The 288,358-nt window shown below is 40.0% G+C and overlaps 1 protein-coding gene, 2 long non-coding RNA genes and 1 other non-coding gene across 12 annotated transcripts; 2 read left to right on the top strand and 2 right to left on the bottom strand.

The window, feature by feature from the left end:
• Positions 1-35,416: 35,416 nt before the first annotated feature.
• Positions 35,417-47,311, bottom strand: LOC137166702 (uncharacterized). 4 transcript variants are annotated; one of them, XR_010923768.1, is made up of 5 exons: positions 47,094-47,311; positions 46,720-46,762; positions 46,567-46,629; positions 37,299-37,445; positions 35,417-36,740 (listed from the first exon to the last, which is right to left on the bottom strand). It is a non-coding gene; the product is annotated as an uncharacterized lncRNA (long non-coding RNA). The 4 variants fall into 4 exon arrangements; XR_010923770.1 differs by lacking the exon at positions 46,567-46,629; XR_010923769.1 differs by lacking the exon at positions 46,720-46,762.
• A 60,611-nt stretch (positions 47,312-107,922) lies between these two features.
• Positions 107,923-225,886, bottom strand: LOC137167056 (transducin-like enhancer protein 4). 6 transcript variants are annotated; one of them, XM_067569015.1, is made up of 20 exons: positions 224,520-225,886; positions 223,524-223,621; positions 222,201-222,264; positions 220,840-220,884; positions 193,034-193,096; positions 174,902-174,976; positions 160,268-160,472; positions 159,893-159,909; positions 121,998-122,117; positions 121,456-121,509; positions 120,682-120,834; positions 119,305-119,437; positions 118,825-119,018; positions 118,544-118,620; positions 114,978-115,227; positions 113,720-113,967; positions 112,567-112,714; positions 111,848-111,998; positions 111,456-111,532; positions 107,923-108,373 (listed from the first exon to the last, which is right to left on the bottom strand). In XM_067569015.1, the coding sequence occupies exons 1-20, from the start codon at positions 224,562-224,564 to the stop codon at positions 108,266-108,268; spliced, it is 2,325 nt and encodes a 774-aa protein (XP_067425116.1). In that variant the 5' UTR covers positions 224,565-225,886; the 3' UTR covers positions 107,923-108,265. The 6 variants fall into 6 exon arrangements, with proteins under 6 accessions (XP_067425116.1, XP_067425117.1, XP_067425118.1 ...); XM_067569016.1 differs by having other exon boundaries at positions 160,268-160,469; XM_067569017.1 differs by lacking the exon at positions 174,902-174,976.
• LOC137167268 (U6 spliceosomal RNA) lies at positions 134,434-134,542 on the top strand. Its single transcript, XR_010924079.1, has one exon. It is a non-coding gene; the product is annotated as a U6 spliceosomal RNA (small nuclear RNA).
• Positions 225,887-241,485: 15,599 nt separating the features above from the next.
• LOC137166899 (uncharacterized) lies at positions 241,486-245,560 on the top strand. Its single transcript, XR_010923864.1, has 2 exons — positions 241,486-241,623; positions 245,501-245,560. It is a non-coding gene; the product is annotated as an uncharacterized lncRNA (long non-coding RNA).
• The last annotated feature ends 42,798 nt before the right edge of the window (positions 245,561-288,358 follow it).

Here is a 288,358-nt window from a genome sequence, read left to right as displayed (position 1 = left end):
TAACAAACAAAAATACAACATTGAGACAGGTGTCAAATGTTAAGCTTTAAACCCAAAGTTTGGAAATAACATCTTTCTGAAATCATAAGTATAGAAATAGCAGGTTAGAAAGGACGGAAAAATAATAGGATTATTTGCAATGTTTTACTGCCAGTGGTATGGCAGAAACAAAATATCTACATTAAAAACATGCTGTTCTTTGCCAGTCATGCATCCAGCCTGTAAGCCCTTTAGGCCCAGCAATTCAGGCAGGCTTGGCAGATTTTCCCACTGGCTCACTGAGCCCAATGCTAACATGAGTATCCTTCAGCTTACATAGTTCTAATTTAAATGCATATCCCATTACAATGGAACAGCAAGTTTCTAGATCTCGACCATGCTGGCATTTGCTCCTAAAACAGACAGAACAAAATGGTCCACAAAGGTCTCATTCATGATAAACTGGTTTCTGCTGAAATCACAAGTGGCTTGTTAGTGACTGAGTTACACAGCAGGGAAGCATACAATTGATCAGCTTGGGTTTCACCAGTACAAGTCAGGATCATACCATAAAGGGCTTCTGCTAGGTGCTGTAGGATTGTTAGATCATCCAGCCAACTTTAAATAAAAAAGAGGTGCAGTAACAAAACAGGTTTGACAACAGTAACAGTCTGAGTACTGTCAAAACATTTCTGCTCATAAGGTGGTCATTTCAGGCTAAATTTTTCTCAAGGAAATATATGGGGAGTTACACATTAACAACCATTCCCTGTTACTGCTAATGGGATTTGTGCACCCTGCTTTGAAAATGTAGCCCTTTAGGCTGCAATACAGTTAGCATACCAAATAGCAGCTTCCCATAGCCAGGAAGAGTGAACATACAATTAAAGCTCCATGTCTTCTGAATCAATAAGAATTGATTGAAAAACAAACACTTGGGTTTAATCTATTAACATCAGGCAAAATTGCCCCCTTGCTAAATAGCGCTGAGAAATTTGGCCTGACCTTTCACTTCTGTGCAGATACCTTTCAAAAGGGACAATCTGGAAACTCACAATCATCCAAAATGCAACTATAGCGCAAAAAGAAAAAAAAAAAAAATAGGGCATCACCTGCTGCAAAGACTTGATTGATGATTTGATTATCTATAGATAAACTGTATTATTTAAGCATAGTGTATTACTTCGTTAATTTCAATCAACACCAAGTTCCTGTAGCATCCTTATCAGGGTACTCTCCAGTTAGAATGACCTGATGTGCTGATTTAAGTGTAATTCATCTTACTGTTTTCTTCTGTTCATGTATTCTCGCCCCTTCTGCTTCACCTGAAACCCGCCTGCTGTCCACTGATACCCTCATCCTCCTTACTGAAGGATTGGGTCTCCATGCTGGGCCCAAAGACACCACCTTCCTATCTGTCAGCCATTCAACTATCACAGGTCATTGCGAGGACACCTTCAGGAAAATAAATCCACTTTTTCCCTAATTTTACTTGCAGCAAAATTAAAATACAGATCGTACAGTGCATGGGGAGATAATGGGCCCAAATAGTTATTTCTGCTGATTAAAAATAAAATCAAGATCACTCATATGATCAAATGCTACACTAGGAGGCTTTGTGAAAGAGGTTGGTACATACTGTAAAGACATCAAATTAAAACACTCTATAACCCACCCAAAATGAACTAAATTGCTTCATTTATTTTCTTTTTTTTTTTTTTTTTAATTCTTTTTCTTTGAATTAATTAAAAATCTTACATTAGAAAGTATGCCCAAAGTGATTTTCATTGAGTTATTTTTATTTGTTTACAATAAATTAAATCAGACGAGGTGATAGACAATGAGACATGTCAGCCCAAGTGGCTTTAATGGAACAGACCAGCATAAGAAAACAGAATAAAAGTGAATGCGAAAAAGGAGACAAAAACCCTACAAAATGAAAGAACATTACATAGAAAAATGGGGAGGAATCTAATTAAAATGCCTTCTTGGATGTAGAGTAAAAGTTTCTTACTTTATTGTTCTCTCTGCTCCACCATATACTGCACCTTTAAGTGGAAAGTCATCTCACTCTGTTTCTCATAAGCAACAGTCATGTGTTGAGATGCAAACTGCTGCAGAAGAAAAAACACCCCTCCCTCCCCTCTCTCTCTCTCTCATGAAGACATTGTTTTGGTTTCCTTGGTGAAATTATCCCCCCTTTCCCTTAAAAAAAATAAATAAAGGTAGTTCTGATTAACGGAAATGTAAAAAAACCCTACATCTTGACAGGACAGTGCGTGCCTGCTCGGCATTTTAGTGCTAACACACTTCAGTCAAGTTATTGTTTCTAACGGACACTCCCACAGGCTGTTCAACTCTTTACATGAAACCACGCACCGCTCAAAAAGATGTGAAATAATTTCCAGTCTTTGAAAACACCAAGGGAGGGGGAGAATAAAAATCAAAGAAACCATTTCCATTCTGAGGTTAGAGTATTTTAACCTGGATGCTGAACCTGTCATCAAAAGTCAGGTGAAAAACCAACACTTAGTGGCAGGATTACATTGCTTGAAGGTAACAGTTTAGTAGCACAGACTTCCAGCCTTACTTAGGCTGTAGGGCCTAAGGAGTTGTTAGTGTAAAAGGGGACCTAATGTAGAGGAATGTTTATACTTTATTTCTTTTTTGGAATGGTTCAGAACGAACACGAACACGAACACGAACACGAACACTTTAAACTTAAAACAAAAGAGTTGTCAGACTGAAGCTGCCATCTGACACCTAATCTCTAATTACATGGACTCTAACTGATAGTGCTTCTGGTGGAAATGGACCAAAGACTCTAAATCCAATAGAAAATCTGTTATTTTATTGTGCTTTAATTTTTCCAGTGTGCATTGTTTAGCTGTTAAGCCATAATGGCGCCTTCAGCTCCCTTATTTCGAAAACTTATATATACAAGGACTTTAAAAACCCCCCACAATAAACGGGTATTAACAAGAATATGGCATTGTATGGCATAGACCTGTAATATTGAATGACAGATTAAAAACACAACATAATAAAAAGTGGTAAGCATGCATGGACAGTAGATGCTTTTCAGACTTGAGTGAGAGAGGCACCTGGATTGCATTATGGCCTAGCAACCCTCAACATTTCCAGTTTAAAGCCAAGCCCTTTAAATATTTTTAAAGCTATCAAGGAGAAAAAAAAAATGCATTTAAAACCTGTAAACTGGAATCAATGAAGCTTCATTTTGATAGCGTCATGCTGGAAAATCCACCGAGTGCTCCAGGTATATAGGTTAAAAATCTGTATTCAAACACATAATAGACAAATTGTTTGAAAACAGTTCTCACTATCACAATTTATAAAACATCAAGTCAAAAAACCCACCTCCCTTTTTGTGTAGTCTTGAATAATTGCAAAGTGACCTCACATCCCATATGGAGATCCAGCCATGGCCATAAACTCCTACCTAAGCATCGGCTTTTTGCAGTAGAATTTCTATTTAACATCCAGAATTGTTGATAGTCTTTCCCTCGTGGATGTCAAAATGTTGAATAGGGATAAGCCAACAAAATACACCAGTTAAACTGCTGGCAAATATTTATACAATTTTAAAGGCAAAATGCCTGTGATCTGTATTTAGGCAAATCTCTCATTTAAGTCAATTTGAGTTTTGTGGGCCAGACTCATCCCTGCACTGATGCAGGTACAGGAAAGAGGCATCCACCTCCCTGATTCAGAGACTACTGGGTGCCATCTTGACCACTGCAGGGATGCAGAGTTCCCAGGGCACAAGTCAGCACCAGCCACAACTTCTTTCCACTCCAAAACACCCCTACTCTGGAATGCCTTTTGTATCAGGAGCCCTTGCACAGGCGGTGTGGAACTGGTGGGGTCTCCTGCTACACTAGGGATATTCCTCAGAGCCTAGCTGGTAAAAAGGAGCAGTCAGTAAATGGTGGGCCCTGTATGAGTGAGAGCACTTACCACATGGAAAAAAGGGAGATGCAGCAAGCAGCAGGTGGTTTCAAAATGGCCACTCAGGTCTGCAGCTCCTTGACTCTACCAAATTAAGAGACAGCAACAGAAAACAGGTTGGTTGCCGGGGAGGAGGAATCCTATAAAAGAGCAATTTTACATTGGGGAACACCCTCTAAGGAAGGGGTGGCTTTGAGAGTTGTGTACCATTCTGGTATTGCATGTGTTCTTGCTCTACCTTTGCCCTACCTATATTTTATTTGCGATACGACAGGACTAAATATAGGGCCCAATCCTATAAACATTAATTACTGTGTGTGAACAGTGGGGATAGAATATGGAGACGTTTGGCACTAAAAAGAGCAGGCCTCTATTACTTGAGCTAAAGGAATAATCCCAGAGGTTACTCACAATATTCTGATCCCTCACAAAAGGCCTGTAATACTGAGATTTTAAACAAGGGATATAAATTTCTTCCATAGCTTTATTCAATAAATAACCAAGTCCAGTTGAAATAAATAGGAATTTTGACCCACTGATCTGAACAGGGCATTGTGGAGTAAAAGTGATACACAATAATGTGGCCTATATCATTTGTTTTAGCAAAGAGACCAACTACTGAATACGATCGCTTTAGGTCAGGCGTGGGGGATATTAGTGTTGTGAAGTGCAAAAAGATAGCTATAATACTATCTAAGTTTTTGTAAATAAAGGACTTGGGTTTTTAGGGATGTCCATCTACTTTCTTCCACAGGATCTAAATTCCAATTAAAAAAAAATAAATGACCAATTCGGTTCCAGTCATGTAATCAAATGGGTGTGGTTCACAATTTTAACAATATACTCTAAAAAGCTTGTCTAAATGAACAATGACTGTGCAGCAAGCCAAGGTGTAAATCTACAGCATGCTAGCGTGCCACATACTAACTATACATATGTATCTTGCTATCACTCACTAAAAGTTCCCTAATATGTTTTGACTTACTCTTCTTTGAAACAGAATTAGATCAAAGCACACTAGAGAACTTTCAGCGTGCGGTGGCAGGGTTCACACTAGTAGATTTACATCCCAGTTTACTGTGCACTAAAGGTTGTCTCAAAAAGCCCTAAGGTGAAGAGCTAGTGAGAGGAATTTTTTTTTTTTTTTAAACTATAACCACATAGTAAAGGAATACTCAGAAATGTAATTTAAACAGCACAGAACTGTGAGCAAATCCCCGCATTGCCACTGATATGTATATGTGGAGAAGAAGATAAAATTGTTGTGATAGGATTGAACGGGCCATGGCCAGATCAGAGGTACTATAGTACAATTCAGTGAATGCAAATGAACTACTCACTCAGTAACCAATAGTAGGGTCTTTTCTACACCTGCCAACCAGGAATAGTTCCTTATTTGAGAGTGCTTAAGAATTGTACTTATAAGTGCATTACAACAAGGGCAACTATAAGAGCCAGCCACTGATAGATGATTGACAATGTCCATGAAATCTCTTCCATAATAAGCTATTCAGACTTGCTATAAGCTATCCTGCCTTATGCTGGTTACAGCTTTCTTGGCAGCTGGCAGCACTCACTCCCCTTTGCTTACTTCACTTTTTGGATTGTTAACAACAAAGCACCAGGCTGAGCAGTCCTACAGGTGATTCTCACAACCCTATTCTACACCTCGTTGAACTAAGCCTGGAATGTTTACAGCTGAGCTACACTTACTTAAAAACGGTTGTTGTAGTTAAATAGAGGGTTTTCTTTTCTTAATACAGAGCCTTAATTCCATAGTGCAACATTGAATGGTGTCACTGTATTTAAGTGACCACGTGCTAAGATTCGTACAGACAGTGGGACATACGCCTGCATTCCTTGAGTGACCAAAACCTCCATTAACATCAAACAGGAGATTTTGGTGCTCAGGAAATGTGGGATTGAGCTCTGGGGAGAGAACTTCAGCCACTGCTTAAAATGTTAAACATATTATGTGCTGCAAAGAGATTCAACTTGGTCTAAATCTTGACTCAGGTTTTTGTGAGAGTGTGGAGGCTCTATCTTTTGGCTGTTATTTTAAGAGCATTTTTCACTGAGGCAGGTACAGAAGGAAAGCAGCACACAAACTGCTAAAATGGTTCACAGGATGGATGTGAATGTCAGCATACAGTTTTGCAATAATCATTATATGTTGAGAGTAAAAAAGTCCAATAAGGAGAAATGCTGATAAACATGATATTTTGAATATCTTCCAGATGTACAATAAAGAATTGCCATGCATTGGCATGGGTATATAAAGCATAAGGCATCCTTTAAGGCTGGTAAATTTTTCTATGCCTGCTAAGTCCCAGAGTTCCACAAACCACTTCTAACTGGATTATTATTAGGTGCTTTCCATTCTGAGTTGACCAGTTCTTTGTAGCTAGAAGTGATGAAGTAAGGGGATAGAAAGGAGCAGAGTTCATTCCCTCATCAGATCCCAACAGAGGAAAGCTGTTTCATGTGAGGAAAATAAACTAAAATTTGAGAGGATGACAGGAGATTAGTTTATTCTCTTCAAACTAAATCTTCCTGGAAAATTATATACAATAATAATAATAAATCATTGATCATTACATAACGCCTTCCATCTGGGTATCTCACAGTTAATGGTGACTCTAGTTTTAGGAGGGATTACTCTTCTTAGTTTATGACAGTCATTAATTAGGGACACTTTTGAAAGCACCCCCGAGTCTTCTGCTCTGGCTGACAGGTTACTAAATGAAGTGCAGGGGCCTTCCCTGAAGTTTTGCTGTTGCTGGAGAGGTCCTGCTGGAACATGCGTTATGGTTTGGGACACTTACCCTACATGGGTCATCCATCTAGAAGATAGAAGTGCTACCTTTATCAGATTAACACCTCTGACTGGTACAGAGAGTTGAGATGAAGGCAAACTGATTTTGCTTTGATTTCATATTTCTAGGCCCGTGCACCAGTTTTCATGAGTAAAGGGACCCTGTCCACTTGAAGTTTAGCCAGTTTAAAAGTAATAGTTAAAGTATCCTGCAGTTTCACAATGGCATTTTTCAGTACCTGCAAGCCCTGTGAGCTGCAGAGCTGTGCTCAAGCAGAGCACCTACAGGCCAGCGCTAACAGTCAGGTATTGCAGATGGGGCAGGAAACTGAGACATGACTCGTGGATCTATGCCTGTGTGGAGAATACAGAAGCAGTAGCCACAAACAGTTTTTCGGGAGGATTCCTTCTAGCAGACAGCCTGTCTTCTTCGTAATGTGTAAAGCAACATGCATGCCTATCGTACTTTATTCAAGTGTTAGACAGGAATAATTCCTAATGATCACCGCACAGTCCCTGAGAGAAGCCATTAGTGCTTGTCATGGGGACCATTGGCCCATGGAGGTTAAAAGCTCTTTGTGCTGCTTATTTTCATAGCTTTTAAAATAATCAGTTTCATTTGGGCTTGTTTATTTCTACAATAAATATCCAGGCATATGTAGTTTAAAATAATGAACATGTGTGTTTATAATTAAATGGGAGGAGAAGAGTAAAAGCAAAAATATATAAAATGGCAGCTATTTTAAGATCTACCTCAATATGTTTGCCAACCTTTAAAGTCTGGGAGAGCTTCCTATTTCTGCACCCCCTGGATGTTCTCCAAGCAGTTGATTTCAAGCACAGTCACTGGAGAATGGCATGTCATCCAAAAACAGGAGGATGGGATTAGATCTTTGTAACACAAATATGACAATTCAATCAAAATGATCTATCTACAGTCTCTTTTTTTGCATGTCTCTTCGCTGATTAAAGTCATTTTTCATGTTCCAAACAGGACGTGAGGATAAGCATTAAGAGTACAAGGGGAAATGCAAGGGAGATGACTGCATGAACCATTTCTATATATCAGACCCTCTTTGCTATTTCGAAGTTAAATTATGGCTTTATACACAGTAACTGAGCTAGGGGGTCGTGACCAGCTATAGCAGCTGAGCAGAAGTGGCTTAAGGCGCTCTGCGTCCATAGTGTAGAATACTTCAGCAGAGTTGCAGGAGAGATGATCACCTCCTTTATTAAGGTGTACTAGCTGATAGATGTTAACAGACATGCAAGAGAGAGCTTGGTTGTGCCCCGATCATTAGGATACACCCGTTTCAGGTTTAGAATACCACTCTCTGAGCCCCTAACCTTTTACAATCAGGAAGAGCTAGCAAAAGCATCCTGCCTGGGCTCTGAATGGATGCACATAAAGGCACGAACAGGATCCCTGCAATCTTGTCCTTCCTCGGATGGGTCCTCATGGAAAGAGCCACAGATGTCCCTTTTTTAGCTTTGTTTTTAAAAAGGTAAAGCATCACCTCTGATTAAGTTACAAAAAGAAACCTGAAGGCCATGATTTTATAGCTGTGGCTTGTATCTGATTGAAATAACAAAAATATAAACATTAATAAAATGTTATTTTTACATAGGGCTACTTCACATGTGTATCTCAAAACATATTTTTACACAAAGCATCATCTCAGCTATTTAGTGTAGAGCTGGGAATAGGACCCAGGCCAATCCATTAGGCCACAGGAAATGTCCAGCTTCTGATACAGGTAAAGTTTGGTGACATTTTAAAGTACAGTAGAACCTCAGAACACCTCGGGAATAGAGGTTGTTCGTAACTCTGAACAAAACATTGTAAGCTTTTGAAAGAACAAATATAACTGAACATTAACTTAATACAGCTTTGAAATACTCCTATGCAGAAGAAAAATGCTTCTTTCCCTTTATTTTTTAGTAGTTTATGTTTAAACACAGTACTGTATTGTATTTGCTTTTTTTCTTCTTCTTCTCCTCCTCCTCAGTGGCTGCCTGATTGTGTACTTCCATTGGTTCCAAATGAGATGTGTGGTTCATAACTCTGAGGTTCTACTGTAGCTGTCTACCTATTGAGACAGCTAAATCCTGATTCTCTGCTTTGACAACAAGTAACACATGGTACAACCCAGACAGGGGAGTTGTTTTTAGGGCACATTTCCATTGCCCCAGCCCTAGGCCATCTTTTGTACAAGGTCAATCCCTCATGCAGAAGATTCCCTTATGCTGGGGTGATCCTTCCCTAGATGACTAGACTGGCTTTAGAGCTGTCACAAAGCTTCTTTAATACATCTGCGTCTCAGGGACATATTGTCACATGTCTAATATTCTATTGTACATTACCTTGGGGACCATGTTTGTAAAGAATTAGGTACCATATGGGGGCTGTATACATAATACTAATATTGTATGTTAGATAGATACCAGTTGATTACTGAAAACACCATTAACTGATGGCTGACAACTACAGTATAAATAACACAATGCTTATAGTTTGGGCTCTACAGATTTTACAGTCATACTTACTATTGGGACAGTGAAACAGGAAGTACTCTGACCCAGTGGATATGCCCATTACAGCCAGGCACAAAATGGTCTTCCCATCCTATGAATATTTTCTCTCTTGCTCGCTTGGGCTTAAAACAGAAATTCCATCTTGGACCCGAGAAAGCTTTCCTCATTACAGTTGTGTCAAAACAGGTCCTGCAAAAAGTTTCAGTTTAAAAAAAAATCAATATTGGGGTACCCTGTTTTTCCATAGGTTGTTTATAGTTCCTTTTATTCTCATTAGAATTTATGTACATCAGTTAGGGCACATGTTAGAAAAACAAAAAACTACCAGGCGTTTTATAATCTAAAATTAAACTTATGGTCAATTTTTCACACCACCACCCATTGATGCATCCTTTCCCAAAATCTTGTGGTATCAGGTCAATCTTTGGTCACTTACTTATGTCAAGCATTTCTTAAGCCTATGGCCCAGTATGGCTAAACTAACATCTTACAGGCCTCAGCCTGTAGGCCTCGCATTTCAGCCCTACTTACTTAGCTCTCTAATACATAATTATCACTTCTAAATACTTACCGATCTTATAGTTCTATAATCTACAACTTAACACACCTCATTGGATGCTGACCAAACATGTTAATCATAACACACACAATAAATGAATGATAAAAATGAACCAATTGGCTACAGCTACTAAACAATTAATGCTTTAGTGTTCATCTATATTTCTCTTGGAATACTCCATCCTGCAGCCCTCCTGTTCTCACTCCCCCCACTTCCCCCCCCCCCACACCCACACCCCGATTCTAACCTCATTTACATGCTTTTAAACCAGTGAAATTGGATGGATTTTGAGAGCTACTCCTGATTTAAACTAAACTAATGTCCGTGATATCAGAATCTGGTCCACTGATTTTAAACACACAAGCCTCATTCTGATCTCATTGATTGAGGTAACTCCACTGAAGCCAGTGGTGTAAATCTAGTTATACCAGGATCAGAATCAGGCCTTCTACTTCCACAGCTGTACAAAGTATGTCTGATTATGCTGAAAAGACTTGTAGCCTAGTAAAGAAATGCTAGGTTGCAAGCAGAATATTATGTCTAAACAGGACATGTAATTCACTGCACTTTCCCATATCTCATCTACATCTATTGTCAGGTTTTTCCTCAATTACAATGAAGAATAAAGATGCGGCAGAAGTCAAAAGGTTGAATTTTAAAGTCAATTCTTATGCAAATGTGCTCATTTGTTAAAGCTTAGCATTTAACCACAGGCCATGACTGGAATTTATTAACTCACTAAAAAATGATACTATTGGGTCCTCAGCCATTGTGTAGTGACTGCTTGCTTAATTACCCATATCTAAAGAGTTAAAATGGTGGCTTTTACTGATTTGATTCTATAAGTTTTCTGCTAGTGTGCAGTGTACTGTATATTAACAAACACAGGCCATTGAGTGCCTACTGAAAGCTCACTCTGGAAATACCTGAAGGACACAATGAGCTCTTCAGAAATCTGTGTCATGATACTTCATGTGTTAACAGAATATGTGGCACAACGATGCATAGCAAAGGATCAGCCTGCGGTGGGCATCTAAAGTGCTCTGCTTCACCGGTGAATGCCAGAGTGAAGCATTGTAATTGTATTCCAATTATACTCTTAGTGCCATGATGTCACAGCATAAATTTGTACTTCTGCATGCAGCTCATGCTGGTGTGATGACAGCTCTTAAAATATTGAGTGATTGTGGGCCCGTCAGCATAAAATTATTCTAACATGGTGCCTTTATTAGTGCTTCAATAAATGCCATTCTTCTTGTGTTCCAAGGTGGCATTTGCAAATGAGCTAATTTCTCGGCAGTAAAATAATTGTGTTGCATTTGTTTTGCAGGCGGATATAGGAGGAGGAGTGGGGGTAGAAAAAATGCTGCTACACAAAAGGGGTTCTTTTGCCATCAAAGCTACATTTGCTGTAGTTAGGCAAGTTTAAAAAAAGAACGCATTAACTAAATGACTGTACAATTATTTAAATGAGCTTGCTGCTTGATAAAGCTGTGGCGGGGGATAAACACTTATTTCCTGAAAGTCAATTGCTAACTGCTTGCTGATTGGTGACATATTTGGGGGTTCACAGTTCATCTCTTTCATCCCACTAAATCCAAACCGGATGCCAGCTAATTTGTTTCACTGGGGCTAATCAGAAAGAGGGGATAGGAAGGAAAGAGGAGACAACCTTAAATCTTGCCTGATGCCTGTCAAGTTTTGGCACTTGCATCATCTAGATAAGCAACAAAATAACGTGAAGCAAAAGCAGCATAAAGGAAACCATGCAACATTAATACAAAATTTAACCAAAAGGCCTACATATGCTATATCAATGGTCAAATGGATGAGTCTGGGGGAACAAACTGACTGACAAAATTAAAATCTTGGGCTAAGGTAAGTGTCTACATATCAACATAGAAGACTAAATGGCCTGGTTTTGGAAAGTGCTGAGCATCCTGCAACTGCCATCAAAGCTGCAGGATGCTCAGACCTTATCAAGAAATGAGGACAGTTGAGGTGCCCAGGTTCATACTTTGGCACCGAACTTTAGACACCATTTTTGTTTCTGAAACATATAATTTCCTATGCTAAAGATGTTAATTATTCAGTGGGCTAAACCACTTTCTTCAGAGCCATAAACCCAAATAAAGGAAAAGATATCAACCGTGTAATTTATTTGTGATGAACCACAAAATATTTGGAATAACATTTTAAAAAAGGGTTTAAGGAAAATACCCCATGGGAAGACAACAAATAGCTGGAGAAAACCAAATACATCTAATGTGAAATTTGTGATAATAACTAGCTTGCTCCATCAACCCATGGGGCTGAATTTGAGAGACTCTCAATGTTCTGTCATGCCACAACTGCCAGCAACACATCTACCACAAACAATGAACAAAGAAGCTTTTGAAAGGTATTATTCTTAATCAGGACACCAGTATAAACTGTTTTAATGAAGGGGAAGTTCAAGGGGAGGGATATGGTAAAACAATTTCTAATGAGGATTCAAATAAGTCTCTGTTTAAAACATCAAAGCATCTGAATGCCATTGGGTAAACCCAAGCTAAAGCATGGCCTCAGACACTTCTCAGTCTGGGGAAGTAAATCTGTATAATTTTTAAAGGCCAAGTTCTAGGTGGCTCTCACCTATGACAAAAATGAGATGGACAGGAGGGGGAATGAAGTAGTACAATTGTTTCACGCTGATCTGGCTCCCAAAAACATCCAGACTGAGACCCCACAGGTCCAAGTAGCAGAATGATATTCTGAGGAGGGACATACAGGTCAAGGAGAATGGTCCAGCTACTGTATTTCAAACACAGATCACCCTAATTCACCTCTGATGCTGTCTGGATTAGGGGGACCTTTTAGAATATGATTTAATATTCATATCGCAAAATTACAATAATTGGTATGGGATAGGGCATGTCAGGTACCACTAAAAAGGTTATAATTTGCCAGGGAAGATGGTATATTGTGTGTGTGTGTGTGTGTGTGTGTGTGTGTGTCACATTTGTATTGTAAGTTATGGATATGTTTAATGTATCTGTATTTCTAGGTGGCACCCTAGACAGGATGGCAACAGCAATAAGCCTGCTTAATGGCCCAGTAAAGGAACACAAAAGGTACAAGTGAACCCAGGGAAAGAACCCAGGGGCTACATCTTATGAGTCACCAGGTGATCCTGGACTCATTTGTGGAAATTCACAGAAATAAAGTCACAGGGCACAAAGGGACATAAAAGGCAGCTGCTCCATCCCATGCTGTCTTCTTTCCTGCTGCCTCTGGACCAACCCATCTGTGAGTGAAGCTGTGAAACAGAGGGACTATGCAAACCTACAAACACCACAATTCTAATGAAAACTTGATTCAAATGATTGGAAAGTTTGTATATATCGGATTGCTTTAATCATATAAACACCTCTCCCTTTGTTTGTTTCTTTCCTTTTATAATAAACCTTTAGTTTTAGTTACTAAAGGATTGGCTGGCAGCATGGTTTTTTGGGTAAGATCTAAAAACTTATATTGATCAGGCAACGTGGCTGGCCCTTTAGGTTCAGGAAAATGTTTTGGTATAGTGGAATAGTGTGTTAATAACTTATCCCTTTACTGGACCTAGTGGCTGATTGGAGGCTTGAGACTGAAATGCAATAAGGGGGGTGTGTAGCGTCTTGTTTTTAGCTTCTTGATAACCAGTGTGAGGGATAAACAGCACTGTTTATGAGTGTTTGGAGAATTTACTGCAGCGTTAGCCACCAGTTTTGTGAGAATCTGCTCTCCTTTTGCAGCCTGCCCTGAACTCGGCATTTTCAGGTGGTCTACCATAGGCACAGATGGTGACACCACCTACCAGCACTACCCATATCTAAGTAGCAGCATGACTGGCTATCCATAACTGTCAGGATATGGATAGATGAGACATGAAAGACACTCCCTTGTATGGATTGTTTAAAGATATGAGGAGGCTTTTGCCTTTGTATAGAAAATATCATGGATACTACAGTAACACTGATAAATTCATATGGCCTTTTTAAAAAATTCCATTGGCTACCAATATTTTTATTTCATTGGTCACTAGAATATTACTTCTCTGGGTAGTAGTAACATGGATAAGAGTGCGGTGTTCCAGGCACACACACCATCTTGATTTGAGCCTGATAGCCAGAATTTGGCTCTCAGTCTTGAAAACCTTTTAAAAAAAATCTCACCATCAGCAGTACACATAGCTATGTGGCAATGGGGAAATGGCCATTTCTAAAAAATTAAGTATATTGGAGCCATTGGAATTTTTTAAACCAAGAAGATAATTTGTCAATGTTACTGTCATATTAATGGTATTCCCTATAAAAGGCAAAAATCCTAAAGATTTAATTTAAGCCACTCTACAATAAGGATATATTTCCACTCAGGAATTCTCTTGACATTATAAACTACTAAAGTAGAGCTGCTGGAGTGGTTTGCCTCTAGAAACTCAAAATCTTTCTGAATTATTTTTGTTTATTCGATATAAATAAATAAATATGATGTTAGAATTCGGCTTGAACAGAAGGTTCAGAATTCACTCTGATGAATTATATGAACAGCTAGTAAATTACCCTTTTATTATCTGTTGAAAAGATCAGAGCAGGTATCCAATCCCTTTACTATCCTACAGAGAAGGGGGAAAAAACATCAAAATGATGGGAAAATAGCACACAGGGGCACTAAAGTTATATTAGAGATGTTTCTGATCTTATTATTCATACTCTCTCCCTGGCAAACTGCTTAAAAACAGACAAGGGAGCATTACGGCCATCACAGACAGTTGGAGAGCGCGTCAGTCAGTGGCTTGTTGCAAATAGGGGACAAGAGACAGGAAGGAAAACTAATGTGTGATGTACATGATTGGCAAGACAGAACTAGCGTGCTCACATGAACCTTAATGGAAAGGCACATCCTGGCAGGGTCATGCTCCAGAACTTAAGCACATTGTGCACTGTTACAGCAATGCACATTTTGGGCAGAGCAAATTCAAGAGGGAAGACCATCTCCAGAATAGTCTCTGATTTTCTTCTCTCACTTGGGACATAGCCATCAGTAATGGCTTCTGTTCCACTGTCCCAACTTACCTCTCCCTAAGGACTAAGAAGTCTAACCTTCAGGATTCTAATACATGATCATCCCTTGATAAGAACACAAGTACATGTGTGCTGCATGTTTCAGGTCCTCCTCAGGAAAAGTCTACAGCCGGTGGCACATGACAGTTTGCTGCAGTTGCTAATAAACAGAATACAAACACTTATCACCACCTAGTCTAAAAAAATACTATAGAAAGGATCATTAAAGATAAGAAACGAAGGGCCTGCTCCAGCCAGAATACTGAAGATAGTCAACTCTCATTGAAGTCAGCAGGAGTTGAAGACCTTGATGACCTCAGAGGGTCAAGCCTCAGCTACGAAAGAAAGAACATCAGAAGTGAAAGAAATAGAATTATCACCAAAAGTCTGATGCAGCTGAATATATGTATATACAAGTCCTGAATTGCAAAAGCTGTGATGAGTCACATATGCTGGCTGTGTGACAGATTGACCACATAAAAGGGACAGAATGACCTGCCACAGAAGCCAAAATGAAATAAAAGACCGCAATATAGCAGCTGCCAGGAAAAAGGAAAGGGGAGTGAAGGTCATGAACTATCTTGTTCTCTGTTAGTCTTGCAGTCTTTGGAGAGTTGGCAACCTCATCTTCAGAGCCTCTGGGCAATCCTCTACAACAGCCACATGCAGACTAACTGTCATCCATAGGTGTGGCCCGGCCTCTTATCAGCAAGGCAAAACATTACAAGTTAAAACAGCTGGGGTATAGTGAATAGACAGATGAACCAGGAAACCATTCCAGAGCCAAGAAGTTCTGCTATCACACTCAGTCATGACTGAGATGTGGGCAGTCAGACAGAGTGGTGAGAACAGGAATCAGACAAAGTCAGGTTACCGGGAGGCCAGACTGAGAATCAGGCAACAGGAGACAGGTAAGATCAGAATCCAAGACAGAGTAGAGGGTGAACCGAGAGTCAGGTGGCGGGCAGGGTCCGGTTACCAGGAGTTTTAGGTAGGGAGCCAGATTACCGACAGCAACTGAATAGCAAAATCAAGGAAAATCCAGGAGTGGAAGGAAGAGACACTATGGTCTATAGCAGAAATGGACAGGCAGTCTGTGTTGTTGCTCAGACAGCTCCCCTTCATGACTTCCTGGTTTATGTACTGGTATTGTCCAATTAGTGGGCTGTGAGGGGCTATCACTCAAGTCCTGCCGGGTGGTACTTTCTGCTGAGCCCAGCCTCATGGGGTCCTCCCATGAGAGTCCAGCCTATGGTGATGTGGAGGTGTCAGTGGCTCAGAACCCTCTGTGGTCTCAGGTTCCAGCTCTGCAGGTTCTAACACTTTCCCTCGGTGAACTTGCTACTGGGAACCGGTCTTCCCTACATCTGAGTCAATGGATTTTGTCCCAGTCCACAGGTTAATTTTCAGTTTTAATGCCCCCCCCCCCCTTTTATTTTTGGCACACATCATCGTAGCAGAGCTCTAAAATACAACAATTGGGCTAGGTCTTCATTGCAGAGTTAACTCAGTCTATTACTTGGGCAATTACAAGACAGGAAGCCTAACTTCAGTACAATACTAAGTTTCAGCCAATTTGTCAAGAACAGAATGATCAGATACACAGTTAAATAAGAGATGTTGGAAAAGACTCAGCATGGCTTTTGTAAAGGGAATCATGCCTCAATCACTCTATTAGAATTCTTTGAGGGCATCAATTATCATGTCACTATGGGGATCTGGTCAACATGGTGTACTTGGATTTTCAGAAAGCCTTTAACAAGGTCGCTCATGAAAAGGTGCTTAAGAAAGTAAGCAGTCATGGGATAAAAGAAAAAAGTCCTCTCCTGGATCAATATCTGGTTAAAAGATTAGGAAAAAGGGGTAGGAATAAATGATCAGTTTTCCCCCATGGATCTGTGCTGTTCAACATATGCATAAATGATCTGGGAAAAGGGATGAATAGTGAAGTGGCCAAGTTCACAGACAATATCTTTTTTGAGTAATTTTGTAAGTACAAAGCTGACTTCCAAGAGTTACAAAGGCAACTCACAAAACTGGTTGACCGGGCATCAAAATGGCAGATGAAATTCAATATTCATAAATCCAAAGTAATGTACATGGGAAATCAATCCCAACTGTGCACACAAAATGATGGGGTCTAAATTAGCTGTTATCACTCAAGGAAGAGATCTTGGAGTCATCATGGAAACTCAGTTCTCTGAAAACATATTTTTGCTGTGTAGCAGCAGTCGAAGAAAGCTAACAAAATGTTAGGAACGATTAGGAAATGATAGAAAAAACAAAACAGAAGATATAATGCCACTACATAAATCCATGGTACACCCATACCTTGAAAACTACATGCAGTGCTAGTCACCCCATCTCAAGAAATATATTAGAATTGGAAAAGGTACACAGGAGGACAACAAACTGTTAGGGGTATGAAACAGCTTCTATAGAAGGAGAGATTAAAAAGACTTGGACTGTTCACTCAGAAAAGAGACAACTAAGGGGCCATATGTCAGAGGTCTATAAAAATCATAAATGGTGTGGAGAAAGTACATAGGGAAATATCATTTACGCCTTCACATAAGAACCAAGGGTCACCCAATGGATATTAATAGACAGCAGGTTTAAAAACAAACATAAGGAAGTACTTCTCAATGCACAGTCAACCTGTGGAACTCATTTTCATGGGATGTTGTGAAGGCCAAAATTGGGTTAAAAAAACAATTAGACAAGTCCATGGAGGATCGGTCCACCAATGGCTCTCAGCCAAGATGGTGAGAGATGCAACCCCTTATTCTGGGTGTCCCTAAACCTCTGTCTGCCAGAAGCTGGGACTGATGACAGGAGATGGATTACTCAATGGTAGCCCTGTTCTACTCATTGCCTCTGAAGCATCTGGCATCGGATACTGTAGGAAGATGGGACACTGGGCTAGATGGACCATTGGTCTGAGCCAGGATGGTCATCCATATGTTCTTACAGACGTTTCACCTAACTCCCCTCCTGCTCACACACAAAACCCTCTCATCTGGGGCTAGTGATGTTTTTAAATCCAGGCCAGCTGGGATACAGGTTAGAGAATGGATACTGCTTTTGACTCAGGCTTGTAACCCACTCAATTTGCAGTGAAGTCTCAGGCTAAGTCATTCCAGTGCTGATATCCCCCCAATGTCCTCTCCACAATTCCCCCGTGTACCTGGAAGAACAGAAAATCACTGGGAAAGAATCAGAGCAGCTCATTTTACTGCAGTACAAAGAACCATGGAATATGACCCCAGAAATCCTAATGGTACACATGGGTCAGTGCAGCACCAGTTAGGAAACAGTCACTCGGATAGGGCTTTGTTGTGTAGCTGCTCACCCCTGCGGTAGGCTAATCCAAGTGCCAATCACCCAAAGGAGCTCTGTAGTGGAGATGTGCTGTCAGGCAGAAACATCAAATTAATTGGAAGTCACAGCCCCTTTCATTTATCATGATTATTTCTTTATTTAGAGTTTGATTTTCAAAATGTTGAACATTCACAAATTCAGCCAAAGCTCATGGGAGCTGCTGGTTCTCAGCACCTTTGACACCCAGGCTTTAGTGCAGAAGCGGGCATCTTACCATCAAGTAAGAAAAGGTCCCTGCCTCATTGATCTTACAGACTGAATTACATTAAACACACACACACACACACACAAACACACACACACACACACACGACAAATGGCAGCAGACAGTGATGTTTGAGAATTGGGGTTGAAGGGAATGTGGGAAAGCCTCAACAGCTGAAGAGGAACCTGCCTGTTAATTCACTGAGGAAATCCCTTGAGGTGGTATCTTGCTACCCTGCGTGCCTGAAGCAATTTTGATCTCTTCATCCAACAAAGTGCCCCCTCTCTCCCTCTTCCAAATCCCTACTTAAACCCAACCCCTCCTCCCTAATTTAAATTAATAATAATCTCTGCTTACACATTCTCTTCTGAACGGCTGTCCTATATTTTGCCTTGTGTTTGTCATGTCTTATTTAGATTTTAAGCTTGCCAGGAAGGGCACGTGTCTTATAAATTTATGGTGCTGGATAAATGTTTGTAGGTGTTGATAGATCAGGGCAGATTCACAGTCAATGTCCCTGGGAAAGAGCAGCTATTGAGCTCTTAATCTGGCACTCTGTGGTCACAAGAGATGGAAAGGACATCCCCTCAGAATAGGGAATTAGCTAAACATGAATATTTTTACACTAATATTATTCAAGGACAGGAATTCATATACTTCACTTCATTATCCCTTTTTACATAGTAGTGACTACTACTTCCCAATATTCCCCTTATGTTTAAACTGTTTAACAAGTCCAACTGGTCCTCACAATTTGTTCAAAAAGGAGGTTTTCCCCAAATACAGCCAAATTAGACCTGAGACACAGGCACAAATGTATGTGCATCACACCCACTCACATGCTTCTGTAACACTTACAACAAAACTGCTGCTTGGTATTTACTCTGAGGCAGATGAGCACCTCCGTGTCACATACAAAAGAACATCTGAATCATACAAAGAGGAAGAAAAAACAAAACAAAAAAAAGGTTGCTCAGTGTGCTAAATAAGTGAAACACCAAATTGGCAGAAAGCAGAGATCACACCAAATATAGGAAGAAACTACCTGCCTCACAGGAAAAAGTATCTACCAAAAAAAAAAAAATGTTGTGGGCATGGAAAAAAATTAGCAGAGTCCCGTGACCCTAGTAGCATTCCACTGCAGAAAGCAAGGGTCTCACTGGTATCTAGTAGTGAATTTCAGCTGGCCTGTTGAGTTCAATTTACCCGAACTCATTTATGTCAAACTGCTTCCAATGTGTCATGTAACGTATCATTGGAAAATTAACACCACATTGATCATTAGTATTCTTCCATGGTATATGCATGGTAAATACACAAGGGACCACACACATATGAAGGAAATGTGGAACTAAAACATGTTTTTCAGGCAAGTCTGGGGAGTGAGTGGCAAGTTTCTCCCAGAAAAAGGACAAGCTGATACCTCCAGCCAGGTATCAAAGTTCATCGCACATCAAGTGGCCATTCATTTACATGGGAGAGGGTAAGAACACATCAATTTGCATTTTAGCAAAGAGCAGGGGAAGAAACCAGCCTGGAACTTCCTTCAGACACCAGACTCCATATGTGCTTCCTCACTGCTTGAATGAACTGTATTGGAGGGGAAGGGGGGGGAAGGAGGTAGCCTTTAGAAGAATCCATTGCAGAAGGTTCACTGGCTATAAGAGAGAGGGGCAAAGAACCCCAAGTTATCTTTCAGCTAGGAAGACAAAGGGAAGCAGCATCTTGTTCTCTTGAAGAAGGTCCTGAGAGATGGGGCTAGCCATGCTAGACAAAATGATTGGTGAGAGAAACCATCTTAAATGCTATACCTTGCTAGATTTTAAAATTTTAGAGAACTGTTTTTCCACTTTTATTTGCTTGAAACCATCTCTAGCCTTTATTTCTTTTACTTGGCATCACTTAGCGTACGTCCTGTTAATAAACTTATTTTAACCAATCAAGTATGGTGTTTGAATTGAAGTATTTGTTAAGTCCAGTTAATGTAGCCAGCTGCTGGTTATTGGCTCTTTAAAGGAGCAAAGGAACCTTGTTCTTCTGACTGGTCCAGAAGAGGGTTTGACACTGCAGAGCACAGAGTTTTGGAAAAATTTGGGAATGGGAGTGTGTTGGAGTCACGTGGCTACTAGTAACCAAGGCTAGGGTGTGAGCCACAGAAGAAGAGTATTTAAGGCACCAGAGTTACAGGGCATGCAATCACACAGCCCCTCGGTCCGGATTGCACCCCAGAACATGATGCCCCCATGGCCCAGTTTTGCAAAATACTGAATGCCACCTGCACAGTGCCAAGGACCCATTGCTTTCTTGGTGCTTAGACCTTAGTAGGTTTTCCAGGGAAAGGATGGAACCAGTTAGGATGGCAAGTGTTTCTGAGAGGCAGCTGCCCACATTCCATGATAATCCACTACAGCTAAATAATTAAAATTAATGTACCAGCACCCATTGTCTGAGGGTAGAGCGATAACCTAACAAAAAAAAAACTAAACTAAAACCACTACTAGATGTTTTACTCAGGTTTTTCTCCTGAAGATGTAACATCACAGGAGTCTTCCATTTATACAAGACAGCATATATGAACTACAGGCAACATTTAAATGGAGACAAAAAAGCAGGGCCGATGAACTTTGGCATGATAGAATCCCAGAATGGTGGGTGCTCCCTGGGATAGGCGCTGTCAAGATCATTGGCATCCTTGCTCATCTCAGCTACTAAGCTAGAAGACTGGGCAAAAACTGTACGTTTTCTGGGGGGGAACCCCTCCCGTGATCTCAAAGGAGAATTCCCTTCTAGATCATCTCCCTTGTATATATATCCAATCCTGCTGCTTGACACCCATGTTCAATGGAGCAGCAGGTGAAAATAGCAGGACTTGGGGGAGGTTGTTCCTGTGCACACTCTCCCTGAGCCAGACTCCAAGAAAGTCAACTTACTGCTTTCTCCCTGCATACCACATCTGTGGTCTTTAGATTAAATTTTTTTATTTTATTTCTTCCCCACTCCGCTAATAGCCCACCCTCTGCAGTAATCAAGTTACAGTCAATTGAAGCTCTTTGTGCTACAGGAAAGTATAAGCTCAGAGAAATGTGGCCTCTGAAATCAAACACTGGCAAAAAGTTAGAGCAGTTCTTGTACTGACTGAGTCCACCACCCCCACACATTCCCTCAAGATCAGCCTAATAATTTGAAGACTAAAATTAAGTCAAGCTAAAGATTGTAATTTCAATGTGCAATCAATTGATTGGCAACACTAACCATTCTACCTCATACTGCACAAAGCAAAAAATGGATAGGTTTATCATTTCTAATGCAGTCTGTAGCATTATAAGCAAAAATCTATATAAGTAACAACAGTGGGAAAAAAAGATAAATATAAGTAAGAGACTATAGTGGGAAAAAAACTTGAGTGCAGAACTTATTTTCACATTTCCTTCACCCACTTCCACATTCCTCAAGAATTTCTTAGATATAGGATAGTCATCAACAACTCATAGATAAGGGCAAGGACCATCCACTACTTCAGGTATGTAAAATGCCTCACACAATGGAGCCTCATTTTTGGTTGGTCCTTAGACACTAATGTAATAAAATAATAAATATAATACTACCACTACCAGTTGGATGCTATTTCAAAATTTCTCTTTGGGGGATGGATTTCTCATGAAACATACACTGGGTCAAACTCCACCCTCACATAACCATCATGCAAATCCACTGACATGTGGTGAGAGCAGAATTTGGTTTTGAAAATCCCTTCCTACACAGAGTACATCCGTTTCCAAGGACAATCACTGCAACTGACTTTCTATGAAAAACAGTTCAACTTTTATGGACCCCAATTGTGTGAGATGCAGAGCGCCTCCAGCAAGCGGTAGGCATCGGGGAGGGGTCCTCAAACCTTATAGGAACAAACCCATAATTAGATGTGGTTGAAAGTGTTCATTTTGTGCAAAATGAAAATATTCGATATTTCTTTTGAAAAATTTCCAATGTTTCAAAAAAAAAAAAAAAAAAAAAAAATTGGCTCTCTGTAAAATTCCAGTTCTTTAAAAAAAAAAAAGGGGGGGGGGAGAGAGGGGTTAAAGTCAGTTTGTGTTTTTCAGAAAAAAAAAAAAAAACTGGAAGATTTCCACAAAAATATTTCAGACAATAAAGCAGCATTTTTAATTTCAGGAAGACCAAAACTTCACTGCATCTCAGATTCACAGCCATTTTTCATTGTTAGCTTTCCCTTTATTTCCCTTATTAGCTCTGCTCTGATTTATAATGATGAAAAGGAGAAATAGCTGAATAGAAGTCAGAGTTATACAAGTGTAAAACCCTCTGACTCCTTTCCCCTTATTTCTTTTCTCTTTCCTCCTGTTGGCAATCAGTTTTATATCGTAACTTAGACCATTAACTCAACAGGGCTGTGGCATATTCCAGGCTGCCATCCAGACCAGTGAGGGGTTCGGTCACCACTTGCCCTGCAACTTTGGGTTACATCACAATGCTTTTGCTGTTATAGCTCCCAACCAGGGCTCCTCACAAACAGCATGCAGGTCAGGCCCTGAGTTTGTGTGTATAGCTGCAGACTGCCAGCAACACTCGAGTCACACTCTGGCATCCACCAGCCTTGATTACTACTTGCAGGGTGACCCCAACACACTTCCACTCCCAAATTTTCCCCCAAATGTGTGTTCTTTACTGTCCAGCCCTCTACTGGGCAGTTCAGATATTAGTGGTCCATTGCCCTGGTAACGGGTCACTATCCAGTTTGGGGAGCTTCAGTTAAAGAGCAAACAAACAATTTGGTTTAAACACACAATACTGGAGTCGTTTTGATTTAAAAAGAATAAAACAAGTTTGTTTAATTACACAGATGGATTTTAAGTGAGTACAGGCATAAGGCATTAAGGTCAGACATGGTTACAAGAGAAAAAGAAAATTCTTTCAGTAACTAAAACAAACTAGACTTGGTTCAAGGTAAAATGCTTACCACGTTCTGAGCAACACTGAGCCAAATTTTCATGTCAGGATACCCCCCTTCCTCAAGTCCAAGACGACAAAGGAACAAGACATTTAAGTGAAAGAGCAAGACAGAGATGAGATAGAAAGAGAACCTGGGATGGTTTTGCTCCTCACTTTTATAATCCAATCACTCCTTGAAATGCATTTTCCCAAGGGTATTCCTAGATAAAGTTCCTTTCTGCTGTGAGGATGTGTCTCAGAATGAAGGAGTTTCCATGTTGCTCTTTGCTAAAATGCAGATCAATCCCACCCCACCCCTCCTTCCTTGCCAAAAGACCACCACTTGACAGGTGAGTACCAGACACCTGACTAGAGGTGCTAGCTTGTCCTTTGTCTTTCAGGAACCACTTTACCCACTTTCCAGACTTGTCTGTCAATACATTTCAGTCATAATTTCAGCTTGTGTTCATAACTTTACATAGAAGGTTGCTACACACATTTCACCATGATATTATTGACCAGCAAGTTGTTCATTTTAAAATATCTCTCACAAGGCATATCTTGTGCAAAGACATTACAAGGTTATTAAGGTTTGAATAAGGTGTGTATTTGGTCACAGGGTGTACAAAGCAATATAATCCCTCTTAATTAGTTGAAAGTTGCTCTAAATTTCTCTCTCCAGGTCTTGCGACATCAAGTAGCATCAGTGAGCATAGTGGTTGCATAACAAGTTTCCTGACTCTCTGGTTCCATGCCCTCAGGGATCTCCAGCCACCAAAAAAATTAGTCTCAACATAGCACCTGATAATGGAGGAGCTAGGATGAACATAGCTGATATACCACTTGTTTCAATCTAAGAGAAATACTTGCTAAATGAAAGAAATGAACTCTTCCCTGAGGACACATTTGTACCTCTGTACATATGGCAAGCTTGCCCCACTGGCTTGGTACCATCATTGTACAACAAATGAGAAGTCTTGGATTCAGGGAGCAGCCTCATATCCCTTGCTCCTCAAAGGTGATACCATTTACTTGGAGTATGGTGCTTGCCATACAATCACCTCCCATTGGGAAATTTATAGAGCTGCAGTGCTGCTGGACTGAGACGAGGCTGTTTGGGGGAGGAAGGCATGTAGGTAAACAGAACACGGACAACCCACTCACAACCATCTAGAAAGCAGGACTATTTTCTGGGAGCAGAAAATGGAACGGAAAGGGGGAGAATCTCTTGGATCATATGTGGAACCATCTTTAGTGGGGGTTAATCATGTGGAACGAAAGGCCAGACTTTGATGCCTCTAGAATACAGGAGCTAGCACAAAAATATATAGTTTCTCCCAGTACTATCAGCTCTCTGCTGGAATACTTCACTAAACCTTCTTAATTGCTAAAAGCATGCATTTTGATCTTTCATAACTACTGCCTAAAGTCAATTCGTTGTCAGGCAACAGCTGCAGCATTCATTGTAGCTGGTTCCCACGAAAATGGCGAATTCTGAAAAATGTTAATAGCTTCAGTCTTCAATGGAAAGATTTAATAATTAAATTTTAATTTCCAAAAAAATTTAAGATAGGTTAACTTGTCTAGAACATCACTTTTGATTCAGCCGAGGCAGACAAGGAGATTATATATCCTCATTAATACCACAAATGGCACCCAGAATCTGTTCTGAAGTAAATCAGAATTTTGAACAGAGGAGGATGATGGATTTTGGAGTTCTTTATGGTCCTCAGAGGCTTGTGAAATTCAAATATAAAAACTGTCAGTTAGGGCTTTTCATGAAAAGCCTACCTTATACTAATTCAAAGAAACACTAACCAGTGCTTGAGGGGATGAAAATCCAGAATGTGTTTTGGTAGCTAACCACTTATGGAAACATTAACATTCTTGGGCAGGGTCGCTCAGTGATCTTCTGAAGTTAGATGTTGCCAGAATTCAGTTCTTAACTGACTTCCAGTGCAGAAATAGTCAGAAGCCTCTAGTATTTATTAATTATTAATGTTGGCTTTCTGTGTGGTGGTGGGGTTTTTGTTTTGTTTTTTTAAGCTTTGCTTTTGTGTGCATGTTCAGATGAGTAATGCAAAAGACTGAAGGAGGCATGAATAGTTATGCTAACCAGCACTGGGGCTAACCTTTAAAGTTTGTTAAAGCTGTCAGCTTTCACTGAAATATTTTATTTTTTCTGAACTGAAAAAACATTATTTGTACACTGAGCGCTTGAGGGGGCACCTTTAGGAACTGGATTTTATGATTAAAAGAACTGCAGAGAACAGGTTCAAGGAGGATGTCAATTTTACAATTCTCATTTACAATTCTTGCCACCAGAACGTATTCATGTCGTGCCAGTTGCTGCTCAATTCTGATCACAAACATTGCCATCCAACCTGTGTAAGAACTGGCATAATTCACACATGTACTCTGCGAAATATAGCAGTATCCAACACGCCCCAAAAAAAATAAACAAACCAAGGGGGGCTGATGGGTGGAAGGAGATGAGATATTACATCATTGTGTGGGTTGGAAGTAGCACAAAAGAGGTGAGCTTGAATTCAAGCACAAAATGGGAAATAAAAGATAGTAAAAAAAAAAAAAAAAAACACACCACATATTTTTGACCAGTTGAGACCTTTTTAAGTAATTATCTGTAAAAGAAAAAATAGAGGCAGTTCACCATATAGTGCTTTCTATACTTTTTTACTTTGATTTTTGTCAAGGAACAAACTTATTACAAAGCATCATGATGTTGTGATGTTCATTTTGCAACATTCCTGTTAAAACTAGAGAAGGCCCTGAGTCACAAATGTTTGGATCTGGAATCAAATAATGTGCTATGATGGGATCAAAAAGCACTCTAAGATCTGCAAAATGGGAATAATAAAACCTTACCCCCATTTGTGAGATCGGGAAATTGAGGCACAGAGAGATGAATTTGCCCAAGTGACCAAGTCAGGACTGGAATCCAGGCATTGTTGCTAGTGCCATGCTAGAACTACTAGACCATTCTACTTCTTGTGAATAAAATCTGACACCAAAGTTCAAGGTTGTGTACTTTCTGTGTTCCAAGTAAATCCATAACAGAAGCAGGTTTAGTTTGATTCAGATGTGAACTTACCCAGGGCTGTGGGGAGTTCAAATCCAGTGGTTGTGGTAGTTCTAGTTTAGGCCCATCCCTAATCCCAGAAGCTTCACTTTTTTGCATTTACTTTTTTTTAAAAACAGAACTGGCTTTTGTTACAAACATGCCACTCAGATAAATTCACTGTCACGGATAGGCTGGCATGAGTCAAGTTGGACTTCTGGGTAGTTTTACATGGTTTTAACCTGAGGACAAAACTTGAGTTTTTTCTGGTAAGGTTTGATTAGAGGGTGAGAGAGAGAGATCCTGAAGAAGGAAGAATCCCATGCACAGCTATAGTCTGGGGACCGACGAGCTGGGCAGCAGCTCTGCAGAAAAGGATCTGGGGGTAACGGTGGATAAAAAGCTGGATATGAGTCAGCAGTGTGCCCTGGTTGCCAAGAAGGCTAATAGCATATTGGGCTGCATTAGGAGGGGCATTGCCAGCAGGTTGCGGGAAGTGATTATTCCCCTCTATTCGGCATTGGTGAGGCCGCATTTAGAATATTGTGTCCAGTTTTGGGCCCCCCACTACAAAAAAGATGTGGACAAGCTGGAGAGAGTGCAGCAAAGGGCAACAAAAATGATTAGGGGGCTGGAGCACAGGACTTATGAGGAGAGGCTGAGGGAACTGGGCTTGTTTAGTCTGCAAAAGAGAAGAGTGAGGGGGGATTTGATAGCGGCCTTTAACTACCTGAAAGGGGCTTCCAGGGAGGATGGGGCTAGGCTGTTCTTGGTGGTGGCAGATGACAGAACAAGGAGCAACGGTCTCAAGTTGCAGGGCGAGAGGTCTAGGTTGGACATTAGGAAAAAGTTTTTTACTAGGAGGGTGGTGAAGCACTGGAATGGGTTACCTAGGGAGGTGGTGGAATCTCCATCCTTAGAGGTTTTTAAGCTGAGGCTTGACAAAGCCCTGGGTGGGATGATATAGCTGAGGTTAGTCCTGCTTTGAGCAGGGGGTTGGACTAGATGACCTCCTGAGGTCCCTTCCAACTCTAATATTCTATGATTCTATGAAACCTTCAAGAGAAGCTCAAGAGCAGGATTTACAGATTGGGTGGTGCATATGGAGGTTGGGAAATAAGACTTAGCTGGGGGATGCACTGATTTCTGAAGAGCTTTGGGTGCAAAATAAAAAGCTTCCTCCCCCGGAAGAAAACTATGAGAAAAAGCTGCAGAAACAGTTCGCCATTCATCAGTGTGAATCCCTCTTCTGAGGTGCCTGAGGGCCAGCCTGGTACAGAGAGCATAATTTCTTACCTTCAAGTATTATGTCTGGTAAACCTAGCTCAAGAGCAGGGAACCTTTTGTCACACAAAATATGAACCAAAACAGTTCAGGGCCTGAGGTAAATTGTTGAGACATAGCCTTTAATCACTGTAAAATTGGGATTTTGTCCTCTCATTGGTATTTGTTGGTTCAAGAAAGATGTCACATGACAATATCCCAGCACTTTTGGGCTTCCAGACAAGACCAACTTACTACCTCAACCTCTATAATCAAATTTTCAATAAGGACTTAATAGTTTTTATTCATATTGTGGCAGGGCTTAAGGACCCCCAATCATAAATGAGGGCACCATTGCACAAGGAGTTGTACATACATATAATAAAGAGGCAGTCCCTGCCCTGAATATATAGTCTAACTACAAGACAAGAGACAACAGGTAGACACAGACAGATGTGAGGAGCATGAGGTAACAGTGAGATGAGTCTGAACCTGGCTTCCAATTTACATTTGCAATTATTTGCATGACTGTTGGTGAAGGCTCAGAATTGCCAGCTACTTTTGGAAATTAGTCTTTTAGATAGTAATTAATAGCCAAGTTACAATAAAGAACTCTAAAGCAACAGTCCCATATAGTGAATAGTGTCTGATTCAGCCCAGATACTTTACTGGCTAAGAAAAAAAAAATGCAAATTGTATATACTGAATTGCATAGAGAATGAAATGTAAAAAATATTACAATTGCAGATATCCTGTTAATCTGGACTCTGGTACAAAAGGGGAAAATGGAATAACTATATTCACTCAGATGGCAGCTCTTAAAAGGAACTTTGACAGAATGAACCCAAAAAGAATAAGACAGCTTCTAAATTTTCAGGCAACAAACTGTTCTGCTCTGTTAATGAGTTAAAGTCCTTGTTACTAATCTGTTACAGATCAGTACACCAAAAGAGGTACCACACTCCACTGGCTGGATTCCCAAAGTTTGTACATGCTATTGAAGCTCTTCCTCATCACTACCGATATTGTATCTATTTGTTACTAAGACCAAATTTTGACGAAGAACTTGTTTGTGCCCTTTTCACCAAAATAATGAATAAATACTCTCCCCTGGTAGAATACCTTTCATTTTGCCAAATACATGACAACTGCTTCCATAGTCTCATTTGTAAGAAAGGGTTCCTTGCCTCCATCACATTCTGATGATGATGATAATCCATGATCATCATCATCATCATCCTGTTTTTCCTGCCTGGTATTTTTCCTACATAGCTGCATTCAGCAAAATGCAGAGCTTTCTCTCCGCATTTATTTATTTTTACATACAAAGCTGATTGAATCCATTTCCTTGGCCTCTGAAGGAAAAACCTAAGAACTTTTGAATTATTGAACCTAATTTAGCACTCAGCTATTCCTAGTCTTCTATATAATTCAAGTTTTTTATTTAATAACTTCTTTGCATTCAAAAGTTCATCTCATATGAAAACCCAATGGATACCACTACCAACAATTTTCTGTGTTTTCCAGTTTAAGGGCTAAATTCAGCTTTTGGTGAGATCAATGATGTTGCTCACTGAGAGCAGAGTTTGGCTCATATGCCCAGTTCTTTTCTCTAAGCCATTTTATTAAGAAAACCTGATATTTCTCTTCAAATCATAAGACTTAGTATAGAGACAATCCAATAAAGGCTTAAGAGCTGCTTCATGCCTATAGTAGGCAAAGGGCTTGGGTAATACAAAAGAGACATTTATCAAAACAGTTTAGATTTCCACACGTGGAATGAAGTTGTGTTAAAACGCTGTTACATTGCACCTTTCATCCATGGATCTCAAAGTACTTTACTAATGTTAAAATGGCCTCAAGACTTCTTTGAGGGAGATAAGTAGTATTATATTCACTTTATATACAGTGGGAAACTTAGTCACATCAAGTAAAAATTACTTGGCCAAAACCACATGGCAAGTCAAAGGCAGAGTCATGAACAAAATCCAGAAACTTGGAATCACTCTTCACTGCCCTAATTACTAATTAGATAATATTGCCCCACTCATGCTAATGGTCAGAGAATAAAACTCTAAAAATAAAAATAAAAAACCCTCCCCCACCACTCTTCAGTGAAAAGTGCCGCATGACAATATCTTTAATAGAGTACAAATATTGCTTCTTATTGAAATCTTTAAAAGGTACATGTGGACTTTCAGAAGTCATAAAGCACGAATGTAAACTGGGCCTGAGCAAATATATTAAAAGTTAAAGCATTTGCCAGCATTTACCACACAGTGATATCAGAGATCCAGTATTCATAAAACAGGAACTAACTGATATTTCCAATATCACTCAGCTGTAACAGTTGGCAAATGTTAACTACAGTAGTTGCCATCACAAAGTCACTCGTATTTAAGGATTATTTGTATTTGGGAGGGGACTAGTATGTTGAAAGATATGAACTATGAACATTATCCCCAATCTAGTTTGACTTCTGCCAGCCCTTTGAAGAAAACATCTAACTGTGGAGATCAAGTATCTTCACTTCCCAATCTCTCTGGTGGTCAGAAAGTCACAGCAGTCTTTGGTATTGGTGAGAGGTTTGGGTGCTGGGTTTTCTTCCCCAGACCCATCTGGTGGATGCTGGACATGAGAAGTTTTCTGTACCCTCCCATGCAGGATCCAAGCATAATTTTTTCAGGCCCAGTACAAATTTTTAACATGGGCCCCCTCCTGTAAGGAGGGTTGCAGCCAGGGCCAGGCCCCCCAGGGCCTCTAGGCCCTGGTAAAGAGTAGCCTTTTTCTCCTCCATGTGGGAGCCTGCTCCCCTGGAGGGCTTGTGGAAGGGTAATGAAAGAACTTTCCTTTGTTTTCAAAGGCTGAGTAAGTGTAACTCCTCCAGTATCAGTTCAAATAGCAGTTGTTAGCTGGCTGTGCAAAGCTACAAGCAACAGTTGGCAGATCCTACAAAGGTCTTCTACTGCAAATCAGAGATGGGCATAAAATGTTGAAACATCATGGACTTGAGCTAAACTATTTGATTGCTAGAATATCGCTGATATTTGTGGTGTTCAATAAATTAGATGTTCACTCATCTCCAACAAAAATTCCGATATTCCTGATGGGTAGCTCAGGCCACCAAAAAAAACCATTCCTCTGATGAAAGGGAATTGTCCAATTAAAAAAAAAAAACCACACACCACACCACACCTTTAACAAGTTATCAACATACACAATTCCAGCTCTACAATTTACTGTCCAGTACAATTTGTGTAAAATGTCATTCATACCAAGTAGCTTGCAATGTACCTTTATAGGTAGCTAATATAGCTGTAATGGGCAGGTCTAAACAGGGGGCAATGGCAGAGTAAAGGGAAACTGCAGAAAGGTGAGGGAGCAGGATTTGATTGTTCAGTTAGGGAGAGGGTAAGGAAGAAGCCACAAGTCAGATAGAAGAGATGAGTGCTGAACTGGAGTTAATTACATAAACAGAGGCTATTGTATAGGGTGGGAAGATAGTTTACCTGTAATAATCTTCTGCCCAGAGTAGAGGGTCAGAGTGGGTGATTTGGAGGCAGACCGGAGATGAAGAAAAGACTGGGTAGTCCAAGAATTTCTGGAGGATCATAATAGCCAAATAGAAGATTTGGTATTTGATTCTGAAATGAACATAATGAAGATTTCTGAAGATGGCTATTACTGTTGTCTGCCAACTCGTGTCCAGATACAACAGCAAACCACGATTCAGGGAACCCCACCCCCATCAAATGACGAGACTCCCACTAAGAGTGCTGCAGCTGAGATTTAAACCAAGACCTGCATAACCTAGAACGACAAGCTGTACTAAGCGAGCTAACAGGGAGCTCATCTCCCTGAAATAAGGTGCAGAAGCAAGATGAAGCTCCCCTCAACTGTATTTTTGCTCTTTAAATACTTTATGGTAATGTGAATAATTCCTACCTAAATTCCTCATTCTGCAGGATTGGTTAGATATTGTAGAGGTCTTCATGACCCGTCTAGTGTTGGTGTGTGTTAAGCAGCTGCTACATTCCACTCTAATGGTGGCTTCATTTCAGTGGTGGGTGACACAATCCCTGTATATCCCTTGCCTATTTCTCAGGAATGAGAGAGAGGATTAGTTACTGGGGTTTGTAAGACACTTCAGAAGCCTAGACACAAAGCACCACATAAAAGTGTACAATTCTTGTACACAATATAAATATTTAGAGTACACATTTACTCCCAAATAAATCCATACTGCAGACTGAGAATGATATACACTTTGCTGTCCATTTCCACACATACATGCATATTATTTTATTCACCAGTTACTAGTTAGCAAAGACTTAAGAAGCTTTATAAATGAACATTGTGTAAAAGTCACTTCTAATGAGCCTAATGGGTTTATCCATAGAAATCTCCTGGTAAACTGGCAAATTCTAACAAAATATTGCTGAATAAAATGAACCCTTTACTTAATTTATACAAGTTTCAGTTTCTGCATCATCTTTTTCACACTTCTTCTGCATAGGGCAACAAGGAACTGAAAGTACAGAGATTAATTTAGGTAACAATTACCACAATTCACAATTGCATTAGCACCTATTAAGGTTCATTGTTCTGTGGAAATTTTAATGATACATTCTTGAGTGAATAAAAGCAGAAGATGATTAGAAATAAAATTGTTTCTATGTATGCTGACAGGACTGCTGAGCGTAATTACACATTTCTGAGGCGACCTGTTTGGAGTTTACTCCATAATTTTATGTAAATTTTGAATAACTTCATTTTTTCAGGTTAAATGCTAATACATTATTTCAATGCACAGAGAGTTGCAGGGGTACTAATGGACGTGTATTACAATTGATGTAACCAGCTTCAGATAAGAGTCCTGAACATTTCAGAGTGATGGACTTTTAGTTCTCCCCCCCCCCCCAGCATCTTATACCTGAACTAGCTGCCAACATTTTCAATCAGCTACTGGCTATTAGCTACAGTATCTAAATTCAGAGCAAAATTCAATACAAGAAAAATGTTTTTTAGTTTTTTCTTTTCCTGGTTTAATCACTGCATGATGCAAGCTTAAATCAGGTTATACAGCTCCATGTAACACATGCAGTAAGCTGTGGAACATAAAAAGGCAAGCAGAAAACCAGAAATGAAATACATTTAAGAGAAATTTGTGTGATCAGAGTTGCCCAAAGTCTGCCCACTTAGACACACCTGAGTTTCAATGGCCCATTCTGGCAGGTTTGTATCCAGCAAGCATCATTTTTTATTTGTGTTCACCCAACACCCCTGAACTGAAGCAAACACCAAGAAACTGCAGCAAGTTATGATACCGATATGAAACCAATTAAATTTACATGGCCACCTATTACCATCCCTCCACCCCACCCCAGTCTTCTCCTTCCCCAACAGGCTCTGACGGCCACTTACCTTCATTTGTCCTGTTTACTTTCCCCCTATGCTTTCAGCTGGCCCACTGCCTCTCCCAGCTCACCAGAGCCGCAGCAGCTGCTCCCAACAGCCTGTTCTGTGGGACCAGGCATGAATATGCACAAACTGGTATTTTCTAAGGGACAGGCTTTTCTCTCCATCTCCTCCTCCGTTAGCCCACCACATACTAGTGTATTCTGGGGATGCAATTGCCTGTCCCCCTCCTCACATCCCAAAGCAGTCAGACTGGAAAAGCCTCCATCAATCCTTCTGTTATTTGCCTGCACTAGGGCTGAGAGAGCACAGTAGTAATGACACTGGCTGGAATTTTCAAAAGGAGAATGAGGAAGTTAGGCATCCAACCATCATTAAAATTCAATGGAAAGTGGGTGCCTAACTCCCTCTCGGTCCCATGATTTTCTGCCCAATTCCTTAACCCTGCAAGACTAGTTCAACTGCTAGAATTGGAGGGAAAGAAGGCAGGCCATTTGCCTCCAAAATATACTGGCAGGAAGATATGGAGGCAATCAAGTCTACCTGGCCATCCCCTTACAAACCAAGATAGAAAGGGCACACCATCCCTTTACCAGGAGCCAAGAGAGAAAAGAAGGCCAGTCAGCTATTCCCTTGATCTACTTGAAGAGGAGGAGCACTGGGCACTACCTCTAGCGGCTGATGAGGGGATTGTTGGGAAGAGGTCCTGAGCTGAAAGTCAATGGTGTTTTCAGCAAGAGCTAGCGTCAAACAATTCTAGCCACAAGTTGTTAAGTCTGACAAATCTGTGCCTATCATTTCCTCTCTTTCCCCTACCAAAGATACCCCTAGGAAGTGCATGGCATCTTACCCACTCATGCAGCAAACTGGCAAAGATTTTACTTCTTTAAGTCTTTTGGTCTGAATTATTCTTATTTTATTTTTACCAGTTGAAATATGAAGTGAAACCAGTCTGATAAATAGTTGCAAGTGTGAATGAAGAAGTGTAAATATAATAACGCCTACGAAAGAATTTCTTTCCCCTTAAACAACAATTTCAACAGCTTGGTCAGAGAGGCAACTTTCCGGTTAACAGGGAAAAAGATTTAGGGAAGTAAAAAAGCATGTGTACCTTGCAGCAGCGGGTGGATCTGCAACAACAGATCATAGTTGATATGTAGCTTTCTTCAGCACTTAGTTTCAATTCATCTGCTACTCACGTGATCACTGGAGTTCACCAAACAATGGGGAGAGCTTAGCAGGGTTGAGAGAGTTGTCTGAGAATTAGCAAAAAAGGGTCTTTGTTTTTCTGTGCTTCTTAAAGCTTCTTGATTGGGTAACTTCAAGCATAGTAATCATTTAATATCTGGTATATAGTATAAGAGTATATTCTGTCATCTACTGGGCCTCTTCCACCTGCCATCACTTGAACTCTATCACCAATGCACAGTCGATTAGCTATTAGAGCCATTTATTCTAAAACTATGTTTACCAACTGTTGAAAAATGTGTCTTGTACTCAAGTCTCTAGTTTTACTTTTTTCTTTTTTTAAATCACCTGGGTATCTCAACCCCACCATGACAGGAAATTCTTCCTACCACTACATAGACTATACATTATGATTTCTGCCTTTCCCCCACTTTTTAAAATATCGTCTCCACTGTACTCTAATGAACGGGGCATGTTTAATGAGCTCTATATTCTCCCATCCAGCCATTTGCTCTGATTTGCTTTTATGTTCAGATTTAGGAAAGGATAGTCCAGTTTTGCAAACAAACCATAGAACAGTGTTGCTTGCAGGGATAATGTTGCTTAAAGTAGGCTAAAATGCAGGACTGCTAAAATTTAACACACAAGGGCTTCTTTGCAAATCAGAGAGCAGATGTCTGATCTCAATGTATAGTGACATATAATCAGAAGAGGCAAATGCTCTTGAGAATTCTAAAATCCCAAATAACTTTCTGAATCATTTCCCAAATAGCTCACCACAGTGGAAGAAAACAGCACCCAAATTAGAGATCTATGAATTGTTTACCACATGTCTGAGCAGCAGTGACTATCATTTGTTTTTCCCTGTCAACCCCACTTTAAAAAGAGTGTTTAAACAAATTAGTGAGATTGAATGCCTCTAATTTCAGCTCTCCAAAGAATCCATACACCCACCAAGCCTCATGTATTAAAGTCAAACAATCCGAAGCAAAGGCTATAGTCCTATCTTTGCATAGCCTGATCTAAATCCAGGGGGTTTGATTCACTCAGTTGAGAGGGCTAAATTACATTTTAAACAGGTAAAAAGTGGGACAGATGGAAGGAAAATAGGCACAATATTAAACAATGGAAGTAAACACTAATATTGTGGGGAGGAAAACATGGTTTATTCAATGGAGAAAAGAACATGAATAGTTAGAAACTTTGAATTAGTTTTGCAAAGCATCATATCAGGCAGTGGTGGTTGCATCTCGCCAAAATGTCATTCCTCCAAGACATGACAATCAGGGCATGGCTGAGGCAGGAAGTCACAGAACCAGTCTGTCCATCACCCGCAACATTTGAAGTGTTGGATTTATTTGGAAACCACATTTAAAACCACTGGAATGCTCAGAAATAAACCACCACCAAATGAGCTATTATAGCTGCATCTGCTATCACGAGTCTTATTCCAAGTATGTCAGCATTTCCACTTCCTCTGTATTTAATGCCTTATCCACATCACATCCCACTCAGCCAAAAGTTGGCACATAGGTTGCCAACCAAAATAGTCTTTTCTTTAAAGATTCAATGGACTCCTGACAATGAACTTTGAGGGACTGAAGCTCTGTTTAATGTAAAGTACAATGAAAGGCCTGAATTATTTCAGTACCTTGCAAGGTACCGAGTATAATTCCATGTGCAGGGTAAAATTCATGCAGCAACACAGGGTGCTCGGACTAGCCCCAATGAGTGGAATTGATGTAGTTCCACTTCACAGTAGGAAAGCAGCTACAAGTGGAGACTCTGCACCCATTGTGTATCACAGAGGTGGACTCCATACCAGACCTGTACAGTCCAGCATGAAGATGGCAACAGATTGTAGGAGGTTTATGACCAGCGAGTCCATGGTTATGTGGATCCAGTGATCACAAATGCATAGGTGGTAGGGTCACAGAGCAGAGGCTGCCTTCAACCCTGTCCAGGAATTAAAGATTCCCCCACTCCACCTCCTGTGTAGTTCCTTAGCACAAATCCCACTTGGCTCAAATCTACAGTTTTTGTATCAATTTAATTGTTTTAGTTCTGGAGTGTGATTTTTCTAAAAACTCAAAGTAGCTAAATCAGTACAGCCCTAGTATGGATGCAGTTGTACAAGTACTTTCTATACTGATATAAGTATAACTTATTCTAGGGAAATAATACTGGAATTGTACTATACTGGTTTCAAAGTGATATAGTTAGTTAAAGCAGTACAAAACTGATTGTAGACAAACACTTAGCCTCAGAGCAGGCTTGCGAGGATTTCACCAACATTGAATCTCCACTGACAGGCTATTCTGCAAAAAAAAAAAAAAAAATTAGTTCATGTATAAAAAACCTGCATAAATCTACTCGGACTTTCAGATGCGTAGATTGGCAAAAAGTAACACAAACATAATATTCTGAGAGTTTCTAATGCTTTTTTTGCCAGCCACTAGGCCAAAACTGATCATCCTAAACTTTTCACAGATAATTAGCCTTTAAAGTGAAATAAATAACTTTCTAGTGTTTTGATTTTTTAAAAACACGTTTTGAAAGTCATTACATTTGAAACTAGCTACCATACACGTGAGAGGGTATTTTGTAAAGTATGAGCATCTTGGAGAACTAGTAGGGACTGAGAAGCTTGAACAGACCTCTCAACTGTTCCCCATTGTCTCAAATTTCATTTAAAAAAAATTGAAGTCTCTAGCTGCTTGGGTTACAAAGAAAACCTCCAATACTTGTAGAGCATGGGCAATGCCAAAACTGGGGGGGGGGGGGGGGGGGGGGGGGACTCTACTTTCAAACTTTTTGGAAAAACAAAGGTATATTTAAGTTAACAGCCCTCCTGCACAGACTGTCATATGCATCACCTGCACTTATGCGCCATTTTTTCATGCTGCACACATCCAACTACCAGAGCGTCAGTTCTCTGGTCCCAATATCCAGTGAAAGCCAATTTCAAGTGTACTTTCTCCCATGGGATTTTCTCTGAGAGATGATGATTTGCCTCTTGGTCCCTGAAGTGAAGTCACAAATACGTTTAATGAACATTGCAAGCGTGATTTTTTGCCATCAGCTTAACTACAATTTTCCTATGACACAGATCCACTGAGGATGGTGCCCAGAAACTTTTGATACCTGGACTTCAATCGGACTTAAATTCCATGGCAGCTGAGCCATATAGAAGTCTAAGACGACTTTAAAGACCACCTTGGACAAACTGAATTTTAGGGCTATTAGGGGCTGGTAGAGGGTAAAGGCTAAGATAAGGTATCATTCTGCATAGCGCTAAACAGCAAAGAGATCAGTACCTACCTCATGTGTTCAGCATAATTTCAAACCATCTCCAAGGAAATGTCCATGAGAGAAATGAGTTAAATATCTATTCCCAGTATTTCTAATCCTGATATAACCCAAAAGGCTTGAAGGTTTGCTTGGGGCCCTTCCTCAACTAGTTTACCTAAAGGGCTAATTAAAAAGAGTGAGGGCTAATCTATTTGCGATACAAGGGCCCTCCTCCCCACACTTTAAAAAAACAAAAACAGAAAACCACACACACACACACACACACCTGCCCGCACCCCCCAAGTTGTATTTACATTTCTTTTTCAATTGGCAGAACACACAAATACTTTAGACTGCACAATCACCAAGGGACTGAACGCAATAGAATGTTGGAACTGACCTTTCACTATAAGCAAAATGAGTTTGCAAACTGGAGTATATAATCACTACTTGTGCAAGGGGGGGGGGGGGGGGGAAGGGGAAGGGGAAACAGGGAAGTAGCGTATCAAATTCCTTCAACAGGCCCTTTAACAGACATGTCCTGCTGCTGCCAACCAGTTCTTAGAATATCTAATTTTTCATGTTTCAGAAACAATCTTATGTTAAAGTAATTTATACAAAATACTTCAGATTTTGGGGAAAGATGCTAAACAAGAGACACTAAAACAAAACAAAAAAAGAGAAGTTTGCTGCAGGCATTCTGAGCACTGCAAAACAGAGAATATCAACAAAGCCTCCCTTAGGTTGCTCTATCTGTACTGGTGACAGACAGGCTTTGGGAACCCAGTTCAATGAGTGTTTGAAAAGGAGGTTTTAAGATCCACCCATCTCAAACAGTGCTATCTTTTGTCTGTCTAAGGATTATATTACTTTAAATCCTAACCTCACACAGTAACAAATTCATCATCATCATACAGGGTTGGTATATGTGTGGGTGTTTTACATGAGAAAATTTCACAGAGGTTAGATTTAAAATTTTCTGGCAAAAAATAATCTAAATTAAAATTGATGTTATGGCTTTTTTTTTTTTTTTTTTAAAAAGGCAGAAAATAAATCTGCATGCAGAAAAATACTAACAGAACTGGAAATTATTAGACATCAATAGTTACAATCACCTCTCCTCACTTTTGTTCCCCATACTATAGTTTATATTTTTAATATAAGCAAAATATTATGTACAATATATTTTGAACATTCTGAATGTATGCTTGGGCAAAATAATTTCAGCGGTTGAGACTCCTAGATCACTCCTAATAAGAATTGAATGTCATTGTATTTGCCATCTGAAAGGTAGTTTCCCCCTAGATTTGTATTAAGGTCTCATTTTACTATGGAACCCTATGCAACAATAATTTGGGCATTTTTCATATACATATTCACTGGACAGATCTCCACTGGTAACTGCACCCTTGGCAAATAGAACTTTGCCTAAGTAAATTTTTTTTTTTTTTTTGACAAGGTGAATAAAATATTTGTTTTAGTATCATTGATCAGAGTAAAGGGTGGGCAAATCAGCTTTGTGCCCAGATTGGTAAAATTTCAGGATAATTTTGCACAGCATAGGAAGTGTAGATCTAAGATTTCATTTATTGATCTGATAAACATGATCCAGTCCAAATAGGTAGTGATCATGTCATAATCTGACAGTTGTTTTGTACCCAACAGTAACCTAATGGTCCAGAACAACGTACTAGCCCCATAGATCAATTGAAAGGTAGTGTCTTGGTCCGCTGATGTAAGTGCCTGAAGGATGAGAACATGGGATGACGGAAGTTCTGGTTGAGGTTCCCACATCACTACAGGGAGCTCAGGTTGGGTTTCCACTGGGAAACCCCCATGAAACTAGACACTGCAAGATGTACCACCCAGTAGGGGCTAAGTGGTGGTCCCCTGCATCCCACTAATTGACTAATGCCAGTATATAAGCCAGGAAGCCTGATCCGGCTCAGCTGCCACTCCAGTGCTGACTACAGACTACATTAGGATAAATGTACCCTAATGCAAGCGCACAAATGGCCTTCAGTTTTTAAAGTTTGCTGCAAATTCTGCTTTACATCTAACAAAATGTAAGTACAGCCATCAAATTAGAGGTGCTTATATATGTTGACTATCAAGCATTAAAACAATTTATAAGATGACATCTATTGTTTAGAAAGGACATCGAAGTGGTGAGTCAAAGGATCAAGAATTGGCTCTAAAGATGTAGTGCTGGAACTAAGTCAATTCTTTCTGGCTTTTCTGTTTTTAAATAAAATCTATTATTCCAATCCTTCCCAATGTGACAGAAGCCAGTGAGTGTAAATTTAATCATTTGAATGATAAATCAGAAATAAGCAGAAAAAAGGGATAAATTCATCAAAGTTGTGAGAATATTCTAGGAAAAAAGGAATTTCCTGAGGTAACTGTCCTTGACCCGGCTCTTTAATCGAGTGAAATTTCATCACTTTATCTAATATCATGCTTCATGCTTCAGGCTCCCAGCAATTCTATTTTAGTGTGGTCTAATGGGCAGCTGACACATCCACTCAGCACCAGACTGCATAATACGCGCTGACACACTGTGTGGTGAGCACCCTATTGAGAGCTGTTTATTTGTGCCTGGCAAGGAAAAATTTCATCCAGTAAAGTCTCCTCATAACAATCTCAGTCTCAGTTTTCAGGGCCTCCATGGACTTCACATTTCAAGAGGTTCAGAAGCACTTGCAGGGAATTCAGTCACTTATTTGGGTGGCTGTACATTATCTGACTTTAGGTGAGAGGTTGTGAAAGCACCAGTTATGGTTATCTGAAACCTGAATCTAGATAGTGTAATGAAGAGTGTCATTCTAACTGCTTTGCAGGCTGCTCTTCTCAGAGCCCGATTCAATTTGATATTCTGAGGTTAACGCACTGTATTGGGATCGAAAATCGGAATGCACACGAAAAGCTTTTATATTTATTCAGTTCAGTAAGCATGGCAAACTCATCAACAGCTATTTGTACACTGTAGGCATGGTGGGATTTACTTTGATGTTCTGATTTATGCTTGCTATTTTTCTTGCAGTATTACTGTAGAGTAGAAAGGCGCTTAAAAAAAAGAAAAGGAGCAGACTTGACTCAACACAACAACAAAGGACATCATCATAAAGCAACACAAGAAAATAAAGGAATGACAATCAGAGAGTCTGGTTTTCCATCCTAGTTAAAGATCAAATTCACTAGATATAGCAAAAAATGCATTTTCTGTACATGCATGGGTGTAGTTAAATATATATAACATGCACAAGCATATGAATATGTTGGGCACGCTCTCTCTCTCTCTCTGTGTATATATATATAAAATAAAGAAAATAGACATTTCTAAGCTGTAATATAATTAATCACACACAACATACCCCATACAAGATATTCCCCACACCAGGACTCCCCACCAACCCTGAGATCACTCCTCTGCAGGGTCTACTTTATATGGCAATTGAGCTGATGAAAGTATTAGACACTCTTTGTCATGGGACAGGCAGGGGCAGAGCAGCCTGGTAATTGCTGAATGGGGTGCTCTCTTCATCAGGATTTCATGTGCACTCAGGGGGTTCAACATCAGTTAACGTGTTGAGCTTAGATGGACCATCAGCCCATATGGCTACAAATCCAAGCTCTCACTATTCCTTGAAAAAGGAATTGCCTTGTCTTTGTTTAATGTTAGCCTTGAAGTGGTCTTCATGGATTCTGAAACCCACATCTCACCAAGGTGAAGGACAAAAGAGAGTTCCCGCTGTTGTTGCTGCTCTTGTTTGGCTGGGGCAGTTTTCCGCACTGGTCTTCTGGATCACTTTCATCGAACACAGCACTAGAATCATTTCCTCCCTGGAGTGATCACTTTCTAATTATTCACAATCACATAGATTAAAAAAATAAAACACAAACATTACCTGGAGAAGGCAGGGGCAACTTTTGAAGGGGCACACCCTCACTCTAGCAGAGAGTAGACTAACAAATTCTTCTGAGCTCATTCAGCACTAACCAGGTGCACGTGTAAAGCTTGTTCTGCCCGGAGTTGGAGAGCTGGAAGGGGGGGGGGGGGGGGTGTTACGAAGGGAAAGTCACACAAGTCAGTGAAGAGGGAGATAATCTCAGGCCTCACTGTCTCTGAAACTGCATAGAGCAACTATAAAGCAGGGTGCCCCAAGAGGAGGCTGGAGATAGCTAGTATAGACCCCAGCTATAGATGCTGATAGGCAGTATTTAGGGGATTGGCTTAAGACAGATCACCATTGCCTTTTTTTTGGTTTTACTCTGATTCCCCCCTCTCTCTCTCTCTCAAGTGCAGGGGGAGGGAGAGAGAGAGAAAGGGAACCTCTCTTTTGTTTGGAGAACCCCTTGTGTTACAAATAGGGGAAGGACATTATAAACAACTTGAATCGGGGTGCAGTATGGACTCAGGGGAGCTGCTTCCAGAAGATTCCTTAATGACTTTTCACTTGAAGGAAAAGTACCTTTATTTCAGGTTTTTTCCTTTGGAAAGATGACTCACTGCATGTTTCAAGTTCCAGCTAGATAATGTATCAATCTGTGCCATTCTGCTGGACTGAGAATTTAACAGCAAATTCCAGTTTTCAATGTAGAGTATAATAATTGTGTGTGCGGTGGGGGGGGAAGGTGAGGGGGTGAAGAGGAGGATATTTTTAAGTGATTATGCTTTGAGAGGAGGAGGAGGAAATCAAGAGAGGAAACAGAGCTGTTATCAGCAAGTGGATGGAGAGCAATAGCAGCTCATGGAGAGTGTCCTGATAATCATCTGTGTGCCATTTATCCAAATGCAACATAAAGGAAAATATAAGCAGTAGATGGAAGGGAGGCAAAGGAACAATCTTCCTTTGCTGCTCCATCTCTGAGCGAACAGCCAAAATGAAAAAGCAGAGCAAAGGAAGAAAAAAATTCTAAGGGTACTTTTACTTGAGATTGTACCTGAGAGCAAGAGGGATGTGACAGCTAGTGGTAATGAGTTTAGACAGAAGTATTGGAGAAAAGCTTTCGTGTAGATCTATTTTGTTTGGTTAGATACTATAGGTGAGGGATGGGATTTTTATTTTGTCTGTTTAAAAAACCCAAGTAATTTATATAAGCTTGATTTTGCAATATTTCTCTTGCCCACGCTGTGGACATTATAGCTGGCATATGCAGTCCTGGTTTTGTCTGCAATCTCTGCATTAGTAATTCAGTGATAACAATGACACTTGGAATAGGTGGGGATTTGTACTGCATTTCCTCCAAGAACAATTAATAAGCCAAAAACCTTGAATAATGCAACTAAAACCTTCCTAAGGACCATGCAGCATAAGGGCCAGTGAAAAATTCATTCATTTTGGCATTGAAGGCATGTTTCATAGCAACACATACAGTTGTATAGATGCTGCTTTTTGGCTAACTAATTCCATAAATAATGAATTTAAATTACACATTAATGAATGAGGCCCCAGGTCTTCAATATGAATTCAATAACAATCTTTCCTCTGTAATGCTTTAGGTGACGGTCCCCAAACAATTTAGATTTTCATAAGGGAGTTATTGTGTATATGCACCAAAGGAGTATTATACATTTCTACAGGACAAGAGATTAACTATACAAGATATAATTAAAATCTGTATAATGGTTGTTCTAATATCCATGTCTCAGTTTTTAATTCTAATATCCATTAAAAGGTATTAAATTTAACCTAGTAGTTATATTAATACATTTTGTTTGGTATATAGTTGTGAATAGCTATTTACTGTGTATTTAATAGCAGTGTTATATGAATAAGGCTCCACTGTGGCTTTAACCACTTACTAGCTTTGGCAGCAGTGCAGAAAAGTAATTGCCCCTCTTGCCCCACCCCCAACCCAAACTCCCAGGCATACATAGGAAACATGCAGCCTACACCATACCTTATGGGTGCAACACACTACCCCCCCCCCCCCCGCATACGCTAGTGTCACTGGATGAGACAGATGGGGAGCAATACCACAAATATTCCCCAGTCCTGCCCACTTTAGCCTGTACCACAGAGGTTCCTGGAGAGAGCAGGAGAACACAGGGATTGCAATTGAGGCTGAGCACTATAAGACGCCTTGCAAATCATCCGTTCCCATTGTGTCCCCCTGCACACGCCAGTCACAACATGATTCATGCATGGCATTTTTTCACATCCCCCAGAAATACCAGGCTTGATTTGCAAGGTGTTGAACACCTTCTACTAGGTAATGAGTGACCTCAATGTCCCAGCTCATCAAGGTCAATATCCATCTACATTAGATAAAATGTACCAATGGAAGTTAAGGGTACTAAGCACTATTCAGGAGGCACCAAGGATTTTTCAGGATCAGTAATACTTTTGCAAAGAAAGAATCAGACCGAGACAACTGTAATGGCCCATTTTCAGGAATGCACTAAGAAAGATTTTGGCGACTGTCCCCCTTGCAATTTAAAGCATGATAACACTATTGTATTATTGTTGTCAGGGCAGCAGAACATTTATTAAAAAGATTTTTGAGTAGTAGTGATAAATAATGTATTAAGTAAATCAGGCTGATATTAGAGGACTTAGCAACTGTAAGACCTGGGAAACTTCAAAGTGTACAGAAAGGAATGACAAATTAGCTCACAGACCCCTAATCAGAAAGGTGCTGATGCATTTTAAACAATGAAAGAATCAAGCTTCAGATTTCCAGGATACATTTGTGTCCTGTGCTAATTTGATTATTAAAGACATGGAAGCAATTTGTGTTTAACAAAGGCATTTGGACATGGGTCAGGGGTCTGACTGTCCTAGCAAAAATGGTTATTTCATAATTGTCCACGGTGGGATTTTTTTGTACTTCCTTGAAAGATCTGTTCTTGCCCATTGTCAGACACAGGATGCTGAACTAGAAGAGCAGATGGTCTGCTCTGTTGTGCTTATTTAAACAAATATTAATTTGGTCCTTTACCTACCTACTTCACCCAAAAAAATCTTTCAGTTCTTCTAAGTTAGTGTTGCCTAATGGTTAGAGCAGGGAGGAGTTCGGAATCTATCTAGGTACTTAGACAGTCACATGGCTCCCCTCACCATAAAGCCTCCCACGTATTCATGGACTCATCTTCACCACACCCCTATTTGGTAGAAAAATGTTATCCTCATTTTATATATGGGGATTTGAGACCAACAGTGAAATCCTAGCCCCATAGAAATTAATAGAAATTTTGCCACCGACTTCAGTGAAGCCAGGATTTCACTAAGAAAAAAAATAAGTGACTTGCCCAAGATTACACAGTCTGTGACAAAACCAGGAAACAAACAATTCTCCGAGTCCCAGTCCTCTGCCATAACCACAAGAGCATCCTTCATCACTAGGCTGTTCCCAGCTCAGCAACTGACTTCTTCTGAGGCTTTGAGCAAGGTTTCTGTGCTATGGTTTCTCACTGATAAAACGGTATAGCAAAATGTACTTACCTACCAGGGGTAAGGCAACTTAATTAATGGAGTGTAAAGCACTTCAAGAATCTTTAATGAAGGATACTAGAGAAGTGCAAAAGTATTATAAATTATTTCCCATAGGTATTGTAAATGCAAGTGTTTTTGTAGAAGCTGACATTTTCACATACATTCTGAATTGCTGCAAAAACCCCAGCTTCATTGCATTAAATATTTAGCAGGGTTTGGTTTTTTTTTTTTGGTTTTTTTTTTTTTTACAGCAATTCAGTATATATGTGAAATGTCAACAGCGTTCATTTGTGGCAGAGATTTATCCCACTGCAGAAGACAATGGGGAGGGCCAACCTGCAGACAAATACCCCTTCCTCTGAAAGAGAGCCTTTGGGGTTACTCTCCCCTATACTATAGGTGTTCCTCTGCTCAGTGTTTTAAAGGCAGACAAAAAAAAAAAACCCATCACCCTCCCTCACAAAACATGACTCATGCGAATATAAGATGGGTGAAAATACAGCCTCGACCTAAATTTGGCAATTATCTAAATGAGGAGGAATCACCATTGTTAAGTGTTTGTGATCTGGGTGATTATATGCTTATACACATGCACTATTGAACAAACAAACAGACACACAAATATCCTAAAGCATGCATGCAGTTCACTGGTTGTTCACATGACCTACATTGGCCACATGTACTTGGAAGATTTGACTGTACTGAGAGATGCGGTTTCCTATTTTTTTCTTCATGAAAACCTCTTGAGGTGAATTCTACCAGTACAGCCCAGTGGAAAGAATTACTACCATTGACCACTATATGCGAAAAAATTCCTGCCAGTGTATGTTACCTAAACTTAATTCTATTTTTAGTTACTAGATGTGCCCATGTGCTTTCTTTTGGCTGCTAGGTTCACCTCCACACCAAAGTCTGTGATCTCAGTGTAAGTATGTTGCGCTCCCTTAATCAAAGAACTTTCAGCCTATATTCTTTGGCGGTCATAATAGCTAGATTTTTCTACATCTCACCAGCAGCAAAATGCCTGAAACTTGGTGTAATATTCATCATGTACATCACCATTCACCCTACAGGAGACATACCTCCTCTCCACAGTAGACACCAAACATCCCTAATAATTATAGGGGAGCACTTCCTGTGTGAAAGATTTGAAGTGTTCTAAAAATCTTTATACTTATCTGAATTGTCTTGAAATTTACTGTGCCTGATGGGAGTTCTGTGTAACACTCATGGTCTTAGTTTGGGGTCATTTGAGCAGGGTTTCCTGAGATACAAATGCTTGCTTCCTTCCTTCCCTCCCCCTCAAAGAGTTTTACAAAATCAACAGGTTCTTCTAACCTCAGAATACTTCAAATCATGACCCTTATCACCAAGGGAAGACTACTAAGGAATCACATAGCAACATTTAGCTCACCACAGCAGCACCTCAGCAGCCAATATAGAAGATAAGTGTTCATTCAGGCAGTTATGTTAACTCCTTAAAAAAAAAAAATCTGTTTAAAACAATAGTTAGAAAATTCACTGACAAAGAAGCTTAATTAACACGGATAAGGATGCCCAGTGGTACCTCATGTTCTTTCAGAGGGTTCAGTTCCACCAGATTCAAACTTCTGCAAACCAGGAAATACAGAATTAAGGTACACACCAAATCAAACTTAACTCTGCCCTTGATGCCCCCAATATACCCCTAGCACAAATATTTACATTCTGCCTTTGTGGAGAGCAGTCAGGAAACATGGCACGTGACCACTATTTGATAGAACAACACCTTTTTGTTAAGGCAGAACTAGTGTTTAGGGAAGGTGCACTGAATAGAAACTATCTTCACCTGCCACTCTCTCACACTCAGATATTAAGCCTAGTCCCCCACAAACGGCCCCCTCCCTACGACATTTTGTAACCTCTTCCCACAGGATTCAATTTAAAAAAACTTTCACTTACCCCATCACAACACTGTCCTTGTCTGCCACCTCAATGCTGATAATCCCCAAGGCAAGAAGACCCCAGGCACCACTCCTGACTCTCCGCACTATTCACTCCTGAAATGAGGCAAACTACATCCATCAAGGTACACAGCCACCTGTTTCCCTTGATCACACACAGGAGTTGAGAGGCAAACAGAGCTGTTACACTATGGAGGGGGCTCCCCCACCCCCTTCTCACCCTTTTGCCAAGTTTCTCCAACTAATCCCTCAGCTATTCCATACATCTTGTCAGGAATGAGGACTTGCAGCTGAGCTTGCCCAGGATCCTGGCAGCCTATGAGCACAGCTGAACCACATTAGGGCCACCTGACTGACCCCTCTGCCTGACTGGTCAAGGAAGTCAGGGAGCCTGTTCTTAAGCCCAACAGCAACAACTGATTTCTGGCTGCTCAATGCATATGCTTATAGTTGCTATTTCGCCTGTGCCTATCCTATCTGAGTGTTTGCTCTGATTGTGCCTTTTTCCCCACCGTTGCACCTGTCCTGCTAGCCTGCTCCAGCTCTGTTTCTCTACCCCTTCCTTCCCTACATCCCTTGATGCGGCTTACTGGCTTCCTGACTCCAGCTTTAATACTGGCTTCAGTTCCTGACTCCAGTTCTGACCCCTTGGCTCTAGTTACTGGCTTCTAGTCCAACTATGGGGCCTGACTCCTCCTGTCTCAGGCAGTGACACAGCTACACCTAACAGTGAATGCAGCTAGAGAGCATGCAGGTGGTTCCCAGCAGCTATTGCTAGCTCCTATGAGGCAGAGTGAAAGTACATGCCCAAACACCCTTAACTCTATTTCTTGGTTATCAGAGGTGAGAGTTTGGCTGAACTTGATGTTCTGCAAGGGAACAAGATACCACCAGGAACCTTAACTTGGCATTAATTAAGTTTTGGGGTAGTGGGTTTTTTTTGTCAGTGAAAGAATATTTTATAAGACTAATTATTAAGTAACTTAAAAGGCAGCAAAGAAAACAAATTAACTCATATTGGGGTTAAAATTTTTGCTCTAACAATAGTTAAATCAGTGGATCAAGCTATCAAAAGAGACTGTGGAGCAACTTCTATTGGAGCTATATTCAGGGCTGGATTAGGTACCATTCTACCAAGGAGATCTTAAGAATGATTAAATCAATTCTTCCACACCATAGATGGATAGACCAAGTGAGCCTCACAGGCCCTTCCACTCCAAATGATTCTATGGTGCTCTATTAAATGTAGGTGGGGGCAGGGGGCTGGGATTTAAACTTAGGGCCTAAAAAAGGCACATGGTCAGAATACTTCTAATAACCTAGCTCATTTTTTGTGGTTAACATTCATTTTTACCTGCGAACACCAATATATGCACGAACAAACCCTTGCAGTCTTTGACATAGAATATCTCTCTGGAGTCCTACATTTTGTTGGACAGCCTGCATTTTCGCAATTTTTTTGGTAGCATCCTGCCATGAAATCATGCATTGTGGTACATCTCAGTCTCTTGGTCTTTTTTTCACCTCAGCCAGAGATCTGTTCTTGACAATAGCAGGTTCAATCCATTACCTCTGACTCAGTCCATTCTCTGTTCAATCTTTGGGTTACAGAAAGAATGGAGAGCACTAAGAGGAAAGTGGGGGAATGATATAAAATGAGAAGAGATAAATGATATTCCATATTTTAGGTGCCAATGTCCCACATATTTTAGGGATATGTGTATCCACATATATGTTAGCAACATATTTTAGGTATATGTATCCTTCATTACTGGTAGAAGATAGAGAAATGCTAAGACGACAGGAACTATAATGTGATTGCTCATAAAAAAATCCTAGAATTGTATTTTGTATTTCAAAGTGCAGTATTCTTGATGGGCAAAATTCTGAGGTCCTTAACTCAAACTCCCACTGCAGGAAGTTAAAGCCAATGGGAGTTTGCCTGAGCCAGGACTGAGTAAAAAGTGAGGAAGGACCTTTTTTACTAGTTTTGCGTGAAAGAGTTATGAACTGGTAGGTACCCTATCTCCCCCTAGCCGTCTCCTTTATCAAAACACTTCAACACCCGTTGATCTTTTCATGCTAAAATAACAATAACAATAAACAATCATTCACAGTGGCATTTCACACCACCCATCAGTTAAGGCGCCTGAAACAGGAAGCACCATTTTCCAAATTGAAAATGTTTGAATATGCTGTCAAAAAGCCTCTCAGTAAATGTGTTCCATCCAACAGAAACAAACCCTGTGCAAACAAATCAAGTGGTGCAGAAATCCTTTGCACAAGATGATAGGCGAGTCTTCCATGCTGACACTGTATGCGAGCCAAGTTTTCATGTACTTTGATGGCTGACCTCCAACTCCTGACATATTCATTATATTCCAGCATGTTGGTTGCAGATCACATTGAAGTGATGACAGCTACAAGACAGCCAACGAGGAATATGGGCATTCTGGCAACAGGTGGCCTTTCACTTGTACTGGAAAAGTTAATCTAGTTTATCATCAAAGTGTATTATGTTCAAGGAGTGTCATGTTTTCAGAATTCTAGTGACAGATCAAATAGAGGAAGCATTCTTCCATGGAATGTGACATTTTTTCTGGACCAAACCTTTCAAATTGATTATGCTTGATTTAAGTCAGTTAAAAAGTTACTATTTCAGGGTTTACATTACTCATTCCAAATTACAGTCAAAGGTGGAGAGAAGTGCCCATGCCATATTGTATGCAGCTCCAGGCCCACCACCTACTAAGCACTGTGGAAATCAACTGCATCTCATAACGGTGTTTTCAGAAAGTCCACATCTCTCTGTGAAAAGGAAAAGATAAAATACCTGCAAGTATGTGAGTATCTTTGTGGCATGTACCCTAATCTACAAATTCAGTCCTGGAAAAATCTTATCTAGCTGCATCCTTTTTGCTTGTCTGTTTTAACAGACTGAGAAAATGATATGTAAAATAAAATTATGGCAAACTCCTGTAATCTATAAGTAGGGATGTGGAGTAGTAGAGGAAGAGAACTCTTAGCCACCTGGCTTAATTTCACTCTTGCTTTTAGAGTTAGGACAGAGAAGTACTCCACCCTCACTAGAGCAAGGATGCATTAAAAGGGATGCAATTCTTGGCTCTAATTCAAAAAAGTTATCTAAACATTCCCCTTGACTTCCATGGGACTACAGTTGCTCTGTCAAAACTTTTATTGATGAAAAATTAGAGGTTTTGATGAAATTATTATTACTACAAAAAGGTGGTCTTTCCACAGAAAATTTCAATTTTTCATTGAAAAACTAACACCCAGAAAACAAAATATTTCAGCCCAAAACAAAAATAGTTCTGTTTGGAAAAACCGGCGCATTGCCTCATGGGAGTTGTAGTGTGGTTATCTTATTTCTCTATGGGCCAATATACCTCATCAGACTACATCTGCCATGATGCACTGTGGCCAAGGAGTCCTGTGTTGCACCATCTCTTTTTGACTTCTAGAGGGGACAGCCATGGTGCATCCTGGGAAATATAATCCAATCAGGGAACCTGACTTGTAGAGGAGAATAGGAGATTGAGGCACCTAAACTGCAATTCCCATGACGCACTCTGGCAGTAATTCCAAATAAAAATAATTCCACATAGCCAAAATATTTTATTTTTTGAATTTACACTGAAAATAAAGATTTCCCTTTTGACATTTGATGAAAATTATTTATTTTTATTTTCCTCAATTTTCCAGAAGGGAAAAAAATGCATGTTTGATTACCTCTAAATGGAACCCTTTGTGTGCTTAAAATTAGGTATGTGCTTAAATACATTGCTGAATCAGAGTCTGAATACAGTTCAGTGGAGCTGCAGTCTTAAAAATCCAAGAGTCTTCATAATAAGGGAGAGCAATTCTTATGACAAAGGTAAATGTTAATGAAGACGGTCAATAGGATTCTTGCCTTTGTTTTCACATTAACTGCACCTGTTATTTGAAAGATTCAAAAAACGATGAATGACCAGATGGGAGAGGAGCATCTACCACCTGTCTTTAGCTTTCCGAGGAACAATTTACCTAGCATATTTTTGAAGCTAAAAGATATTAAGGAACTCATTTCTCTACTAACACTGTCTTTAAGGCATTTCAACAAACTCAAAAGACTAAAGTACACATGAATATGCTATTTCACATAATGAATGGGAAACTTGTAGCCTGTATCTGTTGATTGACATTTATTATTTTATTTAGATATTTTGCTTGTACATTTTTCTGTTATCGTTCAGGCTTCACCATTACTTCTAAATAGCTTTACACACATTTTTATTACGGGGAATAAAAATACTTTAAATTGAATGTTGGGCACATATTTGGCTCTAATAGTTTGAGAAACAAGGAGACGTGTTTCAGGCTTAAGAAAACAAAGAGCCCTAATGCCATGAGTAGTGACGCTAATGAACTACTTCGAAGAAATACATTTCAAGCACAGGCATAAAGTATCAGGTGAAATGAAGTTCAGGCTTCTCAGTCTGAGATAAGCAATATGTACGAAGAATTCCAATTTCTAAAGAGGAACACATCCATATCACCACCTCTGCCTGTTATAAAGACTATTCCTCCCCCCCAAAGGGGATTCAGGGCCTGCGTGCTTGAGGGCTGCCAATTTTGATTGGATGTATTTCTGGAAGTTTCATCATATGACAATCTTTAAATCCTGGAGACGCCAGGACAATCATAAAATCATAGAATATTAGAGTTGGAAAGGAGCTCAACTAATCCAACCCCCTGCTCAAAGCAGGACTAACCACAGCTAAATCATCCCAGCCAGGGCTTTGTCAAGCCACAGATGAAAAACCTCTCAAGATGGAGATTCCACCACCTCCCTAGGTAACCCATTCCAGTGCATCACCACCCTCCTAGTGAAAAACTTTTTCCTAATATCCAACCTAGACCTCCCCCACTGAAACTTGAGACCATTGCTCCTTATTCTGTCATCTATTACCGTCAAGAACAGCCTAACTCCATCCTCCCTGGATCCCCCTTTCAGGTAGTTAAAGGATGCTATCAAACCCCACCTCATTCTTCTCTTTTGCAGACTAAGCAAGCCTAGTTCCCTCAGCCTCTCCTCATAAGTCTTGCACTTCAGACCCGTAATCATTTTCATTGCCCTCTGCTGGACTCTCTCCAACTTGTCCACATCTTTTTTTGTAGTGAGGGGCCCAAAACTGAACACAATACCCCAAATGCGGCCTCACCAATGCCATTTAGAGGGGAATAATCACTTCCCTCGATCTGCTGGCAATGCTCCTACTAATGCAGCCCAATATGCTATTAGCCTTCTTTGCAATAAGGGCACACTTCTGACTCATATCCAGCTTCTTATTCACTGTAACTCCCTTTTCTGGAGAACTGCTGCCTAGCTCATCGGTCCCGTCTGTAGTTGTGTTTGGGTTTCTTCTGTCCTAAGTGCAGGACTCTGCACTTGTCCTTGTTGAACCTCATCAGATTTCTTTTGGCCCAATCCTGCAATTTGTCTAGGTCACTCTGTATCCTATCCCTACCTTCCAGGGTATCTACCACTCCCCCTAGCACTCTACCACTACCCTAGCACTCTACCCCCTAGCACTCTACCACTCCCATCTGCAAACTTGCTGAGGGTGCAATCTACCCCATCCCCCCGATTCTCCAGTCCTGGAGGGCTGGCAACCCTAATGCACTTACCTCCCAAAACTAACTCATATAGGGGCTTCTCATTTTTCTTATAAGAACTGAACCTTGGATTGGCAATACTGGTTATCTCCAATTTACACTAGTGTATCCGAGAGCAGGATCATGTCCAGAGGCTCTAATTTGTTTCAGATTAAAAGAGAATAGAATAGTTTAATTTAATAGAATTTAATAGTTTTTCAGGATACATGCCTGTTTTTATTTCTCCTGCCCTCTGCCTCATATTGAGTTGGCCTGAAGTCCTTGCAACTGACTTAAAAAATGGCTTATAAAAAAGTACGTTACATGGGCCTCTTGCTGCTTTTTGATCTTGCACTGGTGATCCTAAAAGTCAGAAATCATAGGGAGTAAGGGGAGGGAGAAGTTGTGTTTTTAAATTTTATTAAGGTCTTCCCTATTGCTGCCTATTTCCCTCTTACTAACCACATATGGGCAGCAAGAAGCTAGATGTAATACTGCACTAAGGTACCAGGTAACTTCAGGGACCTGACTGACACCAACTAACACCTTAGAAGTACAACTGCATGTAGTTCTATAGCTTGCATGTATCATGACAGAACCAGAAGTCACCTATAGTGAGAATTTTGAACCAACCTGGAGAGAGACTTCTGCTCTTGTGGCTGGGGAGCTTAGAAGGCATTATATTAGCCCTCCAAAGCAGACATGGTGATGGCAAGCCTCGGTTTTGGCTTTCACCTCCACAGAGATCAGACCACACTGGTCATGGAGAAGGCCAGCAAAGAAGATTTAAAAGGCTCAGTCAAAGCCCTTGATGCCTTTCTTTAGACATACGCTACACTGATTTAGGTTAGCACCATATAAACCCTATTGCAGTTCAATACACGGCTCAGGATAAAGTATCTGGCCCCATGGGGTGGTACAGAACCCGACCACTACACTTGTGCCAGCTCCCGCCAGGGGTAGATGGAGGGTGCGGGGGAGAAAACAAGGGGCTCAGGCTCTGCTCTTTCTCCCTTTCTAAACATTTTGAGAGTCTAGGTCCAGTGGCACAACGACTGGGACTGTGCAAGTTGTTCAAAGAAAGAAATTATTGTAGTTGTGCAAAGAGACAAGGTGGACAAGGTAATATCTTTTATTGAACCTACTTCTGTTGGTGAGAAAGAGAAGCTTTCAAGCCACACAGAGCTCTTCTTCAGGTCTGGGGAAGGTACTCCCAACATCACAGCAAAAGGCAAGATGGAACAGATTGTTTAGCATAAGTAGTTTGCACACAGTAAGAGATCATTCAAGGTAGAGTGGCTTGTTAACGCTCTCACCAACAGAAACTGGTCTAATAAAAGATATTACCTTACCCACCTTATCTCTCTAATAACCTGGCACCAACATGGCTACAGCTACACTGTAGTTGTGCAGGACAGATTTAATAAGATACTATTAAGAGCTGCATACAGAGATAAACACAAGCAGCAATTTGCAGTGCACAACAACCAGAAGTTCTGTTCATCCCAGGAATAATGCTACATATTCTTGAGCAGTGTCTATTGGCACCTTACAAAGCATTCCAGTGACAGAACTAAGATGTACTAAAAAAGACATGTATGATATGATTATCTTACTCATTCTGTGTTTGCACAGCACCTAATTCAACGGTGTCCTGGTCCATGACATTGTGAAGGTGGCTTAAAACTAGATAACAATTCCTGCAGGATTTTGAATATTACGGCAGCATAGCTAATGCTTTGTAAATAGAGATTTCTACAGGATTCTGCAAAACATGAAAGTCTTCCCTAGAGGATTCTTCAGCAATTGTCTCGCTCTCTCTTTTTTTAAAGCTTTCTTCATTGTACACCCACAAGAGCTGAGTAAATAATTCATAGTTAATCATTTACATGAAAATTTTAGCCTCTCTCTGTGAAGCTTACGGCTTAAGTTTATTCAGCATTCAAGAGTATTCACTGAATTCTTTGTTTTGCGAACAGTTATAAGAGCAATTAAGTTGGAATATTTGAAATTTGAGCTCTCTCTATCGGATTTGATTGGACACTGGCTCACATGATGTTTCTGTTCCCTGATTGGATGTGTAACTCTTAGTAGTAGGTTTCTAGTCCGAATGATCATGATCGTACATCGTTTTCCCACGAACATTGAATATTTGTTTAAAGTTCACTCTTTCTGCAAATATTTTGGCCAGTAAATCACTCTGCTAGAACCTTTGCAGAAGCACAGACTTAGGCTTTGTCTTCACTGACACAAAGGTGGTATTTTTACAGCAAGATAATTAGAGCGGGATAGTTGTCTCCCAAGTGCAGACAAGGTACTGGTAGTGTTTCCCGTGAGGTAAAGCAGTAGTCTGTCAAAGTGCACAACAGAATTTTTAGTGTGTGGTAGCAGGGTCCACATGTCCTGTTAGCATGTGGCAGGCTAGTGCACTATAGCTTTACTTGCCGGCTTGCCACACATTAAGTCTTTGTGTAGAAAGGCTGTCATAAAAGGATAAAGCCATGATCTATCATCCAGTCTGAGTAAGAGGCAGCATGTTACCCTGACTGGAGCAGTCTGAAGGGGGAGATTGTGACTCGGGCAATTACCCTCCCTGTCTCCCTGCTGCTCTGGGGAAGGAGTAAACTGTGACAGATCTGTATTCTGCCCAATGCACGAGCATAACTATATCACCAGGTCTATTGTGGGGGATGGAGCCAAGGCTCCATACCCTCCGGCTCACTTGCTTGGAGAGGGGATGTAATGACTGCGGGGCTTGCTTCTTCTCCCATGCTGCTGGCCTGAAGACATAAAGGGACATCGTGTTCCCCCTTATGCCCCTGCAATGTGGTGCTAGCAGGGCTGAATTTGGCCCACAGTAAATTTCTGTGTTTATTCCAAAGAGCAACATCTGAGATATTTACCCAGCTCTAACACACACACACACACACTCTCTCTCTCTCTCTCTCTCTCAAAAATATGCCTCACAGCCTTCAACTAATATTATGTCACACCTCACAGGTGATCAGGCAGCGAGGGAGTTAAGGGAGCATAGAAAAGCCAGAATTAATCATCACAGTTTTTGCTTAGTGTCACTTTTTATAGCAGAATCATGCCAGAAAAGTGGATAGAGACTTAATATATTAAGCGTCATCCCCTAAACAAAATTAAAAATTATTTTGTAAAAATCAATGCAGGTATATGAATGCTTGCTAATGTGTCAAATGACTACAGCAATTTCATGGTCTGAGCTTCCAATGGTTCTGTGACATTGCCACTAATTTTTCTTATTAATAAAAATTACTTTTCCATTCCATCACACCTATTTCTGGAGGTATGTGCTGAGGAACTGCTGTACAGTAACTCAAATTAGATACAGCATGTCCCTGCTTAATTTACTTCATGCTGTTAATTACCCTTCTGGAGAAATTTTAATAATGCCACATTTAATAATCTTTATCTGTCTTTGTATAGTATAGGCGCATGCACGCACGCACGCACACACGCACACACAGTGAAACTCAGTGTTTTGGCACCTGACTGACTACAGCAAACTAAGAGTTTCAGTTAAGATGTTGGTAGATTTATGCTATATATAGCACAAACATTGACTGGTTTTCCAGTCACCAACAGTAGAATATTGCTGAGGAAGTTCCCTAGATTATGCTTTAATGCCCGAAGTCACAAATGCTAAGGGAAATACAGTGCCATCTCAGGAATTATTTTTCCTCAAAGTCAAGGTTTTCATTGCTCTTTGCTTTTTCAAAACAAAGGGATCAGTCATGCAAAATCATCACCTATAATCCTTAGTACTGTGAGTCTTCTGATTGGCTTCAATGGGGTTGCTCAGTGTGGTAAGCAGTAGGGCTCTGATTCATCATGGTACCTATGCCCATGAGTAACTTTAAGTGGATTTAAAATTACATATTTAAAATTATATGAATGTTTAAGTACAATGCTGAATCAGGGAATATGCTGGTAATGTGTTTACAGATTGGGCCCCTAATTGGTATTAAACTTTTGAGGTTCTTTTATTTCCACAGCGAGCTCTCTGGGTACAAGGTAAATTCTCATTCAAACAACTTCTGCAGTAGTCTACACTCTCCACACTCTAGAATGTATCCCAGACCACTTTTCTTCAGCCATCCAGTCATGTCCAATATAATCTGTTTCTTTCCCCCTTTCCCCCACATGTGCTATAGATTAGTCACACTGGTTGGGCAATAGCTTTTGCTATTTTCTGTCACAATACAAGACTTTAACAGGTAGGAATGCTTAAAATAAACTTATCACTCACAACCCACACATTTTATATGGAGGTGATATACATTCATGTCCTTAAAGACTTCAGTCTTACCAGGATAGGGATCGTCTTGTCTTTTTTTCTTTTAAACATATTTCATCAATCATAAAGATGAGGAACAGACAGTAGTATATTAAGTATTGAAGAGAAAAGTGCACAAGATGCCAATAAGGAAGCAGTAGGGAGGATTGGAATAGATTCCTTTATTTTGCAAATATCACAGATTTCTTGTAGTGTTAACCCATCTGATTTCCTTCTGAAAACACTCTGTTCTCAAGAGCTCTATCTAGTGTATTTAATTATACACTGGCTTTAAGTTACCCAACAAAAAATAAATGAATATTGTTTAAGTGTCAACAACGTGCCTGGTGCTGGACAAAATACAGATAACCAGACAATCTCTTCCCCTGGCAAACATACATTGTAGCAGTCATTCAATACAAAGTCAATACACCTTCAGAAAAATAAAAGCAATTTATCTAAAGTTTATTGTCAAAGTCTAATTAAGCAACCATAATAAATTGATTACAGAATATGACATCAAGAAGTAACCTGAAATAAAATCTTTCACCTCGTACAGAGTAGAGAAGTTAAATATCACAATACTTGAGTGAAATCTCAGTAAGCCACACCACCACTTAGAATTATGAGCTATCGCATATGTCTTCTGCTTTATATTATGACTTGCTGTGGACTGTGGGAATTTTTACATCCTGATCAGAGTTAGCAGGAGAAAGAGCTAGTGCTTCTTTATTACTAAATTGAATCTAATAGCTTTGATTATTACACTTCTAGTCGAAAGTTTGGTTTACCACAAATTCCATTTTCTCCCGTATGTGGGGTGGCACAGTTCCCTTTTAGTTCCTTTATGATTACAGGTCTCTAGCATACATGAAATGAATCTTTATTCAGATACTTCCTCCTCCTTTAAAGGAATGTGCTTTGGTTCTATTTTTGTTTATCCATGTATTGTTTGTAACCTATTTAGATTAAATTCAGTTCAGTTCCACATTTGATGATGACCAGTTTTGTTCTTGATTTTGACTGTTGTAGTGCCCTTTCTGCTCTTCATGCAGCTCAAATGGAATTTAACTGGTTGATTGCCTACAGAACACCACCACACTAAACAGTCTGTCCTAAAGGGCTTTTTTCCACTTGTAGACCTTCTTTGATTGGTCTATTCAAACATTCTACTTGTCCATTTGCATATGAGTAATAAAGAAAGGTTCACTTATGGGTTACACCATTCATAGTCAAGTAGTTCTACAACTCCATGGATGTCAGTACTACTTTATTATTGTTACCAGTGTTTCAACAAGCCTTCTTTTGACCACATTCACTGTTTATGCAGCAAATTTTATGATGATTTCCATGCTAGCAGAAGATGAAACCATTGTCTTGTGTATCTTAGAATACCAATCCGCTAAAATTAGTGCACATCTTTTAGGGACTGACTAACTGTCTGATGGCCCCATTATGTCAAAAATCACCTTTTCACTCAAAATGGAAATCCTACAAATTTAATGTAAGTGATGCAGATGCTTTTTTAGAAGCTTTTTCACCTAATGAAGAAAGTAATTTCAAATTTCATTATCTTATTTGTTTGTCCACATGCTGCCACTAGATTTCCTTTGTAGGTGCAGCTTGAGGAAAGACATACTGATACGTACAGACCTTCTGTATAATTTGAATGAAAGAAAATTGCAGGGATTTTTATGTGACATTTCCTCAGTACTTCCACATACACCAGGGTTAAAAGTTTGGCCCCCTGAAGCCAAAGGGAAAACTAGCGCTGATTACAGTACAGCCACATGGCCAGAAGGTCCACTGAGCATGTCAAAGAGTGACTGCGAATCTCTGTAGATGTTTCCTTTATAGCTGGGGATGCTATGTTAGACATCACTCAGGTAACTCTTAGATAGCCCATGTCTGAACTAGGGATGTGATTCCCGTGCTCACATACACATACTTGCACTAGCTCTCGTCAAGCTAGCATGAGCATATACAGCAGCGTAGCTATGCCATGGCCCCTACCCACTCTGTATTCAAGGAGTCAGGGACTGTGACACAGATACTCCAGATGAGAATTCCTTTATGCCAGGGGACAACTTCGCTAGGCATCTGCAGCCACGTTGTGGTCTCTATGTGCAATAACCCATTTAAAGAGTCTGGTCCACTGCCTTTACAGCTTTCATAACCTATTTCAGAAATGAAGAGCCCTCGTAAGTAGAGAGAAACACCGCCATAACTTCCAAGATTTGTAATGCTTGATTTTAACAATAGGTGTTTTCTGGAGAGCAGGGTTAAATGGAAAAACATTCAGCCAACATAATTCATAAAGATTCTAAACAGAATTGTACAAAACACTCACAGCAGAAACATATGAAAATCATCTTTACAAGCTAGTCGCAAAGTTCACAAAATGTACAAGAGAAACTGAGCTGATCCATGATTACATATTGAAGTAATGCACATGTAATTGTTTCCCAGGAGCTCAACAGGAAGCCAGGTGAAACTCAGCATCAGCAGATCTGACACTCAAGTATCAGGTATGAGAAAGAAAATCCACATGGATGCAAATGAGAGAAAATATTTGCACCAAATTCTAACAGGTGAAGCTTCTAAATTATGCCCAACTCAATTCGAATCCCACTAATACTTTCATTTCAACATCATTTACATTTATTTTGCAATTATGGTCTTGCTGTAATGCCTGGGAGTCAGGCAGGTTAAAGGGCAGTCCAGATCAGTGGTCAGAGTTCATGCAAGAACTCTGATTGCCGGGAGATTCAATCCAAGGGGAAAGGTACAACAAGGCAGCAGGGTCGGATGACACAGAAAGGCAAGGTCAGATGATGCAGCTGGACGCAGTTAGACAAAGACAGCAAAGCATGTCTAAGTACCAACTAGTGGGCAACTTTTGCTCAGACAGGGCCAGAAAGGAAGCAGGAAGAGTATATGCAGCCACTAACCAATCAGGGTCAAGATCATGTGGCTAATCTGGGAGCAGATCACGGAACCCTGGAAGCTGGCCTACTCACATCTGTGAATTCCCTGTTAATCCAATGCATCAGTGTGGTGCAACAGCTAAGCCTGCTTTTTGAAAACCCAGTAGGCCTAGGTTTGAGACCAGGGTCCTGACAATTGCGGTCACAGGCAATATGTAATTCACATGTCTTTCCTTTTCAGTTAGCCAGCTATTGCATATAACAATGGCTCTGCAAATACACTTATATATAAGTGACCATGGTAATAGAGAATTAAATGATTCCAACAGAAAATCCCTGGTTGAGGCTTTATGTGAGGAAATCTCCAGAGGCAAAAGTCAGGAAGAGTGTTAGCAGTAAAAGATAGTAGGAAGGAGCACAGCTCTCCCATCTCTCACGGGCTTGGAAGCAGCTCTCTTTACAACTCCCCTGCAGATATTTGGGAAGCCTCCAGAGGCCAGGGGAATCCACAGCTGCTCTGACTTCTGGTTGGGTACCATCCCCTATTCCCCACAAAAAAAATCCTCTGCTTCCTCGTAGCATGGCTCTAATGAAACTGTGCTACCAGGGATAATCGTGGCCAAAGCAGCTTCAATATCTTTTTGGTGGTGGAGGAAGGGAGGCAGGGGCAACATAGAAAATATAGTACAATCCTAGCCCAATGCACTTCTGTCCCAGCCCACTCTGTTTCCACTTCCTTCCTATGTGAAGACCTTGGAAACACAGATCACCCTCTGGGGGATACAAAGGAAAGGGTATGATGCCATGTCAGAGTCACCCCTATGCACAAATCTAGCCAAGCTGAGAATGACCCCCATCCATTGAGAATAAAATGCACAATATTAGATCTGAGTCAAAATATATTCAAACAACCACAAACAAACACTAAACACAGCAGAACCAACTCCCAAGAACTCTGCTCAGGCTGAGGTAATTGAGTTTAATTAATTGATTATTAAAGTAAGTTTAGTACTTAAGGTAGTTGTTTTTACAAACTACCTAACTCAAAAAAGAAGGTGCTAAATCCTGCTCACTTTCCTCACACACATTCCTGTAGTGAATCAGCAAGATCAGCACTCGGTGCCGGGACAGTCTGAACCAAGGTAACTAGATTGAAAGTTTTTACTCTGAACTGAGAGAACTTTCTCTGTAAATTGATTGTTTACTCTTTGGGAGACAAAAATCATTGTTAAATCATGGGTATCCAATCAGCTTACACCACATGGGACAATTCTCCCATTTACAGGGATTCCCTTCCATCTGCCAATTAAAACTGCAGATTCCGTGGCATGACAAGAGAGTCTCATACAAGTGTTTATCAATTTCATTTTGCACAACCAACTAAAATACACAGAGAATGTTTTCTTTTTGAAGAGGGAAAACTGGGGATGATGTTTCTAATGTTTTTGCCTTTTAATAACTGTGTGAATAATTTGGCATAGATGCTGAGAACGGCTTAAAGTATTTGTCTAATTTGTTTACCATCAAACTGAAATAAAAAGCTCTCAATGTTACACCCATTAACAAAATGCAAGTTATTCTTGTTCATTTACCAGAAGCATATGAGCATCTTGAAATATGTCTTGAGATATGTCAGTAATACTTACATAATAGAATAATATCCCCATCAGTTTAACATTCCAGTTACAGAGAAACAAAAGGCCAGGATTCTAGCTAGAAAACTATTTTGAACTATATCTAACAGTGAGCTGCGATTCACAGATCATAACTTGGCCCTATATGACAGCTGTGAAGTCACCTTTACCTAAAAAACAAACATAACTGCTTTAAACAGCTGTGTCCCCTTTTTGTTATAGAATCTTAAAATGAATTCTCTGGGATTACAATACCTTAATTTTGCATGCCCGTGTGAGTTTTCTAACTCTTTGGTTTTCAAAACGAGACTCCTAACTAGTTATAACTATTATTTTCTAGGGTTTTTATTTTGTTCATTTGTTTTGTTGGTTTTTTTACTGCACAGAAAAAGAGTGAGCTCATATTGTGAGTTTAAAAAAAAAAACACTTTAGTTTTACGTTAAATAATAAATTCATTTGCTCTTTTTATTTAAGAAGCATATGCATTTGAAACCCCTCTTGAAAGGATAGAAATGACAATATCAAATGGCATTCATTGAATACAAAATCAGCATGTTTGGCTTTTTTATTTCAGGTATTTGCAAACCATCTTTGCTTGGTATCTGAAAATATCTGATGAACATCACAAGTGAAAAAATGAGAGTTTATCGATTATTCATGAAGTATCTCATGCTGATTTTCAAGCTTTGATATTGATCACCCAAGTCACTAGTGAGTCAAATACACACATTTGGCATCAGATGTGCATAGTTAATTAAGGCCTTGACTACATGAAAAAGAAGTACCGATTTAACTAAATCAAGACTGATTTAGTTAAAATAAAAGTCAGCAAGGATTTGTCGTAAGCTAAAACTGATACAAAGCACTCAAACTGAGTTAACAACGTCCACACAAGGAACTTCCACCAATTAAAGTAAATCAGTTTCCAAATATGTTTTGTTAAAATCATTGCAACTTTTTCTCAGAGACAAAGCTTAAGCAATACAGACCAGTTTTGCAGCTTCACAAATACAGGAACAAACATAAGTCCTAATACTGCAAAATATTCTCTGATCTCTTTTCCAGTATTGAAGCTGCTCTATTCCAGAAAGATGAATAATGGAGGCTTTTTCCTATGCACGTTAGATATAGCAAAAAGGAATTCTTAAATTATTCCACACATCTTTCTTCTTTGATATTATTCTGGCCTAGGCTTATTTGATTTCCTGATGAGTGGATATGTTAGTTGTTTTGGGGGACAATTTTGTTTATTTGGGGGGCAGAGGGTTGCACTCTACATTTCTCTTCATGCATTTTGGATAGGCAACTTTACAAGTAGTATTTTCACAACATCTGAAACAATGTATTTTTGAATTGTAGCTTCTATATATCTACAATGGAAAATGTGTCACTTTTGGTTTAAATGTATTTCCACTTCACTGAATTGATTCCGGGGTCTAAATTATATAACAGATAATGATTTCACATCCTTAGTTTCTTCTCCACTTCTTTTACCTCTCTCAATGATCTCCTTGAGGGTTAAATATTTCACCATTAGAAGCAGTTCTCAGTTCTTAGAATTATTTGTCTTTTCAGCTGTTTGATCATGGCTCATTTGATCTGCTATATTACCAAAATTAGAGAGAGAAATTAATTTGCATAACAGGGTTACATACCTGTCAATCAGTTCTCTGGGGCTTTGCGGTCTTTGATGGAGATGGTAATGTTCAGCCACAACATTTATTATCAGATCGATGTATTCATCAAATGCAAAAATTTCCTGGTCTGTTGAATCAGAATCCACTATGGCAGGTAAGTTATAAATATCTTTCGTCCTTTGGGTCCCAAGCAATGAAGAAGTGTTTTCTTTCATCCTGCAGAAAAATCAGCACTGTCAATAGCCTGGAAGTAAATCAGAAAACATTATTTCCATTGGTGCAATGGTAGAGTTGGCGCTCCAGAAATGTGGTAGGAGAATGGCAGATGATAGCTAGATCATATTTTAGTCTAATGACTCCCAAAGTGACAAAGAGAGAAGAGATCCTCATTACCAAATATGTTGTATTTAGACTTAAATAAGAAAGTAGAAAGCAGCAGTGGAATGGATTCTTTATTCCAACACATCCAGAGAATATATTTTCTTTTTTAATAGAGTTGGGCAAACTTTTTTCTGTGAAAAATGAAGATTCAGCAATATTGAAACATTGAGCAAATGCATGTCAATTTTGCCAAACCGTTTCAGCCAAAAACAAAAACTCTAGTGACACTATCTTAGTGAAAAAGTTTTTTCTAATATCCAGCCTAGACCTCCCCCACTACAGCTTGAGACCATTGCTCCTTATTCGGTCATCTGCCACCATTGATAACAGCCTAGCTCCATCCTTTTTGGAACCCCACCCTCCTTCAGGTAGTTGAGGGCGGTTATCAAATCCCCTTTCACTCTCCTCTTTTGCAGACTAAACAAGCCTAGCTCCCTCAGCCTCTCCTCATAAGTCTTGTGCTCCAGCCCCCTAATCATTTTCATTGCCCTCTGCTGGACTCCCTCCAATTTGTTCACATTCTTTCTGTAGTGAGGGGCCCAAAACTGGATACAATACTCCAAATGTGGCCTCACCAGGGCCGAATAGAGAGGAAAACAGGTTTACTTACCAGTAACTGTTGTTCTTCGAGATCTGTTGCTCATATCCATTCCAATATATGTGTGTGTGCACCCCATGCACAGATTCCCAGAACTTTTTTCCCTTAGCTGTCACCATAGGGTCGGCTCAGGCGCCCCCTGGAGCTCAGGCGCTCATGCCACGGTACATAGGGCGCCGCCGACCCTGCGGCCCCTCAGTCCCTTCTTTCTGCCAACTCCAACAGTGGGGATGGAGGGTGGGTGTGGAATGGATAAGAGCAACACATCTCGAAGAACAACAGTTACTGGTAAGTAACCCTGTTTTCTCTCTTCGAGTGATTGCTCATATCCATTCCAGTATAGGTGATTAAATAGCCATACCTTGGAGATGGATAGGAGTCAATGGTGAGTTGCTCTCATCAGCATGGCTCTGCCGAATTCCGCGTCCTCCCTCACCTGCTGTACAATGGCATAGTGGGACGTGAAGGTGTGGACCGACGACCAGGTCACTGCTCTGCAGATGTCCTGCAGGGGCACTCCTCCCAGGAAGGCCGCAGATGAGGCCTAGGCTCTGGTTGAGTGCACTGTCACAGCTCCTGGAAGCGGCACCTTCACCCACTCATAGCAGGTTTTAATACAGATGGTGATCCAGTTGGAGATGTGCTGGGTGGAGACAGGTGAGCCCTTCATCCAGTACACCACTGCCATGAACAGCTGCGTTGACTTCCAGAATGGCTTGGTCCGCTCGATGTAGAAGGCCAAGGCTCGTCTGACGTCCAGCGAGTGCCATCTTCGCTCCTCCTCCGAACCGTGTGGTTTGGGAAAGAACACGGGGAGGAAGATATTCTGGTTATAATGAAACTGAGACACCACCTTAGGCAGGAAGGCTGGGTGGGGCCTCAGTTGGACCTTATCTTTATAAAAAAAGGTGTAAGGGGGCTCCGAGGTTAAATCTCTGAGTTCGGAGACCCTCCTAGCCGATGTAATGGCCACCAGGAAGGCTACCTTCCAAGAGAGGACGAGCAGAGGGCATGTGGCCATGGGCTCAAAGGGGGGTCCTGTTAACATGGTAAGGACCAGGTTTAGATCCCAGGGAGGCACCGAGTCACGGACCTGGGGATACAGCCTCTCCACCCCCTTGAGGAACCTGACTGACATGGGGTGGGAGAACAGGGTACGCTGGTGAAAAGCCAAGATAGCTGCCAGGTGCACCTTTATGGAAGCCAGTGCTAAACCTTGGAGCTTCAGGTGGACCAAGTACTCCAAGATCGCCTGTATGGATGAACCGGACAGTGGGATACCCCAGGACTCCGCCCAACAGGTAAAACGCTTCCACTTGGCTCGGTACACAACCTGAGTGGAAGGTTTTCTGCTGCCCAGCAGGATCTGTTGGACCTGCGTCGAGCAGGCTCTCTCCCTCCGTCAGCCACAGAGTCTCCATGCCATCAGGTGGAGGGAGTCCAGGTCCGGGTGCAGCAGGCGCCCCTGGTCCTGTGAGAGCAGGTCGTGACGTCTCGGGAGCGAAATAGGCACATCGATGGAGAGGTCGAGCAGCATAGTGTACCAGTGCTGCCGCGGCCAGGCTGATGCAATCAATATCATGTCCGCCCTATCCCTCTTTATTTTCAAAAGTACCGTGGGCAGGAGCGGAATGGGGGGGAACACATAGTGAAGAGGCCCCTTCCAGTCTATGAGGAACGCGTTGGAGAGGGAGCCCGGCTTGTGACCCCAGAGCGAGCAGAACCTCGGGCACTTCCTGTTCCAGGACGACGTGAACAGGTCCAGTTGCGGTCCGCCTCGTTGTTCTGGACCCCCGGAAGGTGAGAGGCAGACATGTGAAAATCGTGCCTCACTGCAAGGTCCCAAAGGAGAGTGGCCTCCTGGCAAAGAGCCGAGGAACGCGCTCCCCCGTGTCTGTTTATGTAAAACATGGCCGCCGTATTGTCCGTAAGGACCTGGACCATCCTGCTCCTCAGAAATTTGATGAATACCTTGCAGGCCAAGTGGACTGCCCTGAGCTCTCTGACATTTATATGGAGAGCCCTCTCGCCTGGTGACCATAGCCCTTGGGTGCTCAGATCCTTGCTGATATGGGCCCCCCAACCCTCATCTGAGGCGTCAGGGTCACTGAGGGGGTCAAGTCTCTGAAGGGAACGTCCCTCAGAACCTCCCTGGGGTCCCTCCACCAGTCCAGGGAAGATAGTACCTGGGCGGGAACTGTGACCACCTTGTTCAGTTGATGTCTGGCTGGTGCATAGACTGAGGCCACCCACCCTTGGAGAGGCCTGAGTTTAAGGCGAGCCAGCCTCACCACATAAGAACACGTCGCCATATGTCCCAATAGCTGAAGGCAGTGCCTGGCTGTCATCGTGGGGGACTTGTACAGATCGTTGATTATGGCGGCCATTGTCTCGAACTGAGTCTGAGGGAGGAAAGTTCTGGCCTGAGTGGCATCCAATGTGGCCCCTATGAACTCTGTGCGCTGCACCGAGGTAAGAGTAGACTTCTGCTTGTTGATGAGCAGCCCCAGTCTGGTGCACGTGGTGCAGGTAAGAGCCAGGCTGTTCCTCGCGTGGGCCCTGGACTTGCCCCGGATCAGCCAATTGTCCAGGTAGGGGAATATCTGAACCCCTCTGCGTGATATGGAAATACGCGTCCTTCAGGTCAAGGGCGGTATACCAGTCTCCTGGATCTAGGGCAGGAATAATGGACGCTAGGGAAACCATACGAAACTTGGTGCGCCTGACAAATTTGTTCAGATGTCTGAGGTCCAGAATTGGCCTCAGGCCCCTCTTGGCCTTGGGGATTAGGAAGTACCTTGAGTAGAACCCCCTTCCTCATTCCTGTGGAGGAACCTCCTCTACCACACTGAGCGTGAGGAGGGTGTTGACCTCCTGTATGAGGAGTTGGTTGTGAGAGGGGTCCCTGAAGAGGGACTGGGTAGGGGAAGAGTTGGGGGGGAAGGCCGTAAGTTGTAAGGCATAGCCCCTGAGGACTATGCCAAGGACCCATTGGTCTGTGGTAATGACTTCCCATTCGGCATAGTAAGGCCGAAGCCTGTGGGAAAATAACTTGGAGCGATCCAGTGGAAACGGAGGAGTGCCACCCTCGTGCACCCCGTCAAAACCTTTTATTGATATTGTTGTGGCCCTCCTATGGACAGGTCGGTGAGGGTGCTAGTTGGGCCACTGCGGAGTGAACAGAGGCAGTCCCCTGACCCATCTGTGTCCCCCATTGCCCCCAATATGGCCATTGCCAGGGCCCTTGGGGCCATGCGGGTGCCTGCAGTGGAACCTGCTGGGTCGATTCCAGGCAACCCCCCTTGGAGCCTGAGCCGCTTGACCTATGCTTATGGGTGGAATGGGAGCGGCTCCGGGACGATGAAGATCTCCGATGCCAGCATCTGCGGGGCCGGCAAGGAGAGGGGCTGCTGGAGGAGCTGTAGCTGGAACGGCCCCTCCGCCTGGAAGACTTGTGGCGACACTTCCCAGATCTCGAACGGGAGCAGTGACGCCTGTGTCATCGCGACCCTGACCTAGAACGCGACCTGTCAAGTGATGCCAAGACTCTCGGTGCTGAGATGGTCAGTGCCGAGGGAGCCGGTGCCGAGATGGTCGGTGCCGAGGGAGGCGGCGTTGGGGAACGTCGAGCCGGGCTCCGCACCGGGGTACCGGAGCCCAAACTATGGTCCCCGCTCGAGGCGGAACTATAGCGCCTTCGCCTTGAGCGCTTGTCCCTCGACCGCCCTCGGTGCCGTGGTGCAGAGGGGCTCGACGACTCGGGGTCAGAGCTGGGAGGGGAGCCCACACTCTCAACCCTCCTCAACCGTCTGGGGGGGAGACCTCGACTCCCGTCTCTTCCACCCACCGGGGCAGTCCCGGAAACCTCGGCCGAGGGGGGGACGGAGACGTAGGCAGGGCCATGAGGGCGCGTGCCGCCGCGAAAGCCTCTGGTATTGACGGCCCTTGCAGAGGCGCTCCCCCACCCCCAGGAGTCGGGGGAGGCTCTCTGCGAGGAGATGCCAGTGCCGGAGTACTCTCCACGGCATGTGGCTGGGGCATCTCCTTCTGCACTCCCCGCTTTCCCGGCAGCAGCGGGGGGTTCATAGGGGCAGCTTCCAGCCGTTTCTTCTTTTTCGGTGCCGGCGCCGGCGGAGCGCTCTGCACCGATGACAGACTCGGTGCTGCTGGAGAGCGCGACGGCTCAGAGTCTGGGCGAAGCGCGGACTCCAACAGGATTGCTTCTAGTCTAGTGTCCCTCTCCTTCTGGGTCCTTGGCTTGACGGACCTACATATCTTGCATTTATCTTTTCTGTGTTGCTCCCCGAGGCATCGGAGGCAACGATCGTTAGGGTCACTCACTGGGAAGGATTTTGCACACACAGTGCAGGCTTTAAAGCCAATGGAGCCAGGCATGGCTCAGCTCTAGCCCCTAAGGGCACTAACTCCTACAACTTAACTATGTACTAATCACTATACTAAAATAACAATGAACAAGAACTCAACAACAAATCTATAGCACTAAGGGAAGCTACTTGCCGTATACAAGAGGCAGACGTTCCAGCAACCGTCACAGGCGGAAAGAAGGAACTGAGGGGCCGCAGGGTCGGCGGCACCCTATGTACCGTGGCATGAGCGCGGTACTCCAGGGGGCGCCTGAGCTGAACCTACGGTGATAGCTAAGGGAAAAAAGTTCCGGGAATCTGTGCACGGGGCGCAAACACACCTATACTGGAATGGATATGAGCAATCACTCGAAGAGAGAATAATCACTTCCTTCAACCTGCTGGCAATGCTCCTACTAATGCAGCCCAATATGCTATTAGCCTTCGTGGCAATAAGGGCACACTGTTGACTCATATCCAGCTTCTTTCCACAGTAACCCTCAGGTCCTTTTCTGCAGAACTACTGCTTAGTTAGTTGGTCCACAGTGCGTAGCAGTGCATTCTTCCGTCCTAAGTGCAAGACTCTGCACTTGTCCTTGTTGAACCTCATCAGATTTCTTTTGGCCCAATTTGTCTAGGTCACTCTGTGTCCTATCCCTACCCACCAGTGCATTTACCACTCCCACTAGCTTAGTGTCATCCACAAAGTTGCTGAGGGTGCAATCCACCCCACCATCCAGATCATTTGTTGAACAGGATCGATCTCTGGGGCACTCTGCTTCATACCAGCTGCCAACTAGACATCGAGCTGTTGATTACTACCCACTGAGCCCGATCATCTAGCCAACTTTCTATCCACCTTATAGTCCATTCATCCTACCAATTCATCCAACCAATTCATACTTCTTTAACTTGCTGGCAAGAATGCTATGGGAGATCCTATCAAAAGCTTTGCTAAAGTCAACGTATATCATGTCCAAAGCTTTCCCCACTTCCACAGAGCCAGTCATCTCATCACAGAAGGCAATCAGGTTCGTCAGGCATGACTTGCCCTTGGTGAATCCATGCTGACTGTTCCTGATCACCGTCCTCTCCTCCAAGTGCTTCAAAATGAATTCCTTGAGGACCTGCTCCATGATTTTTCCAAGGACTGAGGTGACGCTAACTGGTCTGTATTTCCCTGGATCATCCTCCTTCCCTTTTTTAAAGACAGGCATGATGTGTCTGTCTTTTTCCAGTCATCTGGGATCTTCTCCGATCGCCTCGAGTTTTCAAAGATAATGGCCAATGGCTCTGCAATCACATCAGCCAACTCCCTCAGCACTCTTGGATGCATTGCATCCGACCTCAGGGACTTGTGCATGTCCAGCTTTTATAAATAGTCCTGAACCTGTTCTTTCACCACTGAGGGCTGCTCACCTCCTCCCCATACTATGCTGCCTAGTGCAGTAGTCTGGGAGCTAACTTGATCTGTGAAAACAGAGGCAAAAAAAGCATTGAGTACTTCAGCTTTTTCCACATCATCTGTCACTAGGTTGTCTCCCCTATTCAATAAGGAGCCTGCACTTTCTCTGACCTTCTTGTTGCTAACATACTTGTAGAACCCTTCTTGTTCCTCTTCACATCCCTTGCTAGCTGCAACTTCACTTGTGCTTTGGCCTTCCTGATTTCACCCCTGCATTCTCAAACAATATTTTTATACTCCTCCCCAGTCATGTGTCCAAGCTTCCACTTCTTGAAAGCTTCCTTTTTGTGTTTAAGCTCACCGAAGATTTTTCTGTTAAGCCATGCTGGTCACCTGCCATATTTGCTATTCTTTCTGCACATCGGGATGGTTTGCTCCTGCACCCTCAATAAGGTTTCTTTAAAATACAGCCAGCTCTCCTGGACTCCTTTCTCCCTCTGTTATTCATCCAGTTCTAGTTTTCACTCTTCTGTACTCCAGGGCTGTGTTTAACATCCCAAATCTTACAATGACATTTGCTCTTCACACTACTTGATTTACTTGGTACGAGATACAATTTCATATTAAATATTTGCCTCAACCAAGTTTTTATCTGGAGCAAGTTAATTTTTTAATATAAACTTTTATACCCAAGAAATTAGTAATAATTATAAATGGAAACACTGAAAAACTCCTTAACTACATTGTTGTTAACGTGCACTGCTGCAATACAGTACTTAAAATCTGTGGCAATCAGTACTTGACCAGAAAGATTAATAATGAGGTCTTTTTCTAACCTATATTCGATATAAATTAATTCTGATATTGATCTTGTATAAACTAGGTAACGTACTGACTGTTAAAAATACTGCAGGGTATAGGAAATTTATTAGAGAGGTATTCACCGGACTCACTATAAGTAAGGGTTTGGAAACATTTCTCATCTAAATCTGATTTCCAGAAGTTTATCACTCAAACACAAAAATGTGTTTCAAATAGAATCTTAATATGTAAGGACTTCGTTTAATCATGCTTTTTTTCTCCACTGCAGAAAATAAAGTTAATAGATATTGAGTAAAAGATTCATTTTGTATATACTTTTTTCTCTCTCTCACGCACACGCACACAGCTGCTTCAAGATTTTGTCTGCACCCATAACACAAAATAGTTTTGTTTCTTAAACTGATAGTTCTTAGAGAAATGTTTATTAAATTTAAAACAAAAGTTAAGGGGACATGGTCATTAAATTTAGGCTTTAAATTTAGCTTGCTGAAAAAAAAGTACTATAAGACCAAATAATTTTTTGTATGAGCAGTAATTGCTCCTGCATCTGTTTTAGAATTTAACAGTCTGATATCACTGTCTTACTGAGTTGTATTAATGTTTCTACTAAACCTATAGGCCATTTTTTTCTCAACTTTTTATATAAATTTCTATTCATATTTGTTAGTCTGGAAAAGACCACACAGAAACTTGCTAACCAAAGGCCTCTTTCCAGAACATAAAACACTAATGGGAGGGGGTAAGGCTTATTTAAAAGAACTGGATTCAAACAAGTTTTAATATTCTGATCTGGTGTTTAACGTAGAGAGGACTGAAATATTTGATTATTTTTTCACAACAATTTTAGTATAGGAAAATTTCAGAATTCTAAAATTTTTGATCTACTCCGTTCATCAAAAGGTGGATGTACTGTGTAGCCTGTCACATCAGCTGTGAAGGCTGTGGGAGCTTTATGGATGATAATGTGAGGAGCTCTTTGTCAAGGAAAGAAACAGCACATACCTCTTTCCGGCACATGACTGAATTCTGAGGTAGAAGGCATTTTTAGGCTGTGGGAGAGCAAGGGTCTGTTTATCCTGGGGATTTTTGCAACAAGATAACTACACTGGTGATAAGCTGCAATACTGCAAGTCAGTGCAGGCTACTCTGGTTTCAAATTGTAGTTAGCCATACTATGCAAATCACATTTTTACACCAGTGCAGCATAGCGTATCTACACAAGGGGGTTGCACTAGTGCAGCTGCATTTCTATTACTTACATTTTTTTTTCATTTCTCTTTCTATTTTGATGATTTGCCAATAAAAACCTGCATTTATTTGAGCCAGCCTGAAATGATATCATTGGAAACATGAAGACACTGGAAACTTTCAGTGAGACCTAGAAAGAGAATGAACTCTGACATTGGGATGGAGTCAGAACACAGTCATAAGATAATGGCCTGAGAACAAGGGTTCTCCTTTCCAAAACAATGACTTCTGTATGAAGGCCAGTGTGGTATAGGGACAGCCAAAATACCTGAAAGATGTGAGAGGCATGGTTAGATAGAGAAAGGGAAAACATCACACAAGATGAAACATCAACTAAAAATACAAATGTGTATGCAATAGAACCTCAATTCATCAAAGCATTTAAGCGTGTATTTAAATTTAAGCATTCACTTCAATGGGACTAAGCACATGCTTAGGTGCTGTGCTGAATAGAAATGGGATTATTCTCCTGCTTTAAATTAAGCACATATTTAAAAATGTTGTCAATTCATGGCCTATGCCATTCATTATGAAAAACAAGAATATCTTACTATTGTTTTACCCTTAAATCTGCTTCTCCTTCAAATCTCGTGGGTTCACTTCTGCTATTACAACGAAAACATCCTTAGCATTAGACAAAACAAAGAGAGCTTATATTTTTAAATAGCAGCATGACCTACAGTTTAGAAAATTATTGAATGAGGATTGTAATATTAGCACTATAGAGATCAACAATGGTTAATATGGCTAAAGGGATTAATGCTAGTATTTATTTTACTTGGCAGACACTGCATTTCTGGAAGTTCATATAAAGCATTTGTGCATAAACGGAAAATTTTTGAAAAATAAAGGTTTCTGCTAATAATATTTGTGATTTCAGAACATACTGCTGGTGACAAGCATTGAAAAATGACATCATCTTGACCCCGGCAATATGGGTGACAAATGTAAGAGGATTATAAACTATTTTCCATCATGCTTTAATGCTAGTGCCTAGCTTGTCAGAAATGATTGCCTTAAAAGCCAAGTAGCAAATATTAAAAAGTCTTAGTTGTTGGCAGATTTAACTTGTTAACCACGAAGAGCAACATTTGAATAAGTATCTTTAAATAATAGCATCTCCTTTCTCTGTCCTTTCACACAACCAGGAAACTACTGGTGTGAGAGCCAGCTCCTCTGTAGCAACTGTGTCCTGGAAAAAGCCTTCTTGTTTCGCTCTGACTCATCAACGCTATTTATACTCCTGCTTCTCTCTCCATTTTCTTCCTCCCTCTGATATTATCTCTCTTTAAAGTGTATTGAACTTCACAGAATATTTTTGTGTACAATTCGCATTTGGTTTGCATATAAGGCCTTGATCCTTCATGCACATGCTCAAATTGACTTCACTCTGGCTCCTCATGTGAGTAAACTTAAGCACATGTGTAAGTATTTACAGTGGCCCATGTTGTACTGTATCAGATATATCACTTCTCTGCACACAGGCTCAGAACAATGCTTGGTGAAGGACTTGCTCTACTTTGTAAAGTTCTTTAGGATCTATGGACGAAAAGCACTATAAAAGAACAAACTATCATCATCATTTTTCTCTGAGCATTTCAAGTTTTTTCACTAATCCAGCATCCCTAACCCCTTTTTCCTCAGAGCTACAGGATACAAACAGCAGCAGTGTTAAAGGGCTGTGTATTTAGATATAATGGCTTATAGCATTAATGTCATCCCTTAAACTACTACACCAAATGTCTAAAAACATTAAGACAATGACTAAAGAACAGTGCATTTTATGCATTTTAAAAACCCTCTTATTTATTTCCACTTTTATGAGGTGTTAGCAATAAAAATCAAACAGATATTTTAAAAATTCAGCAACAAGATCTTTACATTAAGGAACATTTTCTCCGAGAGAAAAGTAATGCTAATACATTTCTTCATTCCTACCTACCTAACCCCCAAAATAGTGGTTTATTTCCTAAAGCCACAGTTACTTTGCTAGCAAACGGTCACATTAGCTACATGACTAATTTTAATTTTCAATTAAAAGGCTGCCATGTAGACTGAATAGGATTGAAGTGAAGTTACACCATTTATGAGTTCTATCTAAGAGGACAGTCCTAGAAGATCTTACTCCTATAAGCAGTCCTTTCACATTTGAAAGGAATGAAACTCTTCCCGTCCGTAAGGACCACCCATGGAAGTAAGGGTTTGAAGGATCAGGCCAGGATCCAATACCAGGGCAAGCAAAGTACTTAAGTAGGTGACTAACTTTAAGCATGTGAGTAAGCCCATTGAATTCTATAGGACTATTCTCATGCTTAACATTAGGCATGTGTAAGAATCTTCCTGAATTGGGACCCAATACATGGGGGCAGACTCTCAGCTAGTTAAGGTAATTTACACCATTAAGGATATGTCCCATAGTCTGATCCTTCAACTCTTACTCATATAAGTAGTTTTAATAAAGCCTATGAGACCACTCCTTTGTTAAGGACAACTTGTGTGAGTAAGGATTTCAGGGGTAACTTCATAACATTTTTATAAAATTATACAAAGAACACAAATAGGAGAAATATGAAGAACACAACAAGAAATGCAGAGAGTATGTGTGTAACTTCACATTTCTACAGAGCCAGTGGAAACAGAGAATAAAGTTAAACTGGTATTGAACGAAAAAGAACAATGAAGAGTCACTTTAAACAGAAAATGTATTGTTCAGAATTCAATTTCAGGTGATGGCAATTTGAAAATAATTAATTTTCTCACCATTCCCGTTTGAAACTGATAAAGTGCTGCAGTTTTTCATCTTATTATTTTAAATAATTGATGATTGTTTACCAGAGTCAGCTTTCCTTTGATATTTGTCATTTTCTCTTTTAGAAAATATTTATAGTTTCCTAGCTAAATTGTTTTGTCATCTTGATCTCAGAAAAGTCAATGGTAAAACTCACATTAACTACAATGGGAGCAGGATGAACAGATTCAAACTTCTGAGACCTTTCAATCAGGAAAGCAGAGATTCTCAAGAGAAGGGCCTAAGCATAATTTTTTCGGGCCCAGTACAAACTTTGTACACAGGCCCCCTCACGTAATGGGGGTTGCAGCCTGGGCCGGGCCCCCAGATCTCCGTAAAGTGTACATCCCTTTCCCCCCTCCATGGGGGCTCTGCTCAAGAGGACTACTGTGCATATGACCACAGGACAGTCAACGCCACTTCATGAATGATGGACTGAGAGGGAGCTAATACACAGAGCTGGGCAGAAAACAAGAATTCCATTTCCTGAAAATTTGAGGTTTCACATTTTGTTTTCCTTTTGCCTTGGAATTACATGGTTCATAATTTTTCACAAATTAATGGAGTGATGGGACTTCAGCCTGGCTCTCCAACATCCCAGGTGAGTGCCCTAACCCATTTGGCTAATCAAGCAAGGTATATAGGGAAATATTTCATATTTATAGATGAGAATCAACTTGACTAGAAATTCCTTCCTGGAGCCGAGAAGCCTTCTTGATGAAAATTTCCAGAAAAAGTTTTGGTTTCAATAGATCTGCATTTTCAGATGAAAAAGTTTACCTGAAAAAATTCCTGACTAGCTCTAATCATAAATCTAAGAGTATCAACATGGACACCTGATCATTACCCATCATTAGGAGAAGACCATGGATCAAGGTTGCAATTGCCATTTCTGTACCATATCCATGTTTGTACAGGGGTCCTGGAGAACTTAGTCATTAAAATTTTGAGATAGTTGTCTTGCCATCTTCTCAATTTTCCTATGCAAAACGTATGCAATAGAATCTCTAATGATTTAATCCTAAATCTTGGGATCTCTGGTGTTTTCCTTATAGCCCCAGCTCCTTCAAATGTGTGATTCAGTGAGCATCTGAGTTTTCATTAAAATAAAAGTAAGTTTCTTGTCCAAGAAAAATTTGAATATATGACCTAAAGTTCACCTTAAAGAAATAAAACCAGAAGGCAACTAAAAAGAACATGATATTACTTAACTGCAATTGCATGAGTTTTTGGGGCCTGACTCATTTTTTTTAAATGCTTGAGAATACCAGTATTGAACTAGTATCTTAAATCTTTATAACACTTTTTTAAAAAAATGAAAATTGAGTATAAATATTTTTAAAAACGACAAACACAATCCTATAGTAAAGGAGTCAGGGGATAACTGTGTTCTTTTTTAGAACGAATGTGATTAATGACAATAAAAGCCCGAAGGAGGCCGGTGTCCAGACAGTCATTCACAATAGGTAAAATCAGTCTCTGAGTTGGATTTCTCGAACTCTGGAACACTGTGATGAATACAGCCTCTTAGAAGTATGAAAGAACAATCTGTTTCATTCTAGTGAAGTAAGTAACTTATTCGTTAAATAATCAGAATAAGTAATAATGAAAAACGTGACATCTTTGTTTCACTTTATTTGGTGGGAATATGACATTTATGAAGAAAATGACTTGCATTAATTCATGGTGTTTTAGATTGTAATGTGAAGCAGCATATCATGTGACCTTCGTGACCACTTCAGATGGCACATTAGAATTAATGTAAGAAGTCTGACTTGGACTGGATCTGTGTTGATGTTTACCATTCATATCCTTTTGTGTGAGCACATGTGCATGTGTCTCTATTGATTAGCTGCTGTGTAGTGAAGGAGATGTAAAATACTTTGAAATCAATTGGCATGAAGTTGAACAGTTAATGGATCTGAAGTTTGCATACGCCAAATCTTGTGAAAGGCTGGACATTTTATAAAGAATGACAGATGCAAAAAAATAGCACAAGGTTGAAGGGCTTACAAGAAAATGTTATCTCAAAATTAAGGAAAAGCGTGCATGTGTGTATGTGCATGCAAATACAGAAGTGGATAATCTCACTTTGCTGGGCAGCCAAAAATTGTAAAGGGAATATTCTAAGAGCAAGACAACTGTCAAAAAATGCCAACAAACAAAAAATTCATTGCGACAGGTGTGAAAGATCTGCTGCTGCTGCATGATCAACCTAAAAATGAAATTGAAAATGGTACAACAGCAATGCCTTGTCAACACTAACACGAGCAGAATGCATTGAGATAACTAGAGGTTTTTCAACACCTCATGCCTGCAGAAGATTCTCAGCTGGCAACATCAAAAAAATTCCACCGATCAGCCCTTGGACAACCTCACTCAAAAGAGCATGAACTCCTTGTCTCTTACCTCCCCCTCCACAGAAACGAAGTACCCTGATAATCCAACACACTCTCCAATTCAAAGATTGAGGTTACAAAAAAGAATTTAAATGACAATCAAAGGCACACCATGAGATAAGCAGAACACAAAATATTAGCATGAAGAACACTTATTGAACAGAGTATTGACGTTCTTGTTCTTCCCGTGCTGCCTTCGGCACTTTCTAACTCCTGAGCACTTAAACCATGCTACCTAAATGTTCATAAACCTTTTTTTTTTTTTTAAATATAAAATTGCATTTCCGTGCACAGTGGAGTAGAAAGTTAGTAAGATAAAGTTGAAAATGTTTTTTGAGCTGGGAGGAGGGATTTTCTGTTTCACTCAGGAGTATAAAATCCTAGCATTTCCATAAATTCATAAGGACGTGACACTTTTATTTTGATTGAGTGACAAATAACTTATTACTTTAAAGCAGAGAACTGTGTGTATGCTCTTGAGTTATAAAATGCTCTTGGTAAGCATTCGGAAAGAAAAAATCGTGCAACTCACTTTCATGATCTTGTGTCTTCATATCTAAAACCTACAGGAAAAAAATCATGTAGGGTAAGGAAAATTCAGACACATTATAAGATGCAATGAATAAAGTTAAAAGTGCCCCACTGGTCAAGGTATAGGCCAATCATTAAAAAATTAAAGAAAAACACTACCATTTGTTTTTACATTAGAAACTAGACGCTTCCGTCAAGAGGAACTGTGCTGTACTATACTTGCACATAGTAAATGCAAGTCCTTGCCCTGAAGAGCTTACAGTCTAAGTAAACAAGGTAGACAAGAGGTGGGGGAAAAGTAGCTTTATATTCCCCATTTTACAGATGAGGAACTGAGCCATAGAGACATTAATGCCTCAGTTCAGGAAAGCACTTTAGTATGTACTTTGAAGTTAATGGCACTTAATCTGATGCTTAAGTGCTTTGCTGAATCAGGACCTAAGGTCACATATGAATGTTGTCTCATTTCAGGAATAGCAAATGCTAAGGAAAATATTGAGAGTTATTGAGAGGTTAAAGCTGGTAAAATATAACAACAGGTGAGTCAAAGTTTGTAAATCCAAAACAATATCAGAGATGTAATAATCTGCTAGTTTCCCAAAAGTCTTTTCAGGGCTACCCAGAATAACTCTGGGAATCCCCATTTTATTGTTCAGTTACTCAACCCTGTTAGAATTCAAACTGTCCAGAGATAAAGGATCTTTCTTTGAATCCACATTTATGTATTCTTCTTACAGAAGACAAGCTGATAGTCTCTCTAACCCACATGGGCCTTTTTTTTTTGGATGATGTGGGTGAGGAATGCACTTAGATTTTTGACCTCCAACCATAACATAATGGCCACTTGCTTGAAACTGGCATTTTCTGTTAAAGCCCATAAGTCCTTCATTAGCATTTCACAAGATTTCTTTGATGGGTAATTTTGTTACAGGGGCATACATAATGTCAATGCCATTACATTATAATAGGAATAGATAAGTGAAAACAATACAAGTAACATTCCATTAGTAAAGTTCTACCACCTGAATACACACTTCCATTAACACACACTTTTGATCTAGGGATATTTAATTACCAGGCATGCATAATGTAAATGTAGTATAATAGTGAACAACAGGATGTAGATAGGCAAAAACAATACAATTAACATCTCTTTTGATCCCTATTAACACACAAGTGAATAGGCCTGAATATATACTAATACATTTAACTCCTTTGATAATCACACACAAGTTAATTGACCTATGGCTCCGGCCTGAGCTGGTCTGTCAGAAACAGACAACAAACAACTGTGCATTTAGTATGTTGGAGGTAGCATTTATCAGGTGAAATAGAGGGAGGGATGGGAGGAAGCGTTTTAATGAAAGAAATCACCTTCTCCACTTTCTTATTTCCCGTTGCGGTAGATAAATGCACCAACAAATTTGTGCAACACAAACCAATACAAAAAGCCCAGACAGTTTTCATACAAGTACCTATACTGTACCGTTATAATTTTAACATGTGGGTGCAAATGGCTAATAGAATGCAAAATATACAGTTACTTGAGAAATTATCCATTTTGCTTAGACAAAGCACACTTTGCACACAATTTCCTGTCTGTGACAGTGTAGGTGTATTTTATTTGGACCACTAAGAACCTTTGTTTTAAAATTTAGCCCTCAGAATCCACAATGAGCAGCACCATTCATGCAGCTCCATTGCACTCCAAGATTGCAGTTCACCTGGCACAGTTCTGCTTTTGCATTTTGTCTGCTTTAGCTTTACTTTTTGCTATTGATAAGAAGAGCATGCACCTGCTACCATGTCCATTTGATTGCAGATCCTGTACCAGACTCAACAGGCTCTCTCTGGCTTGTTCAGAGTTTCCATAATTATGCACTACTCAAGTTGATTCTTTCCCACACTGTGTCTGTGAGGCAGTGTTGCAGACAATAACTCACATGGTGGAAGAATGCCCAACCCAACATCTGGAGGGCAGCTTACAACACTTCGTCTCCATTGATACAGAGGCTATCCTTTGGTTAATGAATCTGGACACTGAGCTTCAACATCTGCATACGAGAGAAGATAACCTAGTATAACAGGGACATTAATTTTATTATTTATTTAGATTTTTATAGAAATATAAAGGTGATCTATAAATTACAAAATCAAAGAATAAAACTAAAGATCCAGCAGAACCCAAAACACAATTCACGCCACAAATCTAACCTCAGCCAAATCCTACCCTCCTCAGCAGTCCCTTAGTGTGTGTAGAGATGTAAGTTTACCCCCATCAATCCTCTGCCAAAAAAAAAATATATAGCGTGGGCCCTATAGTAAAAATCTAAAGAATATAATTAATTCACACTGGCAAAAAGACTTTTTTACACTTAGAAATGTTGTTACTGTAACTAATGCAAATGTAAAAAAGCCCAAAAGGGATCAACCATTGTTTTTAATTGGTTTTCCACAATGCAGGATCTGTTTCCTATGGCAAGTGTTACTCTGTCTTATGGTAACAGAATTTCTGTTGTGGATCTTCTGTGGATTCTTTTAATCTGTTGCCAAGAATGTTTGCCCCTCTGGCAAGCAGCCAGCACAGATATTAGGCCCATTGTAGGAGCTGCTCTCTAATATGGTTGCTTTCCACAGTGAAAGGAAAAACTGAAAGGAGCTCTCTCATCACTTTTGTGGTGGCTATTGCTAGTCAGAACACACTTGAAAAAATGCTTCAGACAGCTCTAAATTAAAGATGGGGTGCTATAAGAAATAGCTCGAAACTTTGCCCATCCAACTAAGCAAAATTTTTGAAGGTTTAAAAATGCTGTTAAGGGATCCCCCTAGTCTGCCATGTGCCTGAAATTAAAGGTCTTCTTGAGGATGGGAGGAAATGGGCTTTTCATCCCTTTCCCAGCTCCACATTTCACCTAATGAGTTTCTTCAAAGCACACTCTGCTCCCCCCAGTCCATCACCTCAGTCTTCTTCAATGGAATGTCTACTCCTTTCCCAAGTCCCATCTCAGTTGATTTCCAGCTGAAGTGCCTCTAGCACAGCCATACCATCACTGAAAATCAATATGCAGCCAGCACAACATATGCATCCATAGAGGGTTAGTAATGCAGATAGTAAAATACAGTAAACAATGAAGGACAGGAAAGCAAAGAGCGGATGAGAATCCTCCCCATTAAATCATAGCAGTTAGAAACACATTTTACATTTTCTAGTCCACCAACCTGCCAGTACTGGATTGTTCCCTGCAGTATGTTCTCTGGTGTTTTTTTAGAAGTTGCAGACATCCTTGTATGGTCACAGCTTTTACTATTTCCATGTGCGTTCCAGAGTGTCAGTTCTACGAACACCCCAAAGTGACTTTTAAATCAAGATGAGCAAATAATTTACTAGAATGAGTTAGTCTCTGCTTCTGGTTATGGAATGCACAAACCCAGGTTACAATTTCCTTGTGTATATTTATTATTCACATTTACTTGACCATTTTTTTTGTAATTTTGTAAGCGTCTTGACTGATTGTGGACACTTTGCTTTGGTCATTTCAATCTCTAACTTTTGTGATTGATTCGAATTTCCCACCTTCTGCGGATTGCTCGTTGCTTCTGCAAAACCCACCCAAGCTGATATCTAAACAGGTACCAAAGCTTCACTAAACTAAAGGATCCCCTCAGTCAAGGGGAAAAAAATGAGAATTTCAGTTAAATCCTTGTCTGTTAATAAGCTCAATGAGCTTGTTCTCAAATTCCATTCTCCTGAGTACAACCCACTTCCACCACACGGGTGGTTTTGCCTGGCTTTGCCCTTGATCTTCTGCCATTTCACTACATCACTTTGTCTGATTTAAAATGATTTCAGGTTAAGTTCCTTGGTGAGCTTATGCCACAAAACACCATAACATAATCAATCAGTAAATGCCTGAATGCTGGAAAAACCTCAAAGCAGCCTTCTTTAAGACCTTTGATGGTTGTTCTTAGAGTAAGAGCCGATAAGTGGCATTTTATCCTTTGCCTTTCTGCCTAAGAAAACACACACACATCTGGGATTGGCTGCAATGTCTTTTAATCTTTTCTCTCTCTCTCTCTCTCTTTTTTTTTTTTTTTTTTTTTTAAAAGAACATAACATTGAAATGGAAACCATATTCCATACAGATAGTTTTCTTCAGACTATAGGAAGAGTAGAGAAGACAGAGCATGTTACTCTATTTTAAGGTCAAATAAGGATATCGAAGATATCTTTTCACTGTATATTCTCCATTTCAAGCTCATCCTATTAAGTCATTCAAGCCTTACCTCTCTTGAAGTCTCAGGAAGTCTGAGGAAGGTCTCAGAAAATTTCAGTCCGACACGTACAAGGGAGGGAGGGCGCATCAGACAGCAGTGAGGATATCATGACTTTCTCCTTGAGTTCGAGACTGTGTTAGGGTCAGGCTTTCAGGCCAGCAAAGCAACAAGGCATAATACCAACCCCCATGCATGCAAAGTTAATAAGGAAACGCCCTTTGCCATTTTAGTTGGATTGTGGGGTCTCCTGCAGTGTGATTCCTCAAGCTGAATTCAGCTCGAACACACACAATCTAATAAGGAACAATGAAAGCATAATGCAGCCTCTAGGAAAATATGTCCTCATAGTAGTTTACCCAGAAAATAACAGAGGGTACCAACTGAAGTTTGTGGTGGTGGATGGTTAACACCACAGACCCCTGGGAGAATACAGCTGTAAAAGCCATGGATAGGATAAGGGTGCAGGATCAACATTTTATAACTGAAAAAGCAAAAGGGGGAATCCCAGGGACAATGGAGACAATTTTAAAAGCACATGGGGATGTTTTCAAAGGTGATAGTTGTGTCCACAGAAAGCTGCGACTGGAACTAGATGCCACAGTGGAACCTGTGTGCTTACCATGAAGGAAAACTCCAGTGGTGCTATGTAATCCGGAACTCAAATATCAGCAGAGGAGGGGTATCGTGGCACATCTAGAGGCCAGTACAGCCTGGGTAAGCAGCATGTTTGGTGGTAAAGAAGCCATCGGGGAAATAATACATTTTCTTAGACCCAAAGTCACTGAACTGGGCATTGAAAAGATGCCACTATCTACTGCCCACAATTGATGACATCTTGCCAGAACTTTCCTAAAGCAGAATCTTTGTGGTGTGTGCTGTAAGGAATGGGTTTTTGGCACATAAGCCTGGATAAAGAATCCATCATTCGGACAACATTTGCAACACCATGTTAATTGCTACAGACGACTGCACATGTCGTTGGCATAGGCCAACACCAGAGTTGTTCCAGGGAAGACTCACCCAGGGACTGGAAGGACTGTCTGGGTTTAAAATAATTGCAGGTGACACCCTCATAGGTGAAGGGAGCAACGAATGAGACTGGATGAGACCATGACAGAAAACTACGAGTTTTTCTACAGTGCTGCAGGGAAAAAAACATAACACTCGAGCCAGAAAAACTGTGACTCAAGCAGCATGAGGTGATATACACTGGACATCTACTCATAGCAGAAGTGCTGAAAGCAGATCCCAACAAGATGTGAAAGGGATACAGCAATTTTCTGTCCAAGTTCTGTCCACACCTGGCTGCAGTAGTGGAACCCATATGTCAGTTCACAAGGCAGGATGTTCAGTGGGACTGGGCAGGTCCCCAACAGCAAGCATTTGACATATGGAAACAAATGATAAGAGATGCCCCTAACCTGAAGCACTGCTAGCCAAGAGAACCACTGATACTCCAGTGTGATGCACTGGAGAAAGGATTGGGTGCAGCTTTTTTGCAGGAGCAACGAGTCACTATTGCCAGTAGAGCTTGAACAGGGAGATACCCAAATAGAAAAAGGTTTTGGCTGTGGTACTGGAATGAAGAAATTCCATCATCACAGGTATGGCCACCCAGTAGTAGTACACTCAGAGCCCAAGCCCCTAGAGAACATCATGGCAAAGTTTTTGCTTAGTGCTCCAAAGAAATTGCAGCAAATGTTGATGGGACTCCAGCATTGCATTATTAGGTAAAAAACCAGATATTGTCCAGGACAATTATTGGTGGTAGCTGACACCCTGAGCAAGGCATATATACCCACTATCAGCATTTGGAGGAAGGGGATCAGGACATGGAATCCATTAACACCCTGCACTATCTCCCAGTTTCAACAGTGAAGCTGATAGAAATCATAGGCACTATGGGAAAGGACAATCAACTACAGGCAGTCAAGACAGTGATACTAGGAGGGCAGTCAGAAAACAAAAGCCAAGTACCAATAGGAAACCACATTTTTCAAATTAAATGTGAGCTGAGTGTGCAGAATGGAATTGCATTTTCAGGACAGAGAGCTGCTATCCCCACTTCATTATGTAAGGATTTAATGCTAAAAATACATGCCTCACACAGGGCATTGACAGCTGTCTTAGGGTACTAAGGTACACTACGTGTACTAGTTACACTATGAGGTAGGGTGTGTTTCCCCTGCTTGTGTACACATCACTCAATCTAGTATGAGTATAAATAGCCATGTAGCCATGCTAGTCCAATGAGGGCCTGGCTGAGCCATGCCACGTACAATCCCATTGGTTTCAGGCAAATTTGTACTTGGCATGACTCAGCCATGCCTTTCCTGCTGCTACCAGTGCTACTGCGGCTATTTAGACCTGTGTTAGCATGAGTATGTGCACGTGAGCAGAGGAATCACACCCCTAGCTTGAAGTGTAGATATAACCTTAGAGGAGGCTGCAAGTGGATTTACTATCCAGGAATGAATACACAGCTCTGCTGCCTGATAGAAGGGTGTGATAGCTGCCATTTGGGTGATAACTGCCAGCAGAAAGACTCATGCTACATGAGCTACACACCCAACCACTGAAAATAGTGGGAGCAGACTTATTTGCCTTCCAGGAAAAGCAGTATTTGATTCCTGTAGACTACTCTTCAAATTTGGGGTGTCAGCAATTGGCAAACTGTGGACACATTGAGAGATATGGCATTCTGGACACTGTGATCACCAATGGACCCCAATTTGCCTTGGAAAAATTCCAGGAATTTGCACTCAAATGGAAGTTTGACCGCCACACCTCATCCTTGACACACCCATGGAGTAATGGTAAGGTGAAATCAGCTGAGGAAATGATTAAGAGGCTGTTACAGAAAGTTTTTCTTCTGGTTCAGACCCTTTGGTAGCATTTTTAACACTCAGGAACACCCCATCACAAGGGTGCCAAAACAGACCACCACGGGCACTGAAGGACAAAGGACCAAAACCCTGTTACTAATGAGGGGAGACTTGTTGCAGCCAGAAGGATGGGGACACCACTGAGAGGAGATGGCCAACAATTAGAGAAAGCAGACACTAGAATGTGACAGGTCGGTCAAGACTGGTCAGTCCTCGAGTCAGACACACCTGCTAGCAAGACACTGCAAGGAGCGGATTAACGGAGCCATGAAGGGTGCAGTTGACACCAAGGACCGTATGTGGTGACTACACTGGAGGGACAAGTGACCCAAAGGAGCAGGATGCACCAGCCAGACAGAGACCATCATGGAATGGAGAGACAGAGAACCATCCAGAGGCCAACCCCACAGGGAGGAAGAAGACTCCACAGAGATAGTTTGCTAGACTCAGAGACAGGGAGAGGTTGCTCCTGGTGTGGTTGCCTATTGAGCAGGTCAAACTATCACAAAGACTATGTAACCAGCTGAGTCTGTAATAAAGATGAGATTCCAACTTGTCTATGTGCTACCCAACTCTGGTCAAAGGGACACAGTGTGGCGGTCTGGCCATCAATTATTTGTTTTTAAATGTTTAGATTAAAATGTTTGTAAAATAGGGAAGATGTATCAGGATCAGTGGAACTGAAGTCTGAGGGCCCATGTTTCTTCCCTAGAAAGACTGTTATTGATGGGACAGGAAAACAGGGCATACACACAAGGAATTAGGGTGGAAGCAACTGTGTGCGCACTGCTCTGTTCAGATGGCTGATCAATAGAGCTCACCTTGTTCAACTTACTCTGCATTCAGCATCTCTTTGCAAATGAAATACACAACACATTAAAAGTTAATTTATCAAAATAAAGAATCCGACCACAAATAAACCTTCAGCAAAGTTTAATGAGTACAGCCAAATATAAGCCATACATGCTACCTCCAAACCAGAACTCTGGATTTTTTTCATTCAATATCTGGTTTACAAATGCTATTAATTTTCATTCTCTTTTCATGAGACTGAAGGAACTATTAGATTGGTATATTTTAGGTCTTACCTAGGATTTTTATACTGTTGCTAGCAGTGCAAGTTTAACCACTGCAAGAAATATGGTTCTCTTTGGAGAGCCATAATCTAATCTATCTCCATGTATATGCACAAATATATTTCAAGAAAATTATAAAACGTTCCTTTTATCTTACCAACATAGAGATTTACTGTAAACATTAACGTACTACTTGCCATACACAATTTATAGCAGATGAAGAGTTTGAAATGCTTTCATGTAAACAATCAGATTTTCCTGTGGTTGCTAAAAGGCTGTTTGATGCTCTTTGTAAATGGCAGAGAATCTCAGAGTGAGCACCGTTTCTGGTTAATATCAGAGCTTGTTTCCCCACTGGCAAACCTGCTCCATAATACATTGTTTTCATCTTTGAAGCCTGAACTTTTACATAATATTTACTTAATTGACACCACCAAGGATTGACTCAAATTCTTAAGTAAACAAAGTCTGTAATAAACCCCAATGTATTTTAATCAGCTTCATATAAAGCAGGAGTTGGATTAGGAATGCAGCCCAGGATACCCGTGGACTACATTAAGGAAAGTATCTAACTCCTACACCTCATATCAAAACAATAATGCATTTTAACCACTCCGCCCCCAAACAGAAAATGCTGCTTTTTACATTAATGCACCGAACTGGAATTTTAATGGACTCCAAATGTCATATGAACACCATTGATGTTCTGAAACTAACAAAACCTATTAGTTTGGGCGTTGAACACAGACCTAGCTGTAGAAGACACAATTATGATTTGCTTTACACCCATTATGCATGTATTCATGGCAAGTGTGAACTTCATGAACCAGAGCAAAAATACAGCAGGAGCAAATCTTTGTAATGCACCAATTTAATACGAAACAAATGACAGTCCATCTAGGACTTAAACATCATATTATTTTTTCAAATTAAAGAGGTCCATGTTTACCTTGAAAATATTTTATTTGACTATATCAACAATGCACCTAGACAAATTAAGCTTCCATTAATCACCTTCCGCTCACTGCTCATTACAAAAAAGCAAATGATAAATAATTTGGGTGTTTGTATTGCTTCACACTCCGGATCCTGTTCTTTTCCATTCAATCTACATATAAGAATTACTGCTACTACTACAACAGGAATAAAAAAAATTCTTGTCTATTTTCAACAAATCATGCCATAGAAATGAAATTTTTTTTCTTAACAGAAGCAAGCCACACAAACGCAAAAAAATGAAAATAAATTCTCAGCAAAGATTACCCCATTGGATTCCAGGACCAGAATACAGATCAATAAATTCAGAGCAGGATAAGATAGATTCTAGATGTAAACAGCTGTTTCTTGGAAGGATTTTTGGAGAACCATAGGTATGTTAGGTGTCTTGGGAACCCACTGTATACTGCCATATTTTATTAAGTTGTTTCTAAAAAGAGTGGTACTTCTGAGTAACGTCCTGGTGTTGGGCAAAAGACAACTGACAGACATTATGATATCTCTCTGGGAGGTACCTTCTTGTAGAAGTGTTGCTTCATGATGTGACATAACACGCCAGCGTTTTGGCATATTTATAGGTATATCAGGTTTTCATATTGGTCTGTCTTTTGGTCTCATAGGTTTCCTGAAGCAGAGAGAGATTCTAATAAAAACTCACATTTTCCCCATTCTTTACAAGAAGATTTTCTGTGGATGCTGTCTCTTGCTTTTGTGATAGTCTGAAAGACCTCCTATTAATAGACAGTAACAGCACCTAGCACGTTTCATCCATAGATCTCAAAGCACCTTATTAAAGGAGCGTATTTATCATCCAGATTTTACAGATGGGGAAATGTTAAGAGAAGTACCCAGAACAGGAACAAGTGACTAATTTCTTCAGACATCCCTCCTTTCTAGTCCACAAACTTTGCACCATTCTACTGAAATAAATCTTCACATACAGGTCATTAGAAAGCAAGGCAATCTACAATGCCGTCTTTGTAGGGCTTGGAGCAGAATGCAAAATTTGTGTTTGTTCACATTTTTAATTAATTCAATTTGGCCCCCTTTTGCAGCCCTTACATTCTGTAAATAGTTAAACAATCAAGTTTTACTAGCACAAGTGTTCATGGAAAGCTAATTTGAAAGGCACAAGCACAAGTTTTGATGAAAACTGAATTTTAAATTCACATATGCTAGCATGTGTTCTAGAAATGCTTGCATGCTTATCCACTCAGGGAACAGAAACAACCCCTTGTGACTTCTCGGACCAATCATTACTAAAACTGGACACATTTTGAATAATCATAATCATTAGGGTAACAAAAGATCAATCTGCTTTTAATTAAGGAAATTAGAATGAATTAATTAAAAAGTCATTTTTCTCTGATATCCTGCAAGCATAAAATGAAGCTATATTTATCAAATAAATAGTTTCTGGTGGATTGTTCACTCAGCTCTATTGTGTGAATGCTCATATTATACAGGTTCATTTCTGTGAACCTTTTTGGTTCCTCAAGGCAATATTCTTGTAGAAAGTACTTGTTTTACTCAGATAGTATTGCATAGGCCTGCTGGAAATCCTAATTTTGACTTCAATCTGAATTTCAGGTTCCAGAAGGTAGAGAACGATCATTCCGCTCAGGTGATATTTTGTGGCCACTCTAACAAGGAATTAGAAGCCATAGTAGCCCCAAATTCTTGTAAATAAAATAAAGGGGGAACTATAAGACAACTAATGTCACAGTTGAGATAACCAGAAAGAGAGGCAAACTTTCAATTTTAAAAAATAGTTCTCCTACTTGCTCTAAAGGGGAAAGCTGGAGACTTCTAAAAAAACAAACCAAACCAAACAAAAACACAAGACCAAGCAAAAGCACCATAGCTGAGCTACATTAGAGCTACACCAAACAGAGATTGCCTTAAGGAATCTGACTAGAAGACAACGAAAACCTTTAAAAAGGGGTTCTTTATCCTTTGCGTGCCTAGGGCCATTTACTCATTGAAACTGGTTTGCCATAGCCCATACTACTTGGCAACAGCCTTTACAATCAAAGTTAATGGCTGCACCTATTAGGAAGCAGGAGACAACTTTGCAAATTAGTGGAGAGACTTCTCAAGGTGAGAATAGAGAACGGAAGGTGAGCACAAGAAAAACTCCATCAAGCAACACTGAAGTGTGACTATAGGGATGCAGGATAGGAGGTACTAAAACATTATTATCACTGAGTAATATTCCTTTGTCCTATGTCCTTCTTCTCCTATCCTACACACAAACAGACTTAACAATTCACAGATGTGAAAAACAGTGGAGGACTTACCTATAGCAGTACCAGTTTGCTGAACTCAGTGTTGATGGCAGACAGGTACAGCTAATAGTAGCAGATGAATGTATGTGGAAATGACCATATGACCATTTTGAAGATGGAGCAGATACCTCAGCCTTCACATACCACTGAAATATACATGTTCTGGGAGGAGTGGGAGCGGGTTGTGGTTTTCTGGCTGCATCATATGAGGTCAGGATGCAGTTTTAAGTCCCCTGTGCTGTCACAGCCTTACAAGCTGCCTTTCCTTTCTCACAACGCAAAGTTCATGAACAAATGCTTAAATTTCAGAAATGTTTGAAAGAACTTCAGTGCCCATTTCAGCTGGAGGGAACAAAGCTTCCTTTGTGAAGCAGAGGATGGCTCTGAATATAAGATTAGGGAAACAATGGTATCATTAATAAGAATTTCTGTATTGACCTTCAGAATAAAGTCTGGCAAACAGGGGAAGCACTACTCTCTCTGCAAAAAAATGGAGAGAGAAGAGACGCTCTCCCACACTAGAGAGGAAAGCTCCCCCCCATTGTGAGCTATACTTATGACTGGAAAACAACACTGTGAGAAAGCAGCTTCTAGGGAAAGTCTCCTGTAGGTTTAAATGGAGGGGATCTGTAAGACTATTTGGTCAGGGCCCATTGTGAAGTAACCGAAAATGCCTTGGACATTGTAGAAGAAGGAAGAAGAATATCTGTTTTACAGAGGAATCCAATGTGTCGGTCTTGACCACAACTGCAGATACACGTACTTGAAGAGTTTATTTTAAGGATTCTTTTAAAACCTGCTAATTAGCGTTCAAGGTCAGGCTGGGATGAACAGGTGTGAAACCAATTATCTTATCCTTAATATAGTGAAAGATGGTGTTCCAGACCCTACTATTTAGTTAAAGTGGAAGGTTTTTGAGCTGTGGATCAGTCAACAATAGCTACTCAAACTCCAGAATACTGATGCTAGATGTTCTGGTTAGAGACCTGAATTGGACCATGGACTAAGGTTCCATCTGAGGAGCAGCATCCACATCATTATTTATTTATTTATTTTCTGGTACTGCCTAAAGACCCCAACCAGGCTTTGGGCCCCAACGAGTTAGGCCCTGAACATACAGGAAACAATTTCTGCCCCAAAAGAGATTGCAAAGTGAAGACAAAACAGACAAACAGATCTACCGGTAAAAGACTGACACTCATGACTTTGGACTTACTTCTGCCTCAGTCTGATTTTCCTCAGCAACTGGAGAATGCCATTACTCTTGCCATTGGAGTAGATGGGAAAAGAAGCAAGGTGGGTTTCCACACAGGGGCAAAGATTTTGACTGCGGTTTATAGTGCCCCCTTCCTGCTTAATATTCTACTCCTGCCTAGCTGTTACATGAGACTAGAACGTGGCAATTGGCTAAGGACAGGTTTCAGGAAGGCAGGGCCAGACATAGCTTGGAAATCAAGCATGATGCTGGATTTCCAAAAACATGAAGAGGTGTGGAGGGGAGGAGGCAGGGATGGAGGAAGATAGGAATAGAACATCTGTGCTGTTGCCCAGGTGAGTACTTCAGCCCAATAGGTTAGCATTCGTGGGGAGACAAAATGTACTGGGGACAGAGCAAAAACTGAGTCTTACTGTGACTAGGGAAGAATTCTTGACTCACAGTGGGAGTACCAGTAATGGAGGGGCAAAACCTGGACTGGGATTAAATGAAAGCAGGTCCACAGGGTCAAGTCCACACACAGACTGCAAAATGGCACTGATGCTGAAAGGTGTGTTTGGAATGAGATTTCAGGCCAGAATCTTGGGAAGAGGAGATAAAAGGGCATGGGTGCCTGTCCAGAGAGAACTGGTTACCCACTACAGGAATTAGCCTAGCCTGGGTGGACTATCAGCTTTGAGAATGATAAGTGGGAATTCTCTGTTTACATGGTTGCCATGCATCATAAAATACTGTTAGGACTCTATCCCTAAATGGAAAAGGGCAGAATCAGCCACATAGATGTATAGGTGTATCCATCCTAGAGAGTGTTGAGTCCAAGGATGACCAGGATCTTGATGAAGATGGTAGGGGAGGGTGCAAAATCTTCCCAGTGAAAACAGATAACACTGTTGAGATAGATGAATGGCAATATGAAAGTATGAATCGTTCAACCCTTTTCATGACAGAGGCAATCTTGATGCAGACTATCATAAAGGATAGACCTGGGATGTTTATTTACAAATCTCTTCTTCTGTGCCAGAGCTTTGAGGTATCAAAATCCATAATTGGTCTAGTGCTCCATGCACACTTAGGCATTAAAAATATTGCATGTAAAATAGCGTCCTTACAAAGGAGATTCTTGATTTCTGATGGCAGGAAGACTGATTAGTCCTGGAAGAAATTCAATGGCATACCCTACAGAGATCACTTCCCTTTCACCCAGATGTCCTATGAGGTGGTGACCCAGGCACTTACAAAGAACTGACGACTTGTAACTGAAAAGGATGGCAGAAGGGAAAGTGGGACTAGAGCCATCTGAAGAGTTGCTAAGAAGTTTTGAAGGGACATAAAAAAACATGGAACCCTGTTTGTGGGAAGATCTGTCCCAGGAGTTGGAGGAGCCTTCAAATCTCTGCATGAAGAGGATTGTCTACCAGAGGCAGTGGAGGATGGGCAAAATCTCTTTCTGAAAGGCACAAAAGGAGGCTGGATTCTAGGAAAGGCCTGATATGGGTGGGATGGGGCAGTTGAGAAAGGGACCCCTTACAAGAACCAAGAATACTCCCTAGTCACTCTAAAACCATTCCAAAATAGTCTAGTTAGCTACCTTGCCCATAGTGCCTATTTCAGTATTCCACCATTTCAGCCATGTGTGTCTCGCTCCCATGCAGATGACCATTTATCTAGCAGCAACTCAGATGCTATCAAAAGTCTGCATTGTAGAAGTCAGAAAAGTTTGGGTGGAATAAGCTAAAATTTCCAGGGCTTTGTGACTGGGATCTGATGAAAAAGCTCAAAACTCCCTCCAATGTTCTCGATGTTGTCTGGAAAGGAAAGCTTTTCAGTGAAAATGAACGCCACATATGTGGCAACACGGAGGACAATTGCAGACAAGCCATGGTTCCAATGAAGAGCTGTGTAGAGGGGAAAGGTTCCAGGGAGTATAAGATGGGGCAGGTGCTCTTATAATATAAATAGGACAGTCAGGTCTAGTCAATATTTGACTAAGAGATCACCTAGGAACACACAGGTGCTCCATGAAGTGATACTGGTAGTTTAAAACCTTCTGCAGGCACACTCCCCTCTGCCTCAGTTCAGAAGCAATGACAAAGTTATGCCTCACATCACTGCTAAATTTTCCTGTATTTTCAAAAGAATACGATATTCTTCACTCTCTGTTCTGTAGGGTTGTTGTGTATTGTCAAATGGCTGCTTCCTTCCAACCCAGAAGTAGTTGGATTTCAGCAACGAACAAAGTAATACCCGTACTGTATCTGTAATTTGTCAAGCTCTCTGGACAAAAGATGATACATAAATGTCTGGTTATTTTAGGTGATTTCCTGACGGGAAGCTTCTTGTAGACTAAGTGTTACTACATATCTGTCAGTATTCACAATACCCTTTTAAACATATCTTCGGTGGTCTCCTCTCAGAAGCCACAACAGCAGTATGATTGATTTAGGTTGTATTGCCAATTGTGGCCTTAGGTCAAACAGGCATTCAAGTGCCGGAAGACCACAGGTATGCAGTCAAAATTACAAACCACACCTTCCTGAGTCACACAGGAGCTACCAAGTATGAGCCTGTTTCTCTCTTGATCCTTCTCTTGGATAACAGAAGGATCACAGAGAAAGTATTTCACTGTACCTGCTGTAATCAGCATTACTTTTCTGTTTCTTCCAGAGTGAAATTGATCCATCTACATCCCCTCGTCCCACCAAGTGTCCATCAGCACAGTGAAGAGCTTTCCACTTCTCTCTCCAATCCCCTAAATGTGATCCCTTACCCAGCCATTCTATTTGCATATAAAATCATATGGTGTGAGTGACTTGTATGATAGCAAACTCTTCTGTCCACAGGAATAGTCCAGAACCACTTGAGACCTAGCAAAGGATATTCCACTCCCCTCTCTGTTCTCTTTTAAGCACACAATATATAGGAAGGGCGTTCTCGGAGGAGTACTATGGAGTATGTTTTTCCTGTGAACAACAGATCAGCAACTAAAAAGCTCCATTATTGGGACAAAAGGAAATGTTAGAAATTATGAAACATCCCACAAGGTGAAGCATCAAGTCCATATAGGCAAATTAATAGTTGCTAAAATCCAGTGAAAGCCCTGACCATAACATGTAAAAAGATCTGGAAGTAAGTCAGAAATCTTCCTTACACTACACCTTTGGGAAAGTCAGATACTAAGGGGCGAGGCTGGCAAGACTTCACTTAGTGTAGGGCATAGCATTTAGTGCTGCCTGCCTGTGTTTCACACAGGAGGATTTGGCTAGTAATACCATAATCCCCATTTCTCCTGAAACAGCAAGTAAGTGAAGAAAACCTCAGCAATCCCTGTCTTCAAGTCAAATCTCTGACAGCAGTGCACATTAGGAACCAAGACTACTAACCTATCAAGAGCAATAACCATCTTTCTTTCTTCGAGTGCTTGCTCATATCCACTCCCAATTAGGTGATTTACCAGCAGTAGGTCTGGGCGTGGGCCAGAGTTTACAGATGTGCTGATTGCAACACTGCTCTGCCAAAGCTGGCATCGTCCCGGGCCTGTTGTGTAATGGTGTAGTGGGATGCAAAAGTATGCACTGAAGACCAAGTCACAGCTCTACAGATGTCCTGAATTGGAACCTGAGCCAGGAAGGCCCTGGCGATGCCTGCACTCTTGTTGAGTGGGCCGTCAAGGAGGCTGGAGGCACAACTCCCGGTCGCTTATAGCATGTTTGGATGTCCAGGATGAAATTCTCTGTGATGACACCAGCAGCCCTTTCATCCTTTCAGCAATTGCAGCGAAGAGTCGTGGGGATCTACGGAAATGCTTGGTACTATCGATGTAGAATGCTAGAGCCCTCCTGACATCAAAAGTGTAGAGTCGCCTCTCCTTGTTGGAATTGTGTGGCTTCAGAAAGAAGACCGGTAGGAAAATATCCTGATTTACATGGAAATGAGACAGCACCTATGGCAGGAAAGCCAGGTGTGGACACAGTCGGACCTTGATCTTGTAGAAAACTGTATAAGGGGTTCAGAGGTCAAAGCCGTGATCTCTGATCTCAGAGACTCACCTTGCCAATGTGATAGCCAGAAAGAAAGCCACTTTCCAGGACAGATGCAGAAGAAAGCTGGACGCCAGAGGCTCAAAGGGCGGGCCCGTGATCCTGGAGAGGACAAGGTTTAGATCCCACTGGGGGATTGGGTCCCATACCAGCAGAAAGAGCCTTTCTATGCCCTTGAGGAATCTGGCTATCAACTTATGCAAAAAGACTGTTCTATCCTGTACAGGAGGATGAAAAGCTGATATGGGCGCTAGGTGTACACTGATTGGCAACAAGGCCAAACCTTCTGGTTTTAGATGGAGCAGGTTATCCAAGGTAGTTTGGATAGATGATTTAGACAAGGAGATGTTGTGAAGACCTGCCCAGAAGCAGCTGGTCCTGGTTGAGAAGATCCGGTCATGATGGGAGTACCCAGTGTGGGCTATGGACAAATTGAGAAGCATCCTGAATCAATGCTGGCGTGGCCAGGCAGACTTTGTGGAGCAGTGGTATTGGCAGGAAGGCATATAAGATGTCATCCAACCATGGCAGAAGAAAAGCAACCCACAGTGAGCTGTCCTCGCACCCCTGTAGGAAACAAAAATGATTGCACTGCCTGTTCCACCTGGTGAAAAATAGGTCCACTCAGAGAGTGCCCCACCTCTGGAAGATGAACCTGGCTAATTCCAGATGCAATGATCACTCATGGTGAAAGCAAAAGGACCTGCTGAGGCAATCTGCTAATGTGTTCCTGAGATCTGGGAGATGCACAGCTTCCAGGTGAATTCTGTGATTCACACAGAAGCTCCACAGACATCTCCTGACCAAGGGCTAGGAACTGGGCCCCCCCTTGCTTGTTGATATAATACATTGAGGCCGTATTGTCTGAGAGTACTGAACCACCCTGCTGGGGAGGAACACTTCGCGGACCAGTCGAAATGCCCTGAGCTCCCTAACACCGATATACAATGTTAGCTCATCTCTGGTCCAGAAGCCCTGAATCCTGAGGGAATCCAGGTGGGCTTCCCATCGAAGCTCTGAGGCATCAAAACCAATGACAACATCCATCACAAGGCCTCAAAAGGTACTTCTCTGAGCATGACGAGGCCTTGTCCACCACAATAGGGCATCTAGTGGATGAAGGGGTGTAAAGTCTCAGGTAGCCCTGGAATCTTTCATCCCGTGGAGTCTAGAGTCCATCTGATCTGCAAACAGGTTTGCACAGCCTCCGACAAGACACCAGATGATTGGAGCCACGATGCTCTTCTCATTGACACCACAGATGCCATGGTTCTGGCCACCGTGTCAGCGGCATCCGAAGCTGCCTTAAGGGAGGCTCTTGCTACTGCCTATCCTTCCTCTAGAATGGCCTCAAACTCCTGCTTAGAAGCCTATGACAGGGAGTCTGAAAACATTTCCAACAACTTCCAGATGTTTTACTCATATCTATCCAACAGGATATGCGCAGCTGCAGGCTAATCATGGAATAAACCTTACATACAAAAAGGTCTAGCTTTTATACATCCTTATTTATTTGGGTGGAACCTGCCTGAACCTGCCTATCCCTTTTGTTGGCAGCTGTTAACACCAATGACCCCGGGGTGGGGTGGCTATAAAAGATATTCAAACCCCTTTGTGGGGCCATAATATTTCTTTTTTGCCTGCTTGAACGCAGGAGGCAGGGAGGCCAGGGTCTGCCTCAGGGTCTTCGCCAGTTTCACCACTCCCTCATGAACAGGGAAGGCCACCCTGGATGGGGCTGCCACGGTCAGGATGCCAAACAGATCATCCACGGGCTCTTTTAGTTCCTCCACCTTAAGCCCCAGGTTTGATGCCACCTGTTTCAGTAGCTCCTGATGAGCCTTGAAATCATCCAATGGGATGGCGGTGGAGGGTCCTGCCACAGCTTCATCTGGCGAGGAGGCTACTATGGGCCTCCTTTTGGTCTAAAGTCCCCATCTAGGTTCAGTGATGGGCAAGTGGCAGCCGATGTCTGCAGTACCGTGGCTCCGGAAAGGGAGTACCCTTGTGAACCCATGGTCAGAGGAAAACCCCATGGGTTCCAAAACTGCCAGGGCACTGCCAATAACCTTGTGGCTATATTCTCATCTGGGGTGCCATGGGGAAGCCTGCAGTCACAGCAGGAAGCTGCCCCTTGCGTAGGACCACCTCCGTTCCCTCAAAGTCTGAACTGTGTCTCGGGGAACAAAGGGGTGCCGAAGCCACTTTCCCTTCTGCACTGTAGTGGGAGCGTGGGTGCTCTGGTACCGAGGAGCGGTGCTGGGAGCCTGAACACTGCTCATCTCTCGACTGGCTCTTGTCCTTGGATTTCTTGTAGGGGCTCAGCGACTGGGGTTGGGATACTGAAGATCTGTGCTGGGGCTCAGGAGAACAGCGGTGTTCCAGGGACTGGTGCTGTCTCTCTGGAGACTGGTGGGACTGGCACTGAAGTTCTGGAGACCGACTTGGAGACTGGCACCTCAATGTCAGGCATCGCTGCAGAGGTCTCGTTGGTTTCCCCCTGAGAGATCCTGTGGACAAAGACAATGCTGGGGATCTTCTTTCTCGGGGTATTGGAGGCACAGGGATGGCCAAAAGGTCCTTCATCACCTGGAAGGCCTCTGGTGTTGTGGGCACCATCAGGTGCTGAAGGCCTTTGCCACTCTCTGGAGTTGGTGGTGAGTCTGGTGTTGGGCTCAAGACCAAGATGGGTGAGGGTACCTCGTGGGTTTGCGGGGACCAGCGGCCCAACACGAGTCTCGCTTGGTCTCCTGTGCTCTTCTTCTCCCTTCTTGGAGCCGGCGAGTGCCCCCGCTCGGCATGCCTTCTTGTGTTTCTTCTTAGGCACCAGAGATGGTGATCGATGCCAGAAAGACAATGGTGCTGGAGGGATGCTTCGCACCAAGGCCAATGTGCTCGGCGCCAAGTGTGACAGCTCGGTTCCAATGCCAGTCTCTGTGCCGATTCCATTAGAAGTGCCTGCAGTCTAATGTCCTTATCTTTCTTGGTACAGGGCCTGAAACCTTTCCAAATCTTGCACTTTTCCCACATGTGAGCCTCTTCCAAGCATTTCAAATAGCTCTGTATGAGTTGTTAACTGGCATAAGCTTCTTACACAAAGTGCAAGGTTTAAAACCCGGAGACCGGGGCGTACCCCGTCTCTGGGCCGATCTCTAACCTAACACTACCACTTAAACAATTGAACTATGTACACTAAGAAACAATTAAAACCACGAGCTGGGAGAACTTGCTATAGCAAGAGTGTTCCAGCACCGACACAGGCACTAAGAAGGAACTGAGAAGTAGGGGGGCCAGCGGCACCTATATATTGGTGCATTTGCACGCCGCTGCAAAGGGCGCTAGAGCCAACCCTACAGCTACCACTAGGGGAAAAATTTCTGGCACTGGTGCATGTGGCGCACACACACCTAATTGGGAACGGACATGAGCAAGCACTCAAAGAAGGATCATTTCACCACCCACTAAAATGGGAGATTTTAGTTTGGCCAACACAACTGTGCCTGTGCCCTATATTACTTCTCCAGAAAGAGCCATGGAATATTTAATAGCTATATATAAGTGGTCAGATATTTGGATTTATCTTTCCATTAAAGGAGAGAACCTGCCCTATAGCACAGTGTCCCCCTCCCCCAAATCACACAGATATATTGATTCCCCATTGACAAACCAAGTTCTTTTAACGTAAGTTCAGATTGTACCAATTTTATGTCCAACAACATTAAAAGACCACGGCCAGAATTATAAATATCTATCAGAATTTTGTTAATATCCGTATCTTGTTGGGTAAAGAACTTCAATTCTGGAACTAAGAATTAATGTAGCAGAGTTTCCAGTTTTCATTAGAGGAATATCAAAAACTACTAAGGCTCAACACCAGACAATCCCAACCCCAGTTAGTCAAGACGTAAGGCAACACCTGTGTCCTTTGAGTCACATCAATCTTCTCTGTACTAAGCTCTATTTTTCACCACACAAACATAAACCATCCCTTTTAAAGTCATTGTAGCGATTTGCTTTAGAAACCATTGAGCTGTAGGGTGTTTGTTACCAGAATTCTTCTTGATTGATGATTGTATAATAAAGGCAGCTATTACTCAGGACACTAAAGTTCTATTTATTTATTTTTAAAATGAAGATTGTATTTTGAGTGAAAGTTAAATTTTAAACTTTAAATTCCTCCACCTCTTCCTTTATTTGAATGTGGGAAGTAATATTATTAGTGTTTGCCTTGATCTGACATTAAGAGAAATTTTGGGTTAATATAATAAAGAATAAAAACCATAATTCATTCTGTATTTTTGTATGTAACTGAAGTTACCCTTCACATGTACTACCCCTATAACAACAACAAAGTAATTCAAAACTACTGATATGCAGGATAACTACTAGAACATTCCTCCTTAGATTTGTATATTGTACAAGGAGAAATAAAAAAAGCTGTCTTTAAACAACATTTTAGAATATATCCATGTGAGTCCAAGTGACCCACAGAAGTGCTTCTTTGTACTCAATGGCAGGTTTATGGACATGTTGTAAATGTCAGACAAAATCTTTTTTAATAATAAAAAAGACACTATAATACTGTTTCCTTGTAACCAGGACAGAAAATCATTTGGTAAGAGTAAGAACATTTATTATTTTTGACATAAAATTTCTTGCTGTAAGGTGGAAAATGCTGTATTTCAAATACCAGGAGAAACCTGAAATCTCCAGGGTTAAGTTCAGTAACTCTTGGTTCAAAAACAGAAACTGCAGGTGCATTATTTAAGAGCTTGTCAAAGATGATCTTCTACAGCACTCCGGGCTTCATCATCTCTGGCCGTGCATGTGAAGGGGGTTCTCTTTTAAATATGTGGAACTATCAGCTTTGTTGTAGGCCAGTCCCCCTCACTTCATTTCTATACCACTGTGGCCAGTAGAAAAATTCGTATTAGCAAATTGCTTAATATTAAATGCAATCCCTCCTCCCATAAATCCCACGTTAATGCAGTTCTATTGCCAAGATTTCCAATACACATGAATTGGAAAATTCAAAGTGACGGTTCTCACGGCAACCATAACTGGGTGCCTTATATTTTGTCATTGGATATAGTGTTAATTTTAATGGCTTAAAAATCCATATATTCAATATGGATGAGAAACAGTTGCAGACCAAGCCATTACTTTGAATTTTCTGACTCCTGTGCATGTGAAACTCTCAGCCACATTTAACAGTTGTTTTGCATTTCACTTTTTGAAGCATCATAAATACTTGCATGTGGGTTAAAACCTGAAAATTAAATAAACACATTAGGATTTGTATCTGAATGAGTGATTTTTAAGTCACGCATTCAAATAAATGGGGAGGGGGGGGGAGAGGAAGGGGGAAGAAGGGAGTTCAGAGAGGGCCCAGAGCATTAAAGTATAGGAGAGACTAGTTGGATTGACCAGCTTGTGTTGTGTAACATAGCGCAATGCACTCGATGCTCAGCTGGGATAAATTCTTATAGCTTCACAGACTTCAACAGAGCTACACTGATTCAGACCAGCTGAGGAGCTAGTTTGTGGTTGTGCATATGTGACGCTCTAGATATATCTATGGCCACATAGTTGTGGGTTGGTGTTTATCTGGAGTATCACACCTGTTAAAATTTGGGAGATGAGGAGGAATCGTGTGCTTTTCATGTGTAGTATTAAAAATCCTGCCACAGTTTGTACTATCACAGTGGAAAAAATGCCTCGTAAAGAAAATCCCAGATGGTGAAAACATCCTTATCTCACTCTTGAATAGTGTAAAAACAGAAAAGAGACAAAAGAGTCACTTTAAGGCTAAGAACAAACAACGGAAATTTAATTTCAGATATAGTCATTTTTAAAAAATGTATAAGTTTTTGAAAATAAAGATTTAGACTAAGTGTGGCTCCTAAACTTCACTACAGTGTTCATACAGTATAATAAATGTTGAAGGCTTGTCTAATGTGTCACCGCATCAACTGACTAACAGAAGTTTTAGTAGAGGGGGAAACTAATAGAATGAAACCAAAAGTTAAATATTACTTAGGAAAAAAACAAAAACACAAAGTTTGTAACCTATGTTATTAAAGACAACTGGCAGCAACAGGTTCTTAACAGAAGAAAGAAGCACCAAGCAGTAATTTCAAGAATTAAAGGATGAGAAAGGAGAACCTAATGGATGCTCTACCTAAAAATACAGAGCAAGTAGTTTGATCCAGGTTACTTTTCATTTGAATTGAACACGGGCAGGGGATGTGGGGGATGGTCAGAGAATCAGCATGACTGTACATTTAATTGCAATAATCCTGGCATTAAGGGATTTGATCCTCTGAAATATTCAAAGACCATCAGTACAAACAACAATGTACAGAGCTATTGCATGGTGTTTTTGAAGTATATCACAACACAGTTAAAACTACATTTGATAGAAATTCAAGAGGGTGCACTGAAACCTTTATTTATTAATTAAAGAAAGAAAGGCTTAGTGTTTGGGAGGGAAGCAGTCTCTCATGCCTCTAATATACAAAAATATGAATGTTAAATTGAAGGTTTATTTTCCTTAAGTAAATATAAAATAGATCAGGCTTTCAAATTACTGAATCATTCTGAAAATAACAGGTGTCTCCTATTGCTATTATGCATGTTCAGATTAGAGTAACAACAAAAAACATCCACATTTTTTTTATTTATGAAACTTCCTTTCAAAGATGTGATTGTACTTGAACAATAATCTTACATCAGCTTGGAAGACATTTTGGAAATTCCTCTGCCAAACAGCCCTATAGAAACATATTGCTTGGGACAGTGCGGGAGTCGGTTGGGGGGAGGGAATAATGAGGTTACTTACCTGTAATTGGAAGTTCTTCGAGGTGCGTGGTCCCTATCTGTTTTCCACTGGTGGTTCACACATATGTGCCATGTGTCCAGAGCCAGAGAATTTGATAGCAATAGTGTCAGTTAGTCTGCACATGCGCCCTTGCCTCAACTCATGGTTTTACCTGAGAAGATTAAGGGCAGGGTGGACCAACTGCATCTCCAGTTCCTTCTCCACCACAAATCAAACAGATCTGCAGCAGAGGAAAAGGAGGGTGGGAAGAATACAGATAGGAACCACCCATCTCAAAGAACTTCCAGTTACAGGTAAGTAACCTCCTCTTTTTTCAAGTGATGGTCTCTACTGTATTTCACTGAGGGTGATTAACAAGCAGTACCTAATTCGGAGGAGGGTGCAAGGATGAGGATGGAATGGTTGAACGGAGAACAGTCGTCGCAGAGTTCTGCACCATGGTGAAACGTACAGCAAAGGCATGTACTGAACTCTATGTGGTTGCTCTACATATGTCCTGAAGCACTACATCGTGGAGGGTGGCTGGATTGGACGATGCCAGGGGACTTGTGAAATGGGCTCTAACCCAAAGGGGTGGAAGCAACCCCAAGAACTGATAGAGTGTAATGTGCCCTGAAATCCACTTGGAAAGTCTCTGTGTGGAGACTGTTTATCACAATAGCTGAGAGAGTTAAGGGGCAAGCAATCTAGGAGACCTCCTGATTGGTCTTGTCCTCAGCAGGTAGAAGGCCAGAGCCTGGTGGACATCGAGAGAGTGAAGTTGTCACTCCTCTGTTGAGGTGTGAGGCTTTGGAAAGAAAGGAGGTAAGTATATGGGTTGGTTGAGATAAAACTGGGATACGATCTTTGGTAGAAACTTAGGATGTAGACGCAGGGAGACTTTGTCCTATGAAAAGTGGTGAAAAGTGGGTCTGCCATAATAGCCCCAAATTCACCTACTCTTTTCCCCAAAACAATAGCCACAAGGAATGAGATTTTCATGGACAAGAGGGATATAGAGCATGAAGCCAGCAGTTCAAAGGGCTGTTTTATTAGTGCTGATAGAACAAGGTCGAGTTCCCACTGGGGAATGATAGGTTATATGGGTTGGAAAGTTCTGAGGAGTCTTTTCCAAAACCTAGTAGTCAACTGATGTGTAAATATGGAATGTTCTTCCACGGGAGGGAGAGGTGTGGAAGGTGCTGGTTGAGAGTGGAGGGTGTCCCTGATATCTTTATGGACAGGAATTAATCCAAAAGAAGGGGAATCTCCACTTCCTCAGGGAAAAATGTTATTTCTGTTGGGCTCAGGAGATGAAGCATTTCCACTTGGCCCAATAGGAACATCTAGTGGACTCTTTCCTGGTGCTTGAGAGCACTTCCAATGAGCACACCCATTCTAGAGAAGATGCTAAATATCATGCTCTGAGGTGGATTAGGATGTCTGTGGATTAGGATGTCTGATCCTGCTGTTGTGTTGCATTAGCAGCTAAGGGAAAGTGGGGATGAGAAGTGGGGGACAGACTGACATGTGGAGAAGGTTGGGAAACCAGAACTGTCTTGGCCAGAATGAGGAGATCAGAATGATCAGGGCTCTCCTACCTGATCTTGTGGAGTACTCATCGAAGGAGCGGTAGGGGAGGGAAGATGTAGTTCAGTGATCTTCACTATTTTTCAAGTGGGGGCCACTTTGGCAAAAAAACCTTCAGTATGAGAGCCACATCAACTACTGAATTAACACATTGCTTGTTACTCCTTAATGATATAATGTTACAGAGTGACTCGTGTAAGTAAAACTTTTGTTTGTTCATTTCATTAATATCCACAGTTACATTCTAGTCTGTTTTTTCTCCTGTTTCACTTTCTGATTTTCTCTTCAATGGAATTAAGAATCTATCCATTCTTTCCAGTAACTTACTGGGGCCAAAAAATAATATATGACACAAACAGTTGAATACTCTGAGTTCTATGTTGGTTGCTCCGATAATATTACAGTTATTATATAACGGATATACTTAGATGTACTTATTGACCACATGGTACTATGTGCGCCAATGTGATGTGTAAAGAAGGCAGACTTTGATAGGCTCGGTACATATTCTAATGTTAAAAATAAAATAAATTGGAATATAAACTATTAGTCAGGGAGCCGCCCTTAGGGTCAATGTGAGCCACCACTGGCTCTTGGGCCTTGCAATGAAGAACACTGGTGTAGTTGATCTTGTCTGACTACCAGAGTACAAGAGCACTGTCCTGAGAGTGGATACCAATACCCCCATTTTCCCCGAACAGTATGTACTGCATTTTGTTGTTGGCATGGGAGGCAAAGAGGCCTCTGGTTGGAGTCCCCCATTGGTTGAAGATGTCACTTACTATGGTGTTGTGATTGGTCACGAATCTTCTGAGAGTCTGCAATAACTTTCTGAATCCCTGGACCCCTGGAAGATAGGCTGCCGACAACAGGATCTTGTGGGCGATGCACCAATCCATAGATTGATTGCTTCCGCACACAGTCAACTTTGTGCCCCCTTGTTTGTAGTTGTAATAAACAATGGTGATTTTGTCCAATATGATGAGAATATGATGGGAGCGAATGGATGGAAAAAAATGAATGACACACTCTCCATACCAATCCAAGTTCCAGAATGTTGATGTGTATCCTGGATTCCCGAGGGGTTCGTGTCCCTTGAGTCATGTGGTCTCCCACATGCACTCCTCATCCTAAAAGGGATGTGGATGTGATAATCATGCTGTCCAGGGAGTATGGGAGGAAGTGGATCCTTAATAGACCTTTGGCGGGTCTGTCCACCATTAGAGGGAACAGAGCACCTTGCTGGGGACTGTCAGCATAAGGTCCGTGCCATGCTGCGTGAGTGAGTAAACTCTCTGGAGCCACATCTGTAAGCAGCGAAGGTGGAGGCTACCAAAGACCATGACGTACATGCAGGCTGCCATGTGGCCAACGGGGGATAGGCAAATCCTGACTAGGACAGATGGACTGTTGATTACTCGGACAATGAATTCTTGCAGAGTATGGAATCTTTCCCTTGGTAGGTAAGATCATGCTGTGACTGAGTTGAGGGGCGCCACTATGAAGTCTATGGACTGTGTGGGAACCAAAGTTGAGTTTTTGACATTGACTATGAAGTCTATGGACTGTGTGGGAACCAAAGTTGAGTTTTTGACATTGACGCTGACTCTTAGAGAGGAAAGACAACTGAGTAACATGGAGGTCGAGATCAGAGTTTAGTCTCTGAATTGTGCTGCTTGTAGCCAGTTGTTGAAATACAGCCACAATGTCGGTGGTCTTTTTGGATATATAGTAGGGAATGGGCGACCCTTGTGCTCCATCTGAATCCTCCAAGGATGAAAACTCCCAGAGGTGGGCCATACCTTGACTGTTGTATGTCCTGGGTGGGAGATCTGGCCTTCCTAGATGTGGATGTAATGGAAGGTGTAGAGATCTTGGTTCTCCTATGGCAAGCAGTTCATGTAGCTCTGGTGCTTTCTTTAATTTCTCTGGGGTACATGGAGAGGAAGACTTTCCTGGCACCATCTTGTCTTAAGGGAGACTGATGTTGACGGTGTATGTGGCACAATACTTGGTCCCAGCAGATCTGCCGGTTCATGCTGGGTTTTTTTGGTTATGCTTGGGCGTCTTGGAGTGTGCTGCCTCCTCATGGCTGGAACTTGTGGAAGGCGCATCATCCTTCTTTGGTTTGGAAGAAGACACTGCCATGCTTATGTGCATGCTTCCTTACCTCCCAACTAGGCCCTGACCCAGGATCCATTGAAATGGTACCTCCAGAGCCAAACTCGATCTCCATAGACAGAAGTGCACTCCTGCCTGTCTCAGGCCAACATATGGGGGGTGGCTCCCTGGCTGGGTCTGACTGAGGCCTTATGGTGATTTCCACGAAATGCTTCTTGAGAGCCCAACCATCTCGTGTACAGCTTGGGAAGGACTGGCAGATATGTAAGCTTCTCCCAAGCAGTAGAGGCAACATTGATATTCGTTGTTGATCGAGAAGGAACTTGGGCAGGAGGTGCAGATTTTAAATCCTGGCGTCTTCAGCATAGTTCAGTACCCAATGTAGGGATACTGGGGTGGGAGTGACGGGGTAACCAGCAAACAGATTTTCCCAAAGTCTCTGTTCTACTAAAAATACTACTAAAAGTAAAACAACATTAAAAGCAGTAAAAACTAGAAGAACAACTAACTATATACAATTCTAAACTTTTTAAGGTGCGTCATACACAAAAGGACACTAGTAGCTCCCACTCGGACTACGCGACAGTGAGAAGGAACTGGAGACTCAGTTGGTCCGCTGTGCCCTTTATCACCTCAGAATAAATCATGAGGCGAGGCAATGGCCCACGTACAAACCAAAGGACACTATTACTTTCAAATTCTCTGGCTCCAGATGCATGGCATGCATGCATAAACCCTAAGGGGAATACAATAGGGACCATCACTCGAGGAGAAAGTTTGTATAACACATACTATTCCTCCTCACCAATAAATATTACAAAGTCATTCACAACACTAGTAACTAATTTAAACAGTTAAGGTTTTTTTTTTTTTTTTTTTAAATACAAATAAAGGAATGGTTCCCAATCACAAGCTCCCATACCGGTAGCCTTCATATTTTTGTCTGGTGGGCTAGGCTTCCCTTCCCTAGCTTAGGGCCCGCTGAAATCAATGATAGTCTTTCCATTGATTAAATGAAAGTCAGCTTGACCTCTTAGGGCTTGATCCAAAGTCCAGTGAAGTCAATGGATTTTGAATCAGTTCCTCCATTATGGAGCCTGTGTGCTATTTCTCTATATCATTGCTTCCCATCTCCCATTCAGCTGTGCATGCTTTAGCAAGCCATGGAACATGAGCTGTTCCAAATTTAACTCTCACTGAGGTGTGGAGGAACCCAAGCTCCACAGCAAATTAGAAAATGCACAAAGAGAAGGTACTAAACGCTGAGTGATATGGTTGAGCTCTGAGCATGGTATCAATCTCTAAAAGGGTTCACACCCATTGTAATAATATAACGAACTATAAAATTTTCAGTTAAAAAAGTTTGCTCTGAAAACAGACAATTGGCGGGAAGTGTCTTTTACAAACACATTGTTCTTTTAAAAAAGAATCTACATTGGTATGTTGTGCAATTTAAAACTTTTTCTTCTGATGCCTACTCTCCTTTGACCAAACAGAAATCTGCCCACAATATTGAGGTTTGCAAATCCAGAAGGGAAAAAAAATTAGAAAAATAAAACATCTTAGAAGTTACTTATGTTTAATGCTTAAAAGTCTGAATGCACAAACAATAATCTACCATTATAGAAGTACTGGTGGTCAATACAATGCATTAGAACTATGTACAATGACACAGTTTAGTATCAAAATCTTTCTACACTGTAGAGTATTACGAAACTGTTAATGACATCAAACACTAAGCACTTAAGACACTATTTTTTGCTACCACATTTGGAACTTCAATGAACAGTCCATTTCAACTTGCAGCATCAATCCATTTCTAGTATGAAATTAAGTAATTTTCTACTTATACAATAAGATTTATCTACACCGTTCTTTTGATTTTGATCCATAGCAGCAAAGGCACTGTACATCAGCAGATCCACAGACTTAAAGATTTTTTTAAAGCATTCAAAAAAAAAAAAAAAGTCACAGATCATAGTTTAACAGCAACAACAACATAAAAAGATAACACAATGTCTCTGGCACAATGGCTCAGCCTGTGTCCATTTCAGGAACATCCAACTAAGACTTGAATAGAACTGGTGGCAAATAAAGCAAGTCCTTCGCCCAAGTGAGTATCCATTCTTTTCTGAACTTCAGAATGAGTGCTCTTGTAAATCCTACCTCGGAGGTTCTTGCTTTTGTAGTCTGTACATCGGTAGGAATCCCTTCTCATCTCAGTGCAGTTTCCAATGAATATATCCAATATTTTCCGTAATCTCTTGTAACTGCAAAATTGCTGAAAGACTCACATCTCCCTTCTCAAAGAAATGGGGCAAAAACATCCAGAAGAGGTGGCTCATTGAGGCAAGTTATTGTACTTCTCTCTGCAATACAGCAAAGAGATGTTCTATTAAAAAGCTTGGATCAACTCAGAGGACTTTACCATCCCCGGAAGCATAGAAAACAGATCTGTTTACAAAATGCTACATGACAGCAGATTATTATATACATTAAAAGGAATCTTATTTTTGGGACATTTTTCCTTACAATGTATTTAATTCAAATATGAACTAAACTTGCCAAAATCACAGGCATATATATTATTGGTTATGGTTCATAATTACTATTCTAGATTTCCAAGCTTGTCTAAAATAGTTAAATTACAACATCTTCCTCTCACAGTAATTATTTATATTACTGTGGCACGTAGATCGTCTCAACCTAGAGCAAGGTAAATACTCAAAAATTTAATAAAAGCTATCATTCTATTTAGTGCACTTGTCACTTCTGACCTCCCACCCCTCCTTTCCACCCACCAGCAAAAGCACAAAATATACAACGCACCTTTGAAACCAAGGCAGGGGCAGACAGCTTTATTAGTCAGTTCATTGTTAGAAAGCCTTCTTTTAACAAAATAAATACATTACAGCTATAATACATAATTAGCGAATCAGTTCAGTGTTAAGTATGCTTATCCCATCTTCTTCCAAGTAGATATCCGAAGTTTGGTATCACAAGTTCTTAATGAGCATTCACAATCCAATAGCAAGTTAGATGGGGGGGAAGGGGGAAAAATCAACTTCACCACTGTGATGAGCGTTCTAAGTCCTCAGTTTGGGAAGGGGAAAAAAAAGGAATATACAGCAAAGTGCTACTAGGAGGAGTCATGTTTGCATTCAGCTTTGTCTCTAATAAATAACTTCATAGACTGTAGCTTTCTTGTCCCCAGAGCCAGTGACAATGTATTTGTCATCCACAGAGATATCACAGCTAAGCACAGATGAGGACTCTTTGGACTAAGAGAAACAAAAGAAAGATATATAAGCATAAAGAAATTAACTATTTTCTGTTTTAATAAAATCAGGTGAACACAAATGGCACCAGACTAGAAGATTAATCAGTAGAGAATTTACTAAGGGGGAGTGAACAGGAGAGCTTATCATAATACCAAAACTTATTGACTCAAAGCAGAGCTGAAGGGCAGATGCAATTGCAAAAATAATTCTCCACATTTCCCTCACCTAAAGTATTTAAGGCAACACAACATTTAAGAGCAACATAAAAGGAAAGGAAATGTTTTATTCAGTAATACAGAACTGAAGATAACCTATAAAACAAATTAATCCCCCCTATCCCTCCGCCCCACACACACACTTTACAAACAGTGAGTATTTATTAAATGTTTTTTTATAACTCAATTAGTTTTCACCTGCTTAAAGCAAGCCAAAAGCCACCGTAAAGAAAAAAAAACAAAAAACATTCCACTTATGGAGAAGTCCTATATAATTTAATTGGGATGAAACCAACAGGGTTCTAGAGAAATTTAAGAGGCTTCTACAGAAGTCACTCTAAAAATCTACAGGATTATAATCGAGAATGAAAATCATTATTATTTTTAGTACCCCTTCTTAGCAATTTCCAAACAGAAAAGAAGGACCATTCATGCACTGAGGAACTTACAATCTCAGAAATAAAAAACAAACAGGTGAGCAGACATGAGCGCGACAGGTATAGTACATGCACTTCAATGGAACAGAATACGATAGACAAATACATGGTACAAAGGGTACAACATAAGAATATAAAAGAATTAATTTATATCTGTATCTAACAAGATACACTGTATGATGTATATATTGTACATATATAATAGGATATATACATTATTTCCAAATTATCCCTTGGGTTACGTTTTAGGGATAGACTTCTCTATTCAATTCTACATATTTTAAAGCATTTTCTATAGCATCCATCACTGCGGTAGCTAAGGGCTTCGCAAGTATGTTAAACCTGCATGAAGACGTCCGTAGTGGAATTCAAGGCATCTCCGGCTCACTCCTTGTCCCTTATTAAGAAGGATCAATTAGGGAATATTTTTTCTGTTCTCACCACCACCACGCCAGGTTTGATGGAAATGTTTCGTCAAAGGGAATGATCTCACAGCATGTCCTGAAAGTGGTCAGACTCTGAATTAGTCTGCCCCTCTCTGGAAGCTCAGTTTACAGCTCAACTGCCTCAACTCAGAATGCTCTCTCTCTCTCCAGTTCACTCAAGCCTATGCAAGCTGCAATGTCCCAAAGGAAAGACAAGGTTACTAAGGAAGTTGGATCCTGACCATTCATGATTTTGAAGCTCAGGACTCAGGCTTTAACTGCCAATGAGGGAGACTACAAGCCAGCAAAGGATCAGAGCACAGGAGTGATGCCCTGTTAAGAAGATAGGCAGCTACATTCTGTACAAGCTGAGACCTCTAAGTTGCATCCACAGTTAGTTTCAGATACAGGGTTACACAGTCCAGTCTGGAAATGGTGAATGCATAATTCATTGTGGTCAAATCCTCACCTAGAAGGAAGTGGATGGCATTTGCTAGCCAACTGCGAGTGGCAGAAGGAATTTTTCACCACGGGTGCCACACGATCATCTTACCTTACTGATAAGCCTAAAACTTTGCACAACTTTGAAAACTGGGGGATGGATGCCTTCAGAGGTTGCGGGGAGGACTGAGTCCCAGCTAAGGCTTCAAAGCGCTTTCCCCTTCTGACTAAAACAACTTTTGTCTTGCCCAGATTTATGCTGAGCCAGCTGCTCTTCATCCAGTTTATCACTGGTAGGCACCGTAACATCCTTCTGATGGTTCTAGCTGCTTTTGCAGAATATGAGGTATACAGAACAGATGGATTCCTGAGGGGGTCCCACAGACCACTGATCTTTGGGAGAAGCATTTTACACATGATCATTCTCTGGGCCCTGCTGGAGGGGAATGATAGGAGCCATAGTAGTGTTTTGCCTTCTACAGCAACTGTTTTGCACAAATGAGTCAGTGGCCAACTATTTAAAAAACTGCAATAGGCTGAGTGAGCAGTATGAGCGTTGAGACGTTGCCTTCATCCATTACCATACAGAGGTTGTCATGTGGGGCCACTAGGACCGTTTCTGTGCTGTGCCCAAATCTGGAGCTCAGCAGTGAAGCATCCACAATTTTGGCAAAAGTCACATAATGTTAGAGGCTGGTTGTCACTACTTCCTCAGTGACATCCTATAGGGAGTTTGGAGATAGGATTAGTGTTACAAAGGTTTTCCTCATCAAGTGTTGGTTTCTTGAAGATTAGCCAGACTATTAGGAGTTTGAGCAGGCAGGAGGAAGAGAAGTAGTTTGAGCAGATTCACTTTTCTGGAGGAGGCATCATTAAATTCCATTAGAAAGGGACACAGTTAATATTTATAGGAGGTTTAAAGAAAAACAAACTCATAGACAAGTGTTCATAATTTCCTATTACATTCTACAAGAATCTTCCATAAGGAGTCAGCTCTTAAGTTCAAGAGTCTTCCTGCTTAATTTAATCTTAATACTCGTTATGATATCTTAATAGTGCTTATCTAGGTCAACCCTGTTAAGCTATTTTAAGAAATAAAAAGGAACATTTTTTAAAATGGCATGTCACAGATGTACATTAGGGGAAAAAAGTGCTCATGAGAGTTTATTCATCTTGTCTGTGAGACTGAAAAAGATACACAAGTGTGGAGTCTGGTTTTCACTATTTTCAAGTAGGATTTAGGACATTCAATGAATGCTAAATTAAACACATGGCACCTGTGCTTTATCCCTCTACCCACAGCAAAATATATAAAGGAGAGGAAAAAAGCACAAGAAATTTGAAACACAAAGAGGATTCAAAAAGGGTATTAAGGCCCGACTTCAAGATAAGGATTCACTTAAATGTAACATTAATATTATTAAGATGTTATTGAGGACAAAAGCTTGCACACCTCATTATAACAGACAAAGTCTTAAGAGAAGCATAATTAGCCAAGAACACCCATTTAAAAACTCCTTAAACTAATGATGAACCTTGAAAACAGGTTTTAGGAGATTATTACCTGGAATATACTGGCTCCATAAGGTGTTCTCCAGGCATTAAGAAGATTATCTTTTCCAGTGCTTACAAACCATTTACCTGCAATCAGATTTTTTTTTTTTAATTTTATAATTATGTTACGTTTTCAATGAACTCACACAAAAACCTCTAGATAATGCAGAAAAGTGATCCTTTCACACATTAATGAAAAAATTATCCAGAGAACAGACAAATTTACGTCTGGCTAGATTAAGGTATTTCACTATAATATAAGCAATTTGTATTAAAAAAAAAAATCACAGAAAAAAGTTTAATTTTAATACTTAAATTGAACATCTGGTTTTACATTTCCTTGTTTTTATTCAAAAGAGATTTGTTAGGGGAGAAAATACTGGCATAGATGCTGTAGCTTACCACAGTGAGCAAATTTGAGTGACAACACACAGCTCTCGTGAAGATGCAGTTGATATTTGTCTGGTTTAGTAACGTGCAACACCTCAACATTACTGTTCTCCATTCCCACTGCCAACCATTCACCAGTTGGACAATAGCCCAGTGAGAAGATCTGGAATGAACACACCACATGCTTCAGTCAGTAAGGGAGGGGCCTGAAATATTCACAGCTAAATTCCTGCTACATTGTTATCACGGTTGAAAAACGTGAGCCACATTTGGGCTGCAACCCAGGTTTTATAAAGATGCTAATCCAATTACTAGAATAATCAAGATAAATTAGTTCATGTAAACAAAACTCAATTTGAACCGTAATAGTAAAGCATTGAAACAAGCTATAAAAGTTACTGTCCTAGCCCATCCAACAGCATTAAAAACATTTATGTAAGGTATCTTTTGAACAAAGACCTACAGAAATGAAAACTGACTGTAGATAGGAACACTTTAATCTGGCAATTCCCCTGTATAAATAGGGCTCTCTGCTGTTCTCGTGGGAAACATCCCAATCAGTCTAACAGCTATAATCTGGAAAAAATGTTTAGCTGCCATATTAAAAACAGTGCAAGAGACAAAGCAAAAGAATCTGGGAGTTCTTCTCCAAGTCTGCTTTTTTAAAAACGTGCTCATTTTATAAAACCATTCTGGATTTCTCTAACGTGTCAAAGCTTCTGAGAGTGAACCTGTGATGTGAAGTCATGCTGTTGTAGCTGTCTTCCTTCTCTGAGGTCCCAGGATCTGACAGTGTTGTCCAAACCTCCCGTCCAGAGCTTGGTGCCATCATTAGAAATGTCAATACAGCTGGCTCCATCTGTGTGGCCCTGGAATTGTCTGAAAATGTCAAAAAGAAAACACACGCACACACTCATGGTGGAAAGATCGTTTTTGATCCACATTCATTTTTCTTTGCAAATTATGCTAGTTTTTGGTTTATTTCCTTTCATAACTCAGCTATTAAAAAAATAGCAGAAGCATATTTCAGTAAAGTGACTTGAATTTATTCTGAATTGGTGGATAACCAAATGAACTCTGTGTGGACTGCACCAAATAATCAGCCTAGTCAGTACAGCATTTTTTTAAAAGTATATTTTAAGGTTCAGATTTGGGGATTTTTGCCTGAGACTGACATCACATCATGTATTGGGAACGTCACAGCTTCCCTTGGAGAAATTCAGCATATAGTTCTAAATTTACTGGCTCTAAAAAGAATCTACACATCATCACTTACACAGACATTAATACAGAGCAGTCTCAATGGGATCATCAGATCAACTGATAAAATCCCATCTTTTACAATGCTGTATAATGCAGATCTGTACAGTTGGGTCACGCTTAAGATGTTTTTACACTGGGGATAAGAATAACCAAACATATGCATCTAAAAACCCCCAAACCTTGTGCTGTCCAAAACCAGATCTGATCTAGATGTGATGATTCAGGCCCATCCTTACTTCAAATACAAACACTAAGCACAGATCAAAGAGGTGTGGCTATGGGCAATGTTTTACAGAAGATCAAAATTACTCCATGTTTTAAAGGAACCCAGAAGAACCTTAGCAATGAAAACACTAGCTGATTTTACTCTAAGCAGCTATCAGAACTCAATCTAGCAGCATAGAACAGAACTTCAAACACTGCAATTATAAAACCCTCAAAACTTATAAACAAGGATGTGATTTTAATCAAGCTTTTACTATTCTGGCTCACCTAACACACAATACTGAAACAATTATGCAGACAATTAAAATAAGACCACATTAAAAAAATTAAGGGGGAAGATACATGCTATTGTTAATTAATTCTTCACAATCTGACAATCCAGTTCTGTTGACCTACCTAACTAATGTCTGGTTGTGAAGATCCCAAACTGCAATGTTCCCATCACTACAGCAAGAGAAGCAGACCTTGGAATCGGGGCTGATAGCTAGAGCATAGCAAGCTGGAGCAGATGATGTCAACTCTGCTTTTATACGTGGAGTAGGAGCTGCCAAGTCCCAAATGGATAATGTGCTGGCTTCCCCACCAACAATCAGGGTGCGGCCGTCTGGGAGCAATCTGCAGGAACGGATGTAGTTATCTCTGTTCTGTGGAGACAGAAGCCATCACGAGATTACTCATGAGGAAAGGAAAACAGCATTAACATGAGAGCAGAAATCCATAAAAGTATTGTATTCCCTCCTGGTTTTAATGAGCCATTTATACTTATGACAATGATGAAGTGTATTAATGCCAGAAAATTACACGACATTAGGGAAGTACTTAAACTTGATCTACAAAATTCAGTAGTGAGAGCTATTTAATCTTAATTAGCATCAAAATGCAAAGACCTGCACCCAACTCCAAACAATTCAATGTTCCTGAATTTGACAGCTTGTATAGAAAGTTCCATTTTCATATACTGCTTATTTCAGTAAATTAACCCCTTCATGCTGGGGAATACTAATTTCTAGCATACCTCCCCCTCTCATTTTAATGAGTGTTGCTGCCACCACCCAGGAGATATCAGGGTTGCACGTCCTGCACAGTTCTGATGTAGCAGCAATTACAGCAGGAGGCAACATCTAATCATGAACAGTAAATGACAAGAGAAAAGTTGCTAACAATGGTGCATCTTGTTAGCACATGCAAATAATTTGCTGTTCCCAGTAATAATTTAGGGAGATTTTTAAATTGTCAGAACACACGCACGCACATGGACCATGTAGTAGAATGAGACTGCAAGCAATTTTTAGCACTTGAAACGATGGAGGACTTAACACACACCCATAAATGTCAAAGTTTATAGACAGAATCTACAGCACTGTTTCTGATCTTGCCTCTTGCCTATATAGTTTTAGGCTAGTAAGGGGATTTTGGTTTGTCAGGGGAAAAAGCATGTGTATTATAACAAACACATCAGAAACTGAACAACTTAGCATTAGAAGTAATAATAAAAAGAACTTGAATGAAACTCCGCAATCAGTATCAGCAGGAGCTGGTTCTCAATGCTGATGATACTAATTGATCATCATAACCCATTTCTCAATGCTTGCACATTCTTCTATCCTCTCTCCATTTGAGCATGCTTCACTTTCATTCATAGATGTTCACTTACCAGGCAGTCTAGCTGAGAGACAGGGCTCTTGTTCCCAGGATGGCTGATGTCCCAGACTTTGACACATCCCTTTCCCCCAGTGTACACGTGTCTTGTGGGGTTGCTGATGGTAACTGCACACACTACTTCCCCGTGATTCAGAGTATTGATCTGACGAGCATGGCGAGGGATTCCTGGTCCAATGAGGGCATCAGGAGGGAAAGGTACAGGCTGCATCTGACCATCTGCACTTACATGAAATGAATATGCTCTGAGGAAAGGAGAGGAGGAAAGTGATATGAGTTACTACTCACATCTATTTAAGAAAAGAGAACAAGACCTATAGGGCAATATTTTCAAACTTGGCTGTCTACATTTTGGCATCTAACTCCATATTTAAGTACCTAATGCAATGGCCAGATTTTTAGAGGTACTGAACACCTTCAACTTCTATTTACATTAACAGTAGTCGTGGGAACATAGTACTTCTGAAGACCTGAAATTGTTAGCTGTCTAGGTATGGATTTAGTCACCTATCCTAAGGCATCCAGTTTTGAAAACAGTGGCCTCAGCAAGTTATCCAGACACAGATCAGAAAGCTTTTTATGACTCAAACCATGTGCTTCTGATTTCTGGCGTGAGTAGAGATATGTGAAACTACAGTTTCCAACCTTAAGTTTGCACAAGACTGGGTCTGAGTTTTGATTTGTGATTTGATATACATACATAGCAGCAATAGGGAAGCCCACATCAGAACCTCCCTAAGACAGAAATAGCAGGGATCATCTCCTTGAGCTTTAAGGAATGGTTAGCTCCAAGGGGATAGATAGGTGACTATTCCCTGAGAGGCTTTCATTTATGAACGTGAACCTTCAAGAGAATATGAAGGGGTTTAGTTCATTGCCTGACTCTCACTGAACTGAAGAATGGATGGCATGGCACGTAGCTTAAGCTATTTTTTTTTTTTTTTTTTAATAAACATCACCCCGCTCTATGTGGATTGAAATCAGTGACACCCAGGCACAATGGCAGACCAGCAAAAATGTGGTAATTTGTTGTTGTTGTCATTGATCTGATAGGACAAGCACAAATCCCAATTCCTTTTGCTGGAATCTGGACTCTAACTGAGGAAGAATGTGCTGTGTGACTGCCCGTTATGCCACCTGTGAATAAGCTATCAACAACTTCATCTCCAAATATTTTCTAGGCTGTGAAATTGTTTTGTTTTAAGATGAGACTTATCAAAGAGTAGTAGCTATTACTGAACACAACTTTATCAAACAACTCATCTGCACATATGAATGTATCATTAATAGAGGGCTCTTAATTTCCCCAGACCAGTTAATTCATGATAGTACTGATGAAAAACACACAGTTGTAATAGTAGCATAATTTTTGTCCGAGAACTTGGAGGAGACTAGTGCCTTAATTTTTGCACTGAAATTGTTAGTTTAAGAAAGCAACCTTTAAAATCCAACCATTTTATTTGTTATTTAAGTTACACAATGTCTTAATACTACAGTGGCTTTTTCAGCAGTATAAAAATTCAACCAAATTTACATAAACTCCAGTTTTCCCCTTTTTATACTCGTAACCATAGAATTTTCAATATTTCTGCATCTTATCTACTCTCTTTCTTGTTCTGGCAGGCCTGAGTGATAAATTGTCACTTTGCTTTATGACACTAAACACATTCAAGCAAGGTTCAGGCAGATTTTTTGGTTACTACCATTAAAAGATACAAACTTCTAGTTTAAGTAGATTTGGTTTCCACCAGCAGATTTCTATAGGCACTATCTTATTTTTCATTATTTGTTGAAATCCAACAGCGTGTTTGCTGCTGTGCAGAACCAAGAAGAAAGCACCCACCCTACTCTGAGAATTTACATTGATACAAAAATGGAAGTTTGTTATAGTCTTATTTTTACAAAAACACCACGTTTTAGCCAATGTTCGCAAAGTGGCTTTGAGGATGTAGCTCAAGATGTTGTCAACAGAACTATGCTGATTTACATCTGCTGAGAATCTGGCTCTTAAAGCAAATAGTAAGTGCTATGTATAATTATTCTAATAGATTTAATCTTGAAATGTACCTTGTGTCATATTAGTCTTTCCCTCTCTCCATTCATCATTTATTACCAGCCCCTTGTACCACTGTCCTAGGTCATCACTAATAGCAATACGTAGCACTAACATGGAATTTTGCATATTTAAAGCACTGTAAATACATTATAAATCTACTCAATTATAAAGATCTGCACTGATATTTTTAAACATATATCCTAATTTTACTGTTCCCTAGGAAAATCAGGCAGTAGAACAAAAAGAGTAGTAGTAGGTACAAAGACAGCCAATACAGCACATTCCATTTCAGAGAACTCTCAGTGGACATAGTTGTATACAACTTAGGTTTCCATCTTTGCAATCTTCAAATCTAGGTGACTATAATTAGCCATTATTGACCTTGTAAATAATCACTATTATGTCAATACGTTAATAAATATTTGAGATGCAACAAAACCTTGTCACCTTTATAGTTATAATATTGCAGTAGTGACTAGAACTGCCTGGGTGCTCTCCACACACATAGGAAGAAGGTTCCTGGCCCACGGAGGTTACAATCTAAAACCCTGATCCTGTCAACTGCTTTGTGCCAACTCCTAAGCCTGCAGAGAGCCCCAATGAAGACATCCTGGCTCTATGTAGGTGCAGGTGTACATCAGCACAGAGCAGCTGGCAGAAGACAGCCTACGATGACAAGTAACCTGTGAAGGGTGGGGGAAGAGGGAAATAATCATAGTACGTACAATCTTTATACATTTAAAAATCAAATCACGTTAGTCATACCCACATATACCTCAACCTCTCCATTATTAGCTAGTCAATTTTTCTTGTAAGTGTCACAAAAGAAATAGAACCTGAGGCCCCCTTCAAACCCAGATCAATATGGTTTGCATCACTATTCTTTTTCCTCCCTCTAACTCAAGAGGGATGTGAATGGGGAGTTCTTCATATTTGTGTAATTCTTTTTCCAGGCTCATAGCAAGCAAAGCCTGTTAGAATAGGTCACCTTTTCTGGTGAGTTCCATCAAGGATGAATTTGAACATTATGATACCATAATTCTTTTCAGTATTTTCAATCAAACAAAATCTTTCAGTGTTCCTTTCTCTGCACCCTGCTGTTTATAGCATCCAATAAGTTTGCAAGTGATTGCCAGGCTTTTGTGCCCAAAGCAATTCCTTTTAAACGGAGAGGCACAGTACAACAGACATGTATACCAGAGATCCCTTCACAATTTGTATTTCTATACAGAGACGGGTCTACTACTTCACATCTTGAAGAGGAGCCACATCTCCTCACTACAAACTCCCCTTGCTTCATGATATCAGATACCTCCTGGCTGATAGCAGCTTTTAAAAGAAATCTCCAAATAAGCTTTTAAAATTAAAACAAGGATTAAACCCTATCCCGAGCCCTAAACTTCTATTCATTCAATAGTGTTCAGTAGCCCAGGGGAAATCTAACCAGCAAGGGAACGCTACTTCAATAAATGATTAACTTCATAAGTTTAGTGTTTAAAACTCACGGTTTTCCTCCTGGGATGCCTGTCAGATTGGGAGGGATGCCTGGGACTCGCATGTGATGATGTGGATCAAAACCAACCTGCAGTTTTCCCCAAGCAGAAAAAATGATGTATTAAGTGGGGAATTAAGCGAACATGATAGTTTCATTTACCTCCTCCATGACATATTCCCCAAATTAGAAATAGGTTGAACTAGATTTAACCCTGCATGTCTTTAATTTAACAAGCCTCCCCCCAACACCCCAATTCCAAACATGTTAGTATTCCCTTGGGCAATCACTTACCACTGGAGACCTCCCGTAAGCTGCTGCTGCTGCTGCAGCTGCAGCTGCTGCACTCATTTGTGGGGATATGTTATGTAGACCAGCATACGCAGCTCCTGGACTGGTCAGCTCCCCATTCATTCCAGCATGTGGCACGATTCCAAATGGAGCAGGATAGGGACATGGTACCGCCATCGGAGTCCTTAGACCAGAAGCTGTTGTGGGTGTGGAAGCGCGGAATAGTGATAAACCAAAACAAAAAACAAAAAAAAGCCATTAAGCAGTCTGGGGAGCTGTACAAATTGCTTTGTTTAACCATCTGAAAAACAAATTCAGCGTTCAATTTAAACAAGTATAAAATCCTTTTGCATAGCTCTGAGTGTAAGGGATGCTTAGCACTTCAAGGAAGAGAATGACAAACAGAAGACAGAGACACAGAACGTAGTTTTGTAAAGGTCTAAAACAGCTAGATGCTTTTCCAGAGGTCTAATGGTTACTGACCTAAAGGGTCGACTCCCGGTGGCTTGCCAGGCACAGGCCTCAATCCAGGAGCAGAATTGCTGCCTGGAGTTGGTGCATCAGTCCGCGGAGTAGGGGTATTGGATTTAGACACAGGAGTGGTAGATTTCTCATTCTAATATCAAAACAGGCAATGAAAGATGGTTATTTTACTTTTTGGCTTCTTAATTAGTACACACAAGATATTGTGGATGTCAATTAAAATGTGGTTTGATTAGTGAAACCTAGTTTTCAGTTTTAGTTTTTAATACTAATCACTGGCAATGAAGAGATGCATGCAGAGCTACTTGAAAGGGACGGGTGACCATAGGAATTAACACTAGGATTCACAGCTTTTCTCCTTTAGGTCACTGATGTGATTCAGGATAAGGTCAATGACTGAAAATCATTACCATCTGACAATCATATTGGTAGCATATGTGAAACCTGTTGGTGGTCTCAATCTGCTCCTGGTGGACATGTGTCCACATCACGATTAGCACCTTTGTTGGCAGTTTCACCATGAGGTCAAAAATCGGACAGACAAGCAGACTGAAATAGTCGACTCACCCCTAGCAGTGATCCCTATAAAACAGGGTGGAGGCACAATGATGGGGGTAGTGTGAGGAATCTTGCACTGGCACTGTTGTGGTATGCCTGTTTGGTGGACAAACAGCAAACTTCTGTGTTTAAACCTGTCACTCCAGCACCTCTCCTGAGCTCTACATTCACTACGGAAATGTTTTAAATAATGATGTGAGAAGTGGGAGTGTCCTGATCTGCAGAGAACTGCAGGAGGGGTTACAATGTAGCTCAGGAATGTGATAAACTATGGTCATCAAAAGAAAGAGAAAGAACCCCCGCTCCCTGCCCCCAGAATTGCAAGCAACCCTTTTTTGCATTGTGATTTGTGATGCAAGCCTAAGACGACCCTTGTAAATGACAAATAGCTACAATAATTTTTGTTATCTGTTTTAAAAGTTATATAGAGTTTTGCAATTCAAACAAAGCGAACACTCAAATCACATCCAAGCTGGAAACTGAATTTACTATAAAAGCACAGCACAAAAAAAGTATGCCAAGGAACTTATGTGTACTTGCTTCCTCCTCCCCACATGAAAAATTACAATACAGGCACATCCATCATCTATTTATACTGGTAGTTTAATAAAACTTTCTTATTCTAAAAAAGCCTCTGGGCTTTTTAACTACCATTTTGCCAAATGTCTTTAAAAGTAGAAATTAAGGGAATTTTATATTCAGCGTGAAGTTGTATCATGTCCTGTAGTGTTTTACAAATCCCATTAAAAATTCGGATATCATCTGGTGAACGTGCAGATCTGTGCACTAACACAGGCCAGGATGTTCAAAATCACTTACAAGGCTAAGTTCTTTGGATTTTGAGGAAGGAGTACTGCTGGAAGATGCAATAGAGGCTGGGCTAATTGGTGCATCTTTCTTAAGCAGTCGGGTCTTGTCTAAGCCATTCTCTCTTGGAGAATGTGCTGGGCTCCCTCGAGGGGAAGAAGGATCCTACAAAAGAACAACATGGATTAGTGAACATGGATTAGTAGCAGCACAAAGCACCTGTCTCCAGCAATTCTGACTTTTGGGGAAGATCTCTAAATAAAATGTGAAACATCACTTGATCGCATAACCTATTTGGTTATGATTTTAAAATCTAGATGTATAACAAAACAACATAAATAATAATCAATATTATACATTATTTTATATGGCAGCTGGTTAACAATGATAATACTTAGAATATCAAAGTAGTTAAGAATTACATTCCTCATTTTACATGAGAGGAAACTGAGGCACATAAAAGGCTAATTGTTTTGCTCAAGATCACAGAGAAGGTCAATGGTAGAGCAGGCACGGAACACGGGCACCATAAATATCAGTGCTCTATTTGTTTTAAGATGAGTGAAATCAGATTTTGTTTGTTTAACTACACAAACAGCAATGAAAAGCTCTTCTGAAGAAGTGTTACCACTATAAATAATATTTTAGAATTGAGAAGATAAAAAGATGAGGCTGGATTCCTTTAGAAATTACAAGCCCTTTTATGAAGGCATATATCTGACATATACTGAGACGTGAGAGACACCCTCAGTTATCATAAGCTACAGAAAGCAGCGTAACACATACCTCATTGGAAACGTCAACCACCAGATTATCATCACTCTTTTCACCATCACTGTCCTACAATGACAAGTCAAAATTCTTAAAAAAATATCCAAAGGTCATTGTCTCTTAAAAAAGCAAAAATATCTATTAATATAAAGCATCACACAACTATTCAATAGTTCCTATTTCTTTGGTCTCATTTCAGCTGGTAATAATAAATAATGCCTAGTTCTTACATTATATATAAAAAGTACTTTACATTTCATTATCCCCATTTTACAGATGGAGAAACTGAGGCGGAAAGATGAAATGATTTGCTCACACCACCCAGTAGAAGCCCAGGTCTTCTGAGCTCCAGTCAATAGGCTACCCTACCTTCCAGATGTTCTATATTTTTACAGGATCAGATATATTGGTAGGTGCTGGACTCTTACAATTCACATTTATGCTCAGGACCTGTTACTATTTGGCCCACAGTTTAAAAAACAAACAAACATGATGTGTTTGTTGCAACTGCAGAAAACACTGAGGTTGGCATTAAACCAGGTAAATGTTTTACTCACATAACGAGTTGCTATTTCTTTCTCTTCTGTTTTCTGCTTTTTGCTGTCTGAAGAGTAATCTGATGAGTTTCTATGCTTCTCTGCTGTTCTAAAACTAGCTGATGGAGACACAGAAGAGCTCTGAAATTAGAGGAGAGAGGGGGAAATGTGACCACACATTTACACAATCTCATTTCTGATGACTTTCAAACGAACTATCTGAAGCAGGTGGTGAAGGTGGTTTTGAGGTCTTCCAGTGGATAACAGTTAGGGTTTTAATCCATAATAGCTAATGAATAAGATTTATATTGACACTCAATGAAATAATTGGAAGGTATTTCTGTACAAATGATCAATTGCCGGAGCACCACACAGTTGAGGTTCAAAATGACACTGACAGATTTGGAGCTGGAATGTATTAATTTAAGAATACTATTTGTTGCCCTGGTTATTGTGATGTTTATTTTGCAAATGTACAGAGGACTACCAGGAAAAGCATGGAGGAAAGAAAAGAATGGCTCAAGATAAGCCACCCCTCAGCAAATATTTGAGAGTTAAAGGAACAATGCCAGAGCTAAATTAGCTTTGATGATTTTACCTCTAGCTCTGGCCAACCTACAGGACTGGTTTTGAATCATATGAGACTGGGTGCCTCATGAAATATGTAGTACAATCCGGAAGCCTCTGTTATAATTTCCCAAAAGCCAATGTGCTGCTAGGGAAAAATGCAGTTTAATTTTGAATGGCCTCAAATGATGTGTTCCAGTCATTTCAACAAACCAAAATGAAACATTTTGATTTCAAGAATGTCAAAAAGTTTAATTTCATTTGAAAATGTCAAACATGTTTTGAGTTTTCTGACTTCAAATTTTTCATAAATTTCTGTTGCATGCAGAGTTCTGAATTTTATTAAAACATTGAGGCTCTGATTCTGGACAGTACTTAAGCACATGCTAAAATATCTCCCTACTCAGAAAAGCACTTTAGCAAATGCTGATATCTCACTTACTTCAATGGGACTTAAATTGATTCTAAAAGTTAAGCACGTGCTTAAGTACTCTCCTGAATACGACTGCCTTTTTGAACTGGAGCCTTAAGTAACAAATTATGTACAGAGCTGGTTGAAATGTTTCAAGTATTTTGGGGGTTTTTTTTGAGGGGCACAAATCTTCTCTCTATTTTTGACCAGCTCTAGTTATTTCCACATTCACAGGATTGGATGAAAATTTGAAAACAAAGCTACCATTTCTCATGCACTTTGAAACATTTAGACATTTAGTGAGCACCAAGAGGGCCCACGTGGAGCAAATAATGCCCAATATGTTCGTGGGCTTTAGAAGTTACACCCTTATAGTGAGCATTATTCCACTGCGTAGACAAACTCTCACTACTACTTACTATAGAGGATGACCTTTACAAAAGATTTATATGAGCTTTAGGAGTACTCCCTTACATTCATATTCAATTCACAAATTGGGAGGAGACAGCTTATAATGCGAGTTCAATTCATTATAGCTGAACTTAACTGTATAGATAGTAATTTGTTTTAAAAGGAGAAAAACCATCACTAAAAGCTGCAATTAGAATTATGTCTAAAGAATCAGAGTAAACTACTGCACTTATTTAAATAGAAATATTTATTTTAATAAATTAGAAACCACATGGTTTCATTTTTCACAATATAGTTAACCTTGGTACTGCAGATATCATTTTAATCCTTATTTTGCTGCTCAATAAAATTATAATTTAGAGCTTCCTATTAGAATGATAAAGTAGTTAATCATCACCAGCACTTAAAGGATGATCATCATATTGGGCACTAGGGCAATGCATACTGCTTAATTGTGTAATTGCTTTAGAGTCCAATCAGACTTGGTACCAAAGTGGAAAAATTTTAAGCAGCTCCATGCAATGGAACTTTTTGGTTGGTGGTACGGAGAGAAGCGCTAACATGACGCAAGCAATATTACTGATAGACACAAACATATATTGGCACCAAGAGAGGGTTTAGTCTGGTTTCTTCATGAAAAATCCAGCTGTACAGATACTACTAGTGTTCATACAATGCAAGTCTCAGTTACTGAATTATGTATTTACAAATCTGGACACATTCTTCCTCATCCCTTCCTCCCTCCTTCTCTCCCCCCCCCCCCCCCCCCCACGCCCCTCTGCCCCCCAACTATCTTTACACGGATCACCACATTTGTGAAGATTTTAGGGTTCTGTGAACAGGAATGCCTGTGCAATCAGTGAATTTTCTGAATTAATATCAAGCAACAAACAGTCATTATTGTCCTAATGTTTTTATTTTAATTTAAGATTTTCTGCATATTAAAACAAGATTATGAGTAGGCTATATTCCTTTTAAGCATTATAGTATATTTAGGTTTGGTCTACACTTAGAAGTTATATCAACATAGCTACTTCAGTCAGGGGTACGAAAAACCCAAACAAAAAAAGCAGACACAACCATGTCGGTGGAAGGGCACTTCTGTCGATGTAACTTATGTCATTCAGGGATGTGGAGTTCCTACAGAAGAACTCCTTCTGTCAGCATAGGCTGTATCTACACAAGCAGGCTATGCTGGCACAGGCTCTGTAGTGTAGACATAGCCTTACTTCTTTAAAAATACACATGAATAATGATATGGGGGGCAGCTTAAAGGCAGCAGCATTACAAAACTGCCATGAACATTTCCCAGCCAAGGTACAAAGAGTTTCACCTGCCCTTTACACCATCACAAGCAAAGGGAATGAGCAAATGAATGATATTTTACCCTCCCCACCATCAATCCCAAACAGAATTCCTGTAATTTGCCTGTGTGTCTGGGTGAGTACAATTTGGCAAGGCTGTTTTAAGGCTATTAAACTGATGCAGCTGGGAGGGTGGGGCTGAAGCTCAGGAGTATGAGGTTACAAGTTAAGGCTTCAATCATGGTTCTTGGGTATAGAGCATGGAGCTTGACATTTTTTAGAAGAGAAAATGAAAAATACCTTTTCAATTGAAATGAAGAGGGGGATTAGGCAGGCAGAATGCACACACACTGGAATACACAGGGGTTAGCATTACTTCTGCAGAAAGAGTAATTGGATCTTCAGTTACAGCAAGCTGTTAGGACCTGGGCTGAATTTGAACTGACAACCTGGAGATAAAAAAGTTTCTGATCTGTACAGTTCACTTTCCTCCATCACCCTAAACCTTCATTTTAATTCCTGCCCTTCAGGTTTTGGAGTGGAATGAAGTCTTGGCTTTGGGCCAGTTGCTGAGAAGATTCCAAGGCTAGACTCCAAGAGTGAGACACAAGGAATAGCAGCCTAACTCTGGTCTCCTGCCTGGAGTCGCAGTTCCCATTTTTAAGCAGAGATCTTGTAATGGTCGCATCTTGTCTATCCAATATGAATTGCATTGCTATATAAACAATTGCAGGAACTCTGTGACTGGTGTTGACAGATCTAAAATTTCCCCTTATACAAAACAGTACAACTGCCACGGCCTGTTCAACAAATGACCAAGTGACAACTATCTAGATGTAACTGTGGTGGTGTATCAGATGTCTACAAGTGACACTGGTATCTGTACAAATCTTTTCCCCAGGTCAACACCTAGGGAGCTTGTGGGAGATCCCATGACTAGAGGGCTGAACACAAAAAACTTCCATCAAAGCACAGTTTAGCTGTCAGATTTCGTTGTTTTTCGATTAAAGCATCAATGCTCTTCTAACAGCTTTCTTTAAAGAATAAGGAACAGGATTGCTGCTTGGAGACATTAAGTGATTCAGCATTATGTCTTTGGCAGGCTGTAATTTAATGGGCCAGAATCCTCATTTTAGTAACTATTAAAATTTATAGAGAAAGAAAAATCTTTTTACACTGCAGTTTCTTCAATAAACTTTTAATCTACTACAAAACCAAGCATTTTCCTGCTAAGCAGTATTGAGTTCTTTCACATCTAATAATTGAACAAGATATAGGGAAATACACTCTTTGGTGATAGTGGCTGTTTTAATTTCTCTTTTAGCAAAAGGTACTGTATTTTCATTTTCTGTTTGTGTAGAAAAGTTTTATTCCTGGTAAATAAATGCAAAATGGTGACCCAAACCTACTGAACAGCTATGAGCACACCAAGACTCAGCATGTTGACGTGTACATTTAGTTTATTTAAGAAGCACTACACCAAATACATCGTTGGTTCTGTAGGATCTTTAGCACAAGATTGTGAAGCACCAGGCACCGCATTTCCCACTGTGTTTTGTACAGTGCTGAGCAACACTACACAATACTGAGACCAACACTCTCCTGGAATTTCATGAGGTGGCGTCTTCCCTCTCTCATATTTATATGATGCCAGAAACAATGGAATGTAGGTGGCCAGACACAGCCTTAAATATCTTCCCTGACCATGCACAAATTAATTGATCATAAAGAAAGCAATATAAACCTCTTATAAAGCCATAAATATCACACCAATAGCAGTGCAAACATCAATGTGCTGTCTACTTGTAATAATTAATATTTCAAATTACTTGAAAAATCCAAGAATTACTATAACCCTTTAAACCTCAACTTCCACTGAAAATTACTTGCATCACCATAAATGGCTCACATAGCAACAAGGAAGAAAAACAGTATAGTAAGTACAGCGAGCACAAGGGCTATCCAATCTTTCCCAAGCCTTACAGCTCGGACTACCATCCGCTAGCTCTCTTGGATGGCTGATCTTGCCTGGGTAGAAATAAGTTAAAATTAAATGAAACCAGTGTAAGAAATAATGACTAGAGATGACTGGACCAAAAACCCTCCCACAAAATAAAGCTGGTAAGTCTTGAAGCATTTGTGAATGTGACCATTACCTGGTGTAGCTTTAGAACGCTAACAAAATGATGTCTTTCAAGTCCAATAATTAAAACAATGATTCCTAACAAAGTGGGAATTACGAGATAATTGATCATCCTGAAGTATTAAGCAAACTGCAGTAAAAGCCAAGGATGTTCATTGCTAAGGTCAATTCTGATATAATTATCTGAATAACATTATTGCTGTTATAGAGTCTGTTCAAAGTATAAAAGAAACAATAAAAATGGGTACAACGTGCATCACAGGAAAATGACCAGAGAAGAATGCTAGTTCGTTGACTGGTTCCCACATTTAGGGCGGTGAAATACAAAAGCCAATGTTAGGATTCAGTCGTCATGCCAGTGTTTGGTTTGTTCCTTTTAACTCTTTAAGGGAGGTGTGAAATCAGCAACTTGACGCAACTAAAATATTGTAACTCCTACATAAGTCTGAATTAAGACTGTCCATACTCAGACTAGGCTGGTTCCTAAGTTGGGTCAAAAGATGGATCCACTTCCGGTCCACTTTAAGAGTAGCAAATGCAGGACAGTGCTGCACTAGTTCTAATCTTATGCCAGACAAAATGGAGTAACAATCATAAAAATATTCGCTCTGCCTGAAAAATTGGCAGCTGAGTCTTTGAGCTGCTGGGCTTAACTTTCCTCAGAAGCCTGAGGGCCAAACTTTCTATCACCCCCTCCTAGCCAATGAGAGGGATAAAAACAGAGAATTGCCCATCATGGCCTTTCACCTATTTTGTGGCGGGGGGGGGGGGGGGGGGGGGGCGGAATAGAGTTACACTCTATTTTTAGCATACTAGCTCAATCAGAGTTAAGATGGGGATGTCTTCTAGAGATGGAATGTACAGTTTCCAGCTCTGTGGTAGACATACCCAAAGATGCCTCACTTCACCCAAACTGCAGCGTCACTTTTGTCTCCTCCCCTCAGCCTCCTTTCTCAGCTATTAGCACAAAGACACAACAGTGCAAAGGAAAGAGAAAATGAAACAGGGAATCAGACTGCGAGAAAAACAGCCACTGATAAAAATCATATGGAAAGAAACACCAAGAGACACAGCAGAAAGAAGAAAATTGAGGAAGGTAAAGAAGAAAAAACAAAAACAGTAAGGTATACTGATTAAGAGAATTTCCATCACAATATTGTTAAAATTCTCCCACACAATATATTTTCTGAGTGATTCACAAAATTCTACCATAATTCCATTCAATTTACCAGAATACGTATGTACTCTGTCTCTCTCTCACTGACTGACACACACATGCACATATTACAAACAAAATTTTAGTAAACAGAGCAGTGGTTGTGAAATTTTGTGGGCTGCTCCAAGATTCCCTATGGTGTGTTTACATCTACTGGTCATATCACCAAAGTAATCCACAGCTCACTCAAAACTCCCACCATATTCCCAAATGGTCTAAACAGGTGGCAATTCCAACATTTTTCAGTTTAACCTTGATTCTTACTGTGACATTCCTTGCTTTGGCACCTGAGAGGCTGCATAACACCTTGTTCTCTTTATCTAAGACAAATGTTTCGGGCCAGGTTCTGGACGATCAAGCTATCAGTCAAGATTACTTGCCTTTTTTTCTCTTTGCTCCTTTTCAGTGCTCACATTTTGACCTCCCAGGATCATGTCTCCATTGATCCTTCTCAGGTCTGATCTACACTACAGTTAGATTGACATAAGCTTGCATCGATTAGTTGCATGTGTCTGCACTTAAATTTGTCTCCCACTGATGTAAGCGTCCCATTACAGCAATGCAGCTGCTGTGGCTTTGAAGAGTTCCCCCTCTTCACCTTTGGAATGCCTGGGCCAAATAAGAAAGAGAAAGAAGAGGACTTTGGACGACATGTTCAATGAGACCCTGCAAGCCAGTGCTGCATCAAACTGTGAGCAAAGGACCTGAAGGGTGAATGCTGATGCAGATGACCTGAAGAAGAATTTAGGGGAGAGGAGGATGGCCTAGGAGACCCAGCAGGAAGAGGAGAGGGAGATGCACCAGGACACAATGGGGCTCTTTTGGCAGCAAAAAAAAGCCTTGTCTACACTAGCACTTTTTCTGGCAGAACTTTTGTTGGCATAAGTGCTTGCATGGACAGCGCTGTCAGTGGGAGAGTGTCTCCTGCCGACATAGCTACCGCCACTCGTGTAGGTGGTTTTATTATGTCAGCAGGAGAGCTCTCTCCCATTGACGTAACATGGCTATACAAGCACTTTTACAACAGCACAGCCATAACGATACCGCTGTGCCGCAGTAAGTTTTAAATGTAGATTTGCTCGAAGATGCAGTCTCTTGTGGACCTACTGGTTCAACAAACACAGGCTTGCCTCTCTTTGCAGTCCATTGGAGAAATCCAGTTTCCCTCCCTATAGTCCTCTCATCGTTCCATGTGGCATCAGAGGCCGCATCCCTACTTCTGCCACTCCACCCTTGGGGAAACTATGGACAGCTACTGATTCACATACATTGACCTATGAGAGTCACGGTTGCTGTATGTGTAGGTAAAATAGACATGAATGTTCTTCCCCTTAAGTTCCGTTGCATTCATTTATAAAGATTTAATGTATTTGCTTTTAAATTGCACAGATTTTTCTTTGAACTGATTTTGTTACTGAATAAAATTCAAATATTTGGAAAATAATTCATCTTTATTAGATAACATATGCTGCAAAGTGCCAAGCAGTTCTGAAAGCAATCAATCAATTACTTGTTACTGTACAGTGAGACAACTTACTGGATCAGTGACAGTGTAATAATCAAATGTACAGCAACCACTGCAAAATTAGTAGGTGCATTGTCATTGTTATATTCCTAGATTTACACCAAACAGCACACAGTTCTTAACAGGCCCCAAAACAGCAGGGTCAGGTAGAGCACACCACAACACATTACTGCAACTCGCTATTAAAGGGCTCTTTCAAAGCCTCCCTCAGCCATATAAGCTCTGCGTTGAGCTCTTCTGCTAGCCCTTGTGTCGGACTGTTCAGACTCCGCACACAGCTGCTCCACCTCTGCCTTCCATCCCCGTGGCAACTTTTACCACTTTGCTTCACAGATGATATGCCGACGGCAGCAGGCAGTTATAACCATAGGGATGATTTTTTGACTGAGTCAATAATACCAGCACTCCTTCAATCTTCCAAGAAGCGTATTCAACTGTCAGCCTGCACCTGCTGAGCCAGTAGCTGAATCTTTCCTTGTTGCTGTCGAAGTGGTTGATATATGACTTTGTGACTTGAGCCACAAAAGCAAGGAGTAGGTTGGGTCCCGCAGGATCGCTGTTGGCATTTCAACATCACCAATAGTAATCTGCTGGTCATGAAAGAAAGTCCCACACTGCAGTTTTCTGAACAGTCCTGTGTTCTTAAAGATGCAAGGGTCATGCACCTTCCCTGACCAGCCAACACTAATGTCGGTGAAGTACCAACACTTGCATAACCACAGAAAATCATAGAATCATAGATTAGGGTTGGAAGTGACCTCAGGAGGAGTCCAATCCCCTACTCAGAGCAGGACCAACCCCTAACTAAATCACCCCAGCCAGCGCTTTGTCAAGCAAGGCCTTAAAAACCTCTAAAGATGGAGATTCCCCAACCTCCCTATGTAACCCATTACAGTGCTTTGCCACCCTCCTAGTAAAAAGTTTTTCCTAATATCCAACCTAGACCGCCCCCCACTGCAATTTGGGATTATTGCTTCTTGTTCTGTCATCTGCCATCACTGAGAACAGCCTAGCTCCATCCTCCCTGGAACCCCCCTTCAGTTGAAGGCTCCATTTGAAGTGACAAAGCTATCTAATTCCCACCTGACTCTCTTCTTCTGCAGACTAAATAAGCCCAGTTCCCACAGCTTCTCCACATAAGTCATGTGCTTCAGCCTTCTAATAATTTCCATTGCCCTCCGCTGGACTCTCTCCAGTTTGTCCACATCCTTTCTTTAGTGGGGGGCCCAAAACAGGACATAATACTCCAGATGTGGCCTCACCAGTGACAAATAGAGGGGAATAATCACTTCCCTCGATCTGCTAGCAATGCTCCTACTAATGCAGCCCAATATGCCATTAGCCTTCTTGGCAATAAGGGCACACTGCTGACTCATATCCAGCTTCCTGTCCACTGTAACCCCCAGGTCCTTTTCTGCAGAACTGCTGCTTATCCAGTTGGTCCCTAGTTTGTAGCAGTGTATGGGATTCTTCCGTCCTAAGTCCAGGACTCTGCACTTGTCCTTGTTGAACCTCAACACATATCTTTTGGCCCAATCCTCCAACGTGTCTAAAGTCACTCTGTATCCTATCCCTACCCTCCAGCTATCTACCACTCCCCCCAGCTTAGTTTCATCCACAAACTTGCTGAGGGTGCAATCCACCCCATCATCCAGATCATTAATGAAGATGTTGAACAAAACCAGCCCAGGACTGTCCTCTGGGTCCGCTTGATACTGGCTGCCAGCTAGACATCAAGCAGTTGATCACTACTCATTAAGCCCGATGATCGAGCCAGCTTTATCCACCTTACAGTCCACTGATCCAACCCATACTTCTTTAACTTGCTGGCAAGAATAACATGGCAGACCGTATCAAAAGCTTTACTTAAGTCAAGGTATAGCACATCCACCGCTTTCCCCATATCCAGAAAGTCAGTCATCTCATCATAGAAGGCAATCAGGTTGGTCAGGCATGACTTGTCCTTGGTGAATCCATGCTGACTGTTCCTGATCACCTTCCTCTCCTCCAAGTGCTTCAAAATGGATTCCTTGAGGACCTGCTCCATGATTTTTTCAGGGACTGAAATGAGGCTGACTGGTCTGTAGTTCACCAGATCCTCCTCCTCCCTTTTTTTAAAGATTGGAAAAAGGCAAACGTAGTGCCAATCACCCAGGACCTTTCCCGATCCCACAGAGATTCACCAGTGCATCAAAAGCTCTGCAGCCACTGCTCATCATTCCAAACCTGCACTATGATGCAATCCCTCCAGTCAGTGCTCCATTCTTGGGCTCAGAAGTAGTGCTCCCTCTCTGCAGGTGCTTCGTGAATGCCACAAACCACTGCAAATTGGTTCTCACTATGCCCCATCACAACTGTATTCCTGCTAATTCAGTTCCTCTTACCTCTCTGCACATGCTGGACAATCATGCATCTCGCGTTTGCCATGCTTATGACAACAATGCAAATCTTTGCCAGCTCCATGCTTCTATCAAAGATGGCTGACCACAAGGAGGGCTGTGGTGCTTTGTGGGATTTTTTTTAAAAGGCCTGAAAATTATGGGATAAAGTTGAAATCAGGGGATGGAGACAGCTGCATGCTGGGAAGCTGACCCCTTACTCCCAGTCATACTTAAGTGACTTGTTTCTGCCCCACCGTGCATTGCCAAAACATCCCAAAAGACAGTGAGCTGGACGGTGGCAAGTTGCATATCTGGGATACCTATCCATGGTGTACCATTCTTTACACTGACACAAGCACTCCTGGTGAGTACATGGGGTACAAAGTACGCACTTGCATGAGCAACATACTAACTGTGGCAGCTTTATGCCAACGTAACTTGTATCGACCAAAGTTTGCAGTGTAGACATGGCCTCAGTCTTTTAAAAGAGAGCTTCTTCAGATACATTCAACCTAGACACCACTCAACATGTTTTTCTTTCTGCCTTCCTGCTACTTCTAGTCTTCTCTGATGTAAAATTATTTCATCCTCTCCATTATTTAACCCAACCAAGGTTTCAGTGTTTTCCACTCATTCTATTGAATCTGACTTCAATGATTTCCCTCAAAGACTTAGTCTGATGTTAGATTTGATTTGAGTCCTCCTACCTTCTTCAAAATTCAAACCAACCTGCCTTTTATGTATGTGTTATCCTTGTGGACTTTAGGCAGAACTGTTCCACATCCAACTGCCTTTATATTTTCAGAAGCCATTCTACAGTTTAGTTAGTGTTTCTTATATCAAAGAGGTCTCTTCATTCATTCAGGTCTACGGCCTTGTCTACACTAGAAAGGGTTTGCCAGTATAGCTGTACCTGTATTCCTTCTAGTTTAGACACAGCTTATACCACAGAAGAAATCTTTTGACAGGGGAGCATATACTATGAATTAATTAAGTTATGAATGAACTAAGTTATACTGGCAAAAGGACTGTTTTTGCTGGTATAACTGTGTCTACACCAAGGCTTTCGCTAGCACAGCTATGGTGGGCAGGAGAGGGGGAAATCAAAATGTCTACAGACTAGGAGGATTTGCCGGAATTCCTGTATTTATATAACTATTCTCTTTCTGTTATAGACAAGGCTTAAGTAAACTTATTGAGTATTTTCACCTTCCATTGCCCACAACTCTAGTCATTCCCTTGGTTTTGCAGTCAACATCTTAACTCCCACTCAGCCCCACCTAGGCTGAATCAATGTTTACTGCCTTTTCTCTGTGGCTAGATTCTAGAGCTCAGATGGACTCTCTCAGTAATATATAAGTGTAAAAAGCCAGGAAAGCCACAATACAAAGCTATTTCATATCACATGGTCCTGTCTGAGCTAGTTGGATTGTGTTAAGTAATTCAAGAGTGTGATAATTACTTTTTTGGAAACTATTATTAAAAATGCGAACTTTGATGTTTTATATGGCATTTTTACCCCCTAATTAACTTCCCTAATTGCAAAATTAATGAAGTTAATTAGTGGATAAGACTGTCACATAAGACATCAAAGTCTAGATGTTTAGTGTCTCTGCCAGAGCAACTAAACAGTCATGAAGAAATCTGGAATAAAAAGAAAATATGTACGTTCAGCAGTTAACTTTCCAAATCCCAGCAGTCTCACAATTAAAAATATTATTCAAAATATCAAAAGATGCTTTTTACACTGATGATCTAGTTGCTCTGACAGCACCATTATAACAATATTTAACGTAAGCTAATTAAATGAGAAAGAATGATCTGAAAGCATCCAAGTCTAGATCTTTAATCATAGTTATAAGAATGGCGATAAATTTCAAAATAAACATATCGCTATTCATGAATGCAGCATTCAGACTCTGGAATTGGTTGCGTGCTAATTCCAGTCATGGAACACATGTACCATCTCAGTTTTGCTATGAGGTAGGCTACACAGTGGATGTCAAAGATACCAGGCAATTTTGAAGCATACTTCTATCAGCATGGGCTGTTGCTTCTCTGGCCCCTCCTGGTGTACAAGTGCACAACGGCAAAGAAAACAGGTGTTTAAAGCAATAGCTGGGGCTGCTGGCTAGCCTTTCACAGGTGGATCTTTAAAATAAATCCTTTAAAATACAGCTTCCTCTGTAATCACTGACTGAGGGATATAACATGGGTAAAGCCTAATCACTTACTTATACTGTGAGGGTCGAAAAAGAACCAATGCACTTAAGTACAAGCAGTGTAGTAGTTAAGGAGCACCGCTGTGAAGCAAAAACAGAAGAGTTTTAGGAAAAGGGATATCTTAGCACAAACACGTGAAGGAGTGTGGCAAGGATAACAGGCATTTTTTGGTAAAGAAGGCAGTCTGAGCAAAGAAATGGGAGGTGGAATAATAGAAAAAACAGTTGTGGAAAATAAGAACTCTTCTGATCAGTTTATAGGAGCTTCAAGGTTCAGTGATTACAGCTCAGCAGCACACATTGTAAAATTGGTACAATCCAGAGAAGATTAGCATGGCCCCTGTGCAAGGCTGACACGCAAATTCATGAAGCGTTTCCATCAAGTCTGCTCTTGTCCACATCTGCCAGCTTGTAAATATTGAAGTTAACTGATGGCAACTGCCAAGGCACAGTCAAACATCCTCCATTCTAATCCATAAAGCAACTCACAAGGTCCTTTCTTTATCACCCCCGTTTCAATCTCTTTCAATTCTAAGAAAGTTTCAACACACTCTAGACTAGACCACAAACTCCAAAACAGAAAGGAGCAGGCAGCAGCTATTTGGCTAGAATGAAGAGTTTCACAAGAACACGTTAGCACACAATTATAGTTAGCATGTGCAACAGAGGACATGACACAGTGAAAGAGAGCCCAAAGGTGTACACGGGCTGCAAAGGATTTCTAGTTCTAATGATGGCCGTGATACAGTGTCCACCCCACACAGGACTGAGCGGGGTTAAGGGAGCAGGAGATAGATTAGGAACAGGCTCACGTATGCAGGAGCAGGCAGGGCCTCTAAAGCCAGGTAGCAGGCTACAAACTGGGATGCTGCTGAGAAAAAGCAGTCACTCCCTGGGAAGTGGGTTCTTGGAGCTGGTACATTCAGAGAGAGAGAAGGGGAACCAGAGAGTAGAAGCAATCCAGGGAAAGAGCAATTAGGGCAGAGAGGGGAAGCCCAGAACTGCTGAGCTCAATGATCCCTAGACTGGAACTGGAAGAAGGGGGTAGGCCCAGGTTCCCCTACCAGCCACTGTGGGTGTGGCACTGACCCGAGGCAGTGAATGGGAAGACTGCCAGACTTCTGATGGACTGAACCCTGGAAGGGGACACATTGAGTGGTGCACCCTATGAAAATGTCTGAAAGGATAAGAATTCTGGAGTAATGAAGGAGTAAGAGCAAAGGAAGACAGACAGAACTTGATCAAAAATTGCATCTCTGATGTTTTAGAAAGGGGAAAAAAATACATTCCAATATTAAGGATTAATATGAGAACAGCCCCAAAATATAAAAATACCAACTGTTACTTTGACTTAACACAAAGACCAAAGGTCACAGTTGTACAGATTCAAAAGAATTGAGGATGAAACACAAGCATTTTGGGAATCCAAAGACCACCACAAAGCCAAGGAAATATCAGGTCCTCTCTTCTGTTCTCAAATGTTTATTTGGAATTCCAGTTACTGAACTTCCATGCAATTGCCTAAGGCACAGACCTGAGAGACTTAGAGTAGCACCACCAAAATGGAAAGTAAAAAAGAAAGACGACTATTGGGAGTGAGCTAGTTAGAGGGAGAGCAATCACAGAATAAGAGAAGTAGCTCAACTAGCCATTGCATTCAATAAAGCAATTTAACTGTGGTTTCACCACCATGGAAGATAGACAGTATGATAACTACCAATTTGTCTTACTGGCTCTGAATTCTGCAACTCAGGAGCAAGCACTTACTATCTTTGGGCATTCTTCAAATAAAAAAGTGAAGACTGACAATAAGAATCCCAACAACCAGCATGGTTCAAGGATGCTAGGGGTAACTGCATTTTTACGGCAGTTGAATTTAGACAAAAACACACAAGACATTTGGCTAGTGTTAGAACAGTAAGAAAATGCTAACAGTGTTTTATCCTATCAGAAAGAGCAATTAAAGGCTTATTTGAAATTTTAACAATGCATAAAAAAAAAAACAGTATTTTTAAGAAACACCTATAATAAGTATAGAAGAATCCCTTTGAAAAATAAATCATCTTTTGGTTATAGCTCTCTCAAAAAACTAAACAGTAAATTTAACAGAACAGCTACAATTTAACTTTGGATTGTGATTTAAATGCATTGTACTGCAAAAAAACAAGTTGAATGTGAATATTTTCCTGCAATATAAGGTCTCAAGCAACTAGGGGCTGTAAAAAACACGTCACTACTAGGAATAGAGGTTATCAGATACAAAATAAGGTCCATGTCAAAGGTTTCAAAGCAAAAATGACCAAGCTTTACACTCTCAGGGGACAGTTAAGTGGATTCTCTTTTTCCTGTAGATAGGTCCTAGGGAGTTCTCATCCCTTGAGAATGTTGCTATTTGACTCCTGGCTTTGATCTGGATATAACCATGCATTAATTAGCTTTCTTTCATTTCAAAACCACACAGCTCATTTCTGGAGGCAGACACATAAGGAATTGCTTTTAACTTCTTTCAGCATGTATTCTAAACAATAACTATGCTCCTCCACGCTTTTTTTTATTTCCCTGGTACTGGCTGTTTCTTTTTAACTCCTGTTACATTAATGGGGGGAGGAAGAGAAGCATCTGGTCTCCATTTTCAAATTTGTGAAGCCCGTGGTGCTTCTAAGCTCTTTGGGGGAAGAGCTTGATTTTCTGTCTGCACAGTATTTTTATTGCTGTACAAATTATAAAAATACCAATTAATATGACCCTGCTGCAGAAATGATTTGGGACAATAAAAATTACATTAATAGGGTTTTTTTCTTTGAGCAATTTCAAAGATGGACCTAAACTATCTCCTATCTGTCCCAAGAAGATACTCTAGACTTCCTGACTCCTCCCCACACCCACCCACCCACCCTTACCAGGACTTCCCAAATTTTGAAGAAATATTCATTCCCTGTCAAGATTACCTCACTTGACGGACACGAGTTCATGTTTATCACAGCTAATTACTATGAGATTGTCAATTGACCCATGCCTATTCAGGTTCCTTATGGTCCCTTAAGATCCAGCTCCTTTTAGTGACATAGTGTCCCTGAGTGACATAGTTGGTATAGACCTTAACCCCTGTGTAGACAGTGCTATGTTGGCAAGAAAGCTTCTTGCAGAGGTGGAGTTATTAAGTCGACGGGAGAACTCCCTCCTATTGGCTTAGAGCATCTTCACCAAAAGTGCTACAGCAGCGCACCTGCGCCAATGCAATTTTGTAATGTAGACCTGCCCATACAGTATTTGGCCAGCCATTTCCTAAAGTTGAACATTCAATGAAGCTATAATTCATTAACTCATCATTGCATTAATTGGGTAATTAAAAACATGAACAGGTGGTATTAAGCAAGGCTGAAATCCAGGTCTCTGGGTTTTTTTTATGAAGATACTATATGAAATACCTGTGAAATATTGCCAAGAAAGTAATCTTTGATCACTACTGCTTTGCTTTCCAGACCAAAGAACATTCAAGCATATTATCACTGCCTCACTTCATCTATTGTATTTCCTTGGGAATATAAAACAGCTGTGTCATAAGAGGCCCTAATTCAGGAAACTATCCCTATTCAGTGAAACACTTAGGCATGTGTTTAATTTTACTGAAGTCAGAAAGTAGCTAAAGAAGTCAGCAGGATTTAATCATGTGCTTAAGTGCTTTCCTGAATTGGGTCTTGAAAGCCCAATTTGTCATAAAAAGAATTTTCCCAACAATAGCTCCTTAAGTTAAGGATTCTAAGTAGATAGAGTGATGGGAGAAGAGATCTTCCCAACAGTCTTGAAGCATTACCATCCAAGTCATGGCCCAATGTGAATCCATTATACATACCACACCTACTTCAAAACAACAGGTAAATAAAACATGGCTTGTGCCATCTTTTTGATGTGCAACAGACTAACATCTAAGAATTACGCAAGAGGCAGCAGTAGCTTTTATTTTGCTGAGCCTTTCATTTTTTATATTAGATAGGTCACTCAATTTTTTAAATGTTAAAAGCATGATCAAGTACTCACTTTAGTCTAGCTGGAAATGTTTTGATGTCAGCAATGAGCAGCCAATAAATTTTTAATTCAGGCTAGAGCAGCTGAAAAACAGAACTCAATGTCTTGTACTCCCCTACATCCTGCCAAGTAGTTAAGTGTGATAACTGGCATTCGTACACATGACCTTCTGTTCTACTCAAATGAGTTATCTTTAGATGGTTTGAGAAGACTGTTCTCTTATTTAAGTACTTCATAATATGATCCATCTTTCCTTTTGCTTTTGTTAAGAAAAGACTGCAGTAATCCCCCTAAAACAGTGTTCTGGCAAACTCTCCTAAATTATGTAATTCACCAGGTTCAACTCTGCTGTTACAATCACTTTCAAGGAAGACGGGTATAATACATTATCATTATAGTTATACAATCCTGAGTTGAATTTTCCTTGGCTGAATTCCTAACATTTTAATGCTGAAATTGATCTGTTTTAAAAACATCATGAGAAAGGTTTTTAAATGCCATACATGCTCAAGCTCTTTATTTTAAATGGTTTAGAAATTAGCTTGTATAAACAAAACAAAACAAAACAAAAAAAGCTCCTGTTCTCTAATCTAGCATTAAGTACATTTTAAAGAACAACAGGCATGTTTCCAAACAAACTACTGCAGTGTACAAATTACCCAGCAGGGATAGAGATAACAATGCTTTTGGTGTTGGTTTAGATGCTATAGCAAAGCCAAACATTTCATCAGGGTTGTCAAGGAAACCATAATGTTTTATTTATTTATTTATAAAAATGAAAGGTGATCATTCTAAGTTTGGGATGAACCTTGACAAGCTGGCATTAACAAGAGTATTTAAATGACAATTTCAGGGTGCTGCCTATTTATAAGGTAAGACTATACCTTGAGTTAAACAAACATGTCAAGGTCAAAGGCCCAAGAAGTATAATCTACCCAAGATTACTGAGTTCAGAAAAAGCATCCAAAGGTTACTCTTTTACAGATATGTGCTCTCCATCTTCTCAATCCACCACTCTGACTAGCTAATTGAAGAGTCTATGGCCAACATGTTCAAAACTGGGTGACTAAAATTAGGTACCTAAACCCATATTCAAACATTACATAAGTGACTTGATTTTCAGAAATCCTGAGTGCCCAATAATTTAGGTGACCAACTATGCATTTGGGTATTTAATTGTAGAGCTTGGATGAGGGCCAGTTGGCTGTGAGGGCTCAATCCAGACAAGATTGACATGCTGTTAGTTGGAGGAAGCAAGCAGAGGAGTTGGTGACGGTTATAACGGCTCCAACGACACTAAGGGAGCATGGCTATAATTTGTAACACAGATTCACAAGTAAGGGGTCTTGTTAGATCATGTGCTGCTTTGGTAGCCATTCATCTCAAGTGCATTTTTTCCTTCTGTGGTTGGTAAGAGGAGTGTGCCCTTTACTTTTCAACAGAGATCTTGCTATGGCTAGCCATGTTTTTGTCACTTCCAGACAAGACTACTGCTATACTCTCCACACATGCCAACAGAACACTGAAGTTGAGTAGGTAGCCACATTCTCTGCTATTAAGAAGGATTTTTATACTGAAAGTACAAAAAACACTGCCGGTGGGTTTCCAGGTGGAAGTGCTTGGTTTAAAGTTATAAAACCTTACACCAGTTTGGGACCTTTTTGGGACTGTCATGTCTCATGCAATATCACCTTTCTTGCTGTCAGGAGTAGGTCTCAAGCTACTGCCCAACAATATCAACGAGATTAGCCTTTTTTTCTGTAGAGGGATCCTTAACAGAATTCGATTCCCACTTGGTCCACTAGTGCCCAGATATGTTATACCTTCAGGACATGCTACAAAACTACAGGTACCTTTGGCCCATGTTTTAGTTTGCCTACATCTAAATTAAGTAGACTGTTCCGTGAACTGTAAAGGACCAAACATTTTTGCACTGTATACAAATTATCTTCTGCTGAACTTAAAGAAACTGAAACCACAATGCATCTAAAATTTGTCTGACGTATAAAGACTCCAAACAAAATTTCATGAAGGGAGCCAGACAGTCAGTTACGCAAGGAGGCAGTTATTTGTGCAAGTGTCTTTGGAAGTACTTATTTTCTGAACAAACCCTGCCTATTAGGAATGCAAACAAAACCAAACCCTGCCGTTGCCTAATAAATTTAAACCTGTATTCCATAATGCATGTGGCCACCTCAAAGATAGAGCCAGACATACAAATACTCTGATTTCACAAACACAGTGCCTGTCTTCCCGCTGATATTCCTTTCACTGCAACCCTTAAAGCATGCATTGTCTTTCACTGTGTTTTGTGTAAGACATTGTTTACACTTTCAGCACTCTATACTTTAAAAGCAAATAGTGTATGCATTTATCTGATTAAAATCTACTGTAAATTATATGCAAATTGGGTGCTGCCCAGTAGCTCATGGAAAATTGCCAATGAAGGCCTTCTGTGCTATAAGGCTGTGCACCCCAGATTTAGGGCATAATCTCTCTCCCTTTTCCAATTCTAATCACATTACTTTACACTTTTCTACGTTAAATTATTTAAAAAACTTTCCCACCTATGCTCTCATTTTTACTTGGTCACCTTTGGATTCTATTCCCCACCTATCTGACACCAGGACATCTGAAAACCTTACACTTTGATGCATGCCTTTATGATGCGAAGGAGGCCAAAACCAAACTACTGTAGATCTAAGCAGCATACCACTTCTCTCTCTCCTGTTTGGTCCAGTGACCATTCACCAGTATTCCCACTCTGACACAAATTCTTCACAACACTACTTCCCCTTGCGCTTTCAGTCTCAGACTTTCCAAGCCTACTGTTTTTCCTAGTAAACAACTGCTTTGGGTGCTACCTAAAGGTCTTTGAGGAAAGCTGATTAATCTAAAGCTTTTTGCTAGTGCCAATTCCTTGACTCTGCAGCAAGCATAGGAGGAATGGATTTCATAGAAAATCAGAGAATGATCCATGTGTGTTAAGAAACAGACGATATTTACAAGTTGTTTCACCAGCTTCTCTCATAACCAAGAGTATCCAAAAATGGATTTCCCAAATGCTCTCGAGAAAGAATTCCAGGTATGATATTTATTTTTGTTTGATTTAGGTGTTCACCTTTCACAGATTTCTCACTTTTTCCCCATTCAAGATTTAAATTTTCTATGTGAACTTCATAGGGCCGCCTGGGAATTGTTCAGGGTATTCCCTGGAAACTGAGAGAAAATACTTTTGCAGAAAAAGCTCTACTAGGATGTACTGTGCATAATCTATTTACGGTAACATCACCACCAATTCTTCAAAACCCTCCAGCCCAGGTTTGTTGGAAATGGCTTGATGATAAAGAAAGAGAAGAAATAAGATTAATCAATAATTCAGGCCCTGATCTCGCAGTGTTTAGCGTGTGGGTAGACTGCTGCACCCCCCCTCGAATACCACTGAAGTTAGAGAGGCTCTGTCTGGACACAGCAATCCCCAGGCATATTACACGTAGCAAGACTGGAGCCTCAGTTACAGCAGTTTTAAAAGGTAATTTTATTTATCCCTAGCCTCCAATATCTTCTCTTCCTTTGTAGTCCACCAAAATGTGAGCAGGAACAATATTACTATTATGGCACTGAAAAAACGTGTCTATCAAATTATCCAGGTGCCCTACAAAGGGAAGGAAATTATCTCCTCACACTGGGATTTAGTTATAACACAATTTAAAATTGCATGAAGGCAGGAGACAAAAATACCTTCGACAGAAAACCTTGCAACGTTCAACTCATACTGGAACATCAACTGACATTGGACATACAGCAGTGGAAAGGAATGCCTTCAGCCATCTTCAGACAGCCAGCAGATCCTGGTGCCCTTTCAACTCAGGTGATGCCCCTGCCATCCACATCTTTGACACCCTCAGGTTGAACTGTGTCTCACTCTACTTGGGGTTGAGTGCTATGTGAAAGCTTCAGCGCAAACAACATGTAGTCACTCTCCTGCTAAGTGATAAAAGACCTTCAAGATCATATATTACCAGTGCTGCTCCTCCCAACACACCCCGTCATGACCTACCAAGACAGGGGGACAATGCCGTAAGATTCTCAGGTACGTGGGCAAAGCATACTCAGAATGCTCCTAAGCAGAGGAGATCACAAGACTGAGGCTATATCTAGGAATGCAAGACATAGCTCTCTTCAGTAAAGCCTTCCCAAAGTTACGCTATCCTCCCCCACAGCTGAATTCCAAGACAGAGTTAAGATGACAGAAAGATGAGCAGGTACTCCTACACTGCTGGGAAGGGGATGGAATGGACACGGCCAGGGCCACCCTTTCCCCAGGATCCAGAATGGTGTAGGGAAAGTCCCCATACACCCACACTCTGGGAGTTCTAGAAATCAGGGTGCCTCCGTTCCCCCTGTTGTGTGGCCATTGGGGGAAAATTGCAGAGAGGAGCCAGCCAGACACTCCAGCCAAGAGGGGTAAAAGCAGCGAAAGCCAGGACCCCGGCAATAGAATGGTCTCAGGCTCTCTCTGTCCTGCATTGACTGGCTCTTTGCTCCGGCCCTCTTCTCCCCCCTCCCTCTCCCCAACCAGTCTCTCCACACCTGCTCCTCTTACACCTCCCCCCATTCCTCCAAACTCTTTCCCTTCCCTTTCCATTTAGGGGATCCCCTTCCTAACTATTCCCTTTCTTGTCCCTCAAAAAACAAAAAAATTGTGGCACTTACATACCATTTGCTGCCATCACATTGCTTACTCTGCTTGTGCGTTATACCCATTTCCCCCACCCTCTGGCCTGATTGACATCTAAAACTTAGGTTGGCCTGACTGTGTGTTCATGAGTGGGAAAAACTCATACCTCTGAAAGACATAGTTAAGTCAACTTAAGACCTGGAATAACCACCACTAAGTGGACAGAAGAATTCTTCCATTGGCCTAGCTACCGCCTCTAGAGGGGGTAGATTTACTACAGTGACAGAAAACCCCTTCAGTCACTGTAGCAAGTATCTACACATCAGCCACCGCAGCTGTGCCCCTGTAGCACTTGTGTAGATACAGCCTGTGTCTGTCTTGTCTATGTAGATTATAAACTCTCCAAGGCAGGGACTGACTACTACAACTGTGCCAGTACGGTACCTAGCACAATGGAGTCCCATGCTTGCTTAGTCCTTAGGCACTGTTATAATAAAATAAAATAAAAATATTGAATGTCAAAAGAGTAGGAGTAGTGAAAGTTTTGGGACAGGGAAAGGTAAAAAGATAAGAACCCCTGCAATCAGAAACCACAATAGGCATCTTGAATGTTTAAAAATGCTTCCTTTTTGTCTCCTTGCTCTCCTCCTGAAAGACTAAATGCAAAATGAAATAATCTTACAGGACAGCCACTTCCCCCTGTGCTCAATCATTCTCAGTCACACGATGCTGTCCAGTAACCTGCATTGATAATTCCCCATGAATAAAATGTCAACATTATCATCCACAGCTATGTTGTTGACATGCTTTTGCTATTTCACTAAAAATACCATTAATTTTCTGGCTTCACAACAGCTGAGCTACTCCGTATTTGAATATACAAAAGAGTATTTTGTTTAAACCAAATTAAAAGCGTTCCAGTAAATGGCTTCAATTTTGCTGGCTGTACTATTTCAGTATATACTGTTCTATTTAATCCTTCAGCCTCCCCAATTCTCCCTCCCCCCCCCCCCAGCCCTTCTTTGTCCCCTCCCCCTTTTTACATGTAATCCTTTCATGCAAGGAACTGGATTTGCCCAGTATGACAACCCCCGCCAGAAGTAGATGATTCAAAAATTGCAGGCTACCAAAGGGTTACGGCACTGGTGACAGTGCCTCTACCATGTTTTATTCACCTTTATTTGGCAAAACATGTTTAACATAAATTGAAGTTGGAAGGGGGAGCACAAACATTAAATACACCTTCCATTTCCTATCCAGATAAGTGTCGACATTCCCCATTTAAGTCAGAATGAAAATCACCATTACTGCCAAGCCCTCCTGGCATCTCACCACTTTATTTGTTCCCATTTGTATCTAATGCTTTTGTCAACAGTTCAACAAAAGTCAAAGCAAACAACCCACTACAAACACAGGGGGTGTGTGTGTGGGGGGGGGGGGGTAACAGCAACTAGCATGAATCCTTCACAATTATCCAACCCAGCTGCTCAGTGCCTGTCCAGGCTGCTTTCATTTACAACAATGTCAACAAAAGGCTGAAACCCAATAACTAGGTGGGTCAATACTACCACTGTAAACCCTCTGGAGAAGGAAATGCTGTTCTCCCGCTTTACTGCTTCAACAAACATGCAGAATAATTCAGTCAGATAGACAAGTACTTGTCTAATCATTTGTTGTGTGAATTATTCAAGGCTTTCCACATAAACTACTAAAATGATGGCTCTTCAAATATTTCTGAGGAACTACTGGCTGTCTCATTGTAGAGGAGGAAACAGACAAGTTTTGACATAGCAAAGACCAGCGGTAACCTATGACCTTAAAAAGCAGATTCAGTACTTCTGTGCCCAGTGCTCTTGGCACAATTACTACATATAGTGCAAGGGGCTTTGCATTGTGTAAAATAAGAGGTCTGGCTACTCATACCTGTGAATTTATTAATCCCAACACACACCCACACCCACAAGGTTGTAATACAAAGGCAAATTGTAGAGACTGATCTCCAGGGATTATTTAAAACTAGATTCAAGTAATTAAGAATGTAGACACAAAGCAGGAATACATGAATTTATTCCCAGCTCTACCTCTGATTTAGTGTGTTTTTTCTGGCAAGTCACCTGTGTGTCTCAGTTTCCCCATCTGTAAGATGTGTATTAATGTACTTGTCTCACAGGGGTTCCATGAGGATTAATGTTTTTACAGCTCTTTGAACATGTAAACACTAGTCAAATACTAGGTGGTATGTAAGTGCTAAATATTACATTTTCCACCACAATTCTCTCCTCACTTTGTGCACAGGAAGCAGCGGCCAACTTCAGATGTTAATTTCCTTGTTTTAGTTGGCTGTGGCCACAACTTCACTACTATGTCAATATATTATTTTAAAATAAGGTTTTTTTTAAATCAGGGTCAAGTAGTTAACATAACATTTTGTGCTCATTTTGCTTTAATCAATTACTGTGCATATATGACACTGTTTTTTTCCTAAGAACAGTTTATACATGCATCTCAGTTTAGAGTTGGACAGATAGTGTTCTAGCTCAAAATACGTATCAAAAACACTTATGACTTTTATTTTTTTGACATCTACAGTAGTAGTGGTGTACGCAGCGTAACTAGTTTTCCCAAAAAGAATACTTCGCTGTTTTAAATTTTAGTAAAATGGTAACAGCAATTCTGACCATATTTCAGATTAAACTGCACATTTTTGTTTTTATAATTAAGGATCACATCACAATTTGCTTAGTTGGGGGTTAATCTAACTGTACTGGCCAGATTCCAGCCACATATTTCTGTCCATAGATACAGACAGTCCAAGACCACAAGGGATCGTGAACATCTAGTGTGACCTCCTGCATGACACAGGCCAAAGAACTTCCACACGATAATTTCCAGAGCGTATCATTTACAAAAACATCCAATCTTGATTTAAAAATTGTCGGTGATGGAGAATCCATCACAACCCTTCATAAATTGTTCCATGAGTAATTACCCTCACTGTCAAAAATTTACACTTTATTTCCAATGTGTCTAGCTTCAGCTTCCAGCCACTGGACCATGTTATACCTTTGTCTGCTTGGAAGAGCCCATTATTAAATATCTGTTTCCCATGTAGATACTTACAGACTATAAACAAATGACCTCAACCTTCTTTTCATTAAACTAAATAGATTGAGCTCTTTGAGTTACCACTATAAGGCATGTTTTCTAATCCTTTAATCATTCTCATGGTTCTTTTCTGAACCTTCTCCAATTTGTGAACATAACTTCTTCAACCGTGGGCACCAGAACTGAACACAGTATTCCAACAGCAGTCACACTTGTGCCAAATACAGAGGCAAAATAAGCGCTCTCCTGCTACTTGACATTCCCATTTATACATTCCAGGATCACATTAGCCCTTTTGGCCACAGCGTTACATTGGGATGACCCCCAAACTTTTTCCAGAGTCACTGCTTCCCACGATAGAGTCTCCTATGCTGTACGTATGGCCTACATTCTTTTTTTCCAGGTGTATACATTTACATTCAGCCATATTAAAATGAGCTATATGCTGGAACCCAGTTTACCAAGAGATCCAGATTGCTCTGAATCAGTGACCTGTCCTTTTCACCATTTCCCACTCTCCCAATTTTTATGTCATCTGCAAATTTTATCAGTGATTATTTTACGTTTTCCATCCAGGTCATTGATAGAAATGTTAAATAGCATAAAGCCAAGATCGACCCCTGAGGGACCCCACTGGAAAAAACACCCCGTGATAACGATTTCCCATTTACAATTACATTTTGAGACCCGTCTGTTAGCCAACTTTTAATCCATTCAATGTGTGCCATGTACATTTTATATTGCTAGTATTTTTAATCAAAATGTTGTGAGGTACAAAGTCAAACGTCTTAGAGAAGTTTAATTATATTATGTCCACACTATTGTCTTTATCAAACTTGTAATCTCTTTAAAAAAAAAAAAGTATCAAATTAGTTTGACAAGATCTATTTTCCATAAAGCTATGTTGATTTGCATTAATTAATTACTCTCTTTTAATTCTTTATTAATCGAGTCCCATATTAGCTGCTCCATTATCATTCCTGGGATCAATGTCAGGCTGAGAGGTGTATACTACCTGAGTCATCTCCTTTACGCTTTTCTGCCTATTTCAGTTATCCGTGTGGCAGATATGGCAACCTCCTGCAATCTTTGGGACACCGTATTTTATTAAGCGTATGAATGGTTTATATATCACTGTGGGCCAGGGACTGTATAAACTCCACGGGGAGAGAGTTACCATAGCTCCTCCAGGAAATGAAAACTGTACAGGATGATTAAGACAAATCACTCAGGTTATAACACCTCCAGAGAAGTACCACCTCCCAGGAAGGCTTGCATGTTCTGGTTCAAACTGGATTCTCCAGAGATCAAACAGACAAAGAAATGACTTTTGGATAAACAGCCCAAGAGCTTAAACTGACTCGCAGCCTTCGTTCTGGTTCCTGAGCTAGAAACTGATATGAACTTGTAAACACAGGGAAAACCCCTGTTGTGGGGTCTGAAGGACTGACCTACACCAGAGTTCTATGCTGGAAATGGGAGTGACCTCAGGTAAGCTTTGTAACCTGCGTGTCGGTTCTTTTATTGTTTTTACACACTCTCTCTGTAATGCTCTCTCCTTAAGAATAAATGTGCTCGCTTGGAAGAACCTGTGTGGTAGCTTGTTACTGTCAGCAACACCCTGGAGTAGCCCTCAGAGAGAGCAAAAGACAAGCGCTGGACTTTTAGACAGACTGGCTTGCTGGGGATAATCACAGGGTCAATCAGGGAGCTGCACAACCTTAAAAACCCCACTCGGAAGGGTGTGAGATGCGGGTCTCCTCCCAAGACTGGCGACGGCTGGGAGCTGAAAACCTCTAGAGTGGGTGCCCTTGAGAAAACGCAGAGGGGAAATAAAGGTGCCATTATCTTTAAACTGTAACAACCCTTCCAGTTCCAACTGCTCAAGTATTTGAGAACACTGGTCTGCTCAGCAGCTTCAGCATCCTAGCCTAGAGATGGCTACAGCAATTCCTATATATTTAGGCCCTGATCCTTCCAAGTGAGCTGCTTGGGTGGACTCTCACCACCCTCCTCTGGAGCCTTACTGAGGTCAATGCGACTCCAGTTATGCACAAAGAACAGTACATAACTCGGTGCCTTCATCTGTATATTCTGTCAATAACATTTGTAGAATGCTTTATGGACCATTTGGATGAAAGGCAGTCTATAGATACAAGGTTATCACTTCATAGCATGAAAGGCATTTGAAATCAAGCAATGTTGAGAGGGGAACTGCAAACATGTTGAATAAAGTTGAATAAATTGCAGAGTTTGGTGCTAAATACGCTAAACAGAACAGGGAAGAGAGGCATGTCCCACAAACATGATTTTTAAAACTTACATTTTCTCCCCACTGCAGATCCCATCAGCTGATGGACTAGAAAGGGCTGAGGACTGAAGTGATACCTCTTAGCACACACCACTGCTGGGGACAGCTCAGCTACATGGAACCCATGAGGGAACAGAGAGCTGTCCCCTACAGAAAGCCCATGAAACAGTCTCTTTCTTTCGGACACTCTATAGTGGGATATAAAGCTTTGAAATTACCTTTATGGTAAGACTTATACCAGAGAGTGGTTCTCATAGCGTTGAGCTGACCCTGTACAGGCTGCATTCATGCTGAAGCTGGGTACCAATGCAGCTTATGTACACTACTGGGATACTTGGAATGGTTCCTTACTTCATGGGAACTGTGGCTCAAAAGGTTCTTTTTTTCTAAAAGGCTTATTGATAATTAAGAGGCTTATTTTAAAATTACTCAGGTGCTGACTGCCTCTCTTACCTTGCTACATGAATAGAAGCCAATAAATAGTTTTTTTACATTTTTTAAAAAAAATACCTGCAGGTCATTTTAACAAAATTATTTTTTCAAATCAGGAGAGAAAAAAAGGTATCCAAACCAGACACTTACTTGGGGCAAAAATTCACTCTGGTTTTTGATATTTTAAATAAACAGAAACCATGAAAAGAGTGGGGTGGAGGTTAATAGAAATATAACATCCACAAATACAGATTCAACATACCTACCACAAGAATAGACAAGAAAAATGTGCGTGTTTTCTTGAAATCCATCCACAATGATTTCCTAAAGGCTGGAGTTGGAGCATCACAGGGCATAGCTACACACCATTTTAGGTTAAAATTTGCTGGTTAGTTGAAATTTATCAATGATTAGTAAGTACAAAAAGAGTGGTCAACCTCTATATAGTGTTGCTATTTGGTTTTGTAATAAAATGAGCAGGGAACTAAACAGGATGCAGCTGCAATGACTAGGATTTGCATTAGGTGAAATCTATGCTACACACACAGCCACACTCCCACACAGACTCCCCTTTCTGACTGAGAAGATTGGAATCAAGAATCATCCCCCTGCCTGTCCGTCAAACACCTGTGCTATTGTGATAAGTGAACAGATTTCATCTTAGCCCCACAGACAGAGCTTATGAAATAGGGCAAAGGTAGTTTCCTGTACTATTTATATACAAAGATTAATACAGCAAAGGCAATATTATCGTTTGAAATAAAAGACCTTTAAGTACTTTAGCTTCATTGCACTGTTTACTTTCAAGTTCACCTACGACAGGCAACAATGTAGTGAAGTGAATAAACCTTGCTGAAATTGCTTTCCCCCCCGCTTTTGCTCATAAGTATATATTAACGAAACCCCCACAGCTGCATTCATTGCTTCTCAAGAGACAGAAAACCCAAGGTACAGCTGTGCTTGTTAATATTCGTATGCAAACATGTAAAGTCCAACTGGCTGTAATGCCTCACTTAAAAGCACCTCAGTATTCTTTGAAAGCTTGTAGCTCCAAAGGAAAGAGCGATACAGAGCAATCTGTTGTCCTCTTAATGCAATTAGCAGATTAAAGCAGCATTTCACTTTCAATACTTCATTAAAATACTGATTGCATCCAGCATTAGCTGATTATATGACGTACACAGTGTTCCCCCTACAGTCCTCTCAGAGACACAGTGGAAAACGACAAGGGTAAGCCAAGCAGTTTACAAGTGAGCATCTGGTATTGACATTAGGAGCTGAACACAAAATCTGCAGCATAGTGTGCCCAAGGGGTGCTGGGGAGCAGGAGGAGGTGAAAGAATTACATCAGACTTCTAGATGCTAACTACCTTGATGCTGTTGTGTTAAGTTATTTCCGTAGAGTCTACCTCAATACCTCCAGTCACTCCAGCCAAAAAAATCCCTTATTCTCCTAGGATTTGAATCCTAAAAATGAAGTCATGAGGAAGCTCCTCTCCATTCTGTTATAAAAACAGATTTTTGTTTTATGTTTTCATTCCGTGGTTTCCTTCAAATCAGCCCATTTTTTTTTCTTTCTGTAATCCGATGATAGAGCAGAAGAGCGGTAAGGTCCAGTAAATTGTGATATAAACACAAGTGATTATTTCAATTTTCTCGTCAGATTATTTTTTCACGGCAGACCAATAAACCCAATAATGCCTAGATTTACTAGAAAATTTTTTATTCATTTCCCTGCGCAGCAGAAAGTAAGCTAATAACGTCCCACTGAGAGTGCTGTCAGGCTAAATCCCTCAACCACTGAAAGCACTGCCTGGATAAATCTCACTTCACTTTCCATTCTGCCAACCACTTAGGGCAGGGCCCAAGGGAACGCTTCAGCTTATCCCTCCTCACGCAATGTCACAAGCACAAGCCAGAGTGGCCCAATCAGTGCCAAGAAAAGAACAAACTAAAAAAGATTAATTCACAGATGTTCATGCATTTCACATACACTGTGCCCTATGGTCCGTTGCTAGGGCAACTGGAGACCACCAGTGTGCGCTTTATTGGCTTTATGAAGTGCGTCTCGGGGACTATAGTCCGAGAAATGCTGCATGATAATAGTGAGGCTTTTCAGAAGCCTTGTTTTGTGTTTATCCACATTTAACCCTCTGAGTATTATTAAGAGCATCGCTATGCACATCTTAGCATCAAAAAAGAGAGGAGAGGAGGGGGAAAAAATTGTCTCAGTTTTCAACCTAGAAACACTCAAAAGCACTTCCTGAGCTTCAGTTTCAGAAAGGCCATGTTAAAATTCTCCCCTATGAGCTGAAAGTAAATAAACTCGTGTCTGTACAATGTCTAGTACGATCATGTCCTATCCATGATTGGAGCTTCATTGTGCTACTTCATTATAAATAAAAATAAAAATAATAATAAAATCTACAGATTGACTCTGGATACAACACACTTTCTGGGCAATTTTAGATGGGAAAAAAACATGTCTCCTAACCCCATCACAAAATAAAAACCATGTACTATCAATAATCAATCAAAAGCAGAACCTTTGATAAAAATCCTCAAAACTTTGTAGCCCTTGTAAAAAGCAAAACAAAAACAATCCTTTTTCCATGCAATGTTCTTGTCAGGAACTACAACATAATTTAGAAATTTACAAACAACCTAGAGCAATAAGTCATCTATATGACTTGGCTGCTCCACCTCTCGCATACCTTATTTTCAATCCTTTGCTTAATCCAAGTTTATTCTCTCTGAACAGGCCGGCAATCCATAAAACCAAGTTTTGTTTTGTTAAGTTTTTTTTGGGGGGAATGGGGTCAGGCATGGAGGGTTGGGGGTTAAAATCACCAATGTCACAACTCAGAGCAGCAGCACATATCAAGTGTTAATCCAAAAAAAAAAAAAAAAAAAAAAAGAGAGAGAGGGAGAGAGAAGGCTGGCAGAATAGATCAATAGAAGAAACTGCTTACATTCAGATTCACAGGAGAAAGAACACGCAGAGACAATCATTTCCTGGGAAATGCTAAAGCCTAATGAGAATTTACTCTGTCTCTTTTATTCAGACAACCAGCCCTTTTGTGGCAAGGGCTTCCTGACTGACAGGAACCCAGGGCCCCTTAATAGGATTTCCATATTATTTCCAACACCTGCCTAGAAAGTTATTTGTTTACATTGAAGGAAGTAAGATTCTCAAATCAGACATCTGCTTCTAGTTCAGGCATATCTTAGGAAACCATCTAGAAAGCACTGCTTTGTTGCCATGGTGACATTTTTATTTTCTTCCCTTAGTTGGCTGAAAAACATTAGCATTTCCAATTTTATTTTGTTCTTCAAAAGGCCAAATGTCACTCAAGAAAACAGAACTTTTAAAATAGCTACATAAGAGAGGTCACTCAAAGTGTATTTATTTATTTACCTTAATTAGAACAGTACTGGGAAGAGAAGATGGGGACAGGTGGTATAACTTTCTTGGAAAATTTCTCGCATTGGCTGTTACCTACTGACTGGGATACATACTTATTTCACCCTTTTCTTCACTCTTCCTCCCATTTCCCCAAAAATAAATACTTAGTAATTCATTATGTACTTATGAATTCTCCACAATGGCTAATGAAAACATAGACCAGTGGTTCTCAAACTATTTACCATTTTGAGCCGCACATGCAGCTGTGCGTGTGTTATGTGGGTTGCATCTGCACAATGTATATACTGGCTGTATGGCCCTGAGGATGACACATGGGCTGCAGCTGTGAGCTGATTGGGCTGCAGGTTGAGAACCACTGACTGAGTTTGGAAGACACTGGAAGGAACAGTCTATCTAAGAAGCAGACAACAGAAGACAGGTCCTACCAGGAATATACTTCTGCCTCACTGTGGGAGATAATATTTGTATTAAATTGCACTTATTGCATTAACCTACTATTAATGACCAGATGAAAAGTTAGAAAGTTTTGATTTTTCTTCCACCACTTGGTTAGAAGCAGAAGAGGATTTATTTTTCTTCCCTTTTTTCTTTTTTTCCCTCCCCTTTTCGCTTAAGAAGTGTTTAGCGTGTCCAATGAATCAATTAATTTGTGTTAAAATAAAAGACATTTCAAAATAACAGACCCGTGGAGTATTTTAAAAGAATTTTAAATTAAACACTAACTACTGCTCAATGTAGAAAAAAAAATCATGAGGCAGAGGGAAATCTCTAAAATAGAAAGCAGTTGACTCGCTTCTGAATATTGCTTTGATAGAGTTTGATCAATACTACCTATTTCCCCCCTCCACTTACACTAAAAGCTATTTGAACATGAAGTACAAGTATGCTCTTCATTCTGGTTTTGATCACCATGAATAAGTTGAGACAAACCTTGAATGCCAACAACTAATTATGACTGTACACCTATATTACAACTTCAAGAAATACAGTACAGAAAAACCTTTCCCAGTCTTCTCCAAAATAAGGCATTATTGAAGTTACTGTGTTCGAGAAGACCTCTCCAACCACCTCACCACCTCTTCACTCCAGCAAACTTCCTTTTCCTACTCTACCATGTGAAGTCATAATTTTATATTACCAACATCACAGTCTGTTGCCATGGAAATAATTAGACATGACTGCTCAGATTAGAAATTACAACCCATGTAAGTGTTTGCCTCCTGGGTGATGAGAGCATCTGGAGAGAGAATATTTGAGTTACTCTAAATTACCGAGTGGCAAAATAAAGTTTGATAGCGATAAGCATTGTAGGAGTTCACCCAATACATGCACTGTGGCATACTGCAGCCACCAGAAAATTGTCCCTGCAGGCAATTCTGATAGAATATGATGGAGGTAAAAGGTGGTGTATAGTATGCACACGATGTGGGGGAAAGGAGCACAAAAGATGAGATACAGGAGATGAAATCATCAAAAAGAGCATTTTTTTAAAAAACAGATTACATGCTGTTACTCTTTAATGAATGCTCCATAATGAACAAAAATGCCCCAATGGCTTCATTAAAAAAAGGCAAGTGATGTGACACCAAATGAAAGAAAAATGCAAAAGTGAATTTAAAAAAAAAAAAAAAATCTGTAAGGGGGATACTGACCTGGAGATAAAGTTTACTGTTTTGAAGAATGTGTTGTAAAATTTGTAATTTTTAATTACATGTTACTAATTGAACAATAGTTTTGGGGGGGGGTTTTTTAAGAAGCAAATGTCAAAAACCAGCTATGTAAGATAAACCAAGACAACAAACAGGGCCCTGCTAATTAATATTTGTTCTGCTTCAGCAGACAGTTACTGGACGAGACTGCAAAACACAAGCACGTCTCACCCAATCACATCATTAATCCGTTTGTGTTCACCACCTGAGGACCAGCTATGTCCCAAAGATATTTATTCATCTATTCCACAAACAAACAATTACAACACATTTTCAGGAATTAGGGCACCTGTTACATTATGCACAGTTTACATGCCCAGAGGCAAATATCAATTAATACTGAACAAATTACAAGCCAACAGAACAAAAAAGTTACTAATTACACTTTGATACGACTACTCAAAAATATTAGTGTGCCTAGCGAAAATTCGATGAGCCCTTTGTGGAGCGAAGTGTAGCTCAAATATGTTCAACATAAATTGACCACATCGTTAATGTAAAAAAAACAAAATACATGCTGATTCTCTTTTTTTTTTTTTTAAATAAAAAGACTGACTTAACATTTTATATACAGACACACAAATGAAGAATCAATGATAGGCAGACAAGGGAAAAAACAGACTTCTACATCAGCCCAAATTTATTTGATATTTTAAATGATATTTTAAATTTAACCAACATCTGCAGTACTTTTCAAATGAGGAGTGATCATGTGACAAAAAGAAAATGCGACAGAGAAAATAAATTCTGTAATTTCTTTAGACATATTTTGGGATATCTTTAAATTATTTATACTTAAATGTTTACGTATCAGCTGAGCCCCACATTAAAAAGTCACTGATCTACACAAAAATACTACTATGTGTACATCAATGCTAGCTCATATACCAGCATAAAAATGAGGAAGCAGATAAACATAATGAAATTAGATAATATAAAAGAATACAACAACATGCATAGAAATTTTTCATTTTAAGGATGCCTGTTAACACCCAACCTTATTGCACCTTTTAGGAGCACTAAATTCACACAAAAATGTTTTAAAAGAAAAAGATCTAATTATAATTGCGGGTAGCAAGATGCTCACTCTTGCATATATGTTATACTGAAGAGAGGCTCAAAATGTTCAGAAGTAACTAGCGATTTGCTTAGATCAATGCCTTCACATAGATTGCGGCCTCAAAATGGCAGCAAAAGCAACTTTATCATGAGAAACTCAATTATCCATCCCACTTTACTGATTGAGTTCTCCTAGTTTACCACCAAAATTGGGAGAAATGTAGCCAAAACATGCATGAAGCCTTAATACACCACATCAAAAACTGACAGCCATATTAGACACAGACTCTCTCTTCAGCGGAGTCTCAAACAAACTTTTATTCCAACAAAACAATTGCAACTTTTAGTTATTATTATCATCGCTTATTTCTAATTGCAGTAGTGCCCACCGGCCCAGGCAGATTTGGGGTGCCATTGTGCTAGACACTGTATGAATATAGACATGACCTCTGTTCCAAAAAGCTTACAATCCTACTTGAAACCAGATGAAACAAGCAAATGTAATAAGCAACAGAGAGGGAATGAAGTTAACAGTAGCAGGACTGCACAGTTACACAGTTTAGCTATATGCCCAACATGATGGTTTAAAAGTCTTTATAAAAACAAACAAATATCAGCTCTCTCTGACTGTCCCACAACATAGCCAACATTAGTTGGCCCATTTTTTGTAGGTGTTGTAGCACGCAGAAAGCTATGGAGAAGGAAGAGACCACCAAACTTACATCACCTGCTCCCAGACAGTACATTTTTCCTCAAATACTTCCTCTGTTTCCTTACAGGATAATTTTGCTACAGGGAACTTTGTTAGGGAACAGAGGAAAACCTGCTACCTCTTGTTAGGAGAAAATCTGGCTGGATGGTTGAGGGCAGGGGAGGGGAGTGCTAGAAAAAGAGCCAAGTCTTTTATTTGAGCAATTTTTTATAGATATAGAAAATCCTGGAAAGGAATCAAGTGCCTACGAATAACCTTTAAACATAATCTCCCTGAGTTTTAATGCTTGCGAGAAGGAGTCAGAGAGAACACTTCGTAAAAGGTTTATCTGTAAATTTAAAAAGAGAGGTCTATGCTCCATCACAATCCTTGAGATGTCAGCACTTCCAGAAGAATCCTTGTGATTCACCTCTCCTTTTTGTCTGTCCTGCTGGCTTTGTATCTGTACACAGAGTTTCCGTGACCCATTTTAACTGGGTATTGAGTTTTTCCATACTTTAACTTTGTAAAAGATTCTGAGGACTAAATCCAACGCAAAATCAGAACTCTCCAAAAATTTTCTTCCTCCCTGGAGCCTATTGTGTTGATGCTGGACAGTCTCATGTTACCTGGAAGGTTCCTACTTAGTTTCAGCAGTCATCTGCTTACTCCAGAGATGAGTCTGGAAGGATCCAAGTCTGGTTTGGTTTATCAGGCAGAAAATGTTCCGTTTAGAAGGGTGATATAAACTGGAATACGACTGTGCCTTTCTTGTTTGCACCACTGCCTGAAGAACTGGCTTTTGATGTCAGCCTGCCTTACTTCACAGTTCCAACCATTGATTTTGGTGTCAGTATTCAGCAAGGACATGAATGAGGGTTTTTCACCACGTTCCCTGAAGAGTCTGTAAAATCTTGTGTGTAAGAAATATTACCTATCCCTTCCCCTCACCCACAGTCTCCCTCTTGCCTGAAGGATGCCTCTGTATGGATTCAGATTTAAATTCTCCAGTATTAGTGAATTAACTGTTGCTGTCACCCCAGCAGAACTAAACTTAGGGTAAAGACCAGTGTAATTATGGAAAGCAAGTTCAGTGAAGACAACTTGCTGACAGGTCAAGAGCACAGGAATGGGTGGCAACAGAATTTTATTAAAAAAAACAAAAAAAAGGCGAGATTTTTTTTTGGGGGGGGGGGGGTGGAAGGGAAGAGAAGCACACAACTGAATTCCTTTCTTCCTTTATACCAATAGGTAAAGTATCCTAATTACCTGAATCTTACAGTACAGCCTAAATTTACATTTTATGAGCTATTCTAAAATCTGCCCTGCTTAATAATCTGTATCGTCAAGAAAACACTTTAAAGTGTCTCTCACAATTAAACCCAACCACACAACCTTGTATAAATCAAAATTTTGCTACCATATCAAAATGTTACACTGGGGCTGTATAATGTTGCCCATATCCTCATTACATGCTACACTAATTACTACCAGCAGATTCAGGATTTTCTGCACATTAGAGGCTTTTAGAGGAGCTATAAAAAATTTCAGGCACCATTAATTTAAATTTGTATTGAAATTTCCTTTTGACAGATGGCCAAAAATTACTTATTATTTAGAGTACCAGAGCTGCCTGTTTGCACATTAGAAGAGGAAAGGGAAAAATTAAAAGCAAGAAGGAAATTTATGTCACGTTCATTACCTGTTAAATGTTAAGGAGCATTATCCTGCATGAATAAATTATTTCATACAAGCACACAGACTCCAGCTGCTGGCAACTGGCACGTTCCGGCTGATAAAAACCATCTCAAGTCACACAGCAGACAATCATAAAAGCCTCTCTTAACCAGGAGCCACTTAAGGGAGGACAGATCGATAGAACAAGCGACTAACTGCTATTCTGGGCATCACTGAAAACATTTAAGGAAATTAGCAAAACTATTTCACCTTGCAAAGCTGGAAGCAAGCCCTAGAAGCTGACACAGTCCAACTAATAATTTGAACACTATACAAGACAAACATCTATTTATAGCCATCATTCCATAATAAATCAGTTCCAAATAGTCACACCTTTCTCTCAGTCTCTCTAGCCCTATTCATTATCATTCTCTGAATCAATCCACATAATTATAAAACAAAATTAACAAAATCTACCTTTCCAGCATGAATACAAAATATAGTGTACATTTCTTCAGCCCCCCTACCTCTTTTTCTTGGACGGGTGGGTGGGGGAGAAGAGGAAAGCAGGATTAAACCCTGTATTATTAGCACTATTTTATTTTAGGGTATTGATTAGTGTATTATATATGCTAATGGAACTTCATTCAGTTTTGTGTATGTATGTGCACACAGTTCAATGAGAAAACAGTGAAGTTTCATTATGGCTTCAGATTAATTAGATGATACAGATGGAGGAGAATACCTGGGTAATTTTAGTCTAATATGTACAGATTTACAGATATATTTTTAAATTGGTGCTTGAAAAATTCACTGCATTATTTGCCCAGGGTGCGGAGTAGATGAAGCATCATTAATTCCTGCAACATCTAAGCTTTCATTTAACAAAAATCCTGTTTGTAACCCTTACGGTAGATAACTTAAATAAACAGCAAGCTTAAGCAGGATTGTCTTCCTAAGTCTGCAGACAGGCAGCTGCAGTGCCTCTGCTGCTCACAGTGAAAACTGACAGTTCTTGTCAGTTCCTGGCTGATATTCAGAATCCTGTGGCTAACAAATCAGGTCAATTTCACTGTGCAGTGACTTGGCGAAGTTGCCAGTGGCTGCACAGGCAGACTGGGGAAGAGCAGAGTAGAGGACACACCCAACCTGCAGCAGCAAGACCATAGAAATGCGCCCACTCCCCTGGTAGGAGCATCCAAGGGACTTGAAGGTGAGAAAGGGCAGGGAGGAGCCAGGAAAGAGCTTGGGAAGGAAGGATTCAAATTTATCAGATACCTACTAGCCAGAAGAGAATATGAAAGACAGAAGCCCAGAGCAGAGAACTCTGGTACGAATCCCGACACCCTATCCTTCCCCAAAAGCTTTTTGTTGAGGGGAATAAGAGGTGATGACAGTGATTTATCACCCGAGTTATCTCCCTGGACAATATGATTGTCTCTACAACCAATATTTTGCAACCACCTAGGCAGTAAATATGGTCCTCTTGCTATTAGGTGTCTGGTAATATGGCCAAGCCTATGTCAGGCTTATTCAATTAATATTTTTCTACTATTTGATGAGCCCTAGTAGTGAATTACATATTTTTATAAAAATTATTAGAAAGTTGACTGACAAATTTGTTACAACTGTTACACATACACAAACAGTATACAGATGTTTTATTCCTTTCAGAGGCATGGACAGACATGCATTCCCTCCTCCCATTTAATACTTGATGATATGACTACTGCTATTGGCTTCTTAGGCTTATTCTTATGCTAGTAGAGGATAGGTACATTTTTCAAGTCTTGATTTGAAAATTCAGAAAGTCACACACACAATTTGATTGGGTTCCCGGTATGGATGAGCATCCTGGTATATATGCTTTTTTTATACACACGCAAGTCACTCTGTACATGACGTGTTCATTTATAAATATGGACATTTATATGGCCATGCAGACACTCATACTTTCTACCGATAGAGATTAATTCAAGGTCAGGAAATTACTTTGGGGGTGTGAGGAAGAGGAGGAGGAGGGGGTTAATGCGATGGTCATCTTTTCTGAGCTTGAACAAATAGGTTCAAATATGCCACTTCAGATAAGGCTAAAGAATAAACCATTTCTAACAGTGACAACCTGACTGGTTAAGAGGTAAAATTTTATTTCCACCCCTTGTACAACTTACATTTCTTTCTAGATTTGCAGACAAGTGTATATTTTGAACATATTCAGAGTATAGGTCTACAGCCTCCAAAGAGTTAATACCACCTGGTAGTCCATTTTTCCCCCTTTGCTCTCAAGTGGGACATAAGAACTGCTCTTCTCTTCCAAATGTAGGAGCAGGATGCAATTCTGAAGACTCAGTCAATGAGAAAAGATGTGATAATTAAACTCATTGGCTAATAAATCATCCTGCAATCCTAGACAGATACATTAGACACTTTCTTGATGAAATGCTCTAGATACTTTCTTAATGAAATACTGTATCTACACAAGACTCTGCTAATCAGTATGACCATCACAATCCAGTTTCAATTCATGACATTTTGTACATTTCTACTTCAAACTGCCATAAAATGTACCACACAGCTCTTTTAAGTTGCTCTTTCCACCTGTGAAATGGAGTCCTACCTTTATGGAGTCTCTGTCTGCATACAGCAACACAAGAAGGAAGAGGAGGCAGCGGTGGCAGGAGGGGGGAAATACAAAGAGAAAAGTACCAGTTAGTTTACATAAAATTATACATTTATCCAACTTGGAAGAAAAAAATCACGATGCCTTAAATAATAAATTGCACAGATGTTAACTTTTCTGTACAGTTAATTATTAATACTGTACAGCCAGATTTATAAACCCTGATTTCTACCATTTGAACACATTTTCTGACTGTTTACAGTTAGGAATAAATACTGGAGCAATTATATGGGAGTTCTTGTGAAAATTGTTTTCTTAGAGAAGAGACAACAAAAGACATGCTAAGCCTCATGCTCATTTAGCAGCTCCTACCTCTTTGGTGATCATTTTCATGATGCTTCTTTTCATCTTTAATTGGTAGATGGGACTGTCCGCCCAGTGCACTAGACAGGGCTAGAAGGCCTGCACTGCTGCCAATTGGTGGGATGGCTGGAGGCTGCAAGCCTGAAGGGTGTGGAGTCAGAGGCACTGGGAGACCATGTCCATGTGATAAATGCTGGGCCTGGAGTTGTTGCTGCTGTGAGAAATTAAACACAGATATTGAACTTGTTCTGAGAAAGAAGGCTGAACTCATTGATACATATAGATATATGTAGGTAAACACACACGTTTTTTGTTTTCAAAGATGCCCACATATTTGGGTGTAATACGGACTTCAAATCTCATTTAGATTGGAGGCTGAATTAACCAATACTTTTTTTTTTTTTTTTTTTTTTTTTTTTTTTTTTTTTTTTTTGAGAATCAAGTAAACAGATTTGCCAGTTCTAGTCAAACTCAATCACTCTGACAGAAGTCATGGATTATTTTTCTTACAGGAAGAGTCATCACATACATGTCTAATCAAAACATATGTGAATAACTATACAAGCAGTTAGGGTGGGGGAAAAAGCTGAAAATTGAGAAAATTAGTGTTAAACAGTTCTCCCAGCGCTACTGCACAGCATGCAGTGCGAGTTAATTTGAAAGAGAAAACCTGAATTAACAATCCAGAAAAGGAAACTGGTTGCAGCCACCGTTTTAAGCCCTTTAAGTGTCCTCAGCGGTACTTCAGCAAATTACTAAAGAAAATCTAATGTAGCAAGGCCTGGGTCCTCCTGTAGGCTTGCTCAATAATGCTGAAATAATTGGGCACTCTGTGCACGTTTAGTGATGCTCGAATAAAAAGCTAGAGGCCTGCCCTTGTACTCTTCTCTAGCTGCTGACTCTGTGTTGTGACAGGTTTATTTGAGTGGGACTGTGATGCATGCACCAGTAACTGTGCTGACAAGAGTTTAAAGTCATTTTTACCAGTACACTGGCAACACAGAGAAAACCCTTGAGAGGTTAGAATTGGAGTGCTTGACCTCAGCCAAGGCTGCATCAAGCTCTGTGCTTTACTAACCATTGTGGGGTAGATGGTTTGTTGTTGCCATTGAATGGGAAGAGGGGAAAAAGGGAGGCGGGGGGGAGCGGAGGAAACATGTTATGCTAAATATATCTCATCAGGGATCTGCTCAGCTCAAGGCTTACCCAATAATAGTCAACCAAATTTTTGTTCATACAGTTATTAGATTAGCTTTAAAATTTACTTCTAGTGTTAAAGCAGCCATGTCTCAGGACTGACTAGTGGTAAATCAAATCAAAATCCTTAGTGCAAGGTGTCAGGTCCTGCTTTTATTTATTTTTCATTTAATATAAAATTTACCTCCCAATCAATCACTCTGTCTCCTAACTTTAACTGATCAAGGTGCATATGCACTATTCATTGGTTCTCCCTCCCTGGCTTTAAACCTGAGTGGGTTTGGGTTTAAAATAGCATAACCAAGATACAAATATGAAACATTCATTACTTGTAGGTGTTTTCTAAAGACACTACTCTTAACACACAGACACCTTTCATAGTTTTTGACATGTAACACTGGTTTTAGAATCAAGATGGTAGAGCCAATCCTATCCTACCCCCACCCAACCCACCTTTATCAATAAACCGATCAACAAAAGAACCAGAATTCTCTCCGGAGGAAGAGGGAAGTAGTAGCTCTATCCCTCCTCAGAAGCCCATGACATTCTGGTAAAGTTCCACTACTTGTAGAAAGCATCCAATGTGTGTGTTTGTTTAATGCTCTTATAGAAGGATGCTTCATTGCTCAGAATTTAGGACAACAACTATGCATTGCTTAGCTGCAGGGGTTGAATGTGGCTGCCTTGAAGCAATTCAACAAGCCGGTATTGTTTATTTAGGAGAATGACACCTAGTACTTCAGAATTAAGCTTTTATTTAAAGAAAAAAGGAAGCCTCTAAACTGAGAGCTGAGCAGACATACAGCACCATCTTCCTGGGTCTGCAGAGAGCCTCAAATGATAACTTAGAGGAGTCAGACACCTCTGTCCTTCTGCATGGGGTGTTAACACTGACAGAAAATAATGCCAACATTGTTAACTATTTCACTGAGGGTCAAATTACACAAGAAAAAAGACACTCATGAAGTACTGCAAAAGTCTACAAGGTATACTGTGTCTGATGTATGCACCTTGATTTGTAGGCAGAGCACAGAGAATATCATTTTCCCTTGCAGTCCAAATTCCAACCTTTTTCACTGACATTTCTAAAGTGAGCATGTGCTTTCATCAGTATAGGGATACAATGCTCTGTATTACTGATGCAGCAAACAGCATTAGCATTTTCTGTAAATAAATTAGATGTTATAAGCAGTATGCGTAAAGAAACCTCTGGCAAAGGTTGCCTAGATGAGGATCATCCTCAGTGGCTTCTAACTTTCTCAAAGTTGTACCTTTTCAGATGAAATTTGGCTCACTTACTCTTGGTCAAGAAGAGATTTGTCTTCCCTGCCAGTTTAATTAAAAACAGTTGAATTATTTTCAAGCATTAAAGGAGGAGGACGAAATGGCAGCTTTTCAGCTAGAAAGAAAAAGAAGCATTTGCAACCTTCCTTTGAAGAGCTCTTGCACCTCTAATGGAAGGGGCTAGAAACTTGAAATTAAGCAGGGCCATAGTCTCTTGATCACAAAAGTGCCTTCTATTGGCCCAGAGAAAGTTAGATTTGATTTTGCCAAGTTGTAATGATTTAAAATACAAAACCACAAAATAGTTTGAGTACACAAACTAGATTGTACGAAATGATTAAAAGTATAGAACTCCCAACATTCCATCGATAGTGAACATGTGTGACTTATAAACTGAGGGGAAATCTCCATGGAATCATGTCTCAGGATCCCATTGAATGTGCACATCTGCTAATATTGAAGTGGAACTGCAGGTTTAAGAGGTAGAGAGTTGTGGGTTATGATTTGGACTCAGAAGGGCTCTGAGAAGTCCTGCGTCCTGCCATATGATAGGGAAGGTTAATCAATCAGAAATTGGTCCAAAAGCTGAAATGATGCTAAAAATGAAATACTAAACAGCTACCTCATTCCCAGAACACCATTAATCCTAGGTACTAAATGAGGCAGGGGTCCTGCAGAAAAAGTAGTCTGATCATATAATTAAAAGCTGTACGGTAAAGCGTATGCAGAAGGGGGCAGAACTAGAAGTTGCCTGTGCAACCTTATCTGCCATTTCATGACTTTTGGAATTATTACTCTACTCTGACAAAAATACATATACTGGCACCAATTCTCCACTATGTCCCAACTAGGCTCATTGGTCTCAAGCTCCTTGACCCCAGTGGAAGCTAGCGCAGCAGAGGCCTACTCTAACTTCAGGGGTAATGGATGCCCTTCCCAACCTTTGGTTTGTTACCCCCAAGTATGTCACTTCTAAACACTTGTGAAGTGCATGTGATTTGCTTTACATACACCTAGTCCTGTGGACTACAATGGAACTTTCCACATACATAAAATTCAGAATGTGTTAAGTGTCTGCAGGATTAGAACATAACAGTGTAAAGTCTAAGGCAAGACACACAGCTTTCAATTTGTACTGTAAACTGACCAGAACAATTTTGGGTGCTTAAACATGGTAACAGTTAACTCGATTGAAGAAGCTTTTTGATCTAACACTGGCTGAGAAGTATAGTATGGAATACTGCTGTATGTATTTGTCATTTCATCAAGTGTTGTCCAAAACATAATATTACAAAGACGGAAAGGAATCAAATTAGTGAGAGAACTCAAAAATACGAATTGTATTTTTTTAAAATACACTAAGTTTAAACAATCTACAGTAACATCCTTGTTTACAACCGAAACATTACTCCTTTTGTCTTTTTTAGGAAAATGCTTTAAACCATTTGTTTATAAGTTTCTCCATCTGGAGACTGAATATCACTGATTCCTACCAAGGAGAGTTTAAAAACTTTGATGCTCAGCTTAACTCTCCCCTACATCTTTAAAAAAAAAAAATCATATTTAAAGTAAAATGTGATAATAAACCCACTAACAAATTAGCTTCTAATGTTCTCTTGTTATATAGTCAGCACATTCAAAGCCTATTTTCCTGGAAAAGATTCAAGTTTCTACTGGATACTTTCCAAGTAGCTCTGTGTCAGAGTAACCTACTGCTTTTCCCTTTATAGACCTTGAAAGCTCAGTGCTATTATCCAAACAACCCAAATATCTTCCTCTAACCAGAGACATTTTTAATGTGAACAAATGAATTTCTCAAAGACCTACTTTATATCTGTAGTTTCTGTGTGGGCATGCACGCACACACTATGTACTTGCAACAGAGTAGGGGAAAGGGAAAAAAACATCAAGGAAGTATCAAAATAAATATCTTCTCATTAGGTTTCATAGATTAAGACAGCATCTCATACAAAACAGCTACAAAAACCTGAAGGTGAAGAAAGGGAAAGGATGGAAAAAAGAAAAACTGTGAAGGGGGAGTCGATAATGTCAACAGCTGGTTCAAAGATCAGCAAATTAAGCAATTAAGCACCCACAACTCAGGGTGTGTTTAGAAAGACACTGTCTTGGAAGTCTTGTGTTTAACATGACATGCCTGTTCATATCACCTGCCACAATTATCACCAGTTGTATATTTCCTCCAGCAGTCACACAGGTCTCTCTTCTCAGGTAATGCCACAAAAAAAAGGCAGAGATTTTTTCTGATAACCAAATGAATAATCTAACAGTAAGTGAAGACATGGTAAAATCACCTGCAAAGAAAGATTCATGCAACAGCCCCTCTATTAAGATGATAAATATTGCAAAATGCATTGCAATATGTAAGATTGGTTTGCTGTAACTGACGTAGTGGCATGGACATAACACAGAAGATGGCCTGGTTTCTTTAAAGTCTTTCGCTACAAAGAGAGCGATCACTTTGCAAATTGGAATGCCTGGTATGGGGAGTGGAAGGAAGGATATCAGACACAGGTGAGCTCTCAAAACAGTTTCTTCTCACACACAGAACTAATTTACTGGAAAAAGCTGATGGATTTCATTTCTGACCACAAAGAGGAACAAGAGTGCTTTCAATGAATGCCTGGGGTAGGAAAAGACTGGGAAGAGAGAATAAAAGTGGCAAAAAGGGGACAGAGTGTATAAGGACCACAGGAAAAACAATGGCAAATTTCTTATTAATTCACAGCCATGGACTTAATATGAAATAGGCTATTTAAAACAACTATATATACACAATATGCTGATGAAACTGTTGAAATCACATATTATCCAACTGCCTCCAGGATTCTTTGAATGGTCTAGGAAGAAAATAAACCCAGAAACACAAAGTGGGATGAAAGACAAAATATGAGTACATTTCCATTATTGATCTTGAGTACCGATACATCTGTGATATATACATCACCATTCATCCATCACGTACAGCTATTTCTTAATCAATACAATACATTTTAAGGCTATAAAAAGAAAAACAACAAAAAGGAAGGTTCATCCAAACAAATGCAGCAAACTCTTTATAAAGGAACACACGTTTAATTACTTGCAAAAATTAGCGTGCACAACGTTGCAGAGCATTTGGAATTTATTATTTTCCTGACAGGAGTTCCCATCCACACATTTTTTACTGGAACAAAGGGCTTGTAATACACTTAAAACGCTGCAGCGGCACAGTTGCGCTGCTGCAACCATGATACTGTAGCGCTTTAGCATAGATCCTGCCTACACAATCCACCTTCCCGAGAGACCATAACTAGGTTGATGGAACAATCCTCCCATCAACCTAGTGCTCTCTACATTAGGTCAGGATTTTTCACACCCCTGAGCAATGCAGTTATGCCTAATTTCCTAGGGTAGACCAGGCCTGAAGGGAAGGGAAGAGAAAAGAACAACACTATTTGGAATCACCTTCTTGATAAAGGGCAGAACTTCCTTCATAAATTATCCCACTTAAGCCCTTTTTTAAATGATCACTGTCAACTGTTAACTAATAAAAGGGAACATTTATTCTTCATGGATGAAATTCACCCATCGCACAGGAAAGGCAGAAGTCTCCAAATGCAGCAGAATCTCCAATGTCTCTCGGTGCTGGGTGTTAGCAGATGCACTGGAATCTATAACACCTATGCACAGGTCAGTATGGAGAACAGAAGGATGAGAGTGGTCTGGTGAGACCTGGAAATGGCGGCAATGGGGCTACAATTATACACATTCAGTAGCAACAAATGCCCACACATGGGGTTAACAGAGGTTGTGACACCTATTTCAGCCAGATGCTCTATTCACACCTTATCTATGCATTGAGGGAAATGGATTTAATTTCCATCCCTCCTCTGTGTGTGTTTCCTTGCACAATGTCTGTCCCCTAGGGATTTGTGGAGTGGGATGAAGGCAGGTTGCAACCACTGCCCCTTTCTCTATGGAACCCTCTTCCATCCAGCTATAAATTACACAATAGGTTGTCTTAAAACTTTTTTCTGTGGTAAAATGGGTTTCCGGTATTAAAAAAAGTATGGAATTGATCTATGGCTATTTGACCAAAATTTGAAGGAATGGCACATGAGATTCCTGAGTCACATACTACAGAACCTTTAAGAGCTAGAAAAACGTAGCAATGCCTCTGGTCACCTACAGGTTTGAACTGGGGGCCTTTGGATCTACAAGCATAAGCCTGTATTGCTTGAGTCAGCAATATACTCAAATCTCTATGAGGTCTAGCCACTAGAGGAGGGCAAACAGCCACACTGAGTTAGCCTGAGTTACATAAGAACACAAGACCCTGCATTAGGCTTGTATTGCATATCTTATTTTTACATCTAAAATGATTCTTCACCCTCATGTTTTTAACTGCTAAGAGTAAAATTTCTTGATGGCTATTTCTAAAATCCACAGTGACTAACTTCTGCTGTGCAACGTTTTGAAGTATTTCACACGTGCGCACACATACACACACCCCTTCAACTTCAGCACACCACCTTTTGCTTGGGATAGAAACTTGTTTGTAGGCAATTTATTAGCACAAATCCATTCTTTTCCATATATTCTGTACCTTAGGAGAGCTCCATTTGCGGTACACTTCTACTCATATTTAAGCCAAATTAAAAAATTCCCATTGATCTCCATGGGAGAAGGATTGGACCCTCAGGCCAAAATTCAGTCCTGACATATGTGGGTATACTTCCACCTCTTCACTCAGGGCTGGAATTAGGGCCTACGTCCTTTTATTTCTAAAATGTCAGCAGTCCAGTGTCTCTACTCTTATCTCCATTATTCAAATAACCAAAACTCCCAGAATGATTTTTGTTCCCTTGAGGACAGTTTCCACTTACAGCAGCTTGGGTAAAAGAAAGGTCCTGTTGCTAAAGCACTTGACTTTGACTCAGAAGATATGGATTAAATTCCCAGCTCTGTCAGACTGTGTGTGAGACCTTGGATGAGCCACAATCTCTGTGCTTCAGTTTCCACATCTTTAAAATGGGGGGAAAGTAGTACTGCTTTACTTCACAAAAGCGTTTTTTTTAGGATAAATTCATTAACATTTGTGAGATGTTTAAACACTGTAGTGATGGGGGCTGCACAGTAAATAAGACCCTCCAAAATTGTAAACTGTATGCAAGGAATGGTCTTAACTAACACATCACCCACTAATGAAATAATTTCAAATAGTTTAAACTTCAAGCAACAATACCTGTTTTATTCCTTCAGCCACACATTAATACCCCTAAATATTTTCCTTTTCTATATTATTCTCTCTCCAATAATTTAGACCCTAGGCCAGGACAGCATGCAAGCTCATGCTTAACTTTACACACATGACTAGTCCACCAAAGTTAACAAACCTACTCGTGCTTAAAGATAAAACATGTGCTTAGCCTCTGTTCATTCTTGAGGGCAGGAGTCTACAAAAGTATGGCTGAAAAAAAGTCTACATCACGGGTGTACAAATTATTTAGAGATTATTTTAGGTTTACAGAAACCATGACTCCTCTTGATAATGACTTCATTTTATTCCCCATGCAGGCTCATGTAAAAACAATTGCTTTTCCCTAGTACTTTTGTATCCTTATTTTTCCAGTTGAGTATTTTCCAAGATGTTCTCATTAGGAAATCCCTTACCCTCAAAATATTGCACAATTGCATAGGTGCATTACAGAATGTATTCTCCCTCTCAGGCATCAGCGTGGGCCACTGCTGAAGGCAACCTACTTTGCTTGATGAGTAACGGTCTTATGTGGAATGGCAAATCCTAGGTTTGGTTCGTCAGCAACTTGGGTGTGTTAAATTATAGACCACCTAGGCAATTTTTTTCCTCCCTCTTTTCTCCTTTGCATGAAGTGTTAGCTTATAAAAAACAGTTCAAGGGAAGATATTGCAGGTGGTTGTCAGCAACAACATGATGGTGGCATAGAACTTGAATCAAAATTCTCCACAGGGTTTCCCACACTTGCGGAGACTAATCCGAATTCAAAAAGATATGGCGATCACATCTCTTAGATCAGTGTTTCTCAACCTGGGGGTTTAGAGGGGTCGCAAGTGCAGAGCTGGTATTGGGGGTGGCAAGAAAGGCAATTGCCTGGAGCCACAGGGGCGCCATGAAACTAAGTTACATACCTCAGCCCCGTGGGGGTGGGACTCAGGCTTCAGGGGTACAGTAGTTTGGAAAGGTTAAGAACCACTGTCTTAGATTCAAGGATTTTTAAGACCTTGAGAAATGTGGAGTCAGAAGACATGCCTTCCCCACGATCAGATATGGTATGGGGGCCACATTGATCATGTAATATGCACTTATTTAAATCAGAGTAAGACCTCTGACTTTAACACATTGGTGAGTGGGCCGTAATAAGTGATCTGCACCCTCCACTGTAGTACATCACTGGCTGTTCTGGTGGTGACAGACTAATATAATTCAACAATTAGGATACCCAGCATGAACAGAGAAATAGCAAGGCTCTTTAAAACATACATTAAGGAAATACTAAACAAACCGTATCTGCATTAAAATTAATTCCCCAAAAAGTCCCACAGAGGACTCGCATTCTCTTCTTTTCTCAGCCCTTTTGAATTACAGCAAGTGCTACAGAGGTGAGGAGACTTGTTTAAATCATGCTTCAACCACTATGATGCCCTGTAGCTGACCCCAGGGCATGATGCAAGTCGGGGGCCGGGGGGAGGGGGAAGGGGGAGGAAGAGAAAGATCTCAACCACCCCAAAACAGTATCACCCTCGACCTAACCAGATTTTAGATGAATAATGCAGAAGAAGTTACCAATGTAACAGCCTTCTGCACCAGGTCAAATCATCACAACTCCAAGAATAAAGAATTCAATTGAAAGCCCTAGATACGTTGGCAGGACATTTGATCCGAGCCATCTTGCACTTTCAATACACAAACACTGAATACAGAATTAAATACGACACAGTGCATTCAATATTTCCTTGGGCATAAGATGCAAATAAATACAACACAGAACAGATACACCATTGAGCCAACCTCCTCTTCTGCCTTCACACCATAACAATCTGTGTACAGTATACAGCAGGTGGCCAATTTGTTTTTATACCCTTGAAGCTCCAAGCACTGCTTAATATGGGCAGAGCCTTTGATAAAACAATAAAAGAGAGAGAGATAAGTTACTGTTGTACACAGGTCACTGTGCACTTACTAATTTATACTGCACCCTCCTTCCTCCCAGAAGTTACCATCTTTGAATGCAGAAAACTGGCAAGAATGACTTTACTAAACAAACTGAAATTAAAACATCCAGAATTTACAGAGAAGGAGCTCTGCTTGCCCCTCCCCTAAATAGAAACACAGTCTAGATAGATGTTTGGATCTGAAGGAAAAACTAGCTCCTCCTCTTCCCTTCTAAAGATGCAAGGCCAAATCTTCAGTGTGTCTTCAACAGAACTACACCAGATTACATCAGTTGAGGATCTGGTTGAGACTACAGGCCTTAACTCTTACACACACCGTAATCTCATTAGAAAGGCAGAGAGAAGATTCTTTGCACGAGGAGTCAGAAATTGCTCTATATGTTAAGTGCCAGTGCAAAAACGCATTAGCATTTAGCAGCAGGAGCTCTGGACCACTGGCGCCAAGGGAATAATAGCATGCATTGATGCTAAGTTTTTATTAGAACTTGTGTGCACTTATCTACACCACACCGCTTTCTAAGATCCTCATATCTGTGAATGCATAAAAGATGACATATTGTTTTCTTAAGAGGCATTGTTCCACACTTCTGCTGTGAAAGTATGAGAGGTTCGTCTGATGGACTACTCAAAAAGCTTCTGAGCTCAGGCAAACAAGTGTTTCAGTCTAAAACACGGAATGGAAATGTTGACAGCCAGCGTACTGAAGAGGGAACTTTATAGCTTGATAATTATATGTCACAATATAAAAAGGGTCCTTTTTTCGAGCAACTTCTATTTGCTTCAAAAACAGAAGGTTATTTTTAAAGAAGATAATAAAATTGACATAACAAAATGCTTTAAAAAACAACTTTGGTTTAATTTGTAACTCAAACATAGATTGGTAAAGGCAAAATAATTTAAATCATTTCCTTAGTAATACAAGTAATATTTAAATAGATTTAATAGTGCTGCTCCAAGCCAATGAATTATGAGTTTAAAACCTATTAAAATGTAATGTTTTTTTCCTGAGCTGAGGGGAGAGAGATTTAAATCCACTGAATTTTAATATTTCAGCTTGAGCTGCAGGAGGTAGAGAAAGTCCAAATGAACTATTCCATCAGCACCATTCAAGCATGAACATTTTAATCAGTTTTACTTCCTTGGAGTTCTCTAACACAGTTTACGCTGTCATTCTGAAAGCACTTAACACAGAGAGTGTGAAAAACCACCAAGGCTTGTTATTGCCTTCACAATTGATGGCAAATAATTTTGCAGACTTCCTATCATTAAAATGTCACAGCTAAAAATGGAGGTTCAGCATATCTTGTGCTAAACTGCTTTTTCTTTGAACACCATCACATACCTGTTCTTACGTTTTTGACATTTCTCTGTCTATGATAAACAGGCATAAGAACGGTAGCCTCCATTTCTGTCTTACTACCTAAGTGCAGTTGAACATATATACAATTTTAAATATGCATACTAAAGAAACCCAAACAGAAAAAAATGTAATTACTCTGAAAAAATTCTTGTAAAATTACACATTAGTCCCTCCTTTTCCCTTTTGTAAAACGTAACCACATTCACACAGCATGTTCTGATTATACAGAATCATGGATAACAAATATTTTAAGGAAGTTAGATGACTCTGTTTAATAATACAGGAAATGAAAACATGATTCCTAATTAGACCAAATGACTGATTTAAAACTTCAATGTGTGTTGCTCCAACAGTGTAATCTTGCCATTTCTAATTTAAAAACCACAGTGGCACATGAGGAGATCAACTGGATACATAACTTCATAACCTTCCTTATCCCAACAGCCTGAACATGGAACAGTTCAAATTGGTCAAGAGAACGGATTCAAAAGATCTCTAATCAACAATACAGACTCTTGCAAACATCAATTATAAAATCTGCATTCATTTGAGTTTAAAATACTTCTCTGGCATATTTAGGATATCAAGGCATTTTGTCCTCCCTCCACCCTTCACCATTTCTTTAAAAAAAAAATTTAACTTGTTTCAATCTGTCAACAGTTTTAAACTGAACATGACCTGTGGAAGAAGTCATTATAACTGTGTTTCATTCCATTAAACACAACTAGTTTATTGTCAAGAGAACAAGCAGTCTCTCCGGGTTCCAGGTTCACTTCAGTATTTTGCATTTAAACTGCACGGATCAGTGATTTGGTTCATTTACCAATGAAGATAGAATAATACTGCAAAGTTAAAAAGGTGATTCATCAGATTTCATTAAATGGAAGTACATTCATGTAAAAATTTATATATAAGGCTCAAAGAGAGAAACACAACATTTGAGCACATTCATTCATTCTTTTTTTTTTTTTTTTGGATGCCATCTTTAACTCTCATAGAGTCCTATTCTAAAATCCAAAGCCAGGGTCCACTATTCGAACCAAAAGAGGCTTTTGCCCTGGGCCCTTTGTATACAGTAAGCATTATACAGGGCCCTCAGTATAGAGAGACGTGTTAGAGTTTTTAAAATATAGTTGTGGCTAAATCCAGTACAACTCTTGTTTTTTCTGGCTCAGAATTAAAGGGTTATTAACAGATTATTTTTTAAAAATAATTGTCAACAGCAACTGAGCAGCGGATCCTTTTAAAAACACCACATTACGACAACAGGAACTCTGGCAGATATAATAAACTGCAAACTAATACAAGACAAAGAGCATATATTAGTTTTTTAGAAAGACCTAGTATGTTCTAATTATGTTCTTTGCTTTTTATTGGTACACATTTTAAGTGTGTCAGAGTTTTTCTAGTGCCACAGCTATAATTTTGCTTGTGTGTTCTGTGCAGATAGACACACATAGAATTATTCCTGAGTATCCATATAACTAAAACTTGCACTGTTCTTGCTATCCTATTCAATCAGTTTTCCTAATAAATCTCAAAGATTATATCAGATTACTCCTTTTACATAATAATTTAAACTACATAAACAAGAATTTTTTATTCAGTAATACTGCAGCTGTTGATCAAAAACTATGAGAAATCCATATAACATATCCCCCACCTTTCCAAATCAAGAGAGTGTATAAAAGAAATAAGATAAGCAAAAATTATTTTTTGAGAGGAAGGTAAAAGGGCAGTTATCTTCTTCAAGCCACAAATTACAGTCAGGGCCAGGTAGAATTTCAATCAGTCTGAAAATGTAGGATCAGACAGCCTTGAACAAAATAGGAAATTTAGTTCTGTTCTTTAGAAAAGAGGATCACCAAACTCCTGAATAAGCATCCAGTCAGCTTGTTTGTATTTATTCTGTGTATTTTAGTGGTTCATGGAAAGCAGGATAAACTTTAAATAACAAGCAAAATCTGCAACCTCTGTAATAATGCCACAAATTCTACATTAATAGATGATTATCTAGTAGAAAGCAAACATATTACAACAGACTCTGCAATAAATGTAATGTTGAGTCAGTCTCTCTCTCTCTCTCTCTCTATGTATATATATATATATATATATATATATATATATATACACACACACACACACACACACACACATTTATAAATAAAGTATGTGTATACATGCAGGCACGTGCACACACAAAATGCAGTGCATACAGACATGGAGCACATACACATATACCATTAAAAAAAAATCCAATCTTTGCAACTTACTTTATGCAAAGAATGTTAATAGAAGGCAGTATTTTGGTTAGGTAATGAAAACTAATTGGGAAATTATTCATCTCCCACTCTCCCCACTGGAGCGTAAAAGACATACAACAAATGTTATTCATGAATCTACACGACTCGCTCTGATTCATTCCCTTCTTTCCAAGGGGCACTTCAGAGGAAATAAAGGTTACTCTTTTCCATTTATATCTTCTAATTGACTACCAGTATTTTCTTGTGGTCAGAGGGATACAAAATAGAGTTAGAAACAGCCTATTAAAAACAAGCTACAATCAGACTATTGCTCTACACTACTGTCAGAAATGATCAGAGTCCCGATTTCCTTGTTAAAAGACAGAGGCATAATTGAAGCAATATCTTCACTTCAGATTGATTATTCTGCGACCCTTATCCACATCTTCACTCAGCAATTTGAATTTTAATGAAAGTAAATGGAATAATTAGCATTTCAAAGTGTGTTTGATACATTGAATAAAAAAAGGAAAAAGACATGTATAATCTATACACAAAAGAAAAGCATTTTGGAGGGGGTAGAATAAGGAAAGTACAGTTGTAGTGTCTTCATTAGAATAGTTTACACAACTGCTTGCACCAGTTGCATAATTATAGATGTGAATAATGTGCTGTTAAGCTTTGATTTCTCACCTTTATTTTATGTAGTGCGAACAGCCAGTATTTCATTGTTTTTTCTTTTCCTCTTGAATTATAAGATGTAAACATTATGGCTGCCCAAACCCATAAAATCATGCAGGACTTCTACACTACGCTAATACGGTTAGAAAAGTTTTCAGAAGAGAAACCTGTATTTTTCAGACAAATGGAAGCATGGCACCTATCACTTTCTTTGGTGGAGGGGGGAGATTTTAAAAAAGTGGATATTCTCTATTTTTGGTCATCATGCGCAAGGACAGGAGGGATAAACCCTCATTCAGTATCAGTGCAAATCAAATGCTACCTTATAGGTAGTTATAGAGGCAGACTGAACAGCACTAAGCAAATGTAAAAGTTTTACTTAAAAAAACCCATCAAGAAAAATTAAAACAAAAAGAAAAAAGGCTAGTCCCAGAGGAATGGATAAAACAGTTACCCTATTCACCTTATGGGCACAGTTCAATCAAAAGTTTTTATGTAGCAATCATCTTTTATGCAGATTAAGTCAGATTACTTAACTTCACTGCGGTCTACAACTTTTGCTCAATTGATGGAGCAAAAAAAAAAAAAAAAAAAATTTTTTTTTTCTAAATAAAGAAAAAAGCTAATTACAAACACTATTAGAGCTAAAATGGAAAGACCACATACCCCAATGATTGCGTTCAGTTCTGCCATGGTCACTTGCTTGGCACGTTCCACAGCCTGCACCACTTGTTGCTGGTGCTATAAATGAAGATCAGAAACAGAATAAAATTATTTGCTTTCTAGTCATTTAAGCACAGATTTCCCCCTCTTTTTTCCCCCCTTTCTTTCTTTCTTTCTTTTTTTTTTTTTAAACCCTTCAACCACATGCAGGGCTTGAAATAATGGTTCTCTGAGCAGACAGTAAAATGCTGTGTGTATGTGTGAAAGCAGGGAGAGGGGAGAATTTGATCCAAGTAATTACCTGCCTAGAAGTGTACCATAGACCCTCCTTCCCCAAAGTGAATTGCTCCAAGACCTGCCTTTGTTTTATTGATCAGGGCAGTGTGCTTCTGTTGCAAATATGCTCCATCCGAAAACCCAGGCCCGGTTCCTTACAATAGAATCTTGTTAAATAAAAGAGATGTACTGAAAAGGAAAGGAATGCATTTCAGCAGCCACCCTGCTCCCTCATCAGAGGAAATGCAGATTCCTCTCCATGGCATGTTTCCGAGCACTTCAACCATGGGAAGGAAATCTAAAATTCCATTCACACTTCATTAAAATGTGCAAGTTCATTATTTCAATCCCTAAAAATGTAAGTTTTAATCATTTAAACAGTTCCATCAAAAACATGGGCTAATTAACAACACAGTTTACAAGTTTCAGCAATTATATTATCTTGCTTTGAGTGATGCTGTACCTTCTTTTATCAGTTAGGACAGCTTCATCCTGAAAGTTTAAAAGGATATTTATTTGAAAACATTGACTTAAAACAGGATCAGGTCCCAATCCTGCAATCAGATCTATATTTGAGGATCTGAGCGTACCTGAAGCTCCAGAGAAATTAATCCATCTGTGCTGATGAGACTGCAGAAATGGGAAGTCAGTTTTATATAACGTTTTATGCATGCCATATTAGGGGAAAAAAGCATGCACACGCTTTGGAGATGATGGTTTTCACAATATAGGCTGTAACTGTTGAGAAGTCTCTGTGTTTGTGCAGAAGAGGGTTCTGCCAGATCTGAGGCCTGTATAGGGAGTGTATTGTTCTCTGATCTATAGCCAGAGGCTAAACTGAGTATAGTGTGAGGTCTTGACTATATCAGAAGGATGCACTACGTTTAATGGGCTGTATACAGTATAGTGGAACAGAAGTGGCTCAGAACTGTATTTCAGAATTAAAGCCCAGATTCATTGCTGTGCAGTTTGGCTCAGCACAGTGCATGAGGGGTGTCAGGATCCTGTCAGTGCCATGATTTTTAGGACCAATTAGCATATCATGAATATGCAGGCTGCAGATAGAGTGCAGCACACTTCAGCTATTCCTTCCCTCCTCCCCCATGTTCCTGTATTGGGCTGGGAGAAACAATTGGTTCAGGGGCCAAATATTCTGGTTCTAAACCGGCTAAGAGCACCTCATCACCAATAGCAATTCTCAGCTGGTCGGATCCAGATGTTTTCCTACCCCTTTGTGCCACCATAGCTGTGCACAAAGCCTGGAATACAAGAAAATCTAGCCCTAGGACTCTAGGCACAGCTGTTTGAAAATTTGAAAGAATTCAGTTAATTTTTTTAATTTATATGAATTTTTTTTTTTAAAAAAGGAAAATATTTCTGTTCTGGCTTATTTGGGGTTTTTGGTGTTTTTTGGGGGGTGGGTGGGAAGCGGGGGGCAAATTCATCTCCCTTCCCCCATCCCAACCAGCTCTCATCCAGATACAGTTTCTGGTAGAAAGTCATGTCAATCCCAAATGCAACTGTATTAAGAGTTTTGAAGGAAGGGAGAGAGTAAGTTTGATCTGTATTAAAAGCAAATACAGTGATAGAAAGGACCCTTATGTTACAGTAGAAGATGCAGTGTAGAATTCAGGTTCATGTAGGAATCTTGGGATAGATCCTGTGCAAGTCAGCTTTAAACTGCTTTGGTGACATAAAATGGACTTAAATGGGGCAGAAATACAGGCCCCCAGAGATCTCCCTCCACATAGGGGTAGCAAAAGAGCAGCATAAGCAACATTATATTACCCCCCATGTAGGGATGAGAAAGGTTTAAGGGGGAGCTCTGGTAATTGTGGCAAGACACTGTCAATTACAGCAGCCCTTAGTGGCCTTCCTACCTTGTGCTAGGGGCCATGTTGCCCTGCAGAGGAGCACAGAATTTGAAAAGCACAAAGGGGGCTTAATGCCATTTTGGATTTTCCTCCCCTAGGCTGTGCTTTCCACACTGAGGCAGAGAACAGACTCTGACCCTTGGATTTTGATTTTTTTTTTTTTTAAACTATTGAGCATTTTGTTTTTTAAAAGTATAATTCTGAGGTAGCAGTTATTTCTAGGGCTGTCAATTAATCATAGTTAATGCATGAGATAAACAAATTAACTAGATTTTAAAAAGACGCGATTAATCGCCGTTTTAAAGGCATTGTTAAAACAATAATAGAATACCAACTTAATACTCACCAGGACCAGATGGTATTCACTCAAGAGTTCTGAAGGAACTCAAATGTGAAATTGCAGAACTACTAACAGTGGTATGTAACTTATACCAGACGACTGGATAATAACTCATGTGACATTTTTTAAAAAAGGCTCCAGAGGTGATCCCGGTGATTCTAAGGCCGGTCAGCTTAACTTCAGTAACAGGCAAATTGATTGAAACTATAGTAAAAACCAGAATTATCAGAAATGTAGATGAACACTTTGTTGGGGAAGAGTCAACATGGTTATTGTAAAGGGAAATCATGCCTCATCAATGTACTAGAATTCTTTGAAGGGGTCAACAAGCATGTGGGCAAGGGTGATCCAGTTGTATACAATGTACTTCGATAGAAAGCCTTTGACAAGGTCCCTCATCAAAGGCTCTTAAGTAAAGCAAGCTGTCATGGGATAAGAAGGAAGGTCTGCTCATGGATCAGTAAGTAGTTAAAAATAGGAAATAAGGGGTAGGAATAAATGGTCAGTTTTCATAAGAGAGAAGTAAATAGTGGTGTCCCCCAGGGATCTGTACTGGGACCAGTACTGTTCAACATATTCATTCATGATCTGGAAAAAGGCATAAATAGTGAGGTGGCAAAATTTGCAGATGATACAAAACTACTCACAGTAGTTAAGACCAAAGCAGAATGCGAAGAGTTACGAAGGAATCTCACAAAACAGGGTGACTGGGCAACAAAATGGCAGATGAAATTCAATGTTGATAAATGCTAAGTAATGCACGTTGGAAAACACAATCCCAACGACAGATAAAATGATGGACGCTAAATTAGCTATTACCGCTCAAGAAAGAGATCTTGGAGTCATTGTGCATAGTTCTCTGAAAACGTCCACTCAATGTGCAGCGGCAGTTAAAAAAGCTAACAATGTTGAGAATCATTAGAAAAGGGATAGATAATAAAGACAGATAATATCATATTGCCTCTATATAAATGGTACGCCCACATCTTGAATGCTGTGTGAAGATCTGGTTGCCACATCTTAAAAGAAGATATATTGGAACTGGAAAAGGTACAGAGAAGGGCAACAAAAAATGATTAAGAGTATGGAACAGCTTGCATGTGAGGAGAGATTAATAAGACTGGGACTTCTCAGCTAGGAAGAGAGATGACTCGGGGGGGATATTATAGAGGTTTATAAAATCCTGACCAGTGTGGAGAAAGTAAATAAGGAAGTGTTATTTACTCCTTCTCATAACACAAGAACTAGGGGTCACCAAACGAAATTAATAGGCAGCAGGTTTAAAACAAACAAAAGGAGTATTTCTTCATACAACGCATAGTCAACTTATGGAACTCCTTTCCAGATGATGTTGTGAAGGCCAAGACTATAACAAAGTTCCAAAAAAAGAACTAGATAAGTTCATGGAGGATAGGTCCATCAATGGCTATTAGCTTGAATGGGCAGGGATGCAAAACCATGCTCTGAAGTGTCCCTAACCTCTTCCAGAAGCTGGGAATGGGCGACAGAGGATGGATTACTGGATGATTACCTGTGCTGGTCATTCCCTCTGAAGCACTTGGCATTGGCCACTGCTGGAAGAGAGGATACTGGGCTAGATGGACCAGTATGGCTGTTCTTATGTTCTTAAACTTACTATAAGTATTTTGGATGTTTTTCTACATTTTCAGATATATTGATTTCAATTACAACAAAATAAAGTGTACAGTGCTTATTTTATATTTTTTTATTACAAATATTTGCACTGTAAAAAGATAAACAAAAGAAATAGTATTTTTCAATTCACCTCATACAAGTCCACCCAGTCCTACTTCTTGTTCAGCCAATCGGTAAGACAAACAAGTTTGTTTATATTTACTGGAGATAATCCTGCCCATTTCTTATTTACAATGTCACCTGAAAGCGAGGACAGATGTTCGCATGGCATTGTTGTAGCCGAAGCTGCAAGGTCTTTCACTTGTCAGATATGCTAAACATTCGTATGCCCCTTCATGCTTCGACTCATAAGCTCAGAGATTTACACTGTTTTGTTTTGCATGCAGTTATGTTAAAAGATAATTCTACATTTGTAAGTTGTGCTTTAACAATAAGGAGACTGCACTACAATGCTTGTATGAGGTGAACTTAATATATTACAGTAGACACTCATTAGTAGCAACACATTGATGCCCTTTTGCCACATTGCTCCCGTTATGGGGAGTGTCAACAATTCACAGTAGGGAAAGTGTTCCCAGGGAAATGTGGCTCATATGCAGTGGCTGCTCTTAAAAGGTGTTGCTGAAAACAAGCCTCTATTGTATTTTTTATCTTTTTTACAATGCAAATATTTGTAATAAAAAATAATAAAGTGAGTGCTGTATACTTCGTATTCTATGTTGTAATTGAAATCAATATATTTGAAAAATGTAGAAAATAAATTTAAGTTGGTGTTCTATTATTGTTTAACAGTGCGATTAATCGTGACTTTTTTTTAAAATCTCGCAATTAATAGTGATTAATTTTTGTAATCATTTGACAGCCCTAGTTTTTTCTAAATCATTGAAAAAACATATTTAAAAGAATTCCAATACAACCCTGGCAAGAGATAGCACAGCAAATTCACCAATTCACCAAAGGATATTTAAGTTAGGGTGGAGAGTTGGGGGGGTAGGAGAAACTTAGCATTTAAAAAGGGGCTTTTTAAATACCTATCAAGAGTTGGCATTGAAGTTGCTATAATAAGAGCTCCAGTTTTCAGCTAAATTTTACAAAAACAAGCCATTTTTACAACTTATGGTACAAATGATCTCCCTCACCATGCATAAGCACTATGACACTACAGAGGACTTGTGACAAATACTGCTCTGTTCACTGGGAAAAATCTCAAATATCAAGAATGCAGAGAACAAAAATCTCTTTTGTACACTCCCCAAAATCTCACTTTAAAATTTTCTTTAGTTATTAACTACATGGAATTAACGAAGAAGTCAATTCCCAGAACACCTAAATGACAATCTTACTGTATTAAGACCTGACCCAAACCCCATTTAAGTCCAAGGGAATCTTTCCATTGACTTTAGTGGGTTTGGATCAGGCCCATAGCGAGGAGAGAAGGTGTGAGCATCACAGTCTATTCTAGTCAATTTCACAGCAATAGGATCTGAAAATCAGTCAATTTCACAATTTCAGATGTTTCCATCTGAAATTTCATGGTGTTGCAACCATGGAGGTCCCAACCCAAAATCACAGGGGGCGGGAGGTGTCACAAACCTGTTGTAGGGGGTTGGCAGGATTTCTATCCTCACTTCTGTGTTGCCTTTAGAGCTGGGCTCTGAAGGAAAGAGAGGTGAGTCTGATCTCTCCCCTGTGTTGCTGGGAGTGCCCCAGCCAGACAGGAACTAGCAGCTAGAGGTTCCTGGCTGGGGCACTCTAACAGCACAGGGGAGATTAGATTTCACGGACAAGGGCCAATTTCACAGTCCACATCTCAGGATTGTGAAATTGGTAGGGCCCTAGATATAGGAAGGATGATCACAATTATCCTATTGCTAGCTTCTTAGACATTTATTAAAATTTCAGTGACATACCATGCAAACAAACCAAAATGCACAATGGATTCAGTCACTAAAGCCACAATTCTACAACTGGAGCTGGACAGGTAGACTCCTGCACTGACACTTCTTGCAGGATTCAGACCCAAGAGCCACTTTTCCAATAAGAGGCGCGCGCGCACACACGCACACGCACTCTCTCTCTCTCTCTCTCTCTCTCTCTCTCTCTAAATGAAAGCACGCAGGATTTGGAGAAAGAAAAAAAAAAGATCTCCAAGTGGATTCAGTTTACACATCCACTTTTTGCCTTGAGAGGAGCAGCTTGCTTGTTTAATTCTATTTTAAACATTATACCTGTTTATAGAAGCTCTGTTTTTATTGGTCACTATGCATGGATGCCATCCATAGCAGGGAAAAAAGGAACAGGACTGAACCCCAAACACAGTGCAATCTGAGGATATCACTAATGCAAGGAAAGCCACACACGGAATAAGGATGGCAGCTGGCTAACCCTAACTTCATATGTATTTCGAGATTGATTTATTCCATTTCCCATTGTTTGGTAGTTGTGTTTAAATGAGTTTTCCTACATACGCTGTAATAGCAAACAGCATGATGCCAAAACCAAACCACATACAATATCCCGCCCACCAACTGATGAGTTCAGGGCTTATATCTAACAGAAGGGTAAGCGAGAACAAGCAAGAAAGAGTGCACAGACTGGGGATATGTAACTCTCAATACACTCGTATAAGCAAACAGTCCTTCTTGTACACATGCAAATAAAACACCAATTTTCTTCCAATTATAATAATCAGTTTTTTTTTTTGTTTTTTTTGTTTTTAAGAAAAGAGTTCTCTCTACCCTACCCTACATGTTTCATATTGGATTAACAGGCTAGGGCAATGAACCCATTCCTCTACCAAGACCTCTAACTCTGAGTAGTATCATTTTTCCTTTTATCACTGTGTCTTCTCATCACCCTCTTTTGAGCTATGTCTGCACTATCCTTTTATTGGGAAATCTCCCACCATTACACCACCACCCTGGTAGTAACAACAGAGACTATACCATAAAAAGGGCACACGCGTTTCTACCACCATGTTGTCTAACCCTGAACAGAGCAAGTCCAACATGGTATAGCGGTAAAAATGCCTGTGCCCTATATATGTCTCGCTCCCACCACCAGTGGAGCTATACTAGTGGTGATGAAACAGGGGGAAATCAACCCACTACTTGATAAGGAAAAGCTAAATGGTGTGTTAATGTATGCAGCATTTCCATTTTTTGCAATTTAACCGTCTTACTTCTCAATATTTTGGACTGTCTTATTTTGCACGTGTAGCTGATATTCCTATTAAAAAACAAAAAAGCAAAAACAAAAAAAACCACACGACAACCTAAGGACCAGATGACCTGGCTTATTTTTAACCACTTCACTGACAGCTGATAGGAGTATATTAATTTGAAGAAGAAGTTTTCTACAGACAATCACTCAAAAGAAGGCCATTGTAATGTATTAGCATTTCAAGTCACAATTAACAAATATAATAGTCAAGTGTACTGAGTAACATAAGTCTGTTAGCATCAGCACATCAAATTAACTGATCATGGGCTGACAACCTCTCTGTATTTATCTGGACAGTTATCTGGGACACTCTTCTCCCTCTCCCCTCCTCCCACCAATCACTGCAAAACACAAGAATTTTATCTTCACATCATCCTGGTGATATAGGGAAACATTATTATCCCCATTGTACAGATGACGACTTAAGGCACAGAGATTATATAACTTGACAGGGTCATACAGAAAGTCTGTGGCAGAGCTAGGAATTGAACACAGATCTTTTGAAACCCATGCCTTGACCACAAGGCCATCCTTCCTTACCAAGATGAAAAGGCAAAGCTGACACTTCAGTGCTTGATTCTGTCTAAAAGAGGCCACAAGATAGAGTACTCATTTACTAACTGATGGTTATCTGCATATTCAGAAGGGCTAAATTATTATTTTTCTTCAATCTGATACTGGAGAATACAGCAAAAATTGACTGAAGCCCCAAACCCACAGATTTTTCTGCAATCCTTATTACATATTTTATTACCAGGGCAACCAAAATACTCTACAGGACACTGACTAAAACTGTAATAAATACAGTAGCAACATACCATAAGAGCTGGCTACACTTAAAACTCGGCAGCGGAGCAGGACCACTGTCACACCTCCGTGTATGCCACCGTACGCCAACAGGAGAGGTATCCCCATCCCTGTAGTTAATCCATCTCCGAGAGAGGTGGTAGCCAGGTCAACAGGAGAATTCTCCCATCCGCCTTGCAATGTCTGCATCAGAGGTTAGGTTGGTTTAACTGCATCACTGAGGGGTGTGGATTTTTCACACCCCTGACCAATGTAGTTATACTGACCTAATTTCCCAGTGCAGATAAGACCTAACACAGGGTGGGACAAAAATACATGATTTTTTTAAACAAAGGAAACATAGGATTTTGTATTTAAATCAGATTATTTAAATTAAATAGTATTTTTAAATAAACCTATTGAAAATTAAATTGACAATTGACAACCTATGTAAAGTCCCAAAATTATAAGCTATTAAATTCACATAAAATATCAAGTAAAAAAAATATTAAGCAACACATGTTTGTTGCCAAGTTTTAAAGAAAGTCAGACCACTGAACTGAAGTCATTGACTAAGCACCTCAAATCAGAATTTGAGGACTTGCTAAACCAGCTTTTGACAGACACAGCCTCTTTTGCAAGTAGAGAGAGAATATTTTCTCCTTTCAGTTCATTCAATTGTTCAGTTCAATGACCATCTCAGTGGTTCACAACAAGGGGAACGCGTACCCCTGGGGGTTCGCAGCGCTCTTCCAGGGGGTACATCATCTCATCTAGATATTTGCCTAGTTTTACAACAGGCTACATAAAAAGCACCAGCAAAGTCAGTACAAACTAAAATTTCATACAGTGACTTGTTTATATAGCTCTATATACTATACACTGGAAATGTAAGTAAATATTTATATTCCAGTTGATTTATTCTATAATTATATGGTGAAAATGAGACAGTAAGCAATTTTTCAGTAATAGAACGCTGTGACAGCTTTGTATTTTTAGGTCTGATTTTGTAAGCAAGTAGATTTTAAATGAGATGTAACTTGGGGGTACGCAAGACAAGTCAGACTCCTAAAAGAGGCACGATTAGTCTGGAAAGGTTGAGAGCCACTGGATTAGTTCATTCAAAGTTAAGAAACCAATTGGGAGCTGAAAAAGCAGGAAAACTTGTTTTCCTTTTTCAATCTATGAATAAAAACTTGGTATGAGAAGATGAGATCTACTAGTTCTAAAATATTATAGGACATGGTGACTGGAAACAATCTGTTCAATTCACTAGCTATAGATAATACATTCTTTGTTTATAAGTTTGTTTTAAATGCAAAAAACAAGTTGATAAACTTTTCCTTATGCATCCAGTAGTTTGAAGGTAGTTTTATTTAATAAAAATAATTTAAAATATTGTTGTTGTACATTTTTTATTAAATTTGAATTTCCATCCGAATAGAGCTTGACAAAAAAAAAAAAAAAGCACAAGTAAAAAATTAATCTAGTAAAGAAGAAATGCATCATTCACCATTATCTCACACAGATAAAGGAAAAATTAAGAATCTGAAGAAATATAAAGTAAGCTATATAATTGCGTAAATAAATGTGTACAGAGCCAGCATAGCCTTTTGGTTAGCAAAAACATATCAAATTTAGTGTAAAGGCAATATTTAGTTTCAAATCAACATGTTTTAACAACAGCCAACCAATAACTAACAATAATTAAATTAACCATTTAACAACACTAACTGACAAAAATCAACCTCTTTTTAGGGGGAAAAAAAATCACTACAAAGTACAAATGCAAAACAATTAAAATAGATGCTTTAAATCAAGGTGTCCTGCTTGTTGCTTTAAATTATGATTAAAATCAGTGATTTAAGTCGCTTTGATTTAACTCAAACCACCTTGCTACAATGTATCCTTATGAAGAGACCCAGTGATTTTGGACAGCATCTCTTGCATCAAACTGAGTTACCACAAGGCATTGATTCCTTACAAAGCTAACAAGCAATAAAACAAGTTAACCTGGAGCTATTATGAGGCAATAATGTTGCCATCAGTGCATGTAGCCACTGTATTTTGTTCATTTTCCCCCCAGGCACAATACTAAAGTGGCTGGTCACATTTTTTAAACTACTATTCCACAATTATACTTTAAGCAAAATGTATAAACAGCATCAGCACAATGTAATTCAATTCCATATTAATCTAGATTATGAAAAACAGGATTTCATTAAAATACTTTTTTTTTTAAAGCTACAAATGAGATTACAAACCAAATTAGTAAAACACTCAAAAAAATCACTCCATCTATGCATGCTAATATAGCATGATCTCAGCAGATATTAGTATTACGTAGAGGCAATGCAGTTACTAGAATTTCACCATTACAACATAAAAACCTTCTTGAGATCAATCGGTGGCACTTTTAAAACAGATTTTATTTTACCCCTATTAAAGGCATTAAAACTACATATGCTTACACTTCCCCTCAAGAAAGGCAAATTGGCACAGTAACTTTTGGAAACATTCTCTTTTCTCTTTGTAAATGCATGCAAGAAAGGTGAAGTTTTGAACTTTTTTTTGAACCTCTTCATTTCCTTTTTAGCCTGCAGAGCTTTAACACTATGGAACACGCACACATAAGGTATAATGCTTGATAAATGTGAAAGAATGAGAATTGAGCAGGTGAAGAAATCATTATGGGCCAAGATTTTATGAAGGAACTGGCACAAACAAATATAGAAACCATACAAGGTTCTATTTGCAGACCTGAAAATGCTTAACTTTAGGGCCCGATCCAAAGCCCAACTAAGTTTTTCCATTGACTTCAACGGACTTAGGAACTTAGTGGGTAGTCTTGTATCCATAATAGGAATGGGGCAATATTTGTAACTTTGGATCAATTAAGTGGCTTATCATCTAAATTCCTTGTAGTGAGCATGATTGTGGGAATGGGTTGTGAAGTTAAAATGTGCGTACTTCTCTTAAGGCTTGTCTACACTTAGAAGCAGATGTGCCACTGTATGTTTCACTGAAGACATTTCGATCTTCCACGAAGCTTATGGGCAACCATAAACTGCATCCATGCATATCCTGGCAGATGCAGATACACAAATGGAAAATTTAAAACTGTCCAGTGTGAAATGTGGCCCCCTAGAACATACAATGTGGAACATACAATGACTCAATGCCCAATTCACAAATACAAAGGAGGCATCACAGACATGCACTCCACTACTTCGCTTAATCATCAAAAGATAAAAGAACAGTTGTTGCTCTACACCTACGTCAACCATATGAAGTAGTAGTAGTAGTAGTAAAGGCTTCTCCCATCAATGTAGGTAATCTATCTCCCTAAGAGGTGATAGCAATGTCAACAGGAGAATCCTGTCACCGGGAAGGATTCTCCTATTGACACAGCACTGTCTACACCAGGAGTTAGATCAGTATAACTGTATCATTCAGAGGTGTGAATTTTCCACACCCCTGAGCGACGCAGTTATACCGACATAAATTGCTAATGAAGGCAGCCTCGATTGTGCATTTAAAAATTGCTCCCCACATCCAGGGCCTGGCCTACATTAAAAAATTAGGTCAACATAAGCCACCTTGCATAGACCTAGTTGTAATGTGACTACACTTAAATGTATCTCCCACCAATATAAGCACCCTGTTACAGCAATGCAGTAACACCTCCTCCTTATGCAGCACTGAACTATGGTTGATGTACTGAGGTCAGTGCAGCGCAAGTGTAGACACTGTGTTACTTACATGGACCCTAACAGTCCTCCAGCAGCTGTTCACAATGCCCTGCTCTGGTCACAACTGTGAACTCCACGACCCAGGAGTCAGAGAGACTAGAAAGCCTCCCTGCCCTTCAAAGCCCCCTGAATTTTTGAAATGCCTCTTCCTGATTGTCAAACTTGACAAGTAAACCTAGCAACTCTCCACTGTTGTGTGCAACGGCACAGCTGACCAAGCAGGCTACATACTCAAAAGGCATTCTGGATTGGAGTAAACCAAAGAAATGGGAAGATCTGGGCCTGACGGGAGAAGAGCCTGTGCAAGCATAACTATGTACCAGCCATAGAAAAGTGGACATCTATGAGAAGATTGCAAAGGGTAAGCAGGAGAAGGAGTATTACAAGGACCACCAGCAGTGCCGCACGAAGGCAAAGGAAGTGCATCAGGCATATCAGCAGTCCAGGGTGGCCAACAGTCGATTGGATGCCGATGTGCAGACTTGCCACTTTTACAAACAGCTGCATGCCTTATTTGGCAGAGAGGCCCTCACCACCCCCAGATCACCACAAGTTCCTCAGAGGAGCCTAAGCTACAGGCTCCTGACATGAACAGAGAGGAAGAGGAGGAGGAGGAAGATGGTAGACTTGCAACCAGATGGTCCAATTATGTTGCAGGCCAGGACCTGTTTGAGACTCCATCACACTCCTGGCAGTTGAGCCTGATACAAGGAAGGAACCTCGGGTAAGCGCATAATTATATTTCCCATTACAACAATGTACTGATGGCGTCCCCAATTTAACAGGATACAGTGACGACTTTTCATTCATTTAACTGTACTACTAGAGGCAGCGATACAAAAATAAAATAAAATGAGGTCGTTTTCTTATTATTACCCTGTGCAAAGGGGGGCCACGAGGAGCAGTTTATGTGCACAGTGATGTCCTTTGACTTCTCCTGAGAGATCTCCATGGTACCTCTGTGTATTTTAGCTGCAGCTGCTACTGTTGCTGTCTTGAGGGTTCTCTCCCTCCCCCCCTTCACTCTTCAAATGCCTGAGGCAGATAAGGAAGAAGAAGAGGTGGACTCGGGATGACATGTTCAATGAAGCAGCACTGGCTTACAGGTTATCAGACAATGAGCAAACGGCCTGGAGGGTAACAGGCAGACAACCTGGTAAAGGAAAGAGTGGACAGGAGGCAGGCCCAGGAATCCCAGCAAGAAGAGGAGAGGGAGATGCACCAGGACATAATGGGGCTTCTCTGGCAGCAAACACAGATACTGCAGATGCTTATGAACCTACAGGTTCAACAATCATGGGCTCACCTCTCTTTGCAGTCCATGGAGGCCTTCATTATAGCACCTCCCTACACTCCCTCAAACATTCCATGTGGCATCAGAGGCCACATCCCCTATCCCTGCCATTCTAACCAGGGGACATTAAGAACATTAAGAAGAACCAGGGGATGTTAAGAACAACCACAGCTTCACACAGAGCTGCCATGGCTTTCACAGGTCAGTGTCTGTGTAGGTAAAAAGGACATGAATGTCCTTTCCCTTTGGTAAGTTCTGTTCCATTCGTTTATTACATTTTTAATGTATTTGCTTTTAAATTGCACAGATTTTTCTTCACACTGATTGTTACTGAATAAAATTCTATTTGAAAAATAATTCATCTTTATTAGTTCACAACATTAGCTGCAGAGTGCTTAGCAGTTTTGAAATCACCCACTTTGTTACTGTACAGGGTGACAACTCATAGGATCAGTGACAGCGTAACAATCAAAGGTACAGCGAGTTCTGCAAAATTATGAAGTGAACTGACAGTGTTACATTCACAGATATATACCAAGCACCACAGAGTTCCTAAAAGGCCCCAAAATAGCAAGGCCAAGTAGAGCTCTGTACTCCATAATGCATTGCTGTGGGTCACTGTTAAAGTGCTCTTTCAAAGCCTCCCTGAGCCATACAGCTCCACATTGAGCACTTCTAATACACCTTGCGGCTGGTTGTTCAAACTTAGCAGACAGTCACTCCACATCTGCCTTCCACCGAATGGTAACTTCCCCCCCTTTGCTTCACAAATATTACGCAGAATGCAGCAGGTAGCTATAACCATTAGGATGTTTTTTTCACTGAGATTTAATCTGGCTATCAAACAGCACCAGCACCCTTTTAATCTACAAAAAGCACATTTAATTGTCATTCTGTACCCACTGAGCCAGTAGTTGAATCTTTCCTTGGTGCTGTCAAGGTGGCCAGTATACAGCTTCATGAGCCAGGGGAGCAAGGTCCCTGTAATGGGGTGTATGAACCCAACACTGAGGAAGTAAGGGTTAAGGAACAGCTCTGGGCCCAGAAAACCTCGTCCAGCCAACCCCTGCTGGGCATGCTCCCGGTGGAGGCTGAGCTCAAAAGGGTGCAATATAGCTCAGTCTACGTGAATGGAGCACGAGGGCAGTTATGTGTTGCAGGATCCTGTCAAGAAGCCACCGAGGCCCCCATAGCTGGGCCCAGACCTCAACAAAAAGCTGCCATAGGCTTTTCAATCAGGGAGATGGGCAACAACAAGCCACGACTGTGAGAGGAAGACCCTTTGGAGCACGGACAGAGAGAACTCCAGAAGGGACCCAGAGGTGAACCAGTGACACCAACAGAGAAACAGCAGCTGGAGTAGAAAGCAGCCCAGGGAACAGCCACCCTGCCCTTAGGCCGCACATCTTTGAATAACTGCCTCACTGGGACCCGAGTTGGAACCTAGTGGAGCCAGGAGTGCCCAGGTCTTCCTATCCCTGGCCGCTTGATGCTCACCGCCGGGCAAAGCAGGCGCTTGACGCTCACCCCTGGGCAGTGCAGCCAGGACTGGCCCAGAACCCCACCCCCTGGCAATCCCCCAGAACCACTATCGCAATGTCAATATCACCAATGGTAATCCGCCAGTTGGGAATGAAAGTCTCTCTTCTCAACAGTCCTATGTTCTTAAAGATGCAAGTGTCATGCATCTTCCTAACAAGCCAACACCAATGTTGGTGAAGTGTCCCCTATGATCTGCCAATGCTTTCATAACCATAAAAAAAAAAATAGCCCTTTCTGTTGATGTACTCTGTGGCAAAGTTCTCTGGTGCCAAAATAGGGATGCCTGAGCAGCCTATTACTCCACCACAGTTTGGAAACCCCACTGCTGCAAATCAATCCACTATGTCCTGCACATTGCCAAGTCACATTCCTACTTAACAGGAGATAATTAATGCTCTGCACACTTCTATGACAATGGCCCCCCACAGTAGATTTTCCAACTCTAAAATTATTACCCAGCGACTGGTAGCATTCCAGCATTGCAAGTTTCCACAGCTCAATCACCATCTGCTTCTCCACCACCAGTACAGCTGTCATTCTGGGTTCCTGCACTGGAGGGATGTGGTGAGCTCAGCCTACAGATCTAAGAATGTAGTCTTGTGCATCTGAAAGTTTTGCGGCCATGATTCATCATCTCAAGCCTGCATTATGATGTGATCCCTCCAGTCATTGCTCATTTCTCAGTGCCCAAAGCAGCACTATGCCACCTGTAGCTGCTCGGTGAATACCAACAACCCTGAATTGGTTCTGTATGTTCCACAGCAACATATCCTCCAAGAAATCATCATGTTCCCTGCTGATTTGGTTCCTCTTATGGCTTTACAAATACTGGAGTATCGTGTGTCCTGTGCTTGCAACATTTATGATATTAGTGCAGACTTATGCATGCTCCATGCTTCTGTCAGAGATAGTGGACAGCAAGGAGAGCCATGTGGGTTTGTGGGATTTTTTAAGAAGGCGCAAAAGACAATATTATGGGATAGAGACAGTTGCGGGTTGGGAAGTTGACCCCTTACTCTCAGTCACCCAAGCACAACTCTTTTCTGCCACACCAAATATTGCCAAAATTTCCCAAAAGACAATGCACTGGAGGGTGGTGGGTTGCTCACAGTAGGATACCTACCCATGGTGCCGTACACTATGCACTCTGGATAAGTAAGCGCTGCAACAGAAGGAGCCAGGCATGCATGTGTACAAACAATATACTAACTGTGGCAGCTTTGTTCTGATGTAATTTGCATCGGCCAAAGTTTGTGGTGAAGACATGGACTAGAAGGTTGGTAGACAGTGCAGAGGACTAGGGTTAAAGATAAGAATCCTAGCACAGCTCCCCAATTTCTGCTTATGTGTCCCACACAGATGATTCTCCCTGCCTGCAGAAAGATAAGAAATGATGCATCCTTCATGATTCCTCCTCCCTCCAGTGCATCACTTAGAATGCATCAGTGCCACTTTCAGCAGATTAACAGTGGAGTCAGGTGAGCATGATGAATGAGGAGCGGGGAGAGAAAAAGAGATTTGTGCTTATCTGACTGGAGCTCCACCACTTAAACACAAACCCCCAAACCTTACCCCTTTTTTTCACATGAGCACATAGAAAGGGTCACGCCTAAGGTTATCAACAAGAATAGCAAAAACTCATCAGGTTTCCCCAACAAATCATACATATTTTTTCTAATTAGTAAGTCCATTGTCCAAGTTTTCATATTGTGTGCGTGAAAAGGGAGAACGGAGAAAGATTCAGCTGAATAATGTGGCTAATTTAGGTATTTAAACAAGGATTTCTTTAGGACTTCAATGGAAAGTACAGAATATAAATAAATAAATAATAATAATAAGAGCAGGATCACACTATTTCTACCTACAACGAAAATGCCACTTCATACTGCAACCACAGCTTTGCTTGCCAAAAAACTCTCCCCCACCTGTCTTTTAAACTTGTGTCAGTTGAATACTCATTGAGCTAAGGGACCAATTGAATCAGAAATTGGCACTGTGAAAGCTTTCCAAAATAAAAACCAATACACCTCAATCCTATCACATTGCTCCAATCCTGGGTAACTCCTATACAGAGCAATTTCCAAATGTGCAGTGTTTCTGTAGCATTAACAAATGAGTACAAGGATTAAACTAATTTTCATTTGTGACTCAAGGCAGGACTTGAATTCAGACCTCCTGTGCCAGTAGAGAGGGGTTTGTGCACTAACTCACTACACCACTTAGTCCTCAAACACAGCTTTATAGGCCCAAGAGGACAGTGGCAGCTTTTTGGATCTAGTCTTGTCAACATATTTACACACACACACACACACACACACACACACACACACACACACACACACACACACACACACACCCCCCCCCCCCCGAATGCTAACATTAAACACATGATCTCCAGAAAGGAGAAGGATGAACAGCTCCCTTGAAAAGCAATGACACTTTGTGGGACAATCAAAAAGGATGGGAGAAAGCATCATAGCACATTCTCAGACTGCAATACAATGCTTTGTAGCTGCACTATAAAGAAACACTGCTGTAAGCTTTGACTTCCCATCAATGATTTTACTGAAATGAAGCCCTAAATTATTATAGCATGAAGCCAGCCTATTTTTAACAGTCCCCCATGTCCAAACCCAGCCCCTGCATACACACACAAAAAGGGGGGGTTAAAAAGCCACTATACACCTTAAGTTTCCTTTATGAGCCACACTCATTTTATTCCACACAAGCCAACGGTCACAAGGTTCCCCAGCCAGCACCACACCCTTCCCTCAAGTTCTGCGTCCCTCAGAAGGCATCTACAATGCACTCTAGCTCATAATAGTGAATCATAATTTTGAGAAGATCGGGGTTTACAGAAATTTGCTCACAGTGAGTTAATCTCCTGTGTATTTTCCCCAAACACACAGAAGCCATAAAAGATCTTAAGGTAATAAGTAATCTGGATAGCAAAAGGAAGAAGTCAGACAAAAGCTTCATTAGTATGTTTACTATCTGGGCCATCACCATTTGATATACATTTCTGCCTATTTTTAATGCCCATTGTCATGAATGTAGCACACATCATGTATTTCTAGCAATTTTTCAATCTATCCTATTAGATGCCAGTTTGACACAGTCATTATTCTGAGCAACACTGCATTGTACATGACAGCAAAATATTTTCAACTACACTGTGCTTAGCACATTAGAACGTGTTCTATTATATAAATGCATTTAAATTATATCCTACTGATTTTTTAATAAGACATTAAAGTTGAAACAGCACCTTGGAAAATGATATATAGGCACCATGAGTTTCACAAGGCCAGAGAGGGCATCATGAAGCCCCACTTTTGTAACAACAACTGTAGGGCAACTTTTACGGGCAGTACCTGCAAACAACTACCTTACCTCTTGGGATAAGAAGGGTATGACTTGTGCACATATAGCATTCAGCCTCTTGACAATTTCTGCCTGCACATAAGAAGAAGAAAGTTAGTATATTCTATATTTCTCAAATGTTAAACATTATCACATGAACAGCTAACATATCAAATTACATCTATCAATGGTTTTGTCTAACCATGTTCTAACAGAAATAGTTTATAAGAATAAAAAATAATTCAGTGACCCAACTGAACAACAGATAATGGCAATTGTTAGTTATTTACAGCTCACAGTTTTAAGAGATTCTTCTCTCAAAAGCAAGTTTGAGAGGAAACTCTCTTAAGTTTCCATACGGTCCAAAGAGAATTTTGATTTCCATTATAAAATCAGAGGGTTTTTATGATGTCTACAGGAGAAGCAGCACACAAACCAACCATACTTTTTACCAGTACGATTTTCAAACCTTACAAAAAGGTAAGAATTATTGGATATTGAAGATACATTTCAGCCTCGGGGGAGGGGGGTGTGTGTGGTGTAATTCAAGGAATGACAATAACTCAATTGCAAATTGGGAGTAAACACATATATAGGAAATTTCTAAACTAAAAACCATATTGTGGAAACATTACAAACTTCATGTTCAAATAAATTTAGACAATACAGTGTGAGATTCTGATTTAAAAAAATAATTAATAGTTCTGAGCTCTTTGATAGCGCTTTCCCTGGATTAAAACTAGAGTAATTCCACTGAAGTCAATTGATTTTACTAGAATCACCTGGATTTAGGTCAGTGTAACTGTGATCAGAATCTGACCCTATATGATGTTATATTTCCATACAGATAGATTTTAAAATTATATACTTTACACACACACACACACACACACACACACACACACACACACACACACTATATATATTTAAAAAAGCTTGCACATCTTAATGTATGTAGGGAAGATATCACAGCAGTTACAATTACAAGGACTTCCTTAAAATACATTCTACACCGGGTCAGTTCCTCATTATATCGGAGGACAAAATGCCTTTTTTTTTTTTTTTTTTTTTTTTTGGCAAAGTCATTACCAGAATGACAGACACACACATACTTGTGCAATTTAGATTTCCTTCTTTCATCAGCAACCCTTTCAACCTTCTTGCTATGCAATCTTTTAAATGACAAAACCTCAAAAATGTATCTAACCAACAAACGAGCACAGAACTATTAGTAAAGTATCTAGGATTCCATATAAAATCTGTGTTAATGGAACATTACAGTTATACAGCTATACTGTCAGAAATCATGATATGCTACAGCCAAGACTTTATGTGAAATTTAACTTCGCACCCTTGTATGTATTACGATACTTTTCAAACACTCACATATTATATATTTTCTGTTCATCTAGCAGTACAGCCTTCCTTAAATGCATTTCAGGATCGGACACAGTTAACCACAAAACTAGTTTACCTGCAAATTTAGCTGGCCTATATGCGCCTGCAATTTGTCACAATATTCCAGAGTATATCTCTGATGTATTTTGTTGAGTAAATACAATTTCCTACATAATTTTCATACAGGAATAAGGGCACTGAGTTGCAGTTGCTCCAACATTAATTTTAGCATTTCCTAATTTGAGAGGTTAGCAACTATTTTTATACAGAATTTCCTAGGTTTATTAAAAAGGCAATAAGGAAAGGCTATATGCACTGCTCCTGCTGTTCTGCATTAGGCAGACCTCTGCATCCTTTCGGAACTCAGGCCTTAATCTTCACTACTTCAGAAATTCTCCTGACTTGTAAAATACAGCAATTGCAACAGCTGGAAATTCCATGCATCTTAGGTCATCCACAGAACACAAGCATAGTGTATCTTCCTCAGCTGCAAACCTCCCTCCCTAACTCTTTTACAATGTGAGATCTACGGGTACCGAAGCCCATTCAGTATCTTTGCCTCAGCTCATGCATGCTTTCAAACCCCTTTACATGCCACAGATAAGACATATGTGCATTGAACATTTTTCCTTAGCTGCACACTTTTAGAATGAGCATAAACCATGTGCAAAGGGCAGTGGAAAGGCTCACAGAATCATAGATTTTTAACCCCAGAAAGGATCATGATCATCTAATCTGACCTGCCTAACACAGGCCATAGAATTTCACCAAGCAATTCCTGCATCATGTCTAGAACTCCTTGTTGAGCTACAGTGTAACTCAGTCATGACAAAAACCATTTTACCCAGGATACTTACAGGCACTTCTCAATTACGGTTATGTCCATGCCAAAATTCAATGTTCAAGCATTGCTGTTTCAGCTATGGAACTGTTTAAAAACAGTTGCAAAAAAATTTTTCAGGAGGACAAGAATTTCTCCACTCACACACACCCCATCTCCTTGTGGTAAAAAAAAGAGCTGAAACCTTTTTTGCTCAATATTTTTCTCACACATCTGGAAGGACTGAGCAACTGTAAACAGGAGGTCAGAAGGTAAACCATTATGCAGGCCTTAAATATAGTGATCATTGTCACTCCCAGAATAATAGCAAACTGCAGCACCTTAATGCTTTCATACAGGAAAGTCAGACTTCCTGGACTTGTGGAGACAGCAGGCTGTTCCAGTATAAGGTATGAAAGAATGGCATGGGAGAAAAGAAGGATTCTCAGTGATGGCAAGACATCTCAAAAGTATTCAGCTGTCGAGGAGGGATCAACAAGAGGGTAGAAGAGAATGAAAGGAAGAGCCTGCACTGAAGATACAGCTGTGTAACCATATGCTAATACTACTTTCTATTTTTGTATTTTATTTACATGACCAACAACTATACATGATGTATAGGCATTTTTAGATCCATCGGTACTTTTATTCACTGAAAAGTTCCAACATTAGGAACTATGGTCATCTTATGGAGGCAGATGATTGAATATAAGCAGTAAAAAACACTACATAGCTTTCCAAGACACTGGGGTGTGGAAAAAGTGAGCGGATCCTCTGATAAAGAACAAAGCACAAGTACTGGTGCTTTGAGTATGACATTTTACATTCCACTAGATGGGTCCTTCTCTCTGAAGTTACGTTGCTTTGAACTTCTTGCTGCCTCCAACAAATGGTGTGCAACAAGACAGGCATGCTTAATTTCAGTATTCTTCATTCATGAGTGCCTGACTGTGGAGGCAAAATGTGACTGGAACATGCTCTACGTTATCACCGAAGGCTACAAACCAGGAGGAGGCACAGAGACAAAGCATTGTGGAGCTGTAGCAAGGCCAGAAAGGACATTCGAAGTCCTGCATTCTGGATCCACCAGGTATTCAAGCTACATGTTTCTTTCAGAGAGAGAAACATAACACAATGAACCACTACTTTTCCATGGATTAATCTATCATATTTCCACGTGGCCTTGTTGTGCTGCCGGTCAGCCATGCTGAGACAATCTTCAGAAAGTTATCCTTGATGCTGTCTGGATACATTCTGAAAGCCACAGTCAAGTCACTGAGCTATCACGGGCAAAATTAGAGAGTGAAGATAATCATTGTTTCCATTATGGAGTTGAGAGAGAAGAGATACTGCCCAGGCACTGGAGTAAAGGGAATGCGGGCTAGTGCATAAGTTTAGGTTTATTACCCAAACTATAAATCCTTTTGTGACAACCCAAAACTCAAATATATAAGCATCCTTTAGTGCAAAGATGTTCATCTGAGTTTAGATTTATTTAAATCAGAACGGACATCTTCGTATATAATTGAGTTTTGGGTTGTCACAAAAGGATTTATTTTCATGGTTTGGAATAAGAGGCAAATATCAAAACAATTAGGAAAGATGTACAGCTGATACATACTAGGTTAACAAAACCAAGCTGCTTGTTGCTGAGTAATAACCAAACAGCACCTATAAAAATAAATCTATAGTGTACACAGACAAATTTCACAGCTTATCCACTTTTCTCATACCTAGAATATTATGAACTTCTTAACCGCACCATCATTAAAGACCCACAGATATTCCACACAGGATTGGACTCTTGGTATTAATACTCAACTGCTCCAAATTATTCTGTTAAGATCTTTACTCTTCTTTGGCCAGGAAAGGCAAACCAAGGCTCATCTTACAAATGGATGATGAGAATAGCTTTGGATCCTAAACAGGGTTAATATAGGGCTTGGGTTTAGATTAGACAACAGCAAATTCTCATGAGCGGTTACCGTGAATATCAGTAATCTAGCAAAGTCAGCCATTCTCATATATTTTAACCATATCAAAGCCTTAAAGAAATTTTGGAGCCGCCCCAAAGAATAAGACAGCAGAGGCCAGTTTGTCTCAAATGCTATGTCCACTGCAGTCTTCAGAGTTTGAAGGGGCTCACATTCAAGGTTCTGGTTTTAACCTCTCTCTAGTTGGTTTTGAGACAAATAAATGAACAGTCTTATCTAAATCATCATCTCGCACCAAGAGATTTTCACCTTTAACATCAACTAAGAATTTACAGTAAATAAGTTGGTTGCTCTGTGTGTTCACCCAAAACATGCATCAAACTGCCACCTGCTAGACCAGGTGATTAGAAGAGGAAAAGAATAGCTCAATTTGAGAATCAAAATTTCCTTCTTCTCTGTGGGGTGGGGGAAGCGGGGAAGAATCTCTTCCAAAAAAATAAAGCCTTGAAACTGAAGCACCCAGCTCCCCTGACATATTCTTTATTAGTCAAATACTTAAGCACTTAGTGAAAGCAGTTGAAGTGGAAGTTTTTATTATTTTAGGCATTCTTGTAGATTATAAAAACTCTTCAGGGGCAGGGACTGTCTTTGTATTGCATTGAGAACACTGTCTGCACTAAATTATTATTAGTACACAATTTATTCTTAGTTTTAGGTTTGTTCAAACAAGCCATTATCCTTCCACTTCCTTCTATCCTATTTAACCAAAGCAAATGTATGTTCACAGTAAGCACATCTACAGCCTGTGTTGTCAGATGTCCTATTATGAAGGTTAACGTAAAACACCCCAAACACCACCCCAAAAGCCACACACACACACTTTTATGCATCTTTCACAAGAATAAAGCAAATGAAGAAATGCATCAAAATCTAAAGAAAAGGCTTGGATTCATGGAATAAGTGTAATGAAAAATTCTCTCTAGGAAATTTACTATACAGTCCTTCACACACACAGGAAGAGGCACCAATAATATAGGTTAGTATCTCAGTGGGCCTGTGGTTATTAAGCCCATGCAATACTTCCTACACCAGTCTTCCCTTCCTAAAAGGCAAAAAGAGAAGACAGAAAAGAGAAAAGGAAAGCCAAGTTTGTTTGGGGTTTTTTGTTTGTTTGTTTGTTTTTAAACTTCATTTTAGAATTAGCCACTTTGTTTAAGATTATCTTTTTTCTTTAAGATGCTTTGCCATTGGATTTTTCCATTATCAACTTAATTGGCAGCAGGAGGGGAAGAAAAAGGTATGATTTCATAAAATTAAGCAGCCAATTCCTCACTTTGAAATGAAAGTTGCCTCGGAAACACTGCTGCTTCCATGGCCATCTAATTCTGCCTCTTTTGTCCCACGGGACCAAGCTTTAGAGAGGCATCATTTATTTACAGGCCTTTCTACTGGGCTTCAGTTATCGGCCAATAATACTGTGGACACACACTTCTAATGGCCTATGTTTTGAAACCAAGTCTAATCTAATGGCGCAGAGCCCAAACTCCTTTTCCAGCATAGCCATTAAAGGATGTAGGTTATTGCTGTTGTCACCATTGATATTTGTCATTGTAATGTAATTAGGGCCCTAAAATGATGCATTACAGCCCTTGGCACAGCTTCTATTAAAATCTTTTCTTCTGCTCACTGAACTGCGACCTGCTTTCTGATGAATAACAGACAGACAGCTAGGGTGAGGAGCAGATTCATCAAAGTAGTATTTTTCAGCTTTGGAACTTTAAAAAAAAAAAAAAAGAGGGGGGGAGGGGGTAAGAGCGGGGGGAGCCTAAGAAAAAAAAGCACAAGAAAAAAGCCACACAGCACATTTGAATTTCATCTGACCACTTGAAATTCTGATTGCATCTGATGAATCTTGGTTAGGACAATATATTCCCAGCCTGCGAATCACATGGTTAATCAGGGTTCTAATCTGCTATCCATCAGCCTATGCCAGCACTATAACTTCCAATCAAATGTATAGGTTATGTGGGTCATGCATCCCTGAACAGCTACATTTACAGATATCCCATTTAAACAGGCACAGATTCTGAAATGCTGTTGTTAGGGTTACTGAATGTTATAATACTATTCAATGCTTTATGAAAGCTCCTGATAAACAGCTGCTAAATTATTGTCTACGGATGCGCCAAAACAGCATTAATGGCCCAATAAAAGGGCAATTGTTCATGCCAAAATATAAAAAGGCTAGTTTTTGCTGCCATAGTTTGTCAAATATGTTAACAAACACTGACACCTCTATTGCTTCTTTCCCTAGACAAAAAGATATTTGTTTTTGCATAAAAACCACGCCAACACTAAAACTGAAAAGACAGGTGCTAGTGGTGGTAGCAGTGGTGTTTTTGATTGTTTATTTGGGAGGGGAAGAAGGTTGTAACTCAAACTATTTTGTTTGTATAACTGCAAAGAAACTGTTTAAAATATCGTAATGATTTTAAGCTGTTTCCATATCTCTGTGCCCTTTATTAAGATTTTTTTTTAAAAGGCAAACAGTGAAACATCAAACACTGACCAACTATAATTTTCTGTAATGTTTGGCCACCTATTTGAAGGCACTATAACTAACCAGGCCAAATTATGACCCAGGTAAAAGAATGAACATTTATGCCAGTCAATATTTCCTCATCATTATGAAAGGAATGTAACACAAGAGTAACTGTTTAAGGCCCTCACTGGACAAACCATCCCTTGCAATCTGCATTTAGGGGCAGATTTTTAAAGGTATTTAGGCACCTGAAGATGTTGATAGGAGCTGAGTGGGATTTTCAAAGAGCACCTATTTGCATCTTTAGATGCCTAAATACCTTTAAAAATCAGACCTTTCCAAAAGCACCCAAGTCACTTATACGCCTAAGTCCCATTTTCGAAAAGGACTTCGAAGGCAATCAGGAGCCCATGGGTATGTCTACACTACAAGACACCTGCCACAGCTGGCCAGTATCAGCTGACTGGGGCTCAGGCTAAGGAGCTGTTTAAATTGCGGTGTCGACATTTGGGCTTTGGCTGGAGCCTGAGCTCTAGGATCCTGTGGTGGGAGGAAGGAGGGGCCCAGAACTCAGGTTCTGTCACCACAATTACACAGCCCCTTAGCCTGAGCCCCGGGGAGCCCAACTCAGCTGACACAGGGGTGTCTTAGTGCAGCGACAACATACCTATCGGCTCCTTGAATGTCAGTGGAACTTAGGCTCAGATTCCTGAGGCTCCTCAGCACTTCCTATCTCCCTTTTGAAAATGGGACTTCAGCGCTTTTGAAAGTTTTGCCCTTAATCACTTGTCTTTAATAGGGCTTAAGCACATGCTTAAACTTAGGAACATGCCTAAGTGCTTTGCTAAACAGGGATGAATTTAACCACGTGTATAAATGTTTTGCCAAATTGGGGCCTAAAACAGAAGCATGAGCCCTATAAAACGTAGATATTAAAATACCTAGCCCACCTAATATATAGGAAATTCAGAATTAATTTGTCGTTTACAGTATTAGCATTTGTATTCCTACAGAGAAGAAAAACAAAATTGGGATTTTATTTATAATACATAAACTTTAAGAAAAATATTTCCATTATGTTTCACAATGTTATATAGTTATTACAGTTACAAACGGTAGTTGGTAAAGAATTACCACTGGAGGCTATTGGTCTGTCACTGGAATGGGAACAAAACTATTACATGTGTATTGTTGAAATAAAATAGAACAACAAAACACCATTTCAGCAATCAGTAGAAAAAATATATATGCAATTATACATTCAGAAAAATTATCTGGAACAACACTTATTTCAGATTTTACATAGTGCAGCCTTTGCCAAAAAAAAATAAATCAAATCTAATTTATTAAATGCTTACCAAAATTACATACATATACCTCCATAATATCTAAACAAGCATTTCATGAAATAGTGGCAACAAACAAAAGTTTATTATATTATGAGGCATATCACATGATTTTGAATCACACACCCAAAAGCTAATCTTAATATTTCACACAAAATTAACTCTTCTTTCATAGAGAGGAACACATTTTGTTTTAATCACAGGCTGAGCTGTCTTGTAACATTTATTCCAGATCTACAGAATGATAGAAGACATTGTACGCCTTGAATATGAAGTTTATCTTCAGCCATAGATTCACGTTATTTGGAAACTAAGCCTCAGAGAATCTAGACTTAAGAGTCAAACACAAAAAAAGTTCTCCAATGGGGAAGATATTATACAGGAAACTGCTTCTTCACTGTGCCGATTGCTCAAGTTTAGGGGGCTTCATTTTTAATTGTCTACAATCTTCAGTGCCCACATGGGTTGAATATAAGTGTGACCATCAGACTCTGCCAACTGAACATGGGTACATTATCCATCTCACTTTGCTTATCAGCTTTATTTACAAACATTCTGACTAAGCTCATAAGATACTGTAAACTGGATACTTACACTTTATAAATTAGTTTAGATGCTTATTTTGCACAAAAAATACTGCATACAGTGACATAAGCAATAACCTGAAGTGCCAGATTTTTCAAAATCAATTTACTAATGTACCTACAACTCTCTGGGCTGCTGAAGCAAACTGGTAAGACAAGGCTTTTATTTATTTATATATTTAATGTCTCAAATTTTGTGGAACTCAATTTAGTCCTAGAACACATACATGGACTCGCTATAATTAAAAGATAAAAACCAAATCAACTGAGTTTGACATGTAGATATTTTTCAGGCCTGTCACTTGGAGAGTCAACTTTTATTTTATGTTAATATCTACAGATAATAGAATATGTGGACACGGTAAGGCATACACAGGGATCAGCATGGCCCATTCATTTCACTTAAGCCCAAAACAGACAAGGACATAAATTTACCTTGGATTTATACTGTTATTGACCCTGACAGAGTCTCACAGGAAAAAAAGGCCACAGACTGGCTGGAGATTATGATGGCAGAAAATGGCTGCCATTTTCTTCCACTGTGGTGGAAGAAGAAGTTTGGAAGAAGGTAGCAGCCCAGCCCAAAAAGTATGCACGTGAGTAGAAAGCACGGCCATCAGCAGAGCTCTTGCAAGCCCTGAAAAGCAGTTACCCTTCTCTTTCCCAGGGGAAATCCTGAGTGCATTCACCACCTGCCCTTGAACCAAGTTCCCTCTTCAATGTAATGTGGTTCACTGGTGTAGCAATTTCCACTTCTCTCTGCCAGCTCCTGGGAATCTGGCTTGAAGTTTTTAAAACTAGTCCCTTTTAAGCATATGCAGTTACAGTACCACTCTTTAACCAACTCAGGTTTCAGACTCATGTCTCACAATTATATTTACACCTGTACTTCCCCCTTTTAATCCTACCTGTACAATTGTGAAACAGAGTTGAACATACATATGAGCCATGATCTTAGTCTTTGATTCTCTTTCCCCCTCCGCCCACTGGGTAAGATTTTGACTTGCAACATTTTATCCCCAATGAAAGTAGTACATTGCAACAATCTGTACCCTTCTTTAAGACCATATTCATGGTGTTTCTACTGTGTGGTAAATGTGCCATAAAGTACACAGCTTTAATTTAATTTGATACATTTAAGTACCCCATTAATTTGTGCAAACAGTTCATACTCTCCTTTTGTATTATGATTATTTGGGGGTGGGGGAAAAGGAGTCAGGGAGAGAAGACTTCCAATGGGGGAGTGTGAAAGAAATACAGTGGAAAACATCCTAAGATTTTTGAAGGATAGAGTTCACACCAATTAGGAAAAAACCCACCAACGCGCACGCTTCTGTTTATTCACCTGTTGTGTACTGTCTAAATGCTCCATTATGACCCATGTAGGGCAGGGACTGAATGTATGTTGTTTGTTTATCCAGAGGCCCCTGATCCCTGTGTGGGGTACTTAGATTTCACCACAATATAAACAAACACATTTGCCCCACTTATTGATTCTACTAAATATTTACAACTGTAGCACAAGGCTTCCCCCCACTACCCTGCCTCATCACTATTTCTTCCAGTTCTCTTTTAAAAATACAGATAAAGGGAAGATTCAAATGCAGACATTGTCTGTACTCTGGTTACAGAAGAGAGGGAGGGATGACAAACTAAACAAAAAACTTAAAATCTTCTCTGGTGTTTTCCATTAGAAGAACTTTTAATGTTTTTCTTGTACTCTTGGGGAAGAGGGAAGAGCAGAGAAGAGTTAGCCCACATATATTGCTTCCAAGCCAGGAAGGGATAAGTCTATAATCTGCCCCACAGCAGAACACTTCTGCTGGAAGAAACATTGGAAGATGGGAAACATGAAGCGCTCCCCTCAGGAAGCAAACTGTGAGGAAAAAATCAGACCACAGGTGGCTTGATTCTGCATGGTGTCAAGTACTGAAGTGAATGGAAGTACAGGGCACTTAGCAGCATGCAGGAGGAACCCAATAACTTACAGGTTCAAGAAGGCCCTTTAGTTTACTAGAAGAATGAAGAGAACTCAGAAGAGTTACTCAAACAAATATAGGCTCTTTCTGAGAGCAAGAACTGTATGTTCATAGAGTCAAATAAGTTCTGGGGAGATTGTTCTCTGAAGCTGAAGAGACTATCAGGTTTTTGTTGTTGTTGTGAAAATAGTGCTATCACAAGGAAGTAATGCTTTATCTAAATAAAAGTTGTGTGTTTCCAGAAAGTGGTAGAAAGCAGCAAAAATAATATGATGGCCATAAAACAAAATGCAGCATCTTTGAGTTTTCCTGAGGTTGAGGCAGGTTCTCTTGTGTACGCGCACACACGTTTCAATGAGACCCCTAACCGGGGTGAAGGGACATACACAATGTGATGATATAAACGTGGCCAAATATTGTGCAAATCTTTGTTCAACTCTGCTACAAATCTTAAGGCCTGACCCTGAAATTGGCTCCACGTAAGCAGACTCCTAAGGCCACACGGAAACCGACTGAAGTCAACGAAATTCTGTGCAGGGGTTCGCTTAGGTCGAGCCAGTTTACGGCCCCTTTCCATTTTTGCAGGGTGAGTGGAAGAAAATCACTCTATCTCCAGAAGATGGAGCTATGTGAGAATTCCAGCTTTTTTTTTTTTTTTCTTTTTTTTTTAAATGAAATTCTCTAGCCCTCACAGTTTTAGAGAAAGCTTTCAAATATGACCCCTACAAGCTCAAAAAACAAAAGGCCACCAATCAAAAGAACCCAATTCTTCCCCCTTCCCCCCCACCCCCCACACACAATTTTTAGGTCACAACTCATGATTTCTGAACATTTAGAGATGTAGTATTGTCAGCTCCAATGAACTAGAACCTAACCTACTGCAGCAGCAAGAGAGGCTGAGTGTGGGGGAAGCCAGAATGTCCTCTAAATAAGCCTTGTCGCTCTAAATACTAAGATTCCATTATACTGGGTACACTGATAGTAACCTGAATTAGAGAAGAGGAAATGTATGGAATATGATAGAATCTATCAGGAGTAATTCTGAAGATATCCTGGGGCCTCAGTGTTGAACAGATTTACGCAGTAGTATAACACTGAAAGCTCCAGCATCTAAAAATATCCTTACCCTTTTGCAATGGGCCATGATGAAAATGTACTGATTAATGGCTTGTCTACACTTAAAATGATATAGCAGCACAGCTGCACCGCTGCAGCTGTGCCGTTGTAGCACTTCAGGGTAAACATTTCCTATGCTGAAAGGAAGGGTTCTCCCATTGGCGTAGGTAATCCACCTCCCTGGGAGACAATAAATTGACAGATGAATTCGTCTGTCAACCCAGCACTGTCTACATAGGACTTAGGTCGTCTTAACAATAGCGCTCAGGGTGTGGATTTTTCACACCTCTGACCGACATAGTTAACTGACCTAATTTTCTAGCATAGACTGGACCTGACTCTCATTTTCCAACTAAAATGCAAACATAATTTGTTCTGAGACTATTAACTCGTAATAGGAAGAATATACTTGACACAATATGCTGCATTTCTGAGTTTTAAAAAAATGTGTTGAAAAATTCAGTATTAGCACTGGCTCAAAAATCGTACCTCTGCGTACCCCTAAGTTGTCAGGGTTCAAAATATAATCATCCATAGACCAGAACTACTTCTGTTAAATTGTTTCTGCATTGGATTTCACCATTTGTGTGGCTGCAGCTTTTTAGAATTGTCAGATATACACTTGTCTCAAAAAAATGACATCCAGGCTACATGTACGCTTCATTAAACCCCCTGCAGGTAGACTATAGCAAACATGTCCAGAACATGAAGAGTAAGGTCAAGTGTAAACAACTGATACTAATTAATAAATCAATTTTATGTAAAATTAATTAAATAGCTCTGAATAAAATTGGTTTAAAAAACCAGACACTTGGCCTATGGGTAGCAAAGTGGGTGGTCTTAGGCTAAGTCCCAATAGACACGTGTCACTATCACAAAAGCAATCACTTTAAAAAGGGATTCTCGAACAGTCTCAGTCTAATTCAGTCTCAATGACTCTCTCTCTCTCTGACTCTACCACTCCAGAAGGTGGCCTCTTCACTTCAGAGATGAGAAACATTGATGGTTGGGTACTTGTGCTCCCACTAATTATGCTATAGCAGTTCTATGTATAGAGGGCTGCAGTGCCCACATCTGCCGAATTGAGATCTTTTGTGAACAGTGAAGTAACCCTCACTCCCTTTTCCCGCTTTAAGATAAAGAGCAAAACAAAGCACAGTTAAAAAAGCAAACGACACTCTCTGCAAATTGCACGTCTTGTGACACATACTGATACTTCTCTCAGGATAGGAAGGCAATCTGTTTCACTTCTTACAGCACACGGCAACAAATGTGTATTGCTATCAGTCACATAATAAACTTTTCACCTCTTGAGTTAGCATCAAGACCCGTATTAATTGTAAGGTTTGGAGTAATACTTTCAGCCACCTGTTAGATAATTTGATAAACTATGATGAGCAGTTATTCCATAATCAATTTAAAGTAACTTAAAAAAAAAATAAACCCAGTCTGCCAAAACTTAATTGTAGATATACTGCCAGAGGTGGGCGAGAGGAAAGGAAAGGAGAGAGGGATGAAGAAAACTGAATACTGTGGTCAGACTTGTGAAAACACACCATAAGCCAACATATGTTTTTGTCAGTTACAGCAGACTGCGTGACAGACAGCAAAACCACTTCCGCACATTTTTTTTTTAAATGCTGCTGTGGCTTTTTGCCACTAAGCAATACTATGGTTTACCAAAATGTAGCCTATGGACTTGTTAATTTCATCTTTATTTAGCTAGGTCTATAATCTTGCCACCCTCTTAGTCACAAACTACAAAGGTTTCAGTTAAGAGTTTATAGGAAAAATACACACTGACACATGAATATATTTTATACAGACACAAATTCGTGAGGTTGTGTCTATTGTTTTTCACAGCTATAATTATTCCTTTTCATAAATGCCACCTTCCCATGACAATTACAGACTTAGTCTGACTATTCTGTTTATGTTAAAAATTTGCAAGCACATAATGTTGAAATGTGAAATCACTGACCTACCTACAAATTGTTTGCAAATCCATTTGTGAACAATCACTATCTGTTACTCACAAAGAAAAAGGGAAGAGTGATGTGGAGGAAAGTGGGTTTGATAACTGGTGGATAATTCAGAGTATGTTTTCTGTGTGTGTGTTGTAGTAAGGGATAAGAAAATAAGTTGGAAAATATTAGCCTTAAATATAAAGAAAAAAATTAAAAATTATTAAATGTTTTTGCAAAAAGTCAGTTTTCACTATTCTAACTGCAGAAAGTTCCATATGTAGAGGCAAAGGAAACAAGTAAGGAAATGTCCACTTTAAAAAAAAACAAAAACAACCCTCCCCCCCCCCACACACACACACACACACACACACACAAAGAAAGCCAGGTAAGGTACCAGTTCTAAACTCAGGCCTTGTTTACACTATCAAAAAGGTGTGAAACTCTCTTTAACACCTTTAAGAACATCTGATCTGGTCACAGATTACATGAGCAAAAAAAGCTTAGACAGGACCACAGTGTAAATTAGCAGATACTGGGGAGAAGCCAGTACCAAATGTATAACTGTTTCACAACCTAATTTAGCACCCGCCAGAGTAGCCAAGTGAGGACCAGATATAGCAGATCAGTCTTCGTATCTTCTTACCCCTAGAAGTAGCCTCCCCCCCTCCCGCCCCCGACAACTTTGACACACATCACCACCGCTATGGGAATTTTCACAGGGGTGATTAAAGGGAGAACTTCAGATCTATCAAGCCAACATCTTTCACTACCTGTTAATTTCAAAAGCAAAAATGCATCATCAATGCTTATCTATGAAGAGATCATAGTAAGACACTCATGCAACACACAATGGAATCACTATAATATCAAATCTTCCTCCTCCCACGCAACAGGCAAAGCAGCCCCAAGACTAACTTTTTTTTTGTTTCGGAAGTATAACTAATCTACTGTCAGTATCATGTTTAAAGTTTCTATGCATTTTGGGGTCATGAAATCCTTAGCAAAGACTGAAGCAAAAGTCAGTTACAACTCCATATTTTTAACGACTGAGAGGAACGTTACCAACCTGATAAAGCAAGGAACTGGGAATCTTTCTGCAACATATACTAGAAACGGACACTGGCTAATTGTGGCTAAATATACTGCAGCACAGAAAAGCTAAATGAAAAGCTTACTTTCCCCATCTCTAAATCATTATTTATACTGCAGTACCACCCAAGAATCAAAGCCCCATTGTGCTAGGGACTGAGTAGACATGCACCAACAAGACCCTACCCCAAATAGTTTGCAATCTACATATAAATACATCACTACTTCTCAGTGGTGTTGTGAGGTTTGGTTCTACATATGGCACATCTATGGCTCCCATTACAGTAATATCTGACCACCTCATACATTTTTTTTAAAATGTATGAAAACCCCAGGGAGGTAGGAAAAAAGACTATTACCCCCATTTTACAGATGGGGAGCTGAGGCACAGAAGACCAGATTTTAAAAGGTGTTTAGGTGCCTAAAAATGCAGTTAGGCATACAGATTTTCAAAAGAACCTAAGGAAGCAAGTGCTTAACTCCTGTTGAAATCAATGGGAGATAGGTGCCTAATCTACTTTGATGTTTCTGAAAATCCCATTAGGTACCTATCTGCATATTTAGGCACCCACATACCTTTCAAACCCTGTCAGAGAGAGACTAAGTGACATGCCCAAGGTTACAGAGGAAATCTGCGGTGGTACAAGGAATTGAATCTGGTTCGCTCAAGTTCCAGATCATTGCTGGATCATTGTGCATCTGTAATGTTAATGTTTGTAAAATGCGTCAATCTTTGTCAGAAAGACATAAGCACTACTTCATAATGAAAGTTACTCATTTGTGCCATGAAACTTGAACTTGCAATGGTAAGCAAGTTAAAGAACTTAGTTTTCCTAAGAAAACCACAGAAGTCCTCACTTACCCCACACTAAATTCAAAAGACATTTTGTGCGTCTATAGCTTTTCAAGCCACCCCAGTCTTCCACCATAGATTTAGATCAACCTTATGATGCCCAACATAACTGTACACATTAGGAAGTATTTTCCTTTGCAAGCATGTAGGCTAAGACTATCCCTGTATTCTTCTCTCTCATCCATAATGATCAATCAGAAATCAATGTAAGGGGGGGGAGGGGAGGGAGACACACAAAAAACTAACAACTGAGTTTCAGACATAAAACAGAGTTGGGTAGACTGCAACTATATTATGAGGATACTATTTTGTTTGTAGGTAAGGCACACAAATCCATTCCATTGTAGGTTCATTTTTTAGAAGGCCTTCTTAAAGATGGGGAAAATTTGAACATTTGTATTTGCAAATGAAAGGCCTTTAAAGTAACTAGCTAAGGCTTAGTCTACACTGCCAACTAGGTCGCCCAGTGATATGGAAAACCACAGTGACGTAGTTACACCGACCTATCCCTGCAATTTTCCTGTTAAAATATAGTTTTAAATAAGAAAGGCACAAGTAGAATGTTCTCAGAGATTTTAAGTATGTGGCAGACAGGAGAACTAGAGGTAACAAGCGGTCTCATACTGCCACTATTGCAGTAGAAACCACAATCCTATGCCACAGTGATGAGGGCGGTATAGATTAGTCAGACAAAGCTTTTAAAATTTACTCTAGAAATATGTAAAGAATTCCCATTTCCACATGACGTCTGATTTTTAGATTCATCATCAGCATTACCTCCCTGTGTAAGCAGTGGGTGGAACTGGCGGAGAGCACATACAGACTAAACTGCATACTAGAACAGAATCTGTTAATACACTGACCAAAGCATATGTGGTACACAGTGCACAGAAAGCCTCTCCAGTCTTCTGGTATTGCTCAAATGATAGGAGCTGATATCTTAAGAGTAGGTATCTACTTTGTACCATGTTACATACTTTTTGAAATTAAATAAACCAGGCAGTAGTACTGCTGTGGTGGACTCTTTCCCTAGTTCCCTTTTACATTCAGTTGTACCACACACTGATATAGTGCCGTCTTTCAAAGAGGGTACTGTTCAGCTGGAGAACTATCATAGAGGGAATGGTACTGCAGGGACATACGAGATGTGAGGAGAAAACTTAAGTAATTCCCTCTATTTGTTCCTTGGTCTATGTCTCCTCCTCAGACCTAGAACCCAGCATGGACATTTTGATCGACTTACACCTTATTTGGACAGGGAACGAATCTTCAAACCAGCATCTCCCACTTCCCACACGCTCCTCCCCCTACAAAATGTATCTGGTAGAAGACAGAAGAGCAACACTAGTGTTTTTAGTATTACATATCATTGATACAAACTATAGGGTGACACTGTTGGCCATGAGACCACATGCAACTCAATAGCAGTGTATATGCTGAAGGATTGTATTGTAAAGTGAACACTAATTTAAGCCATTTTAAAATATGTCCTCCCTACCCCTTATACAATACATATTTCAATTAACATTCTGCACTTCTAGAACACCTTCCATTTGAAGATTTCAAAGCAGTTTCAAATATTCACAAGTTAAGCCTCACATCCCTCCTATCACGTAAATATCATTCCTGTTTCTGAAACAGAGGCACAGAGAAGTTAAGTGATTTGCCAAGGACACACACGGCAAGTTCACAACAAGAACCAGGCAAAGACTCCAGATATCCTTAGTCCCCGAACTGTGCTTTCAATTACAAGATTATTTCCTAGAGTCAAAAGGGGCTCAAGCTAAAAAAATTAAAAAAGTTAACATATGCTGACAGAATTGAGATTAACAGTTCCAAAATATAAGACCCATATTCTCTCAGAAATGGGGGGGGAGGGACCCACATCTCTGTACATCTGACAGAAAGGACAATGCCACCACAAAGATCCTTCAGAAGTTCCTTTGTTGCCACTGATCAGTTGGCTGCAGTGCAGCGGTAGTGGCTCTCCAGAGATATCCCTCATCAGAAATCCAACCCGCAATCTACAGATTCAGCAGGGAAGCATGCCACAGAGGAGGATTTCAGTGTCTCCACTCTGTTCTGGCTCCAAACGTTTGCAGAGGTCTGAAGCTGCAGAGCTTTGGTGGAGTGGTTTCCATTGAGTTCTCTGGATGATGATGCTTTGAACAGAATCAGGTATTCTTCTCTTCCCCATCCCAGAGCAGTGTTGCAATGATTTTGCGCCCACCCCTGTTTGCATTAGTGGAAGGGGGATTATGACTATCCTTGCTTTAAAAGTGAAGCTAAACATGAAGGACTACTGAAAAATCCATACCGGTACACAGGAAAGATCATAATAGAGGATGGGTGATAATCTAACGTAAGTACCTTGATTAATCTTTGCTCAGTGGCTGAGATTCGAGAATTGCTGTGGTTCCTCCCCTTTCCCAGAGGAAGTTAAAATGGAAAGCAATTGTTAAACAGGATGCAGGAGCAATTCCTCAACCACTAAACAAAGATAAATGAGATAGATGGGCTAACCACCAGGAATTATAAATCTAGAAGTCCATTTCCTACCTGTGTGTTACAGTGTTTGAGCAATTAAAAAAAAAAAAAAAAAAAAAAAAAAAGGTATAATCTTTACTGCAATGAATTGAAGAGGCTCTAGGACATGAAAGATCAAAATTCTTCTCCCCCTCAATTCCAGGCTATGCAGTCATTCAACAATAGTTAAGATTAATTTTAAACACAATTATATTAATACAACAATTGTGGTTACAACCAGTAAGTGGTTGTGGGGAAGAAGAGCATTCAGAATTGCTCAGACCTTCTGAGTAGAGAAATTAATGCACCAGAATCTCCCTTATCTTCCAATTTATCTATGCAAAAGAGCACACTGCTATGGAGGCTTAGTGGCCCTGAGTTCAGTCGCTCTTTCCCCTTCTCTGCTATCATCACACACCCAGCCCACACTACAATTACGTTTCAAGAAGCCTTCTGTCCCAACTACACAGCAGATATAGACAAGAGCTGCTTTCCCTCCCCAGTATTAAATTCTAAACAGCTTTAGCTGTCACTGAATACAAGTGCCAAAATGTTCTATTAAGTCTTTGCAGAGAATATATGTTGGCCCTTTGTATTTGTTGATTCTGGGTTCAAACTCTGAAAGGGGGAAAGAAGTCCCTCAGTTTTCAAAAGTGCTTTTCCACGACAATAATTCTACATCACTGGTTATGGATGCAACTAAGAAACAGATAATGGATTAACAGCAATATTACCGTATTCCTTATATACTATACTGGTGATTCCAGGGCTGCTAGAGTGCTATTGGCTACTTATTGCTCCCAGATTTTTATGTTGTTGTTGGAGGTTCCTGTTAGATTTTTTTTTTTTTTTTTTTTGCATTTTCAAATTCTTCCGTAAACAACCACTGAGAAAGAAGCAATATGGACACTAGGTGAGTCCAGTCACAGAGGTACATGGTAAATGAGTTAGCAGAGGTTTATTGTGGTTGTTTTAAGAGGGATGAAAGAAATATATTTTTAAAAATAAATGCTTTCAAAGAACACACATACACTGTGCAAACCAAAAACCGAATCTGGTGGCAGGACATTATGATGCAGACAGTACACTGTGTATAGTGTGACTGGGATACTCAGACTCAAGTGTGAGACGCTCTGTGGAGGTTTTAAGCAAAATACACAAAAACAGAAACACAAATGTCCATTGCCAATGTTCCACATCTCAAAACACAAGAGTAACAGGTTTTTCTCCTTCAAGAAGTTGAATACAGTCCAGCAAGTGTCAGAAATCTTTGGCTGTAAGAAATCCTGCAGAGAGCCCATTCAGGAAAGGCAACAGGAAAAAACGAAGATAGGGCATCTCACCATGCATGCTGCACACACTTCTCTCACTATCTTTCTACCACTGAAAGCAGAACTGCTGAGAATGTCATTGCAGCACAAGATATAAACCCCCTTGCAACACAGGATTTAACAAGAAATAGTAGACTATTTAAAAGTTGGCTTTTTTTCTTAAATGACTAAAGCCTCACTTGTTTTCCAAGTGCAAGAAACGACAACAAAAGACACCAGTTTACTTATTATATTAACAGTTCTAGAGGGGTAGCCGTGTTAGTGTGTTTTTAGCAAAACAGCGAGAGTCCTGTGCCACCTTAAAGACTAACAAATGTATTTCAGCATAGGCTTTCGTGGGCAGAATCCCACTTTGTTAGATGCAACTGACGGATGCATCTGACGAAGTGGGTTTCTGCCCAGGAAAGCTTATACCCAAATAAATTTGTTAATATTATTACAGTGTTGCCGACTCTCATGATTTTATTATGAATCTTACAAAATGTGATGTTTTACTTAAAACCTCTGCCCACTAGACACAAGTGATTACATAAGAATCTTGGAGAAAAGCTTGAAAATGTAAGCTGAGTGCAACCTGAAGGTTCAAAAACCAGAAGGCAAGTTAAAAATAAGTCAATTTTTATTTGCTTTAAAATCATGGGATTTTTCAAAACAGTATCTTGATTTTTTGGGGACTGACTCAGGATTCTTTAACATTTGCCAATACTGTATGCCATACAAACACAGAGACTTAAAGGGACCAATTCAAGTTTACTGCGGGGACTGTAATTTTGACTTGCCTGACACATTTGTGTGTTTAAACATCTCAGCCATAACACCCCATTAGTTTTCAGTGCTAAAACATGACATATCTTTACTCAGCCAGGAAAGATAACTTCAAGAGGTCTAAATCTCACATGCGGAACAAACAAAAACTATTTAAAGCTCTGCTTGCCATTTATGACATTCAATTATATACAAGTTTTAAATAAATTAAATTAATAGAGTTAGCCACCTGTTCCTGCTATTGGATTGAAATCCTTCACACAATACTGAAGCACTACAGAATGTGTGCGCCACAACTAGTTTTAAATAATCTGTATTTCAAATTCAAGAAAATAGGGTTACCATGAAAGTGGTTTTGAATCATGGCCAAAAAAAAATTTTTTTTAAAAGATTACTCTTCAAAATGGTTTATTCTTTCAAAATATAAATTTGTGATGTTTATTTCTGAGTTCATTATAGATCAGACGGCCTAATTTTGATAACTGGAAAAATAATAGGAATTATTAAAGAATCAATTTGTAAAAGGACAATAGGGCTATAAGAAATAGCCCAAATGGATTTATCAAGAACAAATCATGCCAAACCAACCTTCATTGATGGGGTTATTGGCCTAGTGGATGAGGACGCAGAAGATGCAATATACCTTGATTTAGTAAGGCTTTTGACACAGTCCCACATGACATTCTCATACGCATATGATCTCAGATGATCTCACATGATCTAATTTAAATTACTATAAGGAGGGTGCACAACTGGTTGGAGGACCCTACTCAAAAACTAATATCAGTGGTTCGCTCCCAAAAGGGGAGGACATGTCTAATGGGGACCCACTGTCGTTAGTCCAGGATGCGGTATTACTCAGTACTTTCATTAACGACTTGGATAACAGAGTAGAGAGTATGCTTATAAAATCTGCAGACCAACACCAAGCTGGGAGGGGCTGCAAGCATTTTGGAAGCAGAATAAGAATTAATCATGACCTGGACAAATTGGAGAAATGGTCTGGAATCCATAAGATGAAATTAAATAAAGACAAATGTAAAGTACTATACTTACAAAGGAAAAAATCAAATGAACTACAAAATGGGGAATAACTGGATAGGTGCTAGTAGGGGTGAAAAGGAACTGGGGGTTATAGTAGGTCACAAATGGAATGAGTCAATGTGATGCAGTTGCAAAAAAGGCTAATATTCTGGGGTGTATTAATAGAAGCATCATATACAAGAGATAGGAAGTCATTGTACTGCTCCTTTGGCACTGGGTAACGCCTCATCAGTACTATATACCCAATTCTGGGTGCCTCACATTAGGAAGGATGTGGACAAATGGGAGATAATCCAAAGAAGAGCAACAAAAAAGACCTATAAGGCAAAGTTTAAAAAACTGAGCATATTTATTCCTGAGAAAAGAAGACTAGGGTCGCAGGGTGAAACCTGATAACAGTCTTCAAATATGTTAACGGCTGTTCTCCATGTCCACTGATGGTAGGATAAGTAGTAATGGGCTTAATCAGCAGCCAGGGAGTTTTAGGTTAGAAAGTAGGAAAATGTTTCTAACTACAAGTTTCCAAGACAGGCTGTTGAATCCCCATCACTGAAGGATTTTAGAACAGGGGCTGGACTTGATGACTTCTTTAGGTCCTTTTCAGCCCTACATTTCTATGATTCAATCGCTTCTAAAATAAGATTAGTTGAGGCTCTATATATATTCATAGTCACAAAAAAAAAAAAAGATAATTAAGATAATTGTGCTAGTTAACACAAGTATCAGTTATCTTTCTCCTAATCCATTCACATTCATCACCTCATGGCTACAAGGACTTTCTGGGACCCAATGAAAATAGATGTGTTCAATCTGTGGATAGCAAAGAAGTGATTTCTGTAATGATCACAATTAGATCATTCTGAAACTGGCACAGGGTGGCGATCTAGCTGATTCTCAATTATTTTACACAATAAATAAGTATATCCTACCAGCAAGCAACATACCTAAAAAATAAAAGAAAACTAAATCAAGTCTGGCTCCTCTCTATCTAGAAACTGAGCATTATATATGTTTTGGTATTAGAATAAGAACCACTTGTTTGTTTTACTTAACCTAGTTTTAATTCCAGAGTCTATAGATTTCTAGCTTCTTATCCAAATAGGTGGGTGAACTATTTAATTGTACTGACTTCACTAAGTAGGCTGAATAAACTTAAACTAGGACAGATAAGGTTTGGTTGTCAAACTGATTTGTCACTTTTTATATTTTGAAACTTTGACAGAAAAAGCCAGAAGTAGGTTTTTCTCCCTTAACAGCATCATGCAACGCTGCAATCTTCAAAATTTCACTTCTTCTCTCTCTTATTTTGAAGTTTTTCTGTTCAGTTCTGACTACCCACTGCTAGTATCTCTATTAAATCTTTCCTACTGTTTATAATGGAGAGCAAATTTAGCCAGTGTAATTTTAGTTGGTTCTCCAGCTATTCTTCAAAGGAAAGACAGTATACATTCAAGCACAGTCTAACTTTTTTCTAAATATATATTGTTTTGTGTATATGCTACATACATAACAGGGAAGTGTTTGGTTTTAAGACAGGTGACTGGACTCTATTTATAAACAAACACTTCCCTGTATTATATATGCATCATACACACAAAATAATTTTCAGAGATATATGCATTTTACGGCCATGAAGATGAAAAATAGTCACAACTTAGCTCTAAATTAAACAAATTGATTCCCATCTTTACCCTTTTACCAAAATAATTTACTAAGGTGCAAGAAGCAAGCAAGCTCAAGGCTGGGATGTCATACAAGCCATATATTAACTCAGTTGGCAATAAATCTCTTACTCTCCCTGCTCTATACTACTTTCTTAAATAGCTCACTAGAAAGCCCCAACCTAATTAAAAACAGCTTTCTCTGCAACAGTGGCCTTGATTTCACTTATTTACACATTAACTGCAGCCTCCGTTTGGCCAATCCAGTCTATTCCCTGTACCACACAGGGCCTTTTATCTGCCCTGGACAGCATTTTCTCTAGCAGATGAAGTAGATGCCGATTGATTTGCTGTCAAGCATGGTAAATTAATAGCAACAAATTGCTGAGGGCCCCATCTCTCTGCTCCACCATGCTTCGGCAGTTTTGCTTTATTTGCTCCATGATGGGCAGCAGTCAGGCCTCTTCAAGTCAATTTCTTCTTAACAACCTGCAATACTTTTCAATGGTGAAAATAGAGCTGTTCCTTGTAAGTCAGAAATCAATATCCTATTGCCCTTAGAAAATGCTAAACAAGCAGTATTGGCAATCCACTTGGTACTAGAGGGTATCAGATATAATGCAAATCCATACTGCTTCCCTTCTTGTAGTTATTACAGTTTGCTAAAAGGTTCCTAATGTCATTTATCATCATTTACCATCGACTACTGCAGCTATGATTATGATATCCCATCAGCTAGTAGAGCCCTTTCATTTCTATTCAATTAATATTTTAGCAGCACTCAAATGGTTGTTGCCCAAGTCTTATAATAAAATTTACATGGATTGGAGTGAAATTGGGGGTTGGGGGGGGAAGGACGACTTTTTGTGATTTTTTTTTTTTAAGGCATTTTATTTATATTTTAATATCCAGCTTCTTGAAATCTGAACTTCCTTTTAAAAAAATGTAATACCACAATTTTTTTGCTGAGAATTCTTTTAACAGCAGAAATGTAACCGGAAAGAAGGCACCACAATTTATATTTATTATCTCCAAAAACAATCAAAATGAGATATTTTTATCCTAGTTATCTTCCACATCAGTCCCATTCATAAATGCCTGTTGTCTATAGCCAAAAATGGATACTAATTTAAATGGTAATCACTAATATTGGATTAAAACCATCAGAATTCATGCCTGATTACAGCAATTTCAATAAACTCTTTACCAGGTAATTAAAAAATCCTAAATCCAAAAATTAGATTAGATGACCAGCAAAAATATTAAGAGTCAGGAATAAGCACATCAATGGACACCCACAAACCACTTCTTTAACTTTATAAAAGAATCCATGATAAGACAATTTAGCAAGAAACAGACATTGTCAAATCATACTCCATTTTACACCTTTATTCCAATACTAGAATTGTGGGAAGCATTGTTTCACATTACAATCTCCATCTAATTTTTCTACTGTTTCTTCTAAATTTATCTGCTCAGCTCTATTGATCCTAGTAGAGACTATCAGAAATTAGGTTACTATTTCAGGCCCTAATGCCACATGTCACAATGTACCCCACTTCTCATAAATAAATAAATAAATATAAATGACTAATTCTACCACTCTAATGCTATTTACTCAGTTACCAAAATTTAAATTAATTATGTTCTCAAACATAATTGTTAAAAATTGGCAACATTATGCAGACTTAATTAAGATTAAATCCAATTTACTAAATGTACTTTAATTGGTACTAATTACATTAGCTTTCCTTTCAGAATGACAAATTCCCCATAGGTTTCACTTTAATAGTCTTTTATCAAAATCAACACAGGATGACTGATGATGAGCATAGCAGGAGGGGCGGGAGAAGAAACTATCACTCCCCCTCCCCATACACACATGCACCCACACTGTCACTGCTGTGTGCGTTTATCCTTTTATCAATTTGCTAAGTCACAGAGTCATGACTCCATCAGAGCCATCATTTTCTGTTCCAATGAAAAATTTCTCTAAAAATAAATACTCTGAGGCTGGGAGCAGCCAAGAAGAACAGAAGCTTTAACAGAAAAATACACAAAGGTTTCAAATATCAGGGCCACCAATTACTAGGGTACTTCCAAGGACTTCAGGGAGTCCTACTCTTGAACCCTCTGAGACGCAAATTTAATAAGTGAATAAGCCTAACCTGATCTTGAGAACTAGGCCCAATTACACTGCAGGGCAACTTCACTGCATTATTGCCTGCTTTCCATTACAAGGGCATCCAGTGAGTACATCTGGAAAAGAAGCTAAGAGGAACCAAGGCTGTCTGCTTAGGAAAACAAATAAAGACAGATATGCCTCTGTGCTTAAGGGGGGGAAAAAGAAAGAAAATATAATAAGTAGGTGGTTTTCAGGGCTCTCTGTATTTCATAATGTGATAAACTGCCCTCAGGATTTTTTATATGATTGAATTTAGGAAGCCAAAAAAAAGAGGGAGAGTGTGTGTGGGAGGGTGTGGGGGGAAGAGGGGAGGATTGCTCAATTTCAACTATGTAGAATTTGAAGATTGGGGGAGAAGAAAAGGAGAATTTAAGGTGGTGGCCTGGAAGTACTTCACACACACCAAAGCAAAGGATATGTGGGATTACTATGAGAAATAGAGTCTTACTATTACGGTTATAGGGAGAGACAGGAAGTGTTTTGTGGTTGCTACACCAGCAGGAGAAAATGAGAGAAATGCTGTGACATTAATTATAAGACTTCATGTAGGAGGGGGATTAAAAAAAAAAAAAAAAAAAGAAAGAAGAGCCAGCACAACAAAACAACAGGAGACATGTAAGACACAGAGATAAGATTTCAGAGCGATAGTGAACAAGTTTCTTAGCTGTAATTCATTTGAGTCACCAGTATTTGATAAACTATTAAGTGTTCTGGGTGAGGATGCAGTATTCACAGCTCAGATCCATAAAGGCATTGAGGCTCCTAGCTTCCTTTGGAGGAGCCTCAATACCTTTGTGGATCTGGGTCTACATTACCAACTGAATAAAAAGGACAATGGAAACATTTTAATTAAATTCAATCCTTAATAAACCCCACACTAAATGTATGTATAATTTCTTCAGAATAATGTGAAAGATCCTATCACCATAACGGTATATACTTTGTGAAATGGAATGCTTAAACAAAATTATAATATATTTAGCAAAAACAGCCATGATCTGAAGTCAGTAATCACAGTGCTTAGAATAAAAAAATAATTTTTTTTAACTTTTGCGCACATTTAATCCTTTATATTTCTAGTTACTCTGTTTGTTTGTTGATCTCAACAGTGTTTGACTTGCAGTGGTTATCTTGGAACGCCTATGGGCCAACTGCTAAATAGGCAGCCTGCAGAGATTTTGGATTCCTATTATGTTTATTGTTTTTATGTCTCACAATTTAGTTTTTAAAAATTTTACTTGAAACCACCTAGCGATGCCTTGAGGATCAGAACCAAAACCTGGGGAAGTCAATGGAACTCTTCCCACTGATTTAAATTAACTTTGGATAAGGTCCATATAAACATATCACGGTTATTCTTGTCCTACATATAACCACCTATTCCTTCTAAGTATTTGTTACACCTACTTGTTGAGTCTTACATTAAATTAGACCCTGATCCTGCCGACTTACACACATGTTTAACATCCCTCATGTGACTAGTACCATTGGGCTCAACAGGACTACTCAAAGGTGTAACGTTATATATATGCACATGTCTTTGCAGGATTGGAGCCTTAGACTAAGAACCCTTGAGTCAAGGACTGTGTTTCTTTGTGGTCTGTAATGTATGATGCCTGGTATGGTGTGGCCCTCATCACGATTGGTGCCTCAGGATGCTAAGGTAAAACAGTATTTGACTACTTCACTGCTCTCAACGAGATAAAGAAATCTGATTTCCACAATTCAGAACAGAGTTTAAAATTGTACATTTTGAACATTTTAAAACTGGTCTGTACAAATTTCTGTTGCTTCTTCTCCCTTTCATCCCTTTAATTCTGATGTTCACATTATCCAGCAACACTTGCAAATCACTCAGAAGTTTTCTAAAATGAATCGCTATTATTAAACAACACCAAGTAAGCAGTTCTCTCTCTAGAAAAGAGAAGTCAGATGTTTGTTTCATTCTCTTCCAGACAAGGTTAAGTCCACGTTTAAATGAATTAAAAAAAAGTTTGATTTACATCATCATGCCCCATCATGATAATCTTGGTCTAGTTGCTAGGCACAGAGAGTTGACCCTTATAACGTCCCCTTAGCATGCTCATTTATCCTGTAAAGTTTTGTGAACTAATGGACACAATTTCTGTATAAAGGTCCAATTAAGTAGTCTCAAAGGACCAGTATGTGGTTTTGCATCCATTTCTTTTATCGACCCATTTTAATTTCCTCCCGTTTCAGCTTAACAGTTTAAAGACAACAGTCCCTTTTCCATACACTGACCATACAGCTTTTGCCTTGATGCCTAATGTTCAAAACGTAATTTTGGCTCCAAAATGTACAAATATATCTAACATCAAAGCTTAAAATTTAGATAGCTCTGATCCTACAAACCCTACTCAAAGAAAAAATCTTTACTCATGCACATAGTCTCACTGGAGTAAATGGGACTACTTTTGTGAGCTGGGATTATATGAGTAAGTAGAACAGAATCAGGCTTCTTATTCACGTAGGAATAATGCATGATTAGGAATAGATACAATAACCTCTCTAAGTTCTTATACTTAGTGAAGTATCACAGCACCACAGTGCACAAAAAAAATATTCAGCCACTTAAACGAACAATTGAACAAAGTCACAGAACATAGATTCCTACTTTAAAATTAGACTGAGGAATTATATGCAACTTTCTTACACAGAGTGAAATGTTTGCCTACCTGTTTATGCATCTCTATATTCAACCCATAGGACATCTCGTAATACTAAGATAAAAAGAAAAAAATTGATTCTGTTAGATCTTGTAATCATACAAGTGCTTCCAATATTCAGTTTGAATCAAATAGCAGCTGCAACAGCATATTATATACCTAAAAAAATTTACCAGTATTTGCATCCTCCCATAATCTGAATGGGAACTTCACAATACCCTATTTCCCCCTCTGCTTGTAGCTCTACATTGCTCCATGTCAAATTTACAAGAAACAGCCACAAAAACCCAACAAAACACTAAAAAAATATATATATATCTGACAACCAGAGTCAAAGATGAGAAACAGTGAAAATATATGGAAAATGCTCTAAATTTTGTTCCCTAGTACACATTAAAGATGCCGAAAAATGCCCGAAGTGCTAGAAACCAGACATGCACATAAATCAGCAACACAGTGAAGGCTCTTTATTCAATATTTTAAATTTAAAAAACCACACACAAAAAAGCTAAAGTTTAATAAAAGGATTGTGAAAAAATGAAATAGCAAGGAAATTTAGAGTTAGAGCAGACATTCCATTTTTAATATCTCCTGTTGTGTCTCAGTATGGCAGGGAGCTCGGTTCAGCGTGTGATGTCAGTACCATATATGCTTCAGTATGTAGGCCCATCAGGCACAGAACATAAGACTTAACTAAATGTTTGTGCTTTTGGTAAATGTAGGTTAAGGTTATTTACTCTTTTTGTAAATGTGTGTGTTATAGGTCACGTACACATGGAAAACAACTATTCCCTTAGATGTACAAGAGAGCAGACGGGAACAGTTCCCTTTGCTACAGTCATGTTCCATCATGCAATTATGTATTTGGATACTTCTTTATATGCAAGTTATTTACCCAGACAGACCACAATTATGGGGGGAAATCCTTTTTTCACAGCTCAGATCACTGACAATATGAACCAACAGCTCACAAGCAATGCTTTTTCAAAGAACTAGGGTTTTTGATATTCTTGGTTTTTTCCCTTCATAAAAAAAGAAGTCAGGGGATTAACCTAAATCACATTATGGACAAATGAAAGCAGTGAAGCAACAAAACAAAAAAGCAGCAAAAGGTATGCCTATTAATTTACATATGTCTTTAACAGACTTCCTGTTAAAATTCCCATATACTTTAAACACTGAAAGGCAAATTTGAAGTAGAAACTAATTTCTATAAGCAGGTTACAAACCCCTGAAAGAAAGGGTTTATAATGGAAACACTGGTGCAACCTCATCTATAGCAGTGTTACTATCATAATCTATCTGAATGTATTTTTGTTTTGGTACACAAAGATAAATTCAAAATGTGTATTGTTATGCAGCTTGCTTACCATGACATAATGTCGCTGCATCTCTGTCTTCTCACTGGCCAGCTTCTCACATTCTAGCTTTAAACTGTTCAAGACAAAAAAAAAAAAAAAAAAAAACACCCATGAGTACTACATAATGCTAGTTTCATATCCTTCTGAACACACATTTACTTCCCTTTCCAGTCATTTTCTTCAAAATATAAATAAAAATTTAAATCCAAGATATTGTTTCAAGGTGGAGTCTTGTTAATTTCCCCTTTCAACAGGTATTGTGCAAAATCCTCCTCTTGTGAACCAAATGTATATGGTATATAGAAAAAATATATCTTACTCTGAAAAAAAAAAAAAAAAACCAGAGTGTTTAATAGAAAAAGCTTCTTACGAAGTTCAATATCTATAATATAAAAAAATTTCACCTACAAACAATTTAATTTCTTTGATTTTTTTTATTTTCAATATTGTATCAGTTTAAGGTATGATGTCTTTTGAAGGGCAAAACAGCATTTGGGTTTTTTGTGTTGTTTTTCTGTTGATGAAATTGTAAAGAAAATTTTGCCCACCGTTTCAGAGACGTAGTAAATATCAAAACCTTTGACTGTTTGTTTTCAAAAGCACACAAAACAATCGTGGTAAGTCATTTCTCACTTGAAGAATAAAATGCTCTTTTACCCTAAAGATAATTGAATAGCTCACCAGCTATCCTTCCAGGTTATCAGCATTTGACATTTCAATGGAAAGAATGAAGGAGCTGGGTCAAGAGAGGAGGATACCACAAGCAACCAAATCATTTCCCTCCATCCACCCCAAAAATAGAAAGAAAAAAAAAAATCTATTCCAATATTTGACATTTGATTCTTCTAAACCTCCTGCTTCAAAGTGTTTTCTTAGTTCCTTCATCCTTCCCAACTGCAGACCTTTCACATCTTGGTGTCCGACCTGACAAGTCTCACCCACTTGGAGGGAGACTCCCACAGTTTAGATTTAAAAGCTGATTGAGAATTAGAGTCTCTGACTAAATAGTTTGCATTTCAATTAGATATTTGAAATCTCAATATTTTGAAATCCCCCTCACCCAAAAGCTCAAGAGAGCCCCCATATAGTATGAGAGAGGGAGGAAATGCTGGCTTTCTGACACTGGTCTAAGAGGACTGGGAACCTGTCTTTCCTCTTGGGAGGAGGCAAAAAACAAAAAACAAAGAACACCCCAAACCCTTACAAACAAACCAAAAAAACCCAACCCACACAACACCAAAAGCAATCCACACACGTTCACACCTTTGCAAACAAAAAAAAAGTGACAAGAGCTAAGCAAACACGAGGATCAAGGAAAGTAAACATCATTACCTGTGGTACTGAGCCTGTAAAAACTGAAACTCCTCCTTAATCCGATCGCAGGATTCGGAAATTGTGAATTTAAAGGGTTGAGCAGGCTGATGCGGTGCCTAAAAATAATGATCGTTATAAGAGATTTTAATGTATGCGATATATCTAAAGCAGCCCAAGACCCCCACACACACAGCCAGCCCAGTGTGTGCAAGGGGGCTGGGTCACCCACACAGCAGTCAGGACGAAGGCGATTAAAACTCACCTACTTTACATAAACACGCACATACCAGCGTTTCCTCTTTCAAACATGAAAGTCCCTCTCCCTTTACCCGTATCCACACACACACGCCCGCTCCAGCCTCGTCCGCACCTTTATAGACCTCCAAGAGTCTCAGAGTCATGTCTGTATCCTCCGTGTCCCCATCGCCACCCATCAACCCCCTAATCAAAACTGTCAGGCTTGCGGAGAGGATGAGGGGTCTGTGACCCTACTGCTAAACTGGGGGGGGGGGGGGAGTGAAGGGAGGGCAAGAGAGAGGAGGCAGGGGAGACTAGGAAATCACGGGTCCCTCCCCGGGAGCTGCGGGAGCAGGAACACACTTCGGGGATAATAAGAATCAGATTAAGAGCTGGAACCCTGGCTCCCTCCTTCTCGCTTTAGTTTAGACTCTTTAAAAGACCGGCGCGATCTCAACTACAAGCAGCAAAATCGTTACGCTGGAGAGCCTGGAAATCCAAAGACAACAATAAGAAAATGGCTACAACTCAATTGTTTCTCCCCCCCTCTCCCCCTTTTTTTGCGTTTGCTTTCTCCAAGCAGGAGGCAAGCGGACAGCGGGGGAGGGGGGGAGGCAGGCTGGGGTATTGTGCTGATTGTTCCCAGTTCCAGCCCTCCCCCTCCCCCCGCTTTGGGGGACCAAGACTGAGGGGAGGGGGAACAAACCAAGAGCCACATACAAGTGTCACCCCCCCTCTCCCCTTCCTCCCCGGCACCCCTGCCTGGTCTCTACTCACCGGGTGTCTTGTTTGAGGATACATCTTGCTCAGATCGCGAATCATCCAAACCGATTTACTTGGTGCTTCCCAGTGCAGCTTGGGTCATTGGTTTTAATTGCAACAATGCAAAGGAGGCGGTGGTGGAGGAGGAAAGGGCTGCCCGGCGCTAGCGCTCTGAGGAGCGTCTCCGGCTGCCCCCGGACCCCCCCGCCCCCGGGACTCGCGTGAACACACAAGAGGAGGGACGCTCGGCGGCGGCGGCTCTGTCCCCGGCCGAAGGGAACCGCTGCCACATTCCACAGGGGCTGTCACTCGCTAGCAGGCACGGGCGCGGGTGGAACGGCGGCTCCGGCGGCGTTCGGAGGGTGCCCGTCCGAGCCCCAGCGTTCCGACCGAGCGGAAGATCCCCGCCGCCCTCGAGCTTCCTCACCCACTTCCTTAGCGTCCAGCAGGTCCCTCTGCCAACGTCTCAGCGCTCGGGGGCCGCCGCCAGCGCTCGGCAGGTCTCTCTCCTAGCGCCCCGCCGTTCCGGGGCTGGGGGGGGGGGGGGTGGTCTCCCTTCGCCGCGAGGCCGCTCCAGCCCCGTGAGATGGGGAGGAACGGAAGAAGGCAAACTCCACTCGCCCCAGTTTCCGAATCCCACCCAGCCGAATAGCCCTCTCGCGGCTTCTCCCGGCTGCAAACTTTTATGGGTCTCAATTGTTATCCCGTCCAAAAAAAAAAAAACCACCCTGGAGACTCCTTTCCTTTGTAGGGAGAGAAAAAACTCCCGCGTGGGAAGAGCTGTGGCTGGTTTTGCTCCCGGCTTTCCTCCCCCTGGCCAAGAGTCGCTTCTTTTCAAAGGTTCAAGTGCAGTAACCTTTTGTTGTGATGTTGCGCCTCTTTCCCGTTCCCCAGACCGCAGCCTTCTCCCCCCTCCCCCGTATTTGTTATCAGCACGGCCGGGCGAAGAAACGCGGTCTCGGTCGCTGGTCTTTCCTCTTCCCCTCCTCGCCTCGCCAACTCTTGCAAGTAGCAACGCAGAAACAAGATCGCCAAAAGCGAGCAGCGGCAGCCGCCTCTCCCACCGACGCCGCTGCGAGCAGCTCTAACAACACGCTCTGGCGAGGTGACTTAGTTCTTTGACCAAATTTAGCAGCAGCAAATCATTAACATTCTGATACATATTCACAACAATCGGAAGACAAGGGGGCCGCGGGGCAGGCTGGGAACTGTCGTTTCAGTCGGGGAGCTTTCCACTCCCGCCTGGCTTGCAAATTGCTGTCAAAAGACTGCAGCGACCATCAGGCAAAGCGAGTCTTCCGTCTCCACCCCCCTCCCCGGGGGCTACCCCCCTCCTCCTGCTCCGCCCATGAAGGGCGTCGCCGGCGACCAATCAGCAGCGGCTGCACATTGCTCGCCGTTCTGTATTAGTGCCCATCATTTCGCTGCTGACAAATGAGCGTGCGGGTCTGAGGAGAGGGTGCGGCTCAGAACCGAGTCCCCACGTGGGGGCCAGACGTCTCTCCGCGTGGCAGCCAATCATGCAGCTCTATTCAATGGGCCGCATCCCCATTCCCTCGCTCCTTCCCCCTGCCCGAGGTGGAGCTTTGAGATCGCTGACGTTCCATAGCGCCGGCGTTCGAACAGGGGAAACATTTGTTCAGCTGTCAATCAAAGTAACGTGGGGTGGCTGGGGCTGCTGCTGTATCTTGTGCGCTGGGTGGTGGCAGAGAGAGAACTAGGTTTGGAGGGGGAAAGGGATGCGTTCAGCCTCTGTCTCCCTCTCCCACCCCCACCCGGTGCCGCTCACTGCTGTTATATCACCGCCACCAGGAGGAATGCGGACTAATTAGGGGCCAATGTCTCCTTAAAGAGACAAGCTCGGCCTTGTGTAACGTGCAAGGGACCCCTGTTGAGACAAGAGAGGGAGGATCGTGCTGATCCTACTTCTTTCAGCTCACATCAATTTTACGCGCCACTGGAGCTGGCGTAATTTTCATCTGAACGGGACTGACTCGCTGCTGCCCTGTTTAGAGCGAGAGGGAAGCGAGCGCTGGGGGGAGGCTGCGAGACGATCTGTTAATTTCAGTGTTCAAGGAGGTTTTCCCCCTTCCGAGGGATCGAGCACGATCTCCTCCCCGGAATGACTCGCATTTCAGTGCTTAGAATAGGCAGCCACCGCTACGGAAAGGCTGCATGTAACATGCCTACTTTGGAATGATGCTTCTTCTGGCAGGTAGGCGAGGAGAGGCTTTGTCATTTTGATTTTTAAAACTATTCGGATTTTCTTTAAGTTTCGTTGTCCTGTGGAAATAGGAGAGCGTTGATAGTAGATTTGTGTGGCCTTAGCTGACAGGGTCCACAGATCCACATCATATTAGGGACAGGGACAGTTATTACTCATGCAATGAAAAAAATGGCAGAGGCCTACAGGCCCCCTGCAGCCCTGTGCAAAGAGAACCATTGGCTACACCAGTGTTCTACTTCACATCTGGATTCTAATTACATCTGTGTGTCTTTATTTCTGCTCTGTCCAGCGCAATAACCTAACACTATTCAGCCATGGGGGAAAACTGAAGTAGGCTCTCAAACAACACAACAATGCAGAGAGGATAAGGAGGGTGGGGGCAGGAACTGCATAAAGCAGTGGGGTTGTAACCCTGTCTGTCCCAGGATATTAGAGAGAAGAGGTGGGTGAGCTAATATCTTTTATTAGACCAACTTCTGTTGGTAAAGAGAGACAAACTTTCGAGCTACATAGAGCTCTTCTTCAGGTCACGGAAGACCTCTGTGCAGCTTAAAAACTTGTCTCTCTCGCAAGAGCTCTGTGTAGCTTAAAAACTTGTCTCTCTCGCCAACAGAAGTTGGTCCAATAAAAAAATACAATCTCACCCTCCTTGTTTCTCTAGGTAGGTACTAGATACACACAGGGCCCTATTCATCACCAACCTCACACTCCACACCTACATGATTGTATATTTATGCTTTCATTACAAGGAAATTCAATCACTTTTCTTCAGCTATTGGAAGGATTTTGCCACCAAAAAAGTACTAAGCTGTAAAATAAACTGCTGCAACATCTTTTGTCCTAGGGATGAGAAATAAACTTGTATACTGTGCTTGTGTTACTCATATGGTTCCTCGTTTGCTTCTATGTTTTATTTTCAAGATTAAAGTTTATTTGGTGTTACTTTTACTGCTGCAGACATTGTTCTGGCACAGTACTGTAGAATTCCTGTTGCCTTTGACCGGAAGAGGGATGTGATGGTACAGATACCAATAGATGTAGACTATCATATGACAGAAATTCCAGATGCTCATAATTGGGTTTGAGAAATCCCTCGGGAAGCTGATTCTTTCCATTAGAAACCATGTTCATGTGCATTTGCGTTTTTATAAGGTATTCTAAAGAAACAACCCAAAACATTACATCGTAGAAAAGTTCTATTATGGCATTTTGCACCATAACCATAAAATATGTTTTTATATGGGTTGGTTTAGCTCGCTTTCTCTTTATTACTGAAGTAACGTGTCAATTGTGCGAAGTTCTCTTTGATGGGCCTCATTTTAAACCCTCCATCCTATACTTTTATTACTGTCAATTATTTGCATCAGAAATGCTCTGCTACTGAAACTGAGTTTATAAAACAAATACTTATTTGATGTCAAAGAAAGCAATCCTACATCACTTAAAGTTTCATATACTGTTATTTTTCTTCTGTACCTAATTAAATAGTGTCACACAATTGGGCTTTGGCAGGTTGAGACATATTTGTGAATCTCGTATAGATGTAACATAATTAAGGGTTTGTTTCTGCAAGACTTACTTATATGAGAAATCCTTATTCATAAAAATAGTGCCATTGGGATGCTCACATGAGTAAGGCATAGAGTTCAGATTGGTAAACTGCTTACTTTAAGGACCTGTTAACAAAAATTTGGCAGGAATTTTCACATTGTCGTCAAATGGGAGCAGTACTACAACCTACCGAAGGCCAGATTTGTAAATATATTTAGGTGTCTAATGCCAAGAGACACCTAGTGGCCCCTAGGTGTGTGTTTGAAAATCCCACTAGATGTCTATCTAAATACCCTTACAAATCTGGCCCTGATTGCTAGTTGCTCAGCACCTTCAGTTCCCATTTAAGTTAGGAGGCACTCATCACGTAGCAGGATCAAATCCTTAAATAAGAATATGTGGATGCACTTACATGTGTGCTTACCTTTAGTCACATGTTATATATGCATGTAAGTATTGCTAGGACAGACCATGGAAAGATTTATGGCCCTGGTTCTGCAAAATTCTGAACTTGATAGGTGCTAAGTGCTCTTAACCTCCAATTTCTAGCATTAGGCACTAAATCTGGAGTGCCTAAATGTTGATATAAAATAAACATATATGAAGAAATTAAAATCTGAAATGAACAACAGTTTTGTTTTGTTTTTTAAGAAACCTCAATTTAGTCATTTAGTTTGACATAAGGTGCTGTGATGTGAAATATTAAACTCTTTAGAAGGGCAGATGCACAGGTCCCTGTCATCGAAACAGGTCACTATACCTTTTTGTGAGAGTTGTTCACCAAAAATGATAATGATGGTTGGCCAGCCCCTGCTCATATAACCCTATTCACCCTAGCCTGACCATTAGTTTTCAGTAGGGTTGTAAGAGTGGAAATAGGTCAGAATTTGGTTTGTTGTGTTTAAATTGTACTATTGTCCTGGTTCTACACAAGCTTATGCACATGCTTAATTTAATGGGTCCACTGATATTGTATAAAATAAAGCATGTGCATATGTTTTTGCAGGATTGGGGCCTAATTTTTCAACACTGACAAAATCCATGAAACTCAGAGTTTAAGCTGATATACTACATCATAACCTCCCATTTTAAAATGATGCAAATTAAGATCAGAATGGTAGTGCCACTGATTTTTCGGGCATTTGTCACTTCTGACAACTCTGAAGGGTCTTTAAATATAGATTGCTTTTTATTTAAAGTTCCTTGTTTTTTCTTCTTTTATGACAAATCTTTTATGGTAGATTGTATAACCTGTATTTTTTCCAGAGAATAGGAAAGATTGTTTTTAAATGTATTTAATCTATTGCTAAAGAAAGATTTTTCAAAAGATGACAAAAATTATTTAGGTGATTTTATATGTATGGTGAGTTTTGGCTGCCATCACAAAATCCTTATGAATTATCATACATGAACTAGCATTTATTGTTTAATATCTCAGCCATTTACATTGTTTTGTTTAAAATTCCAAGAGTAATTGGATCATATTATGAACCAATCACCTGATTTCAATCATTTGAGAGTCCTATGAGTTCTGAACTAGTCAACCTTTAATTACATGTACATTTTAAAATGAACAAAACAACTTGTATATTTTTTAAATTATAGCTAAAATGAAAAATCACTTTCAGTTAAGATTTTGTAGTCTACTTTTAGCCTTTGTTGAACTTTTCTAGCTGACTTATAAACTTAACAATACGAGTTTATCAGTTTATCAGGACCCTTAACTATTGGACCAATCCTGAAGCTACTTTATAAGTAGACCCATGAACTTCATGTGAGTAATGGCTGCAGCTCAGATCCTGTGGCATCTTGTCCAGTGCTGTTTTAATACAGTTTATTTTGGGACCAAATTACCAGATCAACATGGCTTGTTGATTATATACATCACACACACACATACACACAGCTAAACTCTTTGATAAATCAATTAGTGCCAAAGATCTTGTGGTAAATCTTGTATTAGTCCACACGTTTAATTACACTGTGAAACAAGTTTATGAAAATAAACTCAATGAGGTTTGCAACTGAATGGCACCACGTCCATAGTGTTAAAAACTTTAAATTATGGTAGTAAGCTGGTGGGGGGAAAGAGGGTGTTTGTAAAAGAATTTAGCAGCAGGACACTCGAGTTCTTGTTGGGGTTTTTTTTTTCACAAGTACTACGAAATGACCCTGCATCAAGTTTTTAAAAGCTTCATGCCTATATCTTTCTAAAATTAATTGTCAGTGATCGTGAAGATGCACAGTAGTTAATTAGCAAGCCAAGTGGATTTACAATACTTGATATTGTTGTGAATAATGTAATAATTCATGTGTTAACAATTTATAGGATAACTAATCCAGAAAACAGGAATCTTTGCAAGGGAGTCGAAATGTTGCAAAACTCATTCCAAATAAGTTTTCAAATTCTCCTTTAGTTTTAAACTTAAGTTTCTATTTTTGTTTAGGCCTCCCATATGTGTAAACATTTTAGATTAATTGCTTTGTTCTTTTCAATTCTACAGATGTTCTGGTATTTCATTCTGTATGGTGTAAATCTTCAGTCTTAGCAAACAATACACTTCCTCATTTAAAGAGCATCTACAAGTCATTTGCTGGCATGGTCTTGAAATTTCTCTACCTAGATAGGAAAACTCCCATTGAAGTCAATGGGAGTTTTGCCTGCAGAGGGACTCCCATATAGGGCCAATTTTGCATTATTATAACCAGACAGATTTTGCACAACCCCCCCCCCCCACACACACACACACATACTTTGCTGAATGCCTTTGACAAATATTTGAAATGATTAAAATGATATGTTCCCCATGAACACGATGCCTTCTTTACTTCAGATGAATGCGCTACAGTAAGAATGCAGCTACTGTATATTTTTGGAGGGCAAAGTTCTCTTAGGGTGAAATTTACTCCTCTGCAGAGGGCAAGCACAAAGCCTATGTATCAATTAAGACCCACTTGAGGCTTCAAAACAGGGCTTAAGATATGACAGATGCTTAGACCTTGCTATGGCCTTCCATGGCCTTCCGTAGAGCCCACCTACAGTATTAAAATTGTGCTAAGGGACCCAGTTATCATGCTATTGCTCCCTGACCTGGTTATAGAATGGTTCCAATCTGTCATGTAAATGAGACCCTGACTCCATTACATTGCCAGGCAAGGCTGGACATGACCAAAGGCTTTAGCCTGGTTATACTACAGTTAGGACCAATCTACACTAGAAATTGCAACCATGAGATAAGTGGATCAGGGAACAACTGTGCTTATAACAGAGTCCGTCAACACAGTATATTCATTCATAATGTCAACAGGACCCAAATCAACCTCAGTAGCTTATTTCTATCAATTCAGTTACAGTGCTGGAGCCATATTTATTTTAATTCTCTAAGAAACTGATCATACTGGAATACTACTGTTTTACAAAAACTAGATTTAGGGCATAGTTAAGGCTCTGAAAGTCAGAATCACACTGAGATGGTGCAAATGCCCCATTCACATGATACTGCTTCCAACCAATTCTGCCTGAGTGTAGGAGGGGCCAGGACAGTGTGTCTAAGAGAAATCATTTAGAAAATTTGTAACTTGGACTCTTACCACTTGCCACAGCTTGTTCCTCATTCAAACTCTAGGTGTTCAGTACCATTGGCAATGCTAGGGAAGTGCTCACTGTAGTATTATGAGATAAAAGAAAGGGGCTCTCTGTGCCCTCTTACTATATAAGGCCCAATGCAACTCCCATTGAATCAATTAGTGCCTTTCCAACCCCTACTGCACCCATAACAAAGCAATCATTATCTAGCACTTGATATTGATCAGTTGCTATATCAACCTAATGGACATAACTAGTAATATAATACTTGTGAATGAAATCTTGATTTAATCATATGCTTTTGCAGATTCTGTGGACAGTTTCCACCATTTTCCAAAATGTTCTGGGAACATTTAAAAAAAAGAAAGTTTCAGATAATCTATGGTGTGATTGGCTTTAAGCATTTCATAACCAATACTGAGATAAAAGAAAAGTTTGCTTAAATAGAGTTTTGATAAACAGGATTCAGATAATGCATAGCTTCAAAATGATTTAAATTAAAACCATTTCATTTGTCATAGGAGAGGTCTGACGTTTACAAGTTCAGGTAGTATAAGGGTGCAGAAGGAAAGCTACACCAAAAGGCAAGAAAAATCCAGAAAAATAATTAAAAATAAACGTAATATTTCCTCGGTTTAATGTTGGCTCTTTACATTGGCACGAGTGGATAAAATGAGAAGTACAACAAATATTATCTAGGGCACTAAATTAAAAAACATATGGAAACCGTTCTGGGAGCATGAACAAGATTTTGAACTTCTCTTTCACATGGTTCATGCTGCAAATTTTCTGGTTTTTCTTAAAGGCTAAAGACATCAATTCTCTTTAATCTTCAATTACATATTAAAGTTGACTTGCATGCTATTATTGTATTGCAGACTCAGCAAATATAGTAGTTAAGAGAATAAAAAGTTCAAATACTGTATATAGTTGCATTGTGGAATCATTTTATTTTGCTTATTCTTAGGAGTGAGAATCATGAACAAGAAAATGTACATGCCTTTTTTTTATGGAGAGGAAGATATTCTTTAAAATAACTTGTACGCAAAGCAGCGACCAGTTCAATGCTGAATGCATATTTACTCCAGTAAGAAGGGGAAAAATTCTAATTCGTGATATTGTTTTTGTCTGATGAAGAACCAAATGTCTTATTCTGTAAACACAATTTTCATTCCCCCAACAATAGGAAGAATAATCACTCTCTAGTTATTATTTAGCATTAAATTAAATTGGAGGAAAGTTTTCTAGATAAATATCTCAGCTATCCTGTTACCTTTGTGCTGTCTTAATAGTGTCAGGACAGGTTTTAGTTTGTAGTGTATTTTAAGACTAAAAAGCCCCCCAAAGTTTAAGAACAGTAACCATTGCTTGAGGATTACCAAATTCATTAAAATATGTCTTACGCTACAGCATTCTGTACATCTGAAGGTGATAAACCAGGTCAATATAAAGCAGCTAGTGACTCTGTCTACATAGAAATGACCATGGTGGGTGACAGTTATATCTTCAGGGAACGTTAAACATGAAGCACTTGTATATTCCATACATATATTCCAATGAGGTGTAACAAATAGTGCTAGATCCCCATTATGCCAAAGCAGTGTTTGGCATATGTGGGGAGAGCATGGGGCATTGGTGGCTTTATGCCACCTTTCTGTCCTCCCTGTTCCCATGATTCTGGAGGCTGCTAGATCAAACCAGTCCCTGGCACAAGTTAGAGTGTTGTGCTCCAACCCGGTCCTTTTTTTTCCTGACACATTCTTTTCCTCTCACTCCAGAACATCCCTTACAGTGCAGAGGGTGCCAGAAGCACCTTAGACTATGCTAGATACATGCCATCTGTAGATTCTGTGAATTCTTAGGTACTGCCTAAAAGACATTTTAAGACCCCTTTACACCAGAGCAGCGCAAAGGGGACTTATAAAAGGCTGAGAATTGGGTCCAAATTCTAGATATGATTTACAGAAAGGGCTAAATCCTGATCCCAATTGAAATCAATGTTAAGCTGTACTATTGACTTAATGGGGTTGGCTATGGAACTTTACAAACAGCTAAACTTAAAGATCGCAAAGAGGAAATGCATTGTTATTTGAAAAGATTCTTGGCACATGTTAGGTTGTGTAGTATGCAATGATCCCTGTTTTACATACTTTTATCATCAGCTCTCAATGACACACACCCTTCTCAAAGGTAAGCAGTGTAATGTTGCTACTGATAACTAATCCTTTTGGTGATGTAACTGCGTAAGTATCTGAAAGGTTTATTTAAGAAAAAGAAATAAAAGTTTACATGAAGTCAAGATGATTTTGCTCTCAATTTACTTCCAGTGTAAATTGGAAGTAACTCCACTGACTTTAGTAGCATTACTTTGGAATTACACTAGTGTAAATAAGAGCAGAATGTAGCCCAAACCGTCCGGGTAGTTGGGAAATAAACCTGAGGGAATCTAAGTGTTTGTTTTCAAAACCCTTGACAAAAGGATTGGATTGGATGTGAGGGCTGAAAACAAAACAAAGGGTAGTTTACTAAACAAACCTTCCTTCTGCTTGTAACAACTGAAACAGTGCCTCCCCTATCAGAGTTCCTATCAGAAAGGGGAGGAATAGAAGAAAACATAAGATCATCAATGAAATAGTATCCTTTAACAACAGTCAGTCACTTCCAGCAGTCACAACCAGGCTAGCATTTGGCTTGTTCCACTAAAAATTACTGGACTGGAGCCAAACAAGGAAAAAGTAATTGATAATGTAGTTTTTCAGAACCCACCCATCCATCAAACGTGTCACTCCTCCATAATACTTTATTTCCCTTTTAAACAAAGATCTTTAAAATTCATTGTGTGCTCTTAAAAACAAAGTGTCCTTGTGCTGGTTTAGAATGATTCTCTTTTAGTTTGGGTTTGTTTTGTTATTTAATTACATTCCCTTCTATCTTGCATTTTTGTCCAGATAGTTGCTGGAAATTTCTGCTGTTCTTAAACAAAGAATCTTTGTGCTGTATCAGCTTGCATTTTCCTTGGATTGTGTTGTAATGGTGTCTTTTCACTGACTTCAGCACTGGAGTATTGTAGCCATAGCTTCACTAAGTAGACTGTAACAAACAGATTCATTGGCCCTTTCTCTATTCTGCATCTTATTAACTGATCTGTGGGAAAAGCTCTTTAGGTTGGTAAGGCATATGAGCTATTACAAACATTAAATTAACTTTAACTGAAGAAAGCTTTGAAACTCCTAATACAGTAACCCAGTAGAAAAAAGCTATTTCTAAAAAGCTCTTTGCCTACCAAGACACCTACATTTCAGATGGCATTTTGTTAAAATTCATCATAATTATCTTTGACATCAGCCTTACATTTATGTCTTTACTGACTAAAGATTTGAGAAATATTTCCTTGATACCAAATAGCAAAGTAGAAACTAACATACGGAAAACCATTCAATAAAACTGTCAAGTTATAAGATTGTTATTTAATTCGTGATATATTTCCTTTGCTCAATTAGATTTTTAAAAAGTGCAAAGCAAAATGGGGATCTATCTTATAAATAATCTGAATTAGAGAACCCTAATCACAATTTTTTGACCCAATTTTATAGGAGCTGCTAATGATAACCCTCAAATTACAGACTACTCGTTAAGAAAGCAAATGTTGTGCAGTTAATTAATTCACAAGGAAGTGATTGGGACTTTAATGTCTTTATACTCTATTTTATATTATTAAATATTATGTCTTACTACTGTGTACAGAGAAAATCTTACATACTAGTAGTAGTGACCCAGAATGAACACTGCATCCTGAGTTGAAAGAAATGTGGGTACACAAATGCTGCTCTGGCAACAGTAGGCTTCTGCAAAAGCTATGGGGCTTCTGTGTGGCCTAGAGACACCCAGACTCCCCTTGCATGTGGTGTTTCACCATTCACTAGCTCCAAATCTGGAAAGAGCAAGGCTATGTGTGTGGTATTCTAACCCATCATTTTACATGTGTGGGGATTATTTATTTTGATAGGTTTTATTCTAAATTTAGTTAATTAATTACCAGGTGAGAATTACATTAACAACCTCCAGCCCCTCTCCAGGAAAGATCTTTAACCTTTTAAAATTCTCCACCCTAGGACTGCTTCAGAGAAGCTGCTAAACTTGCAGCCTCAGATAACCACAGGATTGGTCCGTCTAAGCATTTGGTATAAACATTTAATCGTAGAGGGAATGTTGTTTAAGATTTAAAGCAGGCAGATAATGGGTACTCAAGCTGTATTGACAATTCTGCCATTAACTCACTGTCTGACCTTGGGCAAGTCACTTAACGTTACTCAGTTTCCCCGTAGGGAAGTATAAAATGACTTCCCTAACTTTGTTAATTCTTATTTGAAACTATTAAATCATTATATATTACGTCTCATAAAGAGGCCCCAAGATTAGCATATACAAATCCAGGAATCACTGCAAATAAAATTAGATTGGCCCTAAAGCTTTTACAGAATTTCTTGAGATTCCCCTCAAACTGCAATCCTCATCCAATCAGCTACCACACTAACTCCAGGTTTAGCAGTCTCTGTGAAGCAGTCCTAGAAAGGCCCCAGCCTAATAATTTTAGGTCTTGATTCACCTAAATAATTAATCATGTGCTTAACTTTAAAAATATGAGTAGTCCCTTTGACTTCAATGGACCTGCTCACATGTTTGTGCTTAAATGCTTGCTGGCCTGCAAAGCCTGTCTTTTAAAAACTTGATTTAGATATTTATGTCTTAGTCCTGTTTACATCATCTGCTGATTTAGGAATTTCTGCTCCAACTGAAATCATTGGCATTAATTCCATAGACTTAAATGGGAATGGGATCTGGATTGTTTCATATCTGAATATTTACATATTACAGTATTTTGTTATCAGAACATTCCAAATCCTAATGTGTACCATACAGGTTATTAGAGATCATATTTAACATTTTGATTTTTCCAAAAATATAGGGCCAAACCCTACATTGGTGTAAATTGTCATGGCTCAATTGACGTCAATGGAACAATGCTGATTTACTCCATTTGGCCCATAATCTATAACTATTTTTAATGTAATTATTAGCAATTGTAATGTTCATATATATATATTATATAAGAAACGCACGTAGAACTATACAAGGGTATGATATCTCCCAATTGCAGACAGGACTCAGATTAATCGCTCCGAATTAATTACAAGAAGACTACTTTAGGTAAGAGGCACTATTGTCTTGCAGGATCAGACTCATAATCTGTACTTTAGAATTGAAAAATAAGACTATGTTATTGAAACAGAGCTTTCAACTTCTATCTCCATAAAGGTAATCAAAAATCTTTGTGCAGCCATAACATTCCTAAGGTGTAGTTAAAAGAACAGGTTAGGGTAATGTGTAGCAATGATGCAATATTTTAAAAGTACATGATATATACTCATCTAACATTTTATCCTGCACCATTCAGAACAAAGCATACCGCTAGTGGTCTGAAATTGACTATGAAAGTTGGATATTTCAAATAATGTGATATATTTATGATATGGTTGGCTTTACTTGTGGCTTGTGGAATGGTAAAAGAAAGGCAGAACAATGACCAGCTGTACAATGACCAGAAGTATATGCATTTGAAAGATGCCACACCTTTTAATGGCCACATTAAAATACTGATAGCTCAGTTTGCTGAAGGCAATTTTTACATTTTTCGGACTAGCTCTGAGGAATGTTGTATTTACACTTGGTATGACAATTTTGTTTGTTAGAAAATATGTGCACTATTAAGGAATAAGAGGTTTTTTTAGCCTTTTGGGAAACCAGTTTTTATTACCATTATCTTAAATACAGAACTTCAGTTAAAAACAGAATAGATTTTTTTCCAATAGCAAGTTCATTTGAATGTTTTGATTTATCAAAGCATTTTGTGTTTACTTTAAAAACACATTTTCTGCTCCCTGGAGAAGTCCATAATGTGCGCTATGAAAATTGAGCGTCAGAAAAAATGTAGTCAAATGACAGGGTAAAATTCAGGAGAAACTGCTTAAGCTTTCCTTTCAAAGAGAGATATGTTGCTGAATTTTAGTAATGTGTGTATGAACATATGCATGTATGTTATAATGTGGAGTTCTGAATAGAGTACACAACCAACAGTAGTAACAATCATTCACATATATAGAATCTTTCATGAAAAGATAACAAAGTCTTATCTTAAAATGTTAATAACTTAGAGATCTTTAAAGATTAAAGGGGCTCTTACTCCCATTGAATAGTAACAGGCTCCTTGAGCAGACCCACTGATTTCAATTAGGCTATCTGAGGCATAACGAACTACTAAACTTGAGTAAAGGTATCACAATCTGTTTTTTAATTATTTATTTTCATAATACCCTAACAAGGTAGGTCTGCTAAACAATCTCTTCCACCTCATACTTAGCTGTGACGCTCTGAGTATATTTCCCAGAACTGAAGAAGAGCACTGTTAGGATCAAAAGTTTGTGTCTCTCACCAACAGAAGTTGGTCCAACAAACAATATTACCTTACCCACCATGTATCTCAGATATGCAGACATTCAGAGTCAAGAATCAGGGCCTGAGTCAGAGCCAGTCCCCAAGAAACTGAAGGAGTACAGCTCACAGTTAGCAGACTGCCTGATTGGCTAGACTGCCTGGCTGGTGGGAAGAGTCAGCTCTCAAGCCTAGCAGCAGTTTGGTGGCTGCTCAAAGCATTTGCCCATGGTTGTGATAGCTCCTGCTTGTTCCCAGCTTTGTCCTTGCCTTTCCTCACTTCAAGTAATCCCAGCTCTGACCCTTGGCTCCGATTCCTGACTTCAGCTCTGATATCAGGCTTCTGAGTCCAGTTCTGCCTCTCGGCTCCAATTTCTGGCTGACTGACTCTGGTTCCAACCACTAGGCCTGGCTGCCTGCATCCCACTCTCTAACTGACATGCACATGAATGACTTAACCTATCACTGGAATGGAAGGAAGCAGTTGTTTATTAATGCACAATAAATCTACATAACAGATTTGAGCAGGAAGTGAAGAATACTTTAATTGAAATTGTAGACAGAATTTAGAGAGGCACAATGCAATTATTATTACTGAAATATGGCCAGGAAACTCGTCTGCTCTTATTAAAAATGTCTGGTGGATATTATTCCTTGTCTACACCAGCAGTACTGTTTTTTTAGAATGCTTTTAGGAGATCTTTCACTCTCTGATTAAACAGGCTGCCTGCTAGTGTGGACCAGACATACATGTTTTCAAAACAGGCATTCCTGGTCTGCAGTGGTCATTCAGCTTGTATTTAAACTGTGATACCAGTTTAAAAACAGCTCCACTGAAAGATTTTCAGTGCCACTGTAGACAGGCCTAAAGGAAGACACATGGTCAGGACTGCAGTTTTGTCTCCTCCGAGACAGGGTGAAATCCTGAGCCCACTGAAATCAGTGGCAAAAGTCCCATTGACTTCTATGGAGCCAGCATTTCACAGTGTTGCCAACTCCCACCATTTTATCCATATGTCTCACAATATTTGGTGATTTTTTCTTAAAGCTTCAGCTCCAGGACTCACGTTGTTTAATGAGCATCTGGGCCTTTTTTTTTTTAAGTAAGTTTTTATCCTTCATGCTTGTGAAGAAAAGTTTAAAACATGCTCAAGTGTTCTTTAAAAGTTCAGAAACCAGCAAATAAAAAGAACACAAAATACATTTTTTTTTAAAATCTTGTGATTACTAAGCTAATCACATGATTTTGGGGGGCTTGACTCACTTTTAAGTGTGCAGGGCTGGCAATATTGACGACAGTTATCTCCAACAGTACATCCCCCAAGCAGGATGCTGGGGCTTTGATTCAGTACTGCCTCAATATAATGAATGTCACCTACAATAAGTGTTCCTTGAAGGTCTTCCTTTCAAATACTGGCTTAGCCTGACCTTTTCCATGTTGTGCAATCTAACAGGATCATGGGAAAGTTGATACAGTATGACTGCAAGACATTCTTTCAGACTGCCACCTCAAACACTGCCTTTTGCAGCTGCGGGTACTGAGAGATTTCACCAAGCACCATGTTGTCCTCACAGTCCTTCCTTCTGAAGATGGATGTGTTATACATACCATGTGAGATGACATTGTTACTGCACCAAAAGGTAAACCAAACATAAATCGAGCCCGCTGAATTCCTCCCAGTGGAAAGTCCTTCACTGGGGAGACTGCAATGGAACAAGGTGGCCAGAACCTTTTCTCTTGGAGGGACTTTTAACATCCAGCGCAGCTCAACATGTAGGTGGTGCTGAGCAGACAGGTGCATAGCCAGAAAATACTCATTCTCAGGACAGCTTCTACTATTGGAGTTCATATGAATTTTTTTTAAAAAACCTCATGTCGGGTGCAGTGATATTCCAATAACATCTACACACACCAGTAAAATGAAATCTAGCTCACAGTGGCGTTCAGTTCAAATTCACCAACGGCTGCTTCCTCAGACTTACCCATCACCTAGTCAATGCTGATATTTAACAAGGATGGTGACAGAATAAAGCATTGCCAAACTTCAATGAAAATAGAAAGCCATGACATATATCTGCCATTGACTTGAGCACAGCTTTCCATTCTATGGAACAGAAGACAGGAATTATTTAATTGCAGTCCCATGCTCAGTTCACCAGAGCAAAAGCAGTTTCCTTTATCTAATCCAATTATTAGTCCAGGAATTTTTCCTGCACTAATCACTGTAATACAGAATCGAGTGCTTCTATGCATCTCTGATATGCATATACTAACGGTCATGATGTCTTTTGGCTTTCCTACAGTAGATGGCTCATTTTTAAATGATAGGAATTTTAATCATAAACATTCAGTTATTTTTGCTGAGCAAACAGACCAAACAGTAAGACTGAAGTCTAAAGAAAAATAGAGGCACAGATTTCTTTTATATCTTATTTGAGTGAAAGAGTTTGTTTGTTTGATCATCTCAAAAGAAAATTGTTGTCCACATTTGCTGAAATATAAAACAACATATGGCTCAGCCTGGTAGTTTATGTTTTTACACCAATTTGCATTGAATTTTCCTGAAAACAATGTGTTAATATTTTACAAAATAGATGTTGGCACTGACTCTTTTTTAATCACACATGCTGGTTGTCCATTTTATCAATCAGCTGCCATTATGCCAACGTGAGAAAGAACAAGTTTGTATAATTAAATATATCATTGTGTTACTATAGTATTTGATATTCATTTCTGACCCTGAACTACTTTCTGCATTTTTTGCTTTCTTTTTTGCATTAATTCCAAAATGATATGCCCATATATGTAGGGTAGAGTTTTTAAAATTAGACAACACATTGAATAAATCTACACTGAGCACATTTTTAAACAGAGAAACTAAGGTACTGTATCACAACAGCGATTTAGACATGGTGATGTTCCTCTTTTGTCTACGCCTCAAGAAATAAACCGACGCCAAGTAACTATATATAATAAAATATTTCTGCTATTCCTGAGATACTGAATGAGAAGCTGATTATGTACGCTGAACACCTGCACTTCTCACGGAAGTCAATGGGCCCAGTCTCCCAAGGTTCCCAGTGAAGCCAATAGGAGCTGAGGGTGCTCAGAAGTTTAATGGAGGCACTCAGAGATTCTATGCTGCTCTTGGAGGTGTAATTTCCAGCTCCGGTAGACACGCCTGCACTAGCTTTGACTGAGCCAGGGTGCTAAAAAAGAAGTACAGCTATGGTGATCCAAGTGGTGGAATAGGCTAGCCTTCCAAGTAAGTACCATGGATCCCACATGGGATTGTATTCAGGGTTGCTAGCCTGCCCTGCCCCCTGCATAGCAGCAATTACACTGCTGTTTTGCTAGCATGCTTGCTTTATCAAAGCCGGAAATTACTCCTCCAGCTCCAAGTGCGGACATGCCCTAAGTGGTGCAGCACAGAACTCATACCCCTGGGGAAGAGGGCTAAGGTGGTTTTAGGCTCCCTTTGCACTCTCCTACTCCTGAGCTGTTGTGGGGCCCCTCATGTAGCATAGACAGACATTGAGCCACCTCTGTGCCCTCCCAATTCTGGGCTATCCCAGATAGCCTGTGCCTGATGTAACATAGACTAGTCTGAGGCCCTCCCCAGAATGCCACATGGGCTGCAGCCTCTGTGCTGGGGAGCCTCTGTGCTGGGGTTTGCAAGTGGGTTGCTGTCTCTCAGGCTCCCAGCACTGGGGGAATTCTCCCTTACTACAACCAGGGCTTCTTGAACTTTGTTTGTGGTGTAAAGGAGTCAGAGCAGGAAAGAAGATCTTTGCTTAAGTACTTTTCAGGATCAAGACCCACTCTCCTAAAGAAACCAGGGTATGATTTTGCCAGCTATGGATCATTAATGGGTAATGAATGGCACTTGAGGCACTCTCAGTGCCTGAATGGATGATGAAGTAGCTCTGCACCTTGCACAGGATCAGATCTCACCCTGTCATTTGAAATTTCGTCATTGATTTCAATGGGAGCAGGATTGTCCTGGTACGAACATCTGTACTTTAAAGCTTTACAGCAGTCTGGCTTATTTTCTCCATACTTAAACTAAAACTACGTAAGCACAGCTATTATGGCATTCAGACCTTTTACCCTGTAATTTCTTTCCGAATAAACTGATTTAGTATTTTTGGAACCCCAAAGTACAATAGTTGAAGCTTCCAGTTGAGAAGCAAATGGTTGATATAAGAAAGAGACCTATTATACCTGCCAGTTTTTAAAAATTTGTTGCAGAAATTGAACCTGCAAATCATCCGAGTACATGCACACAGAATAAATGTGCATTTTGCATTATCTGTTGCCTGTTTGCACTCTGTATGTACACATTTGAGGGTGCACATTCTGCAGCTATTTTTTGAATACTTGTCCCTGAGTTTTCTAGGACATAGTTTTGGGAGAAAAATATTAATATGTATTGAATGAAACCCCATGTGTTAATTAAGTTACCCATCCATGTGTGAAAGAAATAAATTATATTTCCATATCTATATGATATATCTAGTTCTCACAGAAACTGGAGACATCTAAGCCCCGCCTTAGTGCTAGTCTATAAAATGACAATAATTCTTCTCTCTGTGTCTAAATTATCTAACTAAATCTCTCATCTATCTGCCTATAGGCATAGAAAAAATAAGATACTAACTTGTGTAACATATGGCTATACTTCTAGTGAGATACTCTGACAACAAATATAAACCATGAAAATGAAGCTCGAGTAATTTGTATGTGTCACCAGAGTCTTGAAATATCATTGAATGTATTTTTAATCCTAGTTGGGAGTAAACAAAAACCAGAGTAAAGCCCAAACCATGCAGACACTTATGCACATCCTTAACTTTACTTCTGTGAGTAGTCCACTTGCAATCACTGGGATGACTCGTATTATTAAAGTTAAGGACATGTGTTAGTGTTTGTGGGATCAGAGCCTAAATTTTAAAGTTTTATTCCACATTTTCCTTTAGTCTTCCAACACACAGAACTCTCTCACTGAAGTAAGAGACAGTTTGCTATGTAAAATAACTTCAGAATCTGAAACTTTTTCTTAAAATGTTTGGATTTGTTCCTTTACACATTTTGCTCAGTGTTCTATAAATAAGATTATCTGAAACACAAACAAACAAAAAAACCACCCTAGATTAAAACAATAATAAGGCTGGCACTCAAAAGTTAGGTAATGACAGAATTAAGATTGCCTATGCAGCCTTAACTCAACCCCCTTGTGTGTATGTATTATGATTTGGTCTTTAATTACATAATCACATACTATTTTTTCCACACGACCCCTATTTTATTCAGTGCACATGATGGTTGGTGCTCACCGGGTAGTTAGTTATTCAATATTTCTTTTTATCCTCATCAGGTAGTGTGTGTCCCAATGCTTTATTTACTACACACTATTCAAACCCTGCTTTGAATACAGAGTTATTAGTTTCTCATGGGCTTTTCTATGTCGTTCATCACCATTGTATGTGAGTGCTTTGCAAACATGAATTAATTTATTTTCACAATGCCCCTGTCAGTTACAATGCTATTATGACCCCCATTTTACAAATGGATTATTGAGGCAAAGAGAGATTAAGGTAAATGGTTAGATGCCCAATTTGAGAGGTTTAGGGCCTGAGTTTTCAGAGTGGTTAGCATCACACGGCACTTTATATGTGCCAAGCACAGCTCCCATTGACTTCAGTTGCAGCTGTGAGTGCTCAGCACTTCTGCAGATCAGGCCCTAGGTGTCTCACATTGGGCATCATGGAAGTGAGGAACACACAGTAAGTGACCACCTGTAAAAAGGTTGGTTTCAGTGACTTGCCTAGCATCCATTAGGCCCCTCCTTCACTCGAGTCAGTACTGTAGCAGTGAGCTTGCAGTACTTCAAGGAAGGCTCAAGCTTGTCTTTTGGGTGTGGTCACTGTTGCTCAGGTCAGGCTACCATGAGTGTACTATCTCAAGCTATGAATGCAGTGAAGACATACCCATAGGAACTCTGCAGCAGAGGCAGGAATAGAATTCAGTTCTCCAGGGTGGCGTCCAATTGCCATAACCACGAGCCAATCTGTTCTCTTCCTATAATCCTTTGCCTCATTCAATACGCATCTTTCATTCACACATTTGTAACAAAGGAGGCACAGATAATAGCCTCCTTAACCACAACCAACGCTGATTTCAAATAGTTTTCAAAAACCCTTTAAGGAAAAAAATTTCCTTGTCTAGACAAACTGGTATCTGAAAGGGTATAGGAGCTTTTGTAGTACTGATGGGACCTCCTGTGCATTACAGCAACCAACGTTATTTTTAAATATGTAAGGATCTATTATCTCATGCATGTATGCATAGTATTAATGGAGAAACTGACCCCTAAAGTGTGTCTACAGCATTGTTATTGGAAAATGGGTATTGATCCAAAACCCACTGAAGTCAGTGGTAGTCCTTCCATGGGCTTCAATGGGCTTTGAGTCAGGCCCTTCGGACAGACAAGGCCTTAGGTCTTTAAGTAGCCTTTTGTGTAAATATATTACATTGTTAATTTAAATTACAAAGTCGTTAATGACTCTAATTTATAAGGCTGTACTAATTATACATGTATTATGTAAATCCTCTTCTGTACATGTAACAGAGTTTCCCTAAATTCCACATGCTGGGAGGGTTTATAGCCATGAAACAGCCTAATGTCAAGAGGTGCTAATCTTCAGCAATTTCCATGGAAGTGAATGGAATTTGGGGGTACCCAGCAACTCAAGATCAGGCCCAGAATGTCCAGCATTTTAGCTACTCCCCCCCCAAGTTTTGGTTGGAGCGATAACCTCTAGATTTTAGGAAGTGGCACTGGAATGTGTAAAATAGCTAGTTACATGACACATTGTTCTCATTAGAATTTTTGTGGTTCGTTAAGGAGTTTTTCCTCTTCAAAGTGTTTTTTCCCCCCAATAACTTAATAAATGAGTGCATATACTGTAATATGTCACTGAGTGATTTAACATATTTTATTTATAGGCATTTTTCTGTTGTCCATCACCATAGTATCTGAGTTTAGAAACTGTTAGTAGTTTTCAGTGAGAAGAGCTAGTTTTAGCATTTTGGCTTTACTAACTCAAATTAAACTCATGTAACATTTTTTCTTCACTTAGGGGAAATCCTGAGCTGATAATGGAGCGTTTTGTAAATAAATGTGTGATCCAGTGGAAAAACTCCTATTGACTTCAGTGTGAGTTGAACTGAGCCCATAGTGCTTTTCACCTGTAGATTTTAAAGTCATTACAAGGGTGGATAAATATAATTATTGCTATTTTACATGTTAGGAAATAAAGGCGCATTGAAATTAAAAGTCCTGTCTCTGGTCTGACAGTGCACTAGTGGCATTGCGAGGACTTGAACCGAGATCCTTACTGCCAGTCCCATGTTTCATCTGATGGACTCTACAGTCTTTTATAGTCTCAGTTTCCATATATAATAAATGATTCTGGTTTTGGGGTACGTAGCAGTTTGGGGAATATTAAAGAATCCACTAGGTAAAAGTGAGGATGAGTTTCATGTTTACTATGGTTATGTTTAAAGCCCTTGTATATAGAAAGAGTAACTATTTTATACCCTGCATATTTAAAAGCCTTCTACAATGAAAGCCTGTACCTTTGTAATGTGCAAGAAAAGTAATCATTGAAAACCTCTGATGTTTTTAATCTATTCCCATTCAATACTCCAAGTAGAAGTTTGTTGTTGTGATGGGTAGGGGACAGATTGAGATGATTACATACTGTGTTATAAAAACATTAATTTTATTTCCTGAGAAATGATGCTCCCATTGGTAACAGAAAAATAAAATAAACAAGGGAAAAGGGGCAGATTTAAGGTGAATGTTGAACCTTTACTATTTCCAGACTTTCTGACACTTAAATTTTGAACTATAATGTTGTAAGTCTCAACCATTGCTTTATAATTGTTAATGTCAAATTGCATGATATCTAAACATTTTAAAAAGTTACCTCAACTGGGTAACTCTTACCTCAGCTTGCAGCTATATGTATAATTGACAAAGTTCTCTGGTCTGACTGAGCTGCACAACTGGGGGTGGGGACAAATGTGACTTTACACCTCATTTACATCCGTCTGACCCTGGCGCTGGCCAGGGACCAGATTGGAAACTTTTATCTTCTACCCAGCTGCCCAGGGCTCTAAGGGATCATTCATCACCTGGGGATCAGCTACATTTGCCTTATGCGATCTGGGGATTCCCTGACAAAAGGGGAATTCTGAGGCAACCAATTAGGTTGGCTCTTTAGCTGTTACCCAATACTGGAGCAAGGCCAAAAATATCATACTCAGAGTCATCTTTTCAACCCATGAGGCAATAGATTTCACTTCTGACCCTCAATACCACTCAGCACAGATATTGTACTGCATCTACTGCATATCAAGTGTCACCTTTTTATTTTTAATCAAGATCAGACCTGTCACTTTGATTGAAATAAGCAATTGATTTTATTATCCATGCAGCCACCAGGATGTGTATCACGTCTTGCACGGTGCATCATAATGCTTTTAATGTCAATTACAATGTGTGAAATTCCTACTCTTGACTCTTAGTTCTAGTGATCACTAATTATTCTGGGGCTTTTTTGAGTTCTTTTGTCTTCTCGGTCAAAGCTTAGGCCTTGCTTACTGAGTAGTGGCAACTTTCTATCATCAACAATGAAATTAAGAAGAAACTGAATTGATATTGATATTAATATTAATTGATATTGATATTGATATAAATTGAAACCTTTCATCCAAAGATCTCAAAGTGCTTTGCAAAGTGTATAACACCTCTGAGAAAGAAGGATGTTAGTAATAATGTCATTTACATTTGAAGTTCAGCCACCTCTGATAGAACATAGAATGTGACAATTTTTAGGCAACACACAACACTAGACAACTGGCAAGGACAGGAAGTGAATAAGAAAATTGCATCAGATTGAAACTACCTGTGGATATTTAGGTAGACCGTAATTAATGATCTGAGCTGAAATTTAGCATTGTCACTGGAGTTTAACACTCCAACTCTTACAAAAAGTGCCATATTTTCTTTAATGACCACAAGTGTTTAGGACTTTGATTTTGCTTCACACAAAAGACACCATCTCCAGCACAAACAGTTCAGTAAGGACTGAGAGAGAAAATAGCACTCTATAAGATCATCTGTACCAGTTTTTGCAGCATTTAGCTATTTAAGTTTTCAATTATTCCAGCTTTAAACAAACAGCAGCAGCAGCAGGATGGAAGTTATACTCTTTTTAATACAAATAGATGAATTCCTGAGTTCTGGATCAAATGAACCCATTATTAGATTAAGAGAGAGGCACTGAATATTCTGTATTATATACTACATATCCTATGATTACTGTAAAAATACAACCCCTTGCATAAAAGATACAAAAAGACTGTGCTTGCCCTGCCCACATGATGTTATTCAAATCAGAGCCTCTTTGATGCCTTTTATTCCCAACTGATTTTGTATGGCACAAACGTGATGTGTTCTCTGCTTATGTCTTTTTTCCCTTTTGTTTGCTATGTATTTTCATATGAGCTCTGGTAAAAGTATCTATTTCTAATGCAGGATCATATTTTCTTTCCTCACTTGCCCATTTGTCCACTTAAACATTCGTTAAAGACAAATCATTTTTAATCTTGACAGGGGTATGTGTGTTGTGAGGATGAAAATTAGTTATTAGCTTAACTTTTCATCCATGCATAATAGGATGCTAAAATCAGAGACGCTTGCTTTGGGCCACGAGAAGTATCCAACTCTGAGCCTACAAATTTTGAATTTATAAAATGTAATATATTTAAAATAAACAAACAGAAGACAAGTGCTTGCTTAAAAATAATGAAAGAAAAAAAGCTGCTTCTTAAATATTGTCCATTATAGTGCCTGTAAGGTGGTAAAAGCACCTTTGCGCCTGCAATAATAGGAAAAATGCTTCTGCCTTTTTTTTATATTATTATGGTTAACAAAGCGAAAAAATCTATAGTAGGATCATCTTCTAGTCAGAATTTCCCCCAAAACAGGAATGTTACTGTGAGTTCAATCCCGTGAGGTACTAAGCATCCTCCACCCACTGATGCCCAACCGCACTGTGCAGGATTAAATTCTACAAATAGAGAGTAACTATAAACAGGAGAGGGCGTGTCTGGCAAAAAAAATAAAATCCCCTACTCTTAGAGCAATATCAGGGGCTCTCATCACCCTCGATATTTAAAGGGGAACTGGCATCTCTTGAAGAAGATGTCATATAAAAGGTCATATCTTTGCTCCCCACTGGGAACAGCTGCAGCAGGATTGGGAGCCAGGGATTTCTCCTTGCTACTTCCTACACAGAGTTGTGGTAATGTCTCTTTTCCTCCCCCTCTTCTTCTGCTTTTGTTAAATCAGCCAGATCTGGGGGTGGGGAGGTGATAGTCCCCTTGGGATGTAGCAATTAATTTCTATCTGAGGAGCTCTATAATTGCAAGTGAAAGGAATCAGTAGGTTCAGAAACTTTCAAGAATACCTTTCGGCGTCCCAGTCCTTTCCTCTGTTGTGCAGACGCATGGCACATGGCGTCTTCTAAATCTGGCTACTACACAAACACACATAAGCATAATGGCTGGTTTTATAAGCTATGCAGTGTTGTGTACCAGTATCCTGGATGACAAGATCAAGCATTTGGATTGCCTACCAAGCGCTGATGAAAAGCCACACAGATTCTTAATTCAGAAACTCCAATTTTTCCTCTGTTCCTATGTTCATTTTCTTTATCAGCAGGGGATGACTTAGACTTTCAAAACTGATTAACGTTTTTAAACTGTGGGAGCACTTTGTCTGGCATTCCAAATGATTTTAACCCTTTGGCTGCCATTCCTTGCTGCAGCTCCTCTGTGGTTTCGAAATATAGGTTCAGCCAGAATAGCAGCACTTCAGAAGTGATGTACTTTATCTCCAGGATGTCCTTGGAGTTGTGTTTCTGACCCATTTGCAGGGCACAGGAGGCATCAGCTAAATCAATTAGCACTTTTGTACTAGAATACTAGAAGTATAATATAATTAACTGTTATGCCTAACTGAGGTAAACAAAACAGATCTTTTTTCAATTTGTTCCCTCTTCTCCTCCCTGTCCCTCTCATGATCCCCCTCCAAATACAGAAGAACGCAAGCAAAAGCAAAGGGAATGATTCCTTGCTTCCCAAAGAAGCATATTTTAACTCTTCTCTGCACCATACACCATTTTGAGCATGACAGAGGAACCACAGCGCTTATTATTAAGTGCAGTACATGAAGGCTTTTTTCCATCCCAGTAAAGAAATGGTTATTTACTGCAACTGTGCTTCTTCGAGCTGGGATACAGATGAGTATTGCGCCCAGCACCCCGGAGCAGGAGAATTTTACCTACCAATGGCCATAGAGGGGCAGTGCTTTAACCTTGTAATATTAATCCCTCTCCTAGCTATATGAGGTGGTGCCATCCCAACCCCTTAAGTTCCTTCACACCGAACACCCAGAGACCAAACTCTGATGCAGAGAGAATGGAGAGTGGATCGTGGAATACTCATCTGTCTCACATCTCGAAGAACCACAGTTACAGAAAGTAACTGTTTCTTCTTCTTTGAGTAGGTGCAGCTGTGTATTCCACTTAGGTGACTCACAAGCAGTACTCACAGGAAGTGGGGCTCAGAGGCTATTTAAATAAGGATCCCAGGACCTCCCTCCCAAAGTTTGCATCAGCTCTGGATGATGCCGGCATAATGGTTCATAAACATGTGTATCAACAGCCCTGCATTACTGAGGGTCACTTAAGAATGCTATTGACAAAGCTTGCACTCTTGTAGAACAAGCTCTCACCAGTACAGTGGGCATAGCTGAAGCTGTTTTGCAGTCTTTATGCAGGAAGTTATCCACTTAGAGATCGCCTCTGAGGAGAACTGCCTAACCCTTCATATGATCTGTATATGACACAAACAGATGCAGCATAGCCAGAAAGGGTTTATCCTTTTCCAGATAAAAGGCCAGACATCGTCTGACAACCAATGTGTGAAGATGCTGCTCTTGTGGAGATGAATGCAGTTTAGGACAAAACACAGGCAAATACACCTCCTGGTTTAAATGAAATAGAAAGACCACATTAGACAAAAAATTCTGGGGTGCAGCTGCAACATCACTGTGCTTTTGGAGAATTGCGTGTAAGGAGGCGCTGCCATCAAAGCCTGCAACTCACACGCTCTCCTTGCAGATGTTATTGCCATGAGGAATGCAATTTTTTGACATAAGAGAGGAAAAGGTCAGGATGCCAGTGGCTCAAACGGAGGTCCCATGCTAGATGCACCCTCCATAAGCTAAGCATAAGGTCTGATGACTGAAGTTGACGCAAATACTCCAAGATGTCTTAGATACTAGCTAGCATTGGCTGAATTCCATGGGCCAATGGCCATATTGAAAAATGCTTCCACTTTGCTGAATGAGTCATTCTGGTGGAGGATTGAATAGGACCTGCTGAACAGCTGCCAAACATGACTTTTCCTCCTTATTCAACCATGGAGCAGCCACACTGTGAGATACAAGGATCTGAGCGTGGGATGCGAAATGCGACTGTGATTTCTGCATGAGCAGACTGAGGTGGAGAGGAAGGGATATGGGATGCTGAACTGACAGTGCAAGAAGATCAGAAAACCAGCACTGCCTCGGCCATACCAGGGCAATGAGGATGAGCTTGGCTTGATCTGCTTCCAGCTTCAGGATGACCTATGGAATGATTGGGATTGGAGGAAAAACATAAGAGAGCCAATTGCCAGCTGAGGAGGAAGACGTCAGTCAGGGAGCCCAGTCTGAGGCTTCCTTGAGAACAGAACTGATGGCATTTCCTGTTGTCCCTTGTAGTGAACAGGTTGATCATCAGGATGCCCCACACTGCGAAGATCACTCATAAAACACTGGGCTTCACAGACCATTTGTGGTTCAGGGAAAAATTCCTGCTGAGATGGTCCATGAAATGATTCTGGACCCCGGGCAAGCGAGCATCTATCAGAATGATACTATCATTGATGTAGAATTGCCAGAACCTGATCACCTCTTAAGGGAGCAACTTGGAGTGTGCTCCCCCTTGCCTGTCCACATTTATATTGCACTGGTATCGTCAGTAAGTACATGACCTACAAACCCTTGATACAGCCTAGGAAAGCAAGTGAGGCATTGTAGATGGACTGAAACACCAGGACATTGAGCTGCAATGGAGCTTCCTCATCTAACTGTAGGCCCTAAACCTTGAGCGACCCCAGACGGGCTCCCCAACCTATCAGGGAGGCATCAGTGACAACAATCCTGCTTGGTAAGGGCTAGACGAAGGGAATGCCTTGATATACATTCTCCTGAACTGTCCACCACTGCAAGGAGTCCAGGATCAATGGAGGGAGTCGAACCTACCTGTCCAGAGGGTGAGTAGTTGGACAAGCCACATCTAAAGAGGGCAAAGGTGCAATCTCATGAATTGAACCATCTGTATGCACATGGACATGTGGTCTAAAAGCCTGAGGCACATGAGAACAGTCATGGGAGGTTGAGACTGCAGATTAAGACAAAGGCAAGTGAATTTTCTGGAAATGGTTGGTTGGCATAAATGTTTTTGAACTCATAGAATCTATTAGGGTCCCAATGAACTCGACTTTCTAAATGAGGATCAACACTGACTTTCCAGTGTTTAGGAGGAGATTCAGATGGTTGAGTAAGCGCAATGTAATGTGTACATGAGAAAGGACTTCTTTCCCGGACCTGCCCTAAGTAGCCAGTCATCCATATAGGGAAAGACATAAAGACCTTCTTTATGAGGTACGCTGTCACCATGACCATACATTTGGTAAAAACCTGGGGGGCACAAGATAGACTGAAGGGAAGGACGGTGTACTGAAAATGGCGGCTCACCACAACAAACTGGAGCAGTGTCTTGCGAGAAGGGTACCTGAAGAGGGATGGAGAGAGTTGGGAGGGAGGGAGGAGTGGAGAGGAACTGGATAGCATAGCCCAATCTGGTGGTGCTTAGGTTTAGTGTTGGTTGTAATCGAGCCCCAAATATTGTAAAAGCGAGCTAGCCTGTCCCCAAATGGAGGAGGAGTAAAGGAATGTCAACTGGATTACTGCTCAGGGCCAAGGGGTGAAAATGGGCACTTGCAGGATACTGGGGGAGGCCATGTCAACTAGCTGAATGCTGGACCTGATTGCCTCTGGTATCTATGCCCCTTTCTGGGGTAATCGTGCTGTCTTGCAAGAGGAAAACACACCCCTCTTTCTCTCGCACACACGCACACAGATGACTATTTACAATGCTACAGTTCCTATTTTGAATCATACCTTCTTGAATACATAAGAACAGACTGACCATATAGAGCTACGACTCTAGTCATGGTCAGTAAGAAGGAACTGATGGGGTTTGGGTGATGCCACCTCATACAGCCAGGGAAGAGGCTATGGTCACAAAAGTCACAAGCATCGCACCTCTATGGGCACTGCTGGATGCGCACACACCTAAGTGATGGAATACCCTGCTGCATCTATTCATTGAAAAATTAGGTGTATGAGATGCACGTAGGATCAACTTCCAGCTGAGAAAACTTTGAACAATGGCTACTGGCTTTCCTGCTGGCACCTCTGGCAACAAGGGTCATTCACTATTCAAGTATCAAATGTGGTGGTCAGAATGCTAAATACATGCAGAGTGGAGCTAACTGTATGTTCAGGTAAATGAGGAGCAGAGCTCCCATTGACATCAATTGCAATCGTAATTTGAGGATAGAATTTGTCCCATAAATAAAGACATAGGATAGGCTATCAACTGCTATTGCTTCTTTGAGTTCTGGTCAATTTCTGTGATGCCAGACCCCACAGTGTAGATTCCCTCATTTTTTTGTGTGTGTGTCAAATTAGTCAGGTACAATAAGTGTATGAGGCCTTACCTATTATGCGGGGGCCTGTAACAAAAGAAAACTACATTTTATTCTCTTTCCCAAAAATATTGTGACAGGCCTCTGAGCACAAGTCCACCCTTTGCTGCTGTATCGATTTTCGGAAGTCATAGAATTTAGACGTGTGGCTAAAGATGTAGCTGTAGGTGACAGAAAAGGGGAAAAGTCACAGGAAAAGAAAACAAAATAGCACATCCTAACACTAAGTTACAGAAAAACACACACATACCTGTTATGTGTAGAGTATTCCTTCACCTCAACATTCTTATTTTATGCACCATCCTTAGTTTATGCCTCTTAAGATGCACATAACCACAGTTCCTTCTTTGGTTTCCTTACTCTGGATCATGGCTGACTTTGCACAAACATTCCCACTCCCCCTCAGCATTCCACCAGCTCCTTTTTATAAGCCTGCTTAAAACAGCTCCTAGTTAATCCCATCTGGGTTTACATTAGTGTGGGGGTATTGCAAGCTGTTTTTATTATATATTTTTGTAAATTTCCCCATTAATGGCCCTGGGCCCTTAAGGCTCCCCCCCCCCCCCCCCCAAGGCAAGCCCCCTCCCCCCAATCCTCTATTCAATAAGGACAACAGAACAATGCACACTGGGAACCTGTAATCTCCATTCTGGAGATAGTATGAGCCAAAAAAGAGAGAAAAATTCTCAAACGTGAATTTCAATTAACTTCTCAAAACACTATGACTGACTTTTTTCAACTTTTACCAAACTTCCCAGAAAAACTACCCTGGAACGAGACTCAACATATGAAATTTCAGGAAAAACATTTTTTTGGAGGAAGAAAAGGGGGTTGTTATTGGGGTTTTTGTTTGTTTGTTTATGCAAGTTGCAGGGAAGAGAAGTTGAAATTCCAGTTTAAATTGGGAAATTGGCTTAAGACTTAGTGAAATGACTTCCTCTGTCCCATAATACATTCTTAGCAAAAAACAAAAAACAAACAAAAAGCTCCCCAAAGTACAACCATTAGAAATTAAATTTGCAATTTATTGCATAATCAATGTATTAGTGATCTGAAAGAATCATTATGATGTTTATATAACTGTTTATGTCCAAAAAGAAGCAATAATATTGTGGCAATTGTTTTATAGTTAGGATTGGCAATAGAATGGATTTTTTTCTATGGATTTTTTAAAGTATTCATATAATTTGGATCTTTTGGGGTTTTCTTCCTACATTTCCTCCCCCACTATTTTAACTATGGTGTATGAAGATCATTATTATTTGGGGCATGTTTTTCCTCTTCTACGGTTCTTATGTTAATAAGTCAAGCGTTAATTCACCCTATTTTGGTAAAACTTGGTTGCCGGTGTAAAACATAGTTAATTTGTAAATAACAAGCATACATCGAATATTCACAAATGTCACATAGCAGTTTTGCTAATATATTTTGCCAGTTTCCTTTGATCATGCTTTTATTCTTTCCTCTAAAAGAACTTAGATCCAATTTTTTTTCTTCTGTGGTGAAAAGTATTCTTCATTAGAGGACAGATGTTTACCATCCTGGGTAGTTGAGTCTGCAGATTCACTACAACTAGGGTGACCAGATGTCCTGATTTTATAGGGACAGTCCCAATATTCAGGACTTTTTCTTATATAGACTCCTATTACCCCCCACTCCCTGTATCCCCTGTCCCAGTTTTTTCACAATTGCTATCTGGTCGCCCTAGCCACAACAGTCTTCTTTCATTCAAGTAAAGCAAATCCACAATACAGCTCCCGCTGCTGTTGAAGAGTCAGCCTGCCTACACAAGCACTGATGTTAAGAGTCAAGTCACCATTCTGCCTTCCTGTTTTCTTGCATTATGTGTGTCTCTCTCCCTCTCCAATCAAATGGCTGACAAATGAGATGACAAAAGAAAACACCTGTTTGGCTCAACATTGGCAGCATTGTTAGAGGGTGGAAAGTACAAGGAGGGGTTGGTGATAAGTAGGTTCAGTTCATGATGAAAACAGACTCTCATCTGGTACTCATCACAATTTATATGACCCCCCTCCTTCTCTCGCACACATGCACACAGATGACTATTTACAATGCTACAGTTCCTATTTTGAATCGTACCTTCTTGAATACATAAGAACAGACTGAACAGAGAAGTTCATTTCTGTGGCTATATCAAGGGAAAATTACTTTCCCTAATCCCCAATCTTTGCTGATGCTGTACGTATGATCATTTCTATAGCATGTAGTGACCTTCTGGATACTGAGAGCAATGCCAATCACATGTGACAATAGAAAATTCATTACAACATAAGAGTTAATGAGAAAATGTTCAGTGTAAATTCTCAATGCTCAGACAATTTTTTTCAATCTAACTTCTCTGAAAAAAACGGTACTAAATTAGTTATATTAGAAATATAGTCACACTATATCAGTTTCTAGAGGGTTTTATTATTATTTTGCTTGAACTGTCATGATCAGAAATAGAAAAGCCTACAAAATTCCCACTCTACAGTTTCCAGACAATTATAATTCACATGAAGGGGACAATGAACATTGTTTTCTCAGATTCATCATCTTGTTTTGAAGGCTAATTTTTTTTAAATGCTTTTTTGCCCCAGATTAAAACACATTTTTCCCAGATGTACCAATTATTTTGTAACTGAGCACTTAAAAAACCTCACAGAAGTCAATAGTCAAAAAGTAACATTTAAAAATACTTTTAAAAAGAAGCCATGATAAGCATTTAATAAGCATATGGCTGAAATTATAATTATTTAAATTATTCATCACCAGCACAAGGTGTCAAATGAGAACTGAAACAAGAAAACGGATAAATTCCATTCTGAAAACACTCACTATGAGTTTGCATAAATCCTCCTTTATTTCCTTGTGAAGTTTTTTTGAGGTTTTTTTTCTTCCCCTTGCTATAGAAGTCTTATGAAACTGAAATGTCAAGTGAGGGCTGCTTTATATCATGTTCTGTCAATCAAAGTAAGGGAGGCTTTATGCATCTGTTGCTAGTATATTGGCACTTTTTGAAGAGTGTTTTGGTGGGAGTGAGAATAAATAAAGATCCTTCAGGCACTTTCTCATTTATGGATGAGGAATCAAAGCAGTCTGAAACTTCATTTTCAGCCTGATACCCTGAAGATTGCTGGCTGATAATTCTGGATGGAACAGCTTATCTGGGAGGATTAGGGAGAACATGGGCTCCCTATTACTGCTGGCTTCAGCCTATTCAGCCGGGCAGACTTTGTCACACAGTATCTGTGCCTTTACATATGTCACTAATCTTATCTATATCTTTTCAGCTTCTGCTGTTGGAGCTGTGGTTTCCCCTGCCTAAACCTCCCATTTCTTCATTACACAAGCTGTATAGGCATTAGCTTCTTCTCACAGCCTTTCTGCACCATGTCATTCAGTAATGGCTAGTAATGCAAAGGTTGCAGCCTTCAGGAGAAGGTAATGGTGGTGCTTTATCTTAGATCCTGAAGGTTTCAAACTAGCTTATTCAATGCATATTGCCCTTTCTACCCCCTTCAAAAAATCCTCACATTTTTTGACCAAATCCGCTTAACAAAATGAAATCATCTCAACAATAGGATATATTTGTGAGCATTAAAAATAACTCACACATATAATTTTGGGCAGTGCTGTTGCCTCGTACAACAGGAGTGCAATATAAAAGTCACAATAGTTATGAGGTGACCGAACAACATTATCAGCACTGAAGTTCACTTTAAGATGCCACCAGTTTCCCAACATCCACTAAAACACAGGCTTCAGATGCGATAGTTAGGCTCTATTAGTTAATGGGTCAAAATCCTTCTTACCTTACTCATGCAAGACATCCCAATTCCCAGTGACATCAATGGAGATGTCCAGCAACCTCCTCCTGCCCGCCATTGAACCTAGCTTAGGAGACCCTGTTCCCAGTGTATCCTGTCCAGCGGCAGCAGGGCACAGTGTCCTCTCACTGCCCCAGCCAAATGGGCTGGGAAAATGCAGAACAGGTGAAACCAAGCCCGTAGCAGCAGCAGCAGTGACTTCCTGTGGCTCTTGCTCCTTGCTGTTGCTAGGACAGAATTGCAACCAGGCCCTCGGCCTGCTCAGCTGTGGGCTCAAGCAGAAGGACTCTTTCTCCAGGAGCACCAGGTCCCATCAGCCCCCAACTCTCCAAGCCATGTGTGCTGGAGGAAACACTGCAGTATCTCCCACGTGGGAAATCCATCACTGAAAGCAGCAAGATTTTCTCCAGCAGTGGTTAGGAGGAAAAAGCAGCAATAAGGCAACTATGACTGGCCTCTCAAGACCCTCTCAGCCCCCCAGGAAGTCAGCACATTGATTTTTACACTTTTAGCTTTGAATAATATTTACTGCCTACTGATTGGTGGTTTATCCCAATCTGCTCACAGCCACTTCCCTTGCCATCCCTCCAGCACCAACTTCCTCTTTCTGCCCTCCATGCTATTTTCCAGTTTTTCCTTCCCACCTTTTTCCTCTCCCTATTTCCCCTTCTCTCTCTCCCTTGATGTGCTTTTCCCTTTTCCCCATTCCCTTTTTCCCATTTACTCATCCCCTCCTGCCATTCCCCCATATTCTATTCACTGCCTCAAGTAATACAAATAAACAAATTTTAAAAAACAACAAATGATTTACAAAAAGAAATGGAACTAACAACAGATGGCCCCAATCACTTTGTCTGTCTATGGTGCCCCTTTCTTAGGTCTCTCTTCTTTGCCTTTTTTGACTGTAAACTGTTCAGGGTAGCAAGCATTTCTTCCTGTGTGTTTTCATAGTGCCTAGCACAATGAGCCCCTCTCCCTTGATTTGTTTGGACCCTTTGGCTGTTACCATCTTACAAATAATAACTAAGAAAAATAATAATTGAATTCTGATTAATAACTGGATGGTACAGTATGGCATATTATCTGCAATGGATAAGTCAACCAGCTCCATATGTGAGTAATTTTCAATGCCATACATGGAAAATAAACCCCTCCTGCTCTGACTTCCCTAGCTTTTTGTTTTACTTTACATTACTTTACTTTACATGTTGAGTTATTAGGGATCTGTATCATGTCTGTTCCCTCAAGGTTGGAAAAATAAGCTTTATCTGAAACTGACCAAAATAATTTCTCTTCTTCATAAATGAATGCCTTGAATGTCACGCTTTCCCCACCCTACAATGGCCAGCCAGTCAGGGCTGTGTCATTTAGCAGAGGCCCATTTTTTATCCTGTGACAAGCAGGAGCAACAAGAAGTATAACCTATATCCTAGACCTGTATCCTAAATTATACAGAGGGGACAGCCAATGAATGCCATGTTTTCTCCAGCAGCCTAAGGGAGCTCAGTGCTGGAAACTGAAGGAAACAATGTGTTACAAGAATGGAAGGTTTCCTTGAGTCCTTACAGGGTTTCAGAGACTCTGAAAGCCCCTTGATGCAGACCGTGCAGGGATTTGTTCATTTCCGTTGTATGAGGGACATTCATGGTCATTCATGAACTCAGAGATGATAAATTTCAAGTAGTCCCAGGGAAATTATTTTCACTTTTCACGTTATTAACCCAGCTGATTTGTTCATTCCTAGGCTCTTGCACATCAAAAATGTTCAAAACACATTGGGCTAAACTGAGCCTTCAGGCTCAGGGTTGAGTGAGTTGTGATGTGCAATCGCTCTACCTCAGAGCCACCCTTTGGAGGAACTAACTAAGAAGTCACAGGTTGTCCCTTCTTTTCCTCTATCTCTGGAAAGGAAATAAGTGCCTGATCCAGGGCCCACTGAAAACAGTGGGAGGCTTTCTGTTGACTTTAATGGGATCTGGCTCAGGCCATAAGTTACTGTAGTACTTGAAAGAATCATAGAATCATAGAAGATTAGGTTTGGAAGGGACCTCAGGAGGTCATCTAGTCCAACCCCCCTATTCAAAGCAGGACTAAGCCCGATTAAATCATCCCAGCCAGGGCTTTGCAAGCGGCACCTAAAAACCTCTAAGGATGGAGATTCTGCCACCTCCCTAGGTAACACATTCCAGTGCTTCATCAAAGTTTTTCCTAATATCTAATCTAGACCTCCCCCACTGCAACTTGAAACCATTGCTCCTAGTTCTGCCATTTACTACCACTGAAAACAGCCTAGTTCCATCCTCCCTGGAACCCCCTTTCAGGTTCCTAAAGGGTGCTATCAAATCCCCCCTCCTTCTCTTCTGCAGACTAAACAAGCCTAGTTCCCTCAGCCTCTCCTCTTAAGTCATGTACTCCAGCCCCCTAACTCTTTCCAATTTGTCTATATCCTTTCTGTAGTAGGGGCCCCAAAATTGGACACAGGACCCCAGATGAGGCCTCACCAGTGCCAAATAGAGGTGAATAATCACTTCCCTCCATCTGCTGACAATGCTCCTACTAATGCATCCCAATATGCTGTTAGCCTTCTTGGCAACAAGGGAACACTGTTGACTCATATCCAGCTTCTTGTCCACTGTAATCCCCAGGTCCTTTTCTGCCAAACTGCTGTCTAGCCAGTTGGTCCGCAGTCTGTAGTAGTGCATGGGATTCTTCCGTCCTAAGGGCAGGACTCTGCACTTGTCCTTGTTGAACCTCATCAGATTTCTTTTGGCCCAATCCTCCAATTTGTCTAGGTTGCTGTATCCTATCCCTGCCCTCCACTGTATCTACCACTCCCCCCAGCTTAGTGTCATCTGCAAACTTGCTGAGGATGCAATCCATCCCATCCTCCAGATCATTAGTGGGTGGAATTTACTTCCCCACCATCACTTGGCCGATGAGTAGAGGGTGTGGGGCCAACGATTGACTCCCTGTCTCCTCCTGCTCATAAGCATGAGTGTCCAGAAAGCAGGGGTTGTGCCGCAGATCTAAGATCCGGATATGCTATGTAAGGGGATGGGGATGCAGGCTTTACTCCAATGCTTGGCCAAGTAAACCAAAGGCACAATCTACTCTGCAGTGATTTTTATGGCATATGCAACTGGGACATTATAAATGTAACAAGGCAGTAGAAGAAGAAACATGTACAGATAAATTAAGTAGTTAAGTGAAATTTCGGAGAATCAGACCTGCTCTGAGAAGTCTCCCATATGAAAGCATAACATGGAACAGAGTGGCCTGTGAGCTAATAATTAGAGAAAGGAACTGAGAGCTAAGACTTCTGGTTTCTGTACCCAACTCTGCTATGGACATGCTATGTGACTTGCACAAAGCACTTAACCTCTCTCTCTCTGACAAATTTTATCCAACTACAAAATGGGCATAATAATTTTTTTTGCTCAGTTCACAACAGAGTGATGAGAATTAATTAATGCTGAAAAACTCCTTGAGATCCTCAAATAAAAAACACCTGTTGCTGTGAGCCTGATTCTCCACTCTTGCATTTTGTACCGTCATTTACACCTAAACAAAGTGTGTGTAAAATTATACCATTGTGATTTGCTAGCATTATTTAACCCCACTTTGCACAGGTGTAAAAGATTACACCAAAAGGCAATGGAGAATCAGGCCCAGAAAGAGAAAATGTATTATTATTAATAAAAGTTGCATACCATCCTGCACAAAATACAGTCACCTAAGCTTGTAGTTTTTGTTGAATAATTTTATTAATGTCTACAATTTTAAAATGGGAGGTGTTATAATAATTTGGCCTACAGATTTACCCTAATTGTAAACTCAATGATAAGAAGTATATGAAAGTTCATAAGATGTTACAATAACCTATAACAATAAATGTTGATGGAAAGTAGGTCAGGTTGCTGTCAGTAATGAATGTTATAAAACAGATGCAAGAAAACCAGACAGAGAGACTAAATTAATCCAAACAAAAAAAAGGCCACATTGATATCATTCAAGGACTATGCTGAAATCATGCTGGGTAAAAACAGAAGATGTGGAAATGGAAATTAATTAACCAAAACTGGCATGTTGGAAATTAGCCCTCATTAGTGGACAAATTAATAAGAGGATGGGCTATTCCACCCGTCGTTCCCTGTGTGTGCTTAAAGGAAATTTGGGGTGGGAGAGAATCATGGCTGCCTGTCCCACCATTTCTTGGGACCCAGGGCCTTTGTCATTCTGATCCTGAGAAATGTCCTGATCAGATGAGGCCACAGAGAGGGATCCAGATATCTCCATCCCTACCTGCTCTAACTGAATACCAAACACCACCTGAGATGAAATGGAATACTACTTTATCAGCAGCAGCAGCAAGAGCTCCAGTCCTTCTCAACTAACCTATTCTCTTTTCCCCAAAAGGACAGTTATTATCCTTTTGATATCATTTATGAGATGGTCGAACCAGGAGGGAGGCAGGAGGGAGCCAATCTCTCTCCAGCTAATTAATGGTGTGTTTGCCATTGTACTAAACAGAGAGGTCTCTGTATACCAAACTCCAGACTTTGTGTAACACTATTTAATGTTGGACAATGAATGGGGTACTTTTGTACCATTTATTTCATCTAAATTAATACAAGAGAGGCCCAGAGTCTGTGTGTAAATATACATGTGCAATTTTCAATCTACATTTGTGTGTGCAGTTACTGTAATTGCTATGGCAAACTGGGTGACTGTATGCACAAATGGCTTTACAGACTAGTTAGCTATATGCAAGCTCAATCACCTGACTGGCCACAATTGTGTGTACACATGCAGAGGTACAATTGTATGCACATTGTTTGCATGTGGAGTTCAGTCCTTCAGTTCTTCAGGAGTAGTAGTTAATCTGGATTTTAAGGCATTTTGCTAACATCAGAATAATATAATTTCCATTAAAAGCTTGAATTTGAAGTGTAACATGTCATTTAATAAGCTATTGTAATTTTATAAGACATGACTTCATTCTGTGTTGGCTAAAACATATAATTTGTAAGGTTGTGTAATAGATAGATCTAGTAGCAGGAGTAAGGAAGAAGGAAAAGAAGGATGTTCCAGGGGTTAAGGTATTAGACCAATACTTAGGAGACCTGGGTTTAATTTTCAGCTCTGCCACCAACTTCCTATGTAACCATAGGTAAGTCACTTAGCCTCTCTGCCCCTCAGTTTCCCATCTGTAAAATGGGGATAATAGTACTTTATTCCCACACAGGCATGTTGTGAGGCTAAATATATTTAAGATTGTGAAGCACTTTGAGATCTACTAATGCAAATATAAGAGCGAGGCGTGATTATTATTATGGGAAAATGGGAATCAACAAACTAACATTCTCTTCCTCAGTCTGCCACTGGCTTGCTATATGACTTTGGGTATACCTCTTAGGGCCTAGTCCAATGCCTGTTGAACACATATATATAGCCAAAAAGATTCCTAAATGACATATTTGATGCCTTCAATTTTCAAGGAGTATCCTAACTTGAGTTGTATCACTGTATGCCTGGAAAAAAAATTTTTTTTTATTCAAAATGGACATTTGAACAAGCAGGAGTACAAGTGCCTCTTTGCATATGCAAATGAGGGTATTTGCATGTGCAAGCAGATATACATAGCAAACTTTGAGAATATACTACAGGAGTCTCTGAAAATGCGAAGCAGATGATAAGAATTCTTTGGATAATAATGAAATAGTATTATGAAGAAATAATGACCTATTGAGTAAGCTTTTAAGATTATCAGAGAACATGAACATCTCAAATGTTAAACTAACAAACTCTTTTTTTTTTAAAAGGCACCGTCAGTAGGCATACTCTTTCCCTAGGAGACTCTTTGTTCTAGTGTGGCATTTTAAGCAGTGCTAAGTGTTACAAGTTCCAGTTGCCTGCAGCTGATGAACTCAAACCATCAGATCAAACTGGCCCGGTGATTACCATGTAATCAAGAGCACCAATCTTGTCTGTATGTCCTAGTCACATTATGGGTCTCATCCTGTACCAATGGCAAAGTTCCCATTGATCTGAATGGCTTAAGACCAGGACTTGTATGTTTTCAAGTACTATATAGCAGCTTCTAGCACTAATCTCCCTTTCAAAGGAACTTCAGAAGGCTTTCATCATAAGGAAGAATCAAGGTCATTTCTTCATATGATGGAAATGATTAAACTATGAATATTCAAAGTTATATTTTGTGCTGGGGACTTTTCTCACTCTAAGATGCTTTAAAACTGTGATGAATTAGGGGGAAAAAAAAGTACTTGTTCTGTTTTTCTGTTTGTTTTGCAAACCAGTCCAGCACATTTTGCAGTAAAATCCTTTTTGCTTTTAAATGATCAAAGGAGCATGTGATCCAATCAGGTCAGCATCTGCAACAAGCCAGAACAACACACACATACTTAAATTCCCTGTTTACTAATGATGTTCACTGCAGATAATGATGTGCAAGTCCCAGGACATTCAAAGACAAATAAATAAATAGAAAGAAAACCAGCTTTATCATGTCTATATGAACTAAGTAAAATCTTTTTTCCTTCTCTCTTTTTGTGTTTTTTAAGGACTGAAGTATTTTTTGGGTTCTGGAATTTCTTATTTTCTGTTCTAAAGGCCCAGATTATCATTGTGAAAGTCAAACCAGGTTTCTTTGCAATTGTGGAAACCTTTAACACCATTCCAGGAAACTTCTTTTTCATGCTATTAAAATCATTTTGCTACTTACATATTCATATTAATGTTAGCAAAGCAGTAGATATGGTAGAAAAGGCAAGGCAATTGTCAGAATATTTTATCTCTGAGCACATTATCCCTTGGGTCAGACAAAATGAATTTGTTGGTCCGAGAAAATAATATAATAATAATAATAAAAAGACAGCACTGAGTATTTCTACAGGGATCAAATAAAGCTACCATATCCAGAATTAAATGTAAATATGTTCAGCATATATGTCCTGATAAAATAACCAAACCAAGTAATTTAACTGATTTGATCTTTTTGGCTAACTTCTCCATTTACTTTTTTTTCTGGAATCTTATATTCCCATATTTCCAGCCTCCTCACCCAACTATGGCCCCTATTCAGCAAAACCTTTAAGCACATGTTTATCCTTGCACATGTGTATGCTCCTGTCAATTTAAAATTAATCATATGCTTAAGAGTTTTGCTGAATCATCCATATGGCCCAATTTCCCTCAGATTAAATGGGGGTTCTGATGCAGTTTAAGGTCTTCTGAAACCTTTAATGGCATTTTATTGCTCATCCAAGCTCCTAAAACCACTACAAATAGTGAGTACTTTCTACTGCTCTGAAATATGACTCTCACTCCGCAGCCTGTAATGATAAAAGAAAATGGTATTTGTAATATTATAAAATAAATAATCCAATAAAAGTGTTCATATTAACATCAGCCTATAGACATTTCACATGTTGAAAGATAACCTTTCGTATAAACAGAAAATGAAACTTTATCTGCTTAGCCATGGAGCCTTTTAAAAAATAGTGTGGAGACACCCCGAAGCTATCAGTCATCCAACACACATCTTCCATATATGACAAATGTAATCTTTTTGCTTTCAGTGCTCAAACAGCAAGGGGCTGAATTCTAAGGCACTCAGCTTCTTACAAGATCAGGCACTTAGTGCAGTTGGTGTTAATGCCATACAGTTTAAATTAAAGTAATATATTTTTCAAATTCTGCTAGCACAGATCAGCCTCAATGACCCAAACCTTAATTGTCCATGTTTTGGCTATGTTCCTGGAATCCAAAATTCATAAACATAACTCATTTATATATCAAATATTCCAGGTAGCCACACGGTTCAATGTTCCTTGAGACAGCTGGATAATTGGGATTTAATTTTTATTAAAATTTCTTATTTCAGGCAAATAAGAGAATCTTTGAAGATGGAAGAGGGAAAATAAGTTATTTAGTGAACTGCCTAAATGCTGATCAGTAGGTTTATTTATTTTGGCTAGCAATAAGTGAATCTGATTAAATGCTAGTGCCTGAAAAAGTAAGAGACCAACAGTCATTAGAGAGTATAATGGGGTGCTGACTAATATGAAACTTATCCTGTCAAGGGAATAAAGAGGTTATTTTTCCTCTGTATTTGGTGTTGGTGCAACAGCTGCTGCAACATTGTGTCCAGTTCTGGTGTCCATGGTTCAAGGAGGATGTTGATAAATTGGACAGCGTTCAGAGAAGAGTCACGAGAACGACTAAAGAAGTAGAGAACATGCCTTATAGTGATAGACTCCAGGAGCTCCATCTATTTAGCTTAACAAAGAGAATATCAAGGGGTGACTGATTACAGTCTGTAAGTACTTACAAGGGGAATAAATATTTATTGCTTAATAATGGGCTCTTCACTTTAGCAGAGAAAAGTATAATACGATCCAATGACTGGTTGTTGAAGCTAGACAAATTCAGACTGGAAATAAGGTGTATAATAGTGGGGGTAATTAACTATTGGAATAACATAATGAGGATTTGGGTGGATTTTCCATCTCTGGCAATTTTTAAATCAAGATTAGATATTTTTCTAAAAGATCTGCTCTAGGGGCGTTCAATGGCCCTGTGCTATACAGGAGGTCAGACTAAATGATCATAACGGTCTCTTCAGACCTTGGAATCTATGAATAGAAACTGTCAGACCTGCACAAGTGTATATGACCCTAGTGATTGGCTTATGAGTATATGACTACTAGAGCGGAGAGATTCTTATTCAGAGAGTCTGGCTGTAATCAGGACATTTAGGGTCTGATCCAGCTCCCAATGAAATCAATGACAAAATGTTCATTGACTTCAGTGAGGTAAGATCAAGCCCCATTTGCACCCACTGAGATTGGGTATACCTAGCTTGGCAGATACCTGTTAGTTTCTTTAGCTTTTCCTCACACACTCTCAACATACTTTCAAAGTTCCTGGGGTGGATTTTTTCCTCCATTTTTGTGTGTCAGGCATAACCATTGCATTCCTGAAAAAAATCTGTCTGTTTAAAACTGTGTGTATTAAATTAAGTGGTTAAAATAATTCTGAATATTTCCACTCTCTGTAGCACACACACCTTTTGGCCACCAGCATTTGAGGACAAACCCAGAAAGAAAATATTTGCAGGGTTTTTTTTCACCAGAGTGATCACAATTCAGTTATATCCATGCCAAATTTATCATTAATATTTCATCAGAGTGCATAATTTGTTTTTTTTTTCTTTCAGAAAAACTCACTTTTAAGCTCATTTGCCATATAGTTCTTTAATGGCAACTATGGCAAAACCCTCACACACAATCCTTTAGCATGTCGTAAAAAGCACTGACTTACTGTGGGAGTTTTGAAAAATCACCTAGCCAGATTTTTTGTAGAGGAACTTTTGCTGTAGGAAAATAAAAAATACATATAGTTGGATGCTATTTTAGATCTAAAAGCTCAATGTTTCTGCATTCTAATATACTGGATAGTTTTAAACTGGAGTCTGATATTGCAAACCTTTACACACATAAGTAAATGTATTGTTCTCTATGCTCTTGTGAGTAAGGACTACTTGGTTAATTAAGGCTTTACATAATCAGGCCCTTATGTAGAGTGCAGTTCCCAGATTTTTTATGCATTTAAGTTTCAGCACCGTGTGGATAAAATTCTCCTCTGTGTAAAGGGCCAACATAAATACTTTGCTTCCTTTAAGTACACTGTAACCTCTCAAAATAGGGCTTAATTGTGACTTAAGTGGTGCATATGCCCTGGGATAACCCTTTGCAAAAGGATGAATTTCACTCCCCAAACTAATAAAACATATTTTAAATAAACATTAATAACTCAGTATTGTTTGTCTTGTCCTTGGCTATTGTTTATTCAATCTGAGCAAAGGCTAGAAACTCCACATACATTTTGCTGGGGGACTTTTTTTTTTTTATGAGCCACTGAGTGCAAGTAAAACTGTGAAGGACATTGGGTATGCAGGTATGTGAAATGCTAGCATGTCTTATCAGTTTAACAATAAAAAGGAAAGGCTTTAGAATGGGATTTACTGGTAACGCAGAAAAGGTTGTGTTTTAAGTTGTCTCCTGGAACATTTCTTACTTTGTAGAATAAATGTAAAATATCTGGGGTCTTTCAAAATCATTAATATCTTTTCATGGGGAGAAATGCCATGCTGAAAAAAAAAATGTATCAGGCCTGGCAAATTTTGTTGAATGATTTACAAATCCTTATCTTAATACTTGTTACCATTTGAAACAAATGAATAATTCACAATGAATATTTCCTCACACAAATGTTGCCTCTCTTTTGGAGCAGTATATCTGTGAACAGACCATGGTTTCCTCGGATGCATTTGTTATTTGAAATTATTTTTAAAATTTAACATTATGGGTTAATTATGAACAGTTATCTGCAAACATATGACATTTGGGTTGGGTTGATTAGTTGTGATGAGTCAAATAAATCACATGGCATTGTTTCTCTTCACTCATTGGAAGAGCAGGCAAACTATTGGCAGAAATATTTGCACATGAGCATGTAATATTTGATTTCAGTACATACTCATTCATGTGATGTTGAAGTTTGTTTTCTGTGCCTGTTAGTACCAGTAAAACTCAATCACTCAAACATTTACAGAAAGCAAACACAAAAAGGGATTGTGATTATCATGTAGCCATAACACAAGATAATCACATTTTTAAACAGTGGAATGAATTAAGAATATGCTATGGAAAGGCGGAAGGTGAGGTCACAGAAGCAAGCTGAAGTGGCAGATATTTGGTGACATACTATTTTATTTTTCTATTTTTGCTATCTTTTGGTTATCCTTTTACTTGTGTGGAAAATAGTCCTTATGAAGTTACAAAATAGACCTACCATAGTATCAACAAATATCCAATGAAGATTATGTGTTTTGCTCCCAAACTCCCATGGGCCAGGACGGGAATTGGTTGGGCATGTTTTGTTTTTCCTCCCCAGTTTCACTCCCCTGCATTATATATATTTAAATAATCACAGTGTTGAAACTACAACACTGATGAGGAATTTAAGCAGTTGTTAATTTTAAAAATGGACTAAATTCTGGCTGCAGTGGAAGAAGTGTGAAATCTTTGACTTACAAGGTGAAATATTAAAGAAAAAGAAATGATGGTCACTAGACATGATATTATTTTAACTGAGACTACTGATTGAGAAATCACACTGATGATCTGAGACCATTTCTTCTCCTTGATGTATAGCTTGGAGGGGATAAAATTGCAAAAATACTGCAGAAAAAGGAGCGATGTTCACATAAAAGGGAAAGGCAGCAACCTCTAACCCTACTGTGTAACCACTGATACAATGTGCATGCAATGTACAATGTTGTATCTGTGCAAACAGGGGGTTGGCCAAATTGAACAGGAGGAAGAGAGCAAAGTAAGGAAATAGCAGCTCTACGTGCCAGGTGCGCTGGCTGGATTAGGGGGACCATTTATAATATAATTTAACATCAATATTTCAAAATTACAATAATTCATATGAGATATGTCATGTCAGGTACCGATAGAAAGGTTATAATTTGCTAAGTATGATGATATTGTTTATGTGTATGTGTCATATTTGTATTGGAAGTTATGGATATGTTTGATGTATCTGTATTTCAACTTGTGCCGTGTTTCTGGGCGACACCTCAGACAGGATGGCAGCAGCAATAAGCTGCTTAATGGCCCATTAAGGAAATTCACAGGTACAATGGGCGTAGGGAGAGCAGCCGGGGCTACACCTGATGAGTCACCAGGACTTATTCATATGACTCTGGACTCCATCTTATTTCTATAAATTTCCACAACCACAAGCAGCATGGCAAAGGCCAACAGACATACACGACCGCATCCATATTGTCTTCAGTCAGCCTTTAGCCTTCAGCCTTCACCCACCTCTGGATCAACTCATCTTCAATTGAAGCTGTGAAACAGGATTAAGACTCACCCAGGTACAGGATGTATGCCTGAGGGACTATACAAGTCTGCAAACTCCACAATTCTACTGAAAACCTTTTATATATGGACTTTCAAATCATTTGTATGTATTTGATTGCTTTAATCATTTAACGTTTCTCTTATAGCTTGTTTCTTTTTAGAATAAACCTTTAGTTTAGATAATAAAGGATTAGCTGGCAGTGTGGTAGTTTGGGTAAGAGCCAAACTTATAATGATTTGATAATGTGGCTGACACTTTGGGGTCAGGAAAACCTTTTTGGTAAGGAGCATACAATTTTAAGTAACTTATCTCTTTACTGGATCTAGTGACTGATTGGGAGCCAGAAACTGAAATGCAGTAAAGGGGGCTGTGTATATTTTGTTTTAGCTTCTTGATAACCAGTGTGGGGAATCAGAAGCACTGTTTGTGGCTGGTTGGGAAGTCTGACTTCAGTGTCACCCATCAGTGCTGGGAGAATCTGCTCTCCTTTTGCACCTACCCTGACCTTGGCATTTTCAAGTGGTCTACCCTCGGCACAGACAGGTCACAGCATGTACAGCTTTCTGAATCAGACTTACATTTCTTTACAAAGAGACATGTTACCCCTGCACAAGAATAACATCTTCTCCCTGGATGTCTCACATGCACGCAGCTGCCACCTAGGGAGTCAATGCAGTGAGAAAGGACCTACCTGTGCTGCCAGTCACAGAGGAGAAGGCCTGGAAAGCATGTAGAAGAGCATAGGATAGACATGGATTCCCTAAAATCTATAGGGTTTGGACTGCACTTCCCCAGGGATGATGTGGGTAAATCCCCAGTTTGTGTGAGAAATTGGTTTTCTGCATGTCATGATCCTAATGGCTCCAGACCCCTACCAGCTCCACATCTAAGAGGAGTTGTGACAGAATTTTCTGTTCATTCAGACCTATGATTTGCCAGTAAGTATGATTGTCAACCTGTGATTCTCCCTTCCAATCGTTTTATACAGAGGTGGATATTGTTCCTGGAAAATATAATCTGCTCAATATATAAAAGCTACTAAGATTGAACTGGGGCTCAGTTATGAGTTTGGGTCTGAACCCTCATGTTCTGTGGGTGGACCAGAATGTGAACTTGGATCTAGAACCAGACTTTGCGGTTGACTCTATTTCTACAAGACCTGGGATCTGAACATTTCTGAACTTTGGGGAAAAGTTTTTCAAAATCCAGATCTCTATTCAAATTTCGCAGTTTGGCCCCATCTCTACTGTGAACTGTACAGTTCCCTTTGAAAAACTGAAACCATGCCACAAAACAGCAGCAACTCTTACAGGGCCATATCCTAGGCTATGTCTTAACTGTGACTCAGCTCAGAAGGGCATATGAGGATTTAAACTACCCTTATTCCCTCCACCTTAATCTTGGTGGAGATTGGCTGGCTGCTGTTTTGGTCACTCCTGGAAAGCAAAGCAGACTCAGAACTTCTCCCTTTCGTGCTGGCTACCAGTGACCTTGTGGTTTGTTCTGGTGAGGGGGAATCACCAAGGCAAAAGGATTCCCTGGCCATGCTCCCTATAAGTGTGTGTGGGGGGGGAGGAGGTAAGAGAAGCTGCTATGGTGGCATTAGATCGCTGAAGGATTCCCCTACACAAGCAAATCCTTTAATGGTTGGCTCCAGTATATTTACAACCCCTGGGAGTGACAGACTAGTGCAAAGTGCCTACAGTGCAGCTCAGAATCTGGCCCGGTACAGTATGCAAAAACCTGCCCCATTGTGAATTAGATACATCACCTAGCGTTATTTATTCCTTCCTAAAATATGCTCCGGAGACACTCCCCAATTAGTCTGGGAGTAACACAGTATGCAGAACCCTTGGGGTACCGCCTGGTAGCTGGGATACCACTGAACTGTCTGTCTGGAGAGCTTGGGCTCCCTCTCATACTGTCGGTGTGATGCTGTGAAAGGCCATGAACCCTGGCAGATTTTGCACATACACAGCCCTCCACAGGCAGGGACCACACCCATCTTAGTTCAATGAATACTTTCCAGTCACTCACCAACTAACAATAGAGAAACTCCAGCTGGTTCCACAGCCCAGGACCACAACGTCTCCCCTGATCAAAAAGCCTGACCAGTAGAGATTATTATCGAGTCCACCTATCCTTCAAAGGAGAAGGAATATGCACCAGCTTTTGTTACTGAGCAGTTTGTCTAAACATTTTACTCAAAGATACATTGTTTAAGATAAAACATTAAATAAGTTTATTAATTACAGAAAAATAGATTTTAAGTGATCATAAGTGGCAAATGTAAAGAGATCAAATGAAATACACATAAGGTCACAGTCTAAGTTTTACACACTAACAAGCCCTTTAACTAGCAACATCTCACTCTTGTTAGCCGGTACAAGCAGTTTCTTAAACGCAGGCTGGGCAGGCTTCCCTGCCTGGGACTCTCCTCCTCCCTTTCAAAGTCCTTTTGTCTTCCAGATGACCCTTCCAGTGTTCAGTTGAATGGGAGTGAAGCCTGTGATGATCTCATGTCACACGCCCCCTTTTATAATCTATTTCAGTTTGCTAGAATAGTCCATGCATGTGACATGATGGCTGCTTCCCATTGGTCAAGCAACCCCATTGTGAACTTGCATCCCACGGTGAAGCCCCTTTGCAAGCAATCCCCGGTAATGGAATCTCTCCTTGATGGGGCTTTAGCACATCTGGCCACTTCATTGTTGTACCTGAAAAGCTTGTTTAGCTTGTTCCCACCTCATAGCATGTTCTAGCAGCATTTACTACAGTAAATGTAACTTCACATACTATGGTAGCACATACAATCCAACAGGATATTAATGTTTAGCAGATCAAGACTTTTAAAATAATACCAGCAAGGCATATTTTGTACAGAACATATCATAATTATATGACATTGGTGAATATAGGGTTTTGGGGTGTTGTTTTCAGACACAGGGTGCCACAGGGAACATGTGTGATTTCATGGGCAAGTTAACGATAGAAAGGTAAGGAAGGTGTCATTTGATTCATAAAAGTCTGCAGGCTCATAATTTCAATGGTATCCCCCTCTGCCGCATGGCCAAGGGGACCCACTGCTGTCACCAGCTGCCAACTCCAGGTCCTCCAGTTGATGAAAATGTTGATAATGCAATGTCATTGGAAATGGGTCAAACTGGGTATCCTTCAAAAGCCTTTTCTCCCACAAGTGCAATGTTACCAAACATGACAAACCTAGAACAATTATGTAGATATATAGTCGAGAAAATGTTTAAAAATCAGCTTTTAAAAATTATACTTTAACACTGGCATGTCAATCATGCAGCCCTCACAGAGTCAAACTGTGGCCCTCAACTGACAGTACCGTGTTATTAATCAATGCTCAAAATGGGATACCTGATTCATTTTTTTTATGTTACAGATTGCTATAAATGGAAGGAGTGCCTCAAGCTGATCTGCCCTCATTGGCAAAAAAGAAGCAGTTCAATGGTATTGATTATCAGCTTTGTTTATTATGCCAAAAGAGTTGTAATGAGGTCCTGGTTAAGACATCAGCATCCAGCCAGAAATTATGGGAATCCATCTGCAAACAGTATGTTCATAGTTATATAACATGCATTACATTAATTACAATCCCAAAAATAATTTATTACAATATATTTGCTTTATTTTTCAAGACTTTGGTCTTGATCATTTTTAGGCATCAGTGGGGAAGATGAATAGTATCAATTAATAGCTGAATCTTTGGAGAATGCCACCACAGATGACCTGGTTAAACATAATGCTCAGTGGTCCTTACATGCTATGAGAAGCGTGCCCATAAACTGAATTTAGCAAGGTTGGAGAAAAAATACATCGAGCATCATGAAAAAGTTGAAGACACCAAGACAAGTGCAAGTTATGGGCAAGACATATCTTATACTAGATCCCATGACATGCATTTCAAGAAGAACATGTGCTTCTTCTGTGGTAAACTGGAAGCCTGAAGGCACAGTTTCAATACATGAGTCAGATGAAAAACTTTATGAAGCAGTCAGTCTTAGCAAGAATGTTGCTTGGTATGGAAGTGGTTGCATTGACTCAAAAGATTCCCTATCACATCAAGTATTATCCCAAGAATGTATGTAATGTGTTGCACCAAAGAGAAAAGCAACAGACACAAATACTGATTTTACTACTGCAAACTATGCAACTCAGCTGGAGTTCATAAATTGTGTCCCAGATGCTCTAATGGATGGGAAAGTGGTGGTGATGGCCAACATAAAGGTTAAATACAGAGAAATATGTGCTTTGAATGGTACTAAAGAGGAACAAATGCTTAGCAGAAAGGCTCTTAAAGCAACTGAAGATGAACTGTGGGATAGGGATATATTTTAGATGACTTCCCCAGAAGTGACCATGCACCATCTAGACTCATTAGGGTCTGTTAAAACGCCAAAAAAGGGCAATTTTAAAACTATAGAATGCGCGTATTCGAACTGGTAACGCATTCACATATGATGGATTGGAGCTCTTTAATATCATGATGAAAGCAGTCTTCAGTGCTGAGATAGCAAAAGATATCAGCCAATGGATTATTTGGGTCATGACTCGTATGAAGCCTTCAAAACCAAAAAATGTATTCAAGGCTCTGTCAATCTATGGGCTCCAAACAAGAAGAACAGACTAAAGCTGTCCTGAAATGCAAAAACTGGCAGAGTGAAGGTGACAGGGATCATCACAGAGTTAGCCACAGACAGGTCACTGTTTGCTCAACTCCTGCTTGTTTCCATATCTCAGCATAATGTTGATCAGTGTGAGACTTTGGGAAGTAGTAGTTCTCCATGGTTCCACAATCAATGTTTGAATGTGCTGGAACAATGCAAATATGCCAAGTGAAAAGCAAACGAATGCATGTCTTGTATGGTCTTCCTAAGCCAGTGCCTACTGACAACATCGTTGGCAGTACCTTATGCCAGCAGAGGTCTTTCATCATAGCGATCATAGATGGTATGTGTGAGCTCTCAACAAACCAGAAACTGTTAATGCCTGGTGAGACTTGACAGAATGCTTTGTTATAAGGCTACAGAGAAAATACTGGACTTATGACAAAGTCTGCCTCATGTTTGACACATTCAGAGGAATCAAATATTATCAGAAAGATGAGACTCCATGGTATTGTACCTGTTCAATACAAAATCATTGACTCCACAAACATCTCCAATGTCACAATGAAGCCACTATCTCATTCTTCCATGAAGGATAAGTTAACTGCATACTTTGCAGGGAAAACACTTCAGTGGAGTTTCTACATAGTTCTTCATAGTACATAGTGAGGAAGCTGATACTAAAATTATCGTGCACACAGAGGAGCTACTAACCTCCAGACTTTTGCAGAAGACGCAGATGTTCTAATGTTCTTCTTAAAATGCTACCCAAGACTTCACAAGATTCTGTTTTTGTGCCTGGGAAAAAGAATCCATGGGGAACAAACTCACTGTATTTCCCTCAGAGATCTATTCCTATCACGTGTACCACTAAAATCTGCCACCCTACCATGTTTCCATGCCCTTTCAGGATGTGCTACTAGTGGAAGGTTGCCTGGGAAGACCAGATTATTTTAGTGGAAGGGATGTGATTCAGCCTCCAAAGACTCTCTCCTTGCTCTGAAGAATTTTGGAACAGGTCAGACAGTAACTGATTAAGTCATAAGTGCACTGGAGGTGTTCATGTGCCAAGTTTACCACTCGAAGACCGACATTACAACATTTGCATATATTTTCCAAGAACAGACAAATGGAGAAAAGTTGCCACCTAGGCACCTATGCATTTAGATATACTATAAAGAGAGTGAATCATCAAGCAATGCAGTATTTCCAGGATGTTTGAGCACATCCAAAACTACCCTGCCCTATAAGCGCATGGACCAGTCTCAGAGGATGGACTGATCACACCAGTTATGTCTGAAATACCCTGCACTCTCGAATTCATCTTTCAGCTAATCAAATGCTCATGTGCAAAGACCAGACATTCACCACCCCGCAGATGTTTGACCAGCAGCCTGCCTTGTACTGAGATGTGCAAGTGAAGTGCAGATGAGGATCAGTGTGACAACCTGTCTGGCAATGGTGCCCTAAACAAAGACGACGCTGATGAGGACTTTGATGAGTAAACGTTTTCAGTCCTACGTGTTAAGGCTAATTTCCCTAGGATTACCAGAGATCAATGTCTTTTTTATGTAAGCAATGCATCCCTGTATTGAATTATAAATGAAAAACAGTTTTTTAAAAGGTTTTTCTCAAATATATATCTACATAATTATTCTAGGTTTGTCATGTTTGGTACCACTGTGTCCATGGGAGAAACGGCTTTCAAATGATACCCAACTCGATCCGTTTCTGATGACAAAATTTCCACCAACTGGAGGACCTGGAATTGGGGGTTTGGGGCAGCTAGTCCACCCTGCCATGCTGCAGGAGGTAACTAACTTGTCCATGGAATGAGATTTTTACTACATTAGGCTCCCAGACTAAATTGTGTTCTGGGCTCCTCTCTCTTTATGTGGAATGACTTCCCATTAAATATTCTGCTGCCATAGAACAACAGTTAACATCTAGTTGTGGTTTTTCAGTGATTGAAAAGGATTCCCTCTTTTGAGCATGCTTAAATCAAAAGATGCCACCACCTGTGAGCATGCAGAGACAGCAAATCAACAGGAGAGATTAGGAACGCAGCAGTACCTTAGATATCAACAGCATCACTAAGCCAATAAACAGCTGATTTTAGTGATGCTGTTTTCCTAAACACTGTCTTAGGAACACAACCTGTTTCTGTTTTTGTCTAGATTAGGATTTAAGGTGTGATGCTGGCACGTTTTATATAACACATGCTAATATATTTTAAAAGTCCAGTGCAGACAAAAACACACAAGACCAGATTTACAAAGGTATTTACAAAGGCTTTCATTTGACTTCAATGGCTGTTAGATACCTAACCTGCTTAAATGCTTATGCAAATCCCACTAGACACCTATCTGCATCTCTAGGCACCTAAATATCTTTGTAAATCTGTCGCCCAGCCCTGACGGTGTGCTAAGCTGGTTAAGTAAAAGCCCACTGGGGAGTCCAGGCTTTAACTCGACCTGTTTAGCATGTATGAAAGACAGTGTGACTTGTCTACCTTAGACTTTTCAAACAGGTTAGTCAGTCCACATTAGGTAACATCACACCTTAAATCCTGGTTTACATAAGTTCTTAGAACTAATAGAATTTGTGACTTCATTAATAATGATATGATAGGGTCAATTAGGTTGTCCAGAAAAAAAAAATTAGAAACCACCAAACCTTTCCTCAACCACACTGAAAACAGCAATTTTCTCTGGTCAAAATTGAAATTGAAAATTGCAATTGGATGAACCTCACCCAGATGTGAGTCTCTGATGTTTATTTTGGGATTTCTTGTTAATGACAACTGTGCAGGCCACCCAACCTGTACAGACAAAGCGTATAAAGCTGAAATACTCCCATTTACAGTGAACTAGTAATTAGTAGAACCACAAAGGCATACCACTTCTGCTCCGACTCCACCCACGACTCCTCCCTCTTCCTTACCCAAATGCTAAAGGGATGGATCTCAATGAATTCCTTAAGAAAACCAAAACCCTAGAGTGCTCGCTTACATGTCATAAGCAGTTTACTAGGGTACTACAGTACCATGTCATGCAGGCTGTTAAAGAAAATCTGGTACTCTGGTGATAATGTGTATATTCATTCAGTGTAAATGACTAAGTTAAAAAACCCATAGAATGAATCATGGTTGCAAGGCCAGACTTGCTTTGATTATCTACACTGGTATAATGAAATCCAACAGAGCAATCACTGAAACATTTAGCTCCAAATGTAAATCTTGAACTCTAAAAAGAAAAAAGAAAAGAAAAGCATATTAGGCAATGAGAGGTGGTGTATAATACAGCCATATTTCATATAATGAAAGTGGAGGCAGTTGTAAAGAAATGGGAATGTTAAAAAGTTGTTATGCTGTGTTTGGCAAGAGAGAGTCATTTTAAATGTGTCAATCATGATAATCCAACGTATTTTTTAATCTCAAGGTCAATAGAAGCAGTTTCTATAGTGGTACAATAGTTATGCCAAGTATGAAAGCAAGCGTTTATGAGATGATTTGAAGTATTAACACAGCACCATAATGTGTCTTAGAGAATTAATCTCAGCTCTAAATTGAAGGACATAGATTGATCAAGGTAAGAGAATTTTATTAAAAATGTACTGATATAACCTGTGACACTTTCATTTCAGCAAGGCTGCTGTGTTGAATTCCCACAGCTCAGGCATGTCTTATTATATAGGTGGAGAGTATTCATTTCTAGCAAGATATAGTAATTGATTTGTCTTGGGAAAATCTAGGATCTATGTATCCGAAAGCTAGAGAATGAAGGTGTCTTCATATGGCAATTGGCCATGAATCTGAGAAGGAAGGTGTCTGTTTGTCCTGGGAGACTCATGTGCCTAACTTCCATTAATGTTAATGAAGGATTACATGCATTGAGGGGAAAATAGTCCCTGAGGTGTTCCCTTCAACACACAAATTTAAACAGCGAGTATTCTTGTCTCATTTTGTTTCTCTTGGCCTTTCTAAGTGCCAACAAACAACTATTTCTTTAAACAGCAGAGCTATAATTGGAGAATATATAGCACAGTCAAAATCTGAAAATATTTGATTGAAGTTATATGTTTGTGTCAAAGATTTCAGAAAGGTTATATGGGGACCTACCAGCATTGCTATACCGCAAACCCTGCAGTCTAGCAATACAAGGGGAAAACCAAAACTGAGGGCAGTGCTACAGGGACAGATGCACCTCCTATGTGGGGTGCAGTCCATCTCCACAGAGGTTCTCTCTGTAATCAGGTACAGAAGGAACTTGGCAGGAAACAGAGGAGGTGCAGAACTAGAGGAAATGCCTCTATCCAAAGCCTGAGTTCAGACTGGGAATCCTAAGGCCATGTAGAGTGCCCCTGATGCAGTACCCACACTGCTGTAAAGAATTCTTCTCATCCTCCCCATCGATATCTCCAAAATCCAGGCAAGTTATTCAGAGTTACAAAATTTGACCCAGAGAGAAAGATTTGCTGCTGTTAATACTATTGGGCCGAATTCAGACTTGATGCAAGAGCAATTCGAGTTAACTCAATAAAGTTATATCCACCTGTCCCTGGGTCTGCATATCGCTCAGATATTTAAACTGATGTTGGTCTTGGTGGGCTGAAAACCCTTGCGTAAAAGACGCTACAGTATATTACAACAATCATTGACATATCTCTGTTGTAAGTTGTAGTGTTTTGGACCACTGCTATAAAATACTGTAGCATTTGATTTAAAATGGGGTTCACAACCTATACACAGATTCTTTCAAAGGTGGTTCTGTTTTAAGAAATGGATATGGTAGAAAAATATATCAGCATCCTGTGAATTTCATGCTACGTACCATATTAATTATGTATGGTGTTAATGTTATAAACGAGTCAACTAATTTTTGCACGGTAACGATTCTGTATTCACTGTACTGGGCTCAAAGCACTTGACACAAACATCAAAGAATAGCTTTACATACAGCAGAGAGTATGACTTAAGACACTGAATCACAATGGTTCCACTGACAGAGCTGTGTCAATACAAGGGATGGGAAATTTTTAGAATGAACATTTCTCTGAATTAGTCATTTCATCACTAAGTCTCCTTGTTATGTTGAAGTATTGTATCAAACTGTTTTGGTGGCTTCCTTGGTACAAATATATTATTATGATGGAAGATCAATGAATTATGAAGTGCGTTTAACCAAGGAATGCTGCTACAGTGTTGAGGATCACATGGGTGCCAAAAACTTCAGTGGCACAATAAGATCCCCAGTGATGGACACTGTCCGAACATCCAGCCAGTCCACCATAAGAACCTAGCTAGAGATCCCTCTGGGTGGTGCTCGACCTACGAGGAGGATACATCCCTTTGAGATATGTCTTGAGGATGATTATAGTGGACTCAGAACAGAATCGTTTTTACCTATTTGTTTTATAAATTGTGCCCAATTTTTTCAAATGTCAGTGCCTAAAGATAGGTACAAATTCATAATTAGACACTTAAAATAAGTAGCCTAATTTCCAGAAGTGCTCTGAGATTCCATTGATTTCCCTGAGAGCTCTGGGTATTCAGAACCTTCAAAAAAGAGACCTTCCATTTAGGTTTCTAAATATGGGTGTGGGCATCTAATTTTGGGCACCCAGATTTGAAAATTTTGGCCTGTATATTCTGTATAGCTTGTGTCTAAAATTGTATCCATTTGTGTGTGTGTGTCCTCCCCCTCTGGTTTTCTGACCCATCATTACAGTAAGTGCTGCCACTCAATATGCAGACTGAGACTAAAGCAACCTAAATTGATCTTTGATTTGAACGTCCCTTCTCCCAAACCTTTCTATTTTAATAAGGAAAAAAACATGTTTGATTTGAGAATATTTCCATGTAACAATTTTTACAAAATGGCATCTGGCACAAGATGACCAGCATGATGAAAAGGTACATTCCACTACTATGGCTAGTACAAGAAATTAGTGAAATTAAATGTTTATTGAACATTTTGAAGATCAACTATTCCATATTATAAGAAATTCATCATTTTCTAGTTTATATTTCAAAGGAAAATATTTTTCCTATGGCCACCCTAATCCTGCAATGAGTTCTGCACATGCAAACCCCAATGCCTCCTGGAACCTCACTGAGCAGTCCCACTGGGTTCACACACTTTATCTCACTTCACTGGGGCTATTCAAATGCACAAGGATTGCAGGATCAGAGTTTAAGGTTTCTACCAGAGGTGACTGAATGTTTTCAGTGGGGCTCTGCATAGGTGCAGGAGTCTACCTTCACAGAACTCATTGCAGGATCAGGGTGGCCACAGAGGACTAAAGCCCCAATACAGCAAGGCATTTAAGAACATATTGAAGTCCATCCCTGCTCAGCTAAGCACATGTTTAAAATTAAGCATGCGCTTAAGTCTAATTAAAGTCAATAGTACTACTTAAGCATATGGTAAGTATTTTGCAGAATAGGGGCCATAGTAAGCTGTGTGCCACAGAACTCTCGTTGTTTTTGTGTCTTTTGTTTCACTAAAGAATTGCTTTAGATTTTTTTTTAATTATTTAAAAAAAAAGAAAAATCAACCTAACAAAACCAGCCAGTCCTTGTTCAGTCTGTTTCTAAACACTCAAGGACGTCCTTGCCTGTCTCTAGTTTCTATAAATGGTAGCATGTGATGAAACTAAGTAGTTTATAAGCAATAAATGCAGTTCATTTGAAACCTATATTATCAGCATGCAACAGATGAGGAAAAAGCTGGGAGCACAAAGAAGGGGTGTAACATGTACCCCTAGCAGTAGTGAGTGTAACAGAGACCTCTACTGGCTCATCTTGGAAAGCCATGCTTATGCGACTTCTAGTCTGGCATTTACAGGCCTGCTGTGAACCCCTTGCTGACTGGCTCTTCTGCTGTCGAATAGATGTCTAACTTCTTTTATGGCTCGGAGCCCTTTTTCCCCTGTCTCTGCATGAGGCTATTCCTTCAAAATAATGATGGTTACTTCAGTTATGACTGAAATTTTTGATAATGGACTCCACTAGAATGCAAGTTTTCATAAATCACACCCTGTTGTTATGTGGAGCTGGCGGATTACAGCTATTATACATTTTTGACATGCAGCTTGACCAGCAATTGATGAAAATGTGTCAACATTCTAAAATTAAAAAAAATATATTAAGAAGTTTAGATCCGAAGATAGCAGCGGTAGAGCACAGTAAAATGAATTAGTGCTGTTTTATAGTGACAGCAGATTAGAGCAGTGGGGGAAAATCTCAGCAGAATAACATAACTGTGATAAACCTCCAAGAGCCCCAACAGTGGAATAATCTCAGATCAGACACCAATTTCTGGGGTAAATTTAAGAAGAATTGAAATCTGTCATTGAAAAAAGAAAATCAGCACAAGCTGCAGTTAAAGAGGCAACACTGTAGACTTCTACTAGTTGTACTGATGTGTGTGCGTCCCTCAGGTCCCTTGAGTGATTAAGCCAATATCTGCAGCATTAGGATTGAACACCTATTAATCAGAATGAACAAACCTTCAGATCTTTACTGTGAAGAATCATGAACTGGGGGACTAAATATAGGCAAACAAATCCAATAATTTTATCCTTATGGCAGAGTGACATAAGCAAATATAAATCCCACTTGTGTTATTATAATGCCTGCCAAGCTAATTGAGAACACATTCATTTCCTTAACTAAATAAATTACTGTTACAATTATACGACCTCAAGGTCATCTCCTTTAGGAGATGCCCAGCACTGGAATTAACTATTCAACTCTTCACAGTAAGTGGCTTCAGCCAATCAATGCCAGATAAATACTGTTGAAATATGCATTTAATTATCCTAGCACTTTAGTTTTAAAAAAAATCTTTTCTTTGCCAGCAGTTGTTATTTGCTAATTTATTCTGGGTGAGTGAGGGATTTCTTAGTCTAGTTAAAGTGTATTCTAAAATGACAACGCCAACTCCTGCAGTCAAAACCAGTTACAAACACACCATTCCCCTGGTGTGAGAGGCAATAATCTAAAAAGCACATTTTTTACCCACATCCTTTGTTTTCTAAACTACAGAAAGCAAACAGTGATAGCTAATTTAAAAGCAGCTCAAAAAATGTTTCACTCCATTTTGCTTCAAGGTTTGGCTACTAACAAAACACCTGCTCCAATGAAGAATCCACATTTTTGTGACCTATAGCATACTATTCCAGGGTCAAATGACACACGCATATGTAAGATGATGAACTAGACCCTGATTAAGCCACATGTGGTAATGAGTCATTCCTGTGCTAAGCTCCTGCCAATCCACTAGCCAGGCGCTGATCTGGCAACGCTCAGCGCAGGTATATAAATCTCACAGAAGAAACAGCAGCTCAATTTGTGGCTTGGGATTCTCCTCTACCTGATTGAGGTAATTGCCTCTGTAAGGGAATGCTAAACTATATTATATTGTTTAGCCACTAGATGATGCTTTGTGAAACAAACCTTATTTAAGCTCACCTTAGCCATACCTGACAGAGCATTAAAGGGGCTTATGATGAACACATGAGCTGTATATAAGCAAGCTCTATAGCCAGTCCAACTCTGGCACAGAAGTACATGACAGACTCCACTGCTCCAGCCCTGCTGTGGACTCCAGATTTTAGCTCCAAACACTAGACCTGAGTGCCACCACTCTAACCACTAGGCATGACTGGGAGCAGTCTGTTCACTGTTAGAAACCATAACAGGGAAGGTCACGCTTAGTGGTTGGAAACAGAATCAGGAGTCCAGAGTGGGGTTAGAAGAAGGCTGGAGCAGGACCAGGAACAGTATTTGAGCAAGAGCAAGGCTGGAACAGGTTCAGGCCTGTGGAGAATGCTATCACTATCAGGCAGAGAAGGGTTCCAAGCTCTGAAGTAACACTGAACTGTTGGTTCTCCTGAGGCTTATACACCTGCCCTGTGAGTCACCAGACCAGCTCCTGCTTTGTGGATTGGCTGGAGCCTAGCACAGGGATGACTCTCATCACATATGGTTTATACAGACTCATTCAGGGATGATTTACAAGGTCAATGACATCATTATCAAGTGTTTCTATAAACTGCCTTATTTTATTTCTGTTAATTTACCTATATACTAGATTCTTCTACCACAAAAAAACAACAACAACAACAAAAAAAACAACCCTTTCCAAAACCAAAGCAAAAATCTGTCATTCTTTACTCATTTCATGGGAAATTCACCCTAGTATTCTACCATCAAGCCCGTGCACCATATATGCCTAATTGAAGTCCTATTCATAGGCTTTGTGCTGGCCCTCTTTTCTGGGGTGAATGTCATCCTTTGAGTAGTATTAAGGCTTGGTCTACACTTAAAACTTAGGTCAACATAGCTACAGTGCTCAGGGGTATGAATGCCCCTTTCCCATGCCCAAGAGTGCCACAGCTATGCCAACTTAAACATCGGTGTAGACACAGCTAGGTTAATGGAAGAATGCTTCTGTCGACCTAGTCATTGCTCAGGATGGTGGTGTTCCAAAAGTGATGGAAAACCCCTTTCTTAGGAGTAGGCTGTGAGGTTATGACGGCATACCTACGGTACTGTAGGTATGCTAATATAGTCCATGTAGTATAGACATAACCTCACTGAGTTATTAGTTTCACTGAGACTACTCACAGAGTATGGTATTACTCATAATGAGTAAGAGTGGCAGAATCTGGCTTTTAAGCATACTGGGTTTGAATGTTGTGACATTGGCCTCTACAGGAGCTACGCTAAGATAGCTTAAACACAGCAAAACTGCAAAGAACAGGGCAGGCAGACCCCTAAATACTGGTGGTTTTTCTTCTATAAGATATACCAAGCCAGCAACAAACAGCTTCTGATCACCTCACTGGTTTTTCAGAAGACAAAAGCATAGTTTCCTTAAAGCACCCAGACTTTTGGCTTTTACCCAAACAGCCAAGTCAAATATGATGTACTGAAAATCTTTATCCATCATGCATAAAAAAAGTTCTACCAATCCCGAAGTATTGGACTCATTACCTGCCAGGTCAATTAATAGTTCAGATCTTACCCAAATACATGCTTAAAGCAAGTGCTTACTAACTAAACTAATATTTATTAAAAGAGAGAGAGCAAGTATTGGTTAAAAGTGATACCTACAGGTGAGAATAAAAGTGTATAAGTCAGTTTCAAAGTAGAGATGATAACTGAGTTGCAAAGTTCTTAACTTGAAACGTCTCTGGAAATTACCCAAACTGTTTCGGGGTCATCAGTCCTTGTTTAGAGCTTCTTTGTTAGAAATCTAGTTTAGAGAAATGGAGCAGGAAATGAAGATACAATGGAGATGTTTTCAGGGCCTCAAATACTCTCTGCCCTGTGGGTGGATGCTCATTGTTTCAGCTTGTGGAAATTCACAAAAACAAGATGGAGTCCAAGGTCACATGAGCAAGTCACATGTCCTTGCACACTTTGCTGAGTCATAGGAGCATCCATTACTCATTAACTGGCTAAAATGTCCACATGAAAGCTCACGGGATGGGGTCTAGCTCTTTTTATGGCCCATTGTAAAAGCTAAGTATCCTTTGACAGGCCAGTAACTGGTACCGTTCAATCACAAAGTAGCTAGACTGGATACAAATAAGTGTTATCTCAGAAGCAAACACATCTGAAATCGGGATGGAAAGTCATATTTGTAACTTCAGATACAAAGATGATACATGTATATAAACAGGATAATTATACTCAGCAAATCATATCTTTTCCATTGACACCTTATATGACATACTTTGCATAAAGTTTAGTCACAATTGTATAACAGTAGTAGCAAAAATGTTATACGTCATTATATTTCAATCATACAACATCACAAATGTGGAGTAAAGTTAACTCATCAGTAATTTACACCAGTGTAAATAAGAATGTAATTTTGCCCTACATTCCAAACAACTCCAGCACAACTGCAAATTACATTAATTTATCAGGGTCCTCCTTTGGATTTTTATGTTGTTTTCCATGTAAATAAACAAATAGATACATATATTGTAATATAAAAAGACTCTCATTCTTCAATTATTTGGATTCTAATTTGTTTGAATATTAAATCTTTTAAACAAGAGAATAAAAATGATGACACCCTGCAGACTAGTAGCTTTCATACCTTCAGGAAAAAAAAAAAGGTTAATTAATTTTTAAACAGGAGCCATTCATTATTATGCTTTCTGTGACAAGATTTTAATTTTTTTGGTAAATGATGACCATAATTAAGCTCTCATAATGAACATTGCTATTATTAAACAGTACAATTTATATAATGTCTCCATTCTAGAAGACTTAGGGCAGGTCTACGCTACTGCTTAAGTCAGTTTAACTTATGTTGCTCAGAGGTGTGAAAAAGACAACACCCCTAGCGACACAAGTTACAGTAACCTAAGCGCTGTCCACACTGCTGCTATGTCGGTGGGAGAAGCTCTCCTGCCACATAGCTTCCGCCTCTCGCAGACGTGAAGTAATTATGCTGATGGGAGAGTGGTCTCCCATCAGCACAGAGCATCTTCACCACACGTGCTACAGTGGCGCAGCTGCATTGGTGCCCTTAGTTTTCTTATTTAAGAGAAAAATCAGATAAATGACTGAGCTTATATAAAATAGTATGATCCTACAGACTATTACATATATAAATATTTGGGCCATATTTGTCTTTAGGCAAACCTTACTCAGTGGTTGTTTTGCCTGAATAAGAACTGCAGGATTTTTCCCTAAGTTAATTCAGTGTTGACGCTGCACAGAAAGAACATAACGGTCAAAAAATGCAAAAATTAAGGCCCCAAACCCCTACACATACAAGTAATTAAACTTTACCCATGTATTTAATGCCACTGAGTTCACATACTTAATCTGGGTTCAGTGGGGCGCCTCTTGTGTGTAAATTTGCTCATGTGAGTAAGTGTTTGCGGGATTAGGGCCTATTATTTCTGCTAGGACTGGTCCAGTAACCAAATTAGATATACACAATTGTTTGTGAACATATTAGAGCCTATTAGTTTCTGTGCCCAAACAAAACTTTGGAGGTAGTCTGGTTGTTTCAGTCAAATACACGTATTTGATATTAAAAACAAGTATTCCATCTATTCATGCACTTTATAAGCCTTTGTTTGACCAATCATGGAAAAGAAACAAAACCATGTGTTTTGGGTGACCCATTTTCAAAGCTTGAATATCAAATACCTGAGGCTTCATGAATACTCCAGAGACTAGAGATTATTTGCTTGTAATATGTAATGAATATTTTCAGCTAGTGGTGGTTTGTAAGTGCTTCATGAAAGAAAACAATGGCAATTTTTACTGAATTTAGTAATTGCTGAATATTGTTCAGCCAACTCCAGTTCCTAGAGAAATGCGTATTTAGCCATATTGCATACTGTGGAACAGTCTATTGCTGTTTTTCTGATGAAAAATATGGTCTAGTGTTACAGATATATTGTTCAATGTTTTACAAAATAATAAAGAGTGGAATTTACAAAAGAACTTAAGACTTAGAAGCACAAATGTCATTTACTTTCAATGCAATTTGTGCTCCTAAGTCACTCAGGCATTTTTGAAACTCCTAACCAAAACCTTAAAATTATGGCTTTGCACATGTTATATTACTGCAATGTCAATGAAGAATACTACGACTACTAACCCTATTCTTGATGGTAAAACAATGTGTTTTGGAGAGGATTATGTGGTGCATGCATGAGTTTCAATGTGATATTTATAACTTCATTCATTCACAGTGTCCCAGCAACAGCTCAGGCCTGCTGAGCTCCTGCTCAGGGGAAAACATGCACTGTGATATCACAAAATGGGAGGGTGTGGAAGAGGACTCCATCAAACTCTGCTACAAATCTTAACACATGCTGGCTGACCTTGCTAAGAAGGGATTTTTTAAGTGCTTAAAACTAGAGATGGTGAAAAATGCAGTTTCCAAAAAGTTCTGTGAGAAAATTCAACTGCAGAAAAATTTGCTTTTCTGTCAGGAAATCTGAACAAAGTATTTTTTTTTTCCGGTCAGGTCAGCCGAAACGGAAACATTTTGGTTTGTCAAACCCTAGTGAAACTTTTCAGTTCAACAGTTCAACATTAATCCGGCCCACCTAAACAGCTATAGTATGTCATAGGATTTGTAGTTCAGGTTCCTTTGAGCCAGGCTCCCCAGCTGAACTGCATCTTCCATGATGCATTGCGGTTTCTGTATGAATGTTTGTGTGTGTATGTGTAAGATGGGCCTGATTCTGATAGTCTGACTGATAAACTGAATTCTGAGTAACTGAACAGAAGGTTGCATCACAAGTGGTGCTTTTGAAATCAATATTACCACATTTGGAGGTAGGTGCTGCTACTAAGTGAATATCAGAATCTGGTCCCACATAATTTATTAAACTACATTTAGTAGCATATTCCAATACCTTTTAATGGCAGCAGAATGTGGCTTATAACTTGTAGATCTATCTGAATTATGATGGACTTTAGATAGTAGCTTCTGAATTTAAAATATACATATGCCACAGCAGAAAGTGTTTTCACTAATACAAAAGGCTATTCTCCATAAAAATATATATAATTATAATTTTAAACTTTGTGGATTTCTGAGATAAAGTTCATTAGCAAGTCTCAAGGAATAAGTCTGAAAAGACACAAATCTGCGATATCAGTAAAAGCAACCATTTTATTTTACCGTACCCAGAACCCTTTGCACAAAGGGCACGTCTAGACAAAGACAGAACATGTTTTTTAAAATCTTTTACCTAGATATATAGACAGAAGTTTTTCTGATGAATCAGAGCATGAAAAGGATGCTATGCCATGCTCTGATTTTAAAACATGTAGAAAACACTTTTTATCCTAGCCTAGACATACCCAAAATATTCTCATTGTGCTTTATCAAATTGTGAAAGCTTATGACAATATTTATGAAAAAATTATTTAAAAATCATGGCTCTACACTGTGAGGTGCATTCAGTTTCCACTGTTGTCAGTGGAATCTGAGGGCATTTTGAAGGATCAGGCCCTACATGGGATGTCTCCACAGCGTTTTGGAGCCTGCGGGAGTGAGCCTTCTAGCCTGGCCTTCACCTAGTTAGCACAGCTTCTGTTATCACTCAACTTTGTAGACAATGCGCTGAAGCTGTATCTTGAGCTGGAGCTCGGCCTCTAAAACCTATGAGGGAAATGGGCTGAGCAGCCCGCATAGCTAGAGCAGGCATCAGAGAAAGTACTCGTCACTGGGTGTAGACCTGACGCAGAGTATTTCCCCCTTGGAATAAGGGGGAAACCAGGAAGGTTACTGAGTTGCTCCTTTCCTAAGGCTCATGGCAAAGCCATGATTTATCCCCTTGTTACAGCTTTGCACAAGTTGATGCTTGATAATCATTCTGCCTGGCAAACCTAAGAGGGGCCATGTAAAAAAAAAAGTGTGTGAAAGAAATGAAAGCATGGATGAGCTTCTTGGAAGCAGACAAAGACAGATCTGACCACTTAGCAGTGTTTTTTGGATGGTGGAAGGGAGTCTTTGTAATTCGTGGAACATGTTGTTCAAGAGACAATTCATGGTGAAAAAAGGACACAATGTTAACTTTTGCTTCATTAATTAAAAATTAACTGAAAAACCAAAGTAGCTGC

The sequence above is a fragment of the Emydura macquarii genome, unplaced genomic scaffold, assembly GCF_026122565.2.
Source record: "Emydura macquarii macquarii isolate MOO-44397 ecotype Brisbane River unplaced genomic scaffold, CSIRO-AGI_Emac_v2 contig_2897, whole genome shotgun sequence".
Lineage (NCBI taxonomy): Eukaryota > Metazoa > Chordata > Testudines > Chelidae > Emydura > Emydura macquarii.
Note: the sequence above shows the minus strand (reverse complement) of the source record. Positions and strands in the feature narration are given on the sequence as shown.

Excerpts from the sequence above, each read along its gene's own strand:
- LOC137167056 (XM_067569015.1), bottom strand. The coding sequence starts at position 224,564 with ATGATTCGCGATCTGAGCAAGATGTATCCTCAAACAAGACACCCG. Across the intron at positions 115,228-118,543 it reads GGCATCCCAGGAGGAAAACC|AGCATATTCATTTCATGTAA; the intron begins GTGAGTTTTAAA and ends TCCTTTCCTCAG. Across the intron at positions 111,999-112,566 it reads AGCATGACTTCACATCACAG|ATCTTCTCACTGGGCTATTG; the intron begins GTTCACTCTCAG and ends TGTTCATTCCAG.